Source organism: Pteronotus mesoamericanus, unplaced genomic scaffold, assembly GCF_021234165.1.
Source record: "Pteronotus mesoamericanus isolate MK-2021 breed Mesoamerican mustached bat unplaced genomic scaffold, CSHL_Meso_final contig_25, whole genome shotgun sequence".
Taxonomy (NCBI): Eukaryota; Metazoa; Chordata; class Mammalia; order Chiroptera; family Mormoopidae; genus Pteronotus; species Pteronotus mesoamericanus.
Genome location: NW_026555105.1, coordinates 15,661,252 through 15,949,609, shown reverse-complemented (window position 1 = coordinate 15,949,609; position 288,358 = coordinate 15,661,252). Strand labels below are relative to the sequence as shown.

The 288,358-nt window shown below is 45.9% G+C and overlaps 2 protein-coding genes, 1 non-coding gene and 1 pseudogene across 3 annotated transcripts; 3 read left to right on the top strand and 1 right to left on the bottom strand.

Moving 5' to 3' along the window:
* Window positions 1–63,576: 63,576 nt before the first annotated feature.
* CTNNBL1 (catenin beta like 1) lies at window positions 63,577–215,749 on the top strand. Its single transcript, XM_054573771.1, has 16 exons — window positions 63,577–63,732; window positions 93,122–93,313; window positions 97,207–97,313; window positions 107,470–107,611; window positions 116,726–116,821; window positions 124,259–124,352; window positions 127,080–127,171; window positions 133,395–133,467; window positions 133,703–133,761; window positions 135,221–135,369; window positions 158,812–158,993; window positions 189,097–189,194; window positions 191,203–191,283; window positions 205,594–205,731; window positions 205,985–206,057; window positions 215,542–215,749. The coding sequence occupies exons 1-16, from the start codon at window positions 63,703–63,705 to the stop codon at window positions 215,628–215,630; spliced, it is 1,695 nt and encodes a 564-aa protein (XP_054429746.1). The 5' UTR covers window positions 63,577–63,702; the 3' UTR covers window positions 215,631–215,749.
* Window positions 99,888–101,488, top strand: LOC129070715 (heterogeneous nuclear ribonucleoprotein K-like; annotated as a pseudogene).
* On the bottom strand, window positions 143,732–143,836 carry LOC129071022 (U6 spliceosomal RNA). Its single transcript, XR_008529184.1, has one exon. It is a non-coding gene; the product is annotated as a U6 spliceosomal RNA (small nuclear RNA).
* Window positions 215,750–240,505: 24,756 nt separating the features above from the next.
* Window positions 240,506–272,578, top strand: VSTM2L (V-set and transmembrane domain containing 2 like). Its single transcript, XM_054573413.1, has 4 exons — window positions 240,506–240,751; window positions 260,779–260,948; window positions 262,607–262,657; window positions 271,266–272,578. Exons 1-4 carry the CDS (start codon window positions 240,631–240,633, stop codon window positions 271,536–271,538), a joined length of 615 nt encoding a protein of 204 aa, XP_054429388.1. The 5' UTR covers window positions 240,506–240,630; the 3' UTR covers window positions 271,539–272,578.
* The last annotated feature ends 15,780 nt before the right edge of the window (window positions 272,579–288,358 follow it).

Here is a 288,358-nt window from a genome sequence, read left to right as displayed (position 1 = left end):
AATTTCTCAGCTTTGTGATTCAGTTTTCCAATCTTCATAATAGGAAGTATAATTGCTACTTGCAGAGGGACAGTAAGGATAGCAAGACAGTCCTTTATCAAGGAAATGATGCTTTCACCCAGTGATGGGCTGTCTCGCCCACCCTCTGGTTCAGGCCTGGAGGGTGGGCAAAGATTAGGAGTAGGCACCATCTGGTCATCCAGTGATGCCAATGAACCAATATGGGTGAATGGTCTTCTGACCTTGGCCTCTTTTCTGTCCATCTGATATAGCCTAGAGTTATTCAAAGAAGATGATTCTGGCTTAAAAAAAAATAGAAGCTGAGAGATATGGAAGGCCTGGTGGGTAAGAGGCTCTTCAAAGGTGAGATAATGACCACGCAGAATGGAAAAATAAGCATGTGACAGGTTTCAAGTCAAAAGGATTTTGATTAGAAGAAGGAAGAGCTCCTTAATAAACAGGAAGGAACAAAACCCTGGGAAAAACCCATTGGAATGGGAGACTCTAGGCTGTGATCTTTTGGGGCAATAATCACATCTTTCTTGTTCACCATTATCTCTCCAGGGCACAACAGAAGGCTTGGTTCCATAAGTATTACTGGAATGGACAAATAAATGAATGAGCATTTCTATTCCTGGAACTCCCTAAGGTAAGACTAGAAATGATTTGCCCCAGAGCACAGAGCCTCACACACAGCATCACCCATTGGCTGAATATTGAATATGTGAGTTTTCTGGCTGCAGATATTGCTGTTACTGCCCAGGCATCTCTTGAGGACCAAGTGCATATGAGGGGAGAGGAGAGCCTCTCCAGAGTGGAACAGGAAGGGGGATGGCTCTGTGACATTTTGTCAAGTGGCTTAGGCATCTCTGCCTCGTCAGTTTGGGGGCATCTGATACCTGGAGACAGAAGGCTGGACTGAAAGGATCACAGTAGCCCAAGTATCTTCTTCTTTCAAGAGACACCAAGTCAGTGGATAAAAGAGAAGAGGACAGGAGTCATGGGTTCCAAACTCAAATGACAACAAGAGCACCCAAGAGCCTTTAACCAACAGGATGTGACCTAGCCTTATATCACAGTTTGGGTTCTCTGCGAGGTAGACTTGAAGGTGGAGATCAGTATTCAGGGTGCTTATTGGGGGTGCTCTTAGCACCAGCACCCATGGATGGGAAGCAAGGAGGTGGGCTGAGCAGAGGGATAACGGAGCTATGATACAGACTCAACAGAGCCCTGAGCCATCCCTATGGATGGTCCTGAAGCTGGGACAATATCTCCGTCATCCAGAGTTGGGGTGGGCCTTTACATTGCCATATCAATCAGGTGTTGGATGCAGGCTGCCCCAGGAAGAGGCGTCACCTTGGGTGAAGCAGGTCTCTTCAGCGAAGGCAATTGCTGTAGGGGACTGACAGCCGGTGGCTTTCTGCCAGTGGACCCCCACTGGTGGAATAGACCTTTTGGTTCTGAAGAGGGGTCTGGGCATGCATCGCAGCATCCATCACTGCATGTTACCCCCACTAACACTAATCCTTATCAAAATCCTACAAACTAAATGTTATCATCCAGTTTCCTTTTTAAAAATATTTTTATTTTTTAATTAGAGTATATTTTGTTGTATTTTTCCATTATCATTTAGTCCTTTTATAGCCCCCTACTCCCTACAATCACCACACTGTTGTTCATGTCCATGAGTCCTTTTTCCTTTTTGCTCAATCCCTCCACCCCTTACTCCCCTGCCTTAGTTGTCACCCTGCTCTCTGTCTAAGGGTCTGCCTCTGTTTACCTTGTTAGTTCAGTTTGTTTATTAGATTCCACATATGAGTTAAATCATATGGTATTTGTCTTTCTCTAACTGGCTTAGTTCACTTAGCATAATGTTCTCCAGGTCCATCCATACTGTTGCAAAGGGTAAACTTTTCTTTTTTATGGCCAAGTAGTATTCCATCGTGTAAATGTCCCATAGTTGTTTTATCCCCTCACCTACTGATGAGCATTTGGGCTGCTTCCATATCTTGGCGATTGTAGATAATGCTGCAATGAACATCGAGGTGCTTATGTTCTTTTGAATTAGTGTTTTGGGTTCCTTCACATATATTCCCAGAAGTGGGATTGCTGGGTCAAAAGGCAGATCCATTTTTAATTTTTTGAGGTACACCCATACTGTTTTCTAGAGTGGCTGCACCAATCTGCATTCCCATAATCCAGTTTCCTTAATGAGAAAACTGATTTTGGAGAGTATATCAACCTGCCACAAACCACAAAACTAGTACCTACTAGCTGACTCAAACCCAGGTCTCCAGGCTCTTAAACCCTTCTTTTTTCAACTATATCCCACTCCCTTAGATTCATTCACCCTGCCCCCAAATTCTTCCTATTCCCTGTAAATTCTTTGACAAATAGCCTGCTCTCCATAAGGCTCAGCCACTCCCTCTGTAAAACAAAGAAGTTAAACTGTATCAGAGATCCACAAACCCCATAAAGTAATAGGTTAATTTTGGTATATATACACAACATTTGGGTTTTGTATATTTTTATGAGTAGAGGGTCCCAAAAGAGTTCTGACTCTCAAAAGAGGCTGAGATATGCCGTACCAGATGGCGTATAGTTCTCTTCAGCGCATACTCTGTAATTCTGCACCCTGGAGAGCTGAAAACCACAGACGACACCAAAGCCACTCAGCACCATGGACAGAGCCACGGCCCAAGGTCTTCTGTGGCAAAGTCCCACCAACTACCACACTGATTCAAGAATAGATGATGGAAGACCCCTGACTGCCCAGAATCAGTGGGATAGGAAGTCAGAGACTGCAATAGACACAGGTGGACTTCCTCCTACCCCCGTGTGTGTGTGTGTGTGTGTGTGTGTGTGTGTGTGAGTGTGTGCACGCGCGCACGCACATAAGAGTCCCAAATGTTGCAGTTGTCCTCACAGTGACATTTCCCCCATCCTGGGGGCCTCCCATTCTTCTCTCCCCAACAGTGACGAAGAGGGTATCGAGCCGGGCAGTGGAGTACCCCAGTGACAGATTAGCACTGCCAACCACTGACACAAAACCATTTGGTGTGGGGAAATGATAGATGCTAACACTCATTTTAAACACAGGCAACTGAATTCCTGCAGACAGGCACCACGGCTGGAATTTAGGGCACAGCTGCTAGGTTCAGATAAGGTGCAGAATCAGCCCAGCGTACCATGATGTTACTTAATAATGGAAATGTGGTGATTGATGCTGCTGTCTCGAGGATATAACCTCCCCATTTGGAGGTTTTCTGCTCCCAAATCATCCATTCCACCATTTTTTCCCCTTTCTTTTTTTGGAAAGTTGATATAGGGGAGAGGTGGATACAGTATTGGGTAGGAGTGTGAGGGGTGGGTGGGGAGGAGGCACTGAGCAGCAGGAAACTCATGATCCTCAAATTTTTTTGAAAAGGTCCGAAGAGCTTAGTTTGAAAGAATTCAATTCTGGCAAACTCACCTGGGACAGGAAGTTCAACACAAAAGACCGAGTTAGGCCGGTAAATATTTTCATGGTCAAGGCGTCATTTACTACATCCTCCAGTTCTATGATGTCACAGAGAGCCAATCAGACTTTCTGATAAAGGACTTCAATTGCTGACTCCCTCCTGAGCCTCAGGAGAGAGATGCCATGTATCTACTCCCGCCTGAGCAGTGTCCCCTGCAGAAATCCTCAGATTTGGCATGTCCAAAACTAAGCTCACTGTCCTCCTATCCAAACCTGCCCTTTTCCCCCACTTTAGAAAGTAGCACTACCCAAGACAGACACCTGGGCATTGTCCCAGACTCCTCCTTTTCCCTCTCCTCCCATGTCCATCCTCCTACACTTGCTATTTTTACCTCCCAAATCACCCTCTCTTGAATTAGCTACTTTTCTTTATCCTCATAGCTTTAAAAGACAACCTCACCCTCTTTCCCCTAAATAGCCTCCTGGATCAAGTCTTTCTCTCTAATCCATCTTCCATTATGGACATGAGTAATTTTCCTAAACAGGCATACGCCACGTTACTCCACTGCTTAAAACCCAACAGTAGCATCTAACTTTCTATAGTAAAAAGTCCAGTTTCCCTAATTTAGCACCCAAAGCCTTCTGGGGTCTGGTCCCAGTATATATCTAAAGCATACCTCTTGATATACATCATATTCTTTGTTGGAATCACGTGAAATACATGCTTATTTTGGCCATGTTGCCTTTGCACATGCTGTTCTCTCTGTCTTGCATGCCCTCCTTCCCCTTCATCTACTTGAAAGGCTCCTCTTCCTTCTTCAAGGTTCAAATGTTTCCTCCTTTGAGAAGTCTTCTTTGCCATCCTCCCCAACTCCTGATTTCCTTTTTTTTTTCTGTACTATTCCTACCATAGTCACCCTGTTTTACAGTGATAGGTAGCCATCATCACCTCACTTGTCAGAACTGGGTTCAAATCCCCTTTTCACCATTTATCAACTGTGTGACCTTGAGCAAGTCATGAACTCCCTCTGACCCTCAGTTTCTTTCTCCATAATGTGGGGATAATAATAGGACCTATGTCCTCAGGTAGTTGTGATAGATGTAAAGCATCCAGTGTAGACTCTGGCACACAGTGAATGCTTAGTAAATATTAATTCCCCAGTAGGGGAAGATCGTGAACCTACAGCCCATGGCCCACTTGGGAAGTGCTGGTCTCAGGTGGGGGCTGTAGAGGCAGAGCCAAGGGAGGTTCAGTGCACAGGGTGCTGAGGAAGTGCTCTTTAGAAAAACCACTAAGGAGGGAAGGGGCAGGAAAGGGAAAGGGAAGGGGACAAGCCAGGATGTTATGTCAGGCCGAGTCTGTCCTAGGCCTGACCCACAGAGGACTCTGAAGCATAAATGGCACCACAGGGTTGTCCCTGACTTGAGGCAAGGGGGCCAGCCTTTTGTCCCCCACTGTCAGCCATTGTTGGCTGTGGGCTTCCCAGGGGTGAGTGGGAGGGTGTAACCTTTCAGACGAGGTGGCCTTGGTCAGCTAAGGGCAGTTTTGCAAAGCAGGGAGCAGCTGTTGAGCTGCAGCAGCAGCAGGGGGTTGGGTGTGCCGGCCTGGGAAAGGGGTCTGGATGGGGCACCAACGGGATCCACTAGCATCCCGGGGGAGTGTGACTGCTTTCCGGGGGCTGTTCATCATGGAATGAAGGCAGAGTCCAGACTCCATAGTTGCCGCGGGCTTCATTCACTCTGCACTTCGTGTATTCATGCAAAAAAATATTCACTGAGCGTCTCTCATGATCTAGGGACTTTCCTAGGTGCTGGATATACACTGGAGAGCAAAAAAGGTGCCCTCAGGAACCTTGTAGTCTAGTGTGGGTGACAGATGTATGGCGATAATCACACCAAAAGATGAAGGTCCCCAAAGAGAAGAAACTCAGTTCTGGGCAGGTGTATTAGAGAGGCCCAGGTGAGCCTGGAGGGCTGAGAAAGGCTTCCTGAGGGAAAAATTTTTGTGTACTGTCTGGAAAGATAAGAACTTAGCAGGGAAAGATGGAGCTGTAATTAAGTGGGGAAGGGGAGATGTGTGGCTCTCTCCCTACCTCCTTCTTAAAATCCTGCTAAAATATGAGAGAATTGCACTGCTGTAGTTGTCAGTCATTTACACTTGAGTATAAATGAGAATTTTTTTCTGGAAAAAAAGTTTATTGAAGAGGAATAAAGAGAGAATCTGGGGGCACTGAACACTTTGGGGAAAGAATAAAAAGCAGTAAAGGGAAGTTGAGCAGAAAAGGAAAACAAGGAATTTGAGACAAACATGCTGCTTTTGCATCGGCAGCAGCATCTCCTGTCCTCCCTCCCTCACACCCCAGGCCTAAGAAGCTGGTGAAAAGCAGCTTGGCTTGGAACCACCCACATCCATGGCCTGCTTTTCTTGAAGCCAAGGGTGCCAACTGCAATACCACATAAAACCTTCCTCTCTGTCCTGCCTACTGCCAACATGACGCTGGTCACTGCCATCTCACAGCCTAGGCGGCTGGGTTCTCATTCTGGATCTCTTCTCCTGACCTTGGGCGGGTCTCCTCCTTTTTTGGATGCTAGGAGGGGGTTGGACTAAGCTCCCCTGAGGTCTCTGCACCTCTACCTGTCTATTTGTTTCTTTCTCACGCATTGCTGCTCTACTAGGGTTGAAAATTCAAGATGATGACCGGCAGACCCGTCCCGAGAGGGCTGGGGGCTGGCCAAGCACCTGGAACCTGGCCCGGGCCCCTTCCTCCACCCTCTGGCTGGCAGAGGCTGCGGGGCAGGAGCTGGGAGGGAGAAGGGCACTGGAAGAGGCCTCCAGCCCCTTGTGGTCCTTTGAATGCTGCCAAAGTGACTCCTGCTCCCCAGATTGCTGCCGGCGGCTGTCAGACACGCGTCAAGGTCAGGGGTGTGCATCTGCCCCAGACACAGCAATAATGGCTTCTAATGGACTGTAAACAGGTGAAGTTCGCTGCAAAGATGCTGCCACCGCTGCTGGAACAATAAAAGCTCTTTTCTCCTTAACCCCCTCCTGGATTCTGATTGCGCCATGACTACACTGTTTCCAAACAGCACCTTCTTCAAACACTTTCTGGCCTGGCATCTATCTCATCTACCCTTAAAAACAGGTCAAGAGAAAGGGTACCACTATGTCCACTGTACAGATGGGGAAACTGAGGGCCAGAGAGGGAAAGAGACTTGCCTGAGGTCTCAGAGTTATGATGTGGCCCAGTCAGGACTAGAACTTAAGGCTTATCTGGTTTCATAGCCCCAGCAGCTCTGAGACACTAATATATTCTGTCTGCAGCTCACTAATGGTTTGCATTAGACTTTGTGAGGAGGTTCAAGAGACAGAAAGAATGGCCCCAGAGCCCAAAGTTCCAGAGGACAAAGCCAAGGCCTTTGAATCAGACCCATCTTAGTTCAGATCCTGATCTGCCATTTATTTGCTGTGTGACCTCAGACTCATTAATTAATCTCTCTGAGCTTTAGTTTTCTCATTTCTTCTGCGGAGCAATAGGATGATTGTGAAGGAGGGAAGAAATTATGTGCGTGAAATGCCTGGCACAGAGGTTTTACTTGAAACCTCGGCAAGGTCGGTCCCCTCTCATACCTCGCCTTGAATGAAACTGAGACGTCTGAGGCTTCCTAGAGGAAAAGACCTTACCTCTGGCGCTGCCAGATAAAAAGCCGTTACCTGGGTTCCCAAACCCAGCCCTCCTCTGGGGACCCTTGGGGACATCATTGCCAAGGTCATCGTGTGCTCGGCCAGGAGAGAACAAGCCCTCCTCCTCTCCCTCCCGCCCTGGGCCGGAGGGCAGGAGTGAAGACAGGGAGGACCATAAATAAGGCCAACGAGGAGGCAGTAATTCGGCTGCCATTTCCCGTCACGCTGCTACCTTTAGTGCTGCCACATTGCAGCTGAGGTTGCGGGGGGCAGGAGGAGGTTTGGAGGCTTCTTCCTTGGGCCATTTTTTTCTGAGCCAATTAGATGCCAGGCAGGGCGGCAAAGGGAGTGAGGGCAGGGCGAGTGGGGGCGAAGGAGCGGGACCTCACCCTGGGCCCCCCACCCCCTCTGCTCTCCCACCTACCCCTCTGTGTCGCCCTTCAGCCCTCAAATGGAGGTGTGTCTCCTCTTGGATCAGCTTCTCCCAGGGGGCCCCAGGAGAGGGCCTGTGTCCCGCGCTGTGGACCCTCACGTGTTCATGCTGTCACCCCCACTTCATGTCTCTCCGTTGCCCTTTTCATCGTCTGACATACTCGATCCTTTATTTACTTAATTTTTGTTGCCTGTTTCTCCCCAGCAGATTGTCTCCTCTCACCGGACTCCCTGAGGGCAGAGATTTTTGTGTTTTGTTCACTGCTTTATTCCTAATACCTAGAACAGTGCCCAGCACATAGTAGGTGCTCAATAAAGTGCAGAGTGTGTTTATGATTCCACCACTCTTTGTTATCTCACTCTTCATTCAAAACACATGGATGCTGATAAATAAACCTACCAGTTCTGGGAACTCAGTTAAATGCTAGTGGAATCTAACTGAACCGCACAGTACCCCGCCGACCCCTTCAGGTCGGGGGACTCACCGCAAAGTGGCACAGCAGAGGAGTTACGATTACTGTCTCTGGAGTCAGAATGCCTGGGCTTGCTCGGTCTTTGACCTCGGGAGAACTTCCTATACCTCAGAGCCTCAGTTTCCTCATCTGTAAAATGGGGATTGTCAAAGGTGTTGTAGGAAGTCAAGGAGGATGTGCATTCAAATTTGGTCCTATGGGTGCTCGGTGAATGAGGGCCATCGATATGCGATTACCAGTGCTCTAATGGAGGAAGAACCCACCTGCTGAGCGTCTGCTAGGAAGGAGCAAGTGATCCTGATGTGAAAGGTCAAGGGCATCCTTTCAGAGGGGGTCACAAGTGAGCAGAGCAGCCAGGAGCCCAGCATCCCTGGTAGAGGAAACAGCGTGAGCAAAGGCAGCGGTGTGGGAGGAGCTGCGGGCTCCTGCTGTGTGTGCATGTGTGTGTGTGCATGTGTGCATGTGCATGTGTGCAGGGGGAGGAGGTAAGATCGAGGGACCCTTCAAAGCTGAGGGAAGGATTTGGGACCCTGTCCCAGGGCCGTGGGAGCTACTGAAGGGTTTGAGCAGAGTGGGGCATGGCCAGCTCTGGGATTTACAATGTCTCTTGTGGCCTGGATGGGGTCAGGGGGACAGGGGGTGGAGGGGGCTGCCAAAAGAGGGCTGATATTCTGGGTGGGAGATTCCTAAGCGCAGGCTGAATCTTGGGGCGCGGCATGGGGCTGGCGGAAGCACCCAGACCCAGACTCCTCGCGGGTGGGCATAGGCCAGCTGGATACCCATCCTGGGGCTCGCCTCTGACCCCGTGAGGACACCGGGGACGGGAAGGGGAGAGAAAACCTGGAGCCTTGGCCTTCTGCTCCCTCTTTTAATATCTCTGACCCCCAGATACCCTAATTATCCACCCAGCCTGGTGGCGGAAATCCAGCCCCTTCACCTAGCAGTGGTGTGGGCTTGGGCAAGTCATTTTGCTTTTCTGGGTGTGCTCCTTTATCTGGAAAAATAGGGATGGCTGAGAAAAGGATAACCCGTGAGTCCCATGCCTTCCCTCTCGGGTAGTTATGAGAATTACACACGAAGCCTTCAGAAGGAGCCGGTGCCCTTTGGGGGCTCAGTCCGCATCTCCCCTTGCTTCCCCCTCCCCCCTTTCTTAGTGCTCTGAGGGGATCTGCTGTTTTCACTTCTGCTCTGGAATATCTGGCCAACGAGAGCACTGTCATCTGAACAGGAATTCACAGTTTATACAGCACTTTGGACCCCCTTCTCTCATCTAATAGATGCTCCCTATTAGAGAGATTTTGGGCTCTCTTGAATGGATGAGGAAGCAAGTCCAAATTAAGCTAATCTCCAGAAGTCACACAGGATTTGAACCCAAGATGATCTGGTCCAAGCCCAAAGTGTTTCCCCTTCAGCTTTGTCACCTTCCCAAGTCTGTGGATTTTCTGAAGGAAGGGCCTGTCTTTCCTGACTTGATTCTCCAAAGTACCTCCTCCCAAATGTGTGTGTGAACAGGGAGAAGATGCCACCAGATGCACCTGGGACTCTTTGACACCTCCTTACTCTGTGCCACACTCCATATGTCCCTTCTCTCTCATCTTGATGGTGGACTCCATGAGCTGAGACTTGCTCTCTCCAGTTTACAGATGCAGACGCCAAGGCTCAGAGACATGCCAGTTCCAGGGAGCAGAGCTGAGATTCAAGCCCCCAGCTGTCGGAATCCGTAGGCCAAGTTCTCCCTCCTGGTGGGATGTGGCTGGTGCTCCAGCTGGCAGGGACGCCGCGGTCATCAGGGAGGAAAGGCAGGACAGGGACAGGCTGTGTGCACAGGCCTTGTCTCGGTCAGGTCTCTGGCTGGGCTTAGGGCCTGGCCCAGCCCAGTGTCTTTGGGTCACGGCCCACCTGGCCTCACCCCTCTGTCCCTGGAGCCCTCCCCCAACAAGCTTTCTCACCAGCGTTCCTTTGACCTCTCTAAGCACAGGAGGGCCCTCTGGGCAGCTGATGGCTGTTGCACCTTATGGCCTTTTCCAGGCATCAGGAGTAGGGGCTGGGGGCAAAGATAGGAGCCAGGCTCTGTTTAGCAGCCACAGACCCAGGCGACGTTCTTTCAGGCCTGACCCCAAACTCCCTGCACTGCAGACTTGGCCCCACTGACTCCTCCAGGGCCAAGGGGGCAGGGAGGTGGGGTGGAAAGTACCCGGCACCAGATTCAGGCCGGCTGGTTCAAGTTCACCCTCATCGCCCCCTTCCTGAGGGCCTTCAGAGGGGCCGCTTCACCTCTGTGAGTCCTCATTTCCTACTCAGCTGTTACAAGGGGCTTATCCTCGCTAAGGTAGTCTTATCCCCATTTTACAGATTGGGACACTGAGGCTCAGAGAAGCAGAATGAAGGGATGGAACCAGGCAGTCTTGTTCCAGGGGCTGAAGTACTCTTGACTCTGATCTTAAAACAAAGTGCCATGGAAACCTCACAGCCCATGGAGTTTTCATTCCGGTTTCACAATTTGTTAGTTCGGGGTGCGGGGCAAGTCACTTTCCCTCTCTGAGCCTCAGTTCTTCACCCATAAATTGTGCATTATTGCAAAGTAATAAGAATAAACAGTGATGGATGTAAAAGTGCCAGGCACATAGGTGCACAGTGAAGTTGCTCCAGCCGCTGTTTCTTCATCTGTAAAATTAGGAGTGGCACCGGAAGATCTCTTCCTGGAGGTGAGAACTTCCACCCCGACGAGAGGTGTTGAGGTGGGTGGGCTCTTGAGGTGTCCACAGGCCACGCTGGGCAGGCTTCCAGCTTCATCTCTGCATGGGCCAGCAACATGCAAAAGGTGGGACCAGCTTAGAGACCTGCAGGAGAGGATCCGTGAGGGGTGAGATGTAAGCCAGGAGAGGGTTTTGAAGATGTTGACTGTCTGTCACCTGGGCCCCAAGCAGAAGGGCTCCAAGTACAGTCAATTGTCGAAGGCGTGGGTCCCTGAAGGGAAGCTCAGCTGAGGCTCAGGCCCAGGAGAAAGGGAAAGGACACAGTAACATGGTTTGGCTTGTTCCCAGGAACAGAGTGTGAAAGCCCTCGTTTGGCAGCAACGATACCCAGGATCCTGAGATACTAGGAGGTACCATCTTGTGATGCAGAGAGCATTGATACATATGATAAAATCATGTAGGACCACACAGGCCCATAAATACAAGTAAAATGGGAAATCTGAGTACAATCAGTGGATTGGATATCAATATCCTAGTTGTGATATTCTAAAGTTTTGCAAAATGTTGTCATTTTAAAAACTGGGTAAAGCATGTACATTATCTCTCTGTATTATTCCTTAAAACTGCCTTTGAAATTATCTCAAAATAAAAAGTTTAATTAAACACACATGCATACAGAGGAGGGGAAGAGAGAAATGAATGAATGAATGGGTCCTACCTTGGGCTCAATCCCAGCTCTGCCCTATTCTTACTTTGTGATCTCGGGCAAGATCTTTTGATCCTTAGTTTCCTCACTTGTAAAATGGAGAAAAAAATAGGAGCCATTCAGAATTGAAAGGCAATGGGAGTATGTCAAATCCCAACGCGTGTCAGGCAGACAAGATGATATTCAGGGGGAAATCTTTAGCCTTTAATGCATCTGTTAGAAAACAAGACTTAAAAAAAATTAATTCATTAAAATTTCAAGTCAAGATACTACAAATATAACAAACTAATGCCAAAGAGAATGGAAGGAAGAAATTTAAAAAGATAAAAGCAGAAATGGATGAATCGGAAAATGAGATCGTAATGATAATCCCTACAATGTAGCATTGTGGCAAGAATGACATGAGATCATTCTTTCACTCAAGAAAGATGACTTGAACGCACTGTGTGTGTAGCACACACTGCATCCAGGCACTGTGCTGGGTACCAGGGGGGTAAAGGAGAGCAAACACACAACCTGACCCTCAGGGAGGTGGCAGTCTGCTGGGACAGACAAACGGAGTTCGTTCTTCAGTGAAATCAGGGAGGAAGCAAAGGGGACCGTAGGAGTCCAAAGGAGGGGCCCTGACCCACTCTGGGGGAGCAGGAGGGTCCCCTGGTGATGGTATCCGAGGTCAACATGAAGGATGAATGGGGTTGTCGTAAGACAATTCCTAATGATGGAAACAGCAGATGCCAGAGTCTGAGACAAGGAAAGCGGTGCCCCAGTGGAGGAAATGCAGGCACTCCTGATACCGGCTGAGGACATACAAGAACCCCGGGAGGCAAGGACTCATATTCTCTTCATTTATAGTTGAGTAAATTGAAACTCAGAGAGGTTCCTTAACTTGCCCCAGATACGTGAGCAAGAAATAATGAAATTGGAGTTGAACCCAAAGGCTGAAGCAAAGCTCACATATATCATGGGGGCAGCAAGAATGAGGAGGAAAGGGAGGTGAGGTGGGGAGGGGGGAAGACAGATGCAAGGCGACATGTTTTCGAGCTGGCCACAGGTTTTTGAGCCAGGGTGGCGGGATGCTGGGTCACATGGGTGGCATATCCACAAACCACGTGGAGCCTCGGTCCTTTAGAACAGTCCATTAGCCGGTGGCTCCCTCCTCTTTCCTGACTGTCAGTAGTCCCAGTTTGCTCCTTGTGGTGCCGTTCATGACGCCTCAGGGAAGCCACTGAGGAAGCTGCATGCCATATCCCATGCATGGGGCTTTATCTGAACACGAAGTGACAGAAAGAGCCAGAGCCTCTCTCGAACTGGATTGGATCCATGCGTCAGCCGCTGCCGCTTGGTTTGATGGAAGCCATGATGGAGGCCATGATGGAGGCTGGACCTCACCGGGTGGGGGTGGGGGAACTGAGGCAGCTGGGTTAGAAGCTGCAGCAAAGGCAGGGGCCAGGCTTGCCACTGAGCAAGAGGGAAAAAGTAGGACTGAGTCAGTCTGGAAAGATGCATAAATTGGGTCTGGCGCCCTAGGTCTGTCTGAGTCTGGAATTTATGCACAAGTGGCCAAAGCTGAAGGTAGATAGGTGGGCAGGAGCCAAAGCCTAGAGGCCTTACTGACTGACTGGAGACGAGGACTTTATCTATAGGGCAGTGGGGAGCCATAGGAGGACTCTTAATGCCTGGCAGGCCCTGGCTGCTGTGGCTCTGTGGATTGAGCGCCACTCTGCAAACCAAGGAGTCGCCGGTTCATTTCCCAGTCAGCGCATATGCCTGGGTTGCAGGCCAGGTCCCCAGTAGTGGGCACGTGAGAAGCAACCACACATTGATATTTCTCTCCCTCTCTTTCTCCCTTCCCCTCTCTAAAAATAAATAAATTTAAAAAAAGTTTTAAAAGTTTTTTAAAAAAATGCCTGGCAGGATGGTCAGCACCAAGAGCAACTCAGGACAAGGTAGATCCCATTGGCAGGAGGGGGCCCAGCAACCTCCAACTGGTAGGAGTGAGGACAGCCCTACTGTCCGACCCAGCATCCCTGCTCCCAGGTCCAGCCGTGACAAGCACAGCGCACATCCTTCAGCATGACATTGGAACATCACTGGGGGAGTGGAGGGTGACGGAGCGCCATCCCAGGCGGTAATGGCTCCAGCGCTGGGAGGAAAATGACATAAATAATATCCCATTAGAGGCGCCGAGCTGCTCTGCTGAGTGCCTTGTTTTGCTGGCAACATTATGGGCTTTATAAACAGACTCATCTATTTTCCAGTCCTTGCTCTGGCTGAGTGGGGGTGGGGGGGTGGGTGCCAGGGAAGGTGACTGGGGGCTGCAGAGGTGAGGGAGGGCAGGAACGGCAGGCTCTGGCCCAGTGCACCCGTCCGAGCCTGAGTTCACACAGCTCCCTCAGGATTATCAGGTCTGCCTGCCAGTCCCACCTCCTGACCTTGCCCACGCCCTGCTTCTTCACTGGAATGCTCTCCCCAGCTCAGTCTTTGGAAATCATACTACTTCTTTTAAGGCTCAATTCAGGTGCTCCCTTCTCCAGGCAGCCCTCCTTGATTCCTCATTCTTATGTGACCTCAAGGCCTTCTTAGCCTCCGGCAAGGCCGCCTGGCATACTGGCAGAAGCCCTGGTGACAGGTAAATCTGGTTTCAAACCTTGACCCCACCATTTACAATCCTGGTAACCTGGGTTAAGTCCTCTACCACTCTGAGCCTCAGTTTCTTCCTATTGAAGGTGGTGATTATAAAATAGGCTTATCGAGAGAGATACCTTTTAGGCTGCTAGGTATCTTTTAGATTTCCATGAATAATTGCTTTTCCTGTCTCCTTTGCTTTGTACATAGACATTGGGGTTTTCCCTCCCCAAGGGACAATATACTTCCCTGTCTCGGACCCTCCTGGAGTCTAGCCTGGGCCGTTTTGTATAGCAGGTCTTCAGGGCTGCTATGAGGATGTAGGCCAGGGATGTGGGCTCCGGGGCTCGTCCCAGCCAGCACATTGACGAACTGTGTGGCCTTGGGAAGGTCCCTTCTCCTCTCTGGGCCTGTCTTTCTTTGAATACAAAACCAAAGAACACTGTGGTCTCTCTCAGCTCCCGCTTCTGTGATCCCAGCGCCTAGGCTCTCCCCACCTGTCAGGAGGCGGGCCCTGGCTCTAGGGTCAGAGAGAATCAGGCTAGGATCCCGCTGGGCCGTGTGACCTTGAGCAAGGACTAAACATCTCTGAGTCTCGGTTTCTTTGCCTGCAAAATGGAAAAACAGAGCCTACTTTGCAAGGTTGGTGTGATGCTTTAGAGCAATTGTTACTTCGGTGGTATTTGCTGAGCCCCTGTTATGAGTCAGGCACTGTTCAAGGGGCTGGTGAGCCAGACAACGGCCCCTTCTACCCCCGAAGAGCTCACATTGGTGGAAGAGAGAGAGACAAAAATCAACCATCATGTAAATAACTGTATAATTACCAACTGTGATATGTATTACAAAGAAAAATAAAAAAAGAACTAGTGGACCTGACCTAGTGCTCCTAGTTAGGGAGGGCTTCCCAGAGGAGGTGACACATGAGCGGAGACGTTGTGCTTGCTATCTATACTACATAATAATTGAACCTAGTGGCTAAAACCACAGCAATGATTTTGTCGTTGCTCAGTTTCTGTGGATCAGGAATCCTGGAAGGGCCCTGCTGAACAGTTCTTGTTCAGGGTCCTGCATGAAACTTCAGCCAGATGGTGGCTGGGGCTGGAGCAGCTGAGGGCTGCCGGGCATGTCTTTCTCTCTCCTCATGTAATCTTGGGTCTTCTGCCTGCGGTCTCCCTGCAGAAGCTAGCTTGGGCTTCCCCATAGCACGGTGTCCTCTGGACAGTCACGCTGCTCACACAGCTGCTCAGGGCTTCAGAGTCAAGTGCCCTTGACCTTAATTCAGAAGTGTCCCAGGGTCCCTTCCATTGCATCCTATTAATTATAAGCAAGCCACAGGCCCACCCCAAAGCAAGGGGAAGAGTATGAAGTCCCTATTTTATGAAGAACATGGAAGGTGAGCAGGAATTAACTATGGGGAGAGGGCTCTCAGCAGGGAGACAGCTGGTGCAAAGACCCTGGGGTGGAAGGGAACGTATGGCTTGGTACTGAGGAAGCATTCAGGGACACAGTGGTGAATAGAGAGAAACTCACGGCCCTTTGGAGCTTACATTCTAGCAGGAAAGACAGACAATAAATAAATGCAGAAATAAATTAACAACATAATTTGGGGTTATAAAAAGTGCTGGGAAGAGCATATTTTGGGTGCTACAGTAGAGTGAGGTTGGGGCTGGGTTGTTATTTGAGCCTCAGGAGACCTCTCAGAGGATGTGAAAACTGAACTGGGATTTGTGGATGATGGGGGGAGTTGGTCAGTTATACAAAGAAGAGGGGAAAGTGCTTATTCATCAGAGGGAAGAGCATGTGCGAAGACCAAGAGGTGAGAAAGGACTTGGCAGTGTGGTTGGAACTTGGTAAGTCAGTGAGCAGCTGTGTCGGGATTAGGCACAGGGAAGGGAAGGCCAGAATTTGCAGGACCTGGGAAAAGAGTTTGGATTGATCTCTAAGTGTGACTGGGATCCGCTCGTGGGTTTTAAGCAGGGCGTCAATATGATCTGATTTTGTAAACACAGATCCCGCTGGCTGGCATGTGTAGAAAGAAGCATAGGAGGTCAGGAAAGAACACAGGAAATCCAGGCAAGAGAGGATGGTGGCCCAAACCAGGACAGTTGCAGTGGAGATGATGGTGAGAGATGGACAGGATCATGACAGACCGGGAGGTAGAACTGACAGTACCTAGTGACAGGTGTGGAGTTTAATCTCAGTTTACAGCCCAGAGAGGTTCAGTAACTAACCCACAGTCACACAGCTCATCCACAGTATCACCAGAAACAGAAGCAACCCATCCTGCCCAGAATTCAGTGCCACCCTCAGGGCCAGTTCTGGGCCTGAGTTGCTGTTGTCATGGGGTTCTTGATCCTTTTTCCTGTGTCTCCCCTGTCCCACCCCTCCCATTACCTCCCTTCTCTCCTCCTGGGACGCTGGAGGCTCTGGCTGACACAGGCCCAGCAGGTGTGCCTTGCCAAGCTGTCGACATGATGAAAAGCCTCCCCTGGCCGAGCAGATAACGGTACACACACAGGTCAGGGGGGGCCCATGTAGCCCATCCATCAGGCTCGGGAGCGGGCGGAGGGCAGGCACACTCTTGTGCCTGTTATCTGCCACAAATGCGTTTTTCCCCCAAGGTTAACAGGAAGACTGACGGCCAGGCACCTCACATCAGCTGGGCTGGTGCTTGCGGGAGCCAGCTAGGCTCCCCTCCCTTCCTTCCTCAGCTTCTGAAGGCTCCTTCTAGCCTTTTCCAGGAGAAAGGCCCAGGCTTCTGGATGTAGAGATGCTCAGAGCCACAGAAATGCAGACTTTTCAATCCTTGAGCACTGAATCTTTGAAACTTAGATGTACAAGATCCTCAATTCCTTTAGGCAGACTGTGCAGTGAAATGCATGGACTCTGGACCCTGGACCCTGGCTAGCCTCGGGTTCAAGTCCCAGTTCTGCCACTTATTAGCTGTGCGATCCCAGGCGAATTACTTAACATCCTCATGCCTCATTAAGAGGATGAAAGGAGCGTCTATACCATGGGTGCCTGTGGGGATTACAGGAGCTGCTCTTTGTAAAGTGCTTAGAACATTGCCAAGCACATTGCTCAAGTTAGTAGAGATAAAGAATTTTTTTAAATCCGTTTTTCTCCCTATTATTGAATTTATTGGCGTGACAATGGCTAACGCAATTGTACAGGTTTCAGGTGCACAGTTCCACAACACACCATCTGCACACCGCGTTGTGTGTTCACCACCCCAAGTCAAGTCTCCTTCCGTCATATTTATCCCCCTTGCCCCAATATTCTCCGCCTCCCCATTTTCCTCCCTCAGGAAACCACCACACTGCTGTCTGTGTCCATGAATTTGCTCTCTTTTTTCTTTTTTTGCTCAATCCCCCCACCCCCAGTCCTCCAACTCCCCTGACAGTTGTCAGCCTGCTCTTAAAGATAAAGAGTTCTTAAAGATGCAGAGTCTTAAATTCTAAGTCTTAGAAACACGGAACCTTAAAACCTTTGAAACTTTTTAGGTGCATGGGTTTTCAGGATCTTGCTATTTTAGATTATTACTATAGTCTTACCTATAGTGGCAATGTTGAGAGGTGGCTTAGCGGGACTTTAACTCTGCATCATTTCCATCACCTCTTCCTCTTTTTTTGCATGTGGAACAACTTGAGAGTCTCTGATTCTTATGTAAAGTGTTGTGCAAATATATTGTCAAGTCCCCCATCCAACCAATTTGTGGCACCTGCATATAAATTCTTGAGCATCCACTGTACAGCACCTCGCAGTTTCTATGTATTTACCTATCCATCTACCCATCAATGCATCCACCCATCAATCCACCCAGCCCCTCATCCATTTGCCCATCCACTCTCCCTCCCTCCCTCCCTCCCTCCCTCCCTCCCTCCCTCCCTCCCTCCCTCCCTCCCTTCCTTCCTTCCTTCCTTCCTTCCTTCCTTCCTTCCTTCCTTCCTTCCTTCCTTCCTTCCTTCCTTCCGGCTATATGTCTTCTCATCCACACATTTATCCATACTCTCGTCCCTCATCTACCCACCTATCCTTGCTCCCTCCCATCTCATCCACCCGCCCTTGCTCCCCCTCTTCCATCTATTTGTCCTCTTTTTCATCTTTCTTTCACCTCTTCCTTCCTTGCTTTTATTTTCTCATCTATTCACTTATCCATCCATTCACCTAACACTTATTGGATATCTATTACAAACAAGGCACTGGGTTGGAGTATAAAAGGGAACATGAATGGGTTTCAGTTTCCACCTTCTCTGAGCTTCCAGTCCAGCAGGCCAGGTAAGACACAAACACAAGCCACCCAACAATACAAGATTGGCCATATTCAGTAGGGATAAAAAGCCATGCAGAGTGACTGAAAGAGAATTCTCCTTGCTGCTGGAGCTTCTGGGGTGACTTCATAAGGGAGGTGGTATTTGATAAGGATCTTCAAGGACCCTACCTTGATGGCATCACAGGTAGCTTCTGTGTTTCAAGGGACTGGAAAGAGAGTAGAGCTATCGACAGAGCTGGGGAAGGAGAGCTCTGGAGGACCTTAAAAACCATTTAATCTGACTGGATAACCAGAGCTAGGAGGTTCCCTTCAAATGCTGTGTGAAGTATTGGTGCAATCCCCACTTGCACACTCCCAGGGCTGAGAAGATCACTACTGGACAAGGAAGAAGGCTTCGAGAACTCCACTGTGCTCCAGGGGCTTAACGGTATTTCCGGACTCGATCTGACCCAGAACCTTTTTTTCAAGGAGTATCTAGCAGGCCAGCATGTTGAGGAACATACTCTGTGAAATGAGACTTTGTGCATTGTAAGCTTTAAGAGCAGGCCCCGTCTTTGATTTCCTCCCCAGGTCATAGCACACAGAGATTGGAGGGCAGGAAGGAGGGAAAAGCCAGGTCATTTTTCTCCTCTCTCTACTTTATCCAGCATCTCTGGTAGCTATATCTCCTCCACAGTTCCTGGTCCTGAAAAGACAGCGTCTCCCTCTGTGGTATCATCTTCCTCTGGGCAGCTCCAGATCCTGGGCTCTTATAACATCATGTCCTCTCTCCAGTCTGCGGATCCTTTATTCCAAAGCATTCTGTTCAGGAGCTCTGTCCCTCACCAGTCTGCAGAATATCCCTTAGAAATGCTAGATTGGTAGACATAATCTGTACACACATTCATACACACTGAGGCACCCAAAGAGACAAATATCAGCTACTGCTGATGGATAGTAAAATATTCATGGGTTTTTTAGGACATGAGAATGGCTCATCTCTTGTTTCTCTTTAAAATGACCACATTTTGTGTAAATCTCATCTCAGGAGGGTTAACAATGGGGTTTACTTTGGTGAGCTCTCCCTACAAACCACGGAAGCCATTCGTTTGTTCGTTCGTTCGTTCAGCAAGCACTTACGGCAGCTTCCTCCATTTTGCGCTATGTGCCTGGCACTGGAGGCACAGGGTTTCTCCAGCTTGTAAAAAGATTACTTTGATGCAATGTGTAGGACTAAGACATACTCTATATATTGGGAACCCAAAGAGAGGCTGCCTATGACCATATGAGAAGGCTTCCAAGAGGAGGTGATGTCTGAGTTGAATCTGAAAAGGTGAATAGGAGTTAGCAGGGAAAGCATGGATGTGATATAGGAGCCAGCCTGGCCTTGGCTCTGACTCCTTGGGGTGAGAGCCCACGTTAGGCCCAGGAGGAAGGCAGATGTGAACTGGGGTGCTCTGGCCCCCAGTGATTACTCCTCCACTTGTTTTAGGATGTTGGGGTCCATGGAAGGAGCCCTGGGCTGGGAGTCAGATAATGCTGGCAGCGAGCCCACTCCCCTCACTAAAATGACCTTGAGTGACTCACTCTCCCTCTCTGGACCTTAGCTCTCTCATTGGCAGTGATAGGAAGCGTGGCTCACTGGGCTGATGATGGATAAGGAAATACTCTGTGAATTGTCACATGCTGTGTAGACTGTAAAGCCCTATGTCTACGCAACATGTTAGCTGCATGTCTTCACTCAGGGTCCAGTTCACAACAGGGGCAGAAAGAATTGCAGAACCAAATTATTCTGCCACCATTTGAGTTCTGTTCCTCAGGCTCTTGAAATTGTGGGGTCTTCCTGAGGTTCCTTATTAGTATGCCAACACCCTGAGAAGTGCTAATCCTTATTAGCTAATACCTTAGTTATGCTGGCATTTTCGTAACAGTTAACACCTTTACTTAGCAGCTAACTCCTTCACAGGAATCACCTGGCATTCAGCTGCGAGAAGAAGCTTCAGGAACGAGCCGGAGGGGCTCCTGGGGGCACCGGGAGGGAAAAGATAGACGCTCTGCAAGGAGAGAAGGTTGTCTAGGAGGGACATCCTGACATGGCTGTTTAGCCAAGCAACAATTCCATTGCCTGTCCCTCAGACCGAGCCCCCAGACAGCAGTGCCCTGAACCATCTCTGCTGCCTTCCGTTGCTAAGAGGCTTTGGGCAAACTACTTACCTGTTGGGAGCCTCAGTTTCCTCCTCTATTAAATGGGCTATTCAACCATACCTTTGGGGGTCACCATGGCTAATACTAGGTTTTTCAAATTTGCGGTGTATTTGTAGATGGTACATAAACATTTTTCCTTTTCATAGTGATACATTTGTATCAGTCAGCATAAGGTTATGCTGTCACAAATGACCATCCCCAGATAAGTCTCCATGGCTTTCAACAATAAGGTTTATTTTTTGCTCACACTGTATGTCAGTCCTGGGTTTGCTTTCTTTCCACTCCATATCATCATTCTGGGAACCACGCTGAGGGGGCAGCCACTGCCCAGAATGCTCCTGATTACATGGCACTGGGAAAGGAACAATGGCAGAACCACACAGCAGCTCTTAAAGCTTCCATTCAGAGGTGGCATGCAACAGTTCTGCTCACATTTCATTGGCCAAAATAAGTCACATGGCCAAGCCTGTAGGCAGTGAGGCAAGAAGTATGGGAGACACGTAGTAAGGGGTGCAATGCATATTTTTGCATAGTACTACAATCTAATACACTATTTATTTTAAAGTGATTCCAAAACACACAGCTATGCATATATAATATATATAGGGAGAGAATGATAAAGCAAGTGGGGCAAAATATATAAAACTGGTGAACCTGGGTAAAGGGGTGTATAGTTTTTCTTTGAAATTTTTCTGAAGAGTTTGAAATCATATTAAAATATAAGTTCCATATATATGATATCATATATATGAGGTCTGTCCAGAGGTATCCAACCATGTAATAAGAAAATAGAGACATTTGTTGAAGGAGATACAATATACAAGAAACATTGTACACAGGACAAGACACCTCAGTCCCCTTCAAAGTAGCCATCTTGGGACCTCACACAGTTTTCCTTATCGCCATCAGCTGCCCTGTCATATTTTCCTGAATTTTATCAACAGTCTGGAATCTCTTCCCTTTCAAAGGTGATTTTAGTTTCAGGAAAAGCCAGAAGTCTCAGGTCTAAATCTGGGCTGTAGGGGGACTGAGTCACTAGGGTGATTTGATGTTTCACAAAAAAACTCTGTACAAGACACGATGCAGGTCTGGGTAAGCTCGTGATGAAGCTGCCAATCACCAGGTGCCCATAGCTGTGACCTTCTGAATCATGCAGATAGTTTTTGCGGAGGAATGTTCAAGCTCAACACAAAATTTGATGCGGATTTGTTGCTCTCCTCACTCAGTCACTTTGAATGTGATGACCACACAGTACACAGGCTCACTCAACAGCATCTACTGCCCTCACCGACTAGTACAGTGAAGTTATCATTGTTCACACATATGCATTCCAGTCCACTCTCCTTGGCTGCCAGGTTATATCAGTGTCGTGCAAGCTGCTCTCATTAGATTGACAATGGCTGGATTTTTCCCGGACAAACCTTGTATTTATAATATATATTTTTATAAATGGAACTTCTTACATAGATATCAGATGAAACCGTGATGCAAAGGCTATTTAATGTGAGACAGAGAGAACAACACTAATTGAGCTAATTTAAAGTAAACGAAATAACAGCACCCAGATACCACATTTGTGAAAGCGGAGCTTGGAGGATAGACGTTTGGGAAACCGCTGGATGAAGTGTGTGATGTCCCCCACACTTCGCCACGGGGCCCTCTGGCCAGCAGCCCCCCTTCTCACTCAATCATTCTACACCTAGTTATTGAGCACCTACTGTGTGCCAGGTTCCGGCAGGGCACAAAGTATGTAGCAGTGGATGACATGTGGCAGGCACAGGCCTTCCAGGGAGCAGCTCACAAACTCATGAATGTGTCAGGTAGAAAGACACACGGTGAGTGGCCCAGGGAGCCCAGCTGGCAGCCGGAGGTGTTGTCTGCGTGAGGAGAGACTGGCTGCCGAGAGGCTCACCGCGGGCAGTTGGCATCAGAGAAAACACCTCAGATCTTGTAGAAGTGGGTTTTCTAAGAACACACGTGTCCTTGGGTCTGCACGGCAGTCTGTGTTAGAGCACGCGGGTGGGAAGCACGTAGGCTAAGTCACAGCGTAAGCCCCGCATGCCTCCCTGTAATGCTTATCTGATGCCAAGATTCGTCGTCATGGGGGCTGGAGAACCCATTATTTTTATTTTAGAAACAACAGAAGGACTGGGAAGGCACACAAGAGAACTTTTTAAGATAATAAAAATGTTCATTTTCTTGCTCATGATGATGGTTATATGGGTGTATAAATTTGTCAAAACTCATTGAAATGTGCATTTAAAATGGGTACATTTTATCATTTATGAGTTTTACCTCAATAAAGTTGATTTACAAAATAAAAAACTCTCAAACAAACAAACCCCCAAGAGCAGAGCAGTGTGAAAAGTATGCGTTTATTTTGGAGAGGCTAAGAAATGTTGAACAACTTGTCTAAGGTCACACAGCTACCGAGGGGAGGAGTAGAAAGTGAGGCCCAGGGAAGCTTGACTCCAGAGCCGCTGCAAACAGAGTTAATACATGCCATTTATTTACCCAGAGAAACAGAAGTGACTTCTATTTTGAAAGGCAATACTAACAAACAGCACAGGAATCCATCCCACGAATAAAGATTTCAGAATTAGAAAAGAGCTGTGGCCTCAGAGTTCTACCTCTTCTCTCCCCTGCCCCATGACACACACAGGCACTCTTGTCTTTGGCCTTCGTTGACCTCAAGGGCCTCCTTGGAACCTTCCATCTATTCTTGTGCTGGTCAAGCCTTCCTTACCCGCACCCTCCCTCCTGCCTTCTGCACTTACCCTGGGGTTTTTGAGGGTCTGCCCACTTTGTCATACCCCAGCAAAAAGTCCTTGTGTTGTCCTTGCTATTTATCCTTCCATAGTCTGGAAGGCTGGGAGGGGGCCTTTTGATCTGGATGAGAGGTGGGGACCTAATTAGAGAGTTTACTGTTGAGCCCTTTAAAAATGGAACAGGAAGGCTCAGAGAGGTATGGAACCTGCCTGAGGTCACAAAGTTTGCGTGGATTAGAGCCTGAGCTCACCCGCCTCTGTCTGACTCCTGACCCTGGCCCCTTACCCAGGAAAGCAGGAGGAGGCCAAGTCACGGGAATGGACAGAGCAGGAGGCGGTCGGGGTGGGAAGTCTCCTCCAAACTCTCCTCCCTGCAGAACCAGCTCTGCTCTGCCAACAGCTGAGAAACCCCCAGCCTCTGGAGGGACGAGGCTGCTGGGCCTTCTTGCTGAGTGACTGTGGACCACATTTTTCTTAATCTAAATTGAAAACTGCTCAAGTAGAAAAATCATTTCATTGCTTCATCTCAGAAAGAAAAAAACAAGGGAGAAGGGAGGGGTTGGGTTGGGGAGAGGCACGGGTGTAGATGGAGGAAAGGCTGGTAGCTGCAGCGCCCAGTCCCTGCCCAGCACCAACTCTGCCCCATCTGGCTGCCTAGCCCCAGGGCCCAGGGGGTGGGTCTACCAGGCTGCTGACGCAGGCAGTCAACCAATATTGAGAGCCCTACTACGCGCCAGGAGACCCTGGGCCCGACTCCTGGGACAACGAAGCACAGTCAGGGGCAGCTCCTGTCCATAGGGGGCCTCTAGTTTCCCTCCTCCCTCCTCGCCTCCATTCCTCTGTTCTGTCCTTCAACAAATACTTACTGAACACCTACCATGTGTCCGCACTGTTCCAGATGCTTAGGATATAAAAATGGCCCTTGTCCTTCTGGAATGAACTATCTAGTGGGGCAGACGAAGGATGGAATACACAGAATAACAACCTGTATTCAGTTTGGGAGGAGGGCGGAGCGTGGAATGAGGGGTTATTGCATGGGCGGGGATGAGAAATGTGAGTCAGCCTGGGCAGTCAGGGTGGGTCTCCTGGAGGCAGTGATATTTCAGCAAAGGCAGGAAGGGTGGGCAGGAGCTATCCAGACAAAGGCAATAGAGTGGTTGGTGGCGGGGGCGGGGCAAGGCAGCACCTTCAGGATGGAGGTAAGTAGTTACAGGGTAGAATCTTAAACCAGGCTGATTGGGTTCAGCTCCCAGCTATGCCACTAAACAGCTATGTGATCTTGGGAAAATTGGTTAACCTATCTGTGCCTCAGTTTCCTCATTTTTAAACATAGGGTAATTACGAGGATTAAGTAAATGAACATATGTCACATGCTTAGAATGGTGCCTGGCATACAATTTTTCACTGAACAAGCAAACAAAAACCCCGCCACGTGCAAAGGCCCTTTGGCAGGGAACTGCAAAGCGAGCCATGGGAGAAAGGGCTGTAAATGAGCTTTATCCCAGGCACACACAAACCTAGTACCCACAGCGGAAATCCACGGGCGCAGCGGAGAGGGCACAGGCTAAGATCCTACGTCTGCCACGTCATTGCAGCAAACAGAGGCGGGCACTTCATGCCCCCCTCTGCAGGTCATCCCCAACCTGGGGAAGTAGTCATGATTATCCTCACTTTACAGACGGGCAAACTGCGGTCCCGAGAAGTCACGTGACTACTCCCAAGTCATACAGCTGGGCAGAAGCCTAGGCCTGGCTCACTCCAGAGCTAAAGTCCCTGCCCACTGCGCCCCACGGCCTCATTTCTGAGACCTGGTAGAAGAGAGTCTGTGTCTGGGTTTGGCTGTTTGTGTGTTGGCTCCTGGGCTAGGCATGTCCCACAGGAAGCAATTTATAAGATGCAGTCTAAGGAGGGGAGCCAGATAGCGCTCTGCCTATTCCCGAGTCACTGTGGACGGAGAAAGGGGCGCTGCTAGTATTTACACCGGGACACCCTGTGTAAACAGGCACCAGGGTTGCGCCCGCACAGGGGAGGGTGGTTAAGAGCATGGAACCTAGTGGGTCTACGTCACTGAGCTTCCCTGAATCTCAGTTTCCCCATGTGAGGGTAATAATACCTACCGTCCGGAGTTGTGAAGATTTAATTGGATAATGGCTGACAGGTCCTTAGCGTAGGGTCTGCCATGGAATAACGCCTTCAGTGACTGTTGGATATTGTTGTTACTGAACATACAATCAACAAAAATCTCCCTGTGCTCTTTCAGCCTATTGGTCCATCTCTCTGTTTCTCAGACTTTTTTCCTCTTCATCCGCTCTACCCCTTTCAAGACCCAGGTCTGGTCCGATGGGCTGTGTGTCCTTGCGCCCGCCCCTTTCTGTCTCTGGGCCTGCTCTCCCCATCCCACTAGAACGCATCACCGGGGCCGCTGGCCCCTTCATCACAGGCTCCCTCAAGCGGCTGCGGGCCAGGAAGCCAGCAAGCGGTGGCAAAGGGGGACGGACAGACCAGGAGCCAGGCGGGAGTCTCGCAGGCCTCGCCCTGACCTCCCCTCGGGTAGGACTGGCCCCACCCCTCACCCCAGGGGGTAGGTCCTGTTCTTGGGTTTGTACTGTCCCCTTCCAACCAATCACACCCCTGCCTTTTTTTTTTTTTTTTTTTTTTTTTTTTTTAAGGAAATGGAAGTGGTGTTCCCCACCCCTCCCTGCACCCCTGTGCCTGGGCCTCCCGTCTCCCTTTCCCCTCCTCCCAACGTGTCTGCGGCCACCTTACCACTGAGCTGTGAGACGGATGTGTAGGGAGACGCAAAGTCTGTACGACAGTCTTTGTAAGGGACTGACATGAACACCGCGTCTGGGGGCACTGAGGCGCTGTCAGTGTTTCTGGCTTTGTGAGGACTCTTACATTTTGTCTGAAAAACCAAAGGGCTGTGAGTAAGGGAGCTGTGCTATGTGAAAGGTGACACTCTGAAGTGTATTTTAGAAATTAATCACCATCTTCTCCCAAATTATAGAATTTCTAGAAAAGAAAGAAAGAAAGCTGGCCTTCCTGCCCCACCATCTATCCCCAGACTCGTTTTACAGGTCAGTTCCCTTTAATGAGTGAGGCTCTGGGCATTTTCCCTCACAAAATGGAAACTGCAGGTTCATCAGAATCTCATTAACCTCTGTCCCCGCCGTGGCCCTGTGGAGGTCAGGCCCGTCTCAGAAGAGCCAGCTCCCAGCAAGCCGGGGGCCGGGCCTGTCTGGGCTCGGGGTGGGTGGGCGTTCCGGGTTGCTGGTTCCAGACAGTATTCTGGCCACAGCCCCGGCCATGCCAGCCCTCGCCACGTGGGGGTCAGAAAAGAGGAGGGGTCTTCAGCACTTTAATGTGAAAACCTGCCAGGGGACCCAGGGACATTGGGAGCAGAGGGAAACAGCTGACTTCAAATAAATTAATACTTGTCTACTGTAGCTGGCAATTTTCTCCACTTTCATGTCAGCGGGCTTCCCTTTCTTCTCCTTTTCTTTCTTCTCTTTCATCTTCTCCTTCCTCCTCCCCTTCTTATTTTCCTTCTTCTCCTCTTCTCCCGTCCCCTCCTCCTCCTTTCTCCTCTTCTTTTCTTTCTCCTCCTCCTCCTTCATCTTCCTCCTCCTCCTGTCCCCTGTTCCTCCCCCACCCCCTGCTCCCCTTCTTGTTCTTTATTTTTTAGCCTGGAGCTTGGCCGAGCCTGGCTCTGGGGAGGCCAGTGCTTGCCCACGGGCCCTATCATGGCGGCAACCACTCTGGCAGAGCTCGAGAGCAGGGTTTACCTGGGGGGCTTTGGGGGCCGAGCACAGTCACCTCCTGACTGTGCAGTTTGGGGTAAGTCGCTTAGTCTCCAAGCCTCACTGTCCTCACCTCTGCTGAGAATAAAGTGAGATAATGTATTCGGTGTCTGGTAACCACTGTAAAAAGCACTGTGGCAGTTTCTTATTACATTAAACATGCACTTATCATATATTCCAAAAATCCAGATACTAACATATGCATTTAAAGGAAATGAAAATTTCTTGACCCAGTGATTCCACTTCTGGGAATATATCCTAAAAATCCGGAAACACCAGTTCAAAAGAATATATGCACCCCTATGTTCATAGCAGAGTTATTTACAATAGCCCAGATCTGGAAACAGCCTAAGTGCCCATTGGTAGATGAGTGGATAAAAAAGCTGTGGTACATTTACTCAGTGGAATACTACACAGCAGTAAAAAGGAAGGAACTCTTAAGTTTTGAGACAGCATGGATGGACCGGGAGGCTCTTATGCTAAGTGAAATAGGCCAGTCAGTGAAAGACAAATATCATATGACCTCACTTATATGTGGAATCAAATGAACAAAATAAACTAACGAGCAAAATGGAATCAGAGGCACAGGAACATGGAACAGACTGACAGCTGTCAGAGGGGAGGGTGGAGCTGGGGACTGGTTGTAAGAAGGTGAAGGGATCAGTCAAAGAACATACACACATGATCCATGAACGTGGGCAGTGGTGTGGGGATTGCCTGAGGGAGTGCGGGGGCTGGGTAGAGGGGGGGAAAAGGGGAAAAAATGGGACAACCTATTTTTTCTATTTATAATCACCCCAACTGGAAACAACCCAAATGTTCATCAACTGATGAATGGATAAATTAATTGTGGTACATCCATGCACTAAACTACTACTTGGCAATAAAAAGAAACAAACGGTGATACCCACAACAACATGGATGAACCTCGGAAGCATTCTGCTACGTGGAAGAAGCAGACTGAAAAGGCTGAACACTAAATGGTTCCAATACTAAATGATACCAATAAATGAGAGTCCGGAAGAGGCCAAGCTACCTGCACAGAAACCAGTGGTTGCCAGAGGCTGGGGTGGGGGAGGGGACCAAATGCAAAAGAGCGCAAGGCAACTTTGGGGGACGAAAGTCCAAACTCACCCAACAATACACTTTATAAAAGGGGGCTTTTGTTGTATGGAAATTATAATTCAACAAACCTTTAAAAAATAAAGCTAGCTAAGAAAAATGTTAGCTGATTTTAAACTTTATGATTATTTTCTTTTATCAAGCTATGGCACACAAATAGTACTGTATGCCATGAAGTGCACCGGTCTTATGTATACATTGGTGACTTTTTAAATTTTTGTACATCTCATCCAGATCAAGACAGGGGTCCTGCAGCTCCAAGATCACAGCCCTCAGAGTTAACCCCCATTTTGACTTCCATCACTACTGGTTACTTGGGTGAGATAGGAGGATCTCCCATAGATGGAATTACTGCGTGTGTAATCTTTTATGTTTGGCTTGTAGCTAATCACTGAAGTCGCCTTTTAAAAACACAAATCAGATCACTTTATTTCTTGACTCAAAGCCCTCCACTGTCTTTCTAATAAGTTTCAGCTAAAACCCCAAACCCTTGCCCTGCCCACAGGCGGTGCACGGCCTGCCCCCACAGGGCCCCATGAACCTCACTCCCTGGCTTGCCCTCCCTCGCCATACAGGCCTCCCTTCGTTTCTGTGGGCACAGGTGGCTCCTTCCAGCGGCTCTTCCCGGCCCTAGGGTCTCTGCCCTCTCACATACCCCTACCTAGAATGTCCTTCTGCAGGCCTGACCCCTTCCTGTCCATTAAATCTCTGCTCCTAAATCATCGCTTCTGGGAGGCCGTCCCCACGGCCTCACCCCGCCCTTTGTTTACCATTTCCGTGCCTGTTGGCCTCTGTATAACCCTCATCATGACTTGTATTTGTTTGTCGGGGGGGTAGGGGGTGTTGGTTGCCTTTTTCCCTGCCTAATCTGAGACTGCGTCTGATCTGTGTGTCCTAGGTGCCCAGTCCTTCCCTTGGCACATGTGTGTGCTTAACACATGCCGGCCGAGTTAATACGCGGACATCAGTTTCCAATTTAGAAGTTGGTTTGCCACACACCCTCATGCACTCCTCACGGTAACTTGGCAAGAGCAGCGGGCGTCATCAGCCACCTCTCCAGCTGAAGACCTTGGGAGAAATTTATCTGGTTGCCCAGGTCACAGAGCAAATCCCGACAACGCGGGGACCTGTCACCACCTCCCTGCCCTTTCCCCCTCCCTGAGCCAGCAGAGTCTGCCCCGGACTCTCAGTCCTCTCGTTGCTGTTGTGGTTGTTAGATTAAAGCATAACTTACGTGCCATAAAAACTTAAGGGTCCAGTTCGATGACTTTTTCCTTAATATTTACACCTGCAGAACTGCCACGGAGACTGAACTGTAGAGCAGCGCCTCTCAGAAGCCCCATCATCCGGGACTCACTGCCAGTCACGCCCTCCTCCGGAGGGCGACCCTCATTCGCATTTCTATCACCACAGTTTGTCTGTTTTTGAACTTCATATAAACGGACTCATTCCCTATGTCCTCTTGTGTCTGATTTCTCATTCAACACAACACTTGGAGGTTCATCCATGTTCCTGTGTGTAGCATAAGCTTATTTTTTTATTGTCATAAAGTACTCCATTTTATGAATATATCACAGTTTGTTTATACATTCCATTGATGTGCATTTGAGTCGTTTCCAGGTTTTGGCGACTGTGAATAAAGCTTCATGAATATTTTTTTTGATAGATGTAAGCACTTATTTTTGCTGGGTATATGCCTAGGGCTGCAGTGGTTGGGTCGGTTAGGCATGTGGTTAGCTTCCCTAGATATTGCCTGATGGTTTTCCAAAATGATTGTGCCCTCTACCTTGCACATTTTAGGAATGCAACAGCTAAAAGGGGCAGCACTGACCGCCCTGCAGTCCCCAGCCACTCCTCTGCCTGGCGCTGGGACCCTGAGCCACCCTGCTCCATTAGCAGTCACAGCAGCGAGAGGGGGTCGAGCTGAGCGGCAGTGCAGACCCTTCTACTGGGAGGCTGGCTGGCTGGCTGAGCCCAGCAAAGGTTAGGCCACCTTGCATTTTCCCCTCCAATGATCTCAGCTCTTAGGGGCAATTAGCCGTCAGCGAAGCAGGCAGCTCAGAATACTAACCAGACCTGGCCTATTCTGGGGAGCATTTTTCGCCCTCCAATGGGGCTGAGGCCCTGGCTTGCAGAACGGGTGCCTGAGTGGGGATCTGGAGGAGGGGAGCATCCTTTATTATTATCCCTGCACATTTTGTTAGTACCCTGGGTCACCAGATGCTCTTTGGTGGGAATACAGTGCGGCAGCTGCTGCCACTCTGCTGTTGCATGCCCCCAGGGCGGGTTCTCGTCGCCACCCCTGGCTGCTGCTCGCTTCTTCAGGCAGCTCTGCTCCTCACACAGGATTTCTTGATTTGTTATAATGCTATTTGTAACAGCCCTAAATGGAAAATAAGCTGAAAGTGTATTGGAAGGGGATGGATTAAGTAAATTATGTTACATCCAATTAAATATATAATGGATACTCTGCAGCCTGAATATAATGCAGACAGGTCGGGTCTCCAACCCTGGCTCTGCCAGCCTCTTCTTTTGTGCCTTCCTTCCAACCTGTCTGGTCTTCTCTACTTCCCAGCCCTCAGCCTCATAATCGTTAGGGAAGGGAAAAGACATATTAACCTCATGAGCGCTAAGATGGGCACAGCACTCCTGTGTTATTCTTAAGATAATGCACACCCTCAATCTAATCCTGGGGAGATATCAGACAAATCCAGACTGCTGGACAGTCTGCAACTTAACTGACCAGTACTTTTCAAGAGTGTCAAGGTCATGAAAGAGAAGTATAGACTGAGAGATTATCAGAGGAGACCAAGGAGACATGACAACTAGGCACAGTGTAGGATCCTGAACCGGATCCTGAAACAGAAAAAGAACATTCGTGGAAAGACAGACAAAATTCAGATTTAATCTGAAGATCACTTAATAACATTGTGCCAATGTTAATTTCCTTCCTGCCATAATTATTCTTTGATTATGTAACATGTTGACATTAAGGGAAGCTGGGTGGGAAGTACATGGCTAATTTTTGCAACTTTTCTGTAACTTTAAAATTATTTGAAAATAATGTTTTCAAAAAGACAATAGTTTAGATCAGAACTTCTTAACCTTTGTCGTACCATGGACCTTTTAGGTGCGACTCATGAGCCCTCTATCAGAATAATGGTTTTAAACACATAAAAGATATTAAGCTTCCCAAGAAGACTGATTATATTGAAATCCAGTTATCAAAATATTTTGAAATTTCTGATATCATGATATACCATGCTTTATTAACATATTCACTAACAAGATCTAGTGGCAGGTATAAAAACATTGCAATTTCAAAGTAGCGATGAGTGTCAACAGTATTTGAAGACATCTGAAACAATGGTATTTTGATAGGAAAATATCTGCAATCACAATTGGCAGTGAACTCACAGATGCTGCTGATACTACTGTGGCTTGCTGCTTGCATTCAAGTAGAAGGAAATGAGATATTTTAGTTAGAGGTTAGGAAAAATAAGGATGTAAATTTTTCCTCTTCAAATTCATGGGCCCCCTGAATTCTATTTGCAGTCTGGCAGTATCAATTACATCCCTAATGTAAATGTATATTTATTGAACTGAAAAGAAACACATAATATATTGGTAATGGGGAGAAAGAAGGTTATAAAGCAAGATGTACAGTAGGATCCCATTTTTGTAAATTAAAAATGTGTATGTACATTATGTATTCATTCAACAAGCATTCCATGATTAGCGACTTTGAGCCACACACGGAGAATATCACAGTAAAAGACAGACATGGTGTTACCTTCCCAGAGCAGGGCAGCTAGAAGCATTAATAAACTGCAACAAAATGTAAAGTGGTTATTTGATTTTTCTCCCCTTCCTCTTGCTTATTTGTATTTTTCTGTTTTTTTCTACGTCAACATGTATTTTGGGTGAAAAAAATTTTTAAACAAAGAAGACAATTTGTCTTCATCACATGCTGAACCCTGTCTGCAGGTAACACACTCCACTGTCCCTAGATCTGTCTTAAGTCCCACAAAACTCACCCCCACCACAGCCCCCACAATAGCCTTGAGACACCGGCAGAGACCTCTGCGGCTTCCTTTCTCCAGGCTGACCTGCCCCAAGTCCCCTGATGGTTCCTCACCCGATACCATCTCATGTTTTTCCACCTCACAGAGACCTTCCTTGGGGCTCCCCTGGCTCTCCCGCATTCCTCTTACAGCGTGGCGTTGAGAGCTGAACTCCAGTTGGAGTCTGCCTCGCTTAGGTTGCAAGGAGACAACAACCTCCCTCCTTCTACACATCATACTCCCATTTATGCAACCTACGATAATAATCATTTTAAAAGGAGCTTTATTGAGATACAATTCACATACCATATGTATTAGTTTTCTACTGCTGCTGCAGTGAATTAGCTCAAACTTAGTGGCTTAAAATAGCACAGAGGGATTATCTTATACTTCTGTAGTTGGGAAGTCTGGCACAAATCTCAGCAGGCTGGGGTGAAGGTGTCAGCAGGCTCAGAAAGCTCTGCGGGAATCCGTTTCCTTAGCTTTTCCAGCTCTGGAGCCTGCCTGCCTTCCTTGCCTCAGGGCTCCCTTCTTCCCTCTTCAAAGCCAGCAATGCAGGACGGCCTCTCGCTGGTTCTCTCCACGGACTCCCTCTTCCAATTTTTAAGGTCCCTTGCGATTACATTGGGACTATCAGATAATCCAGGATAACCTCCCTATTTTAAAATTGGCTGATCCACAATCTTCATTGCATCTTCAATCTTAATTCCTCTGTGCCTCAAACATATTCAGAGATTCCAGGGATTAAGAAATAAGGATCTTTGGGAGGTCATTGTTCTGGTTACCACATCACACAATCCACCCTTTAAGGTATACAACTCAATGGTTTCAGTGTATTCAGAGTTGTTGGACATCATCACCATGTTCAGTACATTCAACTTTAGAAATTTTCATCAACCCCAAAAGAAACACTGTTCCCATTGGCAGTCAGTCCCATTTCCTCCCAACTCCACACAAACCTGCCCCTGCTCGGCTCTAGGCAACCATTAGTCTGCTTTTTATCTCCACAGATCTGCCTATTCTGAATATTTCATGTAAATGGAATTGTACAATATGCAGTCCTTTGTGGCTGGCTTCTTTCACTTAGCATAATATTGTAGCATGTATCAATATTTTGTTCCTCTTGATGGCCAAATAATATTCCATTGTATGCATATACCACATTTTATTTATTAGTTGATGGACATATGGGTTGTTTTCACATTTGTTTGTTTTTTTAAAAATTTTTTAATCCTCATCTAAGGATACGTTTATTGATTTATTTTTCTTTTTATAGAGAGAGGAAGGGAGGGAGAGAGAAACATCAATCAGTTGCCTCCCATAAGTGCCCTGATGGGGTATCAAACCCGAAACCTAGGTATGTGCCCTGACAGGGAGTTGAACCCCAAACCTTTTGGTGAATAGGATGATGCTCTAACCAACAAAGCCACCCTGCGAGGGCCATGTTTTGACTATTATAAATAATGATGCTGTAATATTCATGAACAAGTTTTTGTGTGAACATGTTTTCATTTCTCTTCAGTATATACATAGGGTTGGAATTAATGGGTCATCTGGTAACTCTGTGTTTAACATTTTGAGCAACAGCCAGACAGCTTCCCACAGCAACTACACCATTTTACATTCCTACCAGCAGTGCTTAAGGGTTCTAGCTTTTTCACATCCTCACCAACACTTATTATTATCTGTATTTTTATTACAACTCTCCTAATAGGTGTAAAGTGATATCTCTGGTTTTTATTTGCATTTCCCGAATGGCTGACGATATTGGGCTTCTTTACATGTTTTTAGCCATTTGTACATGGTCTTTGGACAAATGCCTATTCAGGTCCTTCGCCCATTTAAAAAATTGAGTTAACTATCATTTTATTATTGAGTTGTAAGAGTCTTCGTACATTCTGGATCCAAACCCCTTATCAGATATGTGATTTACAAATACTTTCTCCTGTTCTATGGGTCGTCTTTTTATTTTCTTGATCAATGTAGTGAATGTTTTTAGTTTTAATGAAGTTAAATTTATGTACTTTTTTCTTTCATCACTTGTGCTTTTCGTATTTTATCTAAGAGACTAACCCAAGGTGATGAAGCTTTGCTTCTCCGATTTATTCTAAAAGTTTTATAGTCTTAGCTCTTACACTTAGGGCTATAATCCATTGTGAGTTAATTTTTGCATATGGTGTGGATACAGGTCCAACTTCATTCTTATGGATATGCAGTTGTTTCAATATTCTCTGTTGAAAAGATGACTCTTTTCCATTGATAGCTATGCTGAAAATCAATTTACCATAAATGTAAAGGTTTATTTCTGGACTCTCAGTTCTCTCTCTCTCTCTTTTTTTTGAGATTTTGCTTATTTATCTTTAGAGAGAGGAGAATGGAGGGAAAAAGAGAGGGAGAGAAACATCAATGTGTGTTTGCCTCTCGCATACCCTGCTTTGGGGGCCTGGCCCCAAATCCAGGCACATGCCCTGACTGGGAATCAAACTGGTGACCCTTTGGTTTGCAGGCTGGCACTCAATCCACTGAGGTGCATTTATTGATCTCTAGGTCTATACAGTACCACACTGTCTTGGTTACTGTGGCTTTATGGTAAGTTTTGAAATTAGGAAGTGTGACTCCTCTGATTTTGTTATTCTTTTTCAAGATCGTTTTGGCTATTTGAAGTCTCTTGCAATTCCATATGACTTTTAGAATCAGCTGTCATTTTCTGAAGGGGGAAAAAAAATAAATTTAAAAAGAAAGCAAAGACAAAATAAAAAAAGAATCCAGCTGGAAGTCTGATAAAAATTGCATTTCATCTATGTTTTAATTTGGGAAATATTGCCATCTTTAAAATATTAAATCTTCTGATCCATGAATGTGAGATATCTTTCCATTTATTTAGGTCTTTAATTTCTTTCAACAATACAGTATAGTTTTCAGACTATCAGTTTTGCATTTCTTTTGTTAAAGTTATTCCTAAGGATTTTATTCATTTTGCTTATTATAAATAAAAATTGTTTTCTTAATTTTATTTTTGGATTGTTCAGTATCAGTGTACAGAAATACAATTAACTTTTAAAAATTGATCTTGTATTCTGTGACCTTGCTGAATTCATTTATTTGTTCTAATAGCTTTTTTTTAAAATATGAATCCCTTAGGATTTTCTATGTACAAGATCATCTGCAAATAGAGATAGTTTTATTTTTCTCTTTACAGTCTGGATGCCTTTTATTTCTTTTTCTCACCTCATTGCTGTGGCTAGAACCTCCAGTAAAGTCTTGAATAGAAATGGTGAGAGCGCCATGCTTGTTTGTTCTGATCTTAGGAGGGAGATGCATTTGGACATATTAAGTATGTTAGGGGTGGTTTTTTGTAGATGGCCTTTAACAGATTGAGAAAATTCCTTTCTATTCCTAGTTTGCTGAGTGTTTTTATCACAAAAGAGAATAACATTTTGTCCAATGTTTTTACTGCATCTATTGAGATGATCATGTGGTTCTTGTCCCTTATTCTATTGATATGATGTATTATATTAATTTATTTTCAGGTATTAACCCAACTTGGTACTCCTGGGATAAATCCCACTTGATCATAGTGTATAATCCGTTTTATATTTCGTTTGCTAGTACTTTATTGAGGATTTTTACATCTGTATTCACAAAAGATACTGGCCTAAGTTCTGTTTCCTTGTGATGTCATTAACAATCATTTCTTTTTTAAGCCACATTGCACTGTTGACAGCAATTTTATTGTGAGCAATTCCTTCCTACCAGATGTTTGGAGACCTGGACCGGTCCCAAGGTCGACACAGTCACACATTGCAATCTTGAATTTGCTCTCTCTGGACCGCAGTCTCCTCTTCTGTCAACACAAGATTGTAAACTTTTCAGAGTCAGAGGGTCTCATGGCTGGAGTGGCCTCCCAGTCCAGTGCTCCTTCTGTGGGGCCAGGTCTGAAAAGACCTTCATCGTCCCCACTGATAAATAAGAGAGGTCAGTGCTTTTAAAACAAAGTATGTATGAGCATGTATGGGAATTACCAGGGAATCTTGTTAAAATGCAGATGCTGTTTTAGGGTCTGCTTTTCTCTTGGATGCTGCTGCTGCTGCTGATTCATGGACCCCACTTAGGGTAATAAGGAGTTAGGATATTGTCTCCTCTCAAACTTCGGTCACATAGTGCCAGCTTCGTATTTTTGCTACATTCAAATTTAAAAGTACTTTTTAATTGACTAACAATTAAATGGCTTCTTTGGGTGAAATTTAGACTCACTCCAGGCAACAATATACATCAAATCACAGGTTTTATATGCTAGTTATATTTTTCTAATATATATTAAACATTACTACTCAAATAAAAAAACATGTTTATCTGTCTACTCCCCAAAATGATCCCATGTTACCACTGGTCCACGTTTCCCTGCGGTTTAAGTGTTGCATTAGAACTTCTAAGGGACTGAGAGGTACTTCTTGCCATTTAAACATCATCACACTTTAATTGGACACTTCTGACTTGCATCTCATGCATTTGCCCCATTTTTTCTGCCATAATTTGGCCAGCGATTCCTGTCGTCTCCTCCATTATCCACTCTGATTAACTCAGCTGCACCTGTCAGCCTTTATTCCGGTGAGCGTGTGGAGCGAGGCGTGCGGAAGAAGTCGTTAACATGCATAAGTTCAGGAAAAAAAATAAAATAAAATGTGTAAGTTTGATGATATTCACTCTTTCCTGTCCAGAGTGTAGGGAAATAATGCTTTCGCTCCGCATCAGGGTTTCATTCCACAGGCCTGGGTTTTGCAGCCCCAGGGCGGGGCGGCCTCTCAGAATCAGCAGGACTGACCTGCAGGCTTCATCTGGTGGATGTTGTTGGGGGGTCATGACTCGGCTGGGTGTCTGGGAGGCTGTGAGTTTCCTCTTGGGTGCCCGACACCATGGACAGCAGGATGCAGGGACGTGGCTGTTCAGTGCATTTTATGTTATCCTCCAGGAGTGGTGCTTATGAAGATGAAACAAGGCTGGCTTAGAGAACTTTGATTCCTCTTGTTTCTACTTGTTTCTTTCGGGTAGTAAATATCACTTAACTTCCTGAGCCTCCTTGTCTCCACCTGTAAAATGGAAATAATGCCTGCCCTGTGAGTTGGGAGGTGCAATAAGGGAGAATCTGGATTTTGTGTTCAATAGGCTGGTTCTGTCATTGACGATGTGTGCGACATCTGTTTCCTCCTCTGCAAAGTGGAGATAACAATACCTGCCTCTCAGGGACAAAGGGAGTATTAAGTGGTGTTCAGCCAGCGGTGGCACAAGGTGAGGACTCAGTGGACGAGAGCAATTACTACCATCATTGTTGTCACCATTATTATTCTTATATAAAATAGTTCACAAATTTGAAATATTTTAATGCCCAGTATTCGTTGCCTCTTCCTCTCTCCTTCCCTCCCTTCCTTCCTTCTTTCCTGTCTTCCCACCTTCACCTTCTCACCTTCCTACATATGTCTGATCACAGCTGCAAGGAGCAGTGGGCGCTTGAGCTGGAGAAGTGGATTGTGGTCAGATCTTTGAGGGACTTAAATGTCAGGAGAAGAAGTTTGCTCTCCAGCCTAAGGGCAGTAGTGAGCCACTGACGTTTACAGAGCAGAAACAGGATGTAGTGCACGGGGGAGATGAATCTGCAGCCTAGACTGAGAAGGTGCGGCGAGCGCAGAAGCTGGAGCCACAGAGGTGGGACAACGCGAAGGGCATGGGGGTCAAGTGACAAAGGTCGAGAGGGGAAGCCTGCATCTCTGCCCAAAGCTTGTCTGGGAGATGCAGCTCCACTCCCAGCTTCCACTTTGCCCACAGGACCCAGCAGAGCGCCCCGCCTTGCTGTGTGGCCCCAGACAAGTGCCTAGCCTCTCTGAAGCAGCGGTAAAGGAGAAGCCAGGCCTCAGTGACACCTCCTGGCTTCCCAGCAATGACACTGCTGGATCCTCCAGGCTTTCATCATCTTCCAGGCTGCTCCCCGTTCAGAGATTAATTTGTTTACTCCCTTGCCTGGAGATGAGCTGAGAGAACTAATCGTCCCTCAGCCGTACTCCCCCAACCCTGCCCCGCCCAGCCCCAAATGTCCATTTTCTGGTAAAATATGTCCTTGTTGCTGCCAGGGCTGCTTAGAAAATGCTAATTTTATCCTCAAATTAAAATTTGTCCCTCATTTTAATAAAAATGAAGTGTCCGGAAACATCGCCATGGTGTGGAAGAGAAAGATCTGACATAATTTTTAAAATGTCTTCAATCAGGCTGCCTTCTGAACAAACGGTCTGTCCTCTCACCCTGACCCCCACCCCTATCCTTCCACCCCCTGAAGCAGCATTTACATTTCTTAATAACCCCTCATTAATATTCATGAGAAGGGGCGGGTACTAATGACTGAGCACACCGCACTAATTCAATTTCCACCCCCTCGGCCTGTTTACTTAATCACCAAGAGACCCGGGTTACTCAGTATAATTATTTATTCGGAATTAGATCTGGAGGCATCTGGACTGGAAACAGGGAACCAGGAGCAAAATGGAAATCGAATTCTCTTTGTCATTCCCTCCTGGCCGCCTCCTCCTGACTGTCTGCCAAGGCTCCAGGCAGCCAGCGGGGCCTGGAGGACAAGCCTCAGGGCCAGCTGGGCTGTTTCTGAAAGGCACTGGCTTGTGTGATGTTCAATGCCTTCCAGATGCTCTGGCCCTGGCAGGAATCTCTCATCAACGGTGGCCTAGGAGGTTATCGCCAGTCCCCATGGTGGGCCAGGCCACAGTCCCAGCTGAGTGTGTCTACAAGTGGGAACTTTGGGGGATCCTGGGGGTCTGGCTCAAGCTGGGCACATGACCTGGCCAAACACTTGATTGCAGTCCCTCGTAGAGGTGAGATCTAAATAATGTCTGCTTATCATTCACCTTTGGCTTAACTGTCACCTCCTCCAGGAAGGCTTCCCTGGCTCTATAGACTAGGTTAGGTTCTCCAGTACACACTTCCTATTATAACCAGGATATGGGGGTTCACGCAAAATCATTTCTAATTAGTTTTTCAGGGTCTGTTTCTCCCAAAAGACTGCCAGCTCCATGGGGGCAGGTCCCACGGTTGTCCTGGTCATCCCTGAGTCCCCAGCATCTAGCAGTACGGAGAACAGATGAGGTGCTTGCACATATTTGTTGATTTGTTGACTGACTAACTGATTCCTGAGCCTCCATAGCCTCATCTGCAAAGTGAAGATAGGAATATCCACCTGGTGGGATTCCGTGACTTCAGTGTAAAGAGATTCAGAGGATTTCAGTGTAAAGAATGAAAAGCTTTGAGCCCAGTACCCACACATGGTAAATGCTCAGTTAACAGGAGCTACTCTTATTATTGTTATTGTTATTTGGCTGGCTAGGATGACCCGGGGAACCTAGGCTTTGGCGGAAGCTCTGCTCAGAGTCTTGAAATGACTTCCACAAGTTCACACAGCTAGTAAGTTCAAACCTCAATCTTGGCTTTGCCTCTTAAAAGCTGGATGATTTTGGCAAGGTGCATGACTTTAATGAGCTCAGTTTCCTCCTCTGTCAAATGAAGATGATAAGGGTACTCATCTGCTGAATTGCTAGGGAGACTCATGGGGGGCCCGTATGGGAGCAGACACAGAAATTTAATAAAAAGGGCTATTGTTATGGCAGATGTGGTGGGTGGTAGTGAAAAAGGGGAAACGGCAAGAAGTATTTATCTATGAAATCATGCATTTGTTCATTCGATACGTACTGGTATTTGTTGGTCCCTGCCAGGTGCCTGGCCCAGTGCCACGCTCTGGGAAGGAGCAGAAGCGAAAGCAATGCCTCGTCTTCCCACCAGGAGCTCTTGGCTGATAGGAAGGATTAAAAAGAAAGACCAGGTACGGGCACACCAGCAAATGCAAAGGCCATGACGGGGTGTTAGAAAGGTAGCTTCCAGCTCTGGACTTAGGAAAAGGAGACTGAAGGGGCGGCATCAGGGGCAAGAAGAATTTGGACCAGAGTGAGGAGGAAGAGCATCCTAAGCAGAGGGACTAGCACGAATAAAGGCCTGAGGATGGGAATTTTCTGTTACTTGTAGCCAAAACATCCTCGACTGACACACTTTTACCTGAGCACCACTACTCAGGCTGCACTTCTCTACCTGCGTGCTCAACACACTCCTGCTCATCCTTCAAAACCCAGCTCCAGGAGATCTCCCGCTTCTCCTGGTGAGCCACAGCTCGTTCCTGTGTTCCCCAGCACTGCGTTCTCACCCCATCCCAAGACTTCTCACGTAGTATCTCCCGCTTACCAATGTCTCCAGTCCTCACTCTGCTGTGTATTGTACGGGGAGCTGAACCCCGCAGGATGCCTTTCCCAGGCTTCTTGGAGGTCTGGCTTTCAGCTGGGTTTGGTCAATGGGAGGCACTGGTGGGCCACTGGAAGGCAGGAAGAAGGGAGAGGCCAGGGGATTTCTCCCTCTCAGCCCTAAGCAGCATCTCTAGCAGTGGCTGTGTCTCCTCCATTTCTCCAGCTCACGTGCAGCTCCATGGCTGCGTATTCCACCAAATGACCCTGCTCCTGGGCTGGCAACACTCCCGCCCCTTCTGTGCCTTAGGTCTAGGGGTGGTGGCGGGCTCCTGCGGTTACTCCCCTTTGGGCTGCTTCAGAGCTGCCAGTTGGCTTCTTAGCTCCGCCATCACCTTCCATTCCCTAGGTTAAAGTTGCTCTTTTGTAAATATTCAAGTGTTTCCTGATTGGACATTGACCAATACACTTCCCTACCAGGCTAGAAGTTCCTGGTGAAAGGGCATTGTCTTGTATCCTCAGAGCTTAGACACAGAGAAGCTATGAAAAAGTGAATGAATGAATGAATGAATGAATGAATGAGTGAATTTTGATTTCATGACTTTTCCAGCTAGGCTCTACTCTTGCTTAGCAAGAGAAGAGGCATAAGGGGAAAGAATTTCTTCCCGAGGTATTAAAATGACCTCAGTAATAATGATAATAATGAACTGCTTTGTAAACTGGAAAAGGCTTTATAAATAGCTCTCAGCCTCTAAAGTTCTTTGCAAAGTGTAAAGTTCTCTGTCCACATTGGGCTGTACTTTTTCAGCCCAGCTCAGTGTTCCTGCTGGGGTGGCTGTGGGCTGGGAGGCTGAGAGAAGAAAGGGAAGGTAATATATTGGAGTCAACATCTCAGCCAAAGAACAAAAGGCAGGAGGAGCCCAGGGAATAGCAAGTGACTTAATCATCATAGCCTCATTTGGAGAAGTCTCCTCCCTCTCTTTCTGCCTCCAAAGCACCTGCCTTCCAGGTCCCCAGCCAAGTCCCTTCATTAAAATTTCTCAGAACTAGGGCTGGATTGGAAGATGGTCAGGACTGGCCAGCTTGTTTGCTGGACAAGGAGCAAAGGCTGCAGGAGGGGGCATTTCTCACAGTCCCCTGGGAAGAGCAGGGCAGGTGAAACTTGGAACTCAGAGAGAATGAGTGAAAGGGAATTTCAGAGTTTCCTGTCTTAGGTTTTGATCCCCAAAAGAAGAGCCTGAGACAAGGACTTGGGTACAAGTGATTTTGGGGGGCAGGTGATCACAGAAAGGAGGAGTGAGGGAGTGGGAAGATAGGGAAGGAGCTGGTCGCTGTGGTGGGCAAGTGGGGGGACCCTCCGAGTACTGTGTAGAGTCGCTCGCCCAAAGGACAGGAGGCTGGAGCACGACGTACCCACCAGCTCCCGTCCCCCCAGGGCTCGAGCATTGCCCAGGCGGCATTAACATTCTTGTACCTCTGGGCTGTGCCTGGGGGTGGACTGAGCAAAGGACCGGGGCTTCCAAGAAAGCCTCGAGGTGGAAAAAAGACTGGGTGGGCACGTGAGAGAGGACGCTGCCAGTGTGCATAGACACTGGGCGCCGCGGCTGCACCTTCCACCCTCTAGTATCCCTCATGTTCTTCAGCCTGAGCGCCCAAGCTCCATAACCCCCTCACTCCCTCCCTCTTTCTCTCCCTCCCTCCCTCCCTTCCTTCCTTCCCTCCTTCCTTCACTCCCCTAGCACTTAAAATGCACCAAGAACTGTGCTAGGTGCTGGGAAAAAGGTGTGAATAAGACAGACATAGCCCTGATCTCATGCTACTTACATTCCAATGAAGAAGACAGAAATGGGTATATATGCAAATTAGCAAAATGCCTTCAGAGAGTGGTAAGTGTTCGAAAAGGAAGAAATTGGGAGATGGAATAGAGAGCACACATGGGGAGAGAAGCTACTTCAGGCAGGGCTGTCAGGGAGGGTCGCTCTGGGGAGGTAGGGGACAGGGACAGAGCCCAAATGATGGGAAGGAATGGGCACACACATCTACCACCAGTGTCTTTTGACTCAGCAGTCCTGACAATCGGAGGTTTCAGGGACAGGTACAGTGTAAACATTTTTTTTGAGAACCAATGTAGAGTTGCTTTTTGTTTTGCCAATTTAAAATATTTTAAAAATCCCACCAGGAGTGACAATTTACTACCACCACGAGAGGACACTTTTAATGCCCCCTCCACCCACTTTAAGAAGAGCGTGATCTCAGAATAAAGGCAGTTCAAAGTGAAATAAATTAGCTTTATCAAAACTCCTTCCCCCCCCCCCTCATTTTGGTCCCTGACTCTTACAACTTTTCTCCATCTCAAGGTCTAACTTGGGCTCAGAGCACATTGTTCTCTTTGTATTCCAGTCTTGGCGATTTTGGTAACAGGAATTAAGTGTTGCATAGAGAATAAAATACAATTTTACTTTACTGTTACTACTAACAGAGCAACCAAAATCCAATTAAATATTCTAATTTCAACATTGTTGGTATTACTGTCCTAAGAAAAATACTTGGCTGAATAGATCCACAAAACTTTTTAAGTTCTACTATTTTAAATGGGAAAAATAGTAACATTTATGCATTGCTGTTTGAAACTTAATTAAAATATTTATTATAATCAAAACATGGCATAGATATGCCTGTGTCCATCAGCTTTTCCATTTGTAAAGTCAGGGTGGATAACTGCTTCAATTCATCTCTAAAATGTGGACTAGAAAGTCAGAGAAGACCTGCAATTCATTTCATTTCATTTAACAGGTGCAGAAAATATGTGGAATTCCCCTCCCTCTACTTCCACCTTCTCGGCCTGGTAAACTTCTCAAAATCCAGCTCAAACATCTCCTTCCTGGGCTTCTCTCTGAAATCTGCCACCCTCCCTCCAGCTGCCATTGCGGAGTGTCCTGAATTGAGCACACAGCCCCGTACATTGGGAAGGGTGCATCTTTCTGGGTGGGGGGAGTCGGTCCAGGGTCCCCCTTGCATTTTCCCCAAACTCCTCAGTGTGAATGTGGATAACGTGGAAATATAGGGAACACCGGATACTGAGCAGAAGAGAAGGAACATTTATTGGGGATCTGCCGTCTGCTCATCAGGCGTATGACATGTGTCAGTACGTTTGAAGCCCTCCCTTGCATTAAATCAGTGCCTCCCACACAACTACCGCGCCTCGTGCTGCTCCTGCACACTGCCCCTTCCAGCTGTGACACCCGCCCTTGTGTACTTCACCCTCCCTGAGCCCCTCCCTCCTGGAGGGTCTGGTTCCCTCCTGTGCCCTTGACTCCATGCCCAGCAGCTGGCAGCCCAAGGGTTTGGCCCGCTGGCCTAGAGGAAGGCGGCCAGTGCCTCCAGGCCACACGGTCAGGACCTGCCCCCGAGTTCAGGGAGAGAGAAATGCTCAGGTGCAGAGCCTGAACATACGGGGATCCTTTAAACCAGAGAATCCCTTGTTCCGAGAGCTGTTTGCAGTTTTGCGATGATGGCCCTGGAAAGCTGATTCTCTTCTTCCGAGATTCTAGAACTCCACGATTCTACAAATGGGAGGAGGCTTCTGCTTTAGGATTTGAGTGGTCTCTGCCACCTTTCCAGGGCCACCATACCTCAGGACCCCAGACGGACCACTTGGGGAAAGCCCTGACTTGTCCCCCTCTTCAGGCCTGCTATGACGAGCGAGGTCTTATTCATAACTGACTGAGTTGCTTGGCGAGCAGGAGGCTGCAGGTGCATGGGGTAGGCAGGGTGCTCCTGGACAGACCCTCATCTCCCTCCCATGGAAGGAGCTGCCCTTGCCAGCCTGCAGGCCCCTTCCACGGCAGCAGCTGCTTAATGCCTGGCAGTCTGCACGCCAGCCTCCCTCGCTCGCCCCTCCTGTTTCCCTTTTCCCATTCTCCTGAGTGAGGAGCCAATTCTCACTCAGCAAGCCTTTACCAATTGTCTACTGAATGTCACATGCTGGGTTAAGCATTTGACACCCATCACAGGCTGGGATCCCCATAAGCCGAGGGTGGGGTGCAAGATATTGATTAGGGACCAACACCTGTAAAAGGAAAAGGAGAAAGCAGACTGGGACAGGCGGAGAAGCCAACTAATGCGAGGCTCTACAAAGCCTCGGCCAACCCACAAGGAATTCTGGGATGAGGATTGCCAGGACGAGCCTTTAAACTCCTCGCTCAGTCACTGGCTGCAGGCTGTCCTGGGAAGGGCGTGACCTCAGGCTGGGGGGCTCCCTGCCGCTTGAGGCAGACCTGAAAGAGATGCCAGCTGGAGACCACTGACGCACTCCCCTTCCCGGGCAGCAACCCCTTCCCTGAAGGGACGTCTGGCAGCCCCTGTCTGTCTACCATGAGAGCCACGGCCTAATCGCACCCCGCCCCCCCGACCCATCTGTGCAGGAATTAATGAACCTACTTTACAGATGAGTTCAGAGAGGTTGAGCAGAGCCCAGAGCAGCTTCCAAAAAAGAAAGTTAGAGTTAGAAGCCAGGTCTGTCCATGGCCAAAGTTTTATGGTCTCCTCGTCATACCATAGGGGTCCTTTGCATTGGGGATCCACTTTTATCCATTTGCAAATGGTGGCTGGATAGGGAGCACCAGGGATGATTTTCCCTGAGCTTCACCTCCACCCTGTGTCCTTAGCATCCAGTCCCTTTTTCCCTCATTTTTCCTTTAAGACCCTCCCCTCCCCTACTCTCAGTCCGTTCGGTTCAATTGGGGCTTTACTTCCTGCTCCAGGACAAAGAGAGTAAGCCAGACTAATCCAATCAGTGCATCCCGTTCCCCTGGTCTGGCAACTGGTTTATAGCTGGCATGTGACTGGACAGGATCCAATCAGAGTGAATTCAAAGAGTTTTGCAGGAGGTTCCAGAAAAGTCTGGCTCTTCCTAGCTACACTCAAACCTGCAACAACATGCAACTGGAGCTGCTGGTATGTTTCAGTTATTCATTGCTGTATAAGGAACGGCCCCAAAATTTAGCAGCTTAAAGCAACAATGATTCATTATCTCTCAGGCTTCTGTAAGTTGACAGTGGTGCTTCTGTCCCATATGGTGTTAGCTGCAGGCACCCATGTGACTATATGACTGGAAGGGCCAAGAAGCAATAATGGCGGTGGGGAGGTGGAGTTGGTCCACCACAGGTGCAGGCAATGAAGAAAAGGGTTTGTTTTGTTTTGTTTTTTTTTCCAGAAAGCTTAATGATGATAATGACACTGACTGAAGGTCAATCTGCTTTTTAGGGGGATGCCGGCCATTCTAATGGGTGTTAGTGTTGAAACCCCACTCTGCTGGGGGTCACTGCCATCCTCCTTGTTACAGAGGCTTCTCTCAGGTTCTGGACCCTTGGTGGTGACTGTTAGCTGGGGTACCTCAATTTCTCCTCTGCAAAGCCTTTTTTTCCCATGAGGCATCTCATTTTCCCAGAGCTCTCCACATGGTCTCTCTCTTCAACACGACTCCCTATACTTTCTTACAGCATGGCAGCAGGATCCCAAAAGGGAGCATTTTAAGATGTCAGACACAAATGGATGGGTGCTCATGAAGCACACAGATGTTACTATTCCATGGTGCAAAGCCAGTCACATGGTCAAGCCCAGCATCCAGTGTAGGAAGGAACTCACAAGAGCAAGCGTCCGGGAGGCATGGTTTACTGGGGTCCACCAATATCAGAGTCTGCCATTGTGGAGCTTACTTACCACCTGGAGAGGAGGGTCAGGTAGAGCCATGAGCTGCTAGGGTGTATCAGGCAGGATTCTTAAAAGGGACAGATATGCCCTAATTGTAATTTTCAGGAAACTATAATAAAGGGGCTATTTGCAAAGGAGTCAATAGTGTTTATGGAATCCAACAAAGGATGGGGCTTCTTCTGGCCTAGGAATAGTGGAGACATTAGCACCCTTACCCCTGAAGGGCAAAGCAGGATGTGGTTGCTCAAATCCAAGAAGAGTAGCAGTGGCATTAAGAGGAAGCAGCCTAATAGGAGCTGGAGCCTTTGGTAGAGGGATCTGAGAGGGAGGAACCGAGAGGGAGAAATTCTCTACCTCCACCTCCTCCCTCCTTTGATCGCCTGCCATGGCTGGTTGGACCCCACCGGAAGCTAGAGGGCAAGGGGAGCTTGCCATGCAGTTCACTCAGGGGAGACTCCACGCCACAAAGCAGAGCGGTCAAGGGTAGAGAGCAGGCCTGCAGGACCCATGGAAGATGCCCCACACAAAGGGCCACCCGTGGGAAACCTGAAAATGAAACAACACAGCACAAGACAGGGATGCCAGGTGGAAGAAACCGGGGCCTGAATGTATCACCAGGGCCCCTGAATCCAGCAGGGCCTGAAGCAGTAACTTTCCTGGGCTCTTTAGCTACATGAGTTAATAAATCCTTTTCTTGCTTAGGCAAGTGTGGGTTGTCTTCTGTCTCATGTAACCAAAAGATTCCTGATAGATATACTCCCATTGAGGAGCTGGCCCTTTAATGGAATGACTGCATCTCACCTTCATCAGAGTGCTCAGAGGTCTGGAGGGCAATTCTCATTGCAGATGAGCAGACCGAGGCTCAGAAAGGTTAAGAGACTTGATCTAGGTCATCTGGCACATTAGTGGCAGAGATGAGATCTGAACTTGGCCCAGTCTCAAATGTTCTGGTCACATTTAGCCACTCTCATTCCCATGAATTTGCCATACTCCCTGGCCTTTGAGTCTGTACTAGGTTGAATAGCGTCCCCCCTAAAAAAGCACATGTCCAAGTCCTCACCCCAGGTACCTGCAGCTGTGACCTTGTTTAAAAGTCGGGGCTTTGTAAATGTAATTAAAAATCTTGAGATGAGATCACCCTGGATTTAGTGTAGGCTCTAAATCCAATGACAGATGCCCTTACAAAGGGAAGGAGGAGATTTGAGACAGAGACTCAGAGGGGAAGGCCAGGTAAAAACAGAGAGCAGTGGCAAAGTTTGGAGTGATGCATCTTTAAGACAAGGAACACCATGGCTTGCCACTGTAAACCACTGCAAGCTGGGAAAGAGGCTTGAAACTGGCCTCTCTCAGAGCCTCCTAAAAACGCCAGCTCTGCTCATCCCCTGATTCCAGACTCCCAGCCTCCAGAACTGTGAGAGAATAAATGTCTGCTGTTTTGTGTTCCTGCCTCAGTTGTGGCAGTCCTGGGAAACTTAATAGACGAACTTTGCACGTGCCATTCTATTTGTCTGGCCTGTGATTCCCTTCGCGTCCCTAAACCTCCACTCCATTCTGCCATGTGAGGCTTATCAGTAGACAAACCTGCAGAGAAGAAAGGGGACCTTTCAAGGAATCACTCACACTGCCCCCTCTCATGTCTTTCCTCCTTGTTCTGTAGGGTCAGCTCAAAAGACCCCTCCTCCAGGAAGCCTTCCCTCTGTTCCTACCCCTCTCTGCTCCCACAGTCCCCTAGACTGCCCCTGCCATGGTTGTGTTGGCACTGTCTGTTCACGTGGCTTGTTTCCCACTCCTCTCTTTACTGGGCACTTCTCAAGGGCAAGGACCATGCATGGTTCCTCTTTGTGGCTGCAGCTGTGCCCAGAGCAGGTTCAGGCACAGTAGGGCTGTTCACTCATGTTTGCTGAGTGGATAAATGAATGGGTGTTCCATTCCCCTCCAGTTCTGCTCCACCGCTGGACCCCCGCCCCTTATGGGAAAACCCCTTTCTGAAAGCACATGTGAAATAGCTGGAGGTCACAAATGACAGGTGGGGGTGGGACATGCACCCTTGAGTCCAGCCATACCTCAGCACAGCCCTCCTGCCCGAGATGCGAAGACCCTGTCAGAGGCGTGACAAACAGCTTGGCTGATGGCTTATAATGTCAGAGATGATGGAAACAGGGAGGCAATGGCTGAAAGAATGGGTTGGGGACGCTTGTCATAACTTTATTTGTGGGAGGTGAGTTCTGTCGGCCGGGTGATGGATGGCGGCAGGGCAGGCACAATACAGACCCTGCCACTGCATCTCCCCCTTCTCTCTAAGCCAAATGACTTTGGGGATGAAAAATGACTTTCTTGAGGAAACCAGGGAGCGGGGAGCTTCAGGGGAAGGGGGCCGTGTGTGGTTGGCACCTTGGAATGACTTTTGCTTTTCTTGCTGAGAGTTGAGTTTTGCCTAGTCCGGTCTGATAGTTTCTTTTCTTTTTCTCTCCCTTCCTTTCAAGACACATCGCCTGCCTTAATCCTCAAAACTGCCTGAAAAGAAATGTATACTTTTACAGAGGAGGAAGCTGAGGCTTAGAGAGAGAAAGTACCAGACCTGGGATTTGAACCTGGGTCCAATTACTTTAAAGCCTGACCCCTCTCCAGAACAATGTAATAAAGACCATACACATAGCATTGTGCCAAGTTCTGAGAAAGCGCAGTGAGGAGAGCAGTTAATCTGATGGGGAAAAAAATCAGGGAAGACTGCCTGGAAGAGATGCTATTTCTATTGATTCTTAAAGGGTGAATAAAATGTTAACTGGTAGAGAAAAGGGATAGTAGGGACTGGAAAAAGAAAAGAGAGGAGTAGCATACATTTTTTGTTTGCTTAACCCAAATCAGTCACTGCCCTCTTTCTCCTTTCCAACAGGACCCCGATTTTTGGGGTTGGGAGGAGGTAGTCTGTCTTTCTACAAATAGTCATGGGCTTTATCAAGCCATTTGTGAACTTTCCACTTCCATTGTGAGTGACTGGTTTGGAAACCGGAGTGGGAACAATTCTGACCAATGAGATATAAGGAGGGTTTACTCAAGGGCTTCTGGGAAAGGTTTTCTTGTCCTGAGAAGGAGAAGGTCCCTCTTCTTTTGCAGGATGTGGTCACGTCTGTACCTGATGCCTAGAGGTGTGGCAGCCATCTTGTGACCAAGTGGATGAAGTGACACAATAATGATGGCACAGTGAGAAGATGGAAGTGACATCATTCAGCTGCTGAGTTAAGTACCTTGGAACTTAATCTTCGAGTGAATACATTTTTCTCATTGTTAATCAGCTAAGTTGATGATTTCTTTTTTTGTGGCCCCAAAGCATTCTGACTGATACAAGAGGTTAAAAGGATGCCAAGGCAAGGGGTTGTTTTCACAGCTCAAGCATGGGGAAGAGATGAAGCTGAGGGACAGAGCCCGGTTCAAATCCCAGCGTGGCTGCTTCCTAGCTGTGTAGCCTTGGGCAAGTCATTCAATGTCTGTGAGAGTCAGTTCTTGGGGATGAGAATAACACATCATAGGGCTTTGATGATAAAAAAAAAAATGGACAAAAAGGGTTGCTTAGCACAGTGCAGGGGGTACATAGTGAGTACTCACTGTTCTTATCATTTTTAGACTTTTGGCCTCTGTGGAAACCTCGACACTCCATTCTCGCCCCAAAAGTAGACTCATCTGATCCCCACTCACCCAAATCCAGTTCCCGTGGCACTGGTGGTTATGCAGGTTTCCAGGTCTTGGAATTGCATTCCTGACTCTGGAGGAGGCGAAGGGAAGCGCGGGGGCCAGGTCATGACATACGCTGGCAGGAGTTATTATGGGTTGGGCTGAGGTTCAGCAGCCAAAGACCTGCCACAGATGAACATGCATAGGGGACTTTCCCCTTGGCCAAGGCTTCTTGGACCTTTCACATCTCAAGCAACTAAGTTATTCTGCATCTCAAGATCCTCGATAGTTGTGAAAAGCAGGTAACTCTAAAGGATGTATCAGGAGGAAGGAGCAGCATGTCCATCCCAACCTGGGCCTTATGCACCGTGTAGCCAGCAGGCAATGGACTGAGCCCTGGGCTGCCCTGCTCTGTCTGGGGCTCTTTGGCTTGGCTTGAAGCTTTGGTCTCCGTCCTTGCTCTGACTGTCTGTTTGTCTCTCTGCCATTGTGGTTTTCATTTCTGAGAGGCATCCCTTGGGCTTAAAGCTGAATCGGCATTTCCTGGAGTCCAGGATGGCCATTCCTGTACAGTGCCTACTTTCCTCCTGCCCTGTCTCCTGTCCCCCTGCCTTCCTCTGTGCCCGCCTTCTGGGAACCATGCCTCCTCTCTCTATCCGTGTAGTTCCCAAAGGAGTGGGTATGTTTTCACTCAGCTCCACCCCTCTGGCCATAGTTAATTGGACCAAAGGTGGATGCCAACCAAGGCTAAACCAATCAGAAGCCTTTTATCAGATTTTTAAACCTAGAGGCACAGCCAATCTCTGTCCAAGGAACAAGTTGTGGGATTTAAACCTGGAAGCTACAAATAGTCGTGCTTCCCATTACGTGGATGGAGTCAGGATATAATGTGAGAGAATGAGGAAATCAGAAGCAAATGATGGCGAGACGGGAAAGGAAGACCGCCAGTCAAGGGGTTGTCAAGCAGGTTGCACTATGGACACCTGAGGCTTGTCCCACTTGAGGGTCTCTGGAGCCAGTGAATAAAAAACCGAAGTCCCGAGTATCTAAGGACTTACTCAAGGTGACAGAGCCAACCAACGTGCTGGAGGCAGGCTGCAACCCCAAGAATGCCTGATCTCAGTGAGAGATCTCAGAGTCCCTCCTCCCAAGGTAGCTTCACGGAGACAGGGCCGAATCCGGGGCTGACAGCTCAAGACTGGGTTTCTGGCAGCTGGTCTCCAGCGCTGGCTCAGCCAACTGTGGCAAAGCCTTTGCTTCCCTCCTCCCCCCACCCCCCTTCCCTCCTTTCTGCTCTCTTGGACAGTATTTCCCCGGGGCTCCTGTTACCAGTTTGCAGAGCAAAGGCATGCACAGGCAGTTCAGGGGTGGTGCGAGTTCAGCGGTACCGGTATTGTTTTTAATTCAATATTTTGTTCCTGTGCACCAGCCTCCTTTATTGGATGAGAACACTTATTGGATCCTGCCCTGCAGGAGGAAATGCGGGCTTCCCTGGATGAAGGCAGCTAGGTTGTTCTAGGGCTGATGAGTCAAGGCAGGGCGAAAAGACAGCAGGGAGTCTTAGAAAATCTGGTGGTTACAAGCTGTTCTGTGACATGCACAAAAATATTAACATATGTATTCTTGACCTTTCCCCTTGCCCTCCCTTCTAAGCAGGACAAAGCTCAAGAGGCAGCCTTCACATCGCCCTCCTCCTTTTCCTGCACATCCACTGTACAGCTTGGTTCTGCTGCTTTTACTTCCACTTTCTCTGAATCCAATGTCACTCAGTTCAAGCCCCGGCATCTCCTGCCTCGACAACTGGTCTAGCCCATCCTCCCCTGCTGCCCGGAAATTCATTATCCTTATGAGAGATGATGTTATTCGGGATGTCCTAAAAGCCCGAAAGAAGGACTCAGATGTACAGAGTTTATGTGGGGAGTGTTCCCAGGAAACACTGGTAGGGGAGTGGGAAAGGAAGGCAGCCAGTCATCAAGTTGGTTGCATTGTGGGCATCTGGGAGCTTTGTGAGCCAGTGAACAACCCATGGGCCAGAGATATCTCACCTGAGGAATGTGCTGGGTGTTCATCTGCTACGTCCCTTCAGGTTGAGGGCTGTTCTGGAGGGGGGAAGGTATGGGAGGGTTGTAAGCTCTCTGGCATCTTTGACCTGCTCTACAGGCAGGCAGAGCCTGTTCCTGTGGTTGGAGAAAGTCCTCAGGTAAAGAAACACAGGTGCCAGCATTTGGGGCTGCCCACCGTACACTAAAATGTAAGGGCCGTGCATATGTGTGAGAGGCACTGACAGCACATCTCCTATATAGACAGATTTTTTGACTTAAAGCCTCCCGATGGCATCTCTTTGCTCTCTGGGGTAAAGACCCAAGTCCTCTTCTGCATTCTGCAAGGTCTCAGTGAACTGGCCACTGCCCATCTCCGCTGCCTCACTGTGCCCCACTCTCCCCCTCTTTCCCTGGGCCCCAGCCATCCTGGCCTTCTCTCTGTTCCTCAGATGTGCTTTCTCTCACTAGGGCTTTTTACAAGATGATTCTGATGCCTTGTCCTTCCATATGACCTACATAATTCCTACACATCCTTCAGATCTCCAGGCAGCCCCATACCATGTCCCAGACTGGGCCTTCAGGGCCCTCGGAGATGGTGAAGCCACAAAGAGGAAAGAACCCAAATGCCCGAGCCAGTGTGTGGAAGGAAGGCCACACACCAAACATCCACATTCAACTATATTATAAGGAGGAAAGACACATCCATTTTGTTGTTTATTGAGGTGGCATGGGACTCTGGATCTGAGGGTCTCTGTTCGGGGGCCAGCTGAGATGGGAGCGTGGACTCTGATCCCGCAGAGCCTGTCCTGGGGTCGTCATGGATGGGGGAAATAAAATAAGCCATCCTGGACACTTCTCTGTCTGTCAGGAGAGGGGTGGAACTTCCCTCTAGTGGAGAAGGCCCCAAGCCCCTCTCCTGAAGTGGCTTTTATTGAGAACCATTTGTGCAGGGGTATACAGCAAAGCTCATCAATCAATGTCAAAAGGTTTTGTTTACAGAAAACAGATAGAGATCACAGATAACAACTGAAGGTACAGAAGAGATCTGCCTCAGGTCAGGGTCTGTGAATGTAAATTTCCTTCCCAGTATGAGCCGGTTATCATAGCTTTTGAGGGAAGAACAAAGCATGCTTCAAGGAACTTTCTTCTAGGCCTGATTTCCTCTGCCCCAGGAATAGCCTGATCCAGTTTAGGGCTTTAGTATTGTTTCAAGCCTGAGCCAGATGGGCAGGGCAGCACCACCAAGAGATAAGGGGACTTCTTTCAGATAGAATGAGGACTCTGGCCATATGAAAGCCAGGGGGTATAGGTCTTTTGCCCTTTCTCCATGTCCTCCAAGTTCTTCCCTGATGCCCAGGTGGCTGTGCCTGTCTTAGGTTGCCCGTTCCATCGAAGGGTCTTACCCATCACTGACTAACCAGCCATCCTCCGGGGTCAAGCAGGGTGATGTGAGGAAGTCAGGGGCTGCGCCCCTGCCAGGGGGACACGTTTTGTCTCCTCAGTGGCCTATTTTCCCAAGGCCTCCATGATTAGCTCCAGCCTTGGGGCCCTCTCGCCTGTTGGTGGGGCTACAGTTCCTGAAACCAGACAGAACATTTCCCAATGATTTATTACAGCAGTTAGATTATTTTGATTAATATGCTGTTTTTACCCACATTTTACAGATGATGGAAAAGAGGCTCAGAGAGGTGAAGTGACTTGCTCAGTGTTGCACAGCCAGATGTAGCAGAGCCAGATTCTGACTTCAGAACATATACAAAATATAATTGACATTGCTTCACACTCAGTAGGTTTTTAATAAATATTTGTTGAATGAGCGCAGTGAAGACTCTTGGTTCCCTAGTCTCTATGTTAAGAACCTAGGGAAAAAGTTGTTCAATAATAAATCACAGAGTGACAAAAAAATCAAAATGCATGGGTCTCCTCCACTATGTTGTAAGTTTCTGGAAGGCATGTGCTTTCCAGCACTCATGTTTAAATATTTTACAGCATCTGGTGCAGTGCTCAGTACGTTATAGGTGCTCAAACATGGCAGCTCAATTGAATCCTACAGACAGTATGAACTGGGTGTCTCCCAACTTTTTCAGATGGTGGAGAAATATTTTGAAATCATTGTTTTTCTTGCAGAATACCCTGAAAGAGTGAAAAATTAATTTTCAAATGAGTAAATACATAATTTTGTGCTAAAAGCAAATACTGTCTTGTACTAGGCTCTAACATAAAAAATGAAAGCTGTGCCCTGCCTGGTGTGGCTCATTTGGTTGGAGCATTGTCCCATAAACCAAAAGGTTGCAAGTTCAATTCCCAGTCAGGACACATGCCTGTGTTGTGGGTCTTGTCCCTGGTTGGGGCATGTACAAGAGGCAACCAATTGATGTTTTTCTCTTACATTGATCTCTGTTTCTCTCTCTCCCGCCACCTTCCCCTCTTTCTAAAATCAGTAAGCATGTCATTGGGTGAGGATACCAAAAAAAAAAAAAAAAAAGTGAAAGCTGATGAATGCTTCCCTTATGAATTGGTCTACAACCACCAAGCCTCCACAACTGGATTTTGGAACTGCTGGGCCCAGTTCACAAAAGTGTTCCACAGGAGCACAATTTGAGCTAGTTGGAGTAGGAAGGGCCAATTAATTAGTGGACAAGTTTCTGTTTTCATACTTGCTGGTTAGTGGCTTAAAACCAACTAGTGGCCTTCTCGGAGCAAGCTACCAGGACTCTGTGTAGGCATTTTTGTATTAGCTTCATCCCTATCTCTGTCTTAAGCTCTTCTGTACATTTTTCTTTTTTTTTTTATATCTTCTTTTAATTTATGCTACCTTGCTGTGTTTTATGTGTCTGATGTAAGCTACCTTAAATCCTTTCTGGAATAAGGTGGTGGTATAAATAAAAACATATAACATAAATATAAATATAAACTGTAACAAGCTCTGTAAAACCTATTCCTAAAATACCAACAGTGGTTGTTTATCACGGAGAGAAATAGGATGATTAGAGGTGTGTCGGGGAGGGGAGGCAGTGTGCATCCAGAGGGGACAGAACTCTGTAATTTTACAAAGCCCAAGATGTGGCATTACAAATAACTTTAATAAATAGCATGGAGATAAAAATAATTAGTTTTATTTTATTACCTTTATTGCTATTTCTATAGTTTGTTCAGGATAGAAATATAGAAAATACGAATAAACAAAAAGAAGAAAATTAAAGCCACTCAAAGCCCACTGCTCAGAGGTCATCATCACTAACGCGGTTTCAGAACCTTTGCGCCTTCTTCACGTACGATTCAGAGAGGGAGGGGGTCCCAGCAGACCGAAGGGAGCTTAGAGTCTGAGGGACCAGATGATGGGGCGATGAAAGGAGGAGAAGGAAGGAAAAGAAGAGGAGGAAGGAGAGAAGGAGGGACAGTGAGCAATCTGTGGTTGGGGGCGGGGAGGAAAGAACCTTTGTGTGTGACCCCCTGAGGACAGGCGGGGAATTGGGAGGACATGCCAGTGTCTCCCATCAGATCTACACGAGGCACGGATACCAGGAAAGAGGTTCACTGGGTCCATCTTAGGGTCTCCAACCCCCTCAGGTCAGTGGCTGTCTGGTCATCGCTGGTCCGACTCAGGGATGCAGACCGACTCTCACAGGGAGAGCTGCTATGGCCATAAGAGGTGAGTGCAGGATATAAGCAGAACTGCTTTGGGGCCCGATGGCAAGTGTCACTGAGCACTGAGGAGAGATGCCTGTAACCCATAACTCTGCAGGACACAGTCTGGACCCCGGAGGTGCAGCTTCTGGGGAGCCTGATCACAATGTCCTGGGCAGGGCAGCGGCAGTGGGCGCAAGGCTCCCCTTTGAGTGACTTGGGAGCAGGAAGTGCCAATGAAGAGGCCAGAGCACAGGATCCCTTGAGAGGACCAGCCAGGTGCACACATGGTCGTAGGCACACCCAGAAAGAACCCAATTGTTTGTGAGAGCTGGGGCTTACACTGGTGCAGGTGGCAGATCTGCATCAGAGAATGTTAATTAATGCTATTGTGACATCATTTCTATGCTCAAGGTGTCAGGCTTGGAAAAATTTAGGTCTTTTAAATATATTTGTATACATGGACATGTATACTTTGTTTTTCTAAGCAAAATTTCAGATTTCACTTGGAGTTGAGAATTTTCTGAAACTTCCAAGGAGGTAGACATAGATCAGTCTTTCTTAAGGCGTGTTTCTCATAACACTGTTTCCACAGGATACTAACAGGCATTACATGAAAAATGGCTTCTGTGGTCAAATGGGCTTGGAAAACGTTGGGTGAAACAAAGTTCAACAGGTTTCCCCCTACAGGACTGCTCAGAGCTTTTAATATACCTGTGTGCATTGTGATCTTCTGTGAGGAGGTATAAATTCAGCAGCTGCTCCTGCAGCTGATTTGGGGTGCAGGGCCATTCTCTGTCATCTGGCGGGAATTGTTCAGGGCGTCTAATGGGTTTTAATCAAATGCTGAACTTATCAATAGGTCACAGTAGCTGCCAATAGTTGGAATGTCACTCTTTGGTACCTAACCTGCTTCGCCTTAGTATATCTGTTGTTGCATAACTAAATACCTAAAAATATAGGAGGTTAAAAATACCAAAGCATTTATTATCTCATTGTTTCTGTGGATTAGGATGTTAGGAGCAGCTTAGATGGATGACTCTGGCTCCCCTAGTCTCATGAGGTTGCTGTCAAGATATACACTGGGAGGGTAGACATCTGAAAGCTTGGCTGGGATTGGAGGCTCCACTTCCAAGATGGACCTAATGAATCTCACTTCCCATCATTCACGGCCCGTGTAGTCCCTCCCACCACCCCCACCCCGCCTCAATGAACGGATCTTGTCTGCCCAACCTATAGCATGTTGCAGAAATGATGGACGGTGACTTCTGAAACTAGGTCAGAAAGCATTTTTGCTTTCACTCTGACCTCTCTTCGATCATTTGCTCTGGGAGAGTCCAGCCACCAGGGTACAAGAACATTCAGGCAGCCAGATGGAGAGATCCTCATGGCGAGGAGCTGTGGTTTCTGACCAAACAGGAAGCATCAATCTGCAGGCATCTGAGTGAGCCATCTTGGAAGAGACTGACATCTTGGCTTCAATCAAGAGAGACCTTGATCCAGAACTAGCCTGCTAAACAGCTTCCAAATTCCCAATCCATAGAGGCTGTGCAAGATAATAAATGTTCGTTGTTATTTTAAACCACCATGTCTTGGGGTAACTTGTTATACAGCAATAGGTAACTAATACACATCCTTACTGCTAAACTGCTTCAGTTCACTGGCCAAAGAACCCGTTTAGTTCCCAAGCTAAAAGTGGTCTTGACCAATGTCTTTTCATTGATCCCTAGTCAGTGGTTGCATAAATAGTTGTTTCCAGCCCTTATGATGGAAGCATCTCCGGATGCCCTGACTCATGAATATCATTGGTGTGGGGCATTGATCCAGGGAGCCCCTCAGAATTAGGGGTTTATGAAAATCATTACATTCTTATGAGCCATTGTGAGCCAGTTTTCATGGCTTTCCCAGCCCTCGCATTTTATCGCAGAATCCTTTCATTGTGCAATGGACCCAGTCGGTCTCTCCCCACATCTTTTCTTTCTTTTCCCTTCCTCCTAAGAGAAAGCCTCAGGAAAGATGATCCCTCTTGCTCTCCTCGATGTTGTTGTGCCTGGAAAGCAGCTGCCCACTGTCGCAGGAGAACAGTGACACGAGCTCCAGGGTCTCCATCACCCAGCTTCAACAATCACCATCCACACCCACACTTGCCCCTACTCTGGGTTATTTTGAAGCAAATTCCAATCATTGCAGTATTTCCTACAAATATTTCAGTATGTATCTTTAAAAGATTAGAACTTAAAAAACAATCTAATCCCATTCTATTATCACATCTCAAAAAAAAAAAAAACAAAACACCCACCAAAATAATTCCTTTTCATTGCATATCTGTAACTCTAGAGTTCTTACTTGGCTCACAGTGTATTTAAGAACAAAAATTCTCCTCATGTTTCAGCGAGACCAGTGCATGCTGGGAGAAAGAATTATTCTTTAGCATTCAATAATAATCGGCGCCTGAATCAGAAGTGTTAGTCCTGTCTGAGAGGTTAGCCGAGCCCAAGTCCCTGCTGAGGAATGCATAGTCAGGCAGCCTTGGATTGGAGTATTGCCAGTTACTAGCGCCGTGACTGTTGGCAAGTAACTAAGCTCTTCACATTTCAGTCTTCACAGCTATTTAAAAATATTAGATTAGAGAGGATCCAGGGACCTGGGTTTTGGAAATGACAGGCAGAGGGAACAGGGACTTCTTCTGAACTTCAGAAATTGCTTTCTGCTCCCCAGAAAACATACCCCGCTTCCCACTGTCCGTTCGTTCAGAGCTTAAATACAGGAGTCAGGATTTTACTGGCACTGTCATATGTTTCCAATCAGCCCACGACTTCAGGGTAGGAGCGCAATATTGGTGACAAATATACTTTATGAATATTTTTGTGGGTACTTTTTTAAAAGGCTGTTCCAATAAATCATTTACTGGGGCATTGAAAGATGGAGGAAGCAACTCTGATTATATCTTGAAGTACCAAAATCTTAAAGTTTAAGGAACCTAGGCAGCCACAGCTATTTCAAAGCATTCTGAAAGGGCTAATTCTTCACCATTACACTTTTAAAAAAGGTTACATGCAGCCTCTTGGGTGGTGCCCTTCTCCCATCTTTTTCTAGATGCCACTCTGAAATTAGCATCATCATCACATGTCTTTGGACTGCTTGGTGCGTTGCACATAGCGCCTCTTTTTCTCCTGTTAGGTTTTTTTTTTTTTTTTTGAGGTAAAACTGATGCAACATTATATTAATTTAGGGTATGCAATATAACTTTATATTTGTATATATTGCAAAATGATCACCACAATAAGGTAACATCCATCACCATACATAGTTAAAAAATATTTTTTCTTGTGATGAGAACTTTTGAGATGCACTCTCTTAGCTACTCTCAAATATTAAATATTATGTTATTAACTATAGCTACCATGTTGTATATTATATCCCCATGATTTATTTGTAACTTTTTGACCCCCTTCACCCATTTTACTCACCTTCTACCCCATATCTCAGGCAACCACCAGTCTGTTCTTTATATACATGAACCTTCCTTGTTGTTTTTCTTTCTTTTTTTTTTTTTTAGATCCCACATATAAGTGAGATCATATAGCATTTGTCTTTTTCTGTCTGACTTATTTTACTTAGCATATACATAGCTCTTCCAAACTTCCATTTCCTTATCTCTAAAATTAGAAAAGCATATAAAGTCAGGGTTTAGGAGAAGAATTTGAAGGTATTTGATGGTATATTGGCAGGAATGAATGAATCAATCAGTGGATTGATTGGATCATTTGTTAACAACTATTAGTGAGTGCCAATTAAGTGTTAGGTGTTGTGTTAGGTGCTGAGGTTATTGTGGTGAATAACACAGCACTCTTTGGCATTCTGGAGCTTAGAATATGAAAGGAAAAACAGATCCCAAATGAGTAAAGAGCAAATAAATATAGACACTCAAATCACAAGTGTTCTGAAGAGAATGGTCAGGAATGCTAACAGAGAACCTTGAGGGAAGACACCTCTGATGTAGTGACATTAAGCTGATACCTGAAGAACGAGGGCCAAGCCTTGTTGCTGGGGAGGTTCCCAAGGAATTTTTAATGGACCTTCTCATCAAGATATAATTGGAATATCTTAATGTGGTATTCAAGATCCTCTGTGATTAGAATTGCCAGGTAAAATGGAGCATACCCAGTTAAATGTCAGTTTCAGATAAAGAATAAAAAGTTTTTAGTATGTTATTAAGTATTGTATGGAACATACTTATACCAATTTTTTTGTTAACTGAAATTTAGATTTAACTGGGTGTCCTATATTTTTATGCACTAAGTCTGGCAACCCTATTCATAATCTTCCCCCGCTACCCTTTCCTGCTTTACTTCCCACCATTCCCTCTACACACCATGTGACCTGTCTACGAGAGATGGCCCAACTTTCACGTCTTTGTTCGTGCTGTTTCCTCTGCCTGTGTGGCTGGTCTCCCACCATGCCCCCTTGGCAAACTCGTCTCATCCTTGAAATCCAGTCCAAATGGCACCTTTTTGACAGAGCACATTATCCCCATTCCAGGGTATTCACCAAACATGGTTCTCATAGGGTTTTGCCTTATGATTCTTTTAAGTCCTGGTCTCTAAAAACACACAGGCAAGACTGAATGTCTGCAAAAGAAAGAGTACAAGGAATGATCTCACTTTTCCCACCTCGCTATCCCTATCTATTCCTGCTCAACTCCTCACAGTATTAACATCAAACAATTAGTGAGCACTCTTCTGTTCCAGGCTTGTGCTAAGTGCTTTGCATGCAGCAGCACAATACCCCACCATCTTATGAAGCAAATTTAGCTAATTCCTACTCTGCAGGCGAGGTCGGCAGGGACATAGAGGTGAAGTCACTTGCCTCTGTCTGCACATCTACAAAATGAATCTCATAACGATATTTTTCTCTTCAGGCTTTCTCCCCAAGTAGACTCTGAGGTGCAAGAGGCCAGGAGTTTTTTCTTTTACAAATGTCTATATCCTCAGAAACCAGAATTGTGTCTGGCGTCGAGTAGGCACTCAGTAAATACTTGTTGAATACTTTACAGAGGAAGAGACTACAATTTAGAGAGAAAATAACTTGCCCAAGGGCACACAGGTAGATAGATGTGTTGGAACTTTGACTAGAATCACTGAAAAACCAGTAACACCAATTTGTAGCACTTGTTAATTTCCACGATGTAAGTACTCTCACTGCGGCTGATTTCAAGCAACCAAGCTGCTGTCAGTCTGCTTGCAAATTTCTTGGAAATCTAACCATAGGCTCTTGCAAGCCTGTCTATACACACTGGTTCTAGCATATCAAGAACTAGGACATAGTTCTAAAGGACAAACAAGGCCAAAGGGCACACTCCCACCATTTCTCTATCCTGCTGCCTCGAACAAAGAGAAGTCCATACTTACAGCTAAGTAGGAGGGAAAAAGACACTGAAATAACCCAGTTCAGAGCAGATTGCAAAGGTGATTAAAAAAAGATTTTTATTTATTTCTAGAGAGAGGTGAAAGGAGAGAGAAAGAGAGGGAAAGAAACATCAATGTGTGGTTGCCTCTTGAGTGCCCCCTGCTGGGAACCTGGCCCTCAACCCAGGCATGTGCCCAGACTGGGAATTGAACCGGTGACCCTTTTGTTTGCAGGCCGGCACTCAATCCACTGAGCCATACCAGTCAGGGTGCAAAGGTGATTCTTTAAAAACAAACAAAAAACAAGAAAAAAAAAAAACTGATCATAAAACTCCCCTGCTTAAAACCTTCTAATATTGACCCAATATTCTTAACATGTAATCCAGTCTTCTTACCATGACCCACAAGGCTCATTGTGAAAACTTCCCCTCTGTCAGGCACTCTACTAGGCTTTTTGTATTAAGATTTAGTGGTGAAGATGACATACAATTTCTGCTCTCATGGACCCTGAGTCCAGTAAAGGACGCTGTCAATAAACAAATAATCAACCATTAAGGACAAATTACAAAAGCAGACACATGTGCAGTAGAAGAGATGCTAAGAAAGAGAATAATGGGGAGAGGTCGCTTACATGGACTGAAGGTGAGTTGAGTTACTCAAAGAAAGTAACATTTGAGCCCTGAGGAATGAGAAAGAATTTGTTGAGGTGTGGGGCTTGTGGCCTAAGGATCTGGCACTTTGAGGAACAAAAATAATTTCTGTATAATTGGAGACAGTAAAGATAGGCTGGGGAGGATGGTTATAAATATGGCTGTGGTCTAAATATTTGTGTCTGGGGAGGATGGTTATAAATATGGCTGTGGTCTAAATATTTGTGTCTTCCCGATATTCATAAGCTGAAACTCAACCAAGGTAATGGGTATTAGAAAGTGGAGCATTGGGGAGGTGATGAGGTCATAAAGGTGGAGCCCTCACAAACGGGATTAGTGCTTTTATGAGGGGCAAGAGAAAGCTCCCTCACACTCGTCTGCCATGAGGACACGGTGAGAAAGCAGGCCATTACCCAACAATATATCTGCCAGCACCTTGATCTTCGGCTTCCTAGGCTCCAGAACTATGAGGAATAAATTTCTGTTGTTTATAAGCCACCCAGCGTATGACTTTTTTTCACAGTAGCCTGCACACAAAGCAAATATGAACATGAAGGGCAGGTGGCTAAGGGCTAAGGGGGCTAAGGGACAGGCTTAACACTCTTTTTATGTCTCTTGGGTAGAAACAGGATCACCCAGTTCCCACCAGGCCTTGCATGGATAAATAAATAGAAGCCTAGAAAGGAAAATGTGATCACCAACAGTTTTTCTGCCAGTAATGGTTGTATGGTCTTGCACAATACACTTTCTGAGCCAGTGCTATCCAACAAAAAAAATATAAGGGGAGCCATCCACAAAGACAGCCATGTATGTAATTTACACTTTCTACCAGCCACGTTTAAAAAGTAAAAAGAAATGTGTGAAATTAAGTTTACGTTTTATTTGACTTGATATATCCAAAATATCACTTCAATATATAATCAGTAGAAGTCTTAAAAAGCTTGTGTATTGGGTTGGCCAAAAAGTCCATTACATTGTTTCCATATGATGACTCTAGTAGTGCTTAGTTGTTTTTAACTTCACTTGAAACAATTTTGTTATATTGTATTGTAATAGCTGCCATATCAGCATGATTAAAAAAACTTACCAAAATTGGTGAATGTTTGTGTAGCCATTTAATATTGAAGATGGGAGAAAATATGCAACATTTTCAGTGTATTATGCTTTATTATTTCAAGAAATGTAAAAATGCAACTGAATCGCAAAAAATGATCTGTGAAGTGTATGTAGAAGATGCTGTGACTGCTCGAACGTGTCAAAACTGGTTTGCAAAGTTTCTTGGTATTACTGACATTTTGGCCAAATAATTTTTTGTTGTGGGGCTGTCTTAGGCATTGGAAAATGTTTAGCAGCACCCCTGGCCTCTACCTACTAGAAACCAATAGCAGGAGATAGCCGACGTACTCAAAATATCCAAATCAATAAAGTTATTGGAGAAAATAAAAAAATGTCTTTTATTTTATGAAAAAAACCCATAAGGGACTTTTTGACCAACCCAATATTTTACTTATACTTATGGCACATTTCAATTCATACTAGCCATATTTCAAGTTCTTGTTCACCATACGTGGTTGATGGGTGCGGTAAGGGACAGTGTAGTTCTATGCCTTAGTTTCCTTATCTGTGAAATGAAGATAAAACGGCAATGGTCACCAGCAGGAACGTGAGAGATACTGTGGAACACCCGCGACCTGTCCTGCATTTAGGAAGCAGCAACGCAAACTTGGTTCGTATGGTCTTTTCTCTCAGAGGACCGCCCTCCTTCAAGTCTCCGCCCCCTCCCCCGCCCCTGTCAAGCTCCGGGCGGAAGCAGTGCTGTCACAAATGCAGCGCGCTTTACGGCAGCGCTGCCTTTAACCGCGGTGTGGCTGGCTTGCGCGTCGCGCACCCTTTTACCTCATTGGCCCTGCGTCCCCACTTACGGCGCTTTTCGGCAGTGTGGCTGGAATCGCTGCCGAGGCGGCCGTGGTTTGGTTTTGAGTGTAGAGAAGGAAGCAGAGTTACCGGTACTGGCCGCTCCTGGAGCCATGGATGTGGGCGAACTTCTGAGCTACCAGGTAGGAGGGACGAGAGACCTGGGGGATCGTACCCTCACCTGGGCAGGGGTCGTGGGTGGCAGGACCAGAGTCCCTTCATCTCACCTCCTGTCACCTTAGTCGTGGGCCTGGGTCCCCTCAACTCATGCCACTGAAGTCCGAGCTCTCATATCACTTCCTACCCTGTCGAGAACCTTCTGGGCTTTTTCAGTTTATTCCTTCTTAAGGCTCGAGCCCCTTCTCAACTCCAGTCTGGGCCCCTTTTCGCCCTGCCCTTGGGCCTGGTTCCCTTCAACTCTTCTGAAGGCCCCAGGCTACCTTCACTACCGCCCCCCGTCAGTTTACTCCTTCCCCACGCACGGAGTTTGTGGTGGTGGTGGGAGGGCGCCGATCTTCCTTGCATTTGAGCCCCAGGCTTTCCACTGACTGGCTACGTGGCTTTTTGACGAGTCGTTTTGTCTCCTTTGAGCCTTATAAAACGGAGACTATCATAACTATCTAGTAGGGTTGTTTGAGGACTTTGTCAACTAATGGACGTGAAAGCATATTTTAGAGTGTAGAAAGCTGTACCCATGTTAACTTCAGATGTCGGGAAGTGTTTGGAATTCGATCACGGGATGGACCCCCAGGAATCTTCTTGTCCCCCTTGCTCAGGGTGCTTGTGGGAAACGGTGGCCCAGAGGGCAGAAAGGACTTCTCCAAAGTCACTGAACAAGTAAGAGCTGGGATTAGAGGCGAGGACTTCGGGCTCCCAGCTCAAAAACGTCCTTCCTCTTTTGACTTCCGGAAGAGACGCCTTGTCAGAGGCAGCAGAGCTGTTCGGTCCAGTATTGTAGCCACTAGCCACATGTGGCTATTGAACACTTGAAATGGGACTAGCCTGAATTGTGAAGTACTGTAAGTGTAAAATCACAATGGATTTTGAAGACTCAGTATAAAAGAAGTAAAATTTTTATATTGACTACACGATCATATTAATCATGTCAATGACATTAATCATGTCGGTTAAATGATTATGGATAATGGGTGAAATAAAATATATTTAAATTTTACCTGTTTATGTTTACTTTTTAACGTAGCTACTCAGCTTTTAATTCGGCTACTAAAATTACATATGTAGCTGGCCTCATATTTGTATTGGACCAGCTCTGCAATATAGAGAACAGGCAATTACAAGTCATGAGTCTGGAACCCCATGTTGCCTGGAAGCTCTTTTAAACCTTGAACAAAGTACTTAACCTGTCGATGCTTTGGTTTTCTCATCTGTACAAGGGGGCAATGTTGGTATCTACCACATAGATCTCTTGTGAAGCTTAGACCAAGGCTTGTCAAATAGTAAACATTCAATAAATGTTAGCAATTCTGTTTGTGCCACTACTTCAGCCATTATACAAAGAACTGACCTTGGAGATGAGACAGAACTTATAAGCAATGGGCAGAGACATAGCCAAGAAATTTCTCTTTTTAAGGCAGTAAATGAACATGAAAGAAAGGAAATGGAAGAGTTGTTCAAAGAGTGATCTGTTTGGGTTGTAGAATGGCTAGCTATTGACTCATGTAATACTAAAGCTAGAAGAGAGTCCTTCATTTGCTAAACAAATATTTATTGAACCCTTACTATCCAAGGTACTGTGTCCACTGAGTATACAATATTGAACTAAGCAGATAAGGTTCTTGTTTTTTTTTTTTTTTTTTGAGCTTATAGTTTGGTGGGGAAGTAACAAGAGAATAAGTAAGTAAACAAGAATTCAGATTGTGCTAAGTGCTTTGAAGAGTGTGCAGGTAATACTCTAGAACTGCGCTGTTTAGTGTGATAGCCACTGGGTACATGTGACTACCCATACTTGAAATATGGAAATGTGGTGAGTTTGAATTGGGATTTGCTATATGTGTAAAATACACATGGATTTCCAAGATTTTGTGTGGGAAAAAATGAATATAAAATATATTAATGATTTTTATATTGTTTACATGTTGAAATGATAATGCTGGTGCTGCTGAAGAAAATAACCCCTGGGAAGTGGGAGGCAGGGCCTATTACTTTAGATAACATGATCTGGGAAGGGCTGTCTGAGGAATGGACATTAAAGAACCAAAAGCTGAGAAGGAGCCAATCACGTGGAAAGGGCAGAATGATCATGGCAGAGGGAAGAACAAGTGCTGAGGCCATGAAGTAGGAAGCTGGTGCAGCCTATGAGAGGATCAGAAAGAGTTTCGATGCAGCTGGAACATGGTGAGTGAGCAGGAGAATGGCAGGGGATGAAGCTGGAGATGTAGGCAGATGACAGACAATGTAGGCCTTCCTGTGGGCCGTGACAAGATGTTTGGCTTTTATTTTGAGAGGTGTTCTAGATAACCTCATTTCACCTACTTGTTTGCAGTTGAATAGTGAACTCCATTTTGGGAGTTGACTAATGGGACTTCCCTGAGGTTATGGGCCCAGGTATTATGAGCAGGGCTGAAAGCAGAATGCTGATCTCCATGTTTCTAGCCCTGTTCATTCCCCACATGCACTATTCATGCATTTTTCTTTCTGAAAGATCAAGGTCCACACTGCCTGTTCCTAAAAGGTAGTTCCTAAAATATAATACAGCCTGGAATATAGTCTGTAATCATTCAAATGTACACATCCTTTTGTGGAAGTTATGAGGATCATCTGAGAGTTAATGGATACAAAAGCTCATTGAAAACAGTATCATTTTGTAGATATGAAAGGTGCATACTTACCTACATCATTTGTCTAAATTCTTACAATAACCCTATTAGAGAGGTGCTATTTTTTTTAAAAAGACTTTATTTAGATTTTCTTTTTTAGAGAGGGGAAGGGAGGGAGAGAGAGAGAGAAACATTAATCCATTGCCTCTCGCCTGTCCCCAGCTGGGGGCCCTGGATGGACCACAACCCAGGCTGAGCCCTGACTGAGAATCAAACCAGTGACCTTTCGGTTTACAGGCCGGCACTCAATCCCCTGAGCCACACCAGCCAGGGTGGGAGGTGCTATTTTTAATCCCTGTTGCATAGATGAGGTACAAAAAAGTACCTATCTCAAAAGCTTGGAGCTCCTAACCACTGTACTGTACTGTCTGTCTACTCTGCACCATATGCTGAGCTAAAGTGCTTTCAGATAAGTTCTTATGTTTAATTCTCAACATGCCCCTTTGTCTGCCTTTCTTTATAGAAAAGGAAACTCAAGTTTGAGAGGTCGAGTTACCTAACCAAGGTCAAAGGGCCAGTGAAGGAGCAGAGGTGGAACTAGAACCTACTGAATACCCAAATTGAGTTTTCCATTTTGTTTTCAGATTTTTAAAAACTTCCAAAACCGAAGTATGTTACACATATAGAAGAATGCATACATTTTAAGTGCCATTGATTATAGTTAGCAGTGTTAGTGCTTAAGTTCATTCCTCAGGGACATGTGGGAACAAAGTTGTCTGATTTGAACATCCCCACCCTGAGTTTGATTCAGTAAGTCTCCCATGGGACCTAACAAGGTCCCAGGTAATATGAAGCCATTGGTCCAGGGACCACATTTTGAGATCCCTTGGTCTAGAAAGGTCTACATTTCTTTTAAATTTTTTTTCAGCTGAGACATTCTCCCTTCTCATGGTCATTAGTCTGCAGTTTTTTTGAGACTAAGTTATACTTTTCCCCTGCCATCCCAGATATTGAGAACAAATCACTTAATCTTTCTGGGCCTCAGTTTCCTCATATGCCTAATGAGGGGATTAAGTAAGTCTCTCTGAGGTCCCTTCTAGCTTTAAAATTCTGTGATACTAATTTAGGCCAAGAGCTCCAGAGACTTCAAGGGATAAAAAAGCTTGATGTAGTAGAATGAACCAGGGCCGAAGATCTGGAAGATTTGAGTTTTAATCCTACCTTTGTCATTACTTATCTGAGTGATTCTGGACAAAACCACTTCCCTTCTCTGTATATTATTTTTTTAAAACCACTTAGAAAATCACCTATTTAATGAGGGGATTGGGCAATACAACTTCTGGTTCTTTCCTAAAATTCAGAGGCCAAGGTAAGCAAAGAAAATACTTATTGTTAAGAAATGTTTAGTAAAAGTATTTAACATTCTTTGTGTACTTACTAAATTTCATTTTTGAGACAACTTGGTGGGAAGATTCCAATTTTCTGCTGAGATTGGTTCTTCTAGTAATGAGTTAGGCAGCAAGGGCCTCTCTCTATATGCCTTATATTCTTGACATTTGTTAACTATTAATTTGAGAAGGTAGGAGCATTACAATGTGGACAGGAGGTGTTGGATAAAGTCTTAGAGAGGAAACCAGTTATATTTCCAATATGGAAATGTACTTTTTGATGCCTTCAGGCTTAGACATCTCATCAGGAAGTGTGCCCAGCCGTTCCTTGGCTGAGAAGTTTTTACTGCATAGGCACGTATATGAACTCCAGGGCGTTCTCGTTAATGCTAATTCTCCAGATGTCTGGAAGAAGTTCTCGCATCCGAAGTTTTGCAATAAAGAATTCATATTTAGTGCAGCTTGGCTCCGTGGGAATGACTTGCTTTGTGACATGAGAAATATCCTGTTTGAGGCAGATGAGGGTTAGAGATCCTCGGTTTTGGCTATATTGCAGACACCTTGTCTTGTCAACTATCAGTGATATCATAGCATTTCCTTGGATTGCAGGTGCTTATAGAATTCTATAATCATGCTTCTTTCTCCTTATTATTTCTTTTTTATTTTTTTGTAATGACAAAAAGCTGGCAGACCAATATTAAAAGAAAGTACTGAAAAAAAAGAAAACAACTGACCAATAAATATTTTTATATTCTCACAGTCTAGGTGTTTTGCATGGCTATAACTATTGTGTATACACTGTTTTGTGTTCTCTGTTTTCAATTTAACAATGTCAGAAATACTTCCTGTGTTTCTACGTAGTCTTTATGTTACTGTTAATATTTGTATATTTTTGGTCAAGTGATAGATCGACCATTTCCCCCTAAATTGTTTCTTTATAGTTGAGTATTTAGGTCGTTTTCAGGTTTTTGTTCTTGGAGATAATATTGCAGTGAATTTCTTTATTCATGTGGCGGTTTTCCCTCCCATCTGTCCTTAGTAATTACCATGTGTCATATCTTGTGCTAAGTATTGCATGCACTTAAATTATTAAGACATTATCTGGACCTTAAAGAATTCATAATTTAAGGAGCAAGACAGACATTTTAACAACTAACTATGTGAATAAAGCAGAATGGAAGGAATGATTGGATATGCCCGGAGAGGAGGTGTATTGATGGGGATGGATTTGGTCTGGTCATTGAAGAAAGGGGAGATGACACTGGAATCTCAGTTTTGAATGAATAGGAATTCTGGGGGTAAGGAAAGAAGCTGAAGAGAATCATTCTTGACTTGGATTAGTGGGAGCAAAAGTGTAGGAGTGAAATGTTTAGAGCATTGAGTAAATGAGGGGAGTGGCAGGAGACAATGGGCCCACGTGGCTGTAGTTATATTAAGTGATACGTAGTGGAATCAGATGGAGTTAATCTCTCATCAGTTTACAGTGCTAAGAGCGGTGTGTGTTCTGGTTTTACTGCAATCTTTATACTGCTGGTTGTCATAATTTAATTTCCCCATTAATCTAATAGGTATATAAAGTGTTAGTTCAAGTTTGCTTTAATAAGCATTTTGTCTTGTGTGTTTATCATTTGTATTTTTTATTATCTGCCTCTTTCTCTTAAAGTAATGTGGTTTGTAATTGAGCTTTTTCTGTTTTTGTTGATGGTGTGCACATAAGAAACATTGGAGAACTGAACTCTTTGTGCCCAGATATATTTTTCATTCTTTGGTGGCTCTGTTTTACTTAAAACCCTGAGAATATTATCTTAATCATGGTGTCATTTTATGGCATCATGAAGTAGGCTCTTTTTGTACGACAGGTTAGACTAGTGCTTTTTGACGTTATTTTTTCTTAGTAGTGAGACTATCAATAACAGATAAAAAGCTATTCTCCTGTGCAACCCATTTCAGGGTGTTTTCTGTTTCATCTCCTAAGTGATTTTTTTTCCCTTAAGTTCATTTCCTCCCTTTGCTACCTTTTCATCCTCTCTTCTTCCCTTGGTGCCTTCTTTTCCAACCCACAGAACACATATGTGCAGTCTCTGTGCCCACTAGACAGTGAACATAGAGGCAAGGATCAGCACCTAGTAGTGTCTTCCCCATAACTAATGCCTAACAAATGTTTAATGATTGTGTGAATGAACTAGTACATGCCTTCAAATACGTTCTGGTTATTTCCTCCTTTTGGAAGGCTTTTGTTATAATATCTTATTTGCTTGCTGACTTTTAGCTCTGCTTTCATGTTACGCATCAAGAAAGTTGGATTCAAATCTTTTACTTCAGTTTCTGAATTGTCCTCCTCTTCCTTATTATGTCTTACTACCTTTGCTATAAAACCTACATTTAAAAAATTTTTTATTTTGAACTAATTTTAAGCTTATAGATAATTTGCAAAAATAGTAAAGAGTTTCCTCACTCAGCATTCCCTAAAAACATATTTTATAACCTTAGTACAATGATCAGGAAATTAACATTTACACACTAGTAACTAAACTATAGACTTAATTCAAATATTACCAACTTTTCCACTAATGTCCTTTTTCTGTTCCAAGATATTACCCAGGATCTCATATTGCATTTAATTGTCATTTTCTTTGTCTTTTATGATCTTGACTTTTTTTTTTTTGAGTGGTCAGTTATTTTGTAGAATGACTAAGACCTGGGTTCTTGAAGGTTGCCAATGCCCTCTTTAAGGCCAAAGGTTTTCTTGACTAATGCATTCTTCTGTGTTTTGTCTTTCTGCACCTTTATGTAGACAACTCTTAGTTCACTAGCCCTGATTTGGGTTTCATGTGTCTACTGAACATTCTGACCAGACATTCTGGTATCACATAATTCTCTGCATCTCTGTGCCTGCCCCACCTCCTAATCTTTTGCATTTTAGTCAGGGGTGTCACTGTTCAGTAAGACTTGAAAGAAACCTTGGAGTTATTTCTCAAAGATTGAAAGAAAGACAAGGTTTTGGGGTTTTTTTTTTCCCCATGGGTCATATAAGCTCATAAGCAGAGGAGTAATTCCTTTTTCAGGAGTCACTGTGTTGAAAGCTGAATGTGATTAAGTTGCACTTTTTTTTTCTTTTTTTTTTTTTTTTAAAGATTTTATTTATTTTTAGAGAGAGGGGAAGAGAGAGAGAAAGAGAGGCAGAGAAACATCAGTTGGTTACCTCTCTCATACCCCCAACTTGGAGACCTGGCCAGTGACCCAGGCATGTACCCTGAGTGGGAATCAAACCGGTGACCTTTTGGTTCGCAGGCTGGCACTCAGCCTACTGAGCCACACCAGCCAGGGCTAAATCATACTTTTTGCTCTCATGGAACTTACATACCCAGGGCGGGGGGCAGATTTGAAAACTGATAATTCAGTACACAGTGTCGATGTTGTTTACAGAGGCATGAACAAGGTGTGGTGGCACAGAAGCAGGAGCAGTTCTGCTGTTGGGAAGTTGGAAAGGCTTTGCGTAGACTCGTGGCACTTGGTCAAATAAGGAGCTTTCTAGTTGGTCTTACTTTTTACCTTTGTGGATCTCGTATTGGCATGGTGAATGTGGTTTGATCTTCTCCACAGACCAACAGAACACTCTTGTCTGATTATAGACCTCGGTCCTATCTATTTCAGCTTTCTTGGTGATACGTCTTATTGAACGCCTACTTTTGGAGGTGAACTTGAGGAAGACAGCCTTGCATTCTTTCACTAGATGGTCATTGTTTAAACTGGGGGATTGAATTTAGAAGGCTCTATCACAATAGAGAAGTTTTCATATGTAAAAAATGACTACATTGGAGGTGAAAGTAATTTCACCAGTGCTGTTGGAGAAAATAATTCAAAGCACGTGACATTCTGCGTGTGCCCGTGTTTGAATCCCGCCTCTGTTGGCTGCCAGCTATGGGGACTTGGTCCAGTTAATTAACCCCTTTAAGCCTCAGGTCTTCATCTTTAAAATGGAGACTTGTATAGTAGTGTTTATCAAACCTCATCATCTTTTTAAAATATAGAATGAAACGAGACAGTGTGGGTAGTGCTCAGTAGTATAGTGCCTAACATATAGTAAGTGCCCAGTAAATGTTAGCTGTTAATTTTTATTATTAATATAATTACAAACAGTGCATATGCTATAACAAAAAAATGTTTTTCTTGAGTTCTACAAAGCCGCCTTAGTATTCCCAAGGTCATTGGTCCCTTGGATATTAAGGTTTAGAATGCTATAAAAGGAAATGAGAACAGTTTGTCACCCACATGTGCCACAGTATAGAACTGTTCACAGTAGATTAAAACACACTCTATTCCACCACAGTTAGCAGTCATTGATATCAAGAGTTATGTCATCAACACAGTAATTCTTTTCCCCAGGTCTCTTTAATATCACTTAGATATCTCAGTTTTTCTCTTTTCTGGTGCCATGAATCTCATTTACCAATTACTCTTTTTTTCTTTACCCACTAAGGTTCCTGAAGGAAGTGGTTGGTTTTGGTCTGAGTCTCGTATAGCTGTAGAGAAATTAGAGTTAGAAGGTATAGCAGGAATGTACTTACCTTTTTCAGTGTCCGCCATTTGATTCTAGTATTTCAGCTGAAAAGGTCAAAACCATTCTCTTTTCCATGGAATTCCAGGAGTGACTGATCTGAAAGTGTCAATAATTATGTAACCTGGACATGCTCAAATTTCTTTTATCATTAATATGAGAAGCTATTAGCTAGTCCTATGGAAGCATTAATGTTTAAAGAGGTAAAAGATAACATGACAAACTACTATTCTTTTCTTTTTATCCAAAGCTGCAAAGAAAATAGCATTCCAACATGGTACACCAACAGAGGATGGCTGCACTGTTAATGTTTTAGTCTATTGAAGATCCCCAAAATAATTTTAAACTCAGTTGCTCTTAACTGGAGTAGGGGGAGTCAAGTAAAAAATGCAGTCAATCCTCAATTTTATGTGTTAACAGAATGAGCACATGAGTAATGCCAAACAAACTGTTCAGTAATCGTCCATACCTGCCATTGGAATATAGTCACCCACATGCAGAGAGAAGCATCATAATATTCTGTGCTTGATTTCAAATCCTTCCAGGTTCGGTTCTCAGTAGTTGAAGGGAAGTCTAAAGAGCTGAAGTAGATAATCTGCTTAGAGGCAACTGATCATCTAAAGTGAGTTGAGATGAAAATGTACTGCAGTAGTTTCACTAGATCTTTCACTGAACTCAGGATGAAGATAATCTAGTTTTTATTTACCAACTGACAATGTAGCTGAAGTTCAGGTGGACACTGGACAGTCACAGTTCCTTTTGTTTATGAAACTTATATCCAGGGAGGCACAGACAATAAACAAGGAAAACAAATACAAATACAAGCAGACAAATGCTAGATAAACAAAAACAAGGTAAGTCAAATAGGGGTGTGAAGGGGGAAAAAGGACTGATGTAATAGAGGTGCCAGAGAATGTCAGAATGTTCTAGAAGGCCTCTCTGAGGAGGTAACATTTGAGCTGAGAACTGAATGAGAAAGATTCAGCCGTACGAAGTGCTGTGGAATAGTAATGCGGGCCAAGGGGAAAACCAATACAAAAGCCCTAAGGTGGGAATAAGCTTGTCACATGTTTGAGTCAATATGACTAAAGCACAGTGAGTGAGGAGGGGACCGCTAAGATAAGGACAGAAAGGTCAGCTGTGGGAAGGAGGTGAAATCCTAAAATTTTTAGATTTTATTATCAGTACAGTGGGAAGCCGTTAGGGGTTTTAGGCTGTGGAGTGACACAATTAGGTTTATGTTTGAAAAGATCACTGCATCTGTGGAATGGAGAAGAGATTGGAGGGGAGCAGCCTGGTACTTACGGCCAGCTTGGTTGTTCAATGCGGGGGAGAGTCCACCTTTGTGCTGCAGGGGGCTGCAGCGGATGCTTGTGCTCTCCCCACCATAATTGCCTTCCTGCCTGGGTTGTTTTCAGAATCTCCCAGTTCTAAACACTTAATCTGTGTTCTGGCTTAATCAAGGAGCAACACTATCTGAGTGCCAGACTTGGCACAGAAAATGTGGGCATGGTGCCTTTTGTTGAGCACCCTGGCCTGGGGAGAATGGAGAAAGCAGTCCCTGGTGGACCTGAAGACAATGCAACTGACCTCAGCACCTGGTAATTTGTAGTAGGAAGCTTTGGAATCCATAAACTTTATGTGCTTCTGCAAAACAGTTGCAGATGGTCTGGACTGATGATTAAATATCACTGCTGTTTTGTCTAGATCTGCTGTGGCCACCCTTTCCATGTCTGTTTTTGCATTACACTGAGTAATTAAAGGGGCACAGCCATTTCTGGTTACTTCCAGGGTATCTTTTTCAGTTGGCTGAGGGAGTAATTTCAATTTCTGCCAGTTGTAGAAGTGACTGCAGTGAGCAGTGGCTGTGAATGGCTGCTTTTTGTATTCAAAATTAAAAAAACAAACTTTTAAAAAGGGACTTTCCCTAATGAAAGGGAATAATTACCTGCTTGCCTTTGCTGTTCCTGCCTGTTCTCTAGTGGGAGTTCTGCCGTCAGACTTGTCAGATTTGGTTGCCAGGGACTTTTTCTCCTGAGTTAGCACACAGAGATCTGAATGGGCACAGATAACACAAATTAGCAATGGTACAAGTATATCTGCAGAGGAGCAGATTTCCTTCTGACCAGAGATGCCATTGGTAGGCAGCACCCTAATTCTCGATGCATCTCTAGCCACCCATGACAGGACTTTTCAGCAAATAAAAACAATTGTTTAAGAACCACCTGAGCTGGGTACTTTTTACAAGACTTTCGAGTGTCAAAGGCCCTCAGGCTGCTCAGCCTGCCAATGTGCAGTCTTTGACTGTGGTCTCTCTGGATTCTCACTGGGGACCCTTACACCTCATGCAGCATAATGAACTTGGGGAGACAGAAATTCTGATTCTTTTACTTCCCTCCCCGCCCTCCCCGCCCCAAAGATTTCTTTTTTTTCCCCCACAGAGCTTATAAGGACACAGAAGGCTCAGTGGGAAGAAGAAAAAAACATGGTGTCTGCCTTCTGGCTGACATGACTTGTGCTAGTGGTCACATGGGGATTCCATAATGAAGACGGCAAATCACTTTCCATCCTCTTGGAGCCTGTCCCATAATTAGAAGATTAGATGTTTTGTTTAAATTAATAATTTCCCCCCACCCTCCCTGAGTGCTTAGAACCACTGTTAGAGCAAGATGGAGACTGGTTAACTGGTCTGGTATTTGGCTTCATGTTCTAGTTGTGATTTTCAGTAAGAGGTGAAGTCTCATTTTAATTAAAAAAACAGTTTTTAGACAGTTCACGTTGTGTGAAGCAGAGGCTCTTATGACCATAGAACTTTTGATTTCTGAGTGCAGTGAATATAGCTTTTTTTCCAGGACCATGACACTCAGCCTAACAGGATAATATTGGGAGATGGGTATGCAGCTGGTCTTGAAATACTGCTTGTGCATTAAGGGCAGCTTTGCCTTTAATTGACAGATTGTCTTTGTGAGAGAAGAGGGTTACTTATAGGACAGTATATTCCTGATTTGAAATGAATGAAAAGTGGCTCATTGAAGAACTTACAGAAATTGTCACTTTTAAAAAGATGAAATACAATAATATATGTTTTCTTCTGCCTATGTCACCCAGCCAAAAGAACAAAACAGAGGGCTGGGAATTACCAGGTATTAAAGCCCACTGAAAGCAAGGATTTGTGCTGTCTTATTTGTTCATGTTATTCCATCTCATTCTAAAGGCAGCCCTGGGGTCAGTGTTCTTCTTCCCATTTTATAGTTGAGGAAAAGAAGTTCACAGGGGTTTAGTAGCTTGCACAAAGGACGGAGATGGCAGAATCTTTTTCCTAATAGAGGGCTTCAGTGGATGGAAGTAGCTTAAAAGAAAGAAAGAACCTAGAGAGGAGAATGCAGCAGAATGCTACCATAACCCTACTTTGTACTTGCCACAATCTACCACGAATATCATTCTTGTCCAGCAGAACACCATGCATTGATTATCAGACCCCGGGGAGCAGAATTCTGGGCATTAGTTATCAATCCCAGGGAGGACTCCAAATACTGCTGCCCGTTGCGTCTTGGTATTGGAGTTTCCAAGGAAAACACAACATGGCCAAGAACTGGATGGAATAATGCTTTACTCACATAGAGAAGAGGTAAAGCAAAATTAACTTCAGTAGTGTGCAGTGGTCCCATGTGGCGAATCCCCCTACCTCTCCTGCAGCCATTTGGCCTACATGTACCCCCCTCTCTTGCAGCAGAAGGACCCTGACCTGAAAGGTAGTAGTATGCCTGATGGCCATTGACATACATGCTTAAGCAGAACAAAGGAACAGGAACACTCCTTGAGCCTGAAACAGGGAAAGATATTCCCAAACAAGAGGATAAGCCTGGCTCAGTCTGTAAGAACTCCTTATGGCTTGGTAAGGAAGTATTTCAGGCCCAAGGCCCATTCTTCTATGGTTGAGTGGGGTTTTGAAATACTGCATGCATGTGACTGCCTTTCCCAGCAGTTCTTCATTGGACTTACTTGATTAAATATCTTTCTTCCCAGTGGACTTTGCTTTCCTCATGGGCAATGACCGGATCAGTGCCTGTTGTGTAGTAAATGCTCAGTAAATGTCTCTTGATTGAAGAAAGGAAAGAATGAGGGAATGAACGAATGATGCAGTGAATCACTGATCAGGTGCTGAATTTAGGTCTCTTCTAGGTCTTATTATATTGAGACTTAGCACCTCTGCAGTTGCTGTCTTTCTTTCCTCTTCTTGATGGGGCGTAGATTAAGCTGTGTTTGTGAAGGATAGTGTCCTAGTGGAAACACTGAGTTGGGTGAAACTTGCCTTACGTAACAGAAGATGATCTTCATAAAAGCTCAATTCCAATACTGTAGTAATCTGAGAGTTGACTGGCCATTTTTTTTTTTTTTCCCCAAGACTGAATTGTCTTCGACTCCAAAGCAAGAGATTGATTGATCCATTTATTTGCCAAAGATTTACTGCAAGTCTACTGTGGGCCATAATTGCTGTTTTCTCTTTACCCAGCCTTATAGGCAATAAATAAGAGCTAATACAAACAACAAGATTAGTTTTTATTTTGTGTTGGTTGTATTTGGCACAGCCATTTCTATTCGATATATTTTTTTCTTATTTAACATTTTATTAAGTACTTTTTCTGGGTTAGGCACTTTAGTAAGAGTGCTTTTCCCAAGGAAGAGATGGTGGTGATTTGCTCACGGTGACACACTACAGTAGTAAGAGACTTAGGTGTCTGACCACAGAAGTCCATTCTCTCCTCACTGTACTACTCTCCCCTGTTGATGGGACTGGCTTAGCATCATTTTCTTATGTGCTGTATGTGGGTTTCTAAAAGGGAAATTAATAGAACTGCTAAAAGTTTTCCTAAGTTTAAGTAGCTTTAGAAAACAGATCTGTGGTAAGGACAGAAACCCGTTAAGGCAGGATAATTTCCCGGTCACATGGTAGGGGAAAGAGCCAGCGCTTTAGGCTCAGACTGACTGGCAGTGTTTCAGTCTCCACTATTTTATAGCTCTTTGACCTTAGGCAATTCCTAAGCAAGTTACCTGGGCCTTGATTTCTTCACTCGAAGAAACAGGGAATGGAATTAGCAGGATTAAAAAGATAATGAAATGTTAAGTTGTTGGTACATAATAAGCACACAGTTAATGGTAATTATCGTTATATAGCTTGGATAACCGCTTGGTGAGGAAGCTGTAGGAGGAGTTCTTTATGCTTTCTTTAAACCCTGCAATTCTCTGACCTCAGTGCCTCCCAAGAAGCTCTTTGTGAGATTTATATCTGATGTTGCCTCTTGAGGCCCATCCTGGCTTACTTATGCAGCTCGGTTTAAAGAGAGGTGGCTGGCAGAATTCCCTTGTGTACAGGGTTTTTCAGCCAGTGTATTTCTGTTTTTTTGGTATGTTTACCAGGATTCTCAAGTTTCTAAGTAATTTCGGTGTGAGACAAGTGAGTGGGATTGATGTCAGGCTGCTTTAACACAGGTGTTATAAACAAGATTAAGAGGTTGTTGAAAAGATATCAGTGGAGCTCTGGGGCTAGCTTTCTGGAGTCATTCTAAATTGACAGCTAATGGGTAGTTTTCCTTGATGTCTTTCTCTGAGTTGGTAACTGATTAGAGATTCACTCACAGAGGAAACCTGTGTATGAAAATTACTTTCCTTTATCAGAAAGAAAAGCTATCATAATATGTAATAATGTCTTTGCATCATGTAGAAAAGAGTTGCCACTGCACTATTTTAAGATGCCTTTTTTAAAGGCAGCCAATTCTTTAGTTTAGTTTAGTTTTGTTTTTGATAACACAAGCTTGCCAAGCTTCAAAGAAAACTTTTAGAAGGTGGGGAGATGGTTCAAGACAATAGTTTGTCTGTCTGTCTGTATGTCTGTCTGTCTGTCTGTCTATCTATCCATCCATCCATCCATCCATTTGTATAAGACACTCATTTAATTATCCCTTGGTAGAGTTTTTCCCTGCCCAGCAAGATACATGTTTTGCCTTATCTGGACTACTAGATGCTATCGCTAGGGAATTGAGTATCCTAAAATGTTCTTAAAGTGAGCGTTTATTAGTTTAAAATCACTTTTAAGTCAATTTTATAGCCACCCTGACAGAGCACTGTGGTGGTGGGAATAGAGCTTGTAGCGGGAATTTGTAGGTGGTACCTAGGCTATGAGAAAACTTTTGATCATACGCCATGTGGACAGGTGGTCCAAGTTCTCTGTTGGCTATGTGGAGGAAATATTTCTGACTCTTAATAACTCATTCACCATCATTGGTGAATCTTTATTGGGAATGGAGGTATATTGCTAACTTTAGAGTTTGTAGAGCTTCTAGAAATAGTAAAACCTTTGAGCTGAGGATAGTAAAGTGCATCTTAGACAACAGCAGACATGAAACCATCCCTTTTCATTGTTTTTGATGGACTCATCAACAGGCATGTATTGAGGCCATAACACCAGATAACTTCAGTCAAGCTGAGAGATAGGTAAATCAGCACTCGAGTGCTGGAAAGTACCTTATAATATCATGCTGTGTTTTCAGACTCTAGAGTATTATTCATAATGTTGAAAAATATTCTTTTTAACGAAATACTCAAGGCAAAGTTTCATGTGAGTTCTGTCTCCCTTGAAATAAATGTAACAGCTGTTATGTAACAGACTTATGTGGTTAAGTTTTAAGCTTTAAAAGAAATAAGGGTAATAGCTAATGTCCTCCTAGGTTCCTGAGATGAAAACCATGTCCTTACCATTGAAGAATTAATGAGTAACTGTGGAAGACCTAAATTTTGAAAATGAATAAAATGATTCGTGTCTCACTTATGATCTGGTTCTCACTTGTTCAGTCCCAGTCATTCCCCCCTTCCAATTTTCTCAAAGCATCTTCACTTTTTTCTTTCCTATCTGTCTTCCCACTAGGATACCCCTTTCTCCCCAACCCCTCCTGAAAGAGAAATGCCGTTTTGACTCTTGGCGATGACCTCAGAAGCAACTTATAGACAAAATAATTAAATATTTCCTTGCCCCACTTTAGTCTTAATGAAATTGTTCATTCCTAGAGGCAATATTTCACTGTCTGGAGACTTCTTTGTCAGTATAATTTTATGTAACAGTTTTGCCATGTGCTTGCAAAACCACTGTGGGGTTGCTGGATATGTACACTACTCCACTCAACTTCTGTGACATTTACTTACAAAGTATATAACCTTTGTGTCACCGTGAAAGTGAATTTTTTATGTCTGAGCCTTGGTTTAAAATAATAAATAATTTAAAATAGCGTGGCATGTTAATTTGTTATTTAATGTTTGAAGATTCAACATGGACTTCTGTTAATGGTAGGCCCCCCCCCCCCACCAACCCTTGGGCATAGTGTGGATTCACCAAATTATATGGAGGAGGGAGTTCTTGCTGAAATCTCCATGACAGGTGACACTTAAGCTCTTCAGGGCAGGGAACTTCCAAGTGAGCAAGGAGCAACTATGGAGAGGAGTTTTCCTGGCTAAAGACATGGGCAGAAAAGCAGTAGGAGTTTTAATTTGGTTGAAAGATGTTGGCAGCAGGGAGAGACGGTACAAATTATGCCTTTGGGATGATAGTTTCTGAGGCTGTAACTAAGGAAAGGGGCCTGGAGGTTCTGTATACGGCTCCTAAAAAATGGAGCCTTAGACTTCAAACCCCGTTCTATGGCTTCAGGTTCAAGTCTGGTCACTTCTTTGAGTCATGGTTTATACTTGAGGTTGTACTGATATTCTTTGTCTGAATCTGAATCTTACTATTCTTACTTTCTGAATATCACTTGGTACCACCAGTAGAAAATTTACTAAGCTATATGGAGGGTGGGCAAAAGTAGATTTACAGTTGTAACATAAATAATGCAATGATTCATAAATAATAATAAAAGAATAAACTATGTTTCACATACAACAGTAAACCTACTTTTGCCCACCCATGTATAGAATGTAGCCCAGGGTGGCACAAAATGATTAAATACATAGGTATAGAGCAGATCAGTTCTACCTGGCTGCAGTCAACTTAATGACCTAGGGAACTCTGAGAATGTGTACACATTGTAAACATTTGCCATTAGTAAGTTATGATTCCTGTAGTTCATTGGTTTAGCTGTCCTCTGCTGTCTGTCAGTGGTTTAGCGTTGTGGGTTAAGTGCCTGCTATGAGCTGGGCACTATTAGGTGCTGAGGCATTAGGAACAAGGGTCAGACCCCGGGACTCATATCTTGATTTAGTCGAGGAGATGAAGGTTTATTACTGCATGTGTTGTGTGCTGATAGAGGTATGAAAGCTCAGAGGTCTTAACTGAGTATTTGGGAGACCCTTAGAGACGGTGACCTCTGAGCTGGGGCTTAAGGCTTGTGTTCAATTTCTCTAGCTGGAATGAAGGGGAAAGGAAAGTGAGCTGCTATTCATGGTAGCACTAAAGGTATTTACCCCATTCCAAGAAACTGTTTTAATACAACAACTGAAGGTGACTCCTGGGTCCCTCTTCAAATCTTCTCTGATTCCCTTATTGATTTTTTTCTATAGCAAGGTTTTCAGACTCTTTACTATCCTGTTCATGCATTATTTAGATTATAATGCCTCTTTTAAAGTGTGGTGACTGACACAGTTTCTTGGGACTGGAGTTGAATTGGATGTCATGCTTCTAATAATACACCCTTAACATGAATTAGCTTTAAAAAAATTACAGTTAGTTGCCCTGTTGATTCATTGAATTTGAGATTTACTAAAACGGTCAGCTTTTCTCCAAATGAGCTGTTTTTAAGTCAACTTTCCCTGACAGGGACTTTATATATTTGCTATTTTGAGTTTAAACAAAGGTCTCTTACTGCTCACACTCTTCAGGTCCGACCAGCTATGGATGTACATATATTTACTACCATTCATCCACATTTCTTCGTCTTCCTGCTTCAGTAACTTTCAGATAAATGTATGCAATATGTAGTTTTTGTGTATACAATGTGTAGTTTTTAGGTAGTTTTTGATTTTCTTCTTTTTCTTAAATAAGTCCCTTTAACATTTCCCATAATAATCACTTGGTGGTGATGAACTCTTTTAACTTTACCTCATCTGGGAAGCACTTTATCTGCCCTTCAATGCTTAATGATAGCTTTGGACGTAGGTCCTTGCCTTTCATGACTTTGAATACTTCTTTCCAGCCCCTTCTTGCCTATAAGGTTTCTTTTGAGAAATCAGCTGATAGTCTTATGGGAACTCCTTTGTAGGTAACTGTCTCCTTTTCTCTTGCTGCCTTTAAGATTCTCTCCTTATCTTTACTTATGATGTGCCTTGGTGTGTGCTTCCTTGGGTCCAACTTCTTTGGGACTCTGAGCTTCCTGGATCTCCTGGAAGCCTGTTTTCTTGGCCAGAATGAGGAAGTTCTTTGTTATTTTTTCAAATAAGTTTTCAGTATCTTGCTCTTCCTCTTCCCCTTCTAGCACCCCTATGATTTGGATGTTGGGATGTTTAAAGTTGTCCCAGAGGTTCCTAAGCCTCTCATTGTTTTGAATTCTTGTTTCTTCACTCTTTTCTGGTTGAATGTTTATTTCTTCCTTCTGCTCCAAATTGTTGATTTGGGTCCTAGTTTCCTTCCCTTCACTGTTGGCTCCCTTTATATTTTTCTTTATTTCACTGTGCATAGCCTTTACTTTTTCCTCCATTTTGCAACTGTACGCAACCATTTCTGTGAGCATCCTGATTACCAGTGTTTGGAACTCTGCATCTGATAGGTTGGCTATCTCTTCGTTGCTTTGTTGTTTTCCCGGAGTTTTGATGTGTTCTTTCATTTGGGCCATATTTCTTTGTCTAGGCACAGCTGTTACGTTGTAAGGGGCAGAGCCTTAGGTATTCACCAGGGCGGGGCAACTCATGTCGATGTATTGTGGTGCAGTCTGGATAAATGTTTCTTCTTTAACTCCTTGGTTGTTGGACTTCCATACAGTTTGATTTTTCTGGAAGTTCTGGTTGTTTTTTGTTTTTAAATTTGTTGTTGTTCTTTTGGTTGTGCGAGGAGGCAGAGTATATTTACCTTCACCTCCATCTTGGCTGAAAGTCAAAATGAAATCCAGAGAGCACTTAAGCTTGGAAAGTCTCTTTAAACTTCTCTCCTTCATTTGGATTCTTATCAGGGTGGGACTTCAAGGCCAGCTTCCTTAAATCTTTTTCAATTCTTCCTAGGTGGCATTGGGTTTGACCCTCAAAACCTCATAGTAAATGGCTTCTCTCACCATTTTTGACAGCTGGTGAGTGGGCCTAGGCAAGTGCAGAGGGGTGGGAAAGAGTGTATTACTGCGCATGGCTCTGAAAGCCGCCACTCTTCTGCTTCTCACCGAGTGTTCCGGAAGGTTCCCCTAATCCAATTGCTTTATTATCTTTCTTAGAAGTAATTATTATCCTGAACTTGGTGATTATTATTGCCATGCATTTTTTTTACTATTATTAATTTGTATGCATTCCTTGATATTTGAAATTTTCTTTTTTTTATATGCTCCAGTGATCATTTGTTAAATATATCCTTGTGCATATGTCTGAGAATTCCTCAAATATTAATAATTGTACATAAGGGTAGAATTGCTGGGATAGTCATAGACTGTATGTTTCTTAAGTGTTATTAGGTATGACAAAATAGCTCTGTACTCATTTTTACTCCTTTCACTCAGCAAGGTTTAATGTTTCCTGTTTCTCCATATCCTTGCTAACACATGTATTGTCAGCCTTTTTTTCCCCATTTTTGCCAATCTGATGATATCTGATTGTTTTTATGTGCAGTCACTGACTTCTGGCAACCATGAATCTCTTCTCTGTGTCTATGAGCTTGGTTTTATGTACATTTGTAAATATTTTTATATGTATTTCTCTATATTTTTAAGATTCCACATATAAGAGAGGTTAGCATAATGTCCTCAAGGTCCATCTATGTTGTCAAATTTCTTTATCCATTGATCCATTGGTGGACACTTAAGTTGTTTCCATATCTTGGCTATTGTAAATAATACTGCAATAAACATGGGAGTATATATATCTTTTCAAAGTAGTGTTTTCATTTTCTTTGGATAAATACCCAGAATTGGAACTGCTAGATCATGTGATAATTCTATTTTTAATTTTTTGAGGAACCTCCATACTGTTTTTCATAGTGGCTGCACTAATTCACATTCCCACCAACACTGAAGAAAAATTCCCTTTTCTCCACATCCTCACCTTGTTATTTCTAGTCTTTTTGATAATAGCTATTCTAATAGGTATGAGGAGATAATCTCATTGTGGTTTTGACTTATATTTCCTTGATGATTAATGATATAGAGTATCTTTTTGTGTACCTGCTGGCCATGCGTATGTCTTCTTTGGAAAAACGTCTTTGTAGATCTTCTGCCCATTTTTTAAATTGTATTATTTGTTTGCTCTTGAGTTGTGTGAGTTCTTTATATATTTTGGATTTTAGCCGCTTATTAGACACATGATTTGCAAATATTTTCTTCCATTCAGTAAGTTGAATTTTCACTTTGTTGATGGTTTCCTTTGTTGTGCAGGAGCTTTTCAGTTTGATGTTGTTTATTTTTGCTTTTGTTGCTTTTGCTTTTGGTGTCAGATATGAAAAATCATCACTAATACCTTTGTCAAGGAGCTACCACCTATGTTCTCTTCTGGGAGTTTTATGATTTCAAGTCTTACATTCTCTTTAATGCATTTTCAGTAAATTTTAGTGTATGGTATAAGACAGTGGTCCAGTTTCATTCTTTTGCATGTAGCTGTCCAATTTTCCCATCATTATTTATTGAAGAGACTGTTCTTGGCTCTTTTGTTGTAAATTAGTTGATCATATATGTGTGGGTTTATTTCTGGGCTCTCTGTTGTGTTCTCTTGATCTTTGTGTCTGTTTTTATGCCAATACCACACTGTTTTAATTACTATAGCTTTGTACTATAGTTTGAAACCAGAAAATGTGATGCCTTCAGCTTTGTTGTTTTTTCTCAAAATTTCTTTGGCTATTTGGAATCTTTCATGTGCATTTCCCTGATTTCTAATTAGATTGAGTTTAGATCTCTTTTTATACGCTTATGGGTGATTCAGTCTTTTTTTTCTTTTTTGATCATAATTGTGATTATATTTCTTGTCAAAAGTTGGTTTTAAGTAATTCTAAAAGTCTGTTGTACATGTGACTTTGCAATTAGCAATCATTAAGAGAAATTGAATCCCAGGCTCAGTTTTCTTTTCAAAGTGCTTTATTTTATATAATCTTACTTCCCATTCCTTATTAAAGACAATCCTCTGAGGTAGCAGAGAAAGGGCAAGCATTTTTATAAATGCGTTTGTAAATAAGTCATTTTTATAAATGACTTATCTAAGGTCATGTGACTCTTAAGTGATTCACTAGAATCCTGATTTTTCTGATTATTGATTGGTCTGCTCTTCTTTACATTATACTGTTTGTTACTTTTTTTAAAAAATTTTTTAGATCAGTGTAATTCTGTTGTTACTGTTTTTGGACTGATGTCTAGTATTCTCTGCAGCACCTAACAAAGTGATGTGCAGATTCTGTTAGCTCAGTAAACACTTCCTGGGTGAATGAATGAATGACAATGGTTCTGGTGTAGCTGACAAAACATTCATAAGTCTCCTAAAATGGAGGTAGTTTACTTCCAAAATTTTACTAGTGTCTCTGTTAGCCTTGATAAATAAACTGAATCAACATTCAGCTTTCTAATACAGCTGCAGAATTAATCAGAGAACATGTCAGAGTAAATCATGGATGCTAAAGTATCGTTTGTATTTCTAAAAAAGAGACCCACACACCCTTTGGAGGTGATATGAATATATAGTAAGGCTTTAATATGTAGTAAAAAAATTTTTGGTAGAAAAAAATTGATTAAGTAGAGTCTTCATGACTAGTAATTTAGATCATAAATCACATCCATACTATTTATCAGCCAGTCAGATTACAGGTCATAAGTGAAAACTGTTGGTGATTTTAATGTTTGATACATTGATTCCACCCCTTTCCCCATTGTGGACATTGATAAAACCTACATTTTTCAGTTATTATTGTAGTCTCAGTACCTGTAATTTTTTAAATTGAGGATTAAGTAAATGGGGCTTTGAGATTTTGAGGAATTTTTTGGTGTGTGGTTTTTCTTCCAGAAAAAAAAATGGCAGTAAATTACCACGACTCATTGATTTTTTTTTTAAGCTTTAAGTCTTATAAAGGCATAATATATAATTATATATGATATCTGGGATTTTCACTAGGATAATTTTAAAAGTATGGTGATAATTCCTTACCTTAGTATAGTACTTTGGAGTTTACACAAGGCCCTTTTTTAAGGTGTTTTAATCATCACAACAACACTTTGAGGTGAGTAGAATATTCTGTGTATGATGACTTTGATTCCTAGTTATGAACTTTGGCTGATGGTAGTTGTAGTATTAGGGATTGTGAGCTTTTTCAGTTCTGGTGCCTTAAGCAAATTTGCAAGGGATCCCTGATGTTAACTTTGGCAGGTTTCATGCCTGCAAATATTGATTGAGCTAGAAGTCCTAGTTGTAAAATGTCACCAGCGAGTGTGCAGCCAGCAAAGGCAAGGGAAAACTCATTACTGCAGCTCATCTGTAACTTCTGGGTCAGGCCGCTTACTACCATTTGGTAAAAATTAATGTTTGAAAACTCCATTTTATTCTGACAAAATGTAATCAGGGAAGGTTAACAGCAGATGATTCTGAGCATTTCAAATTGGTTAAACCAATCCTTCTACAAACTTCGGTTTGTGACATTCCATATGTCTGATTATTTTAAGAGACACCAGAAAGCTCTAAAATTATGAAATCCCCAAATAATGGTAGGAAGGAATTTAATTATGTATATACCTCCCTTTCTTCTCTGGTGCATGATCCCAGTTCCCCATATTGACAATGTTTATTCTGAAAAAGAAAAGGCAATGAGAAATGAAGAAAGAAACAGAATTACTGTCTTGAAATAATATGAAGATTTTTTTTCAAATGTGACAGTGACACTTAACCTGTTCTATATTGCTTTAAAAGGAGAAGATTAGGGACCGGGGGGGAAAATTATGAATTGAAAGGTTTCTCCTCAGTTTAATGAACTGAGTGATCCAAAGATGGAGGGAGCACAATTCAGGAAGGAAGTTAAATTCCTGGTCTCTGGAAATGTTTGGAAAGCCCCAGCCCATGTGTAGCAGGGAGGTTTTAAAGGGGATTCAAACCTCAGTTAGGGGATTGGGTCAGGTGAAGGGTTCCTAAAGCCTGGAACATCTTAGCACCTCAGAATCACTGCAGGAGGGTGTGAATCCAGATGTACGCACATGTTTTCTGTAGAACGAATCTCAGTCTTTCAACATCTCTCTCAAAATCAAAGTCCCCCTCCCTCCTTTCCTCTCCCCTCTCATAAGTATGGCCGTTAAAAACACAAATTCAATGAAATGTGTTAGCAAATAGAAAGTAATGTATTTATTTGTTGTCATTGTGGCTTTTCTCAATCACTGGGTACTAAAAATTACAGCAGGAGGTGGGGGTTTGTCAAACATTTTGACAGTAAAAAGGGTCTTCATTTTAAAACCTGTGAATGGTAAACCCTTTTCCACCTTGAGATTCTTTGATTTTGAATCAGGTGTCTCAGACAGGTAGGAAGCTACTTGTGTTGTTTTGGGCCACACTGTGCTCACACTTTAGAAACGTTGCCCTTTATGTGCATACATACATTTATACATAAATGTTTGTGTGAAAGTCGTTATTGTTTATATTTTTTTAAAAAACAGTTTTTATTTATTTATTTTTAGAGGGGAAGAGAAGCAGAAGGAGAGAGAGAGAAACATCAGTGTGTCGTTGCATTTTGCACATCCCCTGCTGGGGACCTGGCCCACAACCCAGGCATGTGCCCTACACTGGGAATCGAACCGCAGACTCTTTGGTTTGCACTCTGGCACTCAGTCCACTGAGCCACACCAGCCAGCGCTATAGTTTATAGACTGAAAAAACTCAACAGAGGGTAAATTACTTTCCATGGCTGCTAAGTTAGAGGGACCATATTTGAATTTAGGAAAATCTGACTCCAAAACTCATTCTTCATGCAGCGTACCACCATTGCAAACAGGTCAGCAATGACTAGTTAGTATGGTGGAGAAAGGAAGGCACTGCATGGGAATTAGAAGCTTTGTATTGTTGGCCACCAAAGACAAGTTGCTTAAACCCACATGACTCAGATTTCCCTGTCAATAAAAAGAAGGATAAACTGTATTATCTTTTTCAGCTCAAATTTCTGAATCGTATCATTGGTTGATATTGCTCTTCATGCCCTTACTTGGAAGGCTCTTCTGAAGTTGTCTGAGTTTCTTGGGCCTAGGTAAAGAATTCCTGGTTTATCATAAGGTTATAGAAGATTTCCTTTGACTTTTTTCATTTCCTTAATAGAATTGAACATATTTTTTCTCCCATTAATGTAAAAGTGCATTTCATGAAAATTATCCCCTTTCTTAGCCAGGTAACTTGGAATATTGAGCTATATTTAGATGTTCCCCCACAGTACACATCCACACTGTTATATCCTGGTACAAATGTGCTCTTCACATTAATAATTGCACTGTGTGTTTTCATAATTTATCATAATGATACCATTATTGCTTATTATAGAAGTCCCTTTTCTCCCCCTACCCCCACCCTCAAGTCTAATTGAGGTCGAGACAGACCATAAATGTGATAATATAGGTTGCATGCTCAGAGGAAATAGAGTTGGTTTCATAGTGAAGTTTTAATTTAGGACTCGTTCTGGTGATGTAGCCTCTTCCTATGGTACATTACTTTGAGCCCAATATAACTAGCTGCATGTTCCCACAGCCCCTCATTATAGCTACAGCTTCTCGCTGCTTTTTAATTAAAAAAAAAAAAATAGAGAGGGGGAAAAATGAAACCTAAAGCTTAGGTTGGATATTGTCTAGGTACACAGGGAGTATTCTAGGCAGATTGCTTGTTTAATTTTTTAACTCTTTCAAAGATTTCATGGAGATAGCTTGAGTTCTGTTTCTAGGGGATGGGTGACTTATATAAGCGGGGTGGGCAAAAGTAGAGTTATAGTTGCGAATACACGATACACAGAGTTTATTCTTGTATTATTATTTGTTAATTATTGTATTTATTTGTATTACAACTGTAAACCTCCTTTTACATGCATATCTATCTATCTATCTATCTATCTATCTATCTATCTATCTATCTATCTATCATCTGGAAGCTTTGAGCAAGTGGGAATCCTTTATGATCCCAGAGAGTCTATGAGCTGTGTGGTTGGACCGTGGCAGTTCTTCGTGAGCATTTATAGTGCTCACCACCTATTGAGAGTAAGGCAGGAAATGTAGAAGATTGTAACAGTTCTTGACTTAAAGGCTGATGTTCTGGTATATCAGAAGTTAAGGGTTAATAATTTTTTCCTTTAGTTCTGTGGGCAGCAGAAGCAGAGAAATGACTTTATTAAGAACATTTTTTTTTTTTTTAGTCATTCCTTCATCTTGACGGATTCCATATACCTTTCAGATACCAAAACAAATTAATCTCAGAAGGTGACTGGTAAGAATGGCTTAATCTCTCGGGTTTGGCGGTGTAAAACTCAAGGAGAGCTTGGGCCTGAGCTGTTGACCCTCCCTGACGGCCGCGGGTATTGTGTTCCCTTTCTGGATTCAGAGCCCTTTGACTCTCCCGTGGTGAAATCGGTGGCACAGCTCTGAGGCTCAGGGCACGTACGCAATCCTGCTTTCTTTTGTTTAACTGAGCACTCTCTCAGTGGGGAATATTGGTAAGAATAATCTAAAAGTTTATTTCGAGGTCAGGGTGGTGTTAGCTTCACAATTTTTAGTAGGGAATCTTTCACACACAAGACTTCAGCTTTATATGAGACCCTGTTTTCATTCAGTGTTGCTGGAAAGACAATTCCCTTTTGTCTTCATTAGGGAATAGGAACTCCTCAGATGAACGTCTGCTTGACCTGTGCCGCCCACTGTGGGGAGCCACCAGCTGCACGTGGCTATTGGGCCCGTGAAATGGGGTTCTGTCTGTGGGGATATACCATAAGCATAAAATATGTCGACCAAGTTCCAGAGATTTAATATTAAACAAAAGAATGTACAATATCATGTTAGTAAATTTTTTTTATTTGTGTTGAAATAATATTTTGGACACACGATTAAATAAAATATCTTATTAAAATTAATGTTACCTGTTTCTTTTTACTTTTTAAAATGTGTTTACTAAAAAATATTAAATTACATCTGTAGTTTGCATTATATTTTGATTGGACAGACCTAGACCGTTAAACCCCATGATAGCAAAGCAGTGTTTGTTTTATCTACACTTATGTCTGCAGTCCCCAACACAGTGTCATATACATAGTTGACATTTGTTAAAGAAATGAATCCTAATCTTTATTATTCAGAGCAGCCACATTTCAGTAATGGATAGGAATTTCTCTATTTGGAGTGTTAGTATCTTTAAAAGAGACAATTGAGGGTTGAGAAGAGAAGTAAAGAACAGAAGTTCTTAAAATTTTGCCTTGGTAGAGAAAAGTGCTGAAATAAAAGGTATCAGGGCCTTTGAACAGCTTATCCATCTGCTGGACAGGAAAGTGATATGTTGTTGAAGGAGCTCTATCAGAGCAACCTGAAGGTTTCCGCTGTCCTCGGCCACAGTGTGTCAGGATAAGAGAGAAAGCTGAGTACCCGATGTGCGGGGGAAGGGAGTTGGAGAACCTAAAGGTTGCCCTCTTAGTGATGTTGTGCTTAGACTATTCATAGAGACTAACAAAGCTTTTCTTGTCTCAAGAATCCACACTGGCCCTGCCTATCTGTGTTCCCATGTAGCCATTACCCTAATGCAGTGACGTCCCACCGGTTCGCTGCAGTACACCGGTGTGCCGCAAGAATTTTTAAAACATGCAATACCTGACTATTTAGTCAGGGGCACTGACCTCTGTTCTATTAGATTGTCAAATAAAAAAAATGACAACACAACTATAGCCACCTTGTGTGAATGAATCAAAATTATACCTATTTTCCTTTCAGATAGGCAAAAAATCTATTTTTCGGTTTGGTGTAGAATTTCAGTAATTAGTTCATGTGTGCCGTGAGATGAAAAAGGTTGGAAATGGTTGCCCTGATGGAAGCCTGGGACTGCTCCTGGGCCAGCTGATTACTTGAGGACTCTTCAAGCCTTGGGATTCTTTAATAAATTATTTGTTGAATGAATGGTTTAACAAATACTACTTTAACTCTGCCAACGTCTTGTATTATATTTACGAGTATATGTTCTTGCCCAAAAGTCCCTCAGACCTGTCTAGTTAGGCTCCTGGAATTAGAGTAGATTAGCAAATTTCCCAGAGATCAGGTTCAGCTTTTTGAAGGCACCAGGCTGTCTTTGCAAGAGTTTATTGAAGGATCTCAGGCATTCTGTCTCCTGCTTATAAAATAGAACTGTTAACTAGTTCTCTTCCCCAGAGATGTAGTGAAGATTAAAATAGGTGCTTTAAAGTTCTGAAGAAAGAGTGCTATGTCTGGAAATTTAAAAATGAAACTCCTCCTGGATCTCTGTAATGTTTGTTTTAAAGAAGCGGATTGGCAGATGTGTTCAAAGGAGACACTGCTAGTGTTCTTTTATTTTGCATTTCTTGACTATGGCAGTACTTAGCTCTCTCCTTTTAATTGTGGTCCAGTACTTTTTCTCTCTGCCTTCAGTGATAAACAATACAGAAATCTCCTTTCTGGGGAGAACTGTGGAGCTGAAGCTTTGACTTGGCTGCTGCAGCAGTCTCATGCTAATCAGAATCACAGCAGGGCTTGTTTTATGAGCCTGAAAGAATTAGTGCTCCCCGGGCTGAAGTTCCTTACCTGCTGGGGAGCTACAGATTTAGTTTGGGGCCTGCTCTCTTTTAGGATCAAGCTACCTTTCCTTCCCCTTCTCACGTGACAACCACCACCTCATTTTTTTTTTTGTAGTCCGTGTTTACTGGCATGTTGATTTCTTGTTTTTCTTTTTTTAAAGTGTAGACCAGTAACGATGACAATAGATTTTTGTATTTATGGGAATAGGTTGTGATCATACGAAATTATAACCTATCTCAGGGAGACTAGGAACAGAGTGAGAAATAGCAGGTGGTACCCTGCAAACCAAATTGTCTAATGTGAGTTTCCTAAGCAATGTCATATGCTTAAACTTACTGAAGCACCTGGTATGTGGAACCAGCAGGGTACATGAATATAGCGGGGGATGACTTTGTACCACTGGGATAGTAAAGTTCAGTACAGTGTGGATTTAAAGTCCCAGTAAGATGTGTAACATGTATAACAGAAATTTGTCTGTTATTACCCGACAACTTAGCAAGCTGGCAACGAGTGGACATTGTTTCCTGTTTGTAAATAACATACCACATCATACCTACCGTGATGTCGGTTATTGTAACAGATAAGAATAGCTTATTTGAGGAGCCTAATGCAAATATTTTATGTTGAGGAAGACAGAATCATGTGGATTACCTCATAGTAAAAATGTTTATATTTACTACTGTTACAGTTTAGAGTTCTTTCATATTTTGGTACAAACTTCCATTTATAAGATGAATAAGTTCTGGGGATCTAATGTATAACAGCATGACTATAGTTAACAATTTTGTATTGTAAGCTTGAAAGTTACTAAGAGCAGTTCTTATGTGTCCCCCCCCCCCCCCCCCCCCCAAAAAAAAGGTAATTATGTCCGGTGACGGAGGTGTTAACTGACCTCACTGTGGCGGCCATTCTGCAATATGTATGTGAATCAAGTCATCATGTTGTGCACCTTAAACTTACACAATGTGTCCATTATATCTCAGGAAAGCTGGAAAAATATAAAATAAATGGTAAATACACACATGAAAGTATCCCTTTGAAATTTGTAGGGAAAAGGGTTATAATCTCCATTTGCTGATGAGGAAACGAAGGCTTAGAAAGGTTAAATGAGATCCCAAAAGTTGCACCAGCAGTAACGTGAGCTGAAAGGAAGCATTGAGCTGTTTAGTGTCTAGTGCAATGCTGTTTCTCCTAAACTAATGGAAAGCAACTGTAAGAACTCCATGAACTGCAGTGCTAAAGGCCAAATGAGGTCTTAACAGTACAGTGGAAGAGCTCAGGACTAGGGGTCAGGAAGTGCCAATTCTGTTTTTAGTGCTACTGCTGGTTTTGTGACCTTGGGTGATACGTGATGACATCTGGGCCTTACTCCACGCTTCTGTCAAGTAGGAAATTCGGAGTGCAGGAGACCCTTGGAAATTACCTGTAATATTCTTTGAACTACTTGGGAGTGACTGTAATCGTCCTTAGACATGAATTAAAGCTATGTGCTGAGGGATTGGTGTTGGGGAGTGTATGTATTAAAGTCACCTACAAGGTAGTTGGCTTTTTATTTTTCCTTGAGTAACAAGTAAATTGAGCCTAAGCCAGTGTCTCCATCTCAAAGTGATTCTGTTCCCTATGATTTCTGTGTGCATGGGAGCTTTTGTGAAGTGGTAAAACTTTGCATATTGAATAAATTTTGTAAAAAAAAAACAAAACAAAACAAGGCAACTGCTTTATAGGCAACTGCAGTGTATTTATAGAATCATTAAATGTTTGAAAAATACCACTTGGAGCTTTAATCCATATTGTGGGAGAAATTATGTGCTGTGGTTCTTTTTAGTTGCGGAATTCTTGAAAGCTTTTCGAATATTTGCGAGGTATGCCCATCTACGTCTTTTCCAATTCTGAAATCCTGTGTTTATTTTCTCTCTCAGCCCAACAGGGGCACAAAACGTCCCCGGGATGATGAAGAGGAAGAGCTGAAAATGCGTCGGAAACAAGCTGGTGGCACTCGAGAACGCGGCCGCTATCGGGAAGAGGAGATGACCGTGGTAGAAGAAGCAGATGATGACAAAAAAAGGCTGCTTCAGATTATTGACAGAGAGGGCGAGGAGGAAGAGGAAGAGGTGAGGTGGCAGAAATGGGCTGAGAGCTGCGATGGCTGGCTCAGACACAGTTTCTGCAGAGTGTAATTTTGGACCAAATCCTTAATTTCTCTGAGCTCTCTAGCTTAATCTGTAAAATGGGGTTAAGAATACTTGTTTTGCAGCTTTGACATGAAGGTTAAGTGGGATAATAAGTTGGGAAAACATTTTGCAAGTGTAGAGGACATTACAGATAGAATTTTAAAATTATTTTGGATTATGTGTTATAATCAAGGCCCAAGCACTGAACCGTGGGCCTTTGGTAGGGACTGAGGAGGGTGAGGGGGGCTTTGTAGACCATACTGAGGACACAGAGTAGAATTTTATTGAACGAGTAGAAGATGGACTGTTCAGGAAGTTGAAATGACAGTAGCAAAGCAGCAAAACTGGAGAAGTTCAGGGGAAGCTAAAGGATTAGGTATTTAAGTGTTACTGAAAAAAAATGCAGTTTAGGGAAAAAGATGCCTTTCTATTGCTTTCAGGATTCCTTGGAGCCTCTGCACCCCTTCCTGCCTCTGGCCCTTCGTGCTTCCGTGTACTCTGCGGGGATGCTCTTCTTGTCCTAGTGAAGAACCGCCCTTTGCGTGGCTGGTTTCTTCTTGTTTGGGTCCCAGTTCCAATGTTTGCTCCTCAGAGAAGTCTTTCCTGTCTCTGAGGTAGCCCTGCAAGTCCTTCTCTCATTCTTCTATCACTACTCTGTGTATTCTCTTCACTGCGCTTATCATGACGTGAAATTTTGGTTTGTTTATTTTACTCAGTTGTTGACCCCTCCCCAGCCTCCTGTGAAAACTGGGACTAGCTGTGTTTTGTTCACTGCTCAGAGCACTCAGAGCAATGCCTAGCTCTTGGTAGACTCTTAATAAATATTTATTGAACAAATAAATGAATGAGGCTGAAAAGAGTAAAGGTAAAATATCAGTGATTAAAAATAAAATGGCCATACCTTTGTGTCCTTTTGAATCCTTAAGTGTTAACTTGTATGTGATTTCACTCTGGCATTTTGTTCAATATGAATTATGGAAATAGATTCTTAAGACCCAGCTGTTTTTTGGTTCCCTCAAAGACATGATGCTAAGTTTGGATTTAAAAAAACGAAGCTGGAATGTCAATCTAAGAGGAAAAAAAGTTGATTTATATTTCACAAAGGTCTTTGCTGTGTTATGACAATAACGCTCATTAGCATTTATACCAGTGCTAATTTGGGGGTCTGCCCCTAAAAGATGGTGACACATTGGAAATCTGTGGTGGGAGACAGTTCCAAATTTCCTCTCTGAGGGCAGCAGCCCTGCCAGGCTTTTAGCCAGGCAGCATGTGCAGCACGTCCCCCTGCCTTCCCTGCCTCCCCCCACTGTCCGCCCTCCCCGCCCTCCCTCCCTCCCTCTCTCCCTCTCTCTGCTCTGTCTCCCTCCCTTCTCACTAGCTGCTGCTCAATCTGTTAGCCCTGCAGCAGCAGTTAATTGGCAGGTATAATTCCCGTGTAGGGCATGGCTGGAACTGGAGGATTAGGATAGTAGCTGTCATGGGTAAGTGGTTTCTAGCCTGAGAGACAGAAATATAATGTGGGACCAGCCCTTCTGTTAAGGGACAGGGGAAAAGAGATCGCTTTGTAAAAATGACACATGGAAGGCTACAGGTTCAGGAGTTATTTTCTCACTGCCACCAAAGTCCCATTTGATGAAAAACAAGTGATGTTTGCCCCTGTAAAGTCACGTGAACTTGTAAAATATTATTGTCCTTTTTGTGCTACATCACCAGCATTCATCTTTCTGAAATCTCCCTCTGGTTTCTGACGTTGAGCTATTGGAGATACTGCTGTGGCCGATGACTAAGACTGATAATTCAGTTTTCCTGCAGTGTTGGAGAGAAATTAAAGGAGGGAAGGCCAATCCCTGGAGAGGCTTAGACTCTGGGAATCCTATGAGAGCTGCATTAACACTAATACTTTTTTTTTCTTACAGGGTGGGCAAGATGTTAGCCAAGGGAAAGAAAAGTAGTGATATTGAGGTTGCTTGAAAGTGATTTAACTCTTTCCTAGAAATTTGGTTTATTTTAGTTAAATCCTAGTGATACGTTGGGTACATCGTGCCTATTACTAATAGTAAGAATACGAACTTACGTTGATGTAGTGTCATATGGTTTATAAAACAATTTTATGTACCTCATCTCTTTAGAGCATCTCTGTGTCCTTAGAAGATACAGGTGATATTTCCTCCCTCCCTCTCTCCCTTTCTCCCTCTTGTCCTCTCTTCCTTCATTCCTTCAATAGACCTTCACTGGGTGCCTGCTGTGTGCCAGGCACTGTGAAGGGAACTGAAGAGTCCGCATCGAACCAATAGACGTGGGCCACCAACAGGGCTATTTTTCCTGGTTTGGGGTTGGACAGATTATCTAGGCCAGATCCTGTTGGACCTTCCTTACATATAGGGTGGGCAAAAGTAGGTTTACAGTTGTTCATATGGAAAATAATATAATAATCAATAAAAATACATGAATAAACTTCACTTTGCATACTCACAACTGTAAACCTACTTTTGCACCCCCCCCGCCCCGCCCCGGTATGTCATGGGAAGGATTTGGGATTTTATTCTAAATGTCAAGTGGATGAATTCAGGAAAGAATTATGAGGTGGAAAGAATTGGATTTGGTGAGGGTTTGAGGATTACATTCAGCAGAGTAACATTGCAGTGTGACCAGTGAACGGTGAAGCTAGGCTCTGAATGCTGGCTGAGCCAGGGCACTGACTGCAGTTTTTACCACATCAAGGAGCCTCTCTTTGAGCCATAGACACTGGAGAGGAGCTGGGGATCCAAAACAAACTACCTGAGGGTCCAGGAGTCATTGATAAAAATCTGGGAAATGTGTCATGCCCAAAATGAATTTGTAGATATCTTCCGCTTAAAAACTAATATATACAAATCAAAATTTAACAAAACAATAGCTAGCATTTTTTAGTGTACTTACAAAATTATGGGATGATTCAGTGCTTTTCAGAAAGATCTGTTTTAGGGTCTCTTAATAGCAGTTCCTTTATTGCTTTTAGGTGTGAGTTATGGTCAATGACTACAAAGCTATAAAGCTAAGAGTTGGGAAAGGGTTAGGGAGAGTATATTGCGGCACATTACATTAAACTAGAAAATAAACTGAAGAAAAACATTTCTGAAATTTTAGTGTAGATTTTCTTGGGGAAAATGATTCAGTTTTCAAAAATTTATTTACCTTTGTGTAGGTTTTATTCTGGTATATGAAATAAGAAAACTCTGTGTGATCTACTAGTTTTTAACTCTTTCCTCTAAGCTTCCTCTAATTCTTGATGTTGTATCTGGATTCCAAGAACCTGGTTCCCTTCTCAGCAGGTAGTAAGGACCAGATACAGTAACGTGTAAGGAATCTATTAATTAACAGCCATTCGTATGGTCTGTACAAAAAATAGGTGGAGAGTTGGATTTGGCTGGGGGACCTCAGTTTGCTAACCTCTGTATGGGGAAAAGGCTGAGGGTCACTGTCACTTACTGAACAAGTTTTTTTAAGCCACTGAGTATTGTCTTACCTATATAACAAAGGAGAAAGATAAAATAAATATTAACTAATATTTATCCAGTATTGTTGCTTATTCCATTCCATACAGTCTGCTCAAGAAATATTTGTCGACTGAGTCTTTAACACCTTAAACTGAACTGCCTGTGCTAGATGTGAGACACACAGAGTGATACAAACTAGCATGAGATGTAGACCCTTAACCCTCATTCTAGTGGGGGAGATAAATTATGTACTGTATATTTAACCCAGAAAGACGAGTGGCAGAAGAACTTGTAAAATCCATGGCAAGAAGTAGTGATTAGTGAATGACAGTTGTTGCATTTGTCCTTTTATACCAGGAGGAACCATTGGATGAAAGCTCAGTGAAGAAAATGATCCTTACATTTGAAAAAAGATCATACAAAAACCAAGAGTTGCGGATCAAGTTTCCAGACAATCCAGAGAAGTAAGGCTCTGTTTTGCTGATACCCTTTCTCCTCTGAGGTGTTTCATTTGCTATTTTTGTTTGTTTTATCTGCCTTGGTTTTTGTGATTTGGATTAGAAGTCCCAGGACGACTTACATGTTTGGGAAATCACTAGAAGGACTCACAGGACTCAGAGTTAGTGGTACTGAGGGCATACAACCACATCAGCATGGGGAAAAGATATACCAGGCAGAGTCTTGAGAAATTCATATACAGACTTTACATATTTTCTCCCTCCTGCTGAGTGGGGTGGGGCTGATGTGCTCCTTTCTCCAGCAGTGGAATACATCAACACATGTGCATTGTCTCTGTCCAGACAAGTCCGTGTGAGATTCCGAGTCTAGGGTATTTAATGAGGACAGGTCATGTGGCCATTCTGCACCAGGACCAACTACCAGAATTCCAGATGCTCAGAAGGAAAGGCAGACAAAACAACCTTATCACAGAGGGAACTTCTCAAAAGCCACATTCCCAGATGCCAGCCTAGGACCAGGCCCTTCTAAAGATTAGGCCTGTTATGTTAATTCTTTTCTGCATTTTTCTTCTCAATGCCCAAAGAAAACTGACCTTGCTTGCTGTTAGTGATAGCTTTACTGTTGAGAAAATGTCTAAGGCTTTGGGGTTAGACATACATGGTTGTGACTCCCACGTGACCTTGAATAACTCACTTCTTTTTTTAGCCTCAGGTGTCTCATCTGTATAAAGAAATAATATGCCTTTTACAGAATTGAGTAGATTAAATGAGAATAATTTGCAAGTGTTTAGATCAGTACTTGGCATTTAGTACATAGTTATGAAATGATAGTTAACATGATTGTTACTACACTGGCTCCTCAGTGCACTGTAAAGTACTGGAATGAGGAATCTGGTATCTTTCGGTCGGTCTTGAATCCTAACTAAAGGGGTTTTCATGTTTACACAGATTTTAATGTTCTGAATCTCTCTTTCCCACCCTGTTTCTCCCCTTCCCAGGACATACACTTTTAATGAATTTTAATACGTCCAAGGCCTGTGGGCAATTAAGAGTTGGATTGTATAGTTTTTGCACTCAGCTTTATAGGTTTTTAGGCACAATAGCTATAAATGTACAGAAGGAAATATACTTTAACAGAGATACAAACAGAATACTGTGGGAGCATAGAGGAAGAAACTGAATACCAGGTTGGGGGCTGTTAAGGGCTTCACAGAAGAGGTGATATTTGAGCTGGATGATTTGTAGAATGATTTTGATTTTAGGAGACAGTGGAGAGCATGGAAAGATATGCCAGGCAATGTGACTAGCATGAGCAAAGGTACAGAGGTATCAGAGATCAACAAGTCCTCAGGGCAACCTGGTAAGGCTACCGTGGCCCCCTGTGCCCTCCCTGTACTTCGGTGAGGTGGGGGGAGAGAGAGGAACCTGCTTCCTGGACCCAGGACCACAGCCCTCTTCGACATAAGAGCAGCTGGGTTGCAGGTCCGCTTTCCCAGCACCAGAGTCCTGTCAGATTTTGTGCTGACTTTCATCATACAGTAGCACTTGTCATTCTGTGCTGTGTGTGTGTGTGTGTGTGTGTGTGTGTTTACACAGGTAACACATGAGTAGATTTTCATTGTAAAAAATACCCATGTGCATAAGCAGAATAAAAAATGCATAAGCAGAGTAAGAAATGAAAGTTCTCCTTCACCGCACTGACCCCCTTTCCATTCCCCTACCTAGGGATAGCCCTGATGAACACTTCTCTGAGTATCCTTTTGGGTTATTTTCTTTATACTTTTTTTACATATACTCGCAAATATTTTCTTCCTACCAAAATTATATTGCACATATTTTGCACCTTTATCTTTTTTGGTCACATAGCCAGAATTTTTCATCCTAATATATGCATGTTTGTGTGATTTGTGTGCGTGTGTGTGTGTGACTGGTTATAGTATTTCATGGTTTATAGATACCAGGATTTATTTATTGCTTTTCTATTACAGACATTTGGTTATTTTAAACATTGGCTTCTGTGAACAATGCTTCAGTGAACCTTTGTGTACATGTGTCTTGGTATAAAATGTATTTCTGTAGGATAAATGTTGAATACCCAGATTGAAGGGCATGCACATTTTAAACTTTGATAGCTATTGCCAATTCCCCACTGTATTCTTTCATTCTCCCACCAGCAGGTCTCATTTCCTGCTTTCCTGTTCACAGTGAATGGGATCAGTCTTAAACACCTTTACCATTTGTTTTATTATTCCTTTACTCAGTGGTCTTTCTGCATTAGACTCTGTGTCTTTGAGGAGGTGGACTCTCTCTTGTTTGTCTCTACTTTTAGTGCCTAACATAGGACCTGCCATACTGTAGGTGCTCAGTAAACATGAGATCTTAGAGAGTTCATGTCATTGTTGTTACACTTATTGCCCAGAACCTAAGGATACATTACAAGGAAGCTGTGCCCTGGGTTGATAACTCTGGAAATTTAAGAAATGCAGATTCTCCTCTTTCTGAACGATACCAACCTCAACATCTTGCTTATGTCCCGCTTGCTGACAGCCTATAGATTGGTGTTCCTTATAATCCAAGAAAATGGAAACTGAATAGCCAGAGGAAACCTTCTCCAACACCAAAACCAGTGGTGAATTTGGTAAACACCGTGCAGAAGATATGGAAGAGGAACAAGCTTTTAAAAGATCTAGGAACAATGATGAGATGGTTGAATTACACATTCTGCTTCAGAGCAAGAATGCTGGGGCAGTGATTGGAAAAGGAGGCAAGAATATCAAGGCTCTCCCTGACTGGTGTGGTTCAGTTTGTTGAACATCATCATGCAAAGGGAAAGGTTGCTGGTATGATACCTGGTCAGGTCACATGCCCAGATTGCAGGTATGGTCCTAGTTCATGGTGTGTATGAGAGGCAACTGATTGATGTTTCTCTCCCTCTCTTTCTCCATTTCTTCCCCTCTCTCTATGAAAATAGGTAGGTAGGTAGGTAGGTAGGTAGATAGATAGATAGATAGAAGAATATAAAGGACCTGCATACAGACTACAGTGCCAGTGTTTCAGTCCCAGACAACAGTGGCCCTGAGCACATAATGAATATCAATGCTGATATTGAAACAGTTGGAGAAATTCCGAAGAATATCACCCCTACCTTGGGAGAGGGCCTGCAACTGCCATCACCCGCTGCAGCCAGCCAGCTCCCGCTCGAACCTGATGCTGTGGAGTGCCTAAATTACCAACGCTATAAAGAAAGCGACTTTGTGAATTGAGACTGTTGGTTCATCAGAGTCTGGCAGGAGGAGTTATTGGGGTAAAAGGTGCTAAAATCAAAGAACTTAAGAGAACACTCAGACAACAACCAAGCTTTTTCAGGAAAGCTGTCCTCATTCCACTGACAGAGTCGTTCTTACTGGAGGAAAACCTGATAGGGTTGTAGAGTGTGTGAAGATCATGCTTGATCTCGTGTCAGAGTCTTCCATCAAAGGACGTACGCCGCCTTATGATCCCAATTTCGGCTTTACATTGATGTTTAATGACGGCCATGGGCATCCCATGGGATTTCCCATGCAGGGAAGAGACAGTTTGGACAGAATACCTCCTGGTCAGGGTGGTATCCTGGGCCACCACCCAGGGTGGGTGTCCAGTGCCTCCATCTAGAAGAGATCATGATGTATGAGTTCTCGTCAAGGACCTCCTCCTGACAAGGTGGCCAGTGTGGTAGCAGAGCACAGAATCTTCCTCTTCCTCCACCACCACCCCCCCTTAGAGCAGGACTAATGGCCAGTGGCAGAAGAGGAAGACCTGGAGTCCATTAGGATGATGTGGTTGGTTTAGGTGCTGTTGAAACTTGGGACTCTGCGGTAGATACATGGAGCCCTTCAGAATGGCATCTGGCTTAGGAATCACAGGATGACTCAGATACGATTGTTCCTATGCAGGGGGATGTGGCTCATATGGTGAGCTTGGTGGACCTATTATTACTACATAGGTAACTATTCCCAAAGATTTGTCTAGATCTGTTATTGGCAAAGGTGGTCAGAGGATTAAAGAAATTCATCATGAGTTAGGAACTTTGATCAAAATTGATGAGCCTTTAAAAGGGTCTGAGATCAGATCATTACTGTTACAGGAACACAGGGCCAGTCACAGAATGAAGTATTTGCTTTATGCAGATGTTGAAGGTTTCTAATGCAAGACATATATGTTTTTATAGTGTGAAGCAGTATACTGGGAAGGTTTTTCTTTCCTATGACTAGTGAAGAACTGAAGGAGTTCTGCGTATTTTTATTATTTTTTTAAATCTGCTTCTGTTTAAAAAGCCAACAACCCTCTGCTTCTTAGGTGTTCTGCATTTGAGGTGTAATGAAATCTTTGCTGTTCACCAGATGTAATGTTTTAGTTCCTTTCAAACAGGGTCAGGGAGAGGGTATTTAAAAACTAACATTGAAATTTGGAAACAGCAGCAGAGTGAGTGAATTTTAATTTTTGTTCATTGTTTCTGGTTAAAAAGGAAAACTCCCCTATGTAATTATTATGAACATTTTGCTTTGTGGTCACTGTAATATTTGGGGGTGGGGGTTGGTATAGGGAGAAAAAGTAACAATAGTTCATATGTCCCTAGCATCTATTCAGAGCAGTGTGTAGAATGTAATGCCCTCTTGTAAGAAACATTTTATGATTTTTAAAATAAACTTAGTGAGCCTAAAAAAAAAAATCCATTTTACTTCAGTGCCAGCATTGCCTTTGTTCATTTGATAGGCATGTTGTTGTCATTTTAGAGCAGCGAGTTTCTGCAGAGTAGGTACCACATCTTAGGTACCACAGATGCTCTAGTGTTGCAGTTCATAAACTCGTGTTAAGATGTTATTTTATATAAAAAAAATTGACAGTGTTTTCTCGTCAGACAAAATTTATATACTATTTTAGTTTTTAAATCTGAACATTTTAAAATTGAAATTATGCAAAAGGTACGTTTTTTTATGTCTCAAATGTGGCTAGGAAACTACATTGTGTTTTAACCTTGACTTTTTGAATTCTTAGTGGTGTAGTGTCTTTTATAATTCTCTAGACCAGTGAGGTGCAATTAAGATGAAAATTGCTAGAGCATTTTTGAATGAAACTTTCTGGTTGAGATCAGAAACATTCAAATTTATTTTCCCATATATGCAATTGTCATTTTGATTGCATACCCCAAAAATGCCTCTCTTCATTTGGCTGCAGTTCAGATTCAATTGACAGTTCTCCTTTGCACTTTGTAATCTTTGCACTGTGTAATCTTCCTCCCAAACATCACATTGAGTAGAGTGTGCTATTTCCCTAGTAAGTCATTTTTGCAGGGGCAGAATTATTTAGTTTAGAGATTCTCAAACTTTTAATTTCTGGACCCCTTTGTACTCTTAAATTATGAGTGCACCCCAAAGTGCTTATCTTAGAAAATTCTAGAGTATACAAGCACACATTTTATTAGCCATCAGGGCAATGATCTCATCACATTCCTGTGGAAAATTCTAGTGTTCAGTCCTGAGAGAATGAGAGTGAAAAAGGCAAATACAGGCATACCTGAGAGATATCACGGGTTTGGTTTTAGACCACTGGAGTAAAGTAAATATTGCAGTAAAGTGAGCCATGCGAATATTTTGGTTCCCCAGCACATATAAAAGTTACATTTACACTGTATGGTAATCTGTTGAGTATGTACTAACATTATGTCTAAAAAAAACAATGTACATACCTTAATTTAAAAGTATATTGCTAAAAAATGCTAACCATCAGCTGAGCCTTAACAAGTTATAATCTTTTTGCAGGTGAAGGGTCTTGCCCTAGTAACATCAAAGATCACTATGTCATGTATAATAATAATAAAAATGTTTGAAATATTGTAAAAATTATGAAACTGTGACACAGGTAGGATGTGGACAAAAATACTGTTGGAAAAAAATGGTGCCGATTAACTCGTTCACACAGGGTTACCACAAACCTTTAATTTGTAAAAAAGCTCAGTATCTGTAAAGCACAATAAAGAGAAGCTCAATGAAACAAGCTATGCTTGTAATATTTCGGTGTTACTATGAAAATAGTTTTGATTTTGTAGACCCCTGAAAGGATCTCCAACCACCTCCTACCCCCTACGCTTGGGGTTCCAGGACCACACTTTGAGAACTGCTGATTTAATTGGATGGGAGAAGCATCCTGTTCTCTATGCACTGATTGTTGGTTTTGCGTTTGCGGGAGGACTCGTCAGTTTCTATTGCTTTTCTGGTATGTTTAAACTTGCTGGAACTTGCTGGTCATTTGCTAATATTCATTCTTATGGTTGAAAGAGAACATCCTGCTGATCTGCAGCAAATGCACATGGACAGGCTAGCAGAATATTCTCCATCATACCAGATGGAATCAATGACCCCATCTCAGCCTGTATTACTGTTTTAATAGGTTGCTCTATTGCTTTCCCATTGGCCTCTAACTTGATCCATTCCCCCAGCTGTGAGTCATCCATTACTGATGGTATGCTTGCTCCCTAGACAACCCTCTGCAAATGTTGTAGTGTGTTCTTTAAATGAGTAGGCTTGTGCTTTGCTGACAAAAGAGAATAAAATTTTCTTTGTTAAGCATAGCAAACTTGCAGGTACCAAGATTTTTTGAGCACCTGTATGTGCCAGCTATCGTTAGGCACTTCATATTTATTATCTTTGAATCCTCACTGTAATTCAGCTAGGAAAATTAAGGACCTGAGGTTTAGAAATAGGTTAGTTGCTGTTCTCTGTCTCCCTTGACCAGGGTGGTGTCCCATGGTCTGTGTTGCAGTGGCATCTCTTGGACAACACTGGACCCTTACAATTAATTGTATGTACTAGGTTGTTTATATTTGTGCTAGCCTAGGGTCTCCATGAGGACAGCAACTGGGGTTATTTGTTATCTGTTACATCCTCAATACTTAGCACAGTGACCGGCACCTAATCTGTGACCAATAAATACTTGTTGACACACTGCTAATGGTTACACAACCAGTAAATAGTGTGTGACCCAGGTCTGTCTCATTCCCAAGTCCAGGCATTTTCCATTATATCTTGTTACTCAATGTAACATCGGACCCCAGTGGTATTTTTATGTTTTTCTGCTCACAGGTGAGTTTTTTTTGTTTTGATAATTTTCTGACTTTCTAAGTTTAAAAACATTAAGCTAAGACTGTATATTTTAGAAGAATTTCAAAGTTGGAAGGGACGGAAAGGTACAGTCCATTCTCCCTTCTAATTCTTGATTTTTTTATTAAATCACCCTTTATTAATTACCTCCAGTGACAAGTGTCTAACTTTTCAAGGAAACCTTTTCATCACTTGGCAGTTCTGACTCTTAACATTGCAACTTAGAATGAAAAAGAATTTCAACAAATTCTCATATGAGAGGATATCTAGACTCCTTATAATCTTGGGTGCTTCCTCAGATTGGTTTCTACATCCCTTCTAAAGTATGGTTTCTGTAACAGATGCCGTAGAACTTTAGGGTCATCTAACCAGAATGATAACTCTGTATTGTCTTCTTCTAAGTAACCAGAAATCACAGTAGCATCTGTGGCAGCTACTTTTCTCTGCTCCTTCGTTTGGCAGGTATCTGCTGAATTGTGGACGAGGGAATGTGCCCAGTGCTGGGTGTCCAGAGATGAATGAGTAGTCTCTGTCCTGGCAGAGCTATCTCATGGTCTGATTTGCATTGTGGTTACAGTTGACTAAAACCATCAAATCCTTTCTACACATATGTTCTTAAACTGTATCTTTCCCACCCCATGCATTTGCACTTGACTTTTTGGTTCATTGCTGCTCTCTGTGTGGATCATGGGTAACTTTCTCCTGTTAGATATGGGCTGTCATTGCCTGCCAGGAACTTTCTGAATTGATTTTGTCAGCTGCTGTGTTTACTTTCTCTCTAAGCTTTTATTCTTTGACATTTGTTAAGTTTGTCTTTTATATACCTTCACTCAAGTTATTGATTAAAAAAACTATAAAATAATATAGTTGATCTAAACAGGCCAAGGTTGGAGCACTATAGGATACCACCGGAGGCTTCTCTCTGGGCTGACACTGATTCATTCATTCATTCATTCATTCACTCACTTTCATCCAAGTCCCCAAATGCTAAATTATGTGTACTCTTTGACTTGGCACTTTCCTTCCTGGGAATTTCTCCTAACACAATAATTATAAATACATGCATCATAGTGTCACCTGATATAGGGAAAATAGAGACCACCTGAATGTCTGACAAAGGGGGATTGATAAAATAAATTATCCATAAGGGAATACCATGCATTTTTAAAAAATGTATTATTTAGAACAGGAGTTTCAGATAGGCATAATCTCCTACACCTGCTCTGTGATTGATTGGGAGTCCCTCTTTGGAACACTATGTTGAGAAGGATTCTGAAGCCACATCTGGGCTCGGCAGGGAAGAGCGCTGTGCTCAGTGAGGGATTTTGTCATGGGAGAAGGAGACAGACTTGATAACAGTGTCAGATACTGGCTTTTCCAGTTGTAGAAGAATTTAATGATAAGGGGAATCGTTCAGCCTATGCTAACAATTTCAAAAATTGAATATAGAACTATATACTATGTAGGCTGCTTTTTTTCAGGGGGGAGGGGAAAGGATATGAGTTGAAAAAATGACTTAAACATGCCGGAATATTATCAATGGTTATATCAGGTTTATAAGGTAATAGATGATTTCTGTTTACTTTTCAAGGGCTTGTCTTTTTCCTCCCAGCTTTCTACTAAAAGTAATATTTTATAATCAGAAAAAATATATAAATGTTATGATTTAAAATAGTAATGGGGAAAAACAATGGTTAGGGGCATTGTCTAAACTATGGGCATGTTTTAAAAGGTTATAGTCTCCAGATTTTGTTCCTTACAGGATCCAGATTTCTAGAGAGGTGGTATTTGCCTAGCCCTTCAGCATCTGGAAGTTGATGAGTACTTTATGACTTCAAGAGTCCCTACTTACTTATGTTTCTTTTCTTTGTGGCCTCAATTCAATTAAGCAGGCATCTGTGGATATATAGAGACAAGATTTATAATTCCTGCCTTTAAGAAATTTACATTCTAGTAGGGAAGATAGACATAATAATAACAACAGTATTAGTAAAGGAAGGGGGGAGGAGGAGGAGGAATGAGAGCAAGTATGTAGGCATATGTATTTATTCATTTACTCTTTATAGTATCCCTGTGAGGTAGGTAAGTTTATTATCTCATTTACAGATGAAGAAACTGAAGGCTTAGAGAAGCTAAATGCTTAGGTCAGGTTCAAACCCAGGCAGCCTGGTTTCAGAGTCTGTTTAACCACTGATTCCTCTGCCACACTCAGTTGGGTATTGTTCAGTTGGGTATTGTTCAGTTGCTTTACATGGATTAGCTTATTTCCTTCTCAGAACGAACTTTCCTCTCTTGTTCATCAAAGGCTTAGCGGGCATTTCTTATGTGTCAAATGCTGGGGGAGGGCATAGAGAGGTGAATACAGAGCAGTTCTGTTCTGAGTGCCGGGGTATGAGTCTGTTAAATGGTTCAGGTGTGGGAATGTGAGGGAAATATCATGCTATATAAAGTATGGTGGTGATTACTGGATGCCAGAGACCAGATCTGCTTTGCTTTGGGATCTACCTTTGTAATCAGCTAGCTCTCCTGCAGCGATGTGGGGGAGGGGAGGGTGTTTTTGGATGGCAGCAGAATCTCAGTATCTTCCTTTGGGTAAGGGAAGTAAGTAATGGCCCTTGATCTGAAGTGGTAAGTAAGAGAAGCCTTTTTTTGGGTTAGTAGGATAACTATGTTTGGCAACGGAATTGCCACACCTAAGGGTAATGCTAGCTAATCTACAGGGCTGGTGGGCAGATCATTTACTGCTGCAAAGTGCTTCAGGAGCCTCTAAAAGGTAACTTGTGACTGCAAGAGGAAGAGGAACCCTGTAATGAGATCTGAATCCAAGATTGATTTTTGTAATGAGGAAATCGATTTCCCAAGGAAATTATGTGACAGTATGATGTTTGGATGAGTGTCCTTCTTGGTTGGTCTGTTGTAGACACTTTGACAGTTTGTCTCTCTGCCTGGATTGTGTTGCTGTTTGCTCCTCAGTGCTGGTACTGCTTCTTTCCTTTCAATGATGCTGTCTTGTTTTTCCCTTCTAGGTTCATGGAATCTGAGCTGGACCTAAATGACATCATTCAGGAGATGCACGTGGTAGCCACCATGCCAGACCTGTACCACCTTCTGGTGGAGCTGAATGCTGTTCAGTCTCTTCTCGGGTTGCTTGGACATGACAATACAGATATCCTTTTGATCCGTCCTCACTAGGAAGGCTGACATAGTGGGGGATGCTGTTTACTGGCTTCTACTGCCTGTCTCTGCTGTCACATCTGATATTCTATTTCCATCCAAATTATATCCTCTCTTGAAACATGTGCTGCTCTTTACTCATTTGAAAATCTTGTTTATATGAGTAAATATTGGGCAGTCCTTAATTGTCCTGTTTGCTCTCATTAGTACTAGAATTCATCATGATGTATCTGTTCATACATGAACAACATTAATTTTTCCGGGTCTCGATTTGGAGGCCAATAGGCAAGACCAGACAGGACTTGAATTTTGGTCTCAACCTCATTCTGTTATCAGATGCCCCGGTGGAGTCGAGACTAGAGTATGTGGTGAAGCGTGATGGAAAGCACATTGGAATGTCCAGGAAGGCGCGGGTTTTTATGTTTTGTCCACCATTATATTTCCAATTCCTTGAAGAAAGGCTAGGTGCACAAAGACATTTAGTATTTATTGACTTAGCATTAGACCTAAGCAGACAATCTAGGTTTGACTCTTGGTTTCATTTTTTCTGTGTGAAATTTGGTGCCCCTCTAGCACTTAGTATTCTCATCTGTAAAAATAGAGTTAATAACTTTTGCCTTTCAGTGTTATTGAGAGGATTAAAGGAGATCATATAAGTGCTAAGCAGTTTCTGATACATAGTAGGCACTTAGTAAATGTTACTTTTAACTGAATCTGAATCACGACTTTGAAAACCGTTTTATACTTTGTCTTTGCTATCTGATGTGCAACTGCTTTAGTGCAAAAGGTTTTTGATACGCCTGTGTTCATTGAAGGAAATTTTCTTCCAATAATTGTTCTGTTAGAGTCTAGATTTTCGAAGGTAAGAGATAAATGTGGTTAGTCTGCTTGAGTGATATTCACGGGGAATCTGCTGCTGCTTCATGTTATTTTCATCGTTCTGGTAATCTCTCTCCAGAGAGCATGTCTGACTAGGTTCTTTCCTGCCCAATAATTCTCATAGAAATAAATCAGTGAATAATTTTAATAATTTCTTGAAGGGTGATCCTAAGCCATTTCTGATATTTCAGGTAACGCTAGATAGTATTAAGAATCGCTGTGTCAGTCCCCAGATTGACGAGTGGTCCCCAGGGTTCACTGCAGAGTTCTAGGTTGTATAAGAACCCTAGTCAATTAGCTTGTTTCTTGGTGAGCTCAGCACAGGGTCTTATGAATTCATTTAGTAGACATGCTTTGAGTGCTTATTATATATTAGGCACTGTGTTAGACCCTGAGGAGCCCTAGGCTATGCTGGATGCTCAAGCACCATCAGTCAGTAAACATACATTGGGTATCTGCATAGGAATAGTGCTGTTCAAGGTGCTAACTGCTTCTTACAGAGTTAGTAACTAAGAATTCTAGTTGGTACTTCACATTTCAACTCACTTACACAGAATGGCCGATTTTCAGAATCCGAGCAGACCTGAGAGATCACTTAGCCCAATGCCTATTTATTTATTCATTTATTTTATGTATTTAGTGACAAGTCTGAGGTCCCCATGTTGGAGAGCTAACTGTTGAGGTGGAGGCTGGCACTTCTGGCCCCTGATTTCCAGCCCATCGTTCCTTGTAGTGCACCTTGCGTCTTTTCCCTGGGATTTACTACGGTCCTGTCACGGTCGCAGTCAGTCAGTCATTACCTTGTGTATTAATACAGAAATCATCTGTTTTGTTTCTGGAAACGTAGCTCTCACCCTTTTCTCTATTCCTGCTAACTCAAGATAATAGTAGCAGCTTCCCGAAGATATGGACACTTAGCTGAGTCACCAGCCTGGTTCCTGCTGAGGAGAAGACTGACTCAAGAAGTGCTGCTCGCATCGGCACGCATGGCAAAGGCAAGGGCACAGCTGTTGCAAGTTGTTAAGTCCTGGTCTTTAAAAAGGGAAAAAACAAGTCCCCCTGTAATAACTTTGACAGACTGCCATTCCCTCCTGTTTTCGGAGAGCTAAACTGTTTTTTTCCCCTACTTGTATGCCAGCCTTCACCATAGTGCCCTAATGATATTTTTTTTAAAATCTGATTTTTAATTATGTCCTACATCAAATTTAAAGTTCATTTGAAATTTTTTTAATTACCTAATTTTAATTAGATGCAGCAATTAGGGTAAATGTCATCCTCCTCAAAGTATAATTTTTCTTGAAAGTGGTTTCAGGAAAGGCTAGGCCCTCTTGACTTGCATCTAACGAGTCCTCTTCTGGTTGCCATGTTGATCTCAGCAGCACTGCACTTTGTTTCTTGTCTGTGATCTATAATGGAAATTTTTCTTCAGGAAACGGTTGTTTAACAATTTACTGTTGTACAGCTGTAACTGCCTGAAACACATCACCACGAATAAACAGTTTTGTGGCAGTCATGATTTAAATTTTTAATCTTTTTTAACTCTTCATTTATCAACCGAGACCATACATGGCTGGTTATGTTCCCAGCAAGCACAGGTCATCTTTGCTTTGTCCTTCTCTGAGAAAACATAAACTATAGGGATTTTAATTGGATCAGAGGCTGGTTTGTTGTAACCTTAAGAGGCAGCGGATGTGAGAAAACAGCTTGTGCCTTGTCCTTTCAACCGTGAGAAGCAGCTTCCGAGCTGATTCTGGCACTCTGCATCACTGCTGCTGGTGAGGGCTTGTCAGCGCTTCTGCGCTCGACTCCCCCCGTGAGAGGCTGGAGCCCAGCCATCAGCTGCTGCCGAGTGGAATCCTGCTCTGGAAAGAGCACCTCTGGGGGGCGGGGAGGAGGGGGAGGGGCGCACCCCTCACGGGGTCCTGGAGAGTCATTCTGAATGCGTTAGGCGGGAGTGCAAGGTGGGCTCCAACAGCTGCTGCCTTTTAGAAATACAGCTTTTTAAAACAAAATTTTCCTTTAAAGTAAACCATTTAAACATGTTTAGAGCCCCTTTTTTTGTGAACCTTTTGGAATGTTTCTCTGGGGTTGGGGGGCACCAAAGCTACATTTAAAGATATTTTCTTCAAGTATTGCTAAACAGTTTTTGTGGAACTGGTTTAAGCCAGATTTACTCAATTTGCCTGAAAGAACAAGGAGAAGATAAAACCCCAGATGGCTGCTGAGTACCCTTTCTGCTCCCAGCACCACTGCCTGACACACAAAAAAAACAAAAAAACAATTCTCCAAGGTACCAAATCCATAGCTATCCTAATTTTGTATGTCATTTGTTCTCAGTTTGGGTGACAAGTCGGTGGAATCCTTTCTAAAGTTCTTGTGGTAGATCACAGCGTTTACTGGGTTCTTGCTTAGTATGATTCACTCTGTAGGGTTCTGTTAGGGAAACAAGAAACAGCAACTGCAGTAGATAGCAAAAAAATACAGATTACTATGTGTGGTGGTGAGTGCCCTCGGAGTATGACGCTCAGGAAGTGCCTTTGGAGTTCTGAGAAGATGTGGGGCATCCGTAGCTTGGGCGTGGTAAGGGAATTGGATATTGGAGATGGGTAAGCTTTTGATAGATGTGGAGATTAGAGTGCTTTTCAAGTTTATTTTCATGGTCTTTACCTTGGCAATGGAAATTGCCGTACCTCACTTACTGGAAGCTGACGTGCTCTTACTGGCTGCTCATGTAGCCACTACACACTTACTGGATATCAGGCCTATTTAAAAAAAAAAAAAAAAATCACAACTAGCTAAATGCTCTGTTCTTTAATTAAAAATATCCAGTAATCTAAACCAAACTTATTCAAAGTCTGCTTTCTCTCCATCCGTGTGTGATTCAGAGGTCTCATTTTAAGTGTTAATTTAAGGCACCAATGCAGTGCGTTGCATACTATCACGCAGGAAGGGAGAAATGTGTTAGTACCAAGTCGATCATTGGTGCTGATGGGCAGCTCTGTTCCTTCTGGAATTCTTTTCTAAATCATTGCTTTGTTTTCTCAAACTCCAGAAAGCCCATAGGACTTGCAAAGTTGTCCTCTTGGATTGTGTGTAAAATTACTATGGGAATTGGAAAATAAGGAGCAGACAGTTTTTTACACTAGCAGGGATCAGTTGGACTTGAGCAGGTTGGGACTGAGAATGCTAAAGGTAGCAAAGTGACTGGGATACACCGTATTATCCCAGAGGGTGGTTACAACAGTCAGGGGTGCCTCGTGTTAGAGCCCCAGTGTTAATGAGCAGGAATAGGGCTGGGGAAGGTTTGAGCGTCCTAAGGGCTTTCTTCTAATTGGACTGGGAGGGAGTTGGCTGTTGCTCCAGTGCTTTCTTGTAAGTGCTCGCTAACAAGACTTGTGTATCTTGAGCTGTTGTTTTGCTGGGAGCTAGTCTGATCTTGATGTACTCAGAACCAAAGTTACACTGAAAAGAATTTACTTCTTTTTCTCATTGTTAGTGTCACTTCCCAGATAATCTGTATTTATAAACCACCCTTTTTTTTTTTTTTTTTTGAGCCATTTAAACATGCTCCAAAGAAAGTCAGATTTGGTAAAAAGTGCCAAAGTGTCAACCTAGGAAGAAGACCTCTTAATGTGATTTTTATTTCATTTATGAGTTTTAGGTGAATTCTGTGTCTCAAAGCATGTCTAGCCTGCTTTGAACATTTCCCTGTGGCATAATAGTGCCCACTAGCATTTACTAGGTACTTAATAAATGTTAAATGAGTGTATTTTCTTCCTCATACTAATTTGATCTAGGAGTGTGATAAAATTGAGTCCAGGTTCATTCTAGGTAGCTCTGCCAGATGTTTCAAAAGGAGAAAAAGACCATTTTGTCTGTGTTTTGAAATTCATCTGCATTAATTGAGCTATATCTAATCACTATCCTATTCTATGAATAAAAGAAAAAAGATTTTTTAGAAAGCCCCCTATTTGTTCCATTAAATCAGTTATATATTCTGAATCTACACTGGTTTATTTTTCTTAAGGAAGCCTTTTTAAAATGACTTTTAAAAAAAAGCCACCTGCTTCACTGTTATTCCTCTTTATCTTAAAAAAATTCCTTATGTACACATCTCATTGGAGATTAATAAGACTAATGTTCAGTTTCAGGACCAGGACTCTACATGGGATCAGGCCCGAAAACAAATATCTAGAGCCAAAAAATTGATGTAGACATCCCTTGTTTTCCAAGAGCCATTGTGTTATGGACCGCTTTGTGCCCAGCTGGTTTTTTCCAACTTCACTTCTTATTTTACTAGCTTATTGCCCCAGTAGTGGACAGGTACAGAGGGAGTGAGTGGGGTGGCCTTTCTACTCGACATGACAAAATAGGCTATCAAAAACTGTGTTTTAGTAATTCACAGAGAGACAGGCTCTCTGTTTTTCTATTATGCTTGGACCGGAGAGCCTTTTACCTTGTGAAATGAAATTGTAACTACAGTGGAAAAACCCATCACCCATGCCCAGAGTCTGCTTGTGAAGAAATGCTGGATGGGTGGCAGACCATGCTGGATTTTCTCATCACGACTGAGAGTTCACTTGTCTATCTTTAGTTTCAATTCTTATTCCTCTTTCTGGTCTTCAAGTGACTTCTGTCTTCTGGGTCATATCATATTACCCAGGAACTGATTATTACAATTACGGACTCATTATTGCCTTGCTGAAATGCTATTTGGTGAAAGTTGGGAATTTATGTAAAATCAGTGGTAGAAGTGATGAGATGTTTATCAGATCTGGTAGCTGGTAACTGACTTCTTATTTGACTTCTTAACTGAGGCAGGAGAGTAGACAAGGAGATATACACTGGAACATTATGAGAGAAGACTTTGCTTGGTAAAAGTTAGACATTTATTCTATTTCTATATGAAACCACAGTCACTGTCAATTTTTTTCCTTTTTTAAAAGAAAGTTCCTAGGTTTAATGTGACACATTTGTGAGCATGGTTGAAGACTAAGCAAAGAAAAATATGATAACTGGCCCATAAGACTGTAGAGGCTGAAGAAGGATTTGATTAAGCTGAATGTCTACAGCATAGCTGAGATGTGAAATTAGATCTTCTAACCCCTAAATGACCCAGAAAGGGAGGATCATGCTGTTGTTAGCTAAAATTTAGATTTTAGAGGCTTTAGGAAAAATGAAGGCAACAGTGAGGACTTTGGCCATTCTGTGGGAAGACTTGACTACCAATCTTTATTATAGTGCTTTTCATAGTTTCTCAGCACTTTGACTTACTTGGCCTTCAGCATACATGACCTCATTTCTTCCTCAGTGAGATAGGCTGGGCAGAGATCATTCCCACCATTTCACAAATGAGGAGACTAAGCTGTAAGGAGATGAAGGGCCTTCAGCAATATTCCATGGCTAGTTGCAGTTCTTTCCAGTTCTAATTGTGGGGTAGATCAGTTCACTAAAGATGCGAAGCAAAGAAGAGTGTGACATGACCCTTGTCCACAAGTGTGCGCTGATTCTCCATCTGCTGTTCTTTAGTATGCATGTATCCCACCTGTCTCTTGAGGCTATTGTTTAATTAATTAATAATCATCACATAGTAGTTAATAAGTACTTAGTCATGCATGGTGTTATTTCAAGGATATAGTGATAGTACGTATTGCATGCCTGATTCACATCCTTGTCCTATAGACATCTGACTCTATAGTGGATGGATAGATGGACAGATGGGTAGATGAAATGTCAGGCATAGTAAAAAGTGTGTGAGTGGATAATAAGATCTCATATGTAAGAACTTTTCAAGAGAATAAATGCACTAGCAGAATGAAGAGGAGTTGTCAGCATTTTGTTCTTTTTCCTTGGACTTTAATAATTTATAATGGAAATACATGACAGTTCTTTTTTCTCTGATTACAATAGGGTCAAAAGCTGGAATTTACTTGAATCTAGCCCTATGTAAGCCTGGTATACATTCCCCTGTGCATTAATATGAAGCTTAGTGGGAAACGTATTGTTTCTAAAATCAGATGGACCTACCATTTATCCTTAACCACTGACCTTTAGGTAAGTTACCTAACCACTCTGAGCTTTAGCTTTCTTACCTGTAAAATGGAGATCACACGCTGTTGTGAGAATTGAGCTGCACAGTGCTTGGCATAGTGATGCCTTTTAAAAATGCCTGTTATTATGATGGTGTCTAGTACAGTCTTCAGGGAGAGAAAACTGCTAATTCCTACTAGTTAGGGCTTCTAGGATTAGTTTGGTAGCATATTATTTTTTAGATGAATTCAAACAATTGATGTATTTTGGTTCGCTATATTTTAAGTGTCAAGTATGATACATGTCTTTTTTGTGTGTGTCAACAGGCTTTCTGGTTATTTTGCTAATAAAGGTTATAAGCATGAAGGAGTTTTGTCCAAAGACCTTTAAGCTCTTAGTACACATTAAGGTAACTCCTTTGTTTTGGGCAAATACAGCTTTAAAGAGGGAAAGAATATGACACAGGAAGCTTAATTACTTATTCATGATGGTCAGCTTCTCAGTTGTAGATGAATAAAATGAGCCTTCAGATAGTTTTTATTTCAGCAAAAGATGTTCATGAAATACCTGGAATATCAGTTGATAGCAAGTTCTGGCATTCTTGTTAATATGTCCTGCATCTTTCCTTTTATTTTTTTTTTCTTTCCAGTTCTAGTGAAACTGCCCTGATTTTGACCCTTGTTGTCTCACTTTTGGACTTTTGTGTGTGCTGAAGATCTTCCTCCTTCAAGCCTGGCTTCGCACCCTTCCCCCTCGGCACCAACTACCCACTCATCTCGTCTCCCGTTGCCCACCCCTGCCTCTCCCAGTACTTCAGTGCAGCCTGCACACACAGCTGTTAGGTTATTCTTTCAAGAGACTATTATTTTATATAGTTATAATGTTCTCTCTCCCCTCCTGTGCCCTTTCTTCTCTTTATGTGCCTTTGTACATTCTAATCTCTCTGCTTTTGTTCTGTTGTTTTGCTTTCTACTCTACCTGCCCTCAGCTCTTCAGTTGCCTGTTGTCTCATCACTCTTCTTTTAACAAATCATTCTTGATTTCCCAGTTGAAGCTGATTGCTCCTTTTTCAGGACATCTGCAGATTATGTTTCTGTATTCTTCATTTGTTACATGTTAGTAATGTCTCTGATCATCTAATGTCCTCATTTTATGACGAGGAAACTGAGGTCCAGAATGAAGAATAGATTTGCCTTTGCCACTGTCGCAGAGCATCATTCATCATAGGCATTCAGTAAATGCAGATTGGTGGGGTGGTGGGGAGCTGGGGGGGCGGTGTATGTCTCCAAGGTAAGGGAAGAGGAACTTTGTTTAGTTCTGGCTTCCAGTTCCCAAACATAACTTCTTTTTTCTCTGCTTCATATTTTGTTTTCTTCAGTTATATGTCCATCTTTCTCTCTTATTTTTCCAGGTGTTTAATTCTCATTATTTACATTTGTTTTATGTTCAGAGCATTGTGGTGCTTGAGGGGAAGGGAGCCCAGTGTAAATCTTTTCCTCTGCATTTTTAAAATCCTCACTCAGGGATATGTTTATTGATTTCAGAGAGAGAGAGGGAGGGAGAGAGAGGGAAAAATCAGTGTAAGAGAGAAACATCGATCGGTTGCCTACTGTAGGGTTGGCCCCTACTGGGGATTGAACACACTAGCTAGGTATGTGCCCTGGCAGGGAATCGAACCTGCAACCTTTTTTTGGTCCATGGGATGACACTCCAGCCATCTCTTCCGGGCCTTCCCTCTACATTTTGTCATGCCTTGGTCTCTGAAAACTCCTTGGTGAATACCAGCTGTCTTATCTTAGAAATCATTGCCACCTTTGACGGGGAACTGTACAAGGTAGTTAAGATTATACTGAGTCCCAGTAATTTAAGTTAAGAGATAGGCTAAGGGCGTTGTTCTATTTCTTGCTGGATAAGCTACCCCCCAAATGATTATATTTGAAGTTTTAAAATTTACAAAAATACAGTGAACCTATGGAATAACTTGCCAGGAAGGCAGCATAAAAAACTAAGCCAGTTAACAATATTTATTGAACACCCTCTGTGAGCACAACCTTGTTGAAGAGATGTTAATAAAACCAGAGTATATTAAAGGTAAACAGTGATGAGGTGATTGACAAGGAAACAGGAGGGAACCAAATATTTTAATAAAATGTCAGTAGGGTTGCAGTATGTATGTGATACCCTTAACATTTTTCACATGTGTCCATAGCTGTGGTTGACTTGCTTCAGGAATTAACAGATATAGACACCCTCCACGAGAGCGAAGAGGGAGCAGAAGTACTCATCGATGCTCTGGTAAGTTGCATGTCCCTCTGGGATTTTGCAGGCCTGTGCGAGGTGCTGACATCATCACCGCCACTGTCTCTGTGAGTAGCATCAGCTGGGTATCAGGTAGAGCTCCGTGGCGAGGCTGGACTGAGTGAGGAGAGTACAAAAGTAGACATGCAACCTGTGGGCACTTTATTCTTTGGAACTATGTTAGGGAAAGGATTGTAGAGGCCAAGCATTTATTAAATATCACTTTATGTAATCCTCATCATATCCTCACAGATGGGTATTATTGCTGTTATTCCCATTTACAGCTCTGAAACTGAGGCATAGAGAGACAAACTAACTTGCCCGTCATTGCACAGCTGGCATTTGAACCTGTGTTCTCTTTGATTCCATGTTCCTATCCTCTATATTCAGCTGTGTTGCTACTGACCTTTTTACAAAAATTTTTCACAGAGTTTTCTCTTCTGGCCTTTCTAAGTCCAAGTGCTAGTGAAGACAAGTATCATTATTACTTATTTCACAGACAGGGATTTGGAGAATGTTAAAAATAAGAACAAACCTTCTAGCTCAGTCAGTCTGGAGTTGCCGCCCTGCCTGTGGAAGACAGGGCCAGTTGATTTTGGCATTCAGAGCCTTGCAAGTGGAACCTTGGCAAAGCCTCAGAACCTTCCTCAGCGGTTGTTCCAGGCAGAGCCAATCAAAAGGAGCTCACATATGAGGTGCACCTATGGTCCATCGCCTCACTTTACACATGAGGGCCCCAGATGTAAAAGTGAAGGGTTCCACTTGGGTCACTCAGCCAGTCCCTGTGACAGCTGAGATTAGAGCCTGCATTTTCTGATCCCCACCACAGTCTTGTCCCCCCTCACCAGTTTCCCCTCTCCCACCAGTGATCAGAGAGGGCTCAAAGGCTGAAAAGGCACCACAGCTGGCCAGTGGCAGAAGGGAGCCTAGTTCAGCTTCTCACCCTGATACTTCCTGCGGAGCTTTGTCCACCTACCAAGCTCTCACCCTCCTCAGGGCTCTGCTGATTTTTCTTCCTTTCTCTTGTCTGGTCTTTTCTGTCCAGAATGAAAGGAAGTACTGGTTTCGATGCAGTTTGCAGAGTTTGTCATAGATCTCCACAGGCACTTCTACCAGCGTCATCTGGAGTGCTTGTCAGGCCACCATCTGGCCCCATCCAAGACCTTCTGAATCAGAATGGCTGGGACTGGGGTCTCAAGTGACTCTGAGATCCCACTGCTGCACTGCTGCACTGCCCACCCGCTCCTCACCCTTTCTCTCTCAAGGTTCTTGACACTAGAAATTTCCCATGTGCCATGCTTGCTGCTGGCATTTGGTATAAATGAAGGGTTGTGAACCACTGGATATGAAAAACTCTCTTAACAGAGAGTGAGGCTGGAGGCCAGCAGGCCATTTGTGACTGAATATGATGGAAATTTTTATTGCCATTTTTTTTCTTCCTAGAGTGAACTTCCACTTTTGTAGAATTCAGGACCTTTATTTTTCTTTTCAACCACTATGCAGAAAGAAAAGGATGATGTGGGGTGTCCTTTTGAGGAACATCTGAAGGAAGGCTGTGGCACTTGCTCCTTCACTGTGTCCCCACAGTGTCATTTGTGCAGTCCTACCTTCCTGAGGTTTAATTGCTGTGGCCCTGAATGAGCCTTTTTGCCTGGTCTCTGAGCCGATTTTAATTACCATCCTTTGCCTGTGTGAATAGAGGAGATGAGAGAGAAACAGCTAGGCTGCCTGCTGCCTGTAAAACATACTCAGAAACAGCAGTTCACACAAAAGCCCCCTCAGTGTTTTCTTTGTTGCCAAACCCACCAACAAACACTGGATCTTGAAGATTTTATTGTTTGTTTGGAAAGAAACAGTTCATCCTCATACTGGGGAGCCATTAGCTACATAGGGTTTTCTGTTTATTTGTTTAGTTGAGTTTTTTTTATAATATAAAGATTTTGACTTTTATAGCTTTATATTGGTGGGGCTGGTGTGCATCACAAACAATTGAACATTCCTAGACACCCGTATATTATTTGCTCGTCTGCAGCCAGTCAGGAGCCATCAGTAAATATTAGAGAGCAGAACTTGTGGGTGGTCTTCCATTTAATTTTTTTTTCTACCCTTCTGCTGCATTGAGGAAGAAGTTTGATAAGTATTCTCATATTACAAGGGTTGAGTTGTCTTCATAGTTTTAATTTGGGGCCAATATCAGAGGCCTGGAATTGCATGAGCAGAGGCTAGAGGGCATGTAGCAGAATTTATTGTGGTGTGCAGTTTGCAGTTATTGCCTTGGTCTTTTTCCCAGTTGGAAGTCCTAAGCAATAGAAGAGCACATTTGTGGGGAGAGAGTGCTGTTCTGGCATTCTCAGGCATCTTTGGAGTTTAAAATTTGGTACACATCCACTGCTATGACTTATGCAAAAGTTGAGTATTTGTGCTTTGTAACAAGTTGGCTTGGGAGTCTGGAAAATAGACTCTTTTCTGAAGAGTAGTAAATGCAAGTGTATTTGTTTGGGTGGCAATTCTCTGGCATACTTCTCTAAAATAGACCTTGAACTTCTTGAGAGTCGTGAGTACATTAGTCACTTCTCTACTTGCTAGTCCCAAAGCTTGCCTTGTGCTTGGCAATTCCAGGCCTTCACTCACATCTGCCTCAGCTTGGTAAGCCTTGCTTCTCCTGGGCTATACTCTTGCTCCTCCTTTAAACTTAAACCTTCTCTCTTCCCTTCTGAGTTCTTTTCAGACTCATCACCTCAGCAGAATTTGTGTTACCCTAGCCCTTTATACATCCTAGCAGTTGTCATGCTGGCTTATAGACATCTGGAAGTTTGTCTTTCCTGCATTGTGATCCCTGTCAGGGGAGTGGCGGCTCTGTCACCAGCTGTGTGTCCTTGGGAGAGTTACCTAACCTCTCGGTACTCAGTTCCTTCTTCTGTAAAATGGGGGTGACAGTAGTAGTGCCTATTGCACAGGGCTGAAGTGAGGGATAAATGAGGTATTCAGTACATTTTTAGAACAGCCAGGCACAGCGTAAACCCCCAATAAATGTTGACCCTTATCTTCATCAAGATACTATGCCTAGTATTATCTTCACAAAGGCACATATTAAGTACTTAGTAAACATCATTGTCTACCCAAAGTGAAATGTTTGTTGACTTCAACAAATATTTTTTTCATTTCAGCACATACTTAAAAAGCATTTTGAACAAATACTTTTAAAAATCCACTTGAAGGCTGCGGGCCTAAGACAGACATGGGAAGAGAGAGGTTTAGTTTTTTAAAAAGGACGAATATTAAGGCAGAATGTTAAGAATGGTTGTGAGCGGTTGAAGCCACTGTGGCGATGAGGAGGGGGCAGTCACTGCTGGTGGGGAGGAGTCAGGCAGGGCTGCAGGGCTGCAGGTACTGGCCTCTGTAAGGAAGGCTGTGATGCGAGGGTGGGCGGAGGGGTCACAGCCAGAGGAGGTGCAAATGTGGCTTGCCCGGGACGCTGGTCAGGGTGGCTGGGAGCCACCATTTGCTGTAAAGAGTTGAATTAGGATGGCTTTGATGTAGAGAGCCAGGGGACTGCCCTGCATACCCATTCTTATTCTCAATTAACCCTGCTTCAATGTTGAACTTTGACGTCTTGGATTGACTTGGCTTGGACTGGTTGGCGATGCATCCTGCTGTTCAGATGGGCAGGTTTTCAGTTGCTCTAAGGGCACTTACTATATAAATTTCTGAATCCCATCACTTTTGTCCCTTTCTGTTAACATCCTCACCTTCATCTGTATTTGCTCTCAAGCAGAATTCACTTGTTCACTCATTCTCTAAATGTTTATTGAGTGATATGTTCTCAATTCTAGGAACTGGGTATATAGCAGTGAGCAAGACTGACAGAGTCTGCTCTTGGGAGGCTCATATTCTAGTGCAGAGAGAAACAGTAAATAAACAAGAAACAGATAGTGGTTCTCTGTTACATAGAGAATTAAAATAGAGTGATGTGATGTAGAGTGACTGGGAAATCACATTGGATTAGAGGGTTGGGAAAGGCCTGAGTTCTGAGTGACAAGAAGAAACCAGACATTTAAGAATGACCAAAGGCAACATAGGACAAGTGTAAAGGACCTAAGTCAGGAATGAGCTTGAGATAGTCAAGGAACAGAAAAAAGGCCAGTACTGTGGGAGTTCAGCTGGCATGCGTGGAGAGCGTGCAGTCGGGGCCAGACCACGCTGGGCATTGCAGGCCTTAGTCGTAAGTTTGGATGGAGTCGGTGTGAGGGGGAGTAATTGGAGGGTCATAAGCAAGGAGTAGTAACATAGTCAGGCCTGACATTTTAAAAAGACCACTCTTGGCAGCTGTGTAGATAATGGGTTGAGGGGCAAGCGTGGAAGCTAAAATATTACAGGATAGGTTACAATAGGCATAAAATTTGCATTATGACCATATCACTGTGTTTACTCAAAATAGTGTTGGGGGGTGGTTATTATTGTTTTTAAAACACGAAATTTTCAGAACTCTTTCTAGGTAGAAAAACTCCAGTTGAATTCTTGAGGAAGCTTATTGGCAGATTGTACAAGATAGGAAAAGATTCCTTCAAACCTTCTCATCTGTCCCTTTTTTATTTTCTCCTCTTCTCTTGTATTCTTTCTTGCTGGTCAAGTGGAAGAGGATGTCTGATCATGCCCTTGAACTTTATCTCAGTAGGACCTGCTGGAATGTTGTTTGGGAGACCTGCTAACAGTGAGAAATAACCAGTGATTTATCAGAAAATACCAGGCTTAACCAGTCATGATTTCTCAGGCTAGGGTTGCTCTGGCTGAGCAACCTTTAATGTTTTAATCCCTAATCAAGATTTGTTTTTTGTTTCAGACTTAGTCACAGTTTTAAAAAATAGGCATGAAGGTAAAGGTGGTAGACCCAAGGGATTAGAGGGAGTAAAACAAAGATAATTTATGGTTCTTACTAGGCGATATCCAGAGCTACGCATAATATAAATATTTTTCCAAGGGTTTCGGAGCTAAGTTTCTTATTTTGACTGCTTTGACCCTCCTGCAATCAGATAAAATTTCATTTAGCCCAGCTACACATAAAGTTTCATACTTTGCAAGCTTAAAAAAGCTGTCTGTTAGAAGTTAGATTTGCATGGCAAGAAAAAGATTTTTTCCTCTGGCCAGATACCCTTTATCCATCACCATTCAGTCCTTGGATTCGAATGTGCTACTTACTACCCCTGTCACCACTTTCCAGAGAGCAGAGATGGGAAACATTGCTAGGAATCAAGGAAAAGGGGGGAAGTGATGCAGGTGTGGCAGCAATAAGCCGCTGAACCTGGCAAAGCAGTTTGCGGAACTGACAAGCATTGTGATACTCAGCAGAGGAGCTGTGTCTGCTGCTTTAGGATTCGGAGAGATTATAAGTCAATCGGGGTGACTTACAGAAAAACAAGCTGTGACATGGTTCATATTTTCCCCCCAGACGTTTTTCCGTTTTCTTTCACATACCCAAATTGTCCAATTAATTAAAGAAAACGTTGCAGTGGATTCCCTCGGTGAAGCGTTTGCTAGCTGTGAGATTTGAGAGCAGGCTTGCCTTCTCCTTCATATAAAAGGGTAAAATGGCTGTTTCTTGTATTATTGGGTGCTCTCAATTTTGGCATCAGGACCCCCTCAAATATGCAGCTAGTGTTTTACATTGTTTCCCATACCAGGGCATAAAGGAGAGCCTAGAAGAAATCGACTTCATTTGTGATTCAGGTGTTACTGATTAGTCAATGATCTTAGTGCCCCCCACCCGCACCCCCAGTTCAGACGCTTCCCTTAACTCTCACTGAGAGAGTAAAGAGGCCTCATTTCAAGGCCCATCTCTCTTGCCATTGTTTCACCCTCAGGCTCAGTTTGAATTGTGTCTGTAGAGTGTCTTATACACAAGTGCTTAGGAAGTGCTGGTTGAATGAGATCATTTCCTTCTCTCTCCTCCTCATTTCCCCTCCCCAAAGTGATAGGGTGTGAAAGAGGATAGGGTCCCAGAGTTGGTTGCTTCTGCCACAAACTTTGTGACTTTGGCTAAGCTGATTAACCTCTCCGGACCTTGTTTTCTCACCTATAAAAGCTGTGAGGATTATATGATGGCAAATGGGGAAATATATATGTATGTATAAAGATCTGATTACAATACACAAAGTGTTTTATCAGTTAAATTTAGCAAAATTTACTGAGTGTCTGCTGTGTACAGCATTGCTCTAGACTTGGAAGAGTACACCAAAGGTGAATGAGGGTGTAGTGCCTGCCTTGCATGAACTTGAATTTTTCATAGTCCGTGGAGATACGAGAGGTGAATCATCAGGTATCAGAATGCTTAAAGGGCTAGATTCTATTTCTCTCCTTAATCTTTGAACCAGACCCTGGCTAAGGCATGCCACATATTTTCATTTAATCTTTACAACTTATTTTTATTTTCTAAGTGAGGAAACTGCGGCCGTGAGAGAAAGGGTACACTGCAGGCACACAAAAGGCCTTACCTTCCCATACAGGTTTATTTATTAAGGCAGCCACTTAGAGATTTATGACCAGATAGATGTCCACTTCTTGATTCTTAGGTGTTTCCTTAGTTATCTTCCTTATTGTGCCTCAGGGTTACCTGGTGGGCTGTCTGCTCAAGACCACAAATTGTGCCAGAAGGTAGTGTGAAGTAATACAAGCATTATTTCACCTAAGAAGGTAGCTTGGTTTTATTTTTGCGCCCACTGCTCAGGAGCAGTGTGGTCTTGGCTAAGTTGTTCATCTCTTGAACATCAGCTGTATAATGTGTCTGCTGAAAATTTCCTTGAAATACTGTGTAAATCAAATTAAATGAGAGAGATATAATTTCTATTTATGTAATATAAATATAAGGCATTTTCTTATGTGACTATCCTTTTCAAGAAGGAATTAGAAATTCATCAGAAGTAATAGTTTCCTAAGAGCTTAGCATGGAAAGTTAGGGATGTTTTGAGTTTAAGCCTACATTTCAAGGTATGGCTGGTAAACTTACCAGCTAAACTTGTCTTGGTCCTGTGGTCTAGAAGCACGTTTCTGCCTTGAGTGAACTGTTGTCCTGACTTCAGATGGCATTTTTATAAGGTGCTTAAATACCACAGAAAAGGAGGAAGAACCCTGAACTTGATATCAGAAGGCCTAGGTCCCAGTGAACTAGCACTGTCACTCGCTTGCTTTGTAACCTTGAATTTTACTTTGTCTCCTTAAACTTCAATCTTAAGTTAGGAGTAATCATGCCTGCCCTTTCCTTGCCTCAGGGTCACTTCAAGGCTCAAGAGATAGTGGAAATGGGAGAGCGGGTGCAAAACTGTAGGTGGCTGATTATTTGCTTTGTTCCTTCACCAGAGAAGTGAGTATGGGAATGGGAGCGTTTGGGGAACTATTTTGTGACATGTATCCCTCTCTCCTTTTGCTTCCCTGTGGCTGAAGGTGGACGGCCAAGTGGTTGCGCTGCTTGTACAGAATCTGGAGCGCCTGGATGAGTCTGTGAAAGAAGAAGCGGACGGCGTGCACAACACTCTGGGTGAGTTCCAGGGTGGCCAGCGCTCCCGAGTGTCTTGGTGTTTGTTTCGGGGCTCGGTGCTCATTTCCCTTCCTCCTTCATAATAGAGTCAAGAACGGTAGTGTTTTCTTTCCTTTTGCCCCCAAAGTGCCTTTTCAGAAATGAAGACCCTTGTGTAAATTTCATATAACTGCAGCTTCGGGTTGGCTTGCAGGTAATAAAGCAGAAATTCTCCTCCCTGGACAAAATCACTGGCTCCTTTTAGCAGGACTTTGCCTCCAAAAGTTAAGATGAAGTTTATGTAGAGTGAATTTTTTCCTTTTTCTTTTTCTTTTCTTTTCCCTCCCCTCCCCTTCTTCTCTTCTCTCCTTCCTTCCTTCCTTTCTTTATTCTTTTGCTTTGTGATCCTTGTATATTTTACAATTTTTTAATCTCGTTATGTTGGTTTTTCTTTCTACTTCCCTTCAATGGAATTACAAACTTTTGAACAATTGCGTTCTTTATAGGACATTTTATTTAACAAAGAGTTAGTGTTTTTTCCTCTTCTTCTGTGTAGTTTGCCATGTAAACTGCGAGTTGAAATGTTGCCGTTAACTTGGCTCCCCCTTCATTATGTGTTCGTTTAAGTGAATTCCTCTGCAGTATTTTTCCTCCCACACTTCCCCTTCAAATCTCCCTGGTCTTTCCCCCTGTAAAGTTGCCAAACCAATAGCCTATTTAAAATTGTGCTTTTGGATAGTCCTGCTTATCACTGGTCTCTGCCATATAAAACCATAAGTGACATATCTGTAAGCAGAGCTTGAGAAATGAACAAGGCCCAGCAAAAACAGAAAGTTTGATGAGATTAGATTTGCTTTCAGCTCTTTTGTGTCTGGCACAGATTTCTCTTGTAGCTTTATACTCTCTTCCATGAAGATTATATAAAGGAGGAGGAAGACACAGCACCTAGGGAGTGAGAGGAGAGCGAGCACAGTAATCTGTCATTTGGGGGCTGGCCCTAGTCTAGAGCCAGAACTTGGCATTGCCATCTGTTAGCCTGATGCTGAATTTTGCTGAATGGAAAGCTTATCAAAAGTGTTAACTGACTGTTAATTAAAAGGGCCTGACGTAATGGAAAAAGCACCGGCCTGGAAATCGGAAGAAATCTGTCTAGTGTCAGCTTGGTCACCGACCAACAGCTCAGCAGAGGCAGGCCTCCCTCCCTTAATGAACTCCTGATGTTTGTCAGGCGCTGTGCTAGGCGCTGTTCTAGGCACTGGGGAAGATGACAAATGTGTTAGGCATGGTTTTCTCCTTCCTAAGAGGCTGATGGGAAAGTCGTGAACAGAAAGGGAAAGATAATACAGGGAGACAAATGGCATAATAGGAGTTAGTGGAGAGCACTGTGGAAACGAAGAGAAAGGGTCTCCAAGTTGCTGCTTAGGAGCATGTAGCCACTGGGGCCGAATATAAAGACAAGTACATTTGACAGAGGAATGTGAGAAAGACCTTCAGGCAGGGGTGTGGCATTTGCAAAGCCCTCAACTGGCCTGAGCTTTGAGGAAAGAATAGACAGGTAGTGGTGGGAGATGGGACCTGGCAGTAACTTTGTCCAGGCTCTGGAAGACCTTATAAACCATGGTAAAGTGTTTGCATTTTATTCTAGGGAGCAACAGGAAGCCACCTAAAGTGTAAGCAGAAGAATAAGAATGAGTTGATTTAAATGAATGAGTTGATTTTCTTAGAAAATGTGAGAAAGTAATTAAGGCATTGTAATGATCTTCTCAGGGGTCTCGTTTCTACTCTGCTCCCAAGGCTTTGTGTTGCACTCCCTGAAGGGGCTGCCTGGTTATTCTCTGACTTGCCATTGACAAGACTGACAGGGACAAAGGAGTGGGGAAAAAACACTAGGTGTGGCAATTTCTTCAGCCTTTTCTCCTTCCGGGCATTGTGCTTAGAGAACACAGAACTCTATCTGTGTTATAATAACATACCCTGGGATACGGGGCGGAAGGGGCCCTGAAGGAAATGAAAGCATTGGATGTGTTAGAGTGGGACTATAGGAGATTTTTTTAATGTCCCCCTTTTTAGTATCATAGTCATGCAGTAATACTTTCTTACCCACTGCCCCCCGCCGGCCCACCAATTTTTAATTTCTCTGTTAAAACAATTTGGCTGTCGTAGGAGATAGCGCGACCAATTATGTTTGCTTCTGAGTACCTGACTGTTACCTCTGCCAATGTGGCCTTTCCCCTCTTTGCACATTATTTTGTTCAGTTAAGATCATGCTTGGTTCCCCTGCCATCCAGGCTGAGAGACCTGAAAATGGATGAATGAGGAAAGGAAGAGCCTCTGAATTCGCCATCCCCTGATTTTTATCCTAAGGCTTTATCAAGACTTCTGTCTGGCCCCCTGTCTCTTTTGTCCTACGCCTCTGGGACACTGGTACAATGAGCACTAAGTGGGTCTTCTTAGAAATATCCATCCTTCCGTGTGTTCTGCTCTCGTGTTGTTCCCTATTAGTACAGAAAATCTGTCACTGCTTTTGTGAATTCCATCATTTCTACTTCTAAGTTTTACTTGTAATGTAACTTGAAGAAAGAAACTCTATAACATCTCCCTGGTTAATCTAAAGATGACAACACAGCATCTGGCTGGGAGGAATAGAGGGAAGTGGGAGGAAGAATAAAATGCCTGTCATGGGAAGCGGGGTTGTTGCAGATGGGACAGAGTTGCCTTCCCAAGTGACTGGTGTCTGTCTCGCTTCAGCTATTGTGGAAAACATGGCTGAGTTCCGGCCAGAGATGTGCACAGAGGCCGCCCAGCAGGGGCTCCTGCAGTGGCTGCTGAAGAGGCTGAAGGTGAGTGCGGCTCTGGGAGACGGCAGCCTAACCTCCGCGCTGGGCCTGGCTCGCGCTGGGCCTGGCTCCCGCCGGGTCTTCGGCATAGAGTGCCGTCCCCAGGCTACCCGATCCAGTTGGGGATTTTTTTTTTTTGCTACTTCTTGCCTCTTTCTTTGTTTTTCCTCTTTTGTTTGTTTGTTTTAAAAGAAGACAGTTTAAAAATAGACTTTAATACCTATGAAATAACATAAACATATTATACATATAAACAAACTCATGTGATACAGAAGGTATGAAACTGAAAGGAAAAGTTTCCCTCTGCTGAATGCTTCTAGTACCACCTCCCAGAGGCAGCCACTCTTACCAAACAGTATTGTTTCTATCCTTCCAGAAATGTTTTTGTGTGAATATGGGGGGCGGGGGGAGGGAGAGAGAGAGAGAGAGAGAGAGAGAGAGAGGGAGAGAGAGAGAGAGAGAGAGAGAGAGAGAGTGAGAATTCCACAAACAGAAATACACAGTAATTTTTAAAATGCCTTAAGTGGCCTCTCTGACCCTTCCATTTCTCAGTTTTCAAACATTGGCCTTATTGCCTTTCAGATATCTCTTTTACCTACCCCCTGCTCTGCAAAGGTCAAAATTATTTTGACTTCTCTATTGGTGTTTGCTCATGCTCCTCCTTCCACCAGTAACTACTCCTGTCTTTGTCATATAATTTTAGATTATACACATGGTTCATTAGCCAGCCTAAATCTCTAGTCTTTCATGTAGCCTCCATCATTTTTAGAACTGAAAGGAAATATTTAAGTTCTATTGCAGATAAAAAAAATTGGAAGTCGAGACCTATAGAGATTAATAAGTGCCTTGCCCAATTTCCTACAGCTAGTTAGAGATAGAGCTAGAATTAAAACCCAAGCCTCCAGACTTCCTTCATGCACCAATTCCATAGCACCATTTAGCCCCAGCCCACACTGCCATTTTTCTTTCCTGAACACAGCCATTTTACTTTCTTCCTACTGGTTCTCTTGTGGGAGTTAGCAAATTTCTGAGTTCTCACAGTTGTATACCCGTAACTATGTGATGCTTACCTTCATGGAGCATCTTTTCTTCATCACCTGGCAGACTTTCATTTTATAATGTGTGCTCCTTGTCTTTCTCCAAATTTCCTTGAACCCCTTAAGAGCAAGGACTGAGTCTCTATTATATTCGTATCCCTTCCCAACTGTTCTTAGGGTGTGGTTCCTGACCAGGAGCATCCAAATTGCCTGGCAGCCTGCTAAATGTGCACATTCTTGAACCTAACCCACCAGGCCCACTGATCTGTCCTGCTTGTGGTGGAGCTAGCAATCTGTGTTTTAACGTCCACGTAATTCTGATACATGCTAATGTCTAAGAACTGCCATCCTAGATTATATATGTTGACATTGCTTGGTAAAATCTTGCTATTTAACTGATTATCCCATATTTATTTAGTAGTTCTTGAATAATTAAGTGCATAGCACATTGGTGAGTCTCCTTTTTGTATTGGTCACCTAGCAGTATATAGAGATACTCATGGATTTCTTCATCCACTGAAGGAAATCTCACTAATTTGTGCTAATGAGGGTGAAATCCATTGCAGATGATCGCATTAATGGTTTAGCAGGTAAGCAAATAACAGTAGTGAGAGATACTGCAGCACAGTTCGTTTTTTAATAGGGAATACAAACTTATTAGGATATTATGTTCTATTTAAGATATCACCAAAACCCAAAAGTTATTTTTTCTTTTCTAAAGAAACAAAATTAAGATTCCCCTTTGTTTCTCCATTAAATCAATGCTTCAAAAACGGTTGCAGCATGCAGCATATGAGCCAATGAACGGAGACTTGGCTACATTATACTACATGTACAACTGGTTAATGCTAAGTTTTAGCTTCTGGACCAGGAGTGGGGGTTTTGCAGGGCACAGTCTGCTTTGACAGTTGTACAGGGCTGTAGATGTGTCTGAACCTGCCCCATGTGTTCCAGGTACCAGAGGTGAGCTGCAGAAATAACCTGAAACTTCTGACTGCGGGTGGTAGCATAATTGTTTTGTACTTTCCAAAAAAGCAGCAGCTTTCAAAAAGGTGAAGTTTAATTTTGTTCAAGGCTAGTACATGCTGAGTAGAAACCTATGCTTGACTCTGTAATTACTCTGACAGCTGAAAGATTTAGGATCACCAGGCTCCTGGATAGAAGAGAGTCCCAGAAGTTCCAAGTCCCATTGGTTTACTTTGCCAAATCCGAGACCATACCTGCTAACTGAATTCTCCTTTCTTACGGTTTTGACCAAATGCCCTTGTAATTTGGTATCTTGGTATTTTGCAAGCTTGGAGGCTGTCACCTCTAGCTGGTGTCTTTTGTCTTTGGCTAGACATGAAAGATTATTTTCTTTATCCCCCACCTAGCCCATAGGTTATTTCTTTTCCATCAGATTAAAATAGTTGGTTGTCATCTTCTTCATCATTGCCACCACCGCTATGTTTTCCCCACCCAATGTGTCATATATTGGCTGTTTATTATGTGCAGAGTTTTATTCTCAGTGCCGTACACGCATTATTTCTGATTCTCACAAACAGCCCTCCGAATGAGTGCTACTGTCCGCAGTTCACAGAGGTGGTCTGAATCTCAGAGAGGGGAAATGCCTTGCCCACACCCCACGGGAAGCCCGCGGGGGAGCCCGTAGCAGCTGGGCCCAGCTTCAGCGCCTCCACCTCTCGCCAGGCTTTTTCCCAACTGGCGCCCTTTTCAGGGTCTGCAGCGTTGCAGAATTCAGTATTGAGGGTTGTAGAGCCTCATCATTTTGCCTGTATAATTAGATTACTCCTTCATGCCAATTTTTCAACCAGAGGGCCTATATTTTAAGACAGAAGTGATGAAATTATGATTTTTTGGGAAAATTGGAAATACCTTCAATTGTCACACAGCAAAAGCTGGAGATTTTCTTGGGGAGGATCAGGAATTCTCAATGGGGGGAAACTCATCCGCTAGGTTCCTATTAAATATGAGAGGGGACCCCGAAAACCCGGGATTTATTTATAAAAGTTATGTAGTTATTCTTACACGTTTAAACTTCAGTCACCTTCAAAGTACTCTCCATTTGATGCAATACACTTATGGAGACTTTTTTCCACTGCTCAAAACAGGTTTTGAACTCGTCAATTTTGATGCCTTTTAATGCTTCTGCCATTTTTTGTTGCACCTCTTCCACATCGACAAAACATTTCCCTTTGAAGAATATTTTCACTCTGGAGGAGAAAAATCGCTTGACGTGAGATCTGGTGGATAGGGAGGGTGGGGCGCAGGGGCCATGCTGGTTTTGGTCAAAAACTGCTGAACGCTCAGCATGGTGTGAGCAGGCGTGCTTGTAAATCACCCATCATGAAATGGGCAAACACATTGAAAGAGTCTTCGAAAAACATTCACTGTAGTGGAACCCAGCCTCCTGGGACAACGCCAGCTGGTGCACTGATACAGATGGGTTCCTAGAACACTCACCTAGTGGGGGAAGCCTGTACTACACGGCCCCTGCCCTTCAGGAGATAATTCTGTTTTTTCGGGAGGGGGCTTCCCCTCATATATACTTACTTTACTTAATCCAAAACCAACTCAGGAGGAAATTATTATTTATTTTCACTTAACACAAGAGAACTCGAGTTAGAGGCAGAGTGATTTGGCCAAGATAAATGACGGGTAACGGTAGAGCCGAGATTCTAATCTGGTTATTTCTGATTCCAGTCATCAGAAAAACTCTCACTACCTACTACGTGTTAGATACTTTCCATATTATCTTATTTAATGCTCATCATAGCTCTTCACAAAGACGTTATTTTATTATTTCCATTTTACATTTAAGGAAACTTGGGACCAAGAACTGTCGTGTGGGTCATAGGTGCCCATTCTCAGTTCGTGGTGCCATGAGAGTCTCAGAATTTTGTTTTTACAGCATCCCTATGCAAGGAAGGACATACCAACTCCATCTGTTAATAGTTGGGTCCAGACAACTTAACATACATTTATGTCTTAACTATTTAGCACCATTTGAAAAAAATAATACACATGTATAAAAAATGTATTTTTATTTCATTCTTAAATACGATTACTTACTTGAGTTCTGCACACCTTCTAAAACCTCAGAATCAGATTGCGCGCCACCCCCCTCTTATTTCACACAGTTCTCTTTGTCAGAGCGACCACTAAAACCCAACTTCACAAAAATAGGGTTTCATGAAAAGAGATGTGCCTGGAAGTAGTTAATGCAGTGTTCAAAATGTCAAATGTCACTGTACTTTCCTTGGAAATTGAATATATCCCGTGGTGCCCCTGTGAATTCGACATGACACCGCTGGTACCTTGGCATACAGTTTGGGAACTGCAGACTTTGTACAGATCACGTAGGTCTTGCATGCTTCTTATTCAAACCTAGGTGTGTCTGGTCCCAGATTCATGTCCTTTTTTTAATGTGGCTATTACTTTATAAAATTAATTTTAACTCAGTGCTATAATTTAATGCCATAACAACAGGCAACGTTCATGTCAACTTGGTGTCATGTTCCAATTTTTGTCTTGCATATAGCAAGTGCCCAATAAATATTTGTTAAAAAAAAAGAGAGAGAGAAAATCTATCCCCCATCTTGGAGTTAGTAGTTTATAACGTAAAAGAAAAGACAAGGGAGGCATTGGAACCATGGAGAGGCTGTTGCTCTAGTGGCCTGATTCTTTTGGATTCTTTCAGTTAAGTATATCTTTTAAAACAAGAACCATGACCCTGGAAAAGCTTGTAAGTTGGTGTGGCTTAAATCTGTTAAAATGACAATACTCGTAACGTAAATAATGTGAGCAAGTAATTTTATTAGCAAATTCTAGATTCTGGTGCAGATGCTCACCCCTTGACTTTTAACTTTTGTGTTTTGATATTTATAAAACTGCTTTTCTTAAACATGGACAGATTGCATCTAAACTCTGGTTCTTATACTGAATTTCTTAAAACAAGGCCTTAAGCTTGGCCAGGGAGCATACCTTGCAGTCAGCACACGTAAGACCTTGCATTTACAGATCTTTTAATCTAAGATGGGTCATACCTGGTCAGCCTCCTGAAACCAGAAACCCTGTGGGGTGCACTTAGGCTTGACGAGGGAGACGTGCACAGAAAATTGAAAAGATGCTGGTGTGGCTTCGTCAGGGGCCACTCTTCCTTCTTAAGTACAAAATCAATGTCCAAACAGAACTGTGAATGGCGCTAAGGTGATGGAAGTGTTAGTGTCAAGATAAACACTTCCCCTGTCCTTTCCAGATACAGAAATTATTAGTCATTTCAAAAATCCTGGATGGGTAGCAAGGCTGCTGCTGATTAACAGTTGTCTATGTTCCTGCATTTTGAGAATCAAGGGTACAGTAAGTAAAAACACGTTGATGAGGCTTGCTCCTCTCTGCATTTTTATTCAAAGGGCATTGTTAATAGTGAGAGATTGGAGTCTCGCTACTGAAGCAACACTGTGGGTGGCCATGAAAGGGAGCCTCTGCCATAGATGTGCCCCCTTGAAACTCCAGCTAGCAGACCATACAGCAGGGATAGAATTGTGGGTAGTAATTTGGGTGTTAAAATATTAACATGTTTCTGCATATTTAATGTGGTTTCCTTTTTAAATAGTAGGCAGATTATGGCACACAAGCAGATAGTTTTATGATTTCAAATTAAATTTTAAACATTAAAAAATCCAAAGGCACTACTTTGTTATAAATACACTCAACTAATCTAAATAAGAACTTGCTTTCTTTTTAACTTCTCTAATGTGTCAGCTAATTTACAGCCTAATTTTATGATTATAACTTGTGAACAAAGCTTCATGATGGGTTTTAGTCTTAAAAGTTCAAAAACTTCAATTATTCATCAGGGTTCACATTTGATGTACTATGTGCTAGGCAGTAGTCTCTGGACTCAAGGAATCTGGGAAGGCTTCACAGAGCAGGTGACATTTATACCTGGGCATTAGGAATGTGTGACCCATTGTGTTCATCTGCTATTTATGGTTTTACTATGTAGTACTTGAGTCTTGTCTTGAGAACAGAGGTAGGCTCCCCCGCCGCCCCCCTTAACCTGCCTTTTACCTTTCTAACTTCTGCTCTCTCTAAGTCAGATCCTAGTACTTGTGAAAAATTCATCCTGGCGAGGGAAACAGGGCCCCGTAACTTTTTTTTTCCTCATTTTTCCTGTTCCCTCACAGGCAAAGATGCCTTTCGATGCCAACAAACTGTATTGTAGTGAAGTGCTGGCCATACTGCTCCAGGACAATGATGGTGAGGCTCCCCCTTGGTATTGGTATTCTGTTCGGATAGCAGCCAGGCTTGTTTCAGATCATGACAGCAAGCTCTCTTGCCTTTGGCATCCCCTTGCTCTTCCCTCGCTCTCTGTGCAGCTTTTGTACTCTGTCAAGCTGTATTGATTTTGTTTGCTGATGTATCAGTGTTAGACGGCTGTAAAATCTGACAGTTAGCTTCATTTTTTTTCTTCCTCTATTTTTTCCCCTTTTAGAAAACAGGGAATTGCTTGGGGAGCTGGATGGAATCGATGTGCTTCTTCAGCAGTTATCCGTGAGTAATTCTTATGCTTCCTGTCTGCCATGAAGATACAATGGGCTGCTTTAAATGGGGGGTGGGGCTGGAAATTGTGGGAAGGGATAAGCCATGTGATGCAAGGCCTGTGGAGTACGTTGTTATGTTTGAGGTTACAGTAGAGGCACTTGACTTACCTCCTTTTCTTAGTCACTTGCTTTTTGTGACCAGATATCAGTGTGTTTCTGGTATGGACTTTCTCAGCCTTTTGATACTTATCAGTCCAAAAGGGGTGTGCTTCCTGCATAAGTGTATATTTTGGGGCCACAAATACCTAATTATTTTCAGTTGACCCACTTCCAAGATTATTCATTTCCTTTCCTTTCAGTCTGCCACTAAAATGGAGTCTTGTTCATTTTCCAAATAAGTTCAAGGAGTGCAAGTTCCCTTGCAGATGGACAGAGATCACAGAGGAGGGTAGGGAAGGATGTGGTACTGGAGGCTAGAATGAGAAATTGGGAATCGCCATTTGTTCATTGTAAGAAATGTAAATCTGGTTGAAATGTTGTTCTGCTGGCATTCTGAAAATACTGTTAAGATTTCTTCTAACAAATCTGATCTGTGCTGTTCCAGAAACAGGACTGAAAATAGATCATTTGGATAAAATCTTGAGAGTGTTGGGAGTGACTGAGATGTCAGTTTGCATACAGCTTCCATCTTGGTGCCAGCAGCCTGAGTGGCTTGGCCTCTACCCCAAAAAAATAGAGCTTTGAAATGTGAATCTGTTTTCAATTCTGGGAAGGTGCTTAGTCCTGTTCCTGCAAGATTATTGATCATTTTGTAGTAGACTGTAAGGGTACGCATATACTGTTAAAAGGCTTTCTTCTAACATGCCACATATATCTCTGGCAAAGACAAAGCTTTTGCTTTAAGCTGTTCCCATGACTTAGAGCCACAACTGCTGTGTGAGGCAATTCAGTAGCCCTGATGGTTAGAAAACTCTTCCTCATGTTGAGCCAAGATTTACCCTTCTGGATTGTCGTTTTTCAGAAGGTGAAGAAACAGGTTGTGGTTGGGTTGGGCAAGTGGAGGGCTTTAGGGGTAACTGGCAAAGTTATTTCTTGACTTGGGTGGTGGTTTCAGGGGTGCTCACCTTACTCATTTAGCTATGCATGTCCTTTAGAGAGTTTTCTATATCTGTGTTATATTTCACAGTAAATTTTTTTTTAAATCTACCTCCTTGGAACTGTCAGCCACTTATGGACCCAGTGGTCAGTTGAGTGTTTAGTTTTTTGCATGATCCGATAGCCATTCATCTCATACCTGTGAATCAGAAAGGCCCATTTCTCTATGGACACTAATGATAATTTTGTTTGGTAGGCTTCTCTTCCCTCTGCCAGGGGTTTATCATGACAGGCAGGATTTGGAAATTGTTAAATGTTGGCTGATGAAAAGACATTCTCTTATGGCCCTGTGCTTTCTGTTGTCTGCTTGACAGGTGTTTAAAAGACACAATCCTAGCACTGCTGAAGAGCAGGAGATGATGGAGAATTTGTTTGATTCACTCTGTTCCTGCCTAATGCTCAGCTCCAATCGTGAGCGCTTCCTGAAGGGCGAGGGTCTTCAGCTGATGAATCTCATGCTCAGGTATGTTTCTTACCTCCTAGTTCTCCATTATTTTTTGCCTGGATTCAAGAACATGTAGTTACAGTCTTTTATTCCCTTAAGATTCCTAGATATATAAAACCATAAAGTCTTCAGGGATGTGTGTGGTCTTTCCTAAAGTGAATGGGTGAATACAAATATCTTTTGCTCTGTTTGTACTCTATTGTGTCCATTGGTAATATGACCACTGCATTGAAGGGAAATGTCTTTTTGCTCCTTTTCTTAGTGTGTTGATTTTGGGAAATCTAAAACTTCTAAATATATCCTATGTTAATTTCTAAACTTAGCCCAATTTTTTTATATCTCACATAGACCTATCTATGCTATAAGTTTATCTATATTTTATTGAAAGAATATCATTCATATTTTTATTTATACATAGTTTTCAGTATACAGTATTTTCAGTAATGGATTGTGCATATGCTGTATGCCTAGCATAGAAGATATGAAAGTGTACAAGATAGTTCTAGAATTTTTCTTTATAGTACTTATCCTGTATATCTTATTATTTATGTTCTGATTTCTTAAAATATTTAAAGTGGATATCATGTTCATGTATTTCACAGAATCCTAAAGTTGGAAGTAAATGGGAGGTATCTTATATTCATAACTCTTTTGAAAAATTTGGTTAGGAAGGAGAGTAATGAAATGGGGGTAGGGTAAAGGGTGGTAATAAGAATGTGATGTAGGGTCAAGAAACAGTTCTCTAAATTGAGGAATACTAGATCATGTTTGCATGGTTGGAAGACTCTAATCATTATTGAATTATTCTTTATGAAACTGAGCCACAGTCTGTTGTATTGCGCCTTCTATTCTTATATACTGAAAACCCTGTTAAACTATTTCTTTGACAAAATATTTTTATAAATTGGATATATATCTATTAAATACAATTTAGAATAGAGGTATGTAAAACTGCTATCAAAATACTGGTAAGATACTATTTTGAGTGCTAGGCTTTTCAGAAATGAGTAAGACAGGATTCTTGCGTCTAAGAATAAAAACCAGCTCTATTACCATCATACAACCCAACTTTGGGTGTGTATTTCTAGTCTTTTTTTTTCTATAATTGTTTTCTTGTTTTTAACAGCTTTTTAGGCCTGCCCACACATGTAATTTTCTATACTGTTTCTTTTTCAACTTAACATGCCGTTTCCCATGCTGTGATATAATCTTCATGAGTTTTCAATAAATGTCTAAGGGACTCTTAGGGAATATAGCTTACTTAGTATTATTCTGTTGTTGATACTGAGGTTGCCTCTAATGTTTTGCTATTATAATAAATTCTGCAATAACCATTGCTTTTGTACATAATATTATTAAGGTGTATGTTTCTAAAATAGGCAGTCTGTCCAGAATGTATCCAGCCATGTAAAACGGGAAAAAAAAAACCTTTATTGAAAAAGATACAACATAAAGAAAGATTGTACATAGGACAATGATGTCTCTTTCTTCTTGAGAGTAGGCACCTTGGGACCTCACACAGTTCTCCCAGTCGCCATCAGCTGCCCTTCGTATTTTCCTGAATCTCATTGACATTCTGAAGTCTCTTCCCTTTCAAAGGTGATTTTTGTTTTAGGAAAAGCCAGAAGTCTTGGAGTATCACATCTGGGCTGTAGGGGGCCTAAGTCACCTGGGTGATTTGAAGTTTCACCAAAAAACTTTGCATAAGATCTGATGCATGAGCCAGGTGTGTTGTTATGAAGCTGCCAATCACCAGTTGCCCACAGCTGCGGCCTTCTCAATCATTTGAATAGTTTCCATGGAGGAATGCTCAAGCTTAACACAAACTTTGATACAGATTTGTTGCTCTACTTGCTCAGTCATTTTGAATGTGACGGCCACACAGTACACAGACTCACTCAACAGCATCTATGGCCCCCAGTGACTAGTACAGTGAAGGTGTCATTGTTCGTACCTATGCATTCTAGTCCACTCTCCTTGGCTGCCAGGTTACATGGATGTTGCGCAAACCATTCTCGTTTTATTAACAGTGGTTGGACTTTTCTGACAGTCTTCATATCTTCTCTTTAAAGACTTGTGTATGGCTGGGGGCCCAGTACGACCTCTTCGTTTTTCCAGTGCGTATCTGACCTTAAATTGATTGAAAATCTTCCTCTGTGGAATTGCTTTAAAATTTATTCAGAGGCCTATATTGTTCAGGTGATTTTTACTAGCTTTATTCTCAAGTCTTTTGTTTGCTTATCTCCTTTACCCTTCTAATTGCCTGTCCTTTTGTTGAAATGACCAACCTTCTCTCAAGCAAATAGCAAATAAAGAAGACGCATTTGGCTTCCTGGGCTTTCTAACCTTAAAACTACACTCTGCAGGGACTTTAGTTTCCTAAGCTTCTTAAAGGTCTGAGCTGCCAGTGTCTTTGGATGGTTGAGTGCAAATATGAAGTGATGTATTCCTGTAGCATATGGTTTGGTAATATGCAGCAGTGGGGAGCTGAATAAAGAACTAGAAATATGGATTATGCAAACAAGAATGCCGAGAGTCTGGGAGCCTAATTAAGGAGAAGCTCCAAAAGACTTAGAAACTACCTCTAGGATCTCCTAAATTTTCATTTTTGAATGCTGAAGTTACTGTTAGATTAATTCTTTTGCATTAATTAGCTATATTAGCAGATTCAGCATTTCCTTTTTTCTCTTTCCCAGGCTCTTTGTACTATGTTATTTTTGTTATATTTCTTCTTTGGGCTCCCAAATGGGAGGTTTAATGAGGAGGGAATTTCTTTTTTCTACTAGATTTATCCTTCCTGATTTTCTAGCAAGAGCTGCCAAGTTGTTCTCTGTTGGAGGGAGCCTACTCAAGACTAGGAAGCTGTAACACCAGAAATTGAGGAAAATTTCTATGGTTCCATTGCCCTAAATACCGACTTTTACTTTGATTCAGGCACTTGTCCAACAGTCACAAAATGTGTGCCTGGAAGGGTGGCAGTATAGCATAGCACCGAAGTGATGCAGGCATTCTGGGGGCCTGGAGACCCAAGGCTTTGCGAGCCACTGTGGATTCTTGGTTTTGCACAGGAAAGAATTAAAATGTTAGACAGTGTAGAGTTTAAAATGGAAGTTTATTAGTGAAGCAGTGAGACATAGAGTGGGCTACTCCCCAAACAGAGCAGCCCTTCCCTAGTGGGATTTACTTTTATGGAGGCTTATTAAATCAAGGGGTAGGGCATTCAATAAAGAGGAGGGATATTCAGGATCTTTCTGTAGAAAGGGTCGGAAACTTCTTGGGAAGTCCTGTCAGTCATTTTGGTTTTTTATATGGGCTTTCTCTCTTTCCTGGTGGCAAGGGGTATGCCATTTAGTATGTTAATGTATTACAGTGAGCATATAATGAGGCTAGTGTTTACTGCTAGGTGAAATTAGTTGCCATGTTGGATCGAGCTGATCTCTGCTGGTTCTAAGCCATAAATCCTTTGGGGATTGGTCTTGCTATCTAACCTGTAGACGGTTCCTACAGCCCTTCTCAGCTGTAGAGTTTCTCCACATACCCTATCCTAGAAGGGGCTTTGGAGTTGAGATGAATACAAATTTGGAACATAGATGTTTCACTTACTGGGTCTGGATATTTGGTGAGTTACTGTAATCTTTCTGATCTCTGACCCTCAGTTTTTTCATCTGGAAAATGGGGAGTAACAGTGCCAAGTTTGCAGAGGTTCTGCAGGAATTAGACTGTATGTAAAGTGTCTGGAATAATACTGTAGCTTCCAAAACATTGATAAAGTACTATGTTAACTTACTAGTTAAGTGCTAGGCTTATCCAGAGATGAACAAGGTAGGATTCCTACCTTCACAAAACTCAATAGCTAGAGAGGGAGGCTGACATTAAATAACTGTAATATAATTTAATTTCTTAACTATTAAGAGGAACAGTTAACCCTGGCTGGTGTAGCTCAGTGGATTGAGTGCTGGCCTGTGAACCAAAGGATTGCTGCACATGCCTGGGTTGCAGGCCAGGTCCCTAGTTGAGGGCAGGCTAGAAGCAACCACACATCAGTGTTTCTCTCCCTCTCTTTCTGCCTCCCTTTCCCATGCTCTAAAAATAAATAAATAAATAAAAATTTTAAAAACAAACAAAAACTATGCTGGTTCAATTCCCAGTAAAGGCACATGCCTGGGTTGTGGGCCATTGTCCCCAGTTGGGGGCATGCGAGAGGCAGCCAGTCGGTTTCTCTTCCTGTCGTTCTCCCTCCTTTCTTCTCTCTCTGAAAATAAATAAATAAAATCTTTAAAAAATAAAAGGAAGGAACAGTTAATTTTGCATGTCTCTACCCTGAAAATATTTTTAAACATTTCTGATTATTGATAAGGGAAGGTTGGTTACCAAAAAGATGGCCATTTATGTACACACATTATCATACATACGCATACATGTATACTACCCAATTTAATGTTTTTATCAATTTTATTGAGGCTTAATTTATATATAGTAAAACATACCCATTTAAGTGAACACTTTGAAATTGGACAAGTTTATACACCCTTGTGTTTACCACAGTGAAGATATAGAACAGCGTTGTCCAATAGAAATGTAATGTGAATGAGATGTATAGTGTTTTTTTTTAAGATTTTATTTTTTCATTTTTAAAGAGAAGGTAACGGGGGGAGAGAGGGAGAGAGAGAAACATCGATGCGAGAAACATCAATTGGCTCCCTCTCGCACGCCCTCCAACCTGGGACCTGTTTCTCAACCCAGGCATGTGCCATGACTGGGAATCGAACTGATGACCCTTGGTTTCACAGGCCGGCACTCAACCCACTGAGCCACACCAACTAAGGCAAGATGTGTAGTTTCATATTTTGTAGTAGCCATGGTAAAAAGGTTAAAAGAAACTAAAGTAATTTTAATAATGTATTTTATTTAACTCACTATGTGAAAAACCATCATTTTCATGTGCAAAGCAGTTAAAGTACATGATTTATATTAGATTTCATAACATTTACAATTGAAAAAAGTAGATTTCCATACCCAAGTTTCTCCAAACATACTTAAATGTTTTGCAATAACTGAGTCGTGTCAATTTTTAAATTTAAATTAAATTTAAATTCAGATCCTTAGTTTCATTATCCATATTTCAAGATGCTCAATAGCTACATGTGGCTAGTGGCTACCATATCGAACATGGAAGGTAGGTAGGTAGGTAGGTAGGTAGATAGATAGATAGATAGATAGATAGATAGGTTTTATCACTCCCCAGAATTCACTTGATCTCCTTTGCACTTAGTTCCTACCAGTCCACCTCTGGCCCCAGGCAACCACCGTCATTCTGGAATTTCATATATGTAGAATTATACAATATGTGTTTTGTTTAGCTTATGTCACTCAACAGATTGTTTTTGAGCTCATTCATTTTGCATGTATCAGTAGTTTCTTTTTCATGCTTAATAGTATTCCATTATATTTCTACATTCCAGTACATCACTTTATTTCTTAAAGAGTTGATGATCATTTGGGTTATTTTCAGTGTAAGTTTATTATTAGAAACTACCAAGCTGTTTTCCAAAGTGATTCTATCATTTTATATTTCTACCAGCAAGTCATGAGAATTCCAGTTGTTTATATCCTCTGCAACACTTGATATTGTCAGACTTTAATTTTAGCCAATTGCACAAGTGAGTATTGTAGTTTTAATTTGCATATAACTGATGACTAATGATATTGAACATCTTTTCATATACGTATTGACCTTTCTTTTGCTAAAGTCAAACTTATGTTAGAATCTTTTGTCTATTTTTTGGGGGGGGCAGAGAAGACTGAAATTTATTTTTAATTCTATTTTATTGTTTATGCTACTTTTGTCTATTTTTTAAAATCTGGGTTATCTTATTGAGTTGTAAGTATGGTTTATTCTAGATACAAGTTTTTGTCAGGTCCATTTATTCCCTAGTTTCTGTCTTCCTTTTCATGTTTTAGCAGGGTCTTTTAAAGAGCAAAAGTTTGGCTTTGATGAAGTCTAATTTATAAATTTTTTGTTTTTATGAATTGTGCCTTTGATATTATATAAAAACTGTTTGCCTAACCCAAGGTACCAGAGCATTTCTTTTATGTTTTCTTCTAGAACTTCTCTGCTTCGGTTTTACATTTACATGTCTATGATCCATTGTAAGTTAATTTTTGTATATACTTTGAAGGTATGAATTGAAGTTCTTGGTTTTGTTAGCGGCAAGTGTTATACCTCAATACTTGCGTTTGGCTGAGAGAAGAATTCAGAGCCAAGGAACTCGAATTGAAAGAGAAAGTTTATTCAGCAAGCAAAGAGAAAGTACACTCTAAAGGAAGGAAACAAGTGGGTGGCTGAAAGAACTGCCCCAGGATGCTGGCGAGGGCTCCTGACTAGCCTGCAGCGGGGGTGTCCAACCTGTTGGCATCTCTGGGCCCACTGGAAAAAGAGGGGTTGGAGTTGTCTTGGACCACACATTAAATACACTGTGACATGTAATCACCAAAAACTCTGTGTTTTAAGTAAATTTACAGTGTTATGTTGGGCTGCATTCATAGCCATCAGGGGCCGAGGTTCGGACACGCCTGGGGTTAGGTGAGAGGGGCTAACAACTTCCTTCTTTAGGCAGACTTATCATGGCCTGTTTCTTCATCTTTTGTCCTTGTATGAGGCATGAGGCTTGTCTTTGGCCCCTTGTTCCTTCTCTACCACATGACTAGCAGAAGGAAAGATCACTCTGGGGCCAAAGTCCCAGCCCAGTTTTGCCCCTTGCTAGGTATCCAGGGCTTTTTGTCCTGATCACCTTCAGTACCTGGCCTATTGTTCCTACTCTGCTCATGCCTGTCTGCCTACTACAGTTTTATTGATTATTTCAAATTTCCAGTTGCAGCATCATTTACAGCAAAGATTATCCATGTTCCATTAATATGTCTTTATACCTTTGTCAAGTATTAATTTATCTTATCTCTGTGGGTCTGCTTCTGTTCTTTCTGTTCTGCTCCATTGATCTATGTGTTTTTTTGCCAACACCATATTGCTATGATGATATAGATTTATAGTTGTCTTGAAATTATGTGGTGTGGGTCTTCTGACAATATTTTTTAAAGATTGTTTTAACTATTCTAGTTATTTTGTCTTTCCATATACATTTTAGAATCAGCCAGTCAATTTCTAGAAAAATCCTGCGGGGAGTTTTTTATTTGGATTACATTGAATCTACAGATCATTTTGGGAAGAATGGACATCTTTGCAATAAAGGTTTCCAATCCATGAACATGGTATATTTCTTCATTTATTTAGGTTTTTTATTCCTTTTATCCGTGTTCTAATTTTTCTTAGGAGAATTTGATATTTTATATTTTTCTAGAAATTTATCAGTTTCATACAGACTTTCAAGTTTATTGATATCAATAAATAGTCCTTGTATTATAATTCTTTTCCATATCTTTATTTCATTTCCTCTTTTTCATTTTCTGTATTCTACGTCCCTTTTATAATTCCTAATGTTATATATTTAAATTTCTCTGCTTTTTTCCTAAATCAGATTTGTTACAAGTCATTGGGATTGTTTTTGTTTTTGGTTTGCTGTTGTGTTTGTGTACTTTTTGCCTTCTCAGGCTTTTTTCCCCTGACATTTTTTTCTACTTTTTTCCCTACTTTCCATTTATCGTATTTCCCTTTTTCTAGATTTCTGAGTTGAACATTGAGTGCTTTTCTCTTATTTATTTTATTATTTTTAATAGTTTATTTTCATTGTATTTTTTCCATTATCATTTATTCCCCTTATACTCTCTTCCACCTACATCCCTCACCCCCAGCAATCACCACACTGCTGTCTGTGTCCATGAGTTCTTTTTCTTTTTTGCTCAATCTCATCACTCCCCAACCCTCACCCCGAAGTAAGATTAAAAATGTTCTCTTAAAATCGCTTACCTTCATCGCTTATTTCCAAGTGGTTAAGTCTTGTTTTATTACATTAACAGAAAATGTAGGCTAATACCTACTTTTCTGAATTTGAGACTTTGTGGTCTTGTAGATGGTTATTTTTTCAGAGTGTTTCATGAACACTTGAATAGGATTTGTGTTTCTACTGTATAAAGTGCTGTAAGTATCTCCTGTATCAATTTCATAAATATATTTAGCTCTTCCATATCTATCACCTTTTTTGGGGAGGGGGGTCAAATTCTGAAAGAAGCATTAGTCTCTCGCTATGATTATGGAGTTTTTTCCTACTTGACTTCTTGTGTGTAATATTTGAACTTACTTATTCAACAAGTAAATGCTAATTTTATTTTAATCTTTAATTGTATTTTTCTATATAAATAGTCCTTTGTATTGCATGTAATGAACTTCTCTTGAATTCTTGTATAATTTTGTGTTTATTATATCCTTTCCCATCATTTTATCTTCACAAATTTGCATGTCATCCCTGTGCAGGGACCATGCTAATCTTCCCTGTATCGTTCCAGTTTTAGCATATGCTGCTGAATCGAGTGCTCCATCATTTTATCTTTAGCTTTTTATGTAATTTTGTATGTGGCTCTTATTAAGAGCATAATGTTTTTCATTTGTTTCTTTAGTCCATTGTGAGAGTTTGTCTTTAAGTAGATGAATTTGTTGTACTTGTTTTTATTTTAATGACTGTTACGCTTGGTCCTTTTCTTGTCAGTGTATTTTGTTCTAATGGTTTCCTTGATGGTTTTATTTTGTTTGTCTTGTATTTTGGTTCTTTCTTCATTTTCCTCCTTTTGTGGAAATAAGGAAATTGTTCTTTCCATTTCTTTCTGTTAGTGAAATTGACTTTTTTTAATTACTTTATTTTTTTGTCTATGAAATTTGAAGTGGTACCATGTCCCTTTAGGATGTGAGCTCTGCCTAATTCTCCTATGGTCATCTCTTCTCATCTTCCTTTTCCACATGTTCACATTCTACTCTCTAAACCAAACTATTTTAGATTCCTTAACATATTTCATTATTTCCTCTGGGTGACTCACCCTTGATGTTTAGGCTTAACTTCTTTTTTTTAAAAAAATATTTTATTTATTTGGTTTTTTAGGCGAGGGGCAGGGAGAGAGAATGAGAGGAAAAGAACCATTGATGTGCGAGAGAAACATCAATCAGTTGCCTCTTGCAGGCCCCAACTGGGGATGCAATCCAGGCATATGCCTTGACCAGGAATCAAACTGGTGACCTTTTGGTTCGCAGGTGGGCACTCAGTCCACTGAACTACGCCAGCCAGGGTTAGGCTTAACTTCTTTAAGAAGCCTCTTTTTATATGTCACTTCCCCTAGCCCTAGCCCTATCCTTATATCATGCCGCCCCTACATTTTTAGGATTATGTTCTAGCACTTTTGCTTATCTCTGTAGAAGCACTTACTGCGCTATAAGGTAAACATCTGTTCGTCTCTGGCGTTGCTGTAAGACTCTTGAGAGCAGCGATCAGGTTTTTTTCCTCTTTGTATCTCAGGATCTAGTAACAGATACACATTAGGCTCCCAGTAAATATTTTCTAAATGAATGATAAAAATCTGAGAAACATTTTTGCTGCTTAGAATCATTGGGTCATAGAATTTCTGGTAAATCTTATAGATAGACTGAAAGAATGAGGAGTAACATTAAAAGCCATGAAGCTGAGAGAACTCAATCTCCTGTCTGTAGATATTTAGTCCTATTTTTTCCTTGTCAAGTTTTTTAATGCTTGAAGAACACAGAACAGGCCATAGGGCAGTGGTGATCGTGAAGGCTCTGGGAAAGCCAGGCTTCAGCCGTAGGCCTGGGCTCGCTGCCCTGCTTGGCGTTTGCCCGTTCTAGGGTACAGAACAGGAGCCAACACAAGTGTCCACGCTACATTTTATCTCCCTTTGGGACACTCTTCACTCTACTTCTGTGATTCTTCTAGGTGTTAGTGGGTTATGGTTTAGGTTTTCATTTCTTAGAACCTTTGCGCTCAAGGTTCAAAGAAGTCCTTCATGCAGATTTGTAGTCTCTCGGCTTTTGTTTCTGGTGCCTGGCCCGTTTGGAAGTCTAGCACCTCTTTGCCCTTACTTCAGGCCTTTCCCCTGTGTACCCTCCCACCCAGGGGCTAGCTTAGTTGTCAGGTGACTTTTTTCATTCCTGTGTTAAGAGTGTCTGGATTTCACAGTGCTTGACAGAATCAATAAGGGGGACAAAAACTATTGTTATTTTCTCTCTCTGCCAAAGGACCGGTGAAGACTTGTTGGAAAAGAAAAGATTCTTGAAGTGATATTTTTAAATGGAACTCATGTTATGGGAAAAAAAGCAGGAGGTACCCATCCCAGAGTATGGGAACGTCCAAAAAGGGAATGTCTCATGTGACTATAGTGTTTCAATGAAGAGAATAGACGAGGTGAGGGTGGGAGGCGCAGAACCTCTTGGGCAGTGTAAGACCATGTACTGAAAGAGAGAGAACTGGTTTGTGATGGAAAAATACTGCTCCTGTGTGTCAGGGAGGCTGACCTCATTCTTTTGATTTGAGAGTCAAGGGTTAGAGTACAGTCAGAATGTTTGGCGGGCCCATGGCCAGCTGCAGAACAGTTAAGACATGACTATGAACCGAGCAGTAGTTTTCTCGTCAGGGGTAGTTGAGAGAAAAAGAAAATTTAAGAAAGTCGCAGTCTATTGTGCAGTTTAACAGTGATTAGATTAAGATGATATAATGCACAGAAATAAGACTAAATTATACTTACAGGGTAATGGTCATTTTAGAATTTAGCAGGAAATGAGGTTGAGCTATCCAAATGCCCTCATTGTCCTCTGGATTGAGACTGGTTTGCCATTTCCATGTTCTTGGTTACAGATGTCTCTCTTTGGAAAGATAGCTGCTACAAATAGAAGATTCCAGTATATCAGGTTTAATTATAGCCTGTACTCCAAATCGTTTGCTTCTTGCCACCACAAAACACTTTTTATTGTTCTTTAAGAAACAACAGAGCCAATGGGAGACAGAAGAATTACATTGTCAGTTTCCTTGAAAATGTTGACATGAAGCTTATTACTTCTGTTGTAAAACCCTGTTGCAGTTAGAAAGAGAAGAGACCACCACAATCCCAGGGGATATGTACAAATGCAGTTTGGGATTATATAGCAGAAATACAGTGAATCCATCTTGGTTATTAACTGTTTAGGGGAGAGAGAGAGAGAAAGAAAAAGAAAAGGGCACACAGACACATGCATTTCAGGAACCACCAATTTTTTATTTCTCTGATGGTTTTAAGTAAGATTTTCTTTAATCTAAAGAAAAGTGTCTCTGGCAAAGGAAACAAATAAAATAGCGATGGTATACCATCTGAAAGGTAAAGTCTTTGCAGGCCCAATTCTGGACTATGAGCTTGTACCAAAACATAAATAGGGAGGTGGTCCAGCCTCGGGAAGTTTTTTAACCTTGAAATTTTATTCCCTTGGATTTTATCTTGTTCTATAGTGGTTTTGTTCATAACAAACATATATGAAGGTGTAAACTCTGTTGCATTTTCATTCTTCTGGTCCATTACAGTTTTGTTGTTGTTATTGTTATTATTTTTAAGAGCTAGAGCGTTTTCTTCTGACATTCAGTCTCCAGGATTCTACTGCAAAAGCAAAATAATAAAGTCAGCTGTGCTTCCTGATGGGGCTGTATACAGTTTGTGCTCCAAGCTGCACACACAGATCTTGCTTGTTGTTTGTCCAACAAGCGTTTCCTTTTTTCACTCACTGAATATTATCATTCTCTCTTAGGTGGGTAATAGTAGTTTGCACCTGTCCTCAAGGAACCAGAAACATACTTCAAAACCACAAAATAATCCTTTCACCAGCCTTCCAGGCTAGAGTTACCTCTTCATAAATGAGAAAGTGCTATTGCTGAGAAGGCAGATTAAACTGAAGCAAGATATCCTGGCAGGAAACGGTGTGGGACCTGTCTGAGCCCTTCCATCAGATTTCATAGCTAATCATCCTTCTAGTGTTAAATTGCACATATTTAAGATATATAATTTGATGAGCTTTACAATATTTTTTATTATTCCATGTTTATTTCTTAGGGGGCTTATTTAGCAAATTAAAAGCTTTCTCTTTGCTTTTTGAGTGGTTGTATTAAGGTTTAGAGTATGCATCTTTAACAGCACAGTCTGTCTTCCAGTAGTAGTATGCCATTTCACCTACAATGTAAGAACCTTACAGCAGGAAATTTCCATTTCTCCTTGGTATTTGTGCTGCTCTTGTCATACATTTCACATCTATGTATGTTATCAATCCTGTTATCTGTTGTGTTTTTTGTTTGTTTGCTTAAGTGGTCAGTTAACTCTTAAAGACTTTTTTTTTTTAATCAGAAAAAAGTCTTTTACATTTACCTAGATATTTGCCATTGCCAGTGCTCTTCATGCCTTTGTGTACAACCAGGTGTCCTTATGGTATCAGTTTCCTTCTTCGCAGATGATTCCCTTCAACATTTCTTGTAGTGCCTATTAGTGACTACTTCTGTCAGCTTGTCTGTGTCTGACAGAGTGTTTGCTTTCACCTTTGAGTGGTATTTTCACCAGGAACCTTCTAGGTTCCCAGGGCTTTTTTCCCTCTGCGATCTCGGGGCCGCTTCACTGTCACCTGGAGCTCTTGGTTTGCAGTGAGATGTCTGCTGTTATTCTTGTATATGTTCTTCTGAAGGTAATATGTCCCCGTTTTTCTGGGTGTTTTTGGAATTTTCTCTTTTTCATTGATTTTGAATAGTTTATACCTGGTGTAGTTTTCTTTATGTCTGTTGTGTTTGGGGTTTATTATTGAGCTTCTTGGATCTGTGGGTTTATAGTTGTCATCAAATGTGGAAAATTTTCAAATATACACATGCTTTCTGCTCCCATCCTCCTTTCAGGAGCTTCGATTACATGTATGTTAGGCTGTTTGAGTTTGTCCAGCCACAGCTCACTGGTGATCTATTCATTTGTTTTTTAGTCTTTTTTTTTTCTTTCTGTGTTTTATTTTAGATAATTTCTATTGTTTTCAAACTCGCTCTTTTCTTCTGCTCTATGTAATCTGCAGTTAATCTTGCCCAGTGTATTTTTCATCAGACATTATATTTTTCTTTTATGGATGTTCAGTTTGGTTCTTTTTTATACCTAACCTGCTTCTAGTTCACATGTTGAAGCTTTTCTCTACCTTTTAAAACTTATCAAATGTGGTCATTATAATTTTTTATCTTTTTGTCTTCTGTCATCCATGTTATTTTTACTGATGATTTTTCACCTCCTTATGGGTAATATTTTCCTTCCTCTTTGAATGCCTGTTAGTTTTTTTACTGAAATTCAGATATTACGAATTTTACCTTGCTGGATATCGGATCTTTTCTTTTGTATCCTTATAAATATTATTGAGCTTTGTTCTAGGATATAGTTTAATTACTTTGAAATAGTTTTGTTCCTCTTGAGGCTTACTTTTAAGTGCTGTTAGGTGAGACCAGACTAGCTTTTAAGTCTATGGCTGATTTTGCCCCACTACTGAAGCAATACTCTATCTGTTAAACTGAGTTCACAAGGTTATTCCACTGCAACTGGTGGGAACACAAAATATTTCTGGTCCTCAGTGGGCTCTAGGGATTGTTTCCCCCTTCTTCTTTCAGGTAGCTCCTTTTTGCAACCTTGGTTGGTTTCCTCGCATGCATGTTCTTTTTTATTATTATTGTATTTTATTGTTTATGCTATTACAGTTGCCTCTGCTCGTTCCACCTTTGCCCTCCTCCACCCAGCCCCACCTCCCCCGGCAGTCCCCATACTGTTGTTTGTGTCCATGGTTCATGATGTGTGTTCTTCTCACATGTATATTCTAATCAGTACTCAACTGGAGGCTCAAATGGGACCGTCTGTGCAGCTCTTGGTTCTCGTACTCTGTCCTGTGCCTCCAGCCACATTGGTCTCCCGAGACTCCCAGTGCGTCTCCTCCTTTCTCTGAGGCCTAAACATTCTTCAAAGCCGCCAAGTGAGCTCATTGCATGTGTTTCCTTCTGTCTGGGATCATTGTGTTGTGCTACCTGATGCCAGGTATCTGAAAACCATAGTTTTGTGCAGTATATTTTGTCCTTTTGTTTGTTTTAGGCATGGAAGAGGAATGTAAATCCATTAGGCCCAAAGTGGAAGTCCAGCAGTATATTATATACTTCTAAAAATACTTTCTAAACTACATTTTCTTATTTATTGCTGGTGGATGGCAATGCAACTAACTTTTGTGTATTGATATTTTACTAAGCAACTTTGCTGTGTAACGTCAGTCAGGTTTCTCCTACATCTGAAGGACTTTCAGTGACAAATGTTTAATTTTTTACTCCTAGTACATCCATCTCTGGCCATCTGAAGCTCTGTTCCATATGTTATTTTGGGATTCAGGCTGAAGGAGTAGTGTTTAATGGGACATGCCTCTCTCATGGCAGAGAGAAAAGACTGAATGATTCGATGAGTCTTAAAACTTCTCCTCTAAAAACACACACATTACTTGCACTCACATTTTATTGACCATAAGAAGTTGCATGGCCAAGCCTGATGTCTTTGGTGGGAGGAAGGATGTAGAAGTAGTGATCTGTTTGAGCTGGCTCATATGGCCTCATGAGAGCTGATTGTACCCATCTTTTTCCAACACTGTGTTCAGTGACATCAGCTATGGTGGGAGTATTTACCTCATGTAAATTGGCATACAGCAAAGCCGTGCTTTTTTCCTGGATAGCCAGTTGTTAAACTTTTAGTAGCAAACCACTGGTTATTTGCCTCTTTTAGGCAATAAAAGTTAATTGTTGGGAACAAGATTATTTTTGTCGCATTTCTTTTAATAATTTGTTAATTTGTGTGTGTGTGTTTAAATTTTACTAGCTCTGACATCTAGTGCAGTATTGAATAGGAGTAGTGATAAAGGGCAAACTTGTCTTTCTCTGGTGTTAAAGGGAATGCATTTTATCAAGGAGTATAATATTTGAGTTGAGGTTTTTGAAGATAGCATTTATCAGATTAAGAAAAATGTTTTATTTATGTCACAGACTTCATCAATCATGTTATCAAATGCTTTCCCTGCATTTATTGAAATGTTTTTAGAATGAAAATGCATGGAAAATTGCATTAATGGATTTTCTGCTATTGAACTGACCTTGTATTCCTGGGATAAGCCCTCTTTTTGTATGTTTTGTAGAAGACCATATTTAACTTACAAATTTTATATCTATATTTGGTCATGAGATTGGCTTGTAATTTTACTCCTTCTCGGAAAGGTTTTTTTATCAGAGGTTTTATTTGTTTGATAGCTTTGTTAAACAAGTTGAATAGTGTTCCTTACTTTTCTGTTTTCTGAAGGAGTTTAGGTTAAAGCTGGAATTATTTCCCTTTTGAATGTTTGGTAGGACTTAATAGTGAATTTTTTTTGAGAGAAAATTTTTAACTACTGATTCTGTTTTTTTGAATGGTTATAGACCCATTTAGATTTTCTTTTTTCTTTTTGTCAGTTGTAGAAATAGATATTTCCCTAGGAATTTGTCTAGCTCACCTGTTTTCTAGATTTTTTGGCATAAAATTACCCTTTATGTTCTGTTGTTCTTAATGTGCACTGTATCTGTAGTTTTCTCTCCTTCTCTTCACTTTTATTATTATTTATTTGTTCCTTTCTTTTTTCCTTGATCACTCTTGGTAGAGATTTTTCAATTTTATTGGTCTTTTCAAAGAACCATATTTGGGCTTTGTTGATCCTCTTTATCAGGGATTGGCAACTAAGGGCTGTGGGCCAGTCTGACCGAAGCCTGTTTTCTACGGCCAGCAAGCTAAGAATGGATTTTTTTTCCCTTAAAAGTGTTTTTACTTATATATGGGATGGGCAAAAGTAGATTTACAGCTGTGAGTACTCAAAACAGAGTCTATTCTTGTATTATTATTTATTAATTATTCTGTAATTTATTTGTATTACAATTGTAATCCTACTTTTTGCCCACCCCTGTGTATGTATATATATAGTTTGTGAGTATAAAGAAAAAGATGCCACAGAGACCATATGTGACCTGTGAAGCCTAAAATACTTTCTGTCTGGCCCTATTTACATAAAGATTGCCAACCCTTGCTCTCTAGAATTCTGGATTTTTGGTGACTGATTGTTTATCTTCCTTTGCTGGCACTTCAGCCATGCTGCAAGTGGCTTCTCTGCATATCTAGCCCACCCCAGCGCTAGAAACAAAAATTTTAACCTTTGTTTTATACATCATTTTGTTTCCTGGAATAAGTTGTCAAGTAGTGGTTGGTACTATCGTTTATAAAAAATGGGTGAGAATAGAAATTGAAAATTGAAAAAATGTATTTAGTAACATGAAGACCACCATCATTCTATTTTAGTGATGGAATATCCTTTAGCCACTCCCAGAGCACCTATGTACTTTGGTACTACAGTTTGAGAGCAGCTATGAACTTGGTCATATTGGTCTGACTGTCTAATTAACAGAGATCCTGGACCCTAGAAAGTGATCTTATATTTTGGAAGCTAAAAAGGACTTGGCTTTATTGTTTGCTTTGTAAAGCAAGTAAAAATGATCTCGTATGTCATATTCAAGTTTCTTGCCAGGATTAGTTTATGATTCACATCTTTTAAAAAATACTTGTTACTCTTTTTTTTTTTTCCTTCCTTAGTCTCTTTTGGCCACGGAGGGGCTGACTTCACTTTTACTTGTCCTTTGAGTAAATTTCCTCCAGGGTTCCATCCTTCTCTTGTACTTACTTTCTGTACCCTCCTGGGGTAGTCTTATTCATACCATTGATTTATAGTTACTTCCCACAGATTTAATGATTCTTCCAAATTTCGCCCTATTTTTAATCTCATTTCTGGACATCAGACTCTGAAGTCTAAGTTGGACATTGCTGCCATGCCTCACAGGCACCTCGGGTTCAATATGAACTCAGCCCTCGTTCCTCCTCGTCTATGATTGCTTTGCCTTTTTTACCGGTCTCTCTGCCTTTTATAGATCTTCCCTCCTTCTTCTGCTTCCCTGCACCCCCTTTCCCCCAATACTGTCCATCCCACTGTGGCAAGTGTAATCTTTCTAATACACAAGATCAGCAGGCTCCATGCTTTGCTGCTGCACCTCTTACTCTTATTGTAGTGCTACCATGCTATGCATCACTTCTCTGAATGTTCCATGTTTTCTCATGTCTTTGCATGTGCTATTGTTTCCTTCTGCTTGAAGTACCCTCCCCAGTTTTGCTTGTACAGGAAAGACCTTCATGAAGCTTGGTTCAGGCATCATCTCCTTGTGAGGCCTCCCCAACTCAGACGTAGTCGGCCCCCTTCCTGGGTTCACATCCTACTTTGTGTTCACCTCCGCTGTAATACTCGCCTATTCTCTGTGTATCCACCTTCTGCATTCCTGTCTCCCCTGTGAACTGAGCTCCTCAGAAGCGTGAGCCATGCCTGTCTCTACATCCTCAGCTTAACATCGGGCACCTATTAGATACCTCATAAATATTTGATGAAACAACAGATGAACAAAAAATTATACTCAGAATGCATGTTCATTGCAAAAATGTTTTTGTATAATAAAGAATGAGCTGATTAAAACAAGAATGGAAACTTACCTCTCCCCACCCCTCCTTCTCATCAGAAGGAGCACAGGGAGCAGATGACTCCCAGTCATTTTCCACAGCCGCCCGCTTTTATGGAGGCTTTTGCGTCCACATTGGCCCTAGCATGATCGACAACCTGATGAACCCAGACAAGACTAAGATAAACTACTTGTCCTGCAGTAGAATAAATATTTCAAATAACGTCAACCCAAGAAAGTCAGCTATTGATTGCTAAAAGCCTGAATTTAAGCCCGATGAATATTCCAAAGTTCACCTCCGTGCAGCTTGCCTAAATGGTGATCAATATGCAATTACTGCCCCCCTTTTAACGTGTCTTACACTGCCTATCTGAAGAAGGGTTTTACTTTTAAAGCCTTTTGTTTGTAGAATTTGCTTAGGCAAGAAAAAAAGACTTGGCTAAACCAGAGTTCTTTGCCTTCAGGATTTCAAACAATTCCCCGGTTTCTGTGGAACGGTTTGAATGCGTGCTGCGCGGTAACTGAAGGTGCCCTGTTAACATGGCCATCATTCAATTCAAGAGGCTTTTTCCCTGAGCGTCTAAACAATGAGGATATATTTATCTCAGTTTTCTAATTTCTGCTCACATGACTATTTGCCCTAGTCATACCTTTGTAAATACAAGTTTAATAAGTAGGTTGCTTAAGTCCAGCAGCAGTAAAAGCAAATATATATTTTTTGTCTAGTTTCCTGTTAAAATTTTATCTTGATGCAGACACCTTTCCTGCTGAATTTGGAGCCCTGTTTACCCTGCTCCCGACATTTAAGACTTTATGTCTCACAAATATGCCTTTTTTACACCGCTACCGTAGTCAGAACCCTTCGTCATTTTTCACTTACACTGAGCTCACTGTCCTCCCTGCCCAAGGCTCCACGACCCTTCATCACACTGCTGCGGGATTAAGCTATCTGAAGTATATCCATTTAGTACCCTCCTTTTCTTAAACATTTCTTGGCATCTTGACATCAATGGCATGGAGCCCAGGTTACCTAGCCGCACATCTAGGGCCTGCCATGACCTGCCCTTGCCCACCTCTCCTAAGTCGTCCTCCACCACCGGTCTCAGAACGACTTCCAGTTCCCTCAGTGGCACGCTGTTACAGGCCTTCCGCACCTTTGCACATGTGGTTTACCCGCCACCGCCACCAAGGTCATCGCGCTCTCTTCTCCGCCTGGCAACTCTTTCTTCAGGCTCAGTTCAGGTATCGCCGTCCCTTTGACACCTTCACTGACTTCTGCAGGATAAAGTTAATTATATCCACTTCTCACCTCCTTGGTCTTCATTTTCACTGCTTCAAGCTTTTGAAATTTTTAATTTACCTATCCTTCAGTTGCTTAAAGACAGGGAGCTTATAATTCTTAACAGCTAGTGTAGTGCTTGTTGCATGAAGACGTGCTCACCAGTAGCCTCTTTTTTTTTTTTTTTTAACTTAGTAGCTGGATTGAATGTCATATGTGAGTATCTATGGATTGTTTTGATTGATCCCACAGCAATGGTAGGAATATTCACAATACAGCCTTGGTATTTGAGGTTGGCACCAAATGGGATGACCAGCTGTCTCAGTTTACCCCAAACTGAGGGATTTCCTAGGATGTGATATTTTCAGTGCTAAAAATGAAAAAGTCCCAGGTAAACAAGGATGGTCTTGCATCAAGGGGTTCTGTTGGCGAGCTTTTTACCTACTCTTCTTTCCTTCACTCATGGGGACCTGATCCTGGCTGGCTAGTCGGACCCAGGATAGCATGCTCTGTCATTGTTAACACTTAATAGTGCAGCATTTTAATAGTGTTTCCTCTACATAAGACTATTCAAAAGGGTGTTTCTGATTCTTTTTCTTTGGCTTTCATATAAGAAATTGGATGAAGGGCTTTGGGTTATGTTATCACCACCTTTTCTTTTTTTAAAGATTTTATTTACTTTTAGAGAGAGGAGAAGGGAGGTAAAAAGAGAGGGAGAGAAACAGTGATATATTAACTGGTATGCCTCTCTCTACCTTTTTGATCAGCCTTGCCTTCCATCGCAGAACCAATCACTTTGCTCCATTTATTCTCCCTTTTTTCAGTCTTTAGTCTCCTCATCACCCCTGGCTTTTTGAAATCCTAAAAATATGATTAAATTGACCATATCATTGAAAAAAATAATTTAAAAAATCTTACCCTGGCTTTTTTCTCAAGCTGATGGACTCTCTTATCCAGGATTTGCTAATGAGTAGCCTATACTCACCCCTCTTATTTTCTCATCTCCTTTCAAATACTTACATACGCATCCTTTTTCCCCCCAAACTCCCCCAAATACATATATAATGCCACTCTCACTCTAAAGTAACTAACACAGTAATGGTGTCAGAACCAACATGTTGAATTGTATCTTCTTAACTCCTAGAATTAGTTCTTTAGTTGGAGGCCTTATTGTGCCTTACAAGACTAGGAGGCGCATGGCCTTTGATAAAGCCCTTATTTCTGTCCCTGACCTAAGCAGAACACTGCTCCTTGCCATGCTTCAAACATGACAGCCTTTTGTCTCTTTTTTGAGCATGCCAGCTCATTTTCACCATAGGGCCTTTGTACTTGGCTGTTCCTTCTGCTTTTAATGTTTTGCCCCTAAAATGTACATGATCAATTCATCTCATCACATCACTCAGATCTCAATACAAATGTTACCCCTAAAGAGGCCTTCCTTAGTTACCTAACCTAAAGTATTCTCTCCAGTCATTCTTTCACATTGTCTTGTTTCCATGACACTTAACCACTATCAAGTGTCTTGATTTTCCATTTGTCTCCTGCAGTTAGAATTAAGCTCCATAAGAACTGAGACTTGATATGTCCTATTCACAAAAGACGTATCTATTAAGTATTTGTAGATTGAATAATACATGGGGGGATTATATGCTGACTTATACTTTTCCCTGATTATTTCATATTTAGTCTACCCAAATAGATTAAATGGCTTTGAAAGCAGAAGCCATGTCTTAAGTTTTGTTTTTCTGTTTTGACTATCACAATACTAAGTGCTCAGTAAACATTGAGTGTTGGCTTGGTTGGTTGATTTAGCAGCTATACTAAAATATGAAATGACTGACTTGCTTCTTTCTACCTCATAGAGTGTTAAAGAAAACAGTGCAAGGTGATAGAAAATGATACTCCTTTGAGAAGTATTTTCAAGACTGGTAGCCAGTTGCAGGATTATTCTGTGACCTATGGATTGATTCAAGGGGCCGGGGGGAGGGGGAGGAAATCTCCTTTGTGTTTTCTTGAAAATAGTTTATCTTTTCTAATACTAAAAAGTATTAAATGTTTATTATGGAAAAATGAAATATACTAAAAAGTAGAAAAAAGGAATAATAAGATGCAGAAAAAGTATTTGACAAAATCCAACACCTTTCATGATAAAAATACTTAAACTAGGAATAAAAGGGAACTTCTTCAACCTTTGATATAAAACATCTACAAAAAAATCCACAGCTAACATCATACTTAATGGTGAAAGACTAAGTGTTTTACTCTCAGATCAGCACAAGACAAGGATGTCTACCTTCACCACTCCTATTCAGTATTTCACTGGAGTTTCTAACCTGGGCATTAAACAATGAAGTGAAATAAAAGGCATTTACATTGGAAAGGAAGACTATATTTATTTGCAAATGACATCTTGTAAGTAGAAAATCCTAAGGAATCCACTAGAAAATTATTGAAACTAATAAGTTTAGTAAGGTTGCAGGACATAAGTTTAATATACAAAAATCAATTGTATCTCTATATACTTGCAATGAACAATCCAAAAAAGAAAGCAAGAAAATTATAATAGCATCAAGAATAAAATACATAGTAATAAATTTAACAAAAGTGCGAAATTTATACTCTGAAAATGATAAAACATTGGTGAAAGAAATTAAAGAAGATCTAATAAATAGAAACGTATTTCATATTCATAGATCAGAAGACTTAATTTTGTTAAATTGGCAGTATTCCCCAAAATAATGTATAGATTCAGCATAATCCCTTTCAGAATTGCAGCTGACTTAATTGTAGAAATTAAGAAGCCGATCTTACAATTAGTTTCAAATTACAGGGGGCCAGAAATTGCCAAACCATCTTGAAAAATAACACCCACTTTTAAGTACTACAAAGTAGTGGTAATTAAGTCATTGTGGTACTGTCGTAAATTAATAGAATATAATTGAGAATTCAGAAATAAAACCATTTGGCTCTGGTCAGCTGATTTTCAATAAGAATACCAAGACCATTGAATGGGGAAAGAATACTCTTCAACAAGTAGTGTTGGGACAGACAATTGGATATCCACATGTAAATGAATGAAGTTGGACTCTTACCTCACACCGCAAACAAAAATTAATGCAAAGTGAACTATAGACCTCAATGTAAAGAACTAAAACTATTAAACTCTTAGAAGAAAATGTGTAAATTTCATGACATTGGATTGGCACACTAAAAGTGTGAGCTACAAAAGAAAAAATAGGTAACTTGGACTTCATCAAAATTAAAAACTTTTGTGCTTCAAAGGACATTATCAAGAAAGTGAAAAGACAATCCCTAGAATGGAAAAAAATATTTGTAAATACTTCATATTAAGGGACTTGTATCTAGAATGCAGAATTCTTACAACTCAGTAATAAAGATAATTAAACTAATTTAAAATGGTCAAAGAATCCGAATAGACAATTATTTCTCCAAAGAAGATATACAAATGGCCAATAAGCACAGGAAAAGATGCTTAACATCATTAGTTATCAGGGAACTGCAAATCAAATCCACAATGAGATGCCACTTCACACCCACTAGGAAGGCTAGAACCAAAAGGTAAGGTGGTATGTGTTGGCACAGATGTGAAGAAGTCAGAACATTTATACACAACTGGTAGAAATGGAAAATGGTTCAGCCACTTTTGAAAACAGTTTGACGGTTCTTCAAAAGGTTAAACATAGAGCTATCATATACCCTAGCAATTCTATTCCTAGGTATACATACACCCAGAAGAAATGAAAACAGGTGTCCGTACAAAAACTTGTACACGAATGTTGATAACATTATTTAGAATAGACAAAAGATAGAAGCAGCCCAAATGTCTGTTAATGGCTGAATGGATAGCCAAATTGTGACATATCCATACAATGAACTATATTATTTGGCCATGGAAAAGAATGAAGCACCAGTACATGCTACAACCAGGATGAACCTTGAAAACAGTATGCTAGGTGAAAGAAACCAGTCACAAAAGACCACATATTTTATGATACCGTTTACTTGAAATGTCCAGAATAAGTAAGTCCATAGAGACAGAAAAAAGATTACTGGTTGCTTAGGGATGGGGTGAGATGGGGACGGAGTGGCAGGTGGTAGCTGAAGGGGTAACGAAAATGTTCTATACTTGACTGTGTTGATGGCTGCACAGAGTTTTAAGTTGACTAAAATCCATTGAATTGTTCATTTTTAAATAGCTGAATTGTATGGTATGTGAATTACATATTGACAAAGCTGTTAAAAAGAAAGGAAAAGGAATAATAGGGAATCCATAATTTCACCACCTTGAAAGAATCTCTGTAAGCATTTTGATCTATTTTTTTTTATCAGTTTTTAAGGCATATTTTTCACATAATTGAGGTAATAGCTTCATATAGAATTTTGAATGTATTTTATACTTACTATTCTGACCTTGAAAAGTCATTCGTGTTATTACAGACTTTCCTAATTGTTCACAAGTATATAGTAGTCCATGTAGATATACCATAATGTAATAATTTTCTCATTGGTGGATATTTAAATTGTTTTTTTTCTTTATTTTTCCCCTTTAGAAGTACTGTAATAAATACACTTAAAAAAAAAAGAAGCTAGAACATCCCAATGAAATGCCTTATATGAAACCTCTTTTGTTCCCAGAGAAAAGAAGATCTCACGGAGCAGCGCCCTGAAAGTGCTGGACCACGCCATGATTGGGCCCGAGGGCACAGACAACTGCCATAAGTTCGTTGACATTCTTGGCTTACGAACCATCTTTCCCCTCTTCATGAAATCTCCCAGGAAGATCAAGAAAGTGGGAACCACTGAGAAGGAGCATGAAGGTATGAGCATTGGGTGCATTAGGAGAAATGGCAGAAATGAGAGCTACTTTGAAAAACTCTGATCTGCGTTTGAGTAGACTCTTACGCTGAAGAGTGCTACCTTTTTCTTTCTTATCTTTTTATTTTCTGTGCATGGAAAAGCAACCCAGAGACCCCAGATCACTGATGGCCTTTGTTGCACTGGCTTGCTTGAATCCTAGCGGTTCCATTTCTTTCTGGCCTCTTAATAAGTCTGTACGTGAGGGTTTTGTTTTCTTCACTATAATTTGTAGCAAGGTGTCTCTCTGATGGAAGACCCTTTTGAAAAGAGTAATGAGATGGCAGCACATGTCACCTCCGGAGTGGTGCTTTCATGTATTTCTGTATTAAAGTATGATTCAGCTAACATCAGGAATTGCCGAAATAAACTATTTACAGCCCAGATTCCCCTTTTTATGTTTCTCCTCCCTGATGGTGCATACTCCCAGCAAAATGCTGCCATGAATTGCGGTGCTGTAACCAGAGTAGTTACTGCAGGCCAATCTCTTCCTGCTATTGTCTAGTGGACTGCTGCTTCCCTCCCCCCAGTAAACAGCCACAGTGCAGCCTGGAAGGCTGAGGATTTATGAGCATTGACAGTTCTGCTGGAGGCTAACAGACACTTGTACTAGGGAATTTACATGGTTGGATGGTTATTTTAACATGTGGGGAGGGGGCAGCAAGGAGGGGTGTGAAGAACCGGTGTGTGCAAAAGAGGAGGAGAACCTGAGCTAATTGGCTCACTAATTTGGTTATCTTGTCAAAAGTTAACATTTGTCCCACGGTTTATATTATGTGTGTGTGTGTGTGTGTGTGTGTGTGATTAATAGAATTGGTATTGGTATCTGATGGATCTTTTACATTCCTCACTCTACTAGATAAAAATTTCCCTTGTCAGCCCTGGACGGGTGACTCAGTTGTTTGGAGCATCATCCTGTATACCCAAAGGTTGTGAGTTCGATCCCCAGCCAAGGCTCATGTGGGAGGGAGGCAGCCGATCAATGTTTCTTTCTCACATTGATGTTTCAATCTCTTTGTCTCTGTCTCTCCCCCCAACCTTTCCTCTCTTTCTAAAATCAGTAAACATGTCCTCGGGTGAGGATTAAAAAAAAAAATTCCCCTCTCAAATTGACTTTACTTAGTGTCTTCCACCTGGAGTGACTAAAGGGAAGGTGAAGTGACTGTCTTCAGCAGTCGCCTCCACTGATACCTTCTCTGATCACAGCAGCTTTCCAGAGACAACAGAAAGTCTGGCAAGGGAGGAACTCACAGTGCAAAAAATTGCGAACTAGACATCTAAGAACAAGTAGAGAGTTCAGTTCACTTCAAATCAGATATTGACCAGTCACTAACCGTAAACATGTTTACCAGCCATAACAACCCTGTTGCTGGTCTTTTTTCTTTTCTCAATAGAAATTCAGCGAAATGAGGCTATTGGAGAAGGAATAGGTGGTGTTGGAGATCTAGGAGATAAAATTTTGGAGACAGTCATTTCTTGAAAACCTGCCACAGTCCTAGTATTGCTGTGTTGTGGGCTATATTATTTAGGCCTAACAACCTATGAAGTAGATGGGAGTACCTTTGTTATTTTTTAGGAAATCAGCTGAGAAATGAACCGAGCTATGGTTCTGCAACTAACTAGCTATGTGACTTTAGACCCTCTATTTAATTTCTCTGAACTGTATTTTTCTTCCTGGTCTATAAAACAAGGACACTAGACTAGTGAACTAGATGCTCTGGTATCTGTACCTTAAGTTTCTGAGACACAGGCCCTATTGTCAAGGCTTCGTCCTGTAATCTGGGACATTCCACACAGGCTGTGCCGTGGCTCATCTGCTGGGTTCTAGTGAGAGACTGGATGCCACATCTTGAGCACGCTTCAAGAAAGAGAAGGAAAACAGCCCTTAGCTGGCTATTGCTCTGTGCATGGTACTAGAAGAGGAGAAGTGACAGGTTCAGTGAGCAGCTGTTTTCCTTCTGAAAAATGTGCCCAGTCACATGCTGGCAACAGCGCATTTGCTCTAGAGTACCTGCGTTAGGAATTTGATAACCTTATATTAGTGAGGGCAATGGCTTGGTAAGACAGCTCCTGGAAGGCATGTTTAGCCTGTAATGGCTGGTGAGCATGAGCTCTGCATCCTGAGTACACCAGCACCCAGAGAGAAGTGATCCCTCAAGGAGAAAATACCGCTCTGGGCCTCCTCGCCGGGTGCTGCTGCTCCTGGCACGCGGGCCCTTGCGCCGTGAAGGTGGAGGGGAGAATGAAGGCAGAGCAGGGCAGGGCACGTTGTACAAGGTTTCTTTGTCCTGTCTTGTCCCTCGGCTTACTCTGTGTGCTGGCCAGTTTTGTATGCCAAGCTAGAGCACAGTAGCTTTGGACCATCAGGAGTATTTTACAGATGCGCCCCGCTCATTCTTGGCCCCCAGGCTTCCACCGTGCTCCTTCCTCAGTCTGTAACAATTTTCTCTGTCTGCCTGGCTACCTTTTAGTCATCCTTCAGGTCCTTAGTTTTACTGTCACTTTCTCAGGGTGGCATATCATGAGCCCCTGGACTAGAATAGAGCCTCTTAATTAGTGGACTCTGGTCTCCAGACTTCGCCTTCATAGCCTTTAAGATAATGGAACCATTGGCCTTGCCACCCCTGGGTCCCGCGGTCCAGCCAGTGCTTGGCATGTGGTGGATGCACAGTAAATGTTTATTGACTGCATGAATAAGCAGCCACTTTCCTTAAAGCCTGCTCATTAAGAACAAACATGGGTTTGGAACTCTCCTCGGAACCCTGCAAGGTTAATGTCAATGCAGTTGACTTCATATTGATGGTTGTCAGTCATACCCCTGGAGTGAGTGGTCTCTTCCTCATCTTGTTTAGAAACAAAAGCAAGTGGGTTGCTAGTCATAAATTTTACTTCGTCTCATGGACTTGGAGTCTACGGCGGAAGCCTCCCTTTAGAGCCTCGTCCCTAAGAACCATATTGTGGATAGAACTTCCTTGTAGGGGAGGGCACCCTGTGGCAATCGTCTTTTGGTGATCCAACAACTCCTAATGAATCAGCATGGGCTGGGAAGCAGGTTACCGTTCCAGAAGCTCCTGAGGGCCACTTGCATGCCTCGCTTTCTTGTCAAACCTCAGGGGCTTGTCACATATCAGGGTTAGCCTCCTTCAAGTTTATCCTGGTCCAGTCTCAGCCTTTATTGAGTCTCAACCTTCCCCAGACTCCTATGGTAGCAGTATTGACGACTGTGGTACAGATGGATCCACTGCTTATCAGCCATGTGACCTTGGGCAAATTCCAAAATTCTCTGATCCTCAGTTGCCTCATCTGTAAAATAATGAGACTAGATCTACCACATAGGGTGGTTGTGAGGGTCAGGTAAGATGACATGGATGTTTGGCATACATAGGTCCCAGAATAGAGCAGGCACCTTAAGAAGTGTGTTATCTCTGCCAAACCTGTCGCCAGTGCTGCGCACCCTGGCCTTGGTCACAGGCACCCATCCTTCTAAGAGATCACCAGGAAAGCTGGGCAGAGACTGCGCATACCTTGGTTGGGGGAAGACTGGGAGAGTGTGGGTTTTACTTATGCTCAATAATGGGGTGGCATAAAAGCGGCTGTGTTCCTAAAGCCAACAATGGGGTTGAGCGAGGAGAACTTTCTGATTAAGGTGACTAGAGAGAAGGAAGAAGCAAAAACTGTCCTTATAACCTAGAATTGCTGGTAATTTAGTTCCTCTTTTGTGAGTTGGGGTGGAGAAGAGGAAGAGTTATTGGAATTGAAATCCATTCGGGTTTGCATAATAAAACCTTCAGAAATAGATCAGGGGAGGCATTTCGCTTGGGGGATGGGTTAGAAAGCAATAATTTGCCCTTGTGTGCAATAGTGTGATTGGCTGCCTCTTTGGCTTTATAAAGAATAGCACAGTATATATTGTCTCCTTGGTATTAACTGCTTCAGAATAGGAAGGGAGCAGAGAAGAGCTGGGATCCAGAAATGGCATTTGACCTTTAATTCTTGTCTCTTTTTAAAATTCTTATTAAAATAGGTCCAATTTTTCTTATATTGCTTCATTAGGTAGGTGAGTTATTGAGTTTGTAGCAGTTCTAGTTAATTGCGCTGTTTTAACATGGTTCCCCTGGAGGCTGTTATAAGCTTTAGGGGGGTGAGCTGCCAAGCAGTGTGTAGGTGTGTGGTGTGCATGCTGGGCGTGTGCACACATTTTACCTTATGAACAGTGACAGCAGTTGATAACAGGTTAGTGCTTTAAAGAATACCATTCTGTCACCTGCAAAGAATTGTGATTCTGGCGGGCTCTACATGTCAGGAAGCATGTAGTTCCCTGGTGCTTCTTGGACTCCCAACAGTGAGGAAGTGCAGACCAGAGCTCCCACCACTGTCCAGGGTTAGAGGAGGGCAGATCCTTCCCTGCAGTCAGGAAAGAAGGGAGTTTAACCAAATAGGCAAGAAAGAAATATTTATAAAGTCTCCATCGTGGACTGTAGGAAATGACATGACATTGTTTGGGGCCAGCTATGCTCAAAATTTAACAGAGACCTAGTATGTGACAGGTCGCAAGGAAAAAGGGAACAAAAGTACATTTCCTATCCTGGAGGAAGCTCTTCTTTCCTAGTGTTCCGTCTCCAGAGCTTTTCCTCTGCCTGTTCCTCAAACGTTTGTTTTTGCATGTATTGGCAGTGTCTTCCAAGGCCTCCCTCCTTCCTCCCTCCCTCCCTCTTTCTCTTTTCCCTTCTCTGCTCTTCTCTTCTTAGGTGATCTCCTCTACTACCTGCAGCTTTAACCTCTATCTCTTCTGCCAGTAATTCCCAAACCTTCAGCCTTGTTTCTTTCCCAAGCTCTACTGGCACAGCTAATTAACCAGCAGACAACCCCGTCAGATACTCACACTCACCTCTTGCAAAACCATACTCATCCCTTCAATGCCCAAGTCTCTTCTATTTCCCTCTCCTGGTAAATGTCACCGCTCTGCACTCCACCACCCACAGCGAAAATCAATGCACCATGCTTAACTCTAACATTCCCTCATGTAATTAATCTTAAGTCCTGTGAATTTTACCTTATGAAAAAACCTTCTTTCAGGCTTCTCCATTGTCTCATCACCCCTCCCAAAGTATCACTATAGCCTTAATAAGTGTCTCTTTCCATATCCCCATTCTCCTGTCCTCTCAGAGTCTGTCCTGCATGCCACCAACCACATTAGAGAGGCACTCCCAGCACTCAGTGAACTTAGAGTTGAAGGAAGGGGGAGAAAAGCAATTTTGCAGATATTTACCAACAAAAAACATATTAGCAAGTACAAAGACATACCAGACAAAAGTACCTCATTATTAAAGGGTACTAGAGAACAGGAATACTTAGAAAGGAAGATACTTCTGGTAGAAAAAAGATGATGAGATAGGTTAAAACAAAGGGCACTGGAATTTCAACCTACCAGTGCATCTGTTACTACTATTTCAGCATTTGTAGGAGTGTCTTCACACAGCTGAACGTATTTTGAGCCTTACAACAGCCCCACAAAGTTGGTGATGTTTCTCATTCTGAAGATGAGGAAATTGTAAGACTTGAGGAGATCATGACTTCAAGTCATGCAGTGGGTAAGTAGCTGAACTAAGACTTAGAATCCTGAGCTTCTGATCACAAACCTCGCATTCGTTTCACAAAGTCATGTCATGATGTTTGCTCTTCTGGAGCCAACCAAACTAGCTTGCCCTCTTCTATGGATTGTTCATAAAGTCAAAAATTCTTGATCAGAAGACCTTGGCTCTAATCTTGGTGCTTTGACCCAGCACAGGTCATCATGGTGGTAGGGACTCTTATCCTTTCAAATTGTACAAATTATATGGCCTAATGACTTGGTGAAATTATTGTTAGGCTTTTCCAGTGTATTTCACAGTGCTTGGTGCATGGTAGATGCTCAGTGAGTGCTGGTTGAATGAATAAGTGCATTTGTTTAACACCTATGTACCATCTACAGTCAAGACCAAGACATGTGCCTATAATTAAAGCATTGTGTAATTCTAAGGACTTACCGTGTTAACCAGTTTGTGGTTCTCCCATAAGGCTACAGAATCTGTCCCATAGTGATATTTAATACATGTTTGTTTATTCATCTATAAGAATAGAATTAATACTACCCTTTTTTGATTATTTTGAGAATTATTATTGCATAAGTCTAACACAGTGTGGGACTGATAAATGTTAGTTTATTATGTTGTTATTTTAATACTGACCCAAGACATCATACTATATACTGTTAAAATAGGAGGTGTGGAAGTCCAGACTTCTAGGGATCTTGGGAAGCCTTCGGAGAAGAAATAGCATTTGAATGTTTTCTAAAAGACAAATAGTATTTCATTCTTATACCAGTGCTGGGAGTGGCAGAGGGGACAGTGAGCACTAAGGCATGTATAACCATTATTGTGGTGTGGGTGATTAAGAACATGGGTTTTGGATGAAGACAAGACGTGGGTTGGTGCCTTGGTCCTTTCATTTACTAGCTGTGTGACTTTGGAAAAGTTGCTTAACCTCTCTGATCCTATATTTCCTTAATTGTAAAATTGGAATAATATTGAGATCTTATCTCATAAGGGTGCTATATATGGGGGTTAAGTGAAATAATACAGATAAAGTGCTTAGCACAGTGCCTGCTTCACTACTATTAGTAGCTGTGACGAGGATGGGTTCCTATTTGTATTCCTCTTCTTTGTACTCTTGGTCATTTAAGAAGTACTTGGAAGAAATACTTTCCTTCCCTGAATCTGCCATTCACAGAGGTAGACTGTAAACACACCTGTCCTTTGTGGAACGTACGACGGAAAGCTTCCCCAGAGAGGACACACCAGGGAGCCCCAGGTCCCCGCTTGCCCTCCATATTACCTGTAAACAGGTAATTCAGTGATATCCCCCCCCCCTTTTTTTATTCCCCAAGCTTAAAAATCATAAAAGGTTGGTTATACTGGTCAGAAAAATGAGCAAGAGTGAATGGTATTTAATTTTAAAAATGGCAGTAAGTCATGTACTAACAAGCACTGTATGTTAAACAAGGATGGAAATGTCTTGCTGTTGCTTTTTGTTGCTATTTGAAACCTTATAATTGAACAGATTCTGGATCAATTCCTTTTCTCTCCCTCCAGCTAGCTGCTTGTCTCGTTCCTGACCTCGGATGATAAAATATTGGGATGCTGAAATAGCAATGTGTTTGGATTTGGGGGTCCCTCATCAGGCTAGAGGGGGTGATTTTGAGTGTTCCACATCTGGTTTGCTAACTGGTTCTGTCATATTAAGAATTTACCCTCAGGCCTTTCTTTCCCAAGTAGAACACAGTGTAGTTGTTTGTCAACGAGGAAGACAGTGAAACAGAGGATGTATTTGCCACCCTGGAAGAAACTGTAATTCTCTTCTGCAGGGAGGAGGGGGGACGGGCTAATGGCTAGCTCACGTTTATTGCATATCCGCTAATACACTCGGGCCTCTGCATCTGACCTACTTTATGAATTAGGCATTTCTGTCTTTTTACGGATAAATCTCAGGGAGTTTTTAATTACCAAAGACCTTTTAGCAAATGAGCAACAAAAGCAGAATTTAAGCCTAGGTCTGCTTCTAAAGCTTCTTCCAGCACCAGAGTGGCTCCAGTGGTCTCTGGTTGACACGAGAGGCAGCACAGACATGGAAGGAGGGTCATCTTTGCAGACAGACAGACCTGGCTTCATTCCCACCTCTACCCCTAAACTAGCTGGTGGCCTTAGGCAAGTTATTCTTTCTGGACCTTGAACTCCTCTTTAGTCAACAAGCCTGATAAAACCTTTCTCGCCCTGACCAACGTGGCTCAGTTGGTTGGGCGTCGTCTCACAAAGCAAGGGGTCACTGGTTCACCTTCTGGTCAGAGCACATGCCTGGGTTGAGGGTTTGGTCCCCAGGTGGGGCGCATACAAGAGGCAACCCATCAATGTTTCTCTCTCACACTGATGATTCTCTCCCTTTCTCCCTCCCTTCTTTCTCTAAAATATCAGTAAAGTTTTTTAAAAACTTTCTTAAAGAGTTGTGTGAAGAATAATGATCATGAGCATCCTATATATAGCCTCTAGCAAGTAGACATTCAATAAATAGTAATATAGTTACTACCTATCAGCCTCCTTTCAAATATAGTCATCCTATCTCTCCCAAGTTTTCTGTTTACATGTAGGATCAAACTCCTTGACTTATGTGTGTGTGAAGCCCAGTTGGGGACCAGGACTCCATATGCAGACAGGCTGGGTCGTATCAAGAGCTACCAGAGAGCAAGAGCTACCAGAGAGACGGGACAGCCACTAGTTGTCATGGTGGCCTGTGACCTGAACCCTTAGTTATTAGACAACCCTGGTTATGCTAGCCCTGTTACAAGTCATCACTTCTTGAATGGGGTTCCAGACCCTTCTATTTCACACTCTTGCAAAGTTTTTTTCTATGGAAAAGAGCCTTAAAGGCAGGTCAGTGAGACTTCATTCATTTTTTTTCTTCTTATTAAGCAAATCATTAAACCTCTCCTTTGTGCCAGCCTGGTGCTACAGACGGAAGGTGAACAATCTCACAGCCCAGCTAGGGAGAAATCAAAACCTGTATTTATACAACAAGGTAAAAATGAAAGGTGAATAAGCTCACAGCCCAGCTAAGGAGACAGACATAGAAACCTGCATTATATTACAAAGTAGAAAGGTAGAAGAAAGTGTGACACGCTCTGGGGGCATGGAGGACGGGCCCCTAATCCACCCAGGGTGGTAAGAGAACAGTCAGAGATAAGAAACCATTCCACCTTAGAAATGTGGCTTTTGAGCCAAACCTTTGGTCTGAGTTATCCAGGTATAGGACTGGCACGGGGGGGTTGGGAGGGGGTTCTGGAACACAGCATGTGTAAAGTAAAAGTTGGAAGGGACAGACTGCAGTTAACCATGAGCCTTAAACCTAGCTGCCCCGTCAGAATTATCTGGGATCTTGTCTAAAATATAGTTGGCTGGACACATTCTCAGTTTCCAGTTCCACCCGTCTGCATGATGTTGGTGGATCTGTATTTTATTAATCTCCTGGGGAGTGCCTTTGAGACCCTGCAGAACTGTTGTGAGAATCCGCTGAGCTATATATGTATGATGTTTAGGAACATTGTAAGCACTCATTAATATTAGTAGTTATTGCTGCTTTTATTTTTGTTTTATTATGTTATTCAACTGTCCTGAATTTTTACAGGTCACACGTATAGTACTAAATTTAGTTATTTTGACTATTTCAGCTAATTTAGAACAAATTCAATTTTGATACTGAGGGCCTGGGTAGAGAGGATGAAGGAGAAACATTTATCACTTCTTTTTTTCTTCTGTGTTTTTCATTTTGCCAGGTAGAAACTTAGTTCTTTAGTGACAGCATTAGCTGAATTCTTATTTTTGGGTATAGAATTTTCTGCTGGTACATTTATTATTTTGTCAGTATGACTGTTAGTTTTCATTTATAATCTTGATTAAATTTTATAAAAATAGTTTAGTATGCAATGTATCTTCTTTATAGAAATAAAACAAATACCAGGAATCTAGAAGCAACAGTAGAGAAATAGCCAAACCTTTCTAGGTTATTTCTCTAGGATTTTTAGGTTGTGCCGAAATGAGGAAAGTAACCTAGGGCCTAGGCATAATTAACTTCGGGCCCTTTCAACATATAAACTTTACTGGGATATGCTTCCTAGAGTTTCTGTTTAGGGGCTTTATTTGTTCTGAGCACTCGGATAGGCTTTTACATTCATTATCATTTCTTCTGCTCCTTACAATAACCCTATGAGCCGTGTATTATGACCCACATTTTACAGGTGAGAACACTGAGGCATAGAGGAGTTGTCATTTTCTGAGGATCACACAACTAGTGCGTGGTCTTACTAGGACTTTAACCCAGGATTTTTCATAGTTACTTTCCCTCCCCACCTCCACCCAGCCTCCTCCTCATCTTCCTCTCCTCCCACCTGTGTCGTTTCATAAATTCAAGGATGCTCTTCAGTAGTGGGCCTAATTTAAACTGCTTGGCGTCTTTTCCTATGCAATTTCTTTAGGTTATCAGTAAGTCCTGCCCCAGTACTGCATAAATAACCTCCATCTCTCAGTCAACATTTTTGCCCTGCCACACTTTATCCATTTCTTCTTGGCTCCCACCTTCAGGGTGTATCTGTCCACAGAGAGTCTTCACTCTCCTCATGGTCTTTCATACCTGAGGCTCAGTCCTGCCTCAGCCTTCCGTTTGTGTTCCCATCCCGTTACCTTGCAGTTGCCTGCCTCCCGTTACATACTCCATTCAATACTCTGCCCTGTTTTCTCCTTCTGTTGGTCCCTTCTTGAGAATGAGACATAGCTCTGTAGTTTTTGACCATGACTGATCAGTATCACAATAAGAGCTTTGACAAAACACACATGCCTGGTCCCCACCTCCAGAAATCCTGAGGATTGGGACTCCGAGCATCTGTATTTTTAGAAATACAGATGTATTTCTAATGTAGAAAATTTAAGCATGTGGAAGAGAATGGTGGGACAGTAAAAATCATTCCCAGTCTTACTTAACCTCCCAGAGTTATTGCAGAAAATGTCATGGGCACCATCCAAACATCTGTGTTAGGTGTCGGGGTTGTATGTGGGTGCATGTAATTTGTATAACTGGAATATGCTATTTTGTAACTTCTTTTTACTGTCTTGGACACATTTGTCACAGGTGAGTCTTTTAATACAGTTAGGAAGCTAGACTATATTGTTAGAAGGCAGTGTAGATTTTGGGTTAATGATTAGGTTTGCAGAGGTGATAGTTTGAAAAGGTGAGCTGTACTTGGATATACTTGTTGGCTTTTCCAAGTATTGTGAATGTGCTGGGACTTCAGAATGGTAAGGAAATGAGGTTTTGGACTGCAGACTAATGTGTCTAAGTCTATTTGGTTATAGTATAAGGGGAAGTGAAAATGCCTTTCAGTGGTGTTTTTTTTAAAATGTCTGAGTATTTGAATTTTGGCATCTAACAGTAGATATAATGTGGAAGAAGATAAACTGAAAATAAACTTGTATACATTTCACTGCTCATAAAGAATACAATTACATGTGTGAGATTGTTAGTGTCCACCTACCTGGACTCTTGTGATATTGGCTGTGATTTTTATATGCAGCAGCCTGCAGGTTGCTGGGGAAATGTCTATGTATTTAATCATGTTGTAGTCATACTTGTTTTTTGTTGTTTTTTTTTTTTTACGGTAAGAAAATGTCTTTGGCTCTCTTTTACAGTCAGATTGATTTTGCTTGTGGGTGTCCAGATGCTGATGAGCTGTAATTAGCATAAGAAGGAGGCTGGAAAGATGTTGAACATTCTTTTCTGGTAGCCAAACAACAGATCCCCAAACAGAAGTTATTGTCAGGTAGTAGGTTCAAGAGAAGTAGCTCTTTTCCCTTTTAGATGCCAGTCTATTAAAGGATGTGTGTGTTGGGCAGTGGCCGTCACCCCCTGGGGTGAGGTTGCAGGACCTTGTGAACTGTTGGGGGGGCGTGGCTTTCTGCAGGTGAGTGCCTCTGTTGCGACAGTAGTAACTTTAAATTCCTCAAGTAGCCTGGTAGAAAGGAGACCCATCTGGGTTGTGAAGACTTGGGTTCAAGTTTCTGCCATAACTTATGCTCAGGCCCTGTGACGAAAGAAGTCATTTGCTCTCTCTGAATGTCAGTTTCCCTACCTTTAAGATGGAGACAATATTATTTCACGGTGTGCGAGAACTGGATAAGGTAATATATGGGGAAAGTACTCTGTATGGCTGACATGATGCACGTGTACAGTACGGTGGTGGTGTGTATCACACTCAGTGTTTTTCTCGTCTTCTGTACATTACATTCCTTACATTTTTTTCCCTTGTAACGCTTCTCTTCCTTTTCCCTGGCTCCAAAATGGAAAGGAAATGATTGTTAATTTGCTCCTTCTTTGCTACAGGGTTACCATAAAATAAATTAAGCGTATCATTTTGATAATCACTAAAAAAAATGCCTACAACTTTCTTAAATGTTATTGATTATTAATAAATCATGTCTGTTAAGTGTGCCTGCTGGCTGGCAAACTTGTGGAATACAGTGCTTGCTGGCCTCATTAACAGGCTGATTTTCCTGATGATGTGTCCGCCAGTCAAGGTGGTTGTTGGTGATGATGATGGCGATGGTTTCTCCCATTTACTGAGTATTTGGTGTTCCAGGACATGCATAATGTCACTGTCCCTGACATCGGCTTTGCGGTACCGCTTTGTGTTATCAGCCTGTTTCATTACTGAGGAAACAGCCCCAAAGAAGTTAAGTACTTTCTCAAATTGTGCCCATACTTTAAATTAACATCTGCTAGAATCTAAAGCCCAGGTTCTTTATACCGTGCCTCAGTTTCTCAAAGAGACATCTGACAACCAAAAAGTGAAATGACTTTTAATCACCAAAGCAACAATCCAGTAATGTAAGTTGTTTCTTGAAATAAAATAGGAGAATTTATAATACTTACATCGCAGGGCATGAAAGCTCTATTACCAAGTTTTTTGGGGATTTTTTTTGGTATTTGGTAATGTGGGGTGTGAACTTTTTAATATAATTTCAATCTAAATTTTTAAAATAATAAGCTTTGTTAGAACACTATTTTTCAGTACAGTTGACCCTTGAACAACATAGGTTTGAACTGCATGGGTCCACTTATACATGGAAGTTTTTCAATAAATACTGTAAATATATTTCCTTTTCCATATGATTTTCTTAACATTTTCCATTTTCTAGCTTTATTGTAAGAATATAGTTTATAATATAACCTGCAAATATGTATAATCAACTGTTGATGTTATTGGTAAGGCCTCCAGTCAACAGTAAGCTGTTAGTAATTAAGTTTTGGGGGACTCAGAAGTTAAACATGAATTTTTGACTATATGTGAGTATTGGTGCCCCTAACCCCCATGTTGTTCATGGGTCAGCTGTATATTTTATATAAGTTAGATGTGTTTTTCTAAACTATAGGGTTGGTACAGCTCTTCAAAACAGTATAGTGGGACAAGCACAGCTTTCAGAGCATGCCTTTCAGACTTGAGTTCAAATCCAAGTTTATACCAGCTGGGTAACGTTAGGCTCCTCAGTTAGTGTCAGTGATCCCAGATTCCTCATCTACAACAGTGTTTCTCTGTGTTTATACTGCAAACACATCATCTGGGGATCTTTTAAAATGCAGATTTTGCTTCCGTAAGTCTGGAGTGAGGCCTGAAATTGTGTATTTCTAACCCACTCCCATGTGGCTCCATTGCTGCTGGTCCTCTGACCACACTTGGAATAGAAGAGATCTACCAAATAGGATATTGATATCTACCACTCAGATTTGTTATAGTATATAGTAGGTGCTTAAGAACTGTTCGCTCTCCTCCCCTCTCTTTCTGATATATCTGGGGGACGACCTTTATTTAAGAAGTGGATCTGGAAATATGTGTTCTCAGCATGTCTTATCTCTGTCAAAAGTCCCAGGCTACAGAAGACTTTTCACAAGTAATGAGCTCAGGATTGAGCTTTGAAATGAGAGGCGCCCACATCTGAACGCATCCTGATGACATAAGAGGCTCATGTCAAAGAGTTCACCCAGCACTAACTGTCCTTTAGGGAGCCTCTGTGAAACTCTCGTGTGTGAGGTGGCCTAAAGGAGACCTCAGCTGATCTCCTCCCTGAGTCTGTTCACTCTTCAGTTCTTCAGCTAATATTTATTGAACACCTAACGATGCCAAGCAAGGTGTTAGATCCTAGGAGATACCCATGAACCACCCCAGGCCCCGGTCCTGAGGTGGGGAGACAACATGCAAATAATGATTACAGTACAGTACATCAAAGGTTATAAGGAGGTGGGTGCAAGTTGCAGTTGGAAGCAATGAAGGAATAAACAGGCTTCTGGTCCACTTGGGAGAGCCTTGGAAACTTTCCCTGAGGAGAGTGGGAAGACTAGAAAGATTGAAAGTAAGTAGGAATGTTCTGAGTGTATGAGAAAGGGAGTCTTCCTCTCCCTCCCCCACATGGAGAACCACGGACAGAAAGGGAAGGGCTTTATAGATGCTGAGAGCTGAGAGGACTGTTTGATAGACAGTTGGGGAAACTGAGTCCAAGAAGAGAAGAGTACCTTTCTTCTTATTACTGTGCTTACTGGTATCATTCTGGAGGATAAAATCTGTGTTTCCTGATCCTTGTGCCAGTGTTGTCCCACTCTGCTACACATTTTCTGGGAGCTGTGAGGGTGACGTCAGAGGCTTCCCAGGAGCAGGAAGAATTCCTGTGGTCCTGGGGTGGGGGGGTGTCTCCCTGAGAAGGGCAGGCCACGTGGCCAGGCCGAGGGGAGTTCGGAACACGACCCCCAGCAGAGACACACTGCTGCTGATTTGCCGCCATGCCCAGCATCTGCCAAGACCGCTCACCATTCCCCTTTACCAAATATTGATGATGAAGGAGGCAGGGGAATTCTTTCTTTGGGAATGCATTTTGGATTCCTTAATGGTAGACAAGTAGAATTTGTTTCACAGAAACCAGTTTTTGCCAGAAACCATCTGTTTTTCATAAAGCAAAGGGACTTTGGCATTTCAGTTTATAGCTTTGTTCAAAATGGGCTCTCCTCTTACTTCTCACAACCCAGTTTGCTAAGCAGTACCCTGGAAACCTGGGTGCTAGTAAATTGAGTTCCCCACTAAAAGGCAGATTCAGGGCCATGGAAAGCAAGCTGGCCTTGGGCGTTGGATCAGTCTCTGGCACTTACAAGTCTGAGAACTTGGGTAAAACACATAACCTCTGTGGACGGTATCATTTCTCATCTGTACAATGGGGTAATTTACTCCAAGGGTGGTCATGAATATTGAGAATTTGTATGTGAAGCACCGAGCACAGTACTGGCAGATAACACTAATAAATGGTTTTTACCTCCATTGGTAAGGGCACGTAGGTTTCCCAGGCTCTTAGTTCGTCATTCGTACAAGGCTATAAAATGGTTGTGCTGGGTGTACTGGAAAGGTTAGCTTGTGAGAATGGATGATGGCAAAATACTTCATATATTTGCTAATTAGTAATTATATTGTGTTAGTAAAACAAAGCATGAAATCGTTCTTCACAAATGCAGTGTTTTTTTTAGGATTAACCAGGTTCTTGTATCTCCTCCCGATTACGAGTCTGATCCTATTAGAATATGATCCTGAAACATTTTCACAGGGATGACTGCATGTTTTTCCAGTTTTGTGTGTGCAAGATTATAGAATGGCTTAGTTCATTAGTCTCAAACCAGAGATTAAAGAGCTGTGTTAGTGCAGCACGGCAATTGCTTTTGTCCTTCACTCTGTCATGTTACTGACTGATGGAAGAAGGCGTAAGAAGTCAGAGCTCAGGAAAGTGAACAGAAGGCCTCTTGGGGTCTGCCGGCAGGCTTTGCTGGTCTCGGTGGGAATCAGCTGAAGCCTTGGAGTCTGGAAGAAGAGGGTGTGGCGCGCCCCAGTTGGTGAGGCTGCAGCAGTTTAAAGGAGGACTCTGCTTCTAAATGTGGGAAGAATAGGAGGAGGAGAGCCTGGGTGTTTGAAGAGTGCAAAGGCAGGACTGGTGGATAAGATGAAAGTGGTGAATAGGTAGGTTTACATCATTCCCTGAACATCCTGGAAACAGGCTTTTCTTTTTTTCTAAACTGAATTTCTAATGTAAGGAAGGCATCCAGGGATGGCTTTCACAGGAGTGTGAAAACACCTCTCTTGCTTCAGGTCTGTAATGATCAGCTCTCCTGTGCCAAGGCAGGTTGATACTTGGAAAGTGGGGAATTGGAATAGCAATGAAATCACTGAGAATGTGGGAGAATTCTGGTGTTTGTACTTATTAACCTTGGGTGTGTCCAGATCCGAGCACTGTGTCGTTGCTCTGACAGGGTTCTGCTGTGTTTCCCAACCTTGTGGGACTGTTTGAGAATACAGGAGGCTAATTGGAAAAAACTCTGAAAAAAATAAAATCACAGTACAAATATTCAAGGTAATTGTCTCATTTTAGGGTCAAAAGACTTTTTATATTTTTGTTGTTGTTGTTGGGCGTGAGAAGAGTGGTATGTAATATGCTTTTCAAACCCTGAGAAAGACCTTCCAGGCCAGAGTCTGTTTAAATCAATTTAGATGAAAAACTCCTAAAAGTGATATGCTATATGAAAGTAAGCTGACCAGCCTTACCTGATGTACAATTGTCTTCATCAAAGGGACTTACTAAAGGACTCGGACTAGTGGTCAGAAAACCCGGGTTGCCTCATACCAGTTTTTCAGAACTTTCCTGGGCGTGGGTCCTGGCAATGTGAGTATTGGTGGGGATGCAGAGATAAAACAGAGGTGCCGAAGCTCCAGGCATTTATTTCTGCCATCACAACAGGATGGGGGTTAATTTAAAAAGCTGTGTCAGTCCTTCCAGCCAGGTTCTCTCAAATATAATGGAAAAGTGTTCAAAGGAGACCCTTTGAAACAGTGAGGTAAAAAGAGGGGAATGTGCCTTTTTGCCAGCAGCTATTCCTGTTTCTAGAACTTTCTCTATGGGATGTGTGGCTTGGTCCAAAAACAAGTGAGGCTGTACACAGCTTTTTGGGGGTAAATACCTGAACTCTCAGGATGCACAGTTCCTCTTTGGACTTCCTAGAAAAGAATTTACTGGATGAATGTATCTGTTAGGAATTATTGTTGATTGCCCATAGCAGAGACTGGAAAAAATCGTGGTTTAAAAAACAGAACACTTTGGAGGTTTATTTCTCTTGCTCATAAAATAAATCCAGGGGTCATCAAGACTAGACTGACAACTTCACTGTGGCATCAGGAGCCCAGGTTGCCTGTCATTCTCTTCTACCACCCTTATCACTGGACCAGGGATGTTTGCTTGTTAATGTACCCCAAGCACCTATTAAAGTGACTAACTTCCGTTTTCAAGATTGCTTCATGGTCTCAGATGGCTACTAGAGTTCCAGTTATTATGTCTATATTCCAAACAGCAGGAAAGCAAAAAAAAGAGGGGGTAGGGCAGAAGGGGACATGTCCCCTCCTGGAAGTCCCAGTTCTTCTTAAATCTCTGACCCAAAGTTAGTCACGCAGTTATACCCATGCATAGGTCATACCAGTAAGGGAAGATGCAGGTGTTTTTCTTTTTTTTTTTTAAGCTGGACATATGTTCAAATAAATATGAGTTCTATTAATAATAAGAGGAGAAATTGGGTAGGCAGCAGCTAGTCAGAATGCTGCCACTTGGTATAGAACATCTCTCGTAGGCAATTTGGCCAGGCCTTCTCAAAGTTCCTGAAGTCACTGGCGCCCGGCTCATTTTTCGTGGTGTTCCCTAGCACCAGCATCATTCCACAATCCACACTGGAGAGATGGGATTGGTTCACAGGAGCCAGAGAAAGCTATCGATCGGAATCATTTTCCACTGGAGTACGTACATTGCAAGTACTTAGAGTTTCATGGAGCTCTCCTTCAACCCATCTGAGATATGGGCCCTCCCTGAACACTTGACCTAAGGAACTTCATGCTTTTTCAGCTCAAGTCCTGAACCGGAATGTTAGATGCCACATCAGCCATTCTGTTCTTTTCTCTCTGAGCCCTTGGAGAAAAATTTTTTCTTGTGCATACATATTCCTTTCTTGCTGCAAGGCACATTTTCCCACAAATACAGGGCTGTAAATTAGTTAAGATATCACTTAAACACATTTTAAAATACACAGTGCTGCTGGAACTCTGAAAAAGAGGGAAAGAAATCCCATGAGAACTGAGAAATAAGTCAACCAAAAGCAACACCTATCATATTGCTTTGCATCCAGTAGGTGCTTAAACAGTGTTTGCGGAATCTCATTGTAACTGAAAATTGAGAATACTGAATTAATTTTGGCTATATTTCAGGTTAAATGGGTTTCACTGTGCCTATTTCAGTGGAAAATACACTCAAAATTTTAAACAACAGACATATTAAAAACTACTTTTTGAAAAAATAGTCTTCATGAATCTCATCGTTTATATTCCAAGATCACATCTCTCACTGTTTTTTACTAGCCTTCTTCCAGCATTTTCTTATGAAAATTTTCAAACTTGCAGACAAGTTGAAAGAGCTATATAGCAAATGTTTATGTATCCACCACCTAGATTCTACAGTTACCATTTTACCATATTTGCTTTGTCACTCTCTTATCCATCCATTTTATTTTTTGATGCAGAAAGTTGCAGACATCAGTACACTTCCCCCTTAAATACTCCAGCATGAATATCATTAACCTGGAGTTCAGATTTTAAAATAAAATTGCATAGAGGGAAATGCACAGATCTTGAGTGCATTATTTGATGAATTCGGACAAATACATCTCAGTCAAGGTGCAGAACACTACCCCCACCCCAGAAAGTCATCCTCATGCCCTCTCCTAGTCAGTTCATCCCCTACCGCACAGGGGTATCACTGTTCTGAGTTTTTCATCATAGGTTAGGTTAATCTCATCTAGAACCTCATCAGTAGACTCATACAGTATACACTCTTTTGAAGTAAAGCTTTCTGGTTTTGAGATTAATCCGTGTAGTTGTACAAATCCATGGTTTGTTCCTTTTTATTGCTGAATAATATTCGATTGAGTGGATTTATTTTTCCTGTGGAAAATTATTTTTAAGTTTTGGGTCATTATGAATAGAGCAGCAGTGAACATTCTTGTACAAGTTGTAGTCATATGTTTTCATTATCTCTTAAGCAAATACCTAGGAGTGGGATTGCTGGGTCACATCTTTTTTTGACAACTAGAATCTTATCATTGAGTTCAGAGAGGACCTTATAAATCATCCAGGCCACTTCTCTTCTTTTACAGACAAGGATATTGAGGCTCTGAGTGGAGCTGAGACCAATTCAGTCACATACAAGATTTTTCTCAAAGTTTAATGTTCTTTATGTCATACTTCCTTTTTTGCCATGAGAATGGGGGAAAGGAAACGGCTTCTTCCTGAAAGATCCTTAACTATTTCAGTGTTGGCTTAGGGAGAATTCACTGTTAGATATACCCCAATGCAATATATCGTGTATGTGGCATATGTTCCTGTTACACTTTAGATCTGGTTCTGCTTCTTCAGTATACGTTCCTGCAAATATAAAGTCCAGACTCTAGTTGAATGAGCGAGTTTCTTCTTTACTTCCATCCATTTCCATCCCACCTCTTCTTCCATCCCATTGGCAGGCCCCTGTCGCCTTTTCTATGTTGTGCTCCTTCATGTCTCCAAGTCTTTCAATGTCTCATGTTCTGTCTGGAATGCCATTCACACTTTGTCTTTCTGATAAATTCCTCCTCATCATTCAGGATTTGACTCATCCACACCCGCTCAGGGGTCGTACACACCTCCTACAGCTAACTCTTACCATGCTGTTTCGTTAGGATGTCAAATGTAGTGTGGGATGAGCTCCTGACACAGGACTAGATAGTGAAGATGAGGAAGGTGTGGGCCCTGCCTCTGAGGCACTCACCCTCTGCGGGGAGACTCATGTGCAGGGTGGTTTTGGGCCTTGCACCCTCAGCGCTCACACAGCTTGCAGTGGGGGGGAGCGCCCTCGCCATGAACTGTGGGCATCAAGTATTTGAAAACTTTGTCAAATGATACCACCTCATGGTTTTATTTGCAGTACCAGTGAAGTTGAATGGTTTTAACTCTTGAGGAAAATAATCGAGTTTTAGTATAGTAGAACTAACTATGTCACTTTTTAGCTGTGAAACCCTGGGAGGCATATTTATTTTCCTGGTTCAATCTCTAGCTTGAATAATATAGCATGTTCATAGGATTGTTTTGAAAATTAAATTAAATAATATATGTAAAGCATACCTAGGCGCATAGTAGGTTTACAGTAAATGTTGCCTCTCTAAGTCCCCAGTGACTAAACCCAGGGCCTGCCACATATTCAGGATTCAGTAAGTATTGGTGAGAATAGGAATATATGTATTTTGTGTATGTGTTTAAAAAAAAAAAAAAGGAGGGGGGGCTATATATAGACACACAGACCCATCTGTCTTGAGAAGAGTGTTTGATTCGACTGCATCAGTATTCAACTGGAGTGGCTGAGCACACACGCGTGACTCTTCTTGGGTTACCACATTTCCTGCTAGGCAGATGTCCATTATAATGAAATGTAAAAAGGGAAAAAAATAATAATAAAGGCAGAGGATCGTGTAATGTTATGGCTTGATTTGACAGGGCCTCCTGCTACTTCAGCTGCCAGTGCCAGGCATGGAACACATTAATCTGTATTCTAACACACCACTGCTAAGTCAAAATCGATCTAATTAGGTTATTTTAAACATCTTATTTGCATCTAGAGTCTTACCAGAAAGTTGGATGTCTGTCTATCTGGGGTGCTCAGGGTGGGGCTGGGGGAGAAGATGGGGGCTGCAATAAAAAAAAAGAAATGGTTTTAATTTTAGAAACGAGAGAAGAACACTGCTGTATGATTTCCTTAAAACAAAAGAGCTGATGGCCTTAGATGTTCCACAGAAACAAAGGTAGCTCTGCGGCATGGCCTTGAATTTCAAAGTGGCCCTGCAAGATCTTGCCAAGACGTGGGCCTGATGGTTGAAGTACAGGGACCGTTTCCATACTAAGAATAGAACTCTGCCTGACCCATATTTTTTTTTAACCATTTGGGCTGCTGGAAATAGCTGTAGTTGGGTGGGCAGAGCGGCCCTGAATTCATTTCCCAACCAGCCAGGCTGGGCCAGTGTTTCAGTCCCAGGCCATGAGGATGTCGGTCAGGGTCCACTTTCCATAGTCCAGCATTAATATTTATCCATGGTCTGCGCTCCTCTTCCACCTTTCCACCTCATTACCTTTCGTCCTCCCTTCCCTCACACTTATCTCTGTCCGTTTCTTTGTTCATACCCTGTGTGTTCCAGTTTAACGCCTTTGCTTCATGTTTGTCCATCTGCTTGGAATATCCTGGTTCTCATTGCCCTTTCTCCCTTCAAGGCTCTTCTCTTGCCTCTTTTTCTTCTTCGAGACTCAGATCACGTGTCACCTTGCCTACTAGTCTTCCAGATCCCATGCCTGGGAGAGTATTTGTTCCATCAGCAGTGTCTGCCCGTTCCCATTCACTATCATTTTCTGTCAAGGAATTTTAGATGTAATAGACCTCAAGCACTTGGAGGACAGGATCAGTGTCTGATTGTCTCCGTCCCTAGACACTGTTATCTTATCCATTGGAGGATTCTGTTTTATGAATAAATGGATGACTCAGTGTCAGTTCCTGTGCCAAAGATCCCCAGAGGCTTTCTCCTATGGCCCAGCTCAGCTTGCTAGAATCTGCTCTTTCTTCATGGCAAATGTAATCTTCCCATACCTCATGGGACCAAACTTCAACAGAGAAGCAAACAGGATATCTCTGCTATCTGGAGGTACTTCACTTGGCACAGAAGGATGAGGAAGTCACATTTAAGGATCATTACTGTGTACCTGGTCACCTTTGTCCCTCTGTTCCGCACCCTGCATCCCACTCCCCACCCTGGGAGACTTGTTAATGTAATAGCATTCCATTTATCCCTGACTCCAGGAATGTGGTCCAGGACTGTGCTTCAGGAGCCCAAAATCCTGGCTATTGTCTCTCTGCCAGCTACACCACCAAAAAACTTAGAGAACTAAGAGCTCACGGGCACTCACTTGTCCATGTAACAAATCCAGCTCTGCATTCCTCCCTAGGAATCTCTGCAAAAAAATGCTTTTCTTTTGTCTCAGTTTTGACTTCCTAATTTTTAATCTGTATAGCCCTCCCTTCCCATTCCCTCTTTTTCTGTACCCCGTCCCCAGCTGAATTAGGGACCCTTTACCTATATGCTGTGCATATTCCATGTGTGCCAGTTAATTGTGTACTTTATTGTAGCTGTGTATTTCTTAGCTCTACTCATTAGACGACAAACTTCTCTAAAGTGGACTATCTTCTCTCATTTCTGCAGTCCCCGTACTTGGTACATTGCCTGTACTTAGTAAGTACTCAGAAGTTTAAGTAAAGGAACAGTTGGTGTATATACCACTTCATATCCTTTATTACTTGTCCTAAGATTATAAAACTCATGAAGGAGAAGGCATTTTTCAATTCTTGTATAGAACATGTGCTGTTTTCGTTTCTTGCAGCAAGATCAAAAGGCAAATGATTACCATGGCCAAGTACCTTTATTTATAATAAAAGGTAAGACCATCTTTGCTTAGCTGTGCTATGTCCTTCAGCCTACTACTAAAGAGCCACTACCCACCTCAGGGATATCTGCAGATCTTCCAGAATCTTGTATTATTTGGCTTCATATGCAGCCACACATAAGCCCATTATTTTAATTTATTGTGGAATTAAAGAGTCTGAGGGAAGTTGGCCTTGCTTCATTTTAGGGTTAGGAAAAATTGTGGGTTATAGAAAACAGCCCTATCAGCTTAGGAAGTCAAGCAATCTAAATTTCTATATATTTTTTAAATATTTTTTATTTATTGATTTGACAGGGAGAGAAACATCAATTTGTTGTTCCACTTATTTATACATTCATTGGTTGATTCTTATATGTGCCCTGACCATGGATCAAACCTGCAACCTTGGTGTATCAGGATGACATTCTAACCAACTGAGCTACCCCAGCCAGGGCAAAATTCCTGTATTTCTCAGTAGGGACTAGTTAGAATGACCCGGGCAGACTGAAACATGTTTAGCGATGGACATGTGATCAGGGTGCAATATGGAAGGAGTCAGATGGCGACCTGTGACAGGTGCATAGACGAGAGACTTTTTTGCAGTGTTCTTTCAGTACTTCCCGTCTCAAACTGATGTCTGTTGGGTGCTTACTGTGCACATATCTCATTTGATACAATGGATTTAATAGATGAAACAGATAGCCCCCTTTTACGAATAAAAAAACTTGAGACTCAGAGATTAAACATGGTTTAGTTTAACCAGCTACCGAATGTCAGAAGCAAGATTTGAATCCAAGTCTGTCTGATTTTAAAGCCCCTTTTTAAAGCCCCGCTTGGGTTAATGGATTTACTTGTCTGTGTTTCAGGAGCACATCCTGGGAGGTAATCCTCTCAATGCAGCCCCTTGTCTTTCTCAGCAATGGGACGCTGATAGGCCTAGCTGTAAACAGGCCTGGTAATGCACAACTAGGTCTCCTTACAGAGAGAGGTGATGTCAGCCTCCTGGAATTTGCACCATACTTTTTTAAAGAATGGGAATGGGAAATGCTATTTCATCCTCTTCTTTGCAAAAATAACACACACAGAGGCTGGCTGGAGTGACTGCCACAGTATGGTTATGCCATTCTGGAAAGACCTCCAGTCTGGGTGCACTAGATCATGGGTTCTTAACCAAAAATCCATCCCTAAAAGATGGAACACTCTGAAATTTCATGGAAATGTTACGTTTATGTATATATTTTGGAAGGCATAGCATGCATAAGGGTTCATCAGATTCTCTAAAATGTCATGATATATGTATATGTACACACACACACACACACACACACACACACACACACACACACACACAGAAGATCTATTAGATTCCAGTGGTCCACACAGGTACTTTTGACCCATAGAAAATAATATCCTTTATCAGGATTATTGTTCCTATACTCAAAGCCCCAGGGACATTGAATTCAGAGATTTCTAATTCTCCTTCCAGCTCTGAAATTATGGAACTCTTAACTGACCCTAGAGAATCAAACTTTTAGCATTTAGCCAGGGGTCTACCCTATTGCTAATCGCCCTCAAGAGGCCCTGAAGAGATTTGTATTGGGGGAAGAGTGGACCAGAACCACCCCCCTAGGTAGTTTCACTAACCAGTGTCTGCAGCAGCAGTTGAGGAGGGCTCCCGGCAGGCAGGGATTCCAACTGGCACAATTTCAGTGCTGCTGTCTAGTACTCTTCCCAGGCCCCTGCCTCCCTATGCAGTGACTTGAAAATGCAGATTTTTCTTGGCCTTCCACTCTCTAGAGGGGGAAGTGGCTGAGGGTGTGAGGGGGTGTGTGTGTCCGTGTCTGTGTCCGTGTCTGTGTCTGTGTGTCTGTGTCCTGCTTTCCCTGGTTCCTGCCTTAGAGTTGTTCTCTGCCGGGGAAGCCACCACATCCACCTCCTCTGTGTTGACAGCTCCATAGCCATCCTTCACCTCCATTTTATCCTGTCGAAATGACAGAGCAACTGAGCAGTGTTGGCCAGCAGATAAACCTGTTATCTCCCCTGCTCTCTGTGCCAGCAGCGCTCCCCATCTTTTTGGTGCTTGAAAAACTGACACCACCTTTGGCTGAAATCTTTTCCTAGGAAAGCAACATTTATTAGTAGCTAACAAAAGAGAGAGAAAGAGAGAGAGAGAGAGAGAGAGAGAGAGAGTGTGTGTGTGTGTGTGTGTGTGTGTGAGAAAAACTTGGGGTGGCTGAAGTGTTTTCCTATCTACTAGGTGCTGGCTGGTGATATATGGCCAGCCCTAACACCCAGAGAGACAGATGGAAGGAATATAGGCAGCTTCAGCTCTCCTGAAATTGACAACCTGTACTTTACTTTAAATCCCAAACAAATAGGTAAATGTCATTTGCTGTTAGTATACCACTGCAATTGATTAAGGTATCTCCTTCGCCAGGCTGGGATGAGCTGTGGAAATGCATGCTAATATGATCTAGTGCCAAAAAGAAAATGATTCATCTGTATATTACATTTTCCTTTTTGAAAATTACAGCTCATGGTCCCCTTTCTGTGCTGCCAGCACCCCACCCCCTGTCTTGTTGAGGTATATAAAGAACATTATCTTGTAGCTCTTCTTCATCCATCTTAACAGCGAGATTGAAAGGAAAAATGATTGAGACGTTTTGTTTCATTATTTGTGGACCTGCCTAAAACCCAAAGACTCTATCTTTTGGACACAGTCCCACATGAAGCAGGTTTTCAAACTTTGCATGGTTTAGTTTCTGGCCTCTTTATCTTCCTTTAAACGCTCTGGTGATTACCTTTTATGTATGGGAAACATGTAATACAGTAGGAAAAGCTTACAGTTTGGAGTCAGACAACTTGGGTTCAGGTCTAAGCTCATACCACCTACTCAAGGACATGACCTTACATAATTTAATTAACCTCTCTGAGCCTTGGATTCTACATTTAGAAAATAGAGATGAGAAAAGGACCCACTACTCTTCATACCATAGCAGTGAGGATTCAGTGAAAAAACTGTATACAGACTCAAGCCTACTGTCATAGATACACAGTAAAAATGGTGACAGTTATTACTGTACCCTACTTACTTTCAAATAGGAATTTGAAGCAGTATACAGCCAAACAATATGGTGGTATTAAATCTTGGCTTTGAATAAGAATTGTCAAAAGACAAATGTCTAACTGGGGAAAATATTTGCAACATATGTAACAAAGGGTAATATGCTTAATTTACTAAGAGCTCATATAAAATCAAAGTTGGCAAAGGATAAGGTCAGGCAATTTACCCAGAAGGCAATACAAATGGTCAGTAAACATCAGAAAAGATGCTTAACCTTATTCATAACAAGAATAAAAACATGCTAATCAAAAGAAGATCCTGTTTTTCATCTACCAGGTTGTCATAATTTCTAAGGTGGGTAATATCCAATCTGAGTGGGAATAAGAGAAAACAGATACTCTTTCATCATCACACACACGCAATCTATATTTATATCTATATCTATATATAGTTCAATATATATACTATAATATATATAATTATACTTCCAGTCTCATTGTATGGGTTTTTACACACACATAGAGAATCAAAGTGTAATTGGTACAGCCTTTTTGGAAGAAAATTTATCAGTGTCTTTCAATATTTTAAATGTCAGTACCTTTCGACTCACCAATTCTACTGCTAAGAATTTTCCTTAAGAACTTACACACAAAACTTGCCGGAATGTGTAGACTCGAATGTTTATTGCAGCATTGTTTCTAATAGCAAAAACAAAACAACCAAAAACTGGAAACTACATAAAATGTCCATGATTGGGGCATAAGTTAAATTATGATACGATTCAGTGGAATTCTAGATAGCCATTTAAAAAATAAAGGAAATATATGCTGATATGGAAAGATATAGTATAGAATATATGAAATCTATATATTATCACTCTCCTTTTCTGAAAATATACACAGTACACATTGTAGGCTATTTTCCTTGGGAGAGAGGAATAGAGTAGTAAGAGGAGTATGAGAAAAGAAAAATGTTAGTAGATGCTCAATAAATATTTGTTGAGTCTATACCTTTTGGTTTAGTTTGGTTTTTACCATTGCTTTTATTTTAAAATCCTTTGATGGAGGATAGAGAGCATTAATAAGAAAGCAATAAAAGAAATTGCTTCCTGTGGTTGAGCTTCTTAATAGCCAAGGCAAAGAGGGAACCTTGTTAAGGAGCACAAAAAGTTAATCAAGAAAGGAAAACATTTTTCTGATCTTGATCTCTAAAAGCAATACAGCTGCCAGGATTGGTCTACACTCAGAGAGAATCTTGTCTCTCTGCAGCTTAAAAAATTCATCAGTAGATTCTTGTCACTTTTCTTCATGATTTGGCCTCTGCCCACCTGAACTGCCCTCCTTTTCGCTACGTGTATTTTTACTTCTGTCTGGAATGATTTCTCCTCTTCTCTACCTCCTTATTAGCCATGGCTGGATTTTGTTTATTTTGAAGATTTTCAGTTGTTTGTTATCTCCAGTGGGAATCCATCTGGATTAGATATCCCTCCTCTGTGCTTCTCAAGTCCCCTATGCCTACCTCAGGGAAGGAACTTGTCACAGTGCACTGTAATTAGAGATTATTGTTTTGTTCCCCCCCATTAAAAAAAGAGTGCCTTAAGGTTAGGGGTACTGTGTTGTTTGCTTGGGGGCCCTGAACACTGAGTGCTTGCCTGGCACAGAAAGAAGTGGTCAGTAAATGATTGAATGAGTAATCCAAAGTTTGAGTTCTACCTCTTTCACTAATTAGCTGTGCAGACAAGTCACTATTCTCTGGGCCTCGATGTTTCCACCAATACAATGAGAGACTTGTCCCAGATAATATGTGAGAATTTTCTTTTTCTTTCTCTGCGGTTGTCAGATTGTCCTATATATACATGGAGGTTGTTACCAGTTGTCATGCTAATTTTAAGGTTTTAGAACTGAGCTTGTTAGATTTCACTGCATTTTTTTTATGGCCTGTCCCATATCTCTTCACCAGCTAAAGAGGTCAGAGCCATGTCCAACTTGCTTGGCCCAAAATTGCAGAACTGGTGTGTCTGCCACTCCTCCTCCCTCTAATCTTCTCTCTGTGGCGTACACAGAGGTCAGAGGACTTTCCCTTCTTATCCTGCCATCTCACCCCGAGCTGCCAAGCTCTCTTGGTTCACTGATCTTACCCTGCGTCCATGATATTGTTCACCTTCCTGTGAAGACAGGGCCCGCTCTTCCACTCTGCTCTCTCCCCTCACCCCACCCTACTCCCTGTTCCCTGCTCCCCTCCTCTTGTTCAAGATGGAGATTACACCGCCTCAACCCCAGCTTTAGGTAAAAGTCAGAAGATATGGGGGTCTTGCAAAAGTATATAATACCTCTGCCCACAGCATATTTTAAGGAAAATTTTATACTTAAAATATTGAATCTACTAGTTAGAAATATTATATTGAAACTGATAGCTCCCTACAAAAAAACCATACACTTATTCTCAAATGCAAAAAACATACAAACGGGTGAAAGCTGTTTGAAGGTATTTGACAGATATCCAGAATTCAAGAGTGATTTCTCTCGTTCCCCCATCGCCAACAACAAAAAGTCATATTGAGAGCCTGCTTTCATTCATTCAGCAAGTATTTTCAAAACAGTATGTGGCAGAAATGGTTTTGGGACCTCAGATATAGCAATGAACAAAGTAGACTAAAATTTCTGCCTTTGTGGAGTTTATGCACTAATTAAAGGGAAGCAGTAAATAAATAAGTAAATAAAGTACCATACCTCGGTACTCATCTGCTTCAGAACTCGCCAAACCCTGTACTTGTCGCATTTTGACGAGAAAAAAATTGTTTCAGCTTGCTCAGGACTCGGGACTCTTTGTGTTTGCTAGAACTTGTATGAGTCTGACACAACCCCACAAGAGAAAATACGTCACCCCTCGTGGCTTCCTTGGTACTCACCAGTTTTAGCATTCATCACACGTTCCAGAACAAATTAACAACAAGTACGGAGGTACCACTGTACTTTACAAGATAATGCATGCTAAAGAAAAAGAAAGGAAATAAGATTTGGGAATAGACAGAGTTGGGACATTGCAGTTTTAAATAGGATAGTCAATGGAAAGCCTCATTGAGATGACAATTGAGTAAAAGTAGATTTGAAGATTAAGCTGTGCGGACAGTCCAGGGAGGAGCATGCCAGGCAGAGGAAGTAGCAAGTGCAAAGGCTCCAGAAGCGCACCTGACATTAGAAACAGCATTTAGGCTGAGTGAGTTGGGGAGCCACCAGAGGGTTTTTAAACAGAAGAATGATGGGATCCAACTTTAGGTTAAAAAAGGATTGTTCTGACTGCTCTCTGGAGACTAGGCCAAAGAGGGCATCCGTGGAAACAGAGACCCACAGATAGGCTGTTGGGTATTCCCAGCAAGAGGTGATGGTGGCGTGGGCCATGGTAGTGACAGTAGGGCCTTACAAAGAAGAGATGGGATGCTGAATCTATGTAATATGAAGGTAAAGCTGACAGTTTCCTGCGGTTCATGTGACGAAAGAGAGTCAAGGATATCCTCACTGCTCGCAGCTTGAGATGCCGGAGAACCTGGCTTCCATTATTTAGACTGAAAAGACTACAGGGAACAGGTTTGAGGAGGAAGGTGAGGACATGTTAAATTTTTAAAGGACCTGTTAGACACCCAGTAGAGAGAGCAGGTAGACAGTTAAATGTATGAATCTGCATTCAGAGACTAGCACTGAATTATAGAAACAAGTTTGGGAGTTGCCTGCATGTAAATGGTTTTTAAAGCCATGAGACTAAATGAGATCTTTGTGGAAGTGAATGCAGCTAGAAAATAGCCTAAGGACTAAATAACTCCAGCATTAAGACGACAGGGAAATGAAGAGGTGGGGGAATGCTTCTGATACAAGTGAGGAAATAAAACAAGTATAAAATTTTATCTGTGCTACAATAAGAATACTTACTTGTGACTTTAATTAATAGTCAAGTGATCTTTGAAAACTCAAGGTAACTTTGGCATATGAAGATGCCCTTCAGTCAGTTTTCAAATAGAATATTTCTTGTCCACCCTGTATGCATTTTATTTCAAAATAAACTTTACTCAGCCATTTCTCCATGAGTATACTTCTGCCACCTCCTTTTCAAGGTCATTGTTCTTGATTTTTAAAATTTCTCTTTAAAGAAAAGAATCTCTCTACAGCTACAGCCTATAGTATACCTTTCAATTACCCTCTTCTTCCCAGGGTAGAAGAATAGTATTTCATAATAAAATCTCTTGGGTTGTGTGAACTCAGAAAGCATTGTTACCGTTTTGAAGTACTTACTGTCCAGCTGCTTTAAACTTGAAGTGGGGGTTTTAGCTGCACCAGAATGTGCCAGATAGCCCTGGGATCTATCATATTTCGTATTTAATTCTAGGATACTTACTTGGGAAAGCGACAAGGTAATTTGAGAATATGAAAAAAGCATGTCTTATTTGTCCACTCTATTCTCATCCCATGTCCAGTAGTCATACTCTGTCCACAGGTTATTTCTGTAAATGGGAGATTAGTTTGGAGTTCTGTTGTGGACAATTAAAATCAATTAATTCCAGGCAGAATAGAGATTCTAACTTAGTTTTGATTCACTTGCTCAAATTGTCCTTGAAGGTATCATCTCTGAATATGTTTCTTGTGCAGTACGTGAAGATCAGTTCAGTTTTCCAATGACACAAGTTAGGTTCTTGTCTTATTAATCAATAGCAGCAGTCAGGAAAGACCTACTTATTCCTCCTTCAATAGGATCAGATCAAGCTTGAAGAGAGGTAATAATTGCTGCTCCGATCACAGCATGTTCTCTTTCCTCCTTCCCAACCCAGAGCATGTCTGTTCGATCCTGGCTTCCCTCCTGCGGAACCTGAGAGGGCAGCAGCGAACCCGACTTCTGAATAAATTCACTGAAAATGACAGTGAGAAGGTGGGTGCTTGTTTGACCGCAAGAATGGGACAGGCGGGCAGGGGGAGAAGGGCTGTTTACCTGATGCAGTCTGAGTGTTCCTGCCCTAAAATATCTTCTCCAGTATCTGGGCCCCATGGCTTTGGATGCCAAAGGCTTGTCTGGTTATTCTGCCTTTCATCTCTAAATGCATTCCCCTGGGAGCAGTAACTCCTTAGGACGGTATCAGTTAGCACTTTAGGGGGTTTTAGACCCACTGAGAGTGGATTATAATAGGATGGGGGTGGCAGGGGTTGGGGAGAGACAGGCGTAGCAGAGTGGTAGAGAGCGTAGGCTTTGGATTCAGACGTATGGGTTTGAACCTGGATTTGCTGCTTTTGAGACAGATGCCACTCAGCCTCATTTTCCCTGGCTTTGAAATGAAAACATTGATACCCATCTTGAAAAGTCAATGAGATGAAGATCATAGGAAGTCTTACTAGGTGGTGGTAATGAAAATAAAAAATGGTGATAAAAGAAATGGTAGAGCCTATCCTAGATGGGCTATGGAATATGGGACTGATCATGTAAATGAGATGAGAGGAATATTTTATATTGTTATCTAGCATGCCAAACCAAGAATTTTTAAAGAGTAATAAGAACTACCATTTATTGATTGACTACTGTGGATTGGGTGACACAGTATTATTCACATTTACGGATAAGGTAAATTGATGCTTAGAGACATTATGTGACTTGCCCAAGATCACCCAGTTAAGAAGCAGAACTGGGATTTGAACCAGGCTGCCTAAATCCAGAAAGCCTGTGTATTTTATCACACTAGACTTAAGTAGGTAATTCCAGATGAGCAAAAATTAAGGGCAAAAGCCCCCTTTTAACTTAAAATAATTTCTTTCCTTCCTGTGTCCAAGGTAAGGCTGAAATATTTTCCCCACTTTGGAGATGTATAGGCTGTCTTTTTGAAACCGCCTCAAACCACTTTTCTGCTCTCACTAGCAAAGCAACATGGTGAAGGGCCATCAGGTCACTGCGCAGAACACCTTAGCCATCGTGTCACCCTGCTGACACTTCAAACCCGTGCTTCAGTTTCCTCCTCTTTAAAATTGGGGTTAGAATCTACCTTCTCTGCCTACCTTACCAGGTTTTTGTAAGGTTTAAGAAAATAATAGACATGAAAGTCTATTATTTGTACTTGCTTGGGGAACCAGCAAGACCTCAGACCATCATTGCTTTCCCGAGAGGGTTTGGGCACAGTCTGCCTGGGCTAGCTGGTGCCACGTTGAAGCAACGTCTGCTCTTAACCACTAACATCAGCTCGTGGGTAAACAACAGGGTGCCAGGGACCAAGTTGATGACAACCCAGTAAAAAGACAGGTTGGAAGTCTAGGCTGACTTCATGGTGTTTTTTCAATCTTCTGGAAGTTTTAGGGGAAAATGTTTGAAGCATGACTTTTGTTAAGTTTAAAATGGATTTTTGAGTTGTTGCTGAGCAAAAGTCAGGCCCTTTTTTTTAAGTTGCCGAAGGAGTTTTTCTTTACTCTCTTCTGACTCAAAAGCAACTAAAGAAATTTTACTCAGACCTTTTTAAAAAAAGATCAGCTCTGGGGCAGAGTCTGAACATGAAAGGTTTCAGTTCAAAAAAAAAGAAATTTCTGTAAAGTTCTAAGTGAATATCAAGTATGTAACTTCAAGCCCCTTCTCTTTGCACGAAGGGGCTTGAATTTTTATTTATTTATTTGTTCTTTAACAACTTGAATTCATGGGAGTCCTCAAAGAGCTGGGAATGCATTGCGTCCTTTGGGGAATGGGCTTGTGTTCAAACCGCATCCATCCAAGTGTTTGCTTTGTTCTGCTCAGCTCTTGATCCGTTCCTGATGTGTTCCTAAGCACAATTCATCTCTGATGTAAGAAATGCTAGAGTGGATCTCCCTTTGTAAGGGGTGACAAAGATGTATAGGAGCTCCGCCTTTCTTTTGCAGTGGCATTCTCTTTCCTTCTCACTAATGCCTGTGAAATATCTCTCTTTCAGGTCGACAGACTGATGGAGCTGCATTTTAAATATCTGGATGCAATGCAGGTGGCCGACAAGAAGATTGAAGGAGAAAAACATGTACGTATGCCTGCCTGTCTTTTGCCAGCTATTAACTTGCACTCCGATTGGCTCCCTTGTGCACCTTATATTTACCCGCAGGACATGCGAGGGCAAAGGTGCCATCTGCCCTCATGTGCCATCTAATATGTTGTAAGAGCAGAACTCTTCCGACGGGAGTGAAAGCCCTCTAGGAGGAAGGGTGTGTGGGGTTGCTCCAGGTCTTACCCAGGAGTCTGGGTGACAGTCCTAGTACCCTTGACAAGAGCTTCTCTTAGAAAATCTGACCGAAGTCCACTGCCGTGACTTGGTACCATGTTGGCAGAGTCTGTCTTGATACACACACTAGCTGGTATTGAGTCCAGTTGCTTGTTGAGTCCAGTTTCCCCATCTACAAATGAAAAACTGGAGGTCTAGAGCAGGGAAGCTCAGATGTATTGCAAGAAAATCCACACATCAGGTTCAGAATGACTGACCCTGATTTTCTTACGTTGATGTTTGCTGAAGGAAATGAAACCTGCTAAGTTTATTTCCCTGAGGGGCTTTGCTTACTGTGGTGTTATCCTACCTTTTGTATTTTTCACCTGCTTCCATTTTGTTCTCTGCTGTCTCTGGCCCCTGTAGCTTTCTCATTTGTCTCCTTAATCAGGGCAGGTTTTCATGTCTGTTGTCTTAATGTTTAATTCGTATTCTCTTTCCTACAAGACATTCCTGAGTCTTTGGTCACATTACAAAATGATCCTTCTCATGCCTTTTTTCAAAGTCTGTAGTAGATTTTGTTTTCCTTGTGATCTTGATTGGGTTATATCCCTCCATTCTCTCTTTACTTTTCGTGCCTTAAAGATATGCTTAAGGTTCTTGAATCTCCCTGGTGGAAGAGCCGGCGCCCACACCCGCCTCCCGTCTGTGCTGGGCGTCCAGCTGTGCCTCAGGCCAGGGGAGAGACTAGAACTCGAAGTCGGCAACCCTGTCGTCTGGGCCGTTTCTCTTCCCCTCCCCTCTTACAAAATACACCTTCATTTCTGAATCCCAGCACACAGGTGACTGTGTTTATCATTCTTGTGATTTCCCTGTGCTCCCTAAACCTAGTGAGTCCTAAGATGTTTGTCGATTGATTGAATTCATTGACTGGGACTTTCTTTTATACAGTGAGACTACTACAAGAGAAAAGGCAGAGACTCTAAATTCTGAGGCTGATCTTAAAATGTTAGCATGTTCCACACACAGTCCTTTTATTCCACACACGCCACCTTCTTTATTTTGTTCTCTGATTAAATGCTCCTTTTCCATCATTTCTTCCCTTTATAATAACTTGTACATGATGGACACTTAGTGATTGTTAAAGGGATGGAGTAATATATTATTTTTCCTTGTCTGAGTGATAACTAGAAACAAATTGAAATTTCCCTAGACTTTTGTAAGGAAATAGCCATGAAACCACTAGAACAATAGGTCTGCTGGACTCCCCCCATGTCATCTGCTGAAGGAGACTTTTAGGGGTGGCACAGGAGCAACTGGGAGTCAGGGAACCTAGATGTTTAGCGCGGGCACCGCCTCCACACCACTGCCTACTCACGTCTCGTCGCTGTGTCTCACAGCCCGTTTCTCAGCTACAACATGGGATCAGCAAAGGTGATTTCTAAGGTACCCTCGAGCTTAATGTTTTCCCTCTGGCTCAGGTGAACATCCTTTGGTAACTGTTATTTTATGAAAATGGAATGGAAAACACAAGGGGAGGTTGATCAGTGACCACATCATCTTCTACAGCTGGGGTCCCCACCTCCTGGGCGGCAGTAGCCTCTTAGGAACCAGGGCTTTGCTGAAATTGCCGCCTGAGCGCCACCTCTTGTCTCCCCCTGCCTCCTGCCCTCAGCTGCCCCATCGGTGGAAAAATTGTCTTCCATGAAACTGGTCCCTGGTGCCGAAAAGGTTCTAAGGAGAGGAGCAGCAGCCTAGAGCTTTTGAATTTCAGCTCTGAGACCTTGGACAAATGAGTTGACCTCTCTGAGCTTTGGTTTTCTCGTTTGTAAAATGGAAATAATGCCTGCCTTTCAGTATTGTAATGAAGACTACGTATAGGTATATAAAGTATTACCTGCCTTAGTAACTAAAAGCTGCTGCTATTGTTAGATTTTCCTAGCTTCCTTTAGAATTCTTGCATAACCTTTAAGTGAGCCAGGCAGCCCTTTTCTAAGAACATCCTCCTTGCCAGATGTCCCAAAAGGAGTCACTCTAGCAGACCACAATGTATTGGTACTATCGGATGCTTTGTTTAAAATGAAGCTGAAATAGGCATTGTGTTTTTTTTCCTTTTGAGGGAGACCAGGTAAGCTGTTGGCCGTCAGGTTGCAGCTTGCCTGTAGCTGTTAGGAAACTTGGCCTGCCTCCCACAAGATTATCTATTATCAGCATTGAAGAGGGTGTGAAATTGATTAGCACTGACGGAGAGTAATCACTGCAGCCACTCTCCCCAGCATTCACAGAGCTTCTGTGTGCCACAGGCACGGAGCCCCTGCCATTCCCTGACAAACATCTGTCTCCTTGATGCCAAGGCCGTTTTGCTGGGCACTGGCAAACATTCCAAGGCCATTAGTGCTCAGCAACCTCAGTGTTGCTCAGAGAGATGGGGCGGGGTAGGGGATGAGGAATGCATTTGTGAGCAGTGCTTCCTGGCAGCACTCGGGCTCCATCCTGGCAGATGAAGCTGCCTCACGGGTGTAGAGTGACTAGGAACAAAATGACCTCTTTTTCACCTCTCCTTCATGCAGTCTTCTCTCAAGTCATAAACGGTTTGTTGCCTCACCCCATCCCACTTCCATTAAACTTGGATGTCCTACACCCATTGGGAACTTGGCAAATATTTGTTGACTTGAATTGAATGCTTATTTCTCAGGCATTTGATGACATTAACTGTCAGATCAGTAATGAATAAGTATCTCGCATTGCCAAGTCAGCAGCAACAACAAAAAAATCTTAGAGAGCAGGGTCAGGTATTGACTCAGATAATGGGATCTGGCACTGACATTTTGTAGTGTCTCAGAGCCATCATCTTTCCTGTAAACTTCAAACTTCCATGGGTACAGTGCAAATGTTCATGGCTTGCAGTTGACCAAGATACTGGAGAGAATCCAGCCATTTGGCAGATGTTTCTTAAGCACCTGCTTTGTACAAGGCCTGGGCTAGGCACCAGCAGGGGTGAGGCGTGAAAGTGCCAGCATGCTGCTGAGGGCTAGAGGAATCAATCCATGGAGCAGGAAGAAGTCATCTGCACAAAGGTCACCTTCACGGTCTGTGGATGAGATGAGATTCGAGCTGAACCTTAAAAGGTAGAGACATATAGGACATTTCCAATCTAGAGAGGACCAGGAGCAAAGGAGGGGCAGTGGGAAAGCAAATTAAGTCTGGGGGCGAGTGGTAAGTTTAATTCTTGGAGTAGGGGTCAGAGGGAGAGCCTGGCTGGGCTTTGGAGCCTGGGTTCTTCCTGGTTCTCCAATTGTGGACACATATCCTAACTGCCCAGCCTCATTTTCTTCCTTACTGGTTTTTTGTTTTTAAGGCCTGTGTCCCAACCTGTGTACTTTGAGGAGTTACATATGAAGGTATTGGTGACATAAATATAACACATATGAAAGCTACTTTCACAGGGCCTGGCATATAGGGGTGGCCAGAGAACCTTTTGTTTTCTTTATAAGGACTATTTGCAGGAGCAGCAGCACCACCATCACCACCCACGTACACGCACATTTTCTTCCTACTACTGCAAGATTTTGCATGATCTGAGCCCTCCCTGTTTCCCTAACTTTTCTGCCACTGTGCACTGCCTTCCTGCCCTATAGCCTTTGCATTTGCTTCTCTCTGCTGCCCTGGCTCTTCTCATGCTGATGCCTCCTCTGACCTTCAGGGCTCAACCTAAATGTCACCTCCACTGAGAGGTTTGCAGTGGTCACCATGTGTAAAGTAGCACCCCATCCTCAGTGCCTCTTTATAACCTGTAATTACTTTATTTGTTTACTCTTTATCTCTGGGACTGTAATCTCTCTTGTTCATCACATTCTCAGGACTTACATAGTGATTGACACATAGTAAATGAAGGACCACCATTCATGAGATGAAATGAAAATTTGCTCATGGCTATTGACAGATAGGGGGTCCTGGATTTTCTACATTATTCCTTAACTCTCATTTTTAACCCTAATTTTTGTTTTCTCTATGATTAGCTCTGTAATCAAAACTGTTTAACCATGTAGAGTCTATGGCATAACTAGCTATAGTCAACACAGAAAAATACTCCTGTTTAGAAGAGTCTGCATGACAAACTGATAATTTTGTATGTATTCATCTCAAATTACCTTATCACAGTAATCTGTAAGTGGCAAAGCCTTCTGCTCTTGGGCAGTTGCCTGCTGCTTCTGTGTTATATTCAGTGGACATACCCCTGGGCTTCCTGGTTAACAAGATTTGACCTGAACCTTTAAAGGGCATGTAATTCTTAAGACTCTGAGTGAGCAGCAATTCTCCATGATCTGTAAATATCCAGGATGCTTGTCTCAGCATATTTCACCTGACTCCACGACAGGAAGCCCAGAAAATACCAAGGACGATGTCCTGACTTTTTGGTTCGTTCTGGCTTCTGTCGGTTAAACGTACAGAGATGCCTGGCTTCTGGCTGTCAGAAGTAAGACATAATTATATAGGCAGGGATTTTAGGGAGGCGAGCCTTGGAGAGAGAGTTTTCCCTTTTTTAGTTCCTGGGAAAATTATTCTCAGCAGGTTTATTCAATAAAGTGTTCTTACCACATACTTTGCACCATAATGACTTACAAATTGCATGCTAATTTTGCCACAGTTCAATCATTTCAGACTTCATCCTGGAAAGAGAAAGATGGACTCCATGTAATAAAACATTATCCACAGGATTTAATGTCTGAAACAGACTCTGACTATTTCCTTAGCATTAGGCGCTCAAAGATTTGTACAGAAAGGGGTGAAGTGCAGGAATGAAAGCATGGGGTACGTGACCCTAAAGCACTGGGTATGTAGACAATGGAAGTGCGAGACTGCCACTGATTCTTCTGCTAACTGTGCTGGAAGCTTCCCGGGCAAGCTTACTAAAAGAGAATCCTGCTGAGAGTTCCTCTCAGCTGTTCTTTAAACCAGTGGTTCCCAAACTTCTCAGGCCGTGCATTTGCCAGGCACAGCTTACAGCCAGTAGAGGCCGGGGAGGGGAGGGCAGGGGGTGTCACAGCGCTCCCCCCCCCCTCCCGCTTCCCTCCTCCTTAGACACCCTCAGAGGGCGACCCCTCACCCTCTCTCTGCTGCCTCCCTGCCCCTGCCTACCGCCTTCCCAAGCCTTCCCAACCACGGCCATCCTTCCCACAATCGGAGAAGTCGGGCTCTGCCGCTTACCGTGCACTGGGGCCCTGAGCACTATGTTTTGCTTTTTTATTCCTTTCTGCCCTCATTCAGGGGGTTTCATTGTCTCTTCCCTCCTGACTCATGGAAGCCCTGATTCTTTCAAGGCCAGCTTATGTTATATGTTGTCATATTTCAAATGAGAAATCCAGGTGGTTTTTTCTTTATTTTTTAGTAAATTTAGAAATTGAAGACATGCCTGTGACGGAGGCATTATCATAACATGGTTAAATCCCAGTTCTGCCACACATGAACTCTCCTTTTTGGAAATGCCTTATCCTGTGTGTGTGCTAGTTTTCATGGTAACTGTATTTTAGAGGGTTATTTTGAAGATGAATGCAGTTGTTTGTAAAAACCTGACACATGCTCATGTGTTAAAGCCAGCCTAACATGTGGTCAGTTTCTCCTTTGGGGGCAAAGCTCTAGCCTGAGATCCTTGGATTCTTAACCAGAGCTGCTGTCAGTTAGCTGCATGTTCTCTCTCTCTCTCTCTCTCTCTCTCTCTCTCTCTGTATGTATATATCCATCCCTTTTATTCTTTCTCCAGCCTTGAGTTCCCCAGCTGGAAATGACCTACAGTCATAGGATCTTTCTCTAACAGTCTGCCCTATTTTAGAAGCTCTTGGAGGAAGATTTTTGTTTTGCTGGTGTTTTTGCCTCCCCATTTCTAGTTACCTATATCTTCCATGGTCTAAATTTTCCCCTTCTTGGGAAGAAAAGAAAGAAATTGGTCTTTTCTAAATGGTAGGGCAATTCCTGCCCATGACTGCGACAGTACCTGTGACCCCAGTTGGGGCTCTGAGTCATGTCCTCTCTCATTAAGGTGAGAGGGGCTCCTGTAGGCTTCATAGCAGCAGCTTTGATGACTGTCTCCTTCCGTCAGCCAGGGCAGCTCTGCTGCCTGTCGGGCATTAGAAATGGCATTGGCGTGCTCATTTGGAAGCCTGTGGCTTGCCTGCTGAGGGAGATGGAAGCCTATGGAAAGGTGGTGACTTGGTCTCTACGAGATAAATTAACATTTAAAGTGAGGATGTAGCTGGGGGAGGAAAAAACACTCACAACCCTGCAGAAATGGCACCTTGATCCCACAGATACCTCTTCCCTGTGTATCTGGAGATGAATCTGTTTATATGAGCAGCCCCCAAACAGGTTTATGCTACTGTGAATTGCAGTCTGTTCTTCTTAATGCGCCATTCCCTGAATTACCATCTAAGTTTTTATTCTAGTCCCCTCTTATGGAATAAACAAAACAAAACCTTTCAGAGTATTTTTTTTTAACTCTTCCAAATTGCATGTGGAATTTGCCAGTCTAGCTACAGCCTTCCCTCCCCAATCCTCTTCCCTTCCCTTTTTAAAAAAGTTTCTTCAATTTATAAGGAAAAGACAGGCTGTCCTGGCAGGGTAACTCAATTGGTTAAGCATTTTCCTGATACACCGAGGTTGTGGGTTTGATCCCCTGTCAGGGCACATACAAGACTAAACCAATGAATGCATCAATAAGTAGAACAACAAATCACAGTTTCTCTTTCTCCATTCTTCTTGCTCTCTAAAATCAATTAAAAAATTTTTTTAAATGTAAGAATAAAAAATGAAAAGACAGGCCAAGAAACTAGATCACCTTACATATAATGCCATTCATTTGCAGTAATCCCCAGATATGGCATAAAGAAAAAGACCCCATCTATTTGCTCATAAGATAATACTGGAGAAGGTCTATAAAAACAAAGACTTTTTCTGTCTTTGAACTGTGGATGGGACCACAGGCTTTGAGCCAAACTTATGTTGGTTTCGATCGCATCTCCAGCACTTCCTCAACCATGAGCTTTGTGAGATTTCCCTTTAATGAAGCCTCAGGTTCCCATATGGAAAGTAGAAATAATAATAGTTTCTTTTCTCTTAGGGCCAAAGGAAAAATGAGAGATCTATGAAGGTGCTTAGCACAGTGTCAGGCACACAGCAAAACCTAGGAAATTTTGCTGGTGGTATTATTCCATGTTGGCTGCCCATCTCTTGCCAGAGTGAAAGGACTAATAGAAAAAGGTCTTGGACTAGAAATCGTGTTCTTCTCAAGGCTCTAACCAAAACTCCATGGCAGTCATTTGACATCTGTCTCAGTTTTTCCACCTGTGAAATCTGAAGGTGATATTTGCTGTACATACCCACCGTAGAGCATATGCGGCAAGCAGGTTAATGCAGGTATACTGCTTCGAAAAGTGGAGCATTGTATGTGGATGTTGAGTTATCATTGCTCACAGAGATAGCCCCCTTCACTCTTCTCAAAGGTGAGAGGTGAATGAATTAATTTGTGGAAGACTTCCTTTCCATCTTAACTCTCCTCTCTTATTTCAAATACAATTCACCATATATACAGATTTTTCACTATGAAATTTTGTACAGTAAGATATGTTTACAATACTTAAGTTGGGGCTGGAGTTTTGGAATTTTTCTTCAATCTCTATAAATCATATTCCCATTTTCAAAGCACCTGATTTGCATGCTCACATTGTTTTAAAATTGCCTGCATGATGTAAAAGCAGATCCAGAGGTTGTCTATTTCTTACAGGTACGTTTAATTTATTAATGGGAAGATGAGCTCATTGTCAGGCTGCCCCTTGTGTCCTGCTGAGGAAACAGTTCTTATCTCCCACTTCAGGCATGTCTCATAGTGGCTCTTCTGGTTGTCTGGGAGCGCTGTCGGTCAGCAGCCTCAGTCCAGCCATGTACCTGTGAACAGGCAGAAATCCATTACATTTGGTCATGAAGGTGCTTCCGCACTAGATCTGTCACAGGCTAACAAAGCTAAAAGGAATGTCCAAGAGCGCCAGGTCAGAGAAGACAGAGGTGAAGCTCAGTGCCCCTCCCCATCTTGCAGTCAGTGTAGACATTACTAATCGATTTTATTGTTCCTCCCCACTAAGCTCCAGCTCAGCTTCACAACCCTTTTCCAATATGGTGCTCTACAGCCATTACAGTAGATTAGAGCTGACCTTCAGAATGAACCCTATTTCTTTTCCCTGATCCAGATCAGGCTTCTTATTTGCAAGCAAAGAAGCAGAGGCCAAGAAAAGTTAAATGACTTGCCTAAGGACACTAGTAAGTTAGTGTCAGAGCTGAGATCTCATCCCATTTGCTTGGTACTCTGTTCTGCCTTGGCAGAGGAACTTGTTTGTAGAATTTATATATCATAGTTCAGCAAGGTTCTGATATCTAATGTACTTGCTTCCCATCCTATCAGAGGGTCTCCTGAGTGCGAAAGAAGGCAAAGGAGGTTAGATACCTTCTTTAGAACGGGGTATTTGTGGCCTAGGAAGTTGGGCTGCAGGTTTGATCTGTGCATGGGCCAGCTAGCTTTACCCAGCTCTTTGTCTAACCACTTTTCAAATGTCTCTCTTTGGTCAGTTGAGCATAATTTAGTTCCTCCCTGCCAGTAGTGAAGCAAGTCTACTTACATATTACTAGTGCATAACCATCAGAGTTTTGTAGAGCAGAATCATTTCTTCTGGAACCTTTTATAAGGGAAGTAATGGGGTGGAGAGAAGTTTGTGATGCTTTGTTTTTTTAATTTATAGAACTTTTATATTACTTTGTTACTTCTCCAAAGACTTAGTTCTGGCTAGATGATCGTGATTTGAGTTGTACTGACAGCCATTTTGGAGTTTCAGACACCCTGAGGAGTCTTTGCAGGTGTCTGATTCTACTTTTTCACACATAGACACCCAAAGACACCCATAGACACCCATAGAACCATGTCGGTCCTTATCCCAAGATCAGTTTATCAATCCATTTATAAGTTGACCCTGTCCATACATAGTAATAAAGGAGTGGATAATAAAGGTGACATGCCATCCCACTTCTTTTTAAAACAGACCAAAACTTGAGAAGATGTTCCTAAAAGAACTGTACCCACGCTTTCTTAATTTTCATCACAGTGATACATAATCATCCTGCTTCTTTGAACGTTTCCCTTTAAACACGGAGCGCACACTTGTGTTCAACTTCCCGGAATGCACTCAACAGTAAACATTCCGTGCCGCGGAGTTGTCACAGGCTAGATAAGGTGCTATCCTGACAGCAGTCACCTTCTCTGTCTGTTGGTTTCTGGGATGCTTCTAAAACTGTCAGGGTAGCAACTTTGTCTTAGAAACCAATCTCTGTTTCATTTTTGTGCGTGTTCAACGCAGCGACGGTGACGCCTTTCTTGGAGATGAGCTATGGTTGTATCTCAGATCTACATTTGAAAATTTCACTTTCAAATCATGTGGCCGTATGTCTAAAAGTAGAATGTCAGATTGAACACTGTCAGAGTGTTGAAGTTCTGAAGAAAAAGGAAAAATGTGGTTTGGCATTGCTCTCTTGGGTCCATCCTTCCTAGATGACAGTATTTACAGAAACTGGAAGGTAGAGTATGTACCTACCTAGTTAAAAGGAAATTAGATTGTGTGAAAGAGTATGAAAAAGGAAAATCACCAGGGGCATTACTGACCTAATTGGAGAAACTTAATTTCACTGAGCTCCATTCTTAAGCCTTTCTACCGTTCTTGTTTAGCATCTTCCTTTGTTCTCTGGGCAGCTCTGAAGTCTGTACCTACACAAACATGATGGTATGAAAAGAGCACAGACTTGAGTTGAATCCCAGGTCTGCCACCCACTAGCCTTGGGCAGGTTACCCTGCCTAGGTCAGTTTCCTCATCTAAATGGGGATCATAATGCTTACCTCCCAGTTTCTGTGGGAAGTAAAGGAGTAAATATATGAAAAGCACTTAGCACTTGCCTGACACTTAATAAGCCCTCAGTAAATACTGGCTGCTCCTCCTAGGTAGGTAGGTAGTGGTAGCAATGGTTATTATTCAGACTGCCTCACCCAGTGCCTAGTATGTAGTAATCAGTCACATTAATATGCCCTGGCTGGTGTAGTTCAGTTGATTGGCTATGGTCTACAAACTGAAAGGTCGCCAGTTCAATTCCCAGTCAGGGCACATGCCTGGGTTGTAGGCTTAGTCCCCAGTCAGGGTGCATGCAAGAGGCAGCCGATCAATGTTTCTCTCCCTCTTTTTCTTCCTCCCTTCCCCTCTCTCTAGAATCAATAAAATAAAAATTTTTTAAATAAAAAAAAATTATGACCTGTTGATAGCTAGGATCTGATAACCATATATATATATATATATATTTCCCTCTCCCTTTTAGTGATGGTGATATTGCATTGTTGTTCTCTCATACCCTGGCCAACTTGACTTTTCTGTGCCTTTATTCATCCTGCTATTTCCTCTGCTTGGAATGCTCTCCAGCGTTCAAACTCCTTTAGAACCCAGCGTAAACGCCCTATTTCCCTTAGACTGTCCTGACCTCTCCAGGCAGACTCAGTCTGTCCTTCTTGTGGGTCCCCATGGTGCTCAGTACAGTTTGCGAAGCCCTTTATAATGGCTATTACTACATTTTAAAAAAACAATTTGTCCATATTTGTTAACCTCATTAGGCTGTAATCTCCTTGATTGTGTGAACTGTTTTATTTACCTTTGCTGTTCCCAGCCCATTTTATAATCCCTGGCCCAGAGTTAGGAATCAGGTAGATGAGTGAATGTGTTCCACTCCAAGTTCCCATGTTTGCAGACCTCTGAGGGTTTCATCTCCTTCTCCTCTCCCCTTCCCCATCTTGTCTCCCTCTCACACAGACTGATACTGTGGCCTCTACCTGCCTCTCGGTGCGTTAAGCCATGTATCCGTCGTACAGGCGGTTGCATATTCTTGTTCATAACATTTCCCTGTACCATGTAGTTCGCTCCCATCATATCTCACTTCTCTGGCCAGCCTTTCAGCCGCCCACCAGCGAGCCGTCAAAGGCACTGTCCCTCACAGTTTCCTGATGCATCCCCTTCTGTCTCATCCACACGAGTCAGGACACACAGCTCATCAAATGGCACTTAACTTCCACTCTCCATCCTGTTTAGCAAAGGCTTTCCAAGAGCCTACTATGTGAAAAAGTACCATGCAAGGTGCTTTCTAGAGAATAAATATGAGAAAAAAAAAACAACTCTTGTTTCCAAGGAAAGGAAAGAGGCACAGATCTGAATGACTCTCACGAGGCAGCTGCTGGGAGGTGCCATAAAAGAGGTACAAAGCCAAGGCTGGGGAGTTTTAAGGACTGAAAAATCATATTTAGTTGGAAACCTTTGAAAAATTTTCCAAGTTCTCAGGAAAAGTTTTGTAAGGAATATCACATTTTAGACTTTATATTATGATAGAGATGGGGGACCGGTGGGGAAGCAGGGGGAGAAGACCAGCAATACAGGCGAAGGCAAGGAGGCCAGGAAAGGGAGGCCATGCCTGCTCGTGCTGTGTGTACGGGCGGGGGACTAGTAAGCAGAATTTGAGAACAGCACAAGGCGTTCCCACGAGGCCTCAGACCACAGGAAGGCCTTCATTCTGAAAGCATTCGTTCTGCTGTGTCTGCCTATCAGCAGCCTTGAAACTTTACCCAAAGTCCCTTCTTCCCAGATGCCCTAACATCTTAACCAGCCCCGATCAGCACCCACCGCTTGTAATTATTTGTAATCTGTGGGTACACTGTATGTAACCCTTTATTTTCGGGTCATTTGCTGTGTCCCTGCGGCCTCCCCAGACAGACATTCAGCTCCTTTGTGATTAAGACCAGCACATCTCCTTACCTCCACTCTCGTTCTTTTTCTGCCTGCACTCAGTGTTTAGAATGGCATCCTGACCACTAGGCACTAAGCAGGGTAGGGATCTGAACATTTGCATCATGTTATTCATTTTCACCTCAAAGATGAAACAGACAGGATTCCTGTCCCCAGGGAGTCCATATTCTGGTAACTGGTAATTCTGAAATTATGAGCAATTTACTTAACCTCTGTGTGTCTTAGATTCTAATTTGCACAATGGGATTAATAATCCCTTTTCTGTTCTCTTTAAATTTGGTAGTAAGGACCACATATATAATAGCACTTAAACTCTACAACATTATAGAAATGTAAAGTTAGCAGCAAATGCTTTTTGCACAAGTGGAAGTCTGGAGTAATTTTCCTTCCTGTGCCCCAAGCTGCCGAACACTTAGGAGTTCGTGAGCAGGAAGTTACGATTGTAAGTAAATGAGAAACTAAAGAGGCTCTTCTATTTGTAAACTCCTTGGACGTCAGTCCAGTGCTACCTCATGAACATCAGCCGTGATCACCTCGTGGACGTGAACACTATTACCAGATTACCAAGGCATTTGCTGCTAAATGAAGCTCGGGGTTAGCGGTGGTGATCTGCAAGGCAGGGCATGTCTGCAGCCCTCTTTTGCCTCACAGACAGAGGCCGTTAGGAGCAGGATGAAAAGTAGCCTTGCGTTGCTACAGGCTGGCCCCCTGGGCAAATAAAAAAGTGCATTATCTGCGTCTAAATAGTCACTGAAGGATTCTTGTTGGAGATGGATGACCATCGTGGTAAGTCCTTGGAGTTTGGGAGAGTGGAAAGCAGAGTCCCAAGGGCTTCCGTCAGTGACACGAGCCTGAGTTGTCAGAGGGAACCACGGCCATAAAACTTCTGACAGAATTAAGAAATGGATTGTTGTCATCAGAAGCTTGTATTAAGCACCTGTCGTCTCAGGGAAGTCTGTGGGTTGTGCGGAGCGTCCCTCGCCCAGCTCTTTGGAAAGCTGACAGCCCAAAACAGAGATATCTTTTTCCTTTCATTCACGGCGTGGATGTTTACTGAGCTGGGAGTACGAAGACAAAATTCAGTCCCTGCTTTCACAGAGCTCCTGGTCTAGCCGCATGAAATAAAGGGAGTTATAGAAATGGGGAGGTGATGGCGATTGAAATCAGTGAATAGATGTCCAGGAACAGGTCATGTCATAAAGCGGCCTGTCAAGAGTGCACTCAGGAAATTTCAGAAAGGAGGAGTTGTTAGCCCTAAATAATTAGGAAAGGCTTTGAGGCAGAGATTGCTTGAAAACCGTGTTGGCTTGAGATATACCCCAGACTCCCCAGGAAGGGAGGCAGGAACAGCCCTGAGAGGGGGCGAGGAGCCCTCTTGGCGGAGGTGGTAATAATCTGCTAGAGAAGGGGCTCAAATGGAGGGGGAGGGGGATGAAGATGTTCAATTGGGATGATCGGAATGATGGTAGCACAGCTCTGAATATACAAATCGCCATTAAATGACACGCTTTAAATGGGTGAATCACATGGTGTGTGAATTGTATCTCAATAAACCTTAAAAAAAAGAAGAATGGACTAGAGAGGAATAGATATGGGGACAGGAAGTCTGACAGGTCTGGAGTCACAAAGATTGAGGAAAGAGACTCCCATCTCTTATAAGGGCTCTGGCCTAGAGGAGTGTTGGGCTTATGAAATGGAATGGAAAGGTTGGCAGCATTTTGCATCTGATAAAATGGAAGCCCAAAGTGACACACAGACATAAGTTGGATGCTTGGGCCATCAGTTTCACCAGGGTTCCAAGAGTCCCAGGGGTCCCAAGCCAGAGTTGTGGAGAAAGGGGACCTCTTTTCCCCGTGTGTAGTTTGATTTGGAAGAGAAAGAGAGCTAAGTGTTTATCGTAGAGAGGTGGTTTATGGAGGCTGGAACCAAGGAGTGAAGAATGAGTGGATGCAAATGAGCAGCTTAGATTCGTGACTCTGTCAGTTTATTTTTCTTTTTTTAGGTTAAATTTGTGGATGAGATCATTTTGGTCTTGACTCATTATGGGGGGAGGGGGGAAGGGGCTTTACTCTTTTCTCCCTGGGCTTCTCGTCTGCATTAAGAAGAATAACATAACAAAGATATTAGAATACTAGATCAATCAAGGTGGAGTGGTTTTCTTTTGTTGCTGTTGTTGTAGACACTAGTCTTTTGGGTATGAGAGGTGGACTAGAAGCCTGCTCTTTCTTACTCCACTCACTGTTTCCAAATACTCATTCATGTCTAGGACATGGTCCGGCGTGGGGAAATCATAGACAATGACATCGAGGATGAGTTCTACCTCCGGCGCTTGGATGCGGGGCTCTTTGTCCTCCAGCACATCTGCTACATCATGGCGGAGATCTGCAATGCCAACGTCCCCCAGGTAGGAGGAGGCTCCCCCTGGGTAGGCCTGTCTGTCCCTGCCTCCTTCCTTGCCACCTGCTTAAGTGGAGACTCTCAAAGAAAGACGTGGATCACCCTTTCCATGTCTCCTTGAATTCCGTCACTCTTTCAAAGTGGGCCCTCTTTTTCAGGGGTGGGAGTAAGGTGAACACGTTCAATATGGTGTGCTCGGGTGTCTACCAAGACAAGTGATGCTTTTTCTTTCACTCCCCGCTCTTCCCCTTCTGTACTAGATTCGTCAGAGGGTTCACCAGATCTTAAACATGAGAGGAAGCTCCATCAAAATTGTAAGGCACATCATCAAGGGTGAGTTGGCCATTGCTTGTGTCTGGGGCTTTGGGGAATCAGATGGTGCTTTCTGCTGAGTCAGTGTCCCTGGGATTGGGTGCACAGCGTTCTCTGCCCTGAAAGTTTAAGTATGTTTTCCAGGTGACTGTGTCCAGGTCATTGTCAGAATGTCATAGACTAACCTAGTTATTATCTGCCTCTGACCCTCCAGTTCCAGAATTGAAAAAACACATAACAAACAAGAAGCACTAGAGCCCGGAAATATTGTAGAAAAAAAATTTTTTTAAGACAGAACAAGAAAGAAACAAAAAACTTAGTTCCAAACTGCATGCACTACAAGGAAATTACTTTCTAAGGGGGGGAAAAAAGGAAGTAACAAGAAATACTTGGAGTTACACAGGCCAGAAGGAAGCGAGTTTGAGGCGTTGTGGTGTGGTGGAAAGCGCATGCCTGCCTTCCAGTCTGAGCTGGGCCTTCCCCCAGCTGTGAGTGCGATCTAGCAGAGATTTTGCCAAGGTTCATGAGGTGTTTACTACATCACAGCATCCAGTCTAGCGCCTGGCACACAGAAAGGGCTCAGTCAGGCGAGTTTCCCCTTCTTCCCCCACCTACTCCAGGGAGTCCCTCAAACACTGGAGCATCTTTGGCTGGTCCTGACTCAGCTGGCGTGGCTCCTAAGAGGCCTCCGGCCAGTGAGCAAGCTCTCGGTCACAGGGCAGGGCCTGAACTGGCACTATGATGCCTCCCTCCCCTCGGGCCGCTTAGCACAGACTAAGGCACAGGGCGGGCAGAGGCCGTACTGGACTTTATAGTGCTGGTGACACCAGAGTTCAGAGAGAGTCAGGGTGGACTGAGTGATGGCAGGCAAATCATTTACTCTCTCTTGTTCTGCCCTTGTTCTGCCCATTTCTAAGGTGAGGGATTAGGCTATGCATGCAAAGCATTTGCCTGTACGTGACGTAAAAATCCCATCAGAGGTGGGAGATGAAATGCGCAGATAAATGTGAAGGGAAGTTAAGAGCCCTGGGGCTGTGGGGTCTGGCTCCTGGGACCGGTTACCTTGTGCAAGTTACCCAGTGGCACTGTGACCCCGTAAAATGGGTGAGAGGATTAAATGAGATGATATATGGAAAATATCTGACCCTTAACTCCTCAGTGTTAGCTACAGTAAAGTTTATGAAATATTATGGCGATAATTATCATCATCATTATTATAAGTGAGGTGTGGCCAAAATCCCACGGGAAGCCCTGTGAGAGGAGTAGCACTAAGCCGGATCTTGAGGCCGGGCACCCCAGAAGGGAGGGGCAGTGTGAGTGGAGGCGTGGCAGGGGGCCTGGGGATCACACGCTCAGCACAGCCCTCCCAGGCCGGGGGAGTGGTGAGTGGGTTGTGCCCATTTTGCAGACGGAGCACAGGAGATGCTCCTATTGTTCTCTCTCTCGGAGAAAGAAGAGAGGGGGGACCTGTTCATGAAGCTAGCCCAGGGTCCTGCCTTCCGCAGTGGCATCCTGGGCGTCCCCGTCTCGCTCTTGGTGTCACATTCACATGAATTAGCTGCTCGGAGTGTCATGCCGCCCCCTCCCTAGGGTATAGCTGTAGTGATTTGCAACTCCAGCCTTTAAATGCCATTTGCTTTTTACGCCCACATGTTCAATTAGAACTTTTTATTACTCTTAGCTCTACTCTCTTGCATTTAAGCTTCTCCCTGCACCTCCATCCCTGTAATCAAAACAGTGATCTTTTGAGAAAGAGAAAATGTTTTTAATGGGCACTGACATGTAGCAAGTGGATGTTTTTCTTTCTGAAATCCTAACACGTATAACACATACACCCGAGGTTATTCACAATTTTCCACTGTGAGCTGCCTTTGTCTCCTTCAGATATGGTTTATTCCCCCCAGTGCCTATTAAAGTGCCGGCACGTCCTGGATGCTTAGTAGTTCTTTGCTGATTGAATGTCTGGGCAGGGAGGCAAGCAGGCGAGCGGCCTGCGCAGAGGTTGGGTGCAGCCCCCCACTCCTGTTCCCCTCTCCTGTTCCCTTCTCTCCTTCCTCTGTCCAGGCCCTCAGACCCGCCCCTCCGGACTGGGGCCCAGCCCAGTAGTTCTCTCTCCATCACCCTTCCCAGCCAACCACTAGTAACTCTGCCAGTTCTGCCTCCAGACTCAATCTCGAATCCATCCACTTCTCTCCATATGTTATTTCCCATCATAGCACCCAGTTTATTTCCTTCCTAGCCCTTATCACAATCTGTAATTGTTTTTATTTATGTCTTTGTTTACTTGTTTTGTGTGTCTTATACATTAAAATGTAAGCTCCACGATGTAGGGACACTGGCTTATTCACCACGTCTTCTTAGCACCTAGGGCAATGCCAGGCACACAGTGGGAACCCAATGAATATTTTAAACATTGTTGAATTAAACCCTACCCTTGTGTGAATTTAAATTGGCAAATGTTTACTGAGACTCTCCCCAGGGCAAGCAGTGCTATGTGCTCTGCTACTAAAGTGTCACTCAGCACCTGCCCTCCTGGAGTTTATAGTCTTCTGGGGGGACCTCGATGTCTAACTGACCAACCATAACTCAAGCCAAATGAAATACACATTTCCCCAGCTCTTCAGCTAGCAGTGCTGGGTGCCCAGCTCTGTGTCCAGTACTAGAGATACAAACAATAAGCAGGAACGCTGTCCTTCAGGCATTTCCAGTCTCATAGGGAAAGATACTCTCAAGTAATTACAATGTGATAAGAACTTTGTTGAAGTCATGAACAATGTGCTCAGGGAGGAGTTAAGGAGGCAGTAATGGAGGCACAGGCTAGACGATGGAATCCCAGAGAAAGAGGCTCCCCGAGGTAGGATGGGACATCGGTGACCTTCATAAGGACTCTGGCCACATCAGTGGGGGCCAAGCAGGGATGTGAAGGCTGGAGCACTGGGCAAGGTTGGGAATGTGCTGGGCAAAGCTCTTGAGTTCTGCTGGGTACATGGTGAGCTTGGGCGTACCGTTAGTGACTGCAGCAGAAGGCAGTAGACATTCTCATTAGGGCTCCGGAGAGATGCTTGTTTGGGCAATTTGAAGTCATTAGTGTGGGGGTGTTATTTAAAGCCAGGGAATTAGATGCCATTGCCCAGGTCAAAGAGCTCCCCACAGGAGACTGACCATTAAAAAAAAAAAAAAAAGCTCTCTAGCCCTGGCTGGTGTGGCTCAGTGGATTGAATGCCGTCCTGTGAACCGAAAGGTCACTAGTTCAATCCCCCTTCAGGGCACAAGCCTGGATCACAGGCTGGGTCCCCAGTTGGGGGCGTGCAAGAGGCAACTGATCAATGTATCTCTTGCACATTGATGGTTTTTCTCCCTTTCTTTCTCCCTCCCTCCCTCCTCCTCTCTCTAAAAATAAATAAATAAAATCTTTAAAAACATAAAAATAAAAAGTTTTCTCCAGATGGAAGGTTAAGGTGAGGGTTCTTGACCTTCCACTGGCATGCCCCTGCCCTGGCTCATACCTGCCTGGGGGAAGCCCATCTGCCTGCAGGGTGTGTGGTGGATCTGTGCCGCCTCTTAACGAGTGAGGAGGTAGAAAAAAGGAAAAAGGGGTGAGGCTGCTGTGGGGCTGGGGGCTGGGCTGTGCTCAGGCCCACCTCTTAAAAAGCCTTCACTCCCTCCCCCTCCTTCCTCCACTCTTCCTTCCCTCAAAGCGCACAAAAAAAGAAAGCCTCATAAAGAAAACCAGCTCATCAGTCTGTCCTCTTTGATTTTAATTTTGTTTTTCAGTTTGGGTTGCTTCCTTTTTTTTTTTTTTTCCTTTTTTTTTAACATACTAATTAGATGCAAGCTTCTTTCTTTGATTTTATGGCCTATATATTTCCCAAGTTTTGCTGGCAGGATGACAGCTGATGTATCCCTTGAGGTCTCAGGAAAACGCTGATGAGGCAAGCCCAGCAGGAGCCCTTTCCTATTATAGTTGGGTCCCCCTCTCAGGATTTCCTTCCCCCGCTTCTGTTGGGGGTGCCAAGGGAACCAGGAATAATTGATGGCTCATTAAAGGCCCTCTTTATGCCGGCTGCTTCCCCGGTGCTCTCAAAGTCCCGCCTTCCCTGGAACTGGTAGCAGCTCTGGGACTGAGCACTGTGGTGCCCACAGAGGGGATGGTGGTGTCTTTGCTGGCGAAGGGCGGATCAGACCGTGTGCTCTGCGAGGGCAGTGGCAGCCTTCCCGCCCTGTCTCTCCTGGTGCCTGGCCCATGACTGGTGCAGAGAAGGGACTCAGTCAGTGCTCATTGGGAGTGCATGGCGGCGGCGGGGGTGAGGGAGCCTTCAGGCTTTTTTGTGCTGTTCTAGAGGTGCAGGACCACAGCAGGTAGAGTAGTCACTCCTGAGCACATCCTCTGTGCCAGGCCTCTCATGTATATTTGCTGGCTCTCACAATAGTCCCCAAAAGCAGGATTACAACCTCCATTTTGCAGATAAGGAAACCAAGACTCACAGAGGCTCAGGGAAGGCAGGGCCATTACCAAAGTCACTCTTAATGTTGGAGGCTGGATCCAGACTCAGAACTATACGCAGTCGTGGTCCTTCAGGCGGGGGTGGCACTCTAACCCTGTCAGTTGGCTGGTACACTCGTACAGCCTTCTACGAAAGAAAAGTCAGGGTATTTACCCTTATAGAACACCCACTTGGCATCACAGGGTGCTAGGTGGGCACCTAACACATGAATGAGACACTTGGGAGGCCCTGTCCCCAGGGAATACAGTTCCATCTCAGGTGAAATATCTGACCCCAACACGAAGCAGAATGAAGTCAGTGCTCAGACTGGAGTGGGAATCAAGAAGGCACAGCTAATTCTGCTGGAGATGAACAGGAGCTTGAGTGCTACACAGAGGAGGTGCTCGCTTTTTCTTTTTTCAGTTGTGAAATACGTATACGTAAAATTTACCGTTTTAACCATCGCGACCATCACCACCGTCTATCCACAGAACTCATTTTTATCTTGCAAAACTGGAGCCCTGTACCCATGAAACACTCACTCCCCATCCCTGCCTCCCCCTGCCCCTGCAGCCACCCTATGCGTTCCGTCGCCTTCCGTCTCTGTGAAGTTGGTGAGTAAGTAAGGAGGCGGCTTCTCAGAGCAGGTGAAGGACCCCACTGGCAGGCACAGAGACTGAGCGGTCCTTCCCTTGGACACAGCGTAGGAGCTGTGACCTAGGAATACTTTTTAGTATAAATTCTTGTGCCAAGAGTTGCCATGGAGGCCGCTGGCGAGTCTCTTGTTTTTAGTTGCTGGTGAAAGTTGTGGGAAGATGATGTGGGTGCTGAGCTCTTTGGCAGAGGAAAGCTTGGAGGGCTACTGACTCCAAACTCCTTCACTGGTGATGGAAAGACTGAGCCAAAGACTTCAAAAAGCTTTCAGAAATTGGCTCCTGGCCCTTCAATTTGCTTGTGTTGTTTATGGCTTGAAATCTCTTAGAAGCTCATAAACATGTATTTCCATATTGATTTGGGGCTTTTGGTAACCTGAGCTTTTCCTCTGTGATTTTAAAGCTGCAGAAGCTGATAGCATTTATCTTTTGATGGCACGTGTTGATGTGCAGGTGATTCGTACCGGGTCACGGCTGCTGTGGCCACTAGGGCATAAGGAAGGCCTGTGCGTTAACCTTAGGCAGCTACTTACCCTCTCTAAGCCACAGGTCCTTCCTCGATAAGACGGATTCTTGCCTCAAAATGTTGCTGTGAGCATTGGGGGAGGTGCTGCGTGGGAAGCGCTTTCGGGATGGCCAGCACGTGGAAGTGCTTGGTGACGACGTCAGCTACCTTGACTGGTTAGTCTCCCGGCAAGCCCATAATGAGTAGAACGGAGCTGAGCAGCTCAGAATAGCGTTAAGTCCCGGCTGTCTCTAACTTTGGGTAAAGTAGATAACACATTTGAGCCTTGGTTTCCTCCTCTGTGTAAATCAAACCTAAAGGGAATAGTGCCCTTCAGGGAGGCTGAGGTGGAAATGTTGCGGGGGGTCGAGACAGAGCGCGTGCTCAGCAAATGGAGGTTCCTCCCTTCCCTCCCTTGGTCTAACCCTTCTGCCTGGAGCTGGCAGCAGCCTGGACTCAGAGGCAGGCAGGACCTGCACCCAGCCCAGACTCCTTAGGGGCCTGGTTGGGGATAGCAGGGGAGGGGATGCTTCTCTGACAGCTTAAATGTCCTCAGGACTAAGAGAACATGACCCCGCTAACATCATGAGCAATGGGTAAGTTTCCTTCTCCTTCAAGTGGGTTTCATTTTATTACTATCTCTGATGAACTTCAGTTCCTTGGCCCCAGCAGAACAGCCTCCTCTAGAGATGTGTAACATCAGACCCCGCTCCCCGTTCCTCATGGTCCTTAGGAATCTCCATCAGATCGGAAGGACTTTCCTTTCTCCGTTTCTGTTTTGTGATTATTTCTATGTCTTCAGGGGTATTCAGTGTGAAAATATTGGCATTCCTCTTCTCCCCCCTCCCTCTTCCTCCTGCATTATTTTGAAGGGTGAGCATTTTGGTCGAAGGTTCAGTGATCTGAACCAGGCTTGTGAACACGGGTCCAAGGCTCTGCCCTGGAAGACAGTTCTTCGCCATCCACCAGCCCCGGTGCCCCTCCCTCTCCCTTTTAACATAAACAGAACAGCTTGTATTCCATGTCTGAATAGTAAACCTGCTGTCTAAAGTTTGCTTTAATATTTATGCGTTCAGCACTGCTTCCTGTTTTTCAGCTCCATCAAAGCCTTTAGTATTTGAAAATGGTAGGGAAGTAGAGGAGGGAGTTGATTTATACCCAGCTCATCCGCTTCCTCTCCCCCCATCTCTTCCTCACTCTCCCCCCACCCCGTGATTCTCCCTCTAGCATCTCTTTTTCCTGCATTCTCTCTTCCTCTCTTACACACACACACTTACACTCACCCACATATACACACAGCAAAGAGAACTCTTTCCCAAGACCTCTGGGAGGAATCTGTTCAATATTTATAAACTGCTGCAGAGCTATAATAACGAGAGGTAACTGGCACCACCAAGATTTGCTCCAAATAGGATTCTACTCCAGAAACAAAGAACGAGGAGGAGTAAGGGTTGGAGGGCGAGGCGCACAGTTGCTACCTGCCAGCGGCCAGGGCAGCGGAGGAGCACTAAGGGATTCCCACGGGGGCCTGGGCCCGGCTCCGCGGCCGGCTCACGGCAGGGTCCTGCCCGCTCTGACAGTCGGTGACCTGGCATGAGCGGCTGTGGCCCCAGTGACCCACTCCATGTACATGCCCCGTGAGGTCCCTCGACCACAGGACCTTCCCTCCATAGCCTTACCTCTTATGGGGACTTTATAGCCAGATGCGGTGCTCCGCTGGGATGCTTTGCAGTGCGCACAGCGCTGGAGTTCCCCCCAGAGTATGGAAGGCAGCAGAGTAGGATTTGCTTAGGTAAGATGATGCCACTCTGGGGACCAGTTTCAGCTCCTCTACCATTCTAGACATGGCTAAGTTGCTTTAGCTCTCTAGTTAAAGTCTCAGTTTCCTCATCTGTAAGCAGAGATGGCTTTCTTTGCCTTGTAGGGTTGCTGCAAGGATTAAATGAGACAGCACATACAAATGCCTGGCACAGAATCAGGGTTCACTACATGTTGGTTCCCATCCCACTGCGTAGGAGACAGCCCTCTTCCCCACCGCGCGAGCTCCCTTCAGAGCCCATATCCAGAGCACAGGTCATCTGGCTGGGTTTCCCCCCTCCCTGCAGACACAGACAGAGTGACGGGGAGACTTGCCGGGGATGGGTGCTCTGGGTACAGGAGAGGCAGGTATTTTCCCTAAGGCCTCAGCAGAGGTTATCCAGCCAGGGGGTTTCTGCAGACTTGGTTTCCTCGACTGTGTGCGTACCTAGAAAGAGATTAGGCCCCTCCAGGGAAGCTGGCTTTACTTGGAAAATCACTGCCCCAAAGGATCAGACTTCTCCGCTTCCCTCCCTCCAGGGTCTGCAAGTACATTAGGAGAGCAAAGTGTTAGTTCAATCCATTAAGCCTCTTGCTTCCAGATCATGCCTCTGGGGGTATTAAATGCTATAATGGTCATTTCTCTTTCTCCTGGGGCAGCAGCTAGATCATTCAAAAGTGAGTAAGAGATACCACTCACCTGCAGCCCCACCACCGTCTCGGCAGCCCGGTTCCTCTTCTCCCATCACCCAGCCCTCTCTTTAAGGGGCCCTAATAGACGGCACCACAGCCATTTGCTATTGGAGGTGATGGATGGGCCCAAGAGAAGAGAATGATTTCCGGGGGGAGACGTACAGCTGGCACGTGTCTGAATCCCAAACCCCATTTTCCAGCACATGTCCAAAGTAATAAAGGGGAAGGAGGGAAAAATGAAGAAGTGGCAGGAGCAAGATTATTTCCCCAGCGAGGTGGGGGTGGGGCGGGGTTGCACACTTTCTCCTCTCTCCCTGGTCTTTGTCAGATTGAGATCTGCAGATGTTTTATTATGCAAAAGCCTCTTTCAAGGGCGGTCTCTATTGTTCTGTCTCAGGCAGCTCCATCCGGGGAGCCAGGGTCAGAGGGCAAGCAGTCATCCTAACCGACTGCTCTGTTCATTCACCACACCGGACTGGTAGCTGGCTCTCGGCCAGGCTCTGTGGGAACTGCGGGATTTAGCAGAAAGTAAGGCAGAGCCCCTACCGTAGCGAAGCTGCAGTTTAGGGGGAGTGAGAGGACAGGAAGGGATGGTCCAGAAGTCAGTCCTGTGATGGAGAAGTCCCCACGGGACCTGGGCCCGACCCCCTTCCCTGGCTCTGGGCTCCAGCCGCTCTGAACTCCTTGCTCCCCCTCAGACGGGCCTAGCAAGCTCCCCCTCAGGGGCCCTGCACTGGTTGTCCCTCTGCTGCTCCCAGATGTCCCCACACGCATTGTTTTGGGGTCTTTAATCAAATCTCGCCATCTGTGGGAAGCCATCTGACGGCCACCCTCTGTATTTCACTTTTTGGTTTGTTTCCCCCAGTAAAAAGTGGGCTCTGCGGGAATGGGGCATTTCCTGTCTTGTGATCATTACTTTATCCCCACTGCCTCACATAGTGGTTCTCAGACTTAGCCATATCAGCATTACCTGGAGGCTTTGTTCAGACAGCCTGCTGGGCCCCCAAATCGCATTTCTAACCAGTTCCTGCGAGACGCTGGCGCTGCTAGCCGGCCCACGCTCTGAGAGCCTCTGGTCCGGACAGTGCTGCCCGCAGCAGGCGCCCGCCGCGCGTGTGTTAAGCAAGTCGTGAGTGAGTGAAGGGTGTGTCCGGGAGAGGAGTGTGAGCAAGGGAGATGAGCCGGCCCTTGTCACTGGGGCCTCGGAGGCAAGACCATGGAGTTCTGCACGGCAGCTACCCTGGGGCGGGGCAGGGGGCATTAGAGCAGCGCGCACCTCATGGGAGCTGGGATTTGGGGAGAGGCATGAAGTGACCCAGCCCCGACGGACCCCATGCCACGGACTCACACCAACCCTGCACTTGTCTCCCTAGAGTACGCGGAGAACATCGGGGACGGCCGGAGCCCGGAGTTCCGGGAGAGCGAGCAAAAGCGCATCCTGGGCCTGCTGGACAACTTCTAGGGGCCCGGCCCTGTGCGACGGGGACACTCTCCGGGCCTTCCTCCCAGTTTCACACGCTCCATGTGACTTTCAGAGAAATTAAAACTAGTTTTTTTTATTCCTGGGCTGGCATTCTTTGTAGCAAAGCAGTACCCTCTAACGTTTACCTGCACGTCCACAACAGCTGTCACGGGACACGTCTGAGGAAGGTTGGTGGTGGGCCCCGCTCTGCCAGTGAGGAAACTGAGGCCCCAAGTGACCCCTGCGGCCCCTCTGGAGTGCTGTCTGTGGCGAAGCTGTAATCGGGAAGGGGGCCGTGCGCTAGCGACCTCCCTGGGGCTTCCTCCCTGACAGAGAGTCCGGGCGCGGCACGTGAGGCCCGGAGTCACGCGGAAGCACCCTGGGGAGGCTTTCGTGGCATGTGAAGCCAGCCACAGAGCGTGCCGCCCCCAGAGCGGCCCCTGAACCCGGACTGCACATCACCATTGCTCTGGGAGGGCGGGGGCTCAAAACACATCACTGTCAGGCCCCACCCCAGGACGGTGAAGTCAGAACCTCGGGCGGCCCAGGCACTGGTATTGTGTTCAGCTCCCAGGTGGTTCCCTGCATCAGGATAAGAGCCACACTTTAGAGTAGACAGGCCTTAGGCCCAAATCCCAGCTGTGCCATTTACCAGCTGTGGCAATTTGGGTAAGTGGCATTACCTTCCTGAATCTCACTTCTTTCCTCTGCAGGGTGGGGGTGGTAATACCCACTTGTGCTTAAGAAGGTGTGATGACTCATTTAAGCATGCAGAGCATTATGAGCACACAGTAGGTGCATTATAAATGGTGAGTTCTTTGTCCTTCCCATTCCCATCCGTGGCTTCAGAAGAATTGTGATTTCACCCATTTTACATGGGTTTTGAGGAAGTTGGTCTCCTCCTCCATCAGGGGTCCTCAGGAGGGAGGAGGCAGAACACTGATTTAGAGAAGCTGCCTTTCATTACAATGAAACATTGGCCCAGGGTCAGCAAATAGGCTACAAGGGACGCCACATACCCTGCACTGTGCCTGTGGCTGCTGCCGGCAGCTCTCACTTCTCATCGAACCCTGAGGGACAGGGCTCTGGACAGCCGCCTGAGAGGACTCCGAATAAGATGACAGCTGCGTCGTGCCCAGCATGGGCTGCTGACAGAACAGTGACTCAGGCAGACCCTGCCCTCCTGGGGCCTGCGCCGAGCCTGGTGGGAAGGTGGAGGCAGCGTTCCCGCAGAGAGGTGCCGGGAGTGCATTACGGGGCCCATTACAGAATCAGAACTGCCGTCTAGTCGCCTTTCTGATTTAGTTATTTTTTTTATTTCACTTTCCTGTAACTATAATAGCTACTATGTATTGAACACCTGCCACTTGCAACTCGCTTTCCACCCACTCTTTCTAACTTGCACAACAGCCCTGCTGGCGTCATTATCCCCAATTCACTGAAGCCGAGACTGAGGTCTTGGAGGGTGAGGAACTTGTACGAGGTCTGCCTGACTCCGCAGCCAGAGCCCCGCCCTCCGCCGAGCGCGCCTCTCTGAGGACACCCCCAGCTTGCTGACTGCTGCTCCGCCTGGGCCTGCTCCAGGGTGGGGAGGAGGTTTAATGAATTCACACAGAACAAAGCGTGTCTAGATGGAACCTATAGAATCAGGCTTTTTGAACTAGGACTCCTGCTTTAGAGATCATCAGTCCTTGAGCTTTATTTTCATTTTAATGTTATTTGTCTTTAACCAGGTAAGACTTCTATCTGATACAGAAGTTCAAAATTTAACCAAGAGAGAAGCAGCAAGGAGTCTCCCCTCAGGTCTTCCACCCCTTAGGCCTCCCTGTCCCTGGAGGCAACTGCTGTCACCCGATTGTTTGTGCAGGGCCCTGTCCAGCCGCTTTCAGCTGTGTTCTAGTGGAGCCCCAGGCTTCCCCCAAGTGCACCAGAAGCCAGCCTAGGAGAGGGCGGGTGGAGTTCGAGGACGCATGAGCGACAGCTGCTCCATTTTGCCCTGCTTCATGGAGTGGGTGCCTCCTAAGATTTTGTTGGACCCAAAAGGCCCTCTGCTAAATGCAAGCGTGAACTCACACCTTGACATTATAGATGAGGAAGTGGTCCCCTTTTCCAATGTTTTTGTGGCTAGGGGCTTTGCGGGGAACCTGAGGTATGACTCTGGAGGATACAGAAGGGGTTGCAGTTCAGGGCTTGGGGAGCCAAGCACACAGGATGAGGGAAGTCTTTAACCTCTGCTTTCTAATTTTAACAACCCACCACACCAGAGTAAGAGACGCTTTTAAGAACTAGGTGATGTGGGCTCCTGGGATGTAGTCCCACCTCTTGCGGCCTGCTGAGCCCCCATCTGCCTCGCAGGCCTCGGGGAGGATTTCCCCGGCTTCCAGTAAAGGCCGCCCTTGCCTTGTGGTTCTGAACTTGACTTCTGTGTCTGCTGCTCTTGGACCCCCAGCTCTCCGCTTCACACGAAGCCCCTTTGTGTTCATGCTTGTGTCCACAGCTGAGTGGTACCTGGGCGTTGCATCTCAGCAGGGCAGTAGCCCTTTCCTATCCAGACATGGCAAAAAGATAGCCTTCAAGCAGGGTTAGCCAGAATTCTGCACAGGGGAAACGAAGATTGCGTTTCTCCTCTCCGCTTGCTGCTCCGTTGGTGGCGGTCGGCACGTCTGAATTCAGCAGCGACAACATGGGCATGTCTAATTTAGAGAGATTTGCATGCAGGCTGCATCCTTCTGTACGTGGGGGGAGACACGTTGTCAGGGAAGCTTGAAGGCATCCTTTAGTCACCTCCACAGTAGCACCGGTGCCCAGGTGGCACCTTCTGCCGTTACCAAGAACGTCAATTTAGTATCAACAGGGAGACAAGACTCACTTGCCTAAAGGTAAAAAACACCTTGATTAGATTAGTTTACCCAACAGGTGAGGTGAAAGCGGAGCCCGTTTTTCAATCTTTCTTGCCCCTGGGTACGTGTGGGAAGTGGCTGGGGTCACAGCAGCGCCCCTTCGTTACCTGAGCCAAGGAAGGCAAGCTTTCCTCCCGTCACCTCTCTCCCGATGAGGTCGCACGTGCCCTTGGCATCTGCCTCAGAAGGTACGTAAGGGTGTCCAGCGTGGCGATCTCCCTGCCAGCTGTGTCTCCTGGCCCCCCGGTGTCCCTCCCCAGGAATACCCCCTGCCACGGGCTGCAGCATTTTTTTAGACATAGTCCTACATGTTGTCAAGTGAATAAAAATATATTTGACACAGGTGGTGGCATATCATGTTCTCTGTTCCGCACCTTGCCTTTTTCGCTCTACATCTACCCAGCACAGAGTCCCCCACTCCTTTAATAGCTGGGCTCCATGGCGGAGCTGTACCATAATTTAGTTAATCGCGTTAATGGACATTTAGGTAGTCTGCGATCTTTGGCTATTACAATGTTGCAGTGAACATCCTTGTATAGAATGTCATTTCACACATGTGTGAGTTTAAATTCCCAAGCAGAATTGCTAAGTCAGAGAGAAGGTGCCATTGTGATGCATACTGTCTCGTCACCCTCCTCTGCCAACAGAGTGCTGAGCGCCACCCCACACCCTCCCCAGCACAGTGTCGGCCACCTTCCCCTCGGGCTCTCTGATCTGGGAGCAGTGTATCCTGTTGGTTGTCTTTAATTTGCGTCTCACTTACGAGGGAAGTCATTTAGCGTTTTAGAAGGATGAATTTATTGAGTGTATGACATGTTAGCTAATACTCGTCGAGCCCTTCCTACGAGCTAAGTACTTTACTCAAATTAGCTCATTTAACCCTCATTTCTGAGGTGTAGGTACTTTTATCATCAACCCCATTTCACAGATGAGGAAACCAGATTGACAGGAGCGAGTCAGCGGCTTACAAAGTGACCGAGGTGGGAGTGGAACATGCGGACACTAGTTCCAGAGCCCCCACTCCTGACCTCAGAGTCACCCCATCTCCTAACCGCAAAGAAGGGGCCCGGTGAGGCCGGAGAGGGCCGCCGGGGCCAGCGCAGAGCGCGCTTGAAGCAGAAGCTCTTCAGTGGAGCTGTGCAGGGAGCCCCAGAGAAGTGGCCCAGCTCTGCAGGGGCCCTGCCCCCTGCCATCGGGGCGCCTGGCTCAGTCAACACTCACCTGCGTGGGGACTTTGGGGCTTCCGTGGCTTTGGCCCCGGCTGCTGCCCTGTGGGAAGAAGGAAGTCCAGGAAACATCTGGAAGATGAGACCTTCCCTCTGCAACAATAAAGAGGAGGTGCCACCTTCAAGCACACTTGCAGTGTGGATCCTCGCCTACCTTACCGTCCACCCCACCTCTACCCCCAGCACCCAGCACCTTCCCCTCTGCACTCCGCACCCCACGTTAGACAGCACTGCCTCCTCCCAGGAGCCATTGGCTGAGCACCGACTCAGTGCCAGGCCCCGTACTAGGAGCTGGGGACATGCACCGGCTGCACAGGCAGAGGGGCAGGGACACGAGGAAGCACGGGGTGTTGGAGGACCTGGGGGTCTCCGCAGTCAGCTCACTGGACGCCCCACCTTCTCGGAGGCCAGCAGGCAGGGGGCGAATGAGCTCCTGATTATGGAGGAACCATATGCTTGGTGATTTCCTGTGCCTTACGGGCGCCTGGGGGTCCTGTTTGTCCAGAGCCACAAGGCTTGCTCTGGGACAAGTTGTGTCTGCCTCCACCAGGCACCTTCAGTCCCTGATGATGGGGAAACAGGTTTCACTGAAGGGTGATGAAGCTGCGATCCGGACCCCCAAATCAAGTTCTGGCCTTACAGAATGGCCCAGGAAGTACCCAGGCCCCTGGAGGCTGGTAATAGCTGAGCGAGGGCAGCAGGGAGGTCGCTGGGAGACCATGGTATGGCAGCAGGTGAGGAAGGCTCCAGCCTGCTCCGCCTCCGCATCCAGGACACAGGAGCCGGAGTGGGCAGGGCCCGGGGCTCCCAGCCCAGCCTCTGAGGGATCTGACATGTCACTCCCCCTCTCAGGACCCCTGTTCTGCAGAGACTGAACGAGAGGGCCTCTAAGGGGCCAGCCTGGGGCATTCCACGCGCACCAGCACCCGTGACTGCTCACGGTGCCCAGGTAATCATTCATCCGCCCCACCGCGTATTGAACACCCACTGTAAGCTGGGTGCAACAAAACAGATGTTGCCCCAGCCACCAAGGAGCTCACATCCTCCATCCTCGTGGGACAGGCTAAAAGACAATAAACATGGAAACATACACAGAATGGTTACCGAGTGTCTGTCAAATAGGGGCAAACAGCATGCGAAGTGATGGAGACCAGGTAACGGGAACAACTTGAGGTTGGGCGGTTGGGAGGTTCTCCAATGAGGTGCCTTTGAGCTAAGCTCTGAGTGATATCAAGGAGCAGGGCAGCCCAAGAGCTGAGAGAGGAGGGTTCTAACAGAGGCACAGGTGCAAAGGTCCTGAGGCAGAGAGAGCGTACCATCATTCTCCCGTGAGAAGCCAAAAGAAGCCACTGTGGCTGGACCCAAGAGTGAGGCAGGGTGGTGGCGATAATGCTGGAGAGGGAGGCAGGGGCCAGATCTTGCAGGTCTCGAGGGCCACGGAGGAGTTTTGAGCATGGAAGAAACATGATCTGGTTTTGAAATGGTCCCCTTGACTGTTTTGTGGAGGGCAGCATGGAAGCAGGAGACCCAGGAAGGAGCCGGCATGCCCGTCCAGGGGGGAGGCACTGGCGCTCTGGACCAGGAGCGGATAGCAGGTCGCGGACAAGGGGACTGAAGATGTGTTGAGGCAGAGCCAACCCGTCCGGGTGCAGGGAGGGGCCCCTGGCCCAGGCTCCCCCGGCACTGAGAGCTGGGAGCAACATCGCCAGCCCGGCAGGAGTCGGGTGGGGCCTGCAGAGAGAGCTGCTCAGTATATAAATATCTTTAATGAATAAATAGAAGTGCTTTTAGGGCTGGCGAAGTCGTATCATTTCCACCTGCTGTAAAATTTCATTAGGAGCAGGCGCTGCAGGGGGAGAGCAATGGCTGCAATAAATCTGCCCACCTACCCCCAGGCCCTGCCTTCACTCTGAGCAGACTCGGCTCCACTCCCAGGAGGATTCAGACCCAGGCCCTTCTCCCCTGACCTCCCCAGCCCGGGCCAGTCTGGTCCTTGCTGCTCCAGCCCCACAACCTGAGCAGGCAAGAGGCTGCACGGGCAGGGAGGGGGCGCTAGCCGCTGACCTCCGGTGCCCTCACTCTCCTTAGCTGGCAAGTGGACATAATTCCTGCCCCACCTTCCCCCCACCCCACCCCACCGAATGCAGATGAGATGGGTTTCAGGGGAAGCCAGAGTCACCACTTCCTATTCCTGGAACAACAGAGCTAGGGGAGAACTTGCCTGGAAAACACACCGGTTTTACAAATGAGAAGACAGGCCCCAAGAAAGTAGGTTAACTATCCTACGATCACACAGGGTCGGCAGATCCAGCCCTCGGAAGTGACCACAGTGCTGCTGGCTACCTTATTTAGCACCAACACTTGACACGCATCACCTCATTGAATCCTCCCCGTGTTCCTGGCATGTGGAGATTGTTGCCACCCCATTGTGCAGATGAGAGCACTGAGGCCTAGCAAGAGGTAGGATCGCAGTTGCCCCATCAGCTGGCTGACAGAGCCCAGCTTCCAGCCTACCACAGCAGACTTTTTCTGGTCTTTTCAAGTTGTGGGAGGCTGGGATTGTCTTCCTGAGCCTATAAACCGTCAAAGTGTGAGGCCTTTGAAGAACTGGGATGGAAAACTCGCTGAGTGTCTACTGTGTGCGAGGGAGTCTCTGAATTAAAGGCCACTGTCCCCAGCACCTGCCACGTCCCTGTAGCGTCTTCCAAGGTTGCCACGCTCACCTGCACTTTACAAACAAGAAAAGGAAGCATCGCGAGATCAAGGAGTTTGCCCAAGGTCACACAGCTGCGACACTGATGCTCATGGCTGCCAGCACTTCAGACAACTGGGGCCCCTCAGGCTCCTCCCGCGGCCTCACGGCCACCCGCAGGGAGCCAGTGGGTGCAAGGAAGGGAAAGCAGGCTGGCCAAGTGGGCAGACCCCGCTGGCAACCTGCCCACCTGCCTGGTTGGCAGCTAAGCTCATTAAGGGGGCCATGACAGGACGCGGCCTGGACCAGCGGCCCTCCCGCCCCACCTCGCTGCAGCCCTCTCGGGAGCCAGGCCTGAGCACAGGCCCTGCTTTTAGCAGCTACAGGCAAAAGCCTCTCTGTAAGTGGGGAAGATGAAAAGTAAACAAGCTCCGCCAGGCTGGCCTCACGGACCCACGCGGGCAGTGAGCACCGGCGCGGGCACAGGAGACAGGCTGCCTGGGGTCAAGTCCGACCCTGCAGCTCCCTAGCTGTGTGTGTAACCTTGAGTGACTCGCTTCACCTCTCTGAGCCTCAGTTTTCTCATCTATAAAACTGGGAGATAGTGCAGGACTACACTGCTCACTGCCTGGACCTGCAACAGGCTGAGGCACAGAAGGTGCCTGACCGAGGGGAAAGTCCTGCTCAACCGTCATGTCATCACTACCCATATCCCCATCCGATCGTGTTTCTTGCTCACTTTCTCCACGAGACTGTGAGCTGATTCACCTTAACTTACACCTTCCAGAGTGAAGGAACAAACCCATGAGCATCAGCCCATATCCACCAGCAGCCCCGCAAGCCATGGCCCTTTAGGAACAAGGGTGAGCAGTGCGCCATATACAGCAAGTGCTCTACAAGGGTTGGGGGTCGAACCGAAGTGCCGTGGGTGGCGCTGAGCAACCGTCCAGCCGCTGCTTACAGCCCCAGGCCTTTGGCGCCCCATGCCTTCGTCCACGCCAGTCCTCTTCCCTGCGCTGCCCCACGCCCCGTTTCCTCCCTTGCCGATCTACTCATCGCTCCAGACTCACTGGGGCCCAGACACCGCGCTCCCTGGGGAGCAGCAGCACAAGTCCCACCCTCAGGGGGTACCTAGCCTCTTGGGGGAAACAGAGGCAGATACAAGAGCTGGAGCGTGAGAAGCACAGGTCCCCAAGAAACCCACACACTCGGCCCTCGGCCCTGAGGCCCCGGGTCCTCTTCCGCCCCCAGCGAGCCTTTGGGGAAGCCTGCTTCTCCCCACCTGCCCTGTGAGCTACCTGAGGGTGGAGGGAAGGGGGGCTACGTTCTACCTCATCTTCCTTGCTGCGCCCAGCGCGGGGCCTGCCACCCAGCAGGTGCTCTAGGCAACACTTCTTTAGCCAATATTTCCTGAGCGCTTCCTGAGCGCTTCCTGTGCACCAGGCCCTGTGCTGGGCTGGGGGGGATGGAGCAGCAGACGAGGCAGGCACGTTCCTCGCCCTGCGTCTTCCAAGCGGGCGGACACAGAAGTAAGCAAGCAGGAGGTAAACCAGCAAGGCAGCTTGAGACGGTGCTAGGATCTCCAAAGAAAACCAAAGAGAGTGACTGGAAGAAGAGGTGGCTACTCTGGGCTGATGGTCAGGGGAGGCCTTTCTGAGGCGGCAGTGTTGCAGTTGAGCAGGACCCGTGAGAAGAGCAGCCACCAGGGGAAGCTGGGAATGGTGCTCTAGGCAGCGGAAACAGCAAGTGCCAAGGCCCTGGGGCAGGCGTGTGATTCACATATTCGAGGAACAGCTAGATGTGCCATGTGCATGACAGGGAGAGTGGCAGGGGATGAGTCTGCAGAGGTGCGCAGGGGCCAGGCCACACCGGGGCTCATTGGCCACAGTGAGGAGCTCGGATTTTCTTCCATGTGCAATGGGGAGCCTTAAGGGTTTGAAGCAGAAGAGGGAAAAGGCCACAGGGAGTATGTGAGGAATATAATAATTGTATCATGGAGGGAGGGAGGGGATGGGGGTTGAAGGGAGGATAAAAGAATGAATGACAGAATAAAGGGCAAAAACCCTGGCTGCCTGCGTGGAGGAAGTGCCACCATGGATGGGGCAGGACCCGGGCCCCTCCCGACCTCCGAGTCCCTTCCAGTCCACTGCCTGGAGCGGCTGGCGCCCAGCCCAGGCTCGCGGTCCTCAGAGGTTCACACACAAAAGCAGCTTGAGTCAGGACAGGAGGCAGAGGTTCTGGGAGCCCTGAACTGGGTTATGCCTCGGAAGGTCCCTGCTGCTTTTGGGAGGAGGCAGCCATGGCCCAGAAATGAACTTGACCAGACAAGAAGAGGGGTTTTCAGGAGAGGCGGTGAGCAGGCAGGGACAGGGAGGTAGGAAGGGGCTCTGAGCCGGGGCCCTTGCAGACCCAAAGCCAATTCATTGTCACCACAATCCTATGAAGGGCAAGCTGCCACCTCCATTTTATGGATGAGAAAACTAAGACTCGGAAAAGGAAAGAGGCTGGATGGTCACACAACTATTCTGAGTGAGCTCTGAGACTTGAACTCAAAGCCCAAGAGGGATCAATAAAACATATCCCCCTGTGCACCCTGAGAAGTCCACATGGCAGGCAGGAGGGGGCTGAGGGGAGAGAACTGACAAAAGACACATAAATAAAAACATGCGGGCATTGCAGAGTAGTTCATTCTTCCTGGGGCATCATGGAGGGCATCGTGGAGGAGGTGGCATTTAAAGTCAACCTGGAAGGGTGATGAGATTTTGATAGGTAGAGAATGAGGGGGGGCACTGCAGAGAGAAGAGGTTTGTTGGTGGCAGTGCTGGGAGACAGAGGGAGTGGGGCGGGAAATAGAGGGAAGGGCGGTGGGACGGTGACTAAGTCGGGGGGTGGGGGGAGTGTGGTTAGGGATGTTGAAGTGTCAAGGCCAAGCCTGCGTGCTCTTTGGAAGACCCAGAGGGGCCCTGGAAGGGTTCTGACCGAGAGAGGCAGAGGTCAGGGATGACAGAGACCCTCCCGGTGTGTGCCTGGCGGCTGGAAGGGAATCAGCCAGGAGGCTGGGAGAGCAGGAGAGAGGCCGGTGCTGTTTGTAGGCAAGTCGTGGTGGTGGCTTCACGCAGAGCTTGACCTTGGGGGTGGAAAGGAGAAGACATATTTGAGAGCTGTGATGGCATTAGGGTGGGTGGACTCGGTCCAGGAGAGAGGGGCTGAATGCAGAGGCTGCGTCCCTAGAGGGTCCATTACCTTGGCCACCTCCTCTGGCCAGAGGCTAATTAATGAATGTATTAATTCATGTATCCGTCTCTCCGACCATCTACCAGCCCACCCACTTATCCCTCTTCCATCCAGCGTGCAGTAGTCTCCTTTATGTGCCAGCCCCTCTCTGCTTTGGTGGGGGGAGGGGATGGGAATGCCTGGACTGGTCCCTCATTCTCATGGTCTCCCGGGGAGAGGTGACAAGATGCCATCCCAGCCCAGTGTGCCGAGCACGTGTGACGGGGGGCAGGGTCGGGAGGCGAGTGGCGTGGGAAGATGAGAGGAGGGAGAGGCTCAGCCCGGCTCCCCATCAGGATGGCAGGTCTACAATGTCACATCCCAGACAAAGGAGAGCACATTATTAGTGTTATTAATGATCATTAATCTAATTAAATAGCAATTACCATTAAGAACACAACAGTAAAAATGCCACCTGGGCTTTAAATGCGTCTTCTCTGGCATTCTCCTGAGTGATTTTCCGCGAGCCCAGCCCGCCCCTCTCTGCGGCACTGTGCGCACAGTAGGTCCACGGCCAACCCTTGTGCTTCAGAGTCACAGCCCGGACCACGAATCCCAGCTCACCTCGTTTTAAAAATGGTCAAACTACGGCCCAGGAAGGGGACGGTCCCTGAGGTCACACTCAAGTCTGTGGCGAAGGCAAATTTAAGCCAAGAAGCCCAATTCCCAGCGGCCTCCCGACTTACCCCTCCCCGAACAGCCTTTTTTTGTCTTCTTTTTTTCCCAGGAAAAACAGCTGTCAGAGGCAGCCATCCTGTTACCATTAAACAAGGCAAATTCTATCGGAACAGAATTGGAGACACCCCTGGACACCTAATTACACAGTCTGGAACGAGAAGCACAGGCAGGGAAATAGAAATATGAACCAACGGTGCAGCCGGCAGCAGAGGCGCCCAGCCTCCCCTTTGCCAGAAGCTGTCGCATCCCGGAGGTCTCGGGACAAGACGCATCTCCCGGGCCTTGCGCGGGATCCCTCGGCTGGGAAGGCACTCACCCGCCGCGGTGAGCCCTCTGAGCCGCCCGCACGCCTCCGGCCCGCTGCAACGGCCAGGGCCCCGCGACAGGCCAGCGTCTGGGCGGGAGCAGGGCCCTCAAAGAGCCCTCTCCAACCCCAAGAAAAACAAGTGCCGTTTCAGGTCTCCGGCCGGACTGGAGCCGCCGCTGGCCGGGATATACGGCCCCTCCTCTCTCCAAGTGCTGCCCCTCGCCCGGCCAGCTCCGCCCCGTCCCCCCCCCCCCCCCCCGCCCTGCAGGGCTGTGCCAGGAGGTTTTGTCCCATTAGGAGCGTTAGAGGCAGGGGGCTGGCCTCAGCGTCCCCCCACCATGAGAGTCTGCGATTAGATATTGGACAGGAACGTGGGCAGCTGAGGGCAGGGGCCCTGTCTGATTCTGTTCCCATGTCCCCTCTGCGGGACTCAGACGCTCAGCCGGCAAGCCCAACCGAAACAAGGAGAATCAAATGGATACCATCTCAGAAAAAGCGAGATGAAGGAAATAAACAAGGTGATGAGGTAAAGAGCAAAGAGCCTACTGTGGGCCAGCGGTGGGGGTCTACGTGAGATAAGGTGGTCTTCTAGAAGGCCTCCCTGAGGAGACGGGTTTTGAGCTGAGACCTAAATGGTGAGCAGGAGCAGCCAGGGGTGGAGCTGGAGGAATGTTCCAGGCAGAGGGAACAGTGCAAACTGAAGGAGCCAATGAGTGGATGTATAAGCTAAAGAGCAGACCAGAGAAATGTGCAGGAGGGAGTCGGGACAGGCCTGGGGCCAGGGCAAAGCTGAGTCCCTGGCTCTTCACTGCAGGGCTCCGCATCCCTGATGGCTCACCCCCCTCGGCCCTGCTGCTCCTCCCGCCACCCTCCCCTCCCCACAGCCTCTCTCCCGCACCCCCACCACTGGCCTCCCCTAAGGTGACTTTGCTCTATTATTTATTGTTAATATTATTGGTGTGCCATTAATAATCATTACCCCTCTCCTTCCTCCCTGCATTTTGTTTCCACGGCTAGTTTGGTCCAACAACCTAGGGCAAGAGACCTAAGAAAAAAGCCACTGGGCCTTCTGAGTCTCAGGGTCTCTCCATCCCTAAAGGGAGCACGTGACACCCGCCCGCGGCCTGAGGTTCCGACCGCCGCTTCATGCTGCGTGACCTGGAACAAGTTACTGGTCTCCCTGAGCCCCTCTTTCCTCCGCAAACACTGAGACAGTGACGGTCACACATTGGCTCATTGATGTCCCACACAGCCCTGCCAGGTAGGACTGCTACCCCACCACCCGCTTCCAGACAGGGAACCTGGGCCTAGGCAGGGCTGTACTCCTCAGCCAAGGCCACACGGTCAGCAAGTGGTGCAGTGGTGCAGTGGGATTAAAACCCAGGCCCTTCCCTGATCCGTGTGGCTTGGTTGGCTGGGCATTGTCCTGCAAAACAGAGTCACCGGTTTGATTCTCAGTCAGGGCACATGCCTGGGTTGCGGGTTCCATTCCCGGTTGGAGTGTGTGCAGGAGGCAACCAATCGATGTTTCTCTCCCTTTCTTCCTCCTTCCCTTCCCCTCTCTCTAAAAAATAAAGAAAATCTTTTTTTTAAAAATGCCTGGCTGAAATTAGACAGTGGTGATGTTTCAAAACAGATCTCCCAATTCTGGTGGTTGTATTGTGGTTATATAAGAATATGTCTTTGTTTCAGAAAATGCACACTAAAATATCTGAAGGTGGTGGTGTATTACGTACTGTGCTTGCAACTTTTCTGTAAGTTCAAAATTTTAAAAATTAAAACATTCAAAATACAGAAACAAGAACCAAGCAAACAAGGCTGAGCTCAGAGGCCAGGCCCAGCGCGGCTGGGCCGGCTGCTGGTGGGGATGCCATTTTACCCCTTGCTTTCCAGACGGGGGAGCAGCGGCGGTCCAGTCGTTCTCTGAGGCTGTGCAGCCAGAGGCAGGATGTCTGCCCACGCAGAGCTGCCCACCCAGTGAGGTGGGAAGACGGAATCTGCCAGGGACTGGGGTGCGCAGGGGACAGGTGACTTGTCTCCAGGTGGCCTGGCAGGAAAGCCCTCGGGGGCGGGCGGGGGCAGGGGTTCTGGGTTCCAGGCTGCTGGGGGCCAGGGCACTGAATGGGCCAAGTGGCCTCCCCGCGCCTCAGCCCTCGCTACGGGAGGGGGCGCCCAGCGCACCCACTCATGTCAAGGTTGGTTGATCCTCCACGATCCCCGGGACTGGTCCCCATATCCGCACCTCAAGCTGCTGCGTGTTTTCTTGTCTCTGATTGTAAACAGATTTGACTAAAGAGGTAAATTAGAAGTTAATTAGAGAGAACATGATTGATGAGGTAGTTTGCAGTGACTGGGAGGCGTGGAAAGGATGGGGCTCCCCGCAAGGAGGTGAGGGAGGAGGGGAGCAGGAAAGAATATTCATGGCCCTTGGATCTGGAGGGGGCACAAAGCACAGGGAGGGGCCCACTCAAGCCTGCCCTTTCTCCTAGGCTCCAGGGCTAAGGCCAGAGCCCCCCAAGCATGAGGGCCCAGAAGAACACCCCGCAAGATGCTGTAACTGGGGGCCAGGCCCTTGCTGGACTTGGGGGTGGAGGGCATGAAGCGGCCAGCCTGGCCTGTGTCTGGAGAGAATGTTTATCCTGGATGTGCAGGCTGGGCTGGGGAAGATGCTGACGCTTATTAAACTCTTACGCCGCTCCAGGCCCTGCGCATCTTTTCAAAACCTTGCAAGGTCGGACGCCGTACGTCTGTTTTCTAGATGAGGTGCTCTGGGAGACTGAGAGAGCTGAACCAACTTGTCCAAGGTCACACAGCTAACGATGGAACTGAGACTGGCTGCTAGAGCCGGTGCCTGCCGGAATTCCAGGCAGTGCGGGGGTCCTTCCTACCGCAGCCCTGCTTGCGTACCTCCAGCAATGGTGAGCTCACTCCTCCTCCTCCTCCTCGCCCCCTCCCTCCCAGGCAGCCTGTCCAGTGGCAGGATAGCTCTGACCATAGGAACATGTGTCCTTGTGCAGACCTTGCCCAACTCTCTCCTGCCCCACCTTCTGGGCCCAGCTCTGCCCCTTGCCCAGCTCCTTCACATCCCAGGAACCTCTGGGGTGGGGAGGAAGCTGAGAGGTCTCACCCAACTCCTTCTCCTGGGGAAACCGAAGCCCAGAGAAGGACCAAAACACCAGAGTGGCACAAGGAGCTGGTGTGTCCCTGCAGGGCCATCAGGCCCCAGCCCCCATCTTCTGCTCCCCAGGCTGAAGTACAACTCTGTTCACTCGCCCATTGCTTTTCTCCCTCCTTCACTCAGGGACATGCACTGAGGCCCCACCGTGCTGGGCTTGGAGAACTGGAGTGAAGGGGAGTCAGACCCGCCTGGGGGGCTCACAGCCCAGCCACGGGTGTCAGGGCTGTGAGGGAGAGGGGTGAGGGATGAGCGCCGGTGAGGGGGCGCCTGGCCCCTCTGGGAAGAGAGGCTGGAGCCAGGTCTGGGGCCAGGGAATTCCAGACAAAGGAGACTATGGTGGGAGGGAGCGTGGTACATTCTAGAAACCGCCAGAAGGCAAAGTGGCTGGAAGTGAGAGTAGTGGGGAGCTAGTGGGAGGTGAGGTCACAGAAGGAAGCTGTTTGGATTTTGTTCTAAGCAGTAGACAGCATTTAGAGTTTTAAGTGTTGTAGAAGAGGATGATTGGATTTGCATTTGTCAAAGTGAATCCCCCCTCTCCCCGGCTCTGGTGGGTATGGGGTGGGGGGGCAGAGGGGAACAGGAAGTCCCTGGAGCTGGTGAGAGCTGGGGCCCAGGAGCAGGGCCAGTGAAGGAAGTGGATAAACGAGAGAGGAGTTCTGTGGGCAGAGCTCAGGGCTGGATTAGATCTGGGGCGCAGGGTAGGTGGATGGATGGGCGGGGGCTACTCAGGAGATGAGGAAGCCTGAGGGAGGGCAAGACTTGGGGGGAAGATAAGATCTTCGGCCGGCCGGGAGGTGGGGCATGTTGGGCTCCAGGAGCCACTTGGGGAGGGGGGGCGTTGTCTACGGACAGCTAATGCCTGGTCAGGGCAGCTGAGAGCCAGGGCCAGACTGGGGGGTCCTCCCAGATGCAGACAAGCTCACCCAGCTGAGAATGTGTGGTCTGCAGGCCCGCCCCCTCCTGGTGCCCCCTCCCTGACCCGCAAGTCAGTGTCAGGGGAGGGGGAGACCCAGGCTGGACAGAGCGGGGCAGGGCACCATTCCCTTGTTCCGGGCGGGGGCTGCCTATCGTCAGTGGGGCTGGAAGCCTCCTGAGGGCTCAGCTTCTCTGACCCCTCAGACTCCGCCAGACCCGTGCCGGGGTGCACCTGGAGAACGGCCGCTGACTCAGATCCGGGACACAGGAAGTCGGGCCCTGATGGGCCTTGGCCCGAGGATGGGTGGCCAGTGATACGCGGCTGCCATTACTGAGCCTGCGCTTGCCATCCACCAGGCGCGTTAGTGAGGGATGGAGGTTTACCTTGTACAACAACCCTTTACAATGAGCTCTGTTTTTAATCCCATTTTACAGGTGAGGAAACAGAGGCTCAGAGAGGGAAGGGGCCCAAGGTCACACAGCCCGGAAGACAGTCAGGGGTCCAAAGCGAGGCCATGGCATGCACTCAGGGCAGGTCTCTAGCTGCCTCCTGAGTGACCAGCTGGACCTCCGTAGCTTCCCTGAATGGATGGTGGAGAGAGAGCCCCTGTTCAGAAGGTATTGGAGCCCTCCACACCGCACACAGCTGAAGGGGACAATAGCGCTGGAGGCAGGAGGGCTCATCCTGGCAGATTCCTGCTTCCTGGCTCCAGGACTCAGGGAGGCGGGCAAGGATCACACAGCTCAGATGGGGTAAGACTGGCTTCAAGCGCACCTTTGTCTGGCTTCAAATGAGGTCATTGTACGTCTGCGGCACACAGCCGGCCCATACCTGTGAGCGCATGCGCCCAATCGGAAGCGCAGCCTGCGGGGGCAGAGTTTTGGGGAAGGGTGTGGATGGCGTGGGAAGAAAGGGACAAGGAATGTGGATAGAAGTTACAGGAATAAGCCAATGTGTGACTCTGACCAAGTTGTCTTACCCCTCCACTCTCAGTTTCTCCACCATAAAATAGGGGGTAATCAGAGCATCCCTCCAAGGGTGGTTTACGTGAGATGATAGATTTAATCCATGGGCACAGTGCCTGTTTGCTAAATGGGCACTGAGATTCTACCTCATCTGCTCTTGCAGCAGCAGCCTGGGGCGAGGTGGAGGGGAGGTGCACATCTCCCAGGTGAGGACACTGAAGCTCCGAGAGGGGAAGAGACTTGCCTGAGGTCACACAGGTTAGCTAGGATTTGCATCCAGTGCCAGAGCCCTCACTGCAAAGAACAAATACTGGATAGATGATCGATATTGGATGGATGGATGGATGGATGGATGGATGGATGGATGGATGGATGGAAAAACAGAAACGTGCATGCAGTCCTGGGAATGCTCTTCCCTCTGAAGCTGTCCCGTTGTTCTCACCTGGTTTCTCATGGGGGATGTGAGGGCTTCCGCCCCAGGGTCACGGGCATCCGCTCAGCCTGCTGCATCCCCATGACCACCTCGGCTCTCGAAGGCTGCTTCCCCCCGGGGGGCGGGCGTGGGGAGGCTCTGAAAGCCCCTGAGTATTGTGCTGTATTCTGGAGATGTTCTCAGATTAGAGGGGAATTTATCCCTTCCCTGAGCTCTTGCTGCATGATTTACAGGCCCTGGCGAGTGCAATGAAAGAATGGAGCAGGTTGCAGCCATTTAAATATAATTACCTAGCACCTCCATCCACATTCTGCCAATCGATTATTAATATGGGAGACCAAGGACACCCAGTGGGGCTTCCACTCTAACAGGGACTCCTGGGAAAACCCCTCTGTAGGATCTATGCCCAGCATCTGGATCATTTGGGCCAAGCCTTTCTCCCACCCCCACCCTTGCCTGAAATTTCACCATTAGAATGTCATTCCTTTGGCTTAATGCTCCACCTCTGGTTTTAAAGCCTGGGTCTCTGAAGATCTTTGTTGGAAACTCTGTATTTTGGTCAAGTCATTATCCCTCATTTCCTTGCAGGGGTGTCCAACTTTCTGGCATCTCTGCACCATACTGGAAGAAGTGTCTTGGGCCACACATTAAATACATTGTGACACATAATCACAAAATAGTCTCATAATGTTTTAAGTAAATTTATGACTTTGTGTTGGGCCGCATTCACAGCCATCCTGGGCTGCGTGCGGCCCAGGGGCCACAGGCTGGACACCCCTGTAAGAGTATTGAGCTGAAAGGGCTCTGCAGCGAGGATTAAATTGTATCCTCCCGTTTTGGAGACAGGAAAAGCTGCAGTGCAGAGAGGGTGGCTGCCAGAGGTGACCTGGACCTCAGAGGTAGAGGGCCTGAGGAGGGCCAGGTGTGTCTGACTCCCACGTCCACATGGCGGGGGAACCAATCCCCAACATCAGAAGGAGGCGCTCTCCTGAGTTCTGGGCCCCAAACATCAGCCTTGGAGATGAAGGAGCCTCCTTCTTGTGCTTAAATGCTGAGGGCCTACAGACAGGCCACCTGGTGGCTGCCAGCTGTGTCATCTCCGGTGTGCCTCAGGAGGAGGCTGGGCGAGCCCCTGTGCCACGCTAACTGGGCTCTGAAGCAGGAAACCTCAAAAAGACGCGTGACTCAGAGGGAGGAGCGAAAGGAAAATAGCTCCCAGGAGAGTGAGCTCGCGTGGACAGGCCCCTGGACCTCTCGGGGCCTGGGCCTCCACCCGAGGGCTCCGACAGCGGAGGCCTGGGGCCCACTGTCTGACGCTAGCCCCATCACTGCACCTCTCTGTGCCTCGGTTGTCTCAGCTCTGAGATGAGTTGAACACCCCTTACCTCCCAGACTTGTCGTGGGGATTTAATGAAACAAATCCCAGTGCTTGGCACACAGTAAGTGTTTAATAGAGGCCCATTCCCTCTCCCTGTGTGGGGTCTGGGGAGAAACTAGCCCCAGGCCTCCCCTCGGGAGGGTCTAGATCATGACTAGGGTAGCCATGAACCCCATGTGGCTGTTGAACACTGGAAATGTGACCGGTCCACATTGAGATGCACCGTCAGTGTGAAATACACACCCGATTCTGACAGCCTGGTACATAAAAGGAATGTAAAATATCTCATGAATGATGTTTCGTATTGATTATGTTTTGAAATGACAATATGTTTGGTACATTGGGTTACAGGAAATGTATTATTAAATTAATTTCACTTATTTTTTTTTCTTTTTTTAAAAAAGGAAGTTTAAAATTATACATCGGTTCATATGTGATTCCTTTTGGACAGTGTTGGTCTAGCTAATTGCTCCTAGCCGTTGAATATTTAGACTGGCATTAACCACACCATTAAAATTATTTCAGGATTTTAAAAACAGTCTCACACACAGAGCCTTGAAATTGGCAGAGACCCTGTTATCCCGTCGTGCTTAATAAGCGCCCAGTTTGCAGGGTGAAGGTCCCCAGGAACCCCATCTCTCTGATGCAATTAATTGCCTTTGATGGGAATTATCATTAGGCTTCTTGCTGGGGACAACACAGATCCATGCCACGTGGACATGTCGCTGGGCTTGGTAGAGCACAATTTATGGGCTCAGGTTCAAATTTGAGGGCTAAGGCCTAGAGGGATTCTTTGGAACTGAGAGAAGTGCCCCCTTTGGGAGGCCACAGAGTTGAGGTGCCTCAGGAATTTCTGCTTGACTGCAGAGGTGACGCGAGATCCTGTCTGCCCTCCTCAGTGACGTGTGGAGCAAAGACCCCTCCTGGAGTCAGGAGACCTGATCCTCAGCCTGGCCGGGCCATTTCCTCCCTGTGAGATCTTAGGCTTGTCACCGCCCCTACCTGGGCCTCAGTTTCCCCACCTCTACAGCAGGGGGCAGTGGTGGCTGATCCTTGATGACCCTTCTCTGTTAAAAAAGATATTTTAAACTCTGAGTTGAAACCTTCGTTCTGTGTGACCCACCCAGGCTGGAATCCAGAAGAAAAACCTCAGAGTGACCCCATGGGTCTTCATGGCTATTCAGCCTGGCAGAGGAAAGGGCCGGGACCAGGCTGGGTGACCTCCCCTGCCCCTGGCCTCTGGCCCAGGCTATTCAGCCTGGACGGGGGCTTCCTAGTTGGCCCGTGAGTTCTGAGGAGGCCGAGTACAAATGAAGGCTGAGAATCCACACAGATGGAAGGTCTATGTGAAGGGAGCCCACGTGGGCAGAAGGGCCAGAACCTGGAGGTTCACATGACGGGGACATGGCCTGATTGAAGAGGCCTCTCACGGCTCCTGCCCAGCTTGTGGGAATGAGGATAAAGGGATCAGGGATGAGAGGAGTGTCACAGACCTCGGAGGGAGGTCACAGCTCGATTTCCTGAGCTGCCCTCCAGATGACAGAGAGGATAGGTGACTTCCTCATCCCCAGAGCCTGGCTGCGCCCAATTCAAGGAACACAGAGGAGGATCCCCTGTCCTCTCACCCTGTTGGAGTCCTCACCTGGCCATTGTGAATCCCTGCATGCGGTGCACCTGGGTGCTTGCTGGGCGGGCAGACTCCCACTGTCTCCCCCAGCAGGGCTGAAAGAGACCTGTCCTGCCCTCCTCCCCCATCGCCCCCGCCCCTGGGGTGGGGCGTGGCCTCTGCAGGCTTAAGCAGCCCCTCCCCCAGCTTTTAAAGTCCACTGACAGCTCATAATTCTGTGCGGAAACGAGCGGTGCTCAATCCCAGCTGGGCACTGGGACCATGTGGGGAATTTTTAAAAAAGCGTAGGCCTCACCCCGAACAAATTGTGTCAGAATATCTGGGGTGCCACCTGAGCGTTAATATTCTTTTAAAGCTCCCCAAGTCACCCCAGTGTGCATTTAAGGGCTGCCCCAGCCCCACATCAATTCTAACAGCCTCAAGATGGACGTCTGGGGAAAAGGGAAACTTGCATGGCTCAGAGAGAGAAAGTAACTTGCCCAAGGTCACACAGCAAGGTGATGGCAAAGCCAGTCCTGGAACCCAGGCCTCTTTCCTGTGCCCGGGCCATTTTTTCCCCTGAGGCTGCATCTTCTTCTGCAAACCAGAGCCCAGGCAGGCACTGTGCACAGTATTTCACTTTAATAATACTGGAACCTGGTCCAGTCAGGGCCACCACCGTGATGGGGCGGGAACTGCGATGGCGATTAGCAGAGCTGTAAGTCTTTTGCTTTATCCAAATCTTGGGCAGTAATTTAGGGAATTTAATTAAAGGGGGAGAAATGGGGACACCTCAAGCTCCTTGCCTCCTGTTATAATGAGTGAAATACACCAGGCTGTAAAAGGAAATGCTGTCTGAGGCGCAGCTCCGATGCTTTATTGCCAAGTTTTATTCACTGATGTAAACGTAATCGCTGGAAACTCGCGCTGTATTAACGCACATATTTTCACATCTCTGGGGCCCCGCCTTCCTGCCTCCTCTGGGTTTGTACCCCCACCTCCCAGGGTCAGCCCTGGTGTTCCCTGGGTATGTCTCTGTCAGGTCTGGCTTTCCCACCGGTTTTGGCCCTCCCATGGCAGATAAGAATTTAATAGGATTCCATTGCTCCTCTGAGCTCAGTAATAAATTCTGGAAATTAGGCGGCTACATACTGAAGCCATTGTTCCCCCTTATAAATGGGTTCCCTCGCAGCCAGTGACCGAGGGGTCTCTGATAAGCTTCTATGAAGCCGTGCTCCACATGTTACTGGTGTGTTAAAAGGTGCAACTCTGGGCTCACATTGTTCATTGTTAGGGACTGATACATTTAAGTAGTTTCTCCATGAATCAGGCAGCTTAGGTATTTCCCCCCTCTTGGCATTGATAGATGAGCAAAAGGAAGCCATTTAGACGGCGCTATATAGGGTGCTGGCCCACACGGTGAATGATTTCCAATGCCTGGTTTAATTTATTTTTAAATGAAATTTGCTATTGATTCTGGATTAAAAGGACAAATCTTACGGCTGTTACCACTGACAGAGCCATGGTGCTCAAGTGACACCTTTCAAGGAGGGGATGGAGGGTGGCCTCCCTGAGCCAGGGGAGAGTATGGACTCTCCAGGGAGCTTGGGTCAGAGGAGGGGGACAGTGCGCAATCCCCTTCTTGGGGGGGGGACTTTAGAAATATCACCTTTCCTGACAGAAACACTTGACAAGCTGTTCGCCCTCTGAGCTCTGTTTGGGTAACGGAAGCAGCAGTGATATTTGCCTCCTGGCATCCACGTGATCACTAGATGCTTGTTTAATTGCCTCCAGGGATGGGAAGCTTACTCTCTCCTGGAGCATTTCCCGAGTGAAATGAGTGACAAGAGTCACCCACCCTGGCGAATTTCGAGAGACTGTTTTCTGGGATAGTCTTTACTTACCTCCTGCCTCCACTAGGCCCCCAGCTTCCACAGTGCCTGCGTTTGGCACTTGGATCAGTGAAGCATAGAAGATACAGGATGACACAGGGGAGGAATATGGCCTGAGGAGTCATCTTTTCACATCCGGCCTCTGCCCCACCTCGTTGTGCAGTCTGTGTTAGATCATGGATGTGAGTGTGATTTATAAACTGTACAGTGTAATTTAAGTGCTGCAGGAAATACAAATGGGACAGAATGGTAGAGTGGGGGAGCCCTCAGCTGGGGGCAGAGAGCCTGGGTCTAACTCTGTCATGGTTCCCTGTGTAACTCTGAGGAATTCACTCATCTTCTCTGGGTCTCGATTTCCTAAGCTGCAAAAGAGGGTGTGTGGAATGCGATGTGCTTAGGTCTTATGCCTAAGACCATGGGCTCTTTAATCAAACACATTATGGCTCTACAACTGTCTTGCTGTGTGATATTGGGCAAGATAATTAACCTCTCTGAGCATGTTTCATTATCTTTAAATAATAATAATAGTGATGATAATAATAATTGCCAAAATGTGTCATTTATTTGCTTTATGCCAAGCTGTCCTAAGTGCTCCATGTAGCAAGTCATTTAACCTTCACAAGAATCTTGTGATGGAGGTATTATCTCTATTTTATAGATGAGGAAGATTAGGCACAAAAAGGCCAAGTAACTTGCCTGAGGTCACATAGCTAGCAAATGGCAGGATTGAAAACGAGAGTCTGTGCTTAGAACCGCACTATTCTACTCTATATGGCCTGGTTGCTCTGAGGTTTAAGTGAGATCATTAAAGCCCTTAGCAGAGTGCGGGTAGGCGGTGATGGGCTAACAGAGGCTCGGGGCCGGGAGAAAGCAGCAGGCATTTCTCTCTGTGAAGGACTCAGACTGGACCGTGTCCAATGGGGACTCAGCTAGATAGAGGGGAAGGCACGTATGAGAGCAGAGGGGAGGCCGTGGGAAAGGGAAGGACATGCTGAAGCTAGGGCACGTGCAGGGAGGGGATGTGGAAGGAACTGCGCCCAGAGCAGAAGCTATGTGCAGGAGGTGAGGCTGGGACCTTGAATGCAAACTAGAGAAGTCACGATTTCTCTCATAAACAAGGCCATTGGAGGGTTTTGAGCAGAGCCATTACAGCATGAGCCTTTCCAAAGTCATACAATCCCTGGAGACCTGTCCTTGAAGGAAGCTTCAAGGCGACTGGGTTTAACCCTGTCCCAGACGAGGAGGAGAAAGGACTACTGAAGGTCAGCCAGTGGGGTAGTGGCAGAGCAGCCTTGTGCTGTTGCCCCGCCCTGGCCTCCTTTCTCTGCAGCCCCCAAGCAATCCCTCGTCTTCTCTCTTCTAATCTCCTCCCTCTCTGTCCTTGCCTGTGCCCCCTCCCTCCAATCTGTAGTTTAAGAGAAGGGAACCCTGAATCTGAGCCCCAGTTTTGCCACTACATTCTCCTGGAGAGGCCTTGGGCTGAGATTAAAAGAGCCCTGGGTTTCAGTCCCGGCGCTGCTACGTGATCTTCAAGATTCTTAGTTTCTTCGTCTTTATAATGGGGGCGATGGAGCCCATTGCATTGGGCGTGAGGGTCAAGTGAATTGATGAATGAGAAAAAGCCTTTGTAGAGTCCAAGACACTCGGCCATCCTTAGGTAAACTATATACTACCTCTGAGAAGTGAGTCAATCCGGAAGGGGAAAAAAAGGAAAGAAAGAAAGAAAAAGAAAAGGGCCGTCTCCTCCAGCGAATGCGAGTACGAGAAGCCAGACAGACGGCGAGGATCTGTCCGTGGTGCTGAAAGGGCGCCGCGCCCCTGGTCCCGCGAGGGCTGTCCATTGTGCTGAAACACGGCATTTGTAAGGGCGCGACACTTCAGGGGCCTGGCCCGTTTTGAAGAACTGGAGGTTAACTGGCGACCACAGGCCCCGTCCGGTGTGCTGCCAGCCATAATATTGGAAGGGGGGATGTGAGGACAGAGTCAAAACAGAGGGCTGGGGGGGGGCTGTCCCTCTGGCGCTAACCCCATTCTCAAACTTGTGGCGCGGTCCACAATGCTGTGCATAGGATTCCCCTGCGATCTGGAAGGCGGGGCGGGCATCCGCGGCGCCGACCCCCGCCGTGGCCGGTGCGGGTACCGGTAGCTCTGCCCACAGCACCGAGTCCTGCTCCGTGAGGCCTAAAGGCGGGCGGCTGGGGCTGGCGCTATCCTCCCACGTGGTGCTGCAACCTCCGCGGACCGCGCCGCTCAGGAGCGAGCCCTGGGACAGGCCAAGGGATGGGAGAAGAAGGGACCTTGCCCCGGCGTCCACGACCTCGCCGCGGCCTCGCTGTGGGACCTCGGAGAAAATACTCTCTAATTTAATGTGCTTCCTCATCTTTTCAATGGGGGCCATAAGTCCGCCCTTGTCTCTGCACTGAACGTCTCTCCCAACAGCCCTGGTCAACCGGTCAGGCAAGGAATCAGAGGATCTAGCTGGACTCTTAATGGGAGGGGCTTCGTTGTCCTCCTCCCCGCCCCCCGCCCCAGTATTCCATCTAGACGCATCGGTCCCAGGAAGGGGGCCCCAGGGTCCAGAAGGGGACGACCCGACCCACTGCGCTGGGCCCAGCAACTCTGTTGGAAGGAGCCCCAGCGGCTGGCCCGCCTAACGCCCATTACAGACACAAAAACTGAGTCCCAGAGAGGGGACTACAAGAGTAGTAACTGTTGCGCTCCCCCATGAGGGTGGCACTATGCTATGCACACGCGATTTTGTAAATCCTCGCTACGACCCTTGGAGGGGGCTATTGTTCCCATTTCTCGGATGAAGACCATGAGGTTCAGACAGGCGCAGGCACCTGAACGGGATCACACAGGAAGCCCAGCCCTGCGGCAGGACTATCACCAGGCCTTCGGGGCCCCGGTCCTGCCTCCGACCTCCCCTCCGCTCCACCTCTACCCCCGTCTGCCCCCGACCCCGGCACCGGCCTGCCAGCAAAGTTGAGAAGTCCCCCTCAGCGCGCTGCGTCTGGCGGCAGGTGGACCGGTCCCCTTCCGTACCCGCTGGATAGTATTTCTGCTTCTGAAGGCAGTTGTCTTATGCTTTGAAGGAGCCGGGTCCCCGGGGTGGCTCCCTGCACCCCATCCCGCCCCCTACCTGCGCTCTCGGGTGGGGGACGTTGCGGGTACCGCTTTAAAAATCCCAGCCTGGGCAAAACTTTGATGATAAATCAAGCGGCAGATCCCTCCGCCACCGCCTCCTCGGGCGGGAGGGCGGGAGTGGGAGGGAGGGGTGCGGCGGCACGCGGAGCAGTGGCCTTCCGCGCAAGGGAAGAGTCCCGCAGTCGGAGGCGGCCGGCTGGGCGTGCGCTCGCTACCCGCAGCCGGGGCTGGGCCGGAGCCGGCCGGGGCTGGGGCCGGGTCGGGCCGGGTAGGGCCGGGTTCAGCGGACAAGAGCCCGCGATTGCAGCAGGGCAGCCAGGCCGCACCCGGCAGGGGACGGCGGACGCGGGGTCTGCGGTTTGCTGAGCCCCGATGTGAGGCGGCGGCGCCCCCGGCCCGAGCGCACACCATGGGGGCCCCGCTCGCGGGGGCGCTGGGCGCCCTCCACTACCTGGCACTTTTCCTGCAACTCGGCGGCGCCACGCGGCCCGCCGGCCACGCGCCCTGGGACAACCACGTCTCCGGCCACGGTGAGTTCGGTCGCCGCCCCCGCGGACTTCCCCACCGAACCCCACCAGGGCTTCGCCGCTCCAACTTGGCGGTTCCCGGGCTCGAACCCTCGCTGGCCGTGGCAGGAGTTCCGGCGCGCCCTCTGCCGGGTCCCTGGACCCGCCCAGGCACCCTGGCCACCCCTGCAGAGGAGGGGGCACCCCGTGCGCACCCCGGATCCGGCTCTCGCGGAGAGCCCTTCTCCCCCCACACCCGCTATCGCCGAGACACACACCTACCTCCACGGCCACACAGGCATTCACAGCCACGGGCACACTCAGAGCCACACTCACTGCTTTCTCACACTCACAACTCCTACCCTCGCACATCTCCAGACGCCCCAGTTCCTCCTGCTCACTCATAAGCGCTCACACTTATGCCCACTACACACACACATCAGACACTACGGCTGGTGGGCTCACACCCTGCCAGCTGGCGTGCAGGCTCGCACACTGCACAACTCTTGCCTGCCCGCCTGCAGACATACTGGCAAATACACACACACACACACACACACACACACTTGTGAACGCACTTTGCTCACCCGCCTCTCCCTGCCCATCTGCCTTTCCCCTTTGTGCGTTTAACCCCACAGCTGCCCTTGTCCTCTCCCTCTCCACACTTGTCCCTTATGCCAATGAGAAACCGGGAGGACAGGAGACCCTGTGTCTTGAGAATTGGTAGCCCGGGGGCTGCAGCTGCCCCTCAGGGTCGGCGCCCCTCAGGGATCCAGGCTTGAAGGGAGCCCCCGGAAGACACTGGGATAGTTGGGCTCGCTGCTTCCAGCCAAAACAGGGAAGGAGAAAAAGGATACCAGATGGTTTTGTCTGCCTCTGGGGGAGGCCAGGAAGCCCCTGCCATCCCCTCTCTAGGGTACTTGACACTCACCACCGACCTCGGCCTCAGAGAACCGACCTAGGAGAAACCTCAACTCCAGCCGCCGTGGGAGCTGGGGAGCAAGCATTTCCACACTGGTTGCCTAAGTGGCAGAGCTCCTTCCAGCCCCAGAGGAATCCAAGTTGGCAGCAGAGTGGGATCGTCTGAGGCTGACAGCTGTAGGCGGACCAGGGCATAGATGAAATGGAGACCCTTCCCCCTTCCTGGCAGAGGTCCCCAGTCTAGAGGGGAGGCTGCAGCGCCAGTGCTGGGCACTGTATGCCCGGGGCTGGGGGAGGTTTGCACAAAGGGCAGAGAACTGGGTGATTTATTTTTATGGGACAAAGTAAGCTCTGGGACAGGGGTGGGAGGATGGGGATAGATAGAGACAGCTTTACTGGGGTGTGACGAGTGAGCGGGAACACTCCAAGGCGGGTGTGGGGGCTCCAAAGCTCTTCTCAGGGTCTCTGCTTTTTGAGAACTCTGTCTCCCTGCGCCCTCTGTCTTACCACATTTGATAGTAACCACTCTATGTATCATTTATGCACCCTTCACATCCCTCATCTAATTTCTGCCAACCTGGTGGGAGCGGTGGTAAATAGGCGAAGGGTTACTCTGATCCTCGATTGACAGGGGGAAAAACCAAGGCTCAGAGAGAAGGGACTCGCCCAAGGTCACACAGCGGCTGCGTGGCTGAGCGGGGTCTGGCCCCGGGATCTTGGGAAAAAACAGCGCGTTTTCCAGGACATTCATCTCCCTGTCAGATTCCCTCCCACTCACGGGAGGGAATTCCTCCTTCCGTTCCCCTCCTGGCTCCCTCAGTTCCTTGGCACAGTTGAAACTTGCTCTAGGAGGGTTTTCCAAGGAAGGGCTTTCCTGAGTTTGCAGTCCCGAGAATCAGAAGGACTAGGGCTCTGAAGCTTATGCTTGCCTGTCCCCCAGGATTTGGGCGCCATTCTCATGCCTGAGGTCCCGAGGTGGTCCCTTGGAGCAAAGCTTGGTGTGCTCTTTGTGTAGCAGTCTCTGCCTGCCCCCTGGTGCCAGGTGTGCTTAGGGGCACAACTCTGTCCCCTCTGAACCCTGGAGAGGTCAGCTGTGTGGCCCAGAGGAGTTGGGCGCGGGGGCGGGGGGGACTAAATGGAAAGGACGCAGCATTGACTGCTGGGGACCCTGGCTTCTCTCACCACCTGCCACTGTGGCTCTGGGCAAATGAGCCTCCCCTTTGGGGCGCCTTTTGTCCCTCAAGAAATGAGGAGGCCAGGCAACGCTGCAGGGGCCAGACTGCATTTCCCTAACATCGCAAGGCTCAAAGTCACCAAGTAGTGGCTGCCGAGGAGCCCGTGCGGCTGCCCCTCTGCGGGGCCAAGCGCCTGCCACCACAGGAAGGGTCTGGAGCCACTCACTTAATCACAAAAAGAAACTGTTATTAATGATAGTGAGACGCGGTGAATAAGTGGGTCATGTCTAATAAGCCATTTGTGTTCAGGAGGAGAATACCAATTTGATAAAAGCTGTGTGTGCTGAAAAAGCCCAGAAATTGCTGTTTAGCAGATTGGAGCCTGATCGTTTCATTATTCCTAGGCTCCGCGTGTCCTCAGCTGATTCAGGAAATGTGGTGGGGTTAGGAAGGTGCCTCCATGTCTGGTGCGGGGGTGGGGGCTGGAAGCAGGGGCTCCTGGGGAGAGGACCAGGGACTCCAACAGCTTGCTGGCTGCTTGCCTCTCCAGCTCGACTGGAACCCAGCCCGGCAGCCGGGCTAATGCCTTCTGCCTGCCCAACCCAGGGCTTGTCACTGGGAGAGCCCGTGGTCAGAGGGGTCCTCAAGGACATCTGTCTCGCTTCCCATCTCCTTGCTACCTCCCTTCAGCCCACTTTGCAGAAGGCTTTTTAAAGACGTGAGGAATGAATGGGGAATGAATGGTGCATGCCACTTAGGGAGGCATCGGGGATTTGGAGACAGGGGTGGGGATGGTCTGTGTCTGCTCCTAGTAGGTACTCAATAAATAGCAGCTATTTTGATTTTTCCTTATCAAAAAGGGTTAGCTCACTGCTGTGGGCACAGTAGAGGTGGGAGGAAAGGGAATTCATATTTATGAAACATCTACTGTGCGCTAGGTGCTGCCAACCCCTGCTAGTGTTAACTCATTAGCACTGACATTACTCATGGAAGGCTGGTGTTGGGCATAAGAGGATCCTGAGGTTCAGAGAGGACCAATGACTTGCCCAAGGTCACTGAGTCTGTACAGAGAGCCGGAGAGCTGTGCCTAGAATGCAGGTGTGTCTGGCAGTTCTGGGCCTGCCTCCTTCAGGGCTGGCCTTGAGGCCAGCTGGGCAGGCCACGTGACACGGCACAAGACAAGACTTCTTCCACGCTCGGTCGCATCCCAGCGTACTCCTTTCCGGCTTCCCAGAAAAACTGGTAAAGCAGTGGGTTCCATCAAGGGGAACCAGCTGCTCAGAAAGGTGACAGGATCTTGCCGAGGCCACATGCAAGTGAGAAAAAGTCAGCAGGGCTGGACTCTTCCAGCAATCTTTCCAGAAGCGGTCCAAGGCAGGATCTTTGTGAGCATCTTTGCAGACCCCTGCCTTGGAATCACCCAGGGAATTTATTAAATGCAGATCCCAGGGTCTCCCCAGGCCCATTGGCCAAAATGACTGTTGATGGAACCCTGGAATCTGCATTTTGATTAGCTTCCTGGATAATTCCTCTAGAGTCTGGAGTTTGGGAGCCGCTGCCTTACGGACTCACCCTTACCTGCGGAGACATGTAGGGACGGGAAACTGTCTGGTGCCAGGCGCTGCTGGTTTGGTCTGGTTTTGCGAGAGGGGGAGAGGCCCAGACTGGAGCAGTTGCGTGGTCCCGAGAGATGTTTGTTACACTGCAACAAGCATCCATTCTCCCGCCCCGCCCTGCCACACACTACACTACACATACACACACACCCATACACATACACACACCCCTAGGCCAGCACCTTCAATTATTAATACACTCCAATGCAGACAAAGATCCTGACTTGGCCTGGCGCTTTGTTCATTGAGTAATTCACTGTCCTGAGGTTCTCTGTTGCCAGGAGGGAGCAGCGGGGCACTGGGGGAGGTGTGGGGGCCGCTGGGCCATTTGGCAAACAGCCTGTGCACTGAGAAATGACTGTGGCTTTCTCGTGTTCCTTACCGAACTGTTGGTATCTCGCCGTCAATAAGCTGGCTAGTTTGGTGGCTGGGAGATGGAGAAAATTGAATACTGTCTTCCGAAGGTTATGATGTTAAAAATGTGTCCGCCGTTGTCTTGGGTGTTGGTGATTATTCTATCAATTACGCCCATAAACACTCTGCCTTGGGCTGAGGGTTTCCCAGCCTCCTGTGGGGAATTGGCCCTCACAAGTGGTTTTCCCCAAGTCCTTCACACCAATTGGTTTTGACACCTTGCCTATCAGCGGCTCCTGTGGCCTTTCTCCAAGCAAGGGGAGCTGCAGGCGGCCAGCAGGATGGGGGATTCTGCGCATCGTCATGGTGATGGCAGGGGTGTCAGAGAGGTGTCCTCCTGCCAAGCACGAGGACAGCATCAGGGTGGATGGGAGAGCGGTCCCTTCCCACCAGCCAGCAGCCAGGATGGGAGTTAGGGCACTTGGAACGGATCACCAAGGCTCGGACCCAGGCAGCGAGGCCCCTTGGACCACCTCCCTCAGCCCCCATCGCAGAGGGGAAGACTGAGGCCATGGGCAAGAGGGCCTTTGCCCCAAATTTCCTGGGAGGTGCTTGGCTTTTAGAATCACCTCATCCAAGTCTGTGCAAATAGGGAGAGAAATATATGGAAGCAAAGGTTTGTTGAGTGTCACGCGAGGGCCTTAAATGGCATCATCTCATATGATCCTCAGAAGAACCGTAAGAGGAGGGGACTTTCCCTGGGGGGGGGGGGGGGGAGGTGCTTAAAAGGCTGGTCTGAGGTCATGTATCCAGTAAGCGTAGGAGCCTGGATTTGAACCCAGGAGTATGGCTCCAGGGTATGTGCTCACAATGCTGTTGGGCTCCAGAGAGGAGGAGGGCAGGGTGGAAGGATGTGGTGACTTCCATGTTTGCGCTGGGTGTGGGAGGGGAGCAGCGGAAGTGGCAAACCGTGACCTAAACGCTGCCTCAGTGACTTCCGACTGCCCTCTGAGGTTCAGATAGTCACATGGGTGCAGAGGGGGAGTATGTGGTTCGAACGGCGACGGAAGTGCCTACATGAGGGTGGATGTCAGAAAGAGGGGAAAGGTGGTGGCATAAAGCAAGTCCACCTCCTGATGCTTGACTGTGACCTTGGACTTTAGCAACCAAAGCAGTTGTTGATGGGCTTGTGGAAAGAGTCGTCCCCGAAGGGAGTTTGGGGCCAACTGGACGCACAGGGGCCAGAATCTGGGCACTCTCGTCCCACACCCCATTGTAGTCACTGGGGGCTCCAGGGCAGGGACAGGTCAAGGGTCCTTTGTGTCCTGCCCTGACCAGCGTGGCTGAGTGGGTTGGGCATTATCCTGCAAAGCAAAAGGTCACCAGTTCGGTTCCCAGTCAGGGCACATGCCTGGCGTGCGGGTTCGGCCCTGATGTTTCTCTCCCACATCGATGTTTCTCTCCCTCCCCTCCTACCTCCCTTCCCCTACCTCTAAAAATAAATAAATACAGCCTTTAAAGAAAAAGAGTCCCTTGTGTCCTGGCACCCACTACCATGCCCAGCACAGGGAGGTGGCAGGGAATGAACAGACGGCAAGAAGCACAAGGCAGAGGTCTGAGGTTCAAATTCTTAAACTTTTGCTCATTGCAAGTTAATGTTTGAAACATTCGTGTAATTTTAATTTCATAAGAAACCCAGGTTTTTAGTAGAAAAGTCACAGAGTTGGAGCCCTTCCTCATCTCTACTGCCCACGGCAAGGGCACCCTGGGGCGGTGGCAAGGCTGGCTCCGCCTGGCAGCGGGCAGCCCCCTGGGGTGCGTGAGACGCTGTGGCCTTCAGGGTAACGGGCTCTCAGGGTGGGCCCTCCTCTCCCAGACCCCGGTGAGACTCCTCGGTCAGAAAAGGGGCGCTGGTCTCAGTGAGGGGAGAAATCCATCCCCTGCCACCCGGTGACCCTGGGACCCACAGTCCGCCCCCTGGCTCCCTCCAGTACCCGCTGCTGTGGGGAAGTGAGGCCGACTGCTGTTCCTGAGGCCCCCTGCCCACCGCTGCGTCCCCTCCCCTTCCTGGAAGCCGGCAGAGAAGTCTCCGGGAATAGCTCCACCATGCCCCACTGGAGCCCTTCTTCAAGACTCCCAGGGGCCCGCAGCAAGACTGGGTCCTACCTGAGAGGGGATTTTAGGCAGGATCCAGACAAACCTCCTATTTTAATAGTTATACATTTATTTTCATGTAGATTAGAGAAATATAACCAGCACATCAAAACTATGATTTCATGGACATGATTGCCTAGGATGAAACTAATGGAGATATTAAAAAAAATAGTGGGAGAGTTTATAGGAAAACATTAAGGACGTAATTGCACGGGTGGTACGCAGGCACGTCCTGTGTGGGAATGACAGGCCTGGGGACCCCTCCCGCCTCTCGCTCCCTACTCCTCACCCTGGGAACCGCTGGCCTAACGGGGGCTGCTGCCATGTATTGGAAGTTTGATCATACATTCACTCATTCAACAAATATCGATTGAGCGCCTGCCATGTACTGGGCTCTTTTAGCCACTGGAGACACATCAATGAAGAAGACAGATAAGGTTCTTGCTCAGACAACTAAAGCTATAAAAAAAAAAAATGCATAAATTGTGCGAAGAGCTAAGAAGCAGAGATGGCACTCGGCCCGGAGAAGGGCACTCACCCCTGGGGCAGTGAGGGTATCCAGTAGTGAACCGCTCATCACAGAAGGTGTGCGAGCGGGACCCCTCCAGGCATTAGCTGGGGGTGTTGTGGGGGAGATTCCTGCTTTATTTCCCAAAGGAGCCAACGCCGGTGAAGTGGGCAGAAGCCAGAACGCAGTGGGTGGTTAATAAAGACCTGTCTGTCCACAACAATTTAGTGATGGTGCTGGGACAAGGGCCCACGTGGGCGGAGCTCCCAACTCAGAGGATGCCTGGCCTCACACAGGGCACATGGCAGGGGTGGGGCCCTTTGCTGTCCCCCGTGTGGAGGTGGGGGCAGTGACTCCTTTGTGATTTCACTTCAGCTCCAAGTTAAAGTGCCAGAGTTGGGGCAGGGGACATGGACCTTGGGATTTTATCGATCTCTCCCTACTCTGCCTTCCAGGTGGCTGGCAGGCCCCCCCTCCCTGGGCCTCAGTTTCCCCACCTGAACCACACTGAGTTCACCTAAGCTCAAAGTGCCTAGAATTCTCCCATCTGTACCCTCGCACTGTCCTTTGACGTCCAATCGGCAGGTGAGGGTGGGGACGAAGGCGCCATGGAATTCCATGCAGGACTTGGTGCCCAGCTCTCGGGGCCTTCCGGGGTCTGTGAACCAAAATACCAGCCGGTGCTCATCAAGCGTTTTCTGTCCCTTCGACTCCCCCGCGTGTGTGACCCTGCGTGCACCAGCCTGGACTGCTCTACGAGAGGCTGGTGGCTTTGTCTGAGCGAATGTCTGGAGTGAGTGTGTTTGGGTGATTGATCATGTGTGATTTGAGGAGCTATGGCAGGGGCGGGGAGGAGCCTGGGTGGTCCTTCAGCGTCCTGGCCAGGCCAGTTTCCTCTCCCCAGTAGCCTTGGCCTCAATAGTAGCCTTTGACCAGCCTCCCTGCCCCCTGGCCAAGCTGTTGCCCTTGGGACAGAGCACAGAGGCTCTGGGAGCTTCTGGAAGGTTAGAGCTGGAGCTGGGAGCTGGGCCTTGGCTCAGGGCTGTCAATTAGGGGGGCTGGCAGTGCCCATCTGTGGCGAATGTCTGCCCACCCCTCGCTCTCTGGATCTTTCTCTTCCCTGGTCTTTCTCTCTTTCTCACTGGGTCTCTCTCTTTCTATCTGTGTCTTTAAAACTCTCCCTCTTTCTTTGCCCCTTTTTCTGTGTCTGCTGTACCCATCTCCTCCTCCTCGCCTCTGTCCCCTCTTTCTCTCTGTCTCTCTGCATGCACACAGCCCTCTCTTCAGATGTCATCCCCCAATTATACATACATATATTCTGTATATCATTATGGCTTCCACACGGAGCAGGCACTCAAGAAATGTCAGTTGAATGAAGTGAATAAAAGAACGAATGACCAAATGGTGAAGTTGCATGGGACACTGGAGCTTGTCTAGACTAGTGGTTCCTCATTATTTGGGAGGTCACAATCCTCTTGAGAATCTGAAGAAAACTGGATCGTTTCCTGAGAAACATGCCACGTTGTTTTGCCGAGTTTTAGAGGGTCTGTAGAGGCTCCAAAGCCCACCTGCAGTCCTCAGGAGAAGCAGCCTTCGTGTCCCCGGGGGTGAGGAACTGAGGCCCAGAGAGGAGGGGGGGCTGCCCCAGGACACAGAGCAAGCATGCGGCAGAGTCCTTCCGCTCCCTCACAGCCCTCTCACGGGACCTGGGGCAGCCTGTGGACCGCAGCTCCATTCACTTTCCCCAGCAAGTCCTTGGTGAATGAGAGTCTTCAGGTGTGGGTGTTGGGGAGAGATAATAGAGGACAGTAAGCCAGAGGTGAGAGCCAGGAAACAGGGCATGGTCAGGTGAGCCATTCCAAGGGGGGATGTGGTTCTCTGCAGGTTTCCTGTGAGAGTGGTCGCTGTGTCCTGGTGCAGTCAGGGAAGACTTCCTGGAGGAGGTGGGCTCCTTCTCAGCCTGTATCCAGGGGTCTCCAAGGCTGAGACGAACCTGGCCTGGTTGCCTGGAGAGTCGTGTGTATCTAGCAAAGCAGACTGTGGAGTTGGTCTTGATCTCCAGAGCAGGGGCAGCCCTGGAAGATTCCTAAGCAGGGTAAGGCACAGAGCGTGGCTGGTGTTTGGGTGGGTATAGCCGTGCGAGTGGAGAGTGGCAAAGGACTTGGACGCTAGAGCAGCTAACAGGGGAGGAGAAGCTTCCTGGGGAAGGGGCTGAGTTTGCAGGCTCACCGTTGCTGGGGCTGCCCGCAGCGTCCAGGGGATGATGGGAAATGCTGGGTGCGTGTGCACGTGTGCACGTGTGTGGGTAAGTACACGGGCATCCTTTCTAGCTTGAGCACACCAAGCTCCTTCCTCCTCAGGACCGTTCCCTGAGCCACTTCCTCCCCCAGAAGCCTCTCCTGTCTTCTGGCTCTCTCCTTCATGCTTCGTGCAGTTCCTCAGAGAGTCCCTTAACCTCATTTCGAAGTCTTGTCGTGATCACCCCATCTGGCACCCCTGGCCCCCATCAACACACCCATCTTGCAGATAAGGAAACTGAGGCCTAGGGAGGTGCAGTTCACCTATTTCAGAGCAAGGGAGCAGAGCCCAAACTGTGTTCCCTCCACCACCGTGCCAGCCTGGCATGTTAATAAGAGCGCCCCTTGGGGATGGAGGTCTTGACGGACCACCTTTCTCAGAACCCTCCGACTTGGCTCCCAGCTGAGGGCGGGGAAGACGAGAGCAGAGGGTAGGGTGTCTGTTTTGCTTTGTGAGGTTTTAAAAAAATTATTTCTGGCCTCGGAGGCGGCAGCAATTACGGCTAGCTCGCTGGGGAGCTGTTTGCTGGCTGTCATCGGCCGGGGAAAGGGTCCTTAATGGAGGCCTGGCGGCCAGAGCGCCTGGTAGTGGAAATAGCGCTCAAAACAGAGCGGCACTAATGGCCTCAGGGATGGGGAGGAGGGCAGCCTGGCTGTCGGTGATAGGAAGGCCTCGGGGCAGGGGCCCTGAGACTCACCAGCTGGTCTCTTTATGCCCCCAGGGACCCCAGCAGCAGGCCTGGAACTCCGGCTGGTTGCTGGGCGCCAGGGGCCCCATCCTGGCTCTGCTGCTTCTGTTAAACCCCCTTCCAGGCAGAGGCAACAGTAAGTGCAAAGACCCTGGGGAGGGGCCAAACCCTTCAACTAGGGATTCTCTGGTTCTAGAATAGTCCTTGTGTTTGGCAAGGCCGGACCAGGCCAGACTTTCAGGGGAAGAAAAGGGAGGTGGGAGCTCTGAGGACGGAGAAGCCAGAGCAAAACCGCCCAGTGCGAGACAGCCTGATCATCCCCACCATCATGAAGCTCCAGGCAGCCAGCCCACTGTGCACCAGGCGCTTACAGGCGCAAGTGATCCCACAGAGCCCCCACAGCACCCATTTACAGATGAGGAAACTGAGGCTCAGAGATCAGCCTGCAGTTGGGGTTCACATCCGGGTCAGCCTGATTCCAGAGCCCACATGTTTGCTGCTGCAATCGTGGGTTTCCCAAACACAGCTGGGCGGGAGGGGTAGGGGCTGGGAAGCTGGGAGCTGGGTTCCACCCAGACCAGGGTCCATGGGGGGAGGGGCAGCGTGGCCACCCTGCTCTCTGCCCCTGCCTCCGGGCGATCCGCTCTGCTCTGGAGCACCCTGGGCTTTGCCTCAGCCTCTCTCCTCCTCCCGGTCTCTGCCCCTGGTTTTCTGACTCCCTGACCTCTGTCTCTGCCCTTCAGCTCTGTTCCCCATGGCCCTGGCCCCCGCTGGCTCCACCCTGGGTGCCTCCCCACACCCCTCACTGTCTCTCCTTCTCAGTGGGTCCAGGATGGTCCTTCTGGGGTTCTGGGGCGCCTGCTTATCCATGTGGCTGATGCGCCTCCCTTTGCTTCCTCTATTCACCCCTTCCTGCCTCTGGCAGGCAGCCTGGATGAGGACATGCCCGAGCATTGGGCTCAAGTCCGGTCCCCTACTCAAGCTCTCTGCACCCCACCAGCTGGCCGCGCGGTGGGCTCCCCGCGCTGACTTTGCAGGATGTGCAGGTGAGGACGAAAAGAGATGCTTGTTTGCCTCCTGGCTCCCCGCACATTCCCGCACTTGCCTCTTTCCCTTCCAGCCCCTTTCTCTCCCTGTAGCCCTGTCATGTGGGAAGCAGAGGCGGGAATTCCACTGGGGAAACCTGCTCAACTCCCACACTCCTGCAAGTGCCAGGATATTTTCACTCTCCTTAAATCTCCCTAGATTTGCAATTCCACTGCTGTCTCCCTCAATCTGTGCCAGTGGCCTTGGGAGGCACCCCCGCCCCCAGCCCCAGATGCCAGCGCGGCTCTCCTGGCTGTGTCAGGGCTGCCTGGCAGGAGACCTGGGCGAGCCCCCACCCTCTCTGTGCCTCAGTTTCCCTGTCTGTAAAAAGAAGAGAATGATGATTGTGGCTACTTCCAGGTTGTTGTGGGGGTTTGGTGAGATATTTTATTCAAGAAACACTTCTATAAAAAGGAATGAAATATGATATTTGCTACAATGTGGATGAACCTCGAAAACATTATGCTAAGTGAAAAAAAGCCAATCCTGAAAGACCACAGGTTTTATGATTCCATTTGTGTGAAATACTCAGCACAGGCAAATCCGCAGAGATGAAGGGCAGGCTGGTCGCTGCCAGGGGCTGGAGGGCGACTGCTTGCTGGGCGCAGGGCTCCCTTTTGGGGGGATGAAGATGTTTTGGGACAAGGGGGAGGTGGTGGTCGCACAATATTGTGAAGGCACTAAATGCCACTGAGTTGTTCACTTTAAAGTGGTTAATTTATGTTATGTGAATTTCACTTCAATTGAAACCAACTAAATAAGGAAACAGCTCTAGAGCATATACTTAGTGCCAGGCAGTCCACTTTATAAATGTTAATGCATTTAATACTTACAACAACCCTTTGAGGTAGTTGTTATTATTATCCCCACTTTTCAGATGAAGAAACCAAGGCACAGCAGTACCTTGGCACATAGTAAGTGCTCAAAAATGTTAGCGATTTTAATTTTTATTGGGTGGAGCAGCCCCCTTCCCAATCAGCTGGGGCTGGGCAGGGACTCCACCTGGGTGAGGGTGCTTGTGTGTGTGTCTAAAACTCAGCAGGGAGTCCTGGCTGGTGTGGCTCAGTTGGTTGGGCGTCGTCCTGCAAACCAGAAGGTTGCCGGTTCGATTCTTACTGGGGGCACATGCCTGGGTTGCAGGTTCGGTCTCCAGTTGGAGTGCGTGCAAGAGGCAACCAATCAGTGTTTCTCTGTCACATCGACCTTTCTCTCCCCTTCTCCCTCCCTTCCCTTGTCTCTAGAATCAATTTGAAGAAAAAAACACACACAAAAAAACCTCAGCAGGGAGTAGGTATTGAGGCTCCACTGTGTCTTGCACCCTGAAGGAGGCTCTTCACGTGCATTAGTTTATTTAATCCTCAAAACAAGCCTTTAAGCCATGACACACATGGGAACCAAAGCTCAGAGAAGTGAAGCAACTTACCCAAAGCCACAAAGCAAGTCAGGGCAGAGCTGCAACTTGTGTCCTCACCTTTAAATCCTGGGCTCCCCCTCCTCCCCATTCCACCTCCTTCCTGCTTGTCCCCGCTCCCCGCCCCCTTAGCCCACACGGAGGCCCTCCCTTGTGCAGAGCGCGGTCGGTGGGGGCCCTGAGGCTGCAGAGGTGGACAAGGCCTCAGACCTCCTGGGACAGGAGGCTCCTGACCGCGGCGGGGGGGTGGGGGGCGGCGGGGGAGTTCGCCCCAAGCAGGAGAGTAAACAGCTCCCCAGCAAGCCTAACGTTTCTTCGATGTCTCCTATTTCATTCAAAATTCATAAATTTTGTATTCTATTCCATAATATATTCATGTTTGTTTTAAGACAAAAATAATGTTCTTTCCCCACTTGAGGAGAGAAATCAACGCCTGAGGAAGTTCCTTCCGCGGTCTGAGCAGCACGGTCTGAGCAGCACAGACGGCAAGGGAGTCCTCCATTCATTTCTTTGTTCATTCATTCTGTGAGCTTGCATTCGGACCTCCTGGCTCCTAAAATAGGTGTTAGTCCTCACCACTGTGAACCAGGCTAGAATAGTCGGTAGGACTCCTGTGGGTGAGCGGCTGGGAAGGCTTCCAGGTATATGGGCAGTGCAAGCAGCGTCTTGAGGGTGGGTTGGACCTGCGGCCCAGGAAGCCCGAGCCTGTGCCTGGCTGCCCCCGGGTCGTGGTGATGGAGGGTGCCTCCGACCTGCATCCCAAACCCCTTCTCACCAAGAAGAAAGTCTGCTCGGTGCTGCTCTGAATTTAACGCCTTGCTCTCCCCAGTCTCCTTTGTTAATGAGAGAACGTGGAGATGGAGGCTTGTAGCCTTCAATAAACAACCTTTCCTGGCTAGAATTTATGAACGCTGTTTGGTTTTCATAGTGTTTATTTTTATAGTTACCCTCTATTTATGGCAAGCGATGCTGATTTTCCGTTTATGGTAGTAATAAAAGTCTCCTTTTAAGCTGAAATTTTTTTTAAGTAAAAAGGGAAAGATGTTTTGAAAATAAATATCAAGTAAATTATAGTGTAGGTGATACAGGGACCCTGCAGAAATGGTGAAGGTGGCCTCCAAAAGGCTGAGCTTGGGAGACCCCCTCTCTGGTATGCCCTTTCCTGTTCCGAGCTCCCCAGCTGTTCACACCCCACTTGGGCTTCAGGTTCAAGCAGGCCACCTCCTCCTAGAAGCCTCCCCTGATTCTTCAGGCACACACTGGCCTGCCTTCCCTCTCTGAGCACGGGCACCTCGCGTGGCTCTGTGACTGGCGCACCCCCTGAACAACCATACCTCGTGACCTAGGCTCAGTCCCAGCCACTCGCTGTCCGCACAACAGTCACCAGTCTGTGTGTGTGTCTTGTGGATTGTGGGCCCCTTGGGGGCCAGGGCCAGGTCCGAGCACCAGGGGGAGCCCAGCACAGAGCCTGGCCCAGGGCAGGGGTTCAGGATGGCTGACCTCTCATTCTTGAGCCTCTACAGCACGTCGAGGCCAGCGTGTTCCCCCTGAGCACGCTGCAGTTCCCTAAGCTTTTGTACAAAATGCCTTTCTCTCCATTTTTGGAGAAGAGGAAAATTCGTCCACTCCAAGATGCAACCGCCTTTCCCGGACTCCTCCCTTGATCCCTCCTGCTGCAGGCAGCCTGCCAGGAGCCCGGGGCTGCCCAGGAGGGACAGAGAATGCTCAGTGCCACCCCTGGGCCCACCCCAGGCCGTCCCTCTGCGCCCGTGCCTGCCTGCTCAGCCCCTGGCGGCTTTTCCATCCCGCTTATCTGTGCACTCCTCTCCTGGGCATTTTACGCCCCCTGGTATCAGGGGCGCAGGGAGACTCACAGGTGATCTGGGGCTTCATTCTACGCTCCCTCTGTAGCCCTTTGCCCCTGTTCTGCCTCCCAGCTGGGAGTTAAGGTGGCCACACCCCCGTCCAGCCCCCGCCCCCAGCTGAGCTGGGCACAAAGCAGACTCTCCACAGAGTCACACTTTTTCATGCTGAAGGGCAGGGGAGCTTAGAGAAAACTCAGGTTTTGGCTGGAAAACTTTGCAGTCAGCCTTGGGGTTGAAAACTGACTTTGTTTCTTCATGCTTTGTGACCTCAGGCAGCAACACGCCCTCTCTGAGCCTTGGTCCTCCTGTGAAATGGGGCTGACAACAAATAGTACTGCCCCCTCAAGTCTTTGGGGAGTGAAGTGGGGCCCTGTGTGCAGCGTCTGGCACAGAGGCGGGGCTTTCTCCCTCTGACACCAGAGCAGGGGACTGGCCCCAATGGCTCCCAGGCTCTCTGAGCCTCAGTTTACCACCTGTAACAAGGGGACAGCAACCTGAGGGTTACGTGGGATCAGGCACACCAACTTCCTGGGTCGTGGTGGGCCTCTGATCAGGAAGGCGATCCCCCGAGGTTGACGGGACTGGGCTGCGGGCCCCAAGCTCCGACGCGGTGGGGAGCTGCCGGGGAAGCGGCCGCGGCCCTCCCCGCTGCCGGCCTTCCTCTCTGACCCTGCTTTATTCTTGGTTACATTTCACATGACAAGTTGATGGGGCCCTTTCCAGGAGCCGCCTGCTTGCCTGTCAGTTTGGCTGGGTACCCGCTTGGCTGGGCCCATGTGGGCCAAGCTGGGCTTGGGCTCTGGTGGTCCTGAGGGCCACAGGGAGGGAGGGTGAGGAGGGCGCTGTCCTGCTGGGGCCTGATTCTGAGCCTCCCTTGTTGCCTGTGTCCATATGTCTGTCCCCATCCCTCCCCTTGTGAGTGCGATTCCCCCAACAAACTCTAGTCTGGCACGTAGTATGTGCTCAATAAATGTTGTGTGGTTGAAGGACTGGATGAACGAATCATAGGTCATCTTTTTTGCCTTTTTCTTAGTTTTTAACTTAAGTTCTCTGGGTTTTTTCTGACCTTTCTTTCTCACGTTATTTATTTATTTATTCAGCACATGCCTACTAGCAAGCAGCTCCTCCGTGCCTGCTCCATGCTAGACAATGCAGGATCCCTGCCCTGGGGAAGCTCCCAGGCCAGGGTGGGGGCGGAGACACAGACACCTCATCTCTGTCACATAACCCACTGTAGTGGGGCAGTGAGAGGTGGCCTCGGAGACCATCGGGGGCAGCAAGGAGGGCCTGGGCGGAGGGGGAACCAAGGGCCCGAGGGGCCATGCTGGCTCCCCCCGCTCTGTTCCCTCTGCCTCTCTAGCTCCAGCTCTGCCTTGGTTCCCCTGATGAGGAGCTGCCCCTCCCACCGGTCGTTCTGCTCTCGCTCTGGCAAAGATTGGGAGGTGGGCTAGGTTCAGTTCTGCAGGCTTTCTGGAGGAAGCAGCCTCAAGCCAGAGATTTGAAGGCTGGAGCAGCAGGCAGGCCTATGCAGCAGGAAAGGAGATTTGAGGCTGAAGCAGGAGGCCTGGGATGGGGAATCTGAGCTCAGAAAGAGAGAGCTGGGGGCTGGGCTGGGACTGCATTGGCTGGACAAGCCCCACTGGGGCCTGAGTGAGTCCCACGGGCTGTTCGGGGAGCGAGTGAGGGACTAATGGATGAGGTGTCATGGGGCCAGATGTGAAATACAGATTTCACTCATACGGAATACAGACGTGTCCACTGCACGATGTAATGAAGCTACAAGGAAGCATCTTTAAAAAATCTTTCTGAAGAAAGAATTTTGAGCTGGAAGTTGAGAGAAAGGGGAGCTGTTTTCTGAGCACCTACTATGCACATGAGGCATATGCTTCCTTGTATACTCCTCCTTTGCATCCTCTCTCTGACTCTCACCTTTTTTTTAGATAAAGAATCTGAGGCTCAGAGAGGTAGAGGGGTCTGTCCCAGTCACACAGCTAGGGCGTAGAAGAAGCAGGATTTGAACGCAGACCTGAAGGCAAAGCCCTAACTGTTTGTGCTGAGCCAGGGTCTGGAAGGTTAGGCAGGAGGTCAGGGCCCTGCTCTTGAAGGGCACATAAGATCTTCCAGGTCGTCCCCTGCCTTTCCCAGAGCTGAACTGAGGAGCCCTGGCCAGGGCGACGACCTGTTTTCTGCAGTGATGCTGCCTAACTGGGTCTGGGGTTGGTTAGTATACCTCCCCGCCCCCAACTGATAGCAGAAAGGAAAACAATGCTGCATACATCAAGTCCCTTTCTTCTCCCATGGAACTCTAATTTGTGGACACTGGTTTTAACTGTCTTCCCAGCAGCCCAGCCCTGCGTGGGCCCTGGAGCTGGAGAACACAGTCGCATCCTTCTCAAAAACCTGAAATTACACCTGCCCCCGGGGGCTGGCTGTGAGGAGTGCCCGGCAGGGAGGAGCACTCAGGCACAGGGGGAAGTTAAACAGGAGAGACAGGCTCTATGTCCTCAACTCAGCAGGGATACTGATGCAGAGATTGGGGGCCGGGGTGGGGGATCAGGAAGAAGACCTGCAGGAGCGAGGTCTAGAAGTTATGGGCTCCCACTCTAGAGTCCTCTAGAACTGGGTGCAGATGTGATGACCTACTCACTTCGGGGCCTTGGGCGCCTCAGCTTTCCCATCTGAAAAATGAGCATCATGGTGATCACCCCTACTCGATCGCATGACGGTGGGAGCACGAGAAAATGTATGTAAGGGGTTTAGCTCGTTTATTAGAGTTTGCATCATCATCATCCAAATTAGGATGGATCACCTGCCCATTTCTGGTGCTGATGGGATGTCCTCACTCACAGAGTTAGGAGAAGGAGCTAGAACCTCTTGCCAGTTTGAGCTGTCCACTTTCAGTGGAGGTGGAAGGAACTGAGCTTCCCATCCCTAGAGGTATGCAAGTGGGATGCAGAAGTGTGGAGCCTCGTGGCTGAATTTCACCTGGTAATTCAGACCAGACTTTGATGGAGGCTGATGGACCCCTGGGTCTTGCTCAAAAGGGCTGGTAAGACGTAGGTTCAAAACCCAGTTCTGCGTGAATCTTGGGCAACCCAAGTCATCTTTCTGAACCTCATTTTCCTCATCCGCCACGAAGCATTGAGTGGATTAGAGAGCATTAGAGATAGTGCCTGCATAGTGCTGGTGTGCAATAAATGCTCAATTAATGGCATGGAATTTTATTTTTTAAAACAAGGCTCTGTGGTTCCCCCTCCTTTCTGCCTTGCTTCACAACTCTCCCTTCCTTCTTGCCTCTGCCACCCATCCTTCAGGGCCTGTCTGACGGGTCACCTCCTCCTCCCTCAAGCTCCCCTTCCCCCAGGTAGAAGGGACCCATCCCTCCCCAATGCCTTAGGCCTCACATGACTTTCTTCCTCAGGTTGTATGAGCTGGCAGGGCTCTGGGACCATGAATTCTAATCCTTCTAATCCGCATCGTACAAAGGAGCAAACTGAGGCTCAGAGAGGAGGAGAGATTCCCCCAAGGTCCTGCAGCGAGTCTGTGGCAGGAACAGGCTCGGCCCTCCGGCCCTCCCTCTGTCTCTGGATCCTAGTCCTGCCGCCCCGCCCCCACCGTGCTTTCCTGCAGGCACGGCTTCTCCCTGAGTGCTGGAGCGGGGGTCCTTGCAGTGGTGGCTGGGACAGGCCTTCACATTGCCACCTGTGAACAGGAAACGCAGATATGCCTTCAAATGCCCAGAACCTCGGTTCCCTCCTCCGTCCTGCAGACATAGTACCCTCTTTACTACTAAAGTTGGAGCCAATGTACCCTGAGGGGGCCTCCCCTCCCCCACCCCACCGAGGCAGCCCCTTGCAGGGTCAGGTACAATTGGAGAAAGCTTGGGACCAGGGCCTCCTGTGGGAGGAAGAGCCGGTGGCTGCACCCACAGCCAACTCACCTGGCTCCTTGAGTTCTTGGGGCCAGACTCTCTCTCCATCTTCGGACCAAAAGCCCCTCCCCCCTCCTGGCTCACCTCCTCTGGGAAGCCTCCCCTGATTGCCTCAGGCTGGGTGAAATGTCTCCCCTGGGCTTGCCCAGGCCTTGCACCAAGAATAAAACAGAGTCTTCCTCCTTCCCCACAGGCCCTTGTGAGGGTGACCATTTGGATTGTTTCTTTTTTTAAAAAAAAAAGAAGGGCTCTACAACCAAGAAGAGCTGGGATTCTATGGGAGGAGTATGGCCTTGGGAACCAGGCAAGCTGGGGTTAGGGTCAGGGTCTGAGTGTGGCCTTAGAAGGGTCACTTCCTGGCACTAGGCCTCGGCCGCCCCCTCTGGGCGGTGGGGCCGTGTGAGGGGCAGGGGAGCTAAAGCCGCACCGTCCTCTCCTGAGGGACGCCCGCCACACATGGTCCCTGAGCCCCAGGATTGTGGCTGGTCCAAACTGAAGTGCGCGGTAATCATCTGAAATACACACTGGGTTTCTAAGACTTGGCAGAAAAAAAGAATGCAAGGTATCTCCTTAATGATTTATATAATTGAAGTAATGTTTTAGATCTTTTGGGTTAACTAAAATACATTATTGAAATTCACTTATGTTAAAAAAAACCCTTTTTTAAAAAAAAAAAATTTTAATGTGGCCACTAGAAAGTTGGAACCTCTGTGTGCCTCAAACGTGCCTGTGTTTCTGTCGGACAGAGCCCCACGTGACCGCTGCCAGGATTCAGGGGGCGAGGTGGCTGCGCGCAGGGGCTGGTGGGAGGGCTGAGGAGGCGGCGTTCCTGGGCGACCCGACACTGCCAGGCGTCTTTCCAGGACAAGATAATCTCTCCTGAGAAGAGGGAAGAATTCTAATTACAACTCAGGACAATATTTGTTTGGAGAGATGAGAGACAGAACATATGGTGGGGAGGGGCCTTGGGATGTATCAAGTGGGGGTTTGTTTTCTCACGTACCTGGCAGTGTGGCGGGGGTGGCGGGTGGGGTGAGGCTCCCGCTGGGTCAGGGGAACAGTCCGCCCTGGGATTTGGTGGGGGAGCTGGGCCCTGGGGAAGACAGGAGGCAGGTGTGGCTCCCACCACACGCCCTGGGGCTTTAGGAGGATGGAGACTGTCCCACCTGTTCGGTGCACATGGAGCACCTACCTATGAGGCGCCAGGAACTGCGTAGCCACAGGGAGCTCCTGGCCCCTGTTCTCACAGAGCTGTGATGCTTGCTGTATGCAGTGACTGACCAGAGTGGCTAGGAGGTGAGGGTGGGGGGAGCCTGCTCTCTGTGGTCAAGGACAGTCTGCCTCTCTGGGGGCCAAGTTTGAGATGAGCTTTGGAGTGACTTGCGGGCAAACAGAAGACAAGGGAACAGCATTGTGGGCACTGGGAACGGCGTGAGGGGTAAAGGGGTGTATTCACAGGACAGAGAGGAGGCCTGGGGGCGGGGGGCAGAGCCTGGCCCCCAGCCTGGTGGGCTTTCTCCTAAGCGCAGTGGGGGCCGGGGAGGGTTCTGAGTAGGGTGGCCAGGTCTGATTTGCTTACAAAGGCAGCACTGGCTGCTGTGCACCAGGGTTGGGAGTAACCGGGAGGGAACCGGGATGGAGGTGACTGGCAGAATCCCGAAGATTTGATGAGAAGGGCAGCTTCCTTTCTGGACTCCTGGACGCCTTGCCCACACCTTGCAACCCAGCCCTCCTGCGGTCCACCGCTCCCCATCAGCTCCCCTGCATGAGCCTTTCATAATGCCCGTGGGCGCTGGGACAGTAGCCCAGCCCCCACGGGCATTCAGGGCCCCAGGCCGACTCCTTCCTCCCCGTGTCTCAGCACAGCCCTCTGCGCACCAGCCTCACGGGGCTTCTCCAGGTGCCCCACCTGGTGCCTGGCTGTCCCCACCTGCAGGCCTGGCAGCTCCCCTGGTCCCCACCTCTCCCCCACCCACCAACGCTGTGCCCACAGGCCTGTCGTTTCCTGAGCCTTGGCCACTCCTCCCCCGCTTTCTCCGCACAGCCCTGTTCACAGAGACGCCCCATGACGTGACGGCGCGGACGGGCGAGGATGTGGAGATGGCCTGCTCTTTCCGCGGCAGCGGTTCCCCCTCCTACTCGCTGGAGATCCAGTGGTGGTATGTGCGGAGCCACAGGGACTGGACCGACAAGCAGGCATGGGCCTCGAACCAGGTACCACCCTGGGAGATGAGGGCTGAGCTGGGAGAATCCGGCCCCCTGGGTGGGGGTGTCTCTGCCCTTCCTCTCTTCTGAAGGGTCTGGGCTCCAGCGCGGTCTGTCCTCTGTAGTACCCACCTGTCTCCCTCCCTTCTTCCTGAAATGGAGGCTTGTTTTCAGGGCAGGAGGCAGGGCTAGGCTGAGCACATGGGATGGGCACAGCCCAAAGGGCCCTCCAAAGAGCATAGAGTGTAGCCACGGGTGCTGGAGGGGAAACTGAGGCCAGGAGGACAGAAGCTGACTCCAGGCTATGGGCACAGTGGGTCTCCTGACTCACCTTCCGTCACTTCTCCAAGCCAAATGCAGTGGTTCAGGAAAGGCCCCCGCACACATGGGAGGCATTGCCGCCGAGCTCAGCCGCAAGCATGCCTGCGTGCACGCCCGTCCACACGCACACAGGCGCGCACTGGCAGCCCGGTCGCCGCACACGCGTCGGCCTCTACACCAGGATGTGTTTCTTTGTGCACCGCAGGACCAGATGCTGCTGGTGTCCTTGCCCACACACCAGGGCTTACACCACCCTCTGCCACCAGCCCCTGTCAACTGCCACCCCTGCGACTCTGCCAGAGGGTTCTCTGGACAGCAGAGCCTGCTGGTCATCAAGACAGGCTCGGGGGCGCTGTGCTGATGGCCAACAGGAGCTGACGGCTGAGTCCCCAGCTCCCTCGCCGCTCAGCTGGGACAAGTGAAGAGCATTCTCTGCCCTGTCCCTGAGGTGCCCAGCGGGAGTGAGTCCCAGTTGCCCACCGTGGTCTTGATAACACACCCCTTATTGACTTCCTTCCCTTTCTTGTCTCGTTCACTCTCTCCCCAGTGATGTCTCCTGGGACTTCCTTCTACATCAGCCACATGCACTTGAGTCTTTGTCTTAAGGGCTGCTTCTGGGGGAGCGCAAGCCAAGGCACTTCCGCTCTCATACTGTGTGTATGCAAACAATACGCGAACACAGACACGTGTGCCTACCACTCATATGTGAACACATACAGTTACGCACCTTCCTGTGCACACCTGGCCACGGTCACACATTGCCGCAGGTTCAGGAAAGAGCCTCGGACGTATTCACAAACACGTGTTACACTCTCCTGCTCCTGGGAGCATCACCTCCCCAACGCACAGACTCAGAGGACCCTGGTGCCCAGAGAAAGCCCTGGGCAGAGTGGCCGGCCTTTGCGGGTGGATGCCTCTGCGGTCGGCGTGCAGGGAATAGCATGTGGGCAGGGCTGCGACAGTATCTGCTGCAGACACTCGCTCATGTGTGTGACCCACCTGAAAATGCAGCACATTCGCAGATAGACATGGGGGTACAGACACTCCTACAGACACACCAAGCAGGCTCACGCTTTTGCCTTCACACCTACCCGCCCCGTTTATCCCCACTACCCACGTAGCTAAATGCATAGCACACACAGCTTTATAGGCGCCTCCTTTATCTTCCTTTGCTCTGACTTACCCCACCCCCCGAATGGATACAGAGCTGAGGGACCTTCAACTCCAGACCCCAGGGCCCCCAGAGCGTCACCTGCCGTGGCTAGAATCTTAGCTGTTGTCTGAACCCCCACCCAGGGGTGCTAATGCCTTGTCTCTGCTTTCTCCGCCCCTTCTGCTCCCCACAGCTAAAAGCATCTCAGCAGGAAGACGCAGGGAAGGATGCGACCAAAATAAGTGTGAGTTCTGATAATGACTTCTCTCAAGAGCTCTAATGGAGGACACAGCTGTAATTTTGAAAAAAAAAAAAAAAAAAAATTTGGTCCAGTACAGCAGGGAGCTCAGGCGAGAAGACGGAGGAGAAGAAAAAAAAGAAGGGGAGGGGGCAGGAAATGGCTCTCATCTGTTTTTTAAAAGCCAGAGATTTTTCAAGTTCATTGGATGACAGACACAAAAAAATGACAGGGGGAGAGAAGACGCATTCTCTCCTGTCGGGAGCCAAGGCTGTGTGAGTCCCCGATGCTTCATGTCTGTCGCAGCAGCATTTTTTATTTGGGGAACCAACAGGGTCTAATGGGCCTGAGCCAGCCTTTTTCGGCCCATCATGACTGGCAGGGGCAGCATCGGTCACTTGGGTCCTCTGGCTCCTGGGGGTGAGGCGGGTGGGGCCACTGTGCCGAAAGTGTTTCAGCGCCGGTGGGGTCTTTATGCACTGACTCATTTTATCATCGCTGCACCTCTATAGGGGACGGTGAGCATTTGCCCATTTTACAGGTGGGGCAACTGAGGCTTGGAGACACGCTAGAGGTCACGGTGTGGCTGCGCTGGCCCAGGCTCTGTCTCTAGGCTACACTGGAGCCCAGAGAGGCGGGGGCGGGGCCCAGAGGGACGGACAGTTTTTGTGGCGGAGGGGCCTGGAAGAGGCAGACAACATTGAGAAAGGAGGCGAAAGGGACTGAGCCGAGGGGACGGCCTGTGGCCATGGAACCAGGCCGGGATTGTGGGGAGCATGTCAGCCTGGCAGGAAGCTGGGCGTCCACCACCAACACACTCAGAAAGTGCAGGTGCCTGCGGGCGGAGGAACACGTTTGTGTGGGGCGTGGCCTCCGGATTCACTGCTCTGCTGCTGCTGCTGCTTCCACAACTGTTCCAGGACTTGGGGCGCTCAGGACCCCAAAGCCGAATACACGCAGATGCACAGAGGAGCCACAGCAGCAGGCACAGTGCCGAGTGGGCATTGGGAGGCCTGAGATGCTGTGCCAGGCATTGGAGGCGGCAGAGCAGAGGCAGGGAGACCTGGGGCGAGGCTCCGCAGGTGCTCAGGCAGAGGCGGGCAGAGGAGACAGGAGGCCTTTGCAGCATCGTTTATGCTGTCTGCCCCAGGGCCTTGCAGAGCCGGGGGCTGGACGTGTGAGCCATTTCCAGTTTAGGGTGGCTACTGGTCCCTCCCCTTTCCATGCCCAATACCTCACCCTCACCCACTCTGCCAAGGGCACATTCCTACGTGATGTCCCATTTCTTGCTCAAACTCCCACCAGGTAAGCCCAGGCAGTTACATTTCCAGAGCCTAGCACAGAGCCAGGCAGGTAGAGATCTCTGTGTATATTTATACACCCTGTTCCTTGCCACGCTTTCTCCTATGCTTTTGTTTGGGGTTTAAGGAGCATCTCAGGCAAAGGAGAGAATAATCTAATTGATTTAGAGGATTAGAGTGTGAGGCTGCTGGGTCCCACGTGAGGGGAATGCGAAGATGCTAATTAGTTAAACAAAACAAACGGCTTGACATGATTGCGCAACCACCGCCCCACCCCCAGACCCTGTGATTCCTCTACCAGCCCGGGGGGGGGGGGGGGGGGGGGGGGGCTCCCAATCCAGTTAGGGTGCTCACAGTCCTAGACCCAGCCCCTCCTACAGGCAACGTCACACACATGACTGTTCTTAACTACACTAGTGGTTAGTTGGCCAGCACCTGTAAGCCCCGCCCACCCTGGTTCCCTGCAGTTCAAGATCATCTCAGGCTTCTCTCTGTCACCTGCAAGGCTCCAGCCTCCCTGCTCACCCTCTGGGCTGTCTCATCTTGCTGACCTGGCTCTCCTCCCCTGAGAGCCCTGCTGTCTTTCTGCCTTCCCACCCATCACCCACCATCACCCTGTGACTGAGGGCGCCCTTACTTTCCCTGGCTGGCTGCACGGTCCATTCCTGTGACTACTTGGTTCATGTCTGTTCCCCTGGAGACAGTGGGGCTGGGACTGTTACATTTCCAGAGCCTAGCACACTGCCTGGCACGCAGTAGGTGCCTAATAAAAACATGATCAAATGACCATCACATGGACATACACTCAGGCCAACGAGGGCATAAACAGATTTTGCCCAGACAGATTTTGACACATGGACATGCTAAGATGACATGCATCGCGTGCCCGTACATGTGGGTGTACAGGTGACGGGAAGGGGTGCAGAACTCGTGTGGGACTGTGGGACCTGTGGAACCCAGGCCACCTTCTGCAAGAGCCAACTGAGCCAAGCAGGAGTTCAGCCCATCGTCCCATGTCTTCTAGAAATCCCAGTTTCAGTGGAATATCCCCTGGTTTTAAACTGTTGGGCCCTAATTTCAGTTTTGGAAAGCACCGTGAAAGCCAAACAGTGCAGTCTACCGGCTGGGCAGCATTGAGGTTCTGGGGTAGGAAGCACAGTCAGCCTCCAGGGGCTGGGTGAGGGCCGCCATGGCAACCCTGGGGTGTTCCAGGGGGCCGGGACGGCGAGGACACACTGGGGCCGGCACCGAGTGTCCCAGGAGCCAGTCCTGGCTCCCACTCTGCCGCCTCCCTGCACCTCCTGTTCCCCATTCACTGTTGTCTAGCACCTCCATGGAAACACTTTGGAAACTGTAAAGTCCTGTAGGTTTGGCCTCTGAATGACAGTGGTTACTAGAGTGGAAACTTGACGTGAGTATGTAAATCACAAGACCGCTGTTCTCAGCGGACACAGGGGTCGGGGCAGTTAAAGAGGCTCAGCTTCTCTGTGGGAAATGGGGGTGGGACCAAGGGACACTTTGTGTGGGTGGGAGGACAGACACCTGTGATAAAATAGTGATAAGAATAATAAGAACAATGCAGCTAACATTTATTGAGTGCTTGCCACATGTCAGGAACCATGGTGAGCACTTTACATGGAGCATCTCATTTAACTGGGGGGGGCTGGGGAAGGACCCCGGCCTTAAAACCTCTCCCTTGGTAGTTTGTATATGCTGGAAGGTTCTACCATCAGGGCCTCATTCCTATGGCTCAGGCAGATTCTCCTGCTTATTGGCCATGGTCATGTTCTGGAAGTTTTTCTTTTGATCTAAATGAAGTTCTATGTTTTACAATTTAGGTTAATTTCCCCTTAACCAGTTTTGCAAGTAGAAATGGTTTCTAGCTTCCTAATTTTAAGACAAGGTGAAGTTCTCCACATATACCTTCTTTTCTAGGAGGCTCACCCACCTTCATCACCATTAGTCCCTCCTGAAGTCTCGCTGAAGTTGCTTGTCCTGTAAATTCAGTTCCCGTAACCTGCTTCAGTCTGAAAGAACCAAGGGCTCTGGCCCACTCATCCTAACCCCGCCTCCCCTCCAGCCAGACCCTAAAAGCCAGGTGCAGCCTAAGAGGCCCCAGGAAGCACACCATGGCCCCAGCCGGCATCTCCATAAAAGGCAGCTGCATCTACCAGATCAAGCGAGTGGCCCTGAAGGTCCAGCCCCTCCTGCCCTGCCTGGCTGCCCGCTACGTGTGCTGCACATGTGGATGCCGCATGGGTGGGGCCGGGGCCGGGGCAGGGGCGGGACCACTGGAGCGCTCCATGAAGTCTGCATCCTTCCCAAAGCATTATCGGGCCAAGTGGTGGGTCAGGGTTTTGTAGGATTTTATTTTCCACTATAGACATTTCTATCTTTTCTGGAAATTCCTACACTAACTTGCAACACACATAGGGCATTAAGTCCTGACGTCTGCAAGGAAGGCAAGGATCACGTGGAGGCAAAAATTGCTCCATCCACCCTGGGAATCCCTTGAAACATGCACAGAGCAGCCAGCCTGCAGTGGAGGGGTTGAGGGCCGTGAAGATGCCTCTGTGAAGGCCATGGTCACACACACCCAGGCCCTCAGGTGCTCCCAGGCAGCGTAGGAGGTGGCCGTTAACCCAATAATCACAAGATGAAAAGTCTAACGACACTGGTAACTATCAAAATGCAGAGCGCTGCCTCAGAGTCTGAGCCAGGAACAGGACCTGACCTAGGCTGGGGGGTCTGGAGGGCTTCCTGGAGGAGGTGCTATTTGAGGTGTGCACTGAAGTGCAGAGGAGTTGACTAGCAGTATGGGGAAATCCTCTGGGTGTGTGTTGGAGGAACTCCTGGAGGCTGGTGCGGCTGAAGGGAGGCAGGGATGAGACCCCAAAGTGCTCCCCCTCCTGACAACCACTTCAGGAAGCCGTGGAAGGAAGGATTCTAAGCTGGGGGCCTTTTGAAACTATCTGGCTGTCAGGGGAGAAGATGTCAGAAGAGGCCAGAGTGGCTCTGGGGACATCAGAGTGGTGGCCGGGGCGATGACCCCAAGGAGGGACGCTGGGGCCTCGCTCCGGCCAGCGCAGGAGGGGCTGGGCTCTGGAGAGACGCGGAGAGGCCGTGACATTTAGAGGCAAGATCAGTGGGGCTCAGAGACGGATTGTGGAAGCAGCACCGGGAATGGTGACTTCGGAGGGTCAGGCTAGTGTGCGGGAGGCTTCCTGGGGCCCAGACCAGGGGAGACCCTGAGTTGTGGTCTGAACAAGCCGACAGGCCAGTGGAGCGGCTGGGTGTTCCTGGCGGAAGCACGGGAGGGCGGAGCTCAGAGCAGGACCCGGCCTGGCGGGACCATCCGACCCCCGATCTCCACCCAGCACCACCCCCCCGGGGCCACCACAACACTCTCAGGCCTCGGCCATGAGGCCACAGTAGCAAAGGTCTGGTACCGGGGACAGATTGGCGGTGCACACCCTCCGATGGCCCCGGGGCCCCTGCTCTGCGGGGAAAGGCCCAGCCGCAGGCGAGCAGGGAGGAGGCTGAGCTTGGTCATGGTGTGGACTTGCCTTGTTTCTTTCAGCGTAATTAGGTGCTTAATTGCACCACCAGGGCCTGTCGATGCCTTGCCGACGTGATTATGATTTACAGGCAGGCTGCCGCGTGGGGGTCTCTTTTCCTGGCCTCTTCAGTCACAGTGGACTTCCGGGTCGCAGGGCTTTGCTGCCCAACCTGTGAATGACAGAACCCCAGAGGCCGCTTCTGCCCCTCCCGCCCCAGAAACGGGAGCAGGATGGCGAGGCCCCTCCCAGAGGCTGTCTCTGAGAAGGGCCGGAGCCTCTAAAGCAGGGAGGGTTGGGGGTGAATAGACAGACCCGAGGTTTCCTGGTGGTGGTGGGCTCCCCAGGGATGTGTTTCAGGCCTGGCTTCTGTCACCAGCTTGGGACCTTGGGCAAATCACTTCACCCCTCTGAGCCTCAGCTTCCTGACCCATACGAGGGGTATCCTAGGCGCGCTGCATCACGGGGTGATTGTGAGGTTTAAATGAGATGCGCACCCCATAAGCACTAGCGACCAGCACCACTATTACTGTTACTGTTTTTATTGTTTGCCTTCCCCGGAGAACACTTAAAGGCACAGATCACCGCCGCTGGGATGGAGCAGCACCGATGGGTCCTCCCACTTGGCCCTGTTAGAAACCAGCTGACTGTGGTGCTGCATTCAGGGGGGTGGGGGCTGGGTTCTCCAGGTGACCCTGAGCCTACGCGGCAAGTGCTGGGGTCCGGCTGGTTCACAGCTGCATCACCAGCGCCTACCTCCAAGCGGGCGCTTGATAAATGAATGTCGAATGAATGGATGATCTAGATAGACCAGGAAAACCAAGGCCAGGTGCTGTGACTTGTTGGGGCAGAGTCCCGCCTCCAGCACCTGCTGCAGCGCCCCCATCCCCCTCTTCCTCCCTGGGGTCGGGGGTGGGGGGGAGCTTTGGTTCCGAAAGCCACCTGTGTCTGCTGGCAGAGGGGTGGCAGGGTGGGAGGGAGCTGGGGGAAGGGGAGCCCGTCCAGGCCTCAGCGTCCTGGGGTTGGGCAGAGGGGTGGGCGAGGGTGGGCCACGCTCCACGCTCCCTCCCTAGGAGCGGCTGCTCCCAGCGCTTCGCATTATTACTCCATTAGCGCCTTGTAGGGTTGACAAATGAAGGATAATTAATATCCGTGAGGGAAACAGATGTTGAGGTAATTCATTCCCTGCTGCGCATTTGCAACAGCATCCCCTCGCTCCCTGAGAGCGTGGCAGGGCCACGGGACCTCTCCCTGCCCTTGGTCAGCGGTGGTGGAATCAGCAGGGCTGAAGGCCTCCAGCCGCGCCCCGCCCCTCCGCACCGGGAAGGGGCGCCCGCCCCCACACCAAGAGGGGCTACTGGAAGGGCTTCCTTCCGCTGCTTGCTGTTGGGAAGTTGTGCCTCTGTCCCACCTCGTGCCTCCTGCTGGACCCTAAGCCCATGTTTTCCTGCTTCATGGGGGATGATGAGCAGCCAGAAATGCTCAGGATGAGGGAGGGTGAGCCAGGCTCCCTACTGCGGCCACCTGCCCTCTTCCCTTCTTGGGCCTGGGAAGCACCCCCCACCCCCACGACGCTGCAGCTCCTGGTGGCCCTCTGGGGGCCTGTCACACCACAGCGAGGGACAGATTGCATGGAGTCCTGTCTGGGCTCAGTTCCTGGCTCTGCCACTCGTGGGCTCAGTGCCCATGGGGAAGTCACTCCTCTTCTGACGCCTGCGTGTCTCCACCTGTAAAGTGGGTATAATTGTGTGTGTGTGTGTGTGTGTGTGTTAGAAAGCATGACATCTGGGCACCACCTCATTTGGAAAGAGAAGGAACTCCAGTGAGCCCCTTCATTCCACAAATGTTTTTGTTATTATCGTTATTATAATTATTTTATTTACAGGGTACCAGGCCCTGTGGTGGTCACTAAGATGAACAAAGTAGATATTCCTGCCCTCATGGTTTTAGCCAGAGAGAGAAACAAGAATCAAGTCAACTGACAAATCAATTAAATGGTTCTCACGCTGTGATGACTGCTCTGAAGGAGATAAACAGGGTTGTGATGGAAGGCTTCTTGGAGGAGGTGATGTTGGGGAATGAATGGGAGTCGAATAGGTGAAAAGAGATGGAGAACAGCACCCAGGTAGAGAAACCAGCATGTGCAAAGGCCCTGCAAGAGAGAGAGCTGGACACTTGGGAGGAGTTGAGAAGGGACCAGGGAGGCCAGAGCAGACTGGGGAGATGGTTGGAAGTTACACACGTGGGAGTGCCCAGCACAAGCTCTGAAACAAATCTGCGGAGCGAAGGCACTCCTTGGAGAGCGGCCTTCTTCTCATCCTGGCCTCCTCACCGTCAGGGTGATCCGTAGGGGTGTCCCCCTCTAGGAGGTGGGGCTTGGCAAGGGTGGGCCAGCTGACTGTCTTCTCCCACCCCCCCAAGGGCAGAGGGGCCAGCAGGGCTCAGCACTGGGGCTCCAGGTCTGGAGCCCACCCAGCTCCCGCATGGGCCTGGGGAGTCCGTATGAGAGCAGGTGATCATTTCACTGGGAAGGGGGTCACCAGGCGGCAGCTGGGAACAGATCTCGGATGTTCTGTCTGGGGGTGGGGTAAGGGTGGGGGAGTAGGGGCTGCAGGAAGTGGTCAGGGAAGGAAGAAGGTCTAAGTAATATGGGGCCAAGGAAGTGTTTTCTAAGTCTTTCAATTTTGCAGTGTACACTCACAGGAAGTTGCAAAAATAGAGTCCCCTGTGTCCTTCATCTAGATTTCCCAGTGACATACCTAACTGTCCAACTGCTGTTTTTCTTTTAGTTGAAAAAACTCACAGAGGCTTTACGTTCATAGCAGACTTACCCAGATGTCCATCAGCAGATGGCCTGATAAACACATTGCAATGAACTCACCTGATGGAATACTACACAGCAATAGAAAGAACCAGTGGAGACATGTAACCAACATGGAGAAGCTCTCCGATATTTTGTTGTGTGAAACAAGCGGCACGTGAAAGAGTTAAAGGACAGGCTGAACTACCCTCCAGTGATAGAAGTTAGAGCAGTAGTTAACCCGACCGGCGAACAGTGAATGACGAGGGAGAGCCGCAAGGGTGCGCTCTGGAGGGTTATAAACGGCCCTGCCTGCTCTGCCTGCGGCTGCGCGGGGAACCACTTGAGTAACATTGTATCCAGTGTGCCCTTCGCTGTCCATAAGTTAAATTTTAATTTTAAAATAAAATTTAAAAACCTAAAGGAATAAACAAAAAGCCAAAGTACAAAGACAAAAAAAGAACTTGTTTTGTTCTCCACCCCCAGCAGACATGAGCAGTTATTAAAATCCTGATATATTTGTGACCACCCTTTATTTTTTAAAGAAAGAAAACTCACCTTGCAGTCCAGCCAGGTCCACAGCCCTCCCCTGGCCTCTGACATGAGGCCACTTCTTGTCTGTTTTAAACTTTCACACACACACAAGTCTCCAAAATCAGTAGAGAGTATCGTCACGTGTTTATGTACAGAAATGGCATCACACTGAGCTGCAACATGCCGGCTCTAGGCCCTTCTTTTTAACTGCTGTGCTGTATTCCATTGGATGAACTGACTTCCGCTAATTGACCTGTTCTGTTGATGGACGTTTAAAATGCTCCTACTACGTTGCTATTCAACTCCAAGTGCCCTCGCGGCAGTGTCTCTGGGGGCCCCGCCCTAGGAGTGGGCTCCCTCGCGGAGTGACTAGCCTTCCCTGCAGCCTGCCAGCCAGGCCACGGTCTCTCTGTCGCCCCCAGGTGGTCAAGGTGGTGGGCAGTAACATCTCCCACAAGCTGCGCCTGTCCCGGGTGAAGCCCACAGACGAAGGCACCTACGAGTGCCGCGTCATCGATTTCAGCGATGGCAAGGCCCGGCACCACAAGGTCAAGGCCTACCTGCGGGTGCAGCCCGGGGAGAACTCGGTCCTGCATCTGCCCGAAGCCGCGCCTGCCGCGCCCGCCCCGCCGCCGCCCAAGCCCGGCAAGGAGCTGCGGAAGCGATCCGTGGACGAGGAGGCCTGCAGCCTCTAGACTGATGCGTGCCCCGCCAGCTGCCCACCCCACGCCCCCACGGCTGTACAGAGTGCATGAGGAGCTGCTGGACCGCTGGGGACGGGACGGCCTGGGTCCAGCCGCCTCCCCATCCCCGAGACTGCCTGTGGCCACCACCTGGGCCCTCTGCCCACCACCCCGTTGCTCAGCATGTAAGCCCCGTTCAGCCCTTCCTTTTCAGATCCCTGTGGTGACCTGGCTTGGAGGAGGCAGCCCTGGGCACCCAGGGGACAACCACCCTGGACATGGGGGCGGGACACCGTGCTGGGGCCAGGCTGCCCCCTTCTGTCACCAGCTTCAGTGGCGTCCAGTGTTTCGCTTTGCTTGCTTGTCCCCCAATCCCGTCCCTAGCGGGGGCCTCCCAGCCTCACTCTCCCTCCCTCCTACCATTCCCCACTGGGCCCCCGGGGATGTGGACCACAACCCCTCCCCGAATGTGGACTTGAATCTTCTGAGCAGAGCTAGGGCCTCTCCCCTGGTGGAGAGATGGGGCGAGCCCTCCCAGGAGAGCCTTGCTCTGGGGCTGTGGACCCTGGGAGGAAAGGGAGACATCCCACTGCCTCCTGGAGGGGCATTCATGTTCAGCCTCCTTATACCTAAGAAACAGCTCCCTGCTCTGCCCTCCGGGGAGGTGGGGGCACCGGGAATCTCTGCCCCTTCACACAGAGGGCCTTACCCCTCAGCCCTCTGGCCCCACGCAGAGTTTTGCACCAGCAGGACCCCTCTGAGGGTCTTTGAGGCTCTCCCAGGAGCCCCCTCTGCTAGCTCCTACCAGCCCAGCCCCCTCCTGGGATCCACGCCAAGTCCACCCAAGGGCCTGGGGCTGTTGGGAGCCAAGGGACCCCAGTACCAATCCCCTCACAGTTCCCGATCGGGGGATACCCACCCCTGGTGATGTGTAAATATTTCTATTGGGCCCAACACTCCCTCAGAACTGGCTCAAACCTCTGGCCGCCCCTCAGCAATGCCCTGAGGGATGTGGGAGAGGCCAAGGGCTTTGCCCTGTATACATGATTCAATCCGTGACTACCAGCCAACCTGAATAAAGTGGTTTAAAATAACTCCTGGGCAGTGTCTTTTTGGGGCATTTGTGTCTGAGAACAGTGCAGGGGTTGGTGGGGAGTGGAAGGGGGCACATGGCCAGCCCGCCCCACGCCTCACTCAGCACCTTCTCGCGCCTGCTTCCTGCCCCCAACACAGAACAAGAGCCTCTGGAAGAGGGCAAAGGAAAACCAGCCTTTGTCCAGCACTTGAATTATTCTGAGAGTTGGAGGTAATCATATGCACAGAAGAATGCATAAACATGTTTACACTGTTTTGTGAATAAGTTATAAGGCAAGTGAGGGTAGGCCACTGCCGACCAACAGCATCCCCGGACAGAACCCCCAAGGCCAGCCCGCATGTCTCTCTGATCCTTAGCGCCCTCCTATCTTTTTGAACTTTATACCTGGAGTCGTACCATCTCTATTCTTGAGGCACCACTATATTTAAGACACTCATCCATGTTGTCATGTGTCTGTAATTTGTCCAGTTTTACTGCTGTATAATATTCCATTGCAGGAATAGGCTACAACTTAGGAACTCATGTATCCCTTCTACTGCGGACAAGAGTCTGCGCCCCCACCCGCGTGCTATTGCCAGCCGCAGTGCCACGAGCCTTCTAGTCCGTGCCTCCTGACTCTCAGGGTGGATTTGCCAGGTCGGAGGGTTAGGCACTCACTGCACCTTAGGGGTCTCAATTTCTCCCGTGAGGTGTCACCATCCCCTGTTACAGCGGAGGAAACAAGCTCGGAGAGGCTATATAGCTTGCCCAAGCGCACACGGCTGGCCTCCGCTCTGCCAGCCTGACCCTCCCTCACCCTCTTCCAGCGTCCCCTGGGCTTTGGACCCCCCGGGCTCGTCCCAGTGGAGGGTCCCACCCACCCGGGTAGTGCTGAGGATCTGCCTGAGGGTGTGTGGGTGCGGGGCTCTCAGGTCAAGCCCTGGTGGCCAGTGTGGCCAGCTGGCCCCTCCTCTGTGCAGAAACCATAGGTGCCACTTCTGCTGAGCCTGGGCAACTGCCTGTCTGGCGCTCTCCTGCCAGCCGGGCGGAAGGAGCCTCCCTCGAGGGCGGTGTCTGGGGACTGTCGCAATAGTGACTGATGCTGGGTGAGCACTAAGCGGGTCCCAGGCCTGTGCTGATCGCCACAGCATCCCTGAAGGGCGGTGTATATCCTCAGTTTCCAGATGAGGAAGCCGAGGTTCAGAGAAGAGTGGGTTAGAGGATGGATGGATGGATGAATGGATGAATGAGGAAATGAATAAGCCAGGCTAGGGCAGAGGCGAGGTGGACATTTAGTCCTGATTTAGTTTAAATATCCACGATCCTTTGAAAAGGCCACTTGCCTCAGAAAAGGCTTGTCCACTACCCACCCCAGGGTGTAAATCTAATTGAATCTAAGCTAGGGGCTCTTAACCTGGAGTTCACAGATCACACCAGACCAGGGTCATGGATGAAATACAGGGCGTTTGGAAACTTGCATGGGAGGAACAACTGCTTCTTTGTTTTCACGACCCTCCAACAGAAATTTAGCATTTCCTTCTATTATGAATGTAAGCAACAAACCGCAGTAACCTTAGCAGTGACTTGTGATTTGTCACTGATAGAAAGCACAAATATCTTCACATCACAAAACAGTTATTACAGGTGTCTCAGAATGTTGTTTACACTCATCACTACCTTCAAAATTATGATTGTTGTTAGATCTGCCTCTCGATTTCATTATTTAATGTGTTAATAAGGAAGCAAGTTTATTCCTGTATCACACTTTAAAAAATATATTTTGAAAGCTATATTTCACTGTAAGTGGTTTGTTGTGTAATCCTATCATTTTATTTTAAGCAGTTAAAACACTGTGCTGAGAAGGGTCCGTTGGTGTGGCCAGATTGTGGAAGGGCTCCGTGGTACAGACACTGCCGGTGAGCCGGCTCTGACCCGAGGCTAGCAATTCCCTTATCCCAGGCTGGGACTAGCTTCAGAAGTGTCATGTGACCTGGGGTGAGAAATTCACAACGAGATGCCAGAGGACATCTGCTGGAGGGGAGGGGAGTCCCTCCATGGAAAGGTTCCGTAAAGGAAGAGACAAGGAAGACATACTTACTCCCTCCTCTTCTTACTGTCCAAGCACCGAGACCTGGGAATTTCTTCCATCACTGGGCAGCCGTGAGAATAGCTGATTCAACTGAGATGCAGAAACGACTGATGGGAAAAGCCTGGGTCTTTGAGGATGCGGTTGACCTGGTGAATTAGCCAGAAATGGAAGTTCTCTACCTCCGGGCTCCCTAATCAATCAATAGACCCCTTATGATTTAGGCCCACTGGGTCACTTGCCATTTACTTGCGACCAAGAGCGCCGTCTCTAGTCCGCTATGCTAGCCGTGCCCCTGATGTTTTCCATACTTCGTCCTGTCATGGGGTGACCTGAGGAAGCAAGCCAGCCCCTCCTTCCACCTGACCCTCATGTGGATTTGTCAGGTCCTGGCTCCCTGGGGCTGAACATCTTCAGGCCCTTCAAATGGACTCAAAAGGCATGGCGTTGAAACCTTTATCTCCCTCTTGCACGTATGTCTGTCTAGGTCAGTGGTTCTCCGACTTCAGCCTACATCCAAGTCATGCTAACATGTGCTAACGTTAACTTGTTAAAACTCATATTCCTAGGTCTCACCCCCACAGTTCTAGGTTCAGCAGGGCTGGAGTAGGTCCCCACAATCTGCGTTTCTAACAAATTCCCCTATGATGCTGATGCTACTGGTCTTGGGGACCCCAGTGTGAGGACCACTGGTCTAGGTCCCTATGAAAACATGGCTCCCCAAAATGAAACCGCCGCTCAAGATGGAGTTTGGCTAGTGCTGAGCGGAGTAGGACTATCACCTCCCTCTATATCAACAGCATGCTCCTATTATTTCAGCCCAAATTACAAGCTGCTTTTTCATCCTGCTGAGCTCTATGTTGCCAAAACTCTGAAAACCTGCATATCCATGTGGCTCCTAATCCCTGTTCCACAGAATGGAAAGTATCACATGACAAGTGCTTACTGTGTGCCAAGGGCTTTAACGAGTTATCTCATTCAATTCTAATAACAACCCCGGAAATGATCAGTTATCTATTTCTGGGGGAGACTGACGCCCAGAGAAATAAAGAAGAAAACCTTCCCAAGGTCATCCGGCTGGTAAATAAATGAGGGGCCCAGGATTTGAGCCTGGGTTGTAGAGCTCTGTAATTAAGAACTCTCCTCCTGCTTTAACAGCATCTATTAATCAGCTGCCCTTGGGGGCCCAAGACAAATTTACCTAATTGCACCTCATCCAGCTCATTTCTCTTTTTTATCTACAAGGTCATCAAATGTGATTTTGGTCAAATGTCCCAGGTTTCTTGAGCCTCCAATACCCCTTTCACCTGCAACTCAGCCCTTGCCCTCTCCCGACTCTTGTCCCCAGAGAAGAGGAGGTCTGGCTTGCTGAGCTGCATTTGGAGTCACATGTGTTTGGTAAACTGAAAGGGTTAATCGTGGGCACATTTTAATAAAGGCCATTTTCTAGGCTACAGCTACCAAATGTTCCCATTTAATATGCAAATGTACCCCACGTGATTTAGGGTGTGTGGGGCCTTTATTGTTCTAGTTGCAGTTATGTTGATTTAGCCCACAGCATTGTGGTGAATAATTTAGTAAGCAACCTTATTTTTTAATCTTCCTTTGTCCTCGTGCCTCATCCTTTTCCACATTAAGGGACTTAGGCCTGCATGAACATTTAACTTGATTAATGATCAATCCTTGAATAAGTGTAGCTGCAAAAGGAATCCATCTAAATGCTGGGGAAGGCTTTAAGTCTCTGAGTTTTCACCTTCTTGGTGCGACACTTGGTTTCATCATAAAGAAATATATTAACTTATTTCATCCCCAGCAGTGCTTTTTGCACTGTTTTATTTTGCCTGATATTAACATTGTTTGACCAATTTTCTTTGGTTAGTGTTCAGCTGGCTATCTTTTTCTGTTTATCTGCAACATTTCTGTGTCATTGCTTCTCTATACACGGCTTATTGCTGGATTTTGATTTTTAGAAATGATCTGATAGTCTCTGTCTTTAACAGGTAAGTTTAATCCATTTATATTTATTGTGATTACTGATTTATTTGGACTTACTTTCAACCATCGTATTTGTGTGTGCATGTGCGTGTTCTGTGTTTTATATTACCGTGAGATTAGTTTTGGGGATTGGGGAAACACATGTGGTTACTCTAATTTTTTTTCCTTTCTTGATTTTTGATGGATAGTGTTCTATAGCACCCCATCCCTTCTCCCCACTGATTTGAAGGCTGCAAATCACATTTCTTTGGTAGTTTCATTTTAATTTTTAACATTAAAGTGCTTAACTATATATTTTCCTAACAATGTAGTTACTCTATTAGTATATCTGTTTTTCTCTCTATAAGAAAACCTCTTTAACAAAATTTAACTACCAACTCGACTACCCCATCCCATTTTCCTTATTATTGTTTAGAATTTTACTTCCACTATGCATCACAAATTCATATTTATATAATCAGAAATTAATTAGGTTAACCAATATGTTTGGCCAATTTCTGTACTTAATGTTTTCCTTCCTTCACTTTCCCTTTTGCTGAAGTACATGCTTTAGTAATACTTTCAGTGACAGTACAGGTGGTAAACTCTCTTAACCTACAAAAGACTGAAAACAGCTGTACCTTGTCTTCCTTTTTCACAGTTCATCTAGCTGTGTATTGAGGTAGGTTGACTGTAAGTTTCCCTTTACATGTTCGGAGTATTACTTCTTTGTCTCTGTCATCCATTGCTATTGATGAGAAATTTACTGTCAGTTCAATTGGCATTGCTTTGTAAGCAATTTTCTTTTCTTGTGACTCTTAAGATTTTTCTCTTTCTCTTTGGCATTCTGCTCTATTGTTACAATGTTTCTGGTTGAGATTTATTTTTAACAATTTTTTAAAAGATCTTATTTACTTATTTTTAGACAGAGGATAAGGGAGGGAGAAAGAGAAGGAGAAAAACATCAGTGTGTGGTTGCCTGTCATGTGTCCTCAAGTGGAAACCTGGCCCGCAACCCAGGCAAGTGCCCTGACTGGGAATCGAACCGGCGACACTTTGGTTTGCAGCCTGGCACTCATCCACTGAGCCACACCAGCCAGGGCTATTTTTAACCATACTGTTTAGCACATGGAAAGTGTTTTCCATCTCAGGACTTCCTTGATGATTCTGGAATATTCTCAGCCATCGTGTAAATATTGTATAATGGATATTGTACCCCCATTACATCCTTTATTCTGTCCTGGAATGTCTACCACATTTATGTTGCAGTCTTTCAATCTGCTTACCACATCCTAACTGCTCTTTCATATTTTCCATTTCTTCATCTCTCTGTGCTATTTTCTGCATGAATTACTCAGGAATATCTTTCAATTCACTAATTGTCTCTTCAACGGTGTCTGATTTAGGGTTTATCCTACTTGAGTTCACTCTGAGAATGATACTTTTCATTTTTAGGATTTCTAATGGCTTCTTTTTCACATCAGCAGTCTATATCTATTTTTATTTCATGACTTTTTACAAGTCATTCCTTTCTTTACTTTTATTAGGGCCTTAAACTTATTTTAAAGCCATTTCCAGATGGCTCTATTATTTGCACTTATCACGAGTGAATTCCTCTGTTAAGGGGTTGAGTTTTTGACTGCTTCTCTTAGTGTCGGTTTACTTTATATGCTTTAGAAGATTTTGGTTTGCAGGATGACGCTGAAGAGGAATTTTCCTGTCTACTTTCTTCCTTTGCACTTGTATGAATCCAGACCCGCAGGACCCTAGTCCCAAACCAGGCTTCCTATTGGCAGCTCAGAATTCCCAGTTTTTGCTGATATCAGAGATGTCCCAGGCGCAGTTAATGAGTCAGGGTGGCTCGGTTCAGGTCCCAATTGCCAGACCTGCATCGACTCCCATTGCCTAAGACATGGTTTCAAGCAGTGAGTCTGACACTAGACCTCCAGTCCTCAAAGAGTCCTTTTGGTCCCCACTTGGTCTTCAGGACTTGACTTTCTGGTCACTTCTGCCTGTTTCCAGACCAAGAGCCTGGCAGGTCTGAGGCTCCAGCTTCTACTTACTTTGTGTTTCTGTTTCCTTTCTGTTCCAAAGAGGAGTTTATGCAGCTTATGTGACTTTATCTATTTAAGCATATAACTTACCTATTACTGCAGTGTACAAAGGTTATTTTTTCCCACTAATTCATAACAATCTAGTTAATTTTTCTTATATTAGTTTTATCGAGGTATGATTTGTATACAATAAAAGCACTGATTTTAAGTGTATAGTTCAGTAAGTTTTGATAAATATATAGTAATCAGCATTAAAATCAAGAAAAGAGAACATTCATCCCCTTCCAAACTTCCCTGTGCTACTTGGCTATCAATCCCTTTCCCAAACTCCCAGCCCCTTATAACCATCAATCTGCTCTTGACAGACTGGTTTTGGCTTTCCTAAAATCTCATATAAATTGAATCAGACAATATGTACTCCTTTGTGTTTGGCTTCTCATACTAAGCATAGTGATTCGGAGATTTCTCCATGGTGTGTGCACTAATACTTCATTCCTTCTTACTGTTGAGTAGTATGTCATTGTAGGATACATTGCAATCTCTCTGTTTTTCTATTGATGAACATTTGAGTTGTTTCTCATTTGAGGCTATTGCATATATGTCTGCCATGAACATTCATATGCAAGTCTTCATGTGGACATGCTTTCGTTTCTCTTGGATAAATACCTAATAGCGGGATTCCTGGGCAGCACGGTAAGTGTATGTTTAACTTTACAACTAACTTCCAAAATGTCTTCACAAAGTGGCTGCACCTTTCTGCATCCCCACCTGCAATGGAGAAGAGCTCTGGCTGAGGAGCAGATTTTCTGAAAGCGTGAGCTTGGTGCCATCTTGACTGGAGGTGACTGTAAGCACGCTTAGGACGCATGCTGAGCTGTGCAATGCCGCAACGGTCACAACGGCTCTGCGAGGGCACCGACACTAAGGCCCTGCTCCCCCTGCTGCCCCAGTGCCGAGCACAGGTCTCAGCTCACAGCACGCACTCAATACATAAATCAAAGAATAAAGATGCGACTCTGACAAACAGTAATGGTTTATAAGGGTTGGGTCAAAGTTGGGACCTACTGTGTTTCAGTTAACCAAAGGAAGTTTTCTTGAGCTCTGTGTTCTTTCCTAAATTTCACAAGACCCTTGTTGGAAACTAGTTGGCATTTCTCCCTGATTACGATGAGATCCACTACCCCTTCAGCCAGACTTCTCCCTAAGCCCAGGCCGGCCGAGAAAAAAGGAGGGAAGGGGCACACCCTCTCTTCAGGGATATGTGCTTCATGCTGAAGGCCTTTCTGCTCATATATCCTGGGCCAGAGCTTAGTCACTTGGTCACATGCAGCCGCAAGGGAGACAGGAAAATGTGGGGTTTTTCCTGACCAGCTGTGTGGCTAGATGGATACCAGGGTCCTTTTACTCAGAAGGAGTGGAGGAGAGCTATATTGGGTCACTTTTAGTAGGCCCTGGCCTGAGCCTGATTATTTTTGTCTTAAACCCTGGGCACTTTGAGCTCAATATACTATATTATTTGGAAAACATGTTTATTCCTCAACTCCAGAGAACACCTTGCAATTCACTCCCCCCACCCCCACGAAAGCCACTGTCTCTCACAGCATCGCCCAGATCAGCCACGCACCCAGGCCCTCCCACGAGGTGGTCCGCTCCAGCTGCAGGGGCGGGGAGCAGCAGCCCAAGGACAGGGGGTTAAGTGACGGGCTCTGTAGACCACCCACACCAGCGGCCTCCCTGGGGCCCCAGTGGCTGCCTTCTGGGGGATCTGTCTGAGGAAGCCCTGGGGGGTCCCATGAGCTGGCGCAAAGAGCTGGGTCCCCTTGGCCGCCTTCCCGACCCTCCATCAGTCTTGGTCTCCAGGAAACTCAGCAGCTTACAGGGGACGGGGCATGTCCCAGACCTGTGTGTCCCACACAGTAGCCACGAGCCACATGTATCTATTGAAACTTGAGTTACAGTAATAAAATAAAATACTCACTTTCCCAGTTATACTAGCCACATTTCAAGGGGTCAGTAGACGCCATATTGGATAGTGCAGATAAAGAACACTTCCATCAATGGCCAAAGTTCTACCGAACAGCACTGCCCCAGGGGAAAGACATCTCAGGCCGTATTAACAGAGGCAGGTTATCAAGATAGTGGCAGGTAACGGGATTCGTTTACCCTGTGCCAGGCAGAGCCCAGCCGGGCTGCCATGGTCCACGGGGTTCACACTCTGCAAGGGACACACGTGAGAGAGAGCAAGGGGTTCAGGCAAGGGCCACCGGGATGCAGAAGGGGCTGAAAACAGAGCTGCGTCTAGTTCAAAGGACGTCTGAGCGTGGGTTCCTCCAGAAGCAGATGCCGGGACAAAGATTTAAGGGCAAGTAGTTTACCTGGGTGGTGATCCCAGGCAGGACCTGTAGGGAAGTGGGGAAGTGAGACAGGAAAGTGTTCCCAGTCAGGCAAGGAGCACAGTGAACGAGGGGACTCCATCATGGCTTGGGACTCCAGGAGCCAGTGCAGAGTGCGTGGCTCAATCATCCTGCCCGATGGTGGGGCAGCTGGGGTTTTTATTCATCGATATGCATCAGTCATTGGCTGAGAGCTGCTCACACGGTGTTAATTTTTGCCAGGGCCTCAGCCTGCACGTGTGGAGACAGAAGGTCTTCTGTATTCGTAGAAAGTCCTCGGGCAGAGAGATGCAAACATCAGGCAGCTGGCAGTCAGCTGGAGCACACTGAGGCGGTAAGACCCGAGGGAGATGGGCCGGGCGCTCAGCACTGGGTGCTACAAGAGAGTAAGACCAACATGTCTGACCCCCAGCCTCCCATCGCACACACACGCGCGCACACACACACACACACACACCCGTGCTCCTTACATACCTCTCACAATGGCTTCTTCCTTTTCCTCAGATGCACCATGCTCCCTCCCACCCCAGGACCTTTGCATACACTGTTCTGTGTGTCTGAAACACTCTTCTACTCTTTCCCATCCCTTTTTATCTAGCTCAGTCCTACTTATTCTTCAAACCTTGGCTCAAACATCCCTTCCTCTAGGTGCCTTTCTCTGAGGGACACTACAGCACCCCCCAAGGATGAGACCCCAGCTCCCTGTGCTACCAGTGTGTCGTTATATGTTAGTAAGGTTACCTGATAAACACCATCTTCCCCATGATACTGAGGAAGGGATTTTTTTTCATCTTATTCACAGCGACACACAGTAGGTCCTCAAGAAATGCCTGTTTAGGTGAATGAATGAATAAATGAATGAGTGAATTCCAATCAGATTGACTATGACTCCCAGTAGCCAGAGAGGGAATTTACCAGCGAAAGACCCCAGGAGGAGGAGGCTAATTAGCAATTCATTAGGATCCATTTTCACGTCTGTAGTCAATGCTAATCACTTGTTTGTTTAAAACAGAAAGTTCTGCACTCATTAAATCCATTAGTAAATGAAAATGTTTCTCTGGGAAGTCTGGCCTCCCACACTGGAGTGTAAATTCAAGGGCTTCACCCTCTCTTTTGTGTAGACTCTCCAGAAGCCAGCAAAACCCACGCTCACCAGCTGAAAATAGCCTGGTCTTCCCTCCCTCAAAGCAGGACCTAGGGAATCTGCCTCTTCAACTCTCTGAGCTAAGTCTCTGTCCCTGTGAAATGGGCACAATATTCCATTTCATGGCTCACTGCGAAGGTTAGAGGGAGCTGCGTAGCCAGGAGTGCCCGCTCCCACCTTGGCGTCACCCTTCCCATAGCCTGTCGCGGGGCGAACTTGAGAATGTTGCTGCCCAGCCGCCCCAGCAGTAGCCTGACCGCTGTCTTGAACTCCATTGGCTTTGTTACCCAACAGGATCCTCTCTCCTTACAATCAGCCCATGGGCTGCGCTTGCAGACCACGCTGCGCTCCCCCTTGCCTTGCATTAGCTGCGTAAATCCGAACAACAAGGCCAACCAGGTGGCTGTCATTATCTGGATTTACAATGTGGAAACTGAGGCTTGGAGAGACGAGGTGCTTGCCAGGGCCTTTTCTCTGCCCCATGCTGAGCAGCCTCTGACCTTTGCGGCAGATGTGGTTGCCCGCCCCAGGCCGTGCTGCATTGGGTGGGGTCGGGGGGTCTACCCCTCTTCGCATTCCCAGGGACCTGGTGCTCTGCAGAGATGCCACAGCCGCCTTTGCCTGAGCGCTAACTGCATACTAGTCTCCGTGCTCAGTGCTTTCTTTTCACACATTAAATCATTCAATCTTCACAAAAATTCTACGGGGGTAAACTATTATTATTATCCCCGCTTTATGATGAAGACACTGACTTGCCAAGGTCACATGGCAGGTAAGTGTGGTAAAGCACAGAGCCAGTGGGCCTTCAGCGCCTGCGCACCTCCCCTCTGGGAGGACCGTTCTGTCCCCAGGTCAGGCCTCCGGGAAGGAGGAGGGAGGGCTTGACAGGGGCCTGGAAAGGGTGAGCTTCGCTCTCCACCCACCCGAAACCCTGCAGAAAGGCCCCACAGAGCCACATCCGGGGGCAGTGCTACCACTGCTTTCCTCAGGGATATGCTGAGTGTCCACTGGAAGAAGGGCTCCGGCCCACCTCCCTCTCCGAAGCATCGCTCTTTCCTTTAGTCTCCTTGCCGGCCTTCCCATCTCCCACTGATGTGGGCAACACCCTGAACGCGCTGTATGAGCCTCGGTATCCGCTGTTCCCTCTGCCCAGAGGGGCCCTACCCCTGTGTCTAATGAGCAAATACTGCAAAGCTTCCTTAGATGGCTGCTCCTCCCTGAAGCCTCCTAGTTTCCTTTCAGTTCAACCTCTGTGCTGCCATTTGTACCTCTAAGGTATCATCGTCTTCATCGCGATGGCCACCTCCTAGAGAGCAGGGCCCAGGGTCCAGGGCCTGAGGCCAATTCTCACCGTGCTCTCAGGGAGAGATTAGTTTTATGTCCATTCCATCGAGTCCCAGAGCGATGAAGAGACTTGCCCACGGCAGTGGGGTCAGGATTCAAAGCCAGGCTGCCGTCTTCAGAGGCTGTGTTCTTACTGCTGCCCCCGCCTCCTCCCAGTACAGCCATTTCGGCGGCCTTCTCATGATGGCTGGCCTTGTTTAGCTCTCCTCTGAGCCTCGATCCTAGGAGGCCGCGCTTCTGTCCCTTCGTCTCTTGGCCTGGCACATCGAAAGCCTGCAAAGATGCCTTTTAGAGTTTCCAAGGTGCAGATTTTGGATCCTGTTGTCCAAACCCTGATGCAGCTGGCCATGTGACTCACAGTGTGATGTTAGCAGCCGCAGGCTCAAAACCCCCCTTTGCCCCTTCCCCTGAGGCGTTTGGGACCTTCCGTAGCTAGCTTAGTCATCCTAATCAGAGGAGGGCGCGAGCCCCAGCCCTGTCCAAGGTGCTGAAAGTGCAGATACGAATGGGGCTCCTCCGTGGGGGGAAGCTGTAAGCCCCAGACAGGGCTGTGGCGGGGGGCGGGGGTGATGCTGGGACAGAGGGCACTCAGAGGGGTCCCTGAATTATGCCCGGGCAGTCAGGGGAGACTCTGAGGCTCAGCCTGCTTCTCTCAGGACCCTATGGGGCTCAGATGAGCTGGAACATGAATGGGAGACCATCTCCCAGCATGCACATAGGGGCCGCGGGATGGCTGCCTGCACAGTGCACACTCCAGCCCCTGAAGTGCACACTCCAGCCTCTGTGCCTGTTTGGGTTAAGTAATGCTCCTCTGCCCACCCCCAGCCCTGGTTCTCTCTGAGGAACACAAAGCACAGGTGAGGGGACCAGGCGACATGAGGCTCCTGGCATCAAGATGTGTTTAGCATGGAATTTCAGACTCTTGAATGCCTTATATTTAATCATAAACAATTCTGTCAGTAACTTACACGTGGCTAAAAAATGTATAAGGGGTGTAATGTGAAAAGATTTCTCATCACTGATTCTCTTACCCTTCCTAGAGGCTGCCGCTTGGTTGTTCTTTAAAGGAAATTCCACACATAAAGTACCTACCTTCCCCATAGATAGTAGCCATGTTCTGCTTGCCTTTTTCTTGAATAATATATCTTGGAGATAGACACAGGGAACTACTTCTTTCTTTTTAAAGGCTACATGACACTTAATTAGCTGGGCTGTCTGGATGGAACTTTAGGTTGTTTTCAATCTTTTATTAATGCAAATTATGCTTCAACAAACATTTTATTCCTCATCTTTGCACACAGACACGGAAATTCCACAAAGCAGGATTGCTGAGTCAAAGGGTATGTGTATTTTAAATTCTGATAGCCATTACTGTTTTATTCATTTTGTTATACGGATGTGACATTCAGGATGGGGCAAAAGTAGGTTTATCGTAGTGAGCATGCGGAACACAGAGTTGTTCTTGTATTATTATTTATTATTGTATTATTTTCCATACGAACAACTGTAAACCTACTTTGGCCCCAGCCTGTAGTTCATTTAAGCAGTCCGTCCTTACTCCCTCCCCAATACCTTTGCCACCTTTCTTTTTAATTCCACATTCACTTTTAGGAAATAGTTAAGAGTAACACTGATCACTGCAGCATAGAATTTCCATGTTGGGAGGATATTGTTGCAGGGGTGTTTCAGTGTTTTCTGGGTGCATGTTTAAGTCCTATGATAAGGTTATTTCCAATCTTTGGCTTCCAGTCTCTTGAGATATTAATACAAAGCATTAGGCATAATGCCTGGCACATACTGGGCATTCAATATTTGTGAGTTTCTGTAAAAGACAATGTTACAGTGAATTGCCTAGACATGTACATCTTTGTGCATGTGCGAGTATAAAATTCTTAGAGGCAGAATTGCTGGTGAAAGGTTTGCACATTTAAATTTGGCAGGTTCTGCCAAATTAACCTCTAAAGAGCTTGTACCAATTTACACACCCTTTTCCCCACACACTTGCCAACACTTTATTATCCAATCACAGATGTTTTTGGGTCTGAGAGACTGATTCTTTCAAACTATTTACCTAGCAGACAGGGAAGCTGAGAACTGGTGGAGGAGGGGGAGGTGCCCAAGGTCACCTGTGAGCTGTGGCATGGTTTGATTCCCATTTCTGGCCTTCCTGGCCTCTTCCAGGGAACTGGGCAGGAATGTGTGAGTGCCAGGTGGGGTCCATGAGGTGGGAGAGGACGTGAAGATGTGGCGTGGGTGGGTGCACTGAGGTCTGTCTACTCCACACCTCTGCCATGGGGAATGCTGCATGTTTTATTTTGTGAAGGAAAACATCTGACTGCCTTCGTGCGGATGGTTCAGTTGGTTGGAGCATCATCCTGTACACCAAAATGTTGTGGGTTCGATTCCCAGTCAGTGCACGGACAGAAGCTGTAGGTTCGATTCTCGGTCTGGGTATGTATAGGAGGCAACTGACCATTGTTACTCTCTCACATCAATGTTTCTCTCTCTCTCATCAATAAAAACATATCCTCAGATGAGAGAGAACAATTCAAAAAAACAACTTCTGACTCTTCTCCACTACTTCTGCCGCCTCCCCCAGCCCCTCCAACATCCTTTCCCTTGGAAACGGCCTCAGAGATTCTGAGAGGTGCTTTCCTTATGTCTGAGCCTGCCTGTGTGGGAGGAAGCTGAGGACGTGAGGGTACTGACTGAGAGAGCATGTTGAGACCCAGGAGCTGTTGTGCAAGAAGAATGGCAAATTATATAAGGAGGGAAACCAGAATGGGGTGGTGGAGGCCGCTATACATCAGCGCTTTTTAACCCTTTCTGGCTGCAGGAAGCAGACAGCGCCAGGCGCCAGGGGACGGCTGCAACGAGAGACTTTCTCATAAATGGTTTGTGCCAAAGGCTTTGAAGGGAGGACGGCACTGCTCCCTCCTTGCCCTTTGAAGACAGGCTTTATACTCCAGGTAAAACTGTCGGAAAAGGTAGAACAGCTCCTAATCTAGGAAATGATTCCTGTGGGAAATCAGGCTGCTTTTCAAGCATAATTTGAAAAGCTGCTGCCTCCAAACTTCGGTGGTGGCGGAGAGTGGGGGACGGTGGGGGGGGGGTGGCGTGCAGAGAGAAGAATGCCATTTATAAAGCAATCAACGCTTCCACAGAGTCAGCCATCACTCAGAATTATTTTCTGAAATTTGGCCTCTATTCCTTACTCTGGAGGAAAGGCAGTACGGGCGTTGCTTCCAATCAAGGCCGGCACAGAGGCTGGGCTAAGTCACACAAAGGGAGAGGGGCCCCGCGCTGTTCATCACAGCTGGAGCTGCGGAAAATTATTTCTAGGGCTCCTCAACTCTCCGAACAAGCAGGAGGAAGCCTCATCAGAGGTTCCATTCATCTCACTTCTTACTTTTAAACTTTAAAGAACATATTTATGTGCCTCAGGTTGCCCATGAACCACGGCACGTCAAACAGTTTGGGGTTGATGGAAGAGGTACATTTTCTCGTCCTGGGACTTTCAGAAACACATTTTCTTCGCCAGTGTCTCTCCTTCCCAATTTCTCCTGTATGCCGCTACGAGATGAATATTCCTAAAACGCTGCTTTCTATACATTACTCATCCGTTCAAGAACCTTCCAAGGCTACTCCTTGATCTCTTAAGGTCGGGATCCTCATATTGGCAGTCGAGTCCCTCAGTAAAAGTGACCTCTAACCTCTAACACGCATCCTCCCTGACTGCTGGGCCCCCACACCCATCTTGCCCCACGAATCTCGGGTGGGGGATGGATGCTTGCCAATTTAGCCCCTCCCCACCCTGGTAACCAAACGCAGCGCTGCCTTCTCAGGGGAATCGCTCCACTGCAGCTCTCTCTCCGTGTGGTCTGGGTGAGCTGGCCCACCCCCCTGCCTCCAGGTCTGCTGATGAGAGTGCCCTAGATCAGGAGTCCCCCCAGACTAAGGCAAAAATGCCCCTCCTCCTATTCTGCAAGGCCTTTGGGCTAAGATTAATTTTTTTTCGCTTTTAAAAGGTTGTGTAAAAAAAAGTCAAAGAAGAATATGCCAGAGGGACCCTATGGCCTGCAAAGCCTAAAATATTCAGTAGCTGGCAGTTTCCAGAGACAGTTTGCCGGCACCTGCGCAAGGCTGTGCTCAGTGCTGGGCAGAGAATCAGCCGAGCTGCGGAGGGCAGTGCCAGGGCTGGGGCTGGGGCTGCCCGGGGAAGTGCGCACTCTCCTAGGTTTGCTCACAGACAGCATAGAAGCCTAGAACTAACAGGTGGCCATCCTCACACTTCACAGACAGGCTGCAAGAGAAGACGGCCAACACAGGGAGAGCAGCATCAAAAGACGGAGGTGGCAGGGGATCTGGAGCCAGCTGGGCCTTTTGGTTATGAGGCTGAGATGTTTTTCTCCAGCCAGTTTGAGTCGGGTCTCTTGTCAGTTGCAACTGAAGAAGTTCTGATGAGCACAGATATTGGCGGCCGTGGCCTGGAGCCCCAGGGCATGCTTTCTTCCACGTCTGGAAAGCGCTTTGTCCCCTCCATCTGACCAAGTCGGTCTGCACAACCCACCCCAATCTCACCTCTGCTGTGGTTTCCCCCTTCAGCTCCTGGATAGTTTGGAGATTTAACCATCTACTTCCTCAGCTAGAACTGTCTGGAGAAGGATGCATTGCATCCCTAACAAAGCCATGAGCAGTAGGAGCAGTGGGAGGATCTACAGACACTACTGCACAGACGCCTCCCGAGGCAGCCACCCCCAGG

Excerpts from the sequence above, each read along its gene's own strand:
- CTNNBL1 (XM_054573771.1), top strand. The coding sequence starts at position 63,703 with ATGGATGTGGGCGAACTTCTGAGCTACCAG. Across the intron at positions 127,172-133,394 it reads GGCTGCTGAAGAGGCTGAAG|GCAAAGATGCCTTTCGATGC; the intron begins GTGAGTGCGGCT and ends GTTCCCTCACAG. Across the intron at positions 189,195-191,202 it reads CTGAAAATGACAGTGAGAAG|GTCGACAGACTGATGGAGCT; the intron begins GTGGGTGCTTGT and ends TCTCTCTTTCAG.
- VSTM2L (XM_054573413.1), top strand. The coding sequence starts at position 240,631 with ATGGGGGCCCCGCTCGCGGGGGCGCTGGGCGCCCTCCACTACCTGGCA. Across the intron at positions 240,752-260,778 it reads CAACCACGTCTCCGGCCACG|CCCTGTTCACAGAGACGCCC; the intron begins GTGAGTTCGGTC and ends TTCTCCGCACAG. Across the intron at positions 260,949-262,606 it reads AGGCATGGGCCTCGAACCAG|CTAAAAGCATCTCAGCAGGA; the intron begins GTACCACCCTGG and ends TGCTCCCCACAG.